The sequence below is a fragment of the Equus asinus genome, chromosome X (genome assembly GCF_041296235.1).
Source record: "Equus asinus isolate D_3611 breed Donkey chromosome X, EquAss-T2T_v2, whole genome shotgun sequence".
Lineage (NCBI taxonomy): Eukaryota > Metazoa > Chordata > Mammalia > Perissodactyla > Equidae > Equus > Equus asinus.
Window position 1 is genome coordinate 7,615,368 of NC_091820.1, and position 210,271 is coordinate 7,825,638.

A 210,271-nucleotide genomic window follows, 5' to 3' on the forward strand; every position below is an offset into this window, starting at 1 on the left:
GGTTTGGCGGGAGGATTTCAGGAGAAGTAATCTGGACAACTTGCCCAGTGCCTCAGTCCAGTGTTTAAACACGTCTGGTGTTTAAAATGTGAATGTTTGGAAGGTCAGAAAGCTCCCATTCAAATTTCATTGCAAAAGGAATACTCTGAAGCCACACGCAAATACCATGTTTAGGTATCTGAATTATCTGAGACTTTCCTCCTCTCCATTCCATAGTTAATAAAGAGTCACCAGAAGTAATATTTCTGCCCTTATTCACCTAAACACTGTCCCTCTCCTTGTATTATTTATTATCATTAAAAGCAACATGACACTGCTAATCTTATGGCTCTATGCAGCCTGACCAGTCCCATGGGAAATACTCCCAGGGCTAAAATCTGCCAACATTAGGCTAGTCCTAATAACTCACAATTAGCAAGTCATTAATTTTAGATATCAACAAAGATGAGCAAAACAGCAGAGACTGAAACAGAAATAGGCATGCTTGTCAGAAACTCAAAGAAGTGGAAAGGAAAGAGGAAAAGTATCTGATAGAATTTTTGGAGGGAAACACCAAATACCAAAGAATGACATGCACTAGGTAGAACAATTCAAGTTGAAAGGCAGAAAAAGGTCAGAGATTCCCAGAAGGAGCAGAGCCAGGATCATCAGTCAGGAGGAAAGTGAAGAGAATGCTTAAAGAAAGTCTTGAGAGAAAATATGACTCAATGAATGATCTTGGACTCAAGTCCCTTAACCTCTCCATGTCTCAACATCCTCCATTGTATTCCCCCTCCTAGGCAGTTACACTGGAACATTCTGATGTTCCAAAGTCTAGGAATTGAAGTATACACACGTGTATTTTCAATGACATCAGTGCCTTAGCCAAACTCTAAATTTAACATAGCATTCTTTAAAGTTGCACCCCTTGTATTTTATTTTACTAGTTTATTTATGAAAAAAAACTCATTTGGAAGCCAACTAGTAAGCATAAAATAAAATGAATGTGGTGAAAGTTGTCAGTAGACATCCATGTGTGTGTCAGCAGGTGGTGAAAGGGTTGTCTGATTTGTTCATACCTTATTTTTGGATCAGCCCCTCCATAAATACCCTTCTCACATCTCAAAAAACAAGAACAGAATATGTTTAAACTGGGCTTGCTGGATGAGTCCAAAGCCTTGTCAGAAGATCTGAAGCCTTGAAACCATAGGTTCTCAGTATATGAGTAAAGTGACACTTAAATTTATTCCAACTCTGCAGTCTGTTGTTTAAAGAATTACATTCTTATCTTTTCTTTGTTTTACATAGTTGTTTGTTTTATTTTATTTCAATTTATTGAAATTTCTTCACATCCGACAAATGTCTACATGGTAGAGGAGAGAGGGAAGGAGATGGAATGGGAAGAAGAAAATATCTTTGGATGGGTAGTGAGGAGTTCCAGAAATGTTTTCCATGCAAGTTTCCATACCAAGCCAATGGTAATGAGGACTTGCTACATGCCAGGCACTGGGTGAGGCATACGAGGCACCATCCTAGACGGACATTAAAGAGAGAGCAAAAAACACAACAGCTTGGCAGACACACTGACTTAAAAGCCCATTTGCACAGGCTTGAGAGAGCCTGTTGTCTCCTGGGGAGGCTTTGGCACGACCAAAGAAAACATCAAAGACGCTCCAGACTTCAAATCCCTTCCAAGGGTGTGATCAGCAGGACAGGAAATGGGAAAGTCATCCTAGGAGGGATTTGGAAGGGAAGGGGCTTATCCAAGGATGCCCCTGGCCCTGCACATGAGCTCTCACCATGTGTACATTCAACAGACGTGATATGGTGAACAGCTTGGCACCCAGTCAGTAGCAAGTCTTGCCTTAGCCCCCCACCAAGAAACTGCAGGGAGTAAGGCGACACAAGAAAAGATAATTCAATAAGAGTGTTTTGTAATCTTCATGGTTGACTTAATATTTTGAAAGGATCTCCTGGAACAAGAAAGCTTGCATTCTAAAACAACAGAAGCATAAATAAATATCCAAAGATAGAAGCCCAAAGGGATAGGAGAAGACCAAATTCAACCAAGAGAAAACGAAAAAGTAGAGTTTGCCTGAAATAATATCTGGCATGCTAGGCTAAAACTCCTGGTAACCCAGCAGGGTCACTTCATGCTTACAGTACCTCAGTATGACGGAGGAACAAAAAGTTGCCAACACAAGGAAAGGCCTTTAATTCCATGTCGCTGGGAAATAATGACAGACTATGAAATCTGTCCATGTGCAGAGCCCAAACAAGACTGAAATTTCACATGCGGCCTACCGTTAAGTAGGATGGTAAAAATAAACTTGGCCAAGCTGTTTTTCAAAACACAATGTTTCTACAAAAGCAAGGGATAGGAACTTTCTTGAAGAGATAGGAACATTAAAGCAAATGTATGGGATACATTGGATATATATTGATTGTATGTATTGTGTGTATGTTGATTAAACCAAATAATACACACATACATATACATATAAATATATTCATATATTTTTAAATAAATTAAAATATACATATAAATTTTAAAATATATATTTGAAGTTGAATAAAGTTGAGATCTTAAAGTAAGGCCACAGCAAGTAGGTAATTTTTAAATGAGCCCCCAAGCCCAGTAATCCTTTCTTCTGCATGCCTAGTTAGTGAGGACCCGCACATATAGTTTGGAGGCCATGTAGCATAATGGTCAAGCTTGGAGTTCCTGGAGTGAAACCTTCAGGCCTTAGATGCCAACTGCACTACTATCAGTGTGACTCAGAAAAGTTCCCGAACCAGACCTCAAAAACATGACATAATATTAGTACTTACCTTACATGGCTATTGTGGGGACTACACGAGATAATACATGTAAAACACTAGACTGGACCCTAGCACATATTAGGGACTCAATAAACATTCACTATTAATATCACAAATCCATTTTTTTGCTCCACAATCCTTTGTGGTGTCCACAGAAACTAATAGAGCAAGGAGTAACCAGTAGTATTTAATACATGCTGTTGCTTGATTTAGAAATTAGGTTTCCATAACTTGTTTGATTTCCTAAATCCCACAATATAAACAGACATATAAAGCAGAAAATTTCTTTTCTTTTTCCTATGTGGTATTTCCATCAGTTAATAAACAAACGCATTTTTTCAGTGTACCTATTTTTTTGTTTAATTCCATCTTCTTAGAACAGAGTAAATGCCTGGTCCTTGTCATCAGTATTAAATCCCATAAAGAATTGTCCTAGATGTCAGCACAATATCAGTACCTTAGAACAATTTTCCTCACGATTTCTCCAAGGAGCAGATTCTCCAGATGTGAATAGGTACCCCTATTGTAAAAAAAAAAAAAAAAAGAAAGAATTCTATACTAGAGTTAATTTGAAAAATGTTGGATTAAACAATGTTAACTAGGCATGTAGGATTTATCAGAGCCTTCAATATGTTAATGTGTGCTTTGGCTATCCAAGAGATGAATATAAAATGCCATGTTTCCCCAAATCACTTGTCCACACAACTCCTTTTTCATGGAATTACCTCTTTCACAGAACTATGACCCTCAGACAGAACTAGCGCTCTATGATAGACACTTTCGGACACGCTGTCTTAGAGAGACTACCTAAAATCTATTAACTTTCCCATGGAAAGTGAGGTCACAATCTCATGAGAACACGGTCACTTTTCTACCCAGATGGTCTGCCTATAAAGCAATGGCAGCTATAAAATATCAGTGCCCTGATACCCAGGGTTGATCCTGATGATTTTGCTGGTTGGGAAGGTCTCTTTTCTCTTATACCACTCCCTATATAGGTTCTTCCTGCCCTTATAAACTCATAGGGGCCAAATTCTTCAAAAGATGAATGCAACACTGTTTTTAGTCAAGGTCATCACTTGTTATAGAAGTGTGTTATGTTAGGATAAACACGTCATCAGTGGGTACAATAAAAGATAAAATGTACATTTGTATTGTACTTTCTACAGTTATTTAAGCCTGCATTCCAATTTTGTCTCTTGATCAGTGTTTCCTAAACTTTAGGATCATAATAATCATCCATGGAACTTGGGGTAAGTAATGATTCTTGAGTTCTACCAGCCCACATGTTTTAAAATGCTTCTCTGGTGAAGCTTATGATCAAGCACCTTTGGGCAATCCAAACTTGGCTGCGTACTACAAACCTTATTTTCTTGAAAATACCAGAATCCTAAACAAAACCTACTGAATCAGAATCTCCAAAGGTGGGCCAGGTATCTGTATTTTTTAAACATCTAAGAAATTTGGAAAGCCAGTTCTCTGAGAGGAACCATGGCTCTACACCTCAGGTTCATCTACTGATAGAGCTACAGATGGAACTGCAAGGCAGCTCCTCCAACATGAAGTCCCAAGCTTCTTCTATGGGCTCACATAATACTGGTCACACGGTGCTGATCAGCATGATGCTCTGTACAGGGGAGGAGCCCCAAACACATACTGAATGACGAAGGAAGGAACGTCAATAGTAATATCTAAAAAAACCAAATAATTTTCTTTGAAAATAGACATAGTTGAGAGCAGGAAATTTGTCCATAAAGCCCCAATGCAGTTTGATCAAGAGGCTTTTCTCTAGAAGATACGATCATTCTACTTTACCTTCCAGTATTTTTTACAGCATAAAATAGCTCCTTAGGCTTTCTGTACATGACATGAAATACCTTCCCAAACTTCACCAAGCAGTTTTCTGACTGGTGATATGGTTTCCCAATATATTTCCATTTTGGTTTGGTCCCCCAACCCCTTGAGCCTGAGTCTGTTTAGAATGAGCTCTCTACAAGGGCCTTCTGAGCAGAAAATGTGTGAACGTTGCTAAAAAGCAGAAGACTTATAATCAGGTATTGGGTGCTGGACCCTTCATGCTAGAGAGAAGAAGCAATATCAGCACAGGTCATGGAATTAATTAATCATGATGTCAACCTCGAGAATCTTTTATTTGGAGAATTAGCAAAAATGGTAGAGATATTGGAAAGTGAAAAAGGGTTAAAAGAGAACTTCTGGAGCTAATTTTGTTAACAGGATTCCTACAAGTCACCCCTCAGTAACCAAGATGCAATTTCTTTTTAACAGTTAATCTTTTCTTTTGGAGATAATTGAAGACTTACAGAAGAGTTCCAAAGACAGTGCAGAGAGTTCTCATATACCCGTGACCCAGCTTCCCCTATCCTTAACAACTTATGTAACCATAGAAATTTTTGTCAAAACTAAGAAATTAACTTTAGCATAATACTATTAGCAAAAGTATAGAACTTATTCAGATTTCACCAGTTTTCCCACTAATGTCATTTTTTTTGTCCCAAGATCCCACATTGCATTAAATCATCATGTCTCCTTAGTCTCTTCTGATCTGCGAGAATTCATCTTTCTTTCCAGATCTCAACACTCAAAGAATATTCTTTCTTTAGTAGAATGTCCCTCAATTTGAGTTTGTCTGATGTTTTCTCATGATTAGACTGAGGTTATGTATTTGAGACAAGAATACTACAGAAGTTATGAGCCCTTCCCAGTGTATCGTATCTGGGGGTGCATGGTGTCCATAGATATTACTGGTGATGTTAACTTTGATCACCTGGCTAAGGTGGTATCTGCCAGGATTCTCCACTATAAACTTACTATTTTCTTCCCTTTGCAATTACTAAATATCCTGGGGGAGAGACTATTTACGCAGATATCCTGTTTCTTCTTAAAACTATTACCCACTCATTCGAACATCCATTGGTGGATTTTGTCTGAGGTAATTATCACTGTGGTTTTCCAATTCTATTTAGAACTATTTTATTTAGAAATTCTACTTTCTATTTCCATCATTATTTCTACTTTTATTAATTGGAATTCTTCTGTAAGGAAGAGTTGTTACTTCTCCCCCATTTCAGAAAAGAGATTGAAAGGACAGAAATAGGCTACATAATTTTAGGTAGACCAGTAGGACAGCATGCATAGGTGATTGGGTCTTCAGAACATGCTGCTATACCACCATCCCCTGATGGCTTTCTGCCCTAAAGACAAGCAAAATACGCACTAAACATGGAAAATCCTAGAGTTTAAATCTAAATGTAGGGCTAGGGCAGAAACGGCAGGGTGGTGATGATGTCAGGGGGGGTTATTCCTGGTGGTGTCCATCTGAAGAAGATGGAAATGCCGGCCAGGAACAAAAGAATTTCTGGGGTTCAGAGAGTTTAGGCACAAAAGATTAAACAAGTTGATGGCAATTGGATGCTTGGTCAAAACACAAGTAACTGCCAAGAGAGTTCAGACAAAAGATGGCAGAGCCAGTGGAAAAATTCTAGAAAGAACATAGGCCAAGATCTCATGGGGACTAGGACTGGGCACTGAGGATCTGGGTGAAAGCAAGGAAGCTAGGCAAATATGACAGACCCAGAAAACAGAAAAAATTAGCTAGTATAGCTAGAATTGTTCTCTGTAAAGGGCCAGGGAATAAATATTTTTGGCTTTTGGGGTGTGCGGTCTCTATCCGACAACTCAATTCTGCAGCTGTAGTGTGAATGCAGCCACAAATAGGAATGGGAATGGCAGGATTTGGCTTGCAGTGAGTTAAATTTAGCCTATGGTTCATAGTTTGCCAGTTCTGAAGCAATAAAGCCAATAGCACACTGAGGGCCAGAGTGTCTTTTGGGCTATATACACAGTACCTCTTGGTTGGTCCTGTCTTGACTTAAAACTCTCCCCGAGGGTCAATGAACTTAAAAAATGACTATAGTCACTCCAAAGAAGGGATAAAAATTTTGTGGATTCTTGATAATAAGGGGTCATGGAGTTACCTAGTTATTACCCTATACCTAGATAGAGGGGTAAGCATTATCTTGGAATTTAACCAAATTACTTATGTTTATAATACATTCTCCCAAACTGGATACATTATATATTTTATTTGGAAGTTAAATTTTAGTAGTACTTTATGTTGAGGTTTCTTAAGATATTTTGAACGAAAATTGAATATAAGCCACTGCTACTATTAAATGGCCTCTTAACTTGGAATTTTATGATATGAGTAATTTGAACCAAATCCTTGTCTTAAATTATTTCAGTAAGTTGAAATAAAGGAAACACTAACATTCTCTCCATCCTTTCATTCATCTCTGGCCTGGTGTTTTGTTTAATATTCTCTTTAAACATTATACCTTTGAAATATAAGCTTTTAGAACATAATGGTGGCTAAACAGAGGAGGATGAACCAGAGGAGTATTTCAAATCATTTCGCTCTAGGAGAGTTAGAATATATAGAAAACAGTAAACCAATCCTTTTAGGAATGAGATATCAATTCTATTTTCCTTGTACCCTCTGGGCTTTTCTTGAATTTTTGAAATCCTTTCTCTATAACTGGAATCCTTGTGAAGATATTTCTGTATATTTATTCTCAAGTAGCAGAAAAACATTTTGGAATTCTTTGCTAACTTAATTTTACGATGTTTTATAATTTTAACAGCCTCGGAAGTTATACAGGTGCAAGCCTAATGCCAGATAGGCAAAATGTGTGGCCACTCATCTGAGGGACGAATAAAAACAGAAAAATACCTTTCAATATTTTCAGTTCCCATAATGTCTTGTTAGTTCTCTGGAAATTTAATATCAAACCTGTGCCATACTTTGCAGATTGGATTTGAAGAGAGTCAATTTCAGTAAAACATCAAAAAGATGCTTTCACGTTTCAAATCTCATTAGACTGACTGTTGGTGCAAGACATGCATGGATCGACATCTCAATTTACTGTTTTGTAACATTGGAGTTGAAATATTAAGCAAATTGTTTTTCCCATAAGAAATTTGTCAGCAATTTGCTTTTACCTTGTAAAAAAAAACAATAGTTTCACACCCCCAAACTAGTAAACAAACTAGAGAATCATTTGAGTCTTAGGGCTATGAACATTCTGATTATCATATTTATGCATTCCTTTGGGCATAAATTAAGTAGGCCACAGGGCAGTTGGAGGGTGACCGCAGCTCAACAAAGCTTATGGTTCAGCAAATGTGGTTGTAAGATACGGCTTCACTAAAAAATATTCACAGCTAAGCAATTTTAGGACTCCACTCTGAGGTTTTGATCTAAAAACTTGGAGTTTCCAATAGATAAGGACTGGGTTTACCATCATATTGGTCTTGGGATACAGAAATATTTAGTTGCCTCAAGTAAGCAATAATGTGAACCAACAGAGTATTTCAAATTGCAATATTTCTACAAATCTGTAAGTCATGAGTTGGGAAGGGTTTTCAGCACATGCAATAACCTTATTTCAGTTTCTTTTTGTTGACTTCCAGATACCCAGGGGCTTTTCTTGGTGTATATATTAGAAGCCTTTACGTGGGTCATTCGCTTTGAAATATCAGCTCAATATTTGAGGAAATTATTTGAACAGCGTATTTATTCTCTGATTTGGAAAATAATATGTGCATTTTCAAGTAAATGTAGAATTATTGAAATGTTCCAACATTGTAAAGGAACTATCACAGCCACAATAATTTCCTGGGTTGTGGAGCTGAACACCATCATTTATAATATACATTGAGAAATTCCATAAAATCATGAAATGCACAGGAATCCAGTAAGTACCTAGACATGTGGGAGAATAGGGATGAAGTAGCTTCAGAAGCAACCTAATGTCAACCTCATGCTTCAAAGGTTTGGGTTAATAAAAATTGAGGCAGACCAGCAGTAGTACTTTGATCTAGATCAAAACTTCCCACTCTAATTCCTTGGCTGTGAGAGGAAAGTGAATTTCCAGATTTCTCTCTGTAAAGGAAAAAAAAATAAATGTGAAATACGCTGACATACTTTTTCAATAGTTTTAGAACTTGTGGTTAAATTTATGAAATTTGTTCAGTTACAATCTAACACATAAAACAGGAGGGGGGGGGTGATGAAATTAACATGTCCAAAAGTTACAAAGGAAACCTCTAAAATAAGGCAGGATTGCCTTATCCTTTCTTCAGTGGGTGCTGGTTCCTCACCTGGGGGATAATTCCTACTGAGTGAAGTACTTAGTCTACAGAGCCTCTTGATTTGTTCCAGTTTCTCACTCACATTCCCATGGAATTTCAGAGTATCACTGGTTTTATTAGTCAGGATTCTTTGGTTGGCCAATCATGACAATATATATTTTAAAATATTCCTGTTTTCTTTCAGTGTCCTTGAAAATAACCATATAAAACTTCGCTGCACTCACTCATACAGATGAATGAAGATCAAGAAAAAGAAAAGTTGTATTCCCACTGCCTAAGAAGTTGGCCGGGTTCCTTCACTAGACTGTAAGCTCCGTGAGGGTAGGGATATTAAGTTTTTGTCCTTCAGGGTGTCATCAGCACTAGTATGGTGATTTGCACATAATATAGCAACTCAATAAAGATTTCAGTTTGACTGATTACATCTGGGGTTATCAGCCCCTGCACGATGTGTTTCCTCTACTTATTATCAATTACACTTCACAGTGACTTTTCTAGTTAGGCAATATTATCCTCCTTTTATAAAGTCCCAAGGTCACACAGCAGGAAAGCAAAAGAATTGGGATTAGAACACAAGCTTTCTTATTCCAAGTTTATTACCCCCACCCATATCAGCTGCCTGAAACAGTATTCAGGGGACAGACAAAGTTTCAAAATCTTTTCTCATCCCACCAAATAAAGAATAATATTTGATTCTTCTCATTTTTACCTGAATATCTACTATAAGAGTCTTTCCTTAACCACAGAAAAGGAAGAGTTTTGAGATCCATTGTTTCTTTCAATTATGAAGGAACAGCAAAATCTTCAGTTGATTATTTAGAGAAAAAGCTGCCCAATCCCCATTCCAATATTTTCCTAATCATGTTCCTGGTTGGAACACAGGCACTGAGTTTGGAACCCGAAGCCCATTTCCTGTCTAAAATGGTTTTCATTCATTGAATGTGAACACTTGTTTTTTATTGCGAGTTGTTTACAAAGCTAAGCTGCTGGAATTCATTTCTTTTAATGAACAAAAGAGTGATGGAATATTTAGCTGGAAGGAATTCACAAAGTTGCATGCAACTGGAAAAGAGTTTTAAGGAAAAGTTTTCAGTTGTAATGGAGGTTCCTCAGTCCAAACTGGAGGAACATTCAGGTAAAATTCTTTTAATTAAAGAATTGAATAAGTGAGAAAACGAAGTTTGATAACCTCTTCAAACTAACCAGAGCTTGTTCTCATCCAAAAAATCATTCATTCAGGAAATATTAACGAACATAAAATCCTTGCTACATGCCAGGCATTAGGATCCAAAGTTCACTAAAACTGATCTGTACCCATAAAAGATAAATAATTTTATGTTTTTATGAATAATGGCCAATGACTGTTATTCTTAAAGGTAATTCATTGAAGTGAAAGCAAATTATACTCAAAACCCCAGTAGGGAGAACAATAAAATCAACACATAATGCTGAGATCAGCTGCATATAAAAGTAACCTTGAAGACCAAAACTTGATTGATACTTGGTCTATAGAATATATGTATTAAAAGAAATTGTTCCTTGTTTTATTGGTGAAGCTTCAGTCTTTATTTAAATTGAGATACAATTCACACACTATAAAATTCACCATTTTAAAGTGAACAATTTAGTGGCTTTTAGTACATTCACAGAGTTGTGTAATCATCACCATGATCTAATTCCAGAACATTTTCATCACCCTAAGAGAACCTCTGTAAACTTTAAGCAGTCATTTCATATTAATGGAATCATACAACATGTGGTCTTTTGTGATTTACTCCTTTCACTTACCATAATATTTTCAAGGTTCATCTGCATTGTCACATGAATCACTTCACTCCTCTTTATAGCCGAATAATATTCCATTGGATGGATAGACCATATTTGGTCCGTCTATTCATCAGTTGATGGACATTTGGGTTGTTTGCACCTTTTGGCTATTATGAATAATTCTGTGATGAACATTTGTGTACATGTTTTTGTGTGAACAGGTTCCTTTGAAATGGTCAACCTAGAAACAAAGAAAAGCAAGAGTCAGAAAGATACCTAGCACTGTGCCAAAGACAGCAAATGGATCAGTAGTCTGTTCCTTTTGTTGCTGAATAGTATTCCATTGTATGAAGATACCACTGTTTGCTTATTCATTTACCAGTTGTAGGATGTTTGGATTGTTTCTAGTTCTTGGTAATAAAGAATAAACCTGCTATAAACATTTACATACAGCTTTTTGTGTGCATATAAATTTTAATTTCTCTTGAGTAAATACCTAGGAGCGGAATTCCTGAATCATATGATAATTGTAGGTCTTTCTAAACTGCTAAACTCTTTTCAAGGAGACCCAATCATTTTGCATTTCCATCAGCATTGTATGAGCTCAGTTGCTCCACATCCTTGTCAACACTTAATATTGTCAGATTTTTTGTTTGTTTTATTATTAGCCATTCTAATAAGTGTGTAGTGGTATCTCATTGTGATCACTTTAAGTTTTGATGCTCTAAACTATCCTAGATGGTTTCTTTTTTTTGCCGAGAAAGATTCACCCTGAGCTAATATCTGTTGCCAATCTTCCTCTTTTTTTCCCCTGAAGCCCCAGTACACGGTTGTATATCCTAGTTGTAGGTCGTTCTAGTTCTATGTGAGCTGCCACCACAGAATGGAAACTGAAAGATGGGTGGTGTGGTTCTATGACCAGGAAGTGAACCTGGGCTGCTGAAGTGGTGAGCACTGAGCTTTAACCACTAGGCCATCAGGGCTGGCACCTAGGTAGTCTTTTTACATTGTTTTTATCCAGCAAGTGACCTGTTTTATTACTGTTATTTTTTTCATTTTTTAGCATCTTAAAAAACTTGCACAGAAATAGAGAGGCTAGTGTAATAAATCTGCATAAACTGATCACCCAGCATCAATGATTATCAACATTTTGCCAATTTGTTTCATCAAGCACCACCACCATTTTTTTGTTGTTGTTTTTTTCGGGAGTCTTTTAAAGAAATTCTCATACTTTCTTTCATTTCAATATTAAATATTTCACTATGAATCCCTTAAATGACTTTAAAAATAAAACAAAATATAATCACAAATAACAAAATTAACACTAATTCCTTAATGTCCTCTAATATTTTGTCTATGTTCAAATATCCCCAATTGCTTCAAAAGTGTCTTTTTAAAAGTTGCTTTGTTTAAATTTAATTTGCTCAAGACATGAAGTGGAAGCTAAAAAATTTGAGGTCCTATGTTCTCCAAATGACTGAGGTTCCACTCAATTTTCAGAAATAGTTTGAAGTTAGTTCAGATTTTACCCAAGTTATAGTTTAGCTATTCCAAATTATATTTTTATTACACAGCAGCAATTGGAGGTTATAAGGCAGATATTAAGAATACAGAATTGGCATATCATTTAACCCACAGATCAAAACACTTAAAAGATGCCCGCCACTATTAGCCAGTGCAGCCAATTGATTCTGTTGGCAGTGAATACATGGGTTGGCACTACCAGCCCAGGGCAGGGTGGCAAGGAGAAATACAGAGGAGGGGGGACATGGGAAAGGGTTCTTTATTTGGCCACCAGACAGAAGGACTTGCTTCTCTCACCTGGCATTGTTCAAAACAAGGCTTGTTCATAGTAGGCCCTCAACACAACAGGAAAATTAATTTAAAAATCCTATCATGAGGTGTATGTGTGTATTTTGCATCAGGGGCTTCAGTCAAATAAAATTTTGGTTTTGTTTTGGAATAAAACCCAAATAAGGAATTTTTTGTCTTGCTAGTTTTAACTTTCACTTTATTTAGTAAATAGACATGACCTTATTTTGAATTAGTTTCATTTTAGTTCACAGTTGAGTCATACAGAAATCTAGAAATTAATATGTAGATTTGAAGTTAACTAACTTGGTGTGTTCTGTTTTAATTTTTAAAATTAATATCTGTTTAAATTCCTGGTTGTAACAAGACTTTTTCTTCAATCCAAACTGCAGTGCTGTGTTATATGGCTCCCTACAGCCCCTGAGCTCTTTTTCAACATTTGCACAAATGTATTTGCTTGCTTTATTACCATTTAGTCCAGATAACAAGGTTCAAGTAAATGTAGCCTACACAATAAGAATATAATCACTGTTTAAAATCAAACTTCAGAGCAGGTCAACATGGCATAATCTCCTGTCTAAGTGATCTGTAATTCGCCTCTCCAGATAGTCATCTTGGCCCTGGAGCATTTTAAAAGGTAGTAGCTGCCAAAACTTGTTAACCATTAAACAAAGGTTTGCTTTTCTTTTATGTGGCAGGAACAAAGGTGCACTTCTAAATCCATGTCTGAAAAACACATAGGTTTTGAAGAGTCCAATCCACTTTACAACTCTTGCATTTGGTATCCAGAACAAACCTTTTAAAAGTGTTCTGGGTGTTTCGGTTTGTTTTTTGTTTTTTGTTTTGACTTGGTTGGGTGATCTGAGCCAAGGTATGTGGGTTTTATTTCTGGGGGCAAAGTTGACATAAAGAAAACTTGGAAAACCCAAGAGAGTCCTGAAAGGAGGGTGTATTACACTGGAATGTATTCCATCAATTGCCAGAATATTTAAGAACACTGAGTCATCATTGTAGGGAATGTCCCCTTCATGAGGGCAAATATGGGTTTTTATCATGGAGAATATTCCTCTCTTTTATTGAACCATTGTGCAATTTTGCAGTCCACATGTTTGCCTTTCATGGTAGCTAAAAAGTAAACATTAGCATTTTTGCTCACTTTTCAATTTTATGAAGTTGGCATACTGCATTACTTCCAACTTCAAAGAATTCTGTAGTTTTGTTTTCAAGGCAACTCTAGAAGACATGGCATTTTAAGCACTAGGGAATTCGCACACATGCATTCCCTCAGATTCAATTAGTCACCATTTGAATCTGAAGATCTAAATTTCTACTTAGTTGACTGTGCTCAAGGCAGGTTTCTCCTAGGGCATTGTGTCTTTTCACAATTATATTTGGTTTCTGCCAAGTTCTCCTTCTGGAACTTAGAATGTCATTTTAGACCTTCATCAGTGAAAGAACAATGCCAGGTTTTTCATTAGTGTAATGAACCCATTCACCAAAGTCAATGGAATATCATGTTACTTATCAAATTCCTTAGAGTAAACATGTTGGCAAAGTCATTGCTTTCTTCTACCTATTAGAATTGTGTTTTTTTTACTGCCAGATGAAAGTTACAAAGATACTTGATGTGATATTTTATAACCAGCGTTTTTCATCCTCCTTGGAAATATGAACATTTGGGGCCAGATAATTCTTTGTTGAGGGGGCTATCCTGGGCGTTGTAGGATATTTAGCAGCATCCCTGGCTTCTACACACTAGATGCCAGTAGCCCTTCCATCCCAGTCATGACAACCACAAATGTCTCCAGACATTGCCAAATATCCCCTGGGGGACAAAATCACACCCTGTTGAGAACCACTGTTTTATAACCAGCAAGACAGGTATTCGTTTTCTGTCTTTTGAATTATTTATTCATTAATACATTCCACAGTCAACTGCTACGTATGGAGCAGAGTTGGACACAAGATGGTACTAGACATGATCCTTGCATGATGCTTGTTCTCATAGACTTCATGGATTAGCCTAGAAAGACAACAGTCTAACCTTATTCCTAACATCTCCCTAGCAAGAGTCCTGAACCATGGTCAGTATAGGCTAGGACCCATTCGGTGAACTCACATCTTGCCTTGAGTCATGACCTTCCTATTGCTCCAAAATCACCAAGCAAGAGCACCTATATGGTCTTGGTGGCTACTCCAAAGGATGACCCCACTCTCTTTTGAGCTCTTTCATGGTACTGGGTTTGTACCACTCATTACCTACTGCCCCATTTATAGATGCTATGTACAGCTCATCATTTTTTTATTCCTAGTGACTAGCACCTCTCTAAGATAGATGCCTGGCTGGGTGCCTGGATGGATGGTTGGGTTGATTATTGTGGAGTACCTTAGCAGCCAAACTAAAGAGTTTAGAGACAATTTTTTTTAAGTATGAGAATGACATGACCAAAACAACCACTTAGAAATATCATCCACGTGACATTGTGCTGTAAAGATTGGAGAAGGAAAACTTGAAGCCATGGAGATAGTAATAAAATTATTTTATATTCTTCCTATGGATCAATAAAGTACATTAGCAGAATAATGGCAACACAAATGGGGAACAAAGGAACAAAAGGAGAAACATTTCAAAGAAAAAATAAATAAGATTTTGGAAGAGAAATTGATCATCACAAAGGAAATGGAAGTCAAAGAACTCTGAGTTCAGAGTGGGGATCTGAAAATATGGTTTCTCCATTAAATACAAATAGAAACGTTGAGAGGAGTCAGGGATATTCTGGCATACTGAGGTCGTCATTCTTCATGTAACTTTCCTCATTTGAAAGTAATATTCTTTTTTTTTTTTTTTTTTTAAAGATTTCATTTTTTCCTTTTTCTCCCCAAAGCCCCCGGGTACATAGTTGTGTATTCTTCGTTGTGGGTTCCTCTAGTTGTGGCATGTGGGACGCTGCCTCAGCGTGGTCTGACGAGCAGTGCCATGTCCGCGCCCAGGATTCGAACCGACGAAACACTGGGCCGCCGGCAGCGGAGCGCGCGAACTTAACCACTCGGCCACGGGGCCAGCCCCTGAAAGTAATATTCTTATGAATTTCCTACTCTTACATTAAGTTCAGCAGTAATCTAAGAGCAAGGAAATTAGGGAGTCAGATGATTGACTATGTGAACAATATCACATGGAAAATAATGATGAGAAAAGGAACACAATATGGGTAAAAGAGGACTTGCAGGATCCCTCTTATGTTGTGAGGAGAACAGGTTATGGTGGGGCTAGGGTAGAAGTAGGGATATCATTTAAGAATCTATTACGTTAGACCCCAGTGTCAGGGACGGGGACTATTAGAAGTGGTCAGATTAGGGATCCATTGTGAAGACAGAGCCAATAGAATTTTTAGATGAATTCAGTATAAGGAATGATTCAAAGATGACCACAAATTTTATGGCATGAATTACTGAGTTGAGGAACTGAGGGAAGTAGCCAGTTTGGGAGGGTATCAAAAATTCATTTTCTTTTTTTTGGTGAGGAAGATTGGCCCTGAGCTAACATCTGTGCCAAGCTTCCTCTATTTTGCATGTGGGAGGCTGCTACAGCCTGGCTTGATGAGCATAGCTCTGTGCCTGGGATCTGAACGCAGGAACCCCGGGCCACTAAAGCAGAAGGCATGAAGTTAACTACTATGCAACCAGGCTGGCCTCCAAACTTCATTTTTTAACATGGTAACATTAAGGAACTTGTTAGATATCCAAGCATAGATGTCAAGTAGCCATTTTGAAATATGAATCTAAAGTTAGGTGCTTGGCTGGAAATAAAAACTTTGGAGTGGTATTGCATAGGGTTATTGTGTGTGTGTGTGAGGAAGATTGGCCTTGAGCTAATATCTGTCACCAATCTTCCTCTTTTTTTTTATCCCCAAAGCCCCAGTACATAGTCATAGTTGTACATCCTAGTTGTAGGTCATTCTAGTTCTTCTATGTGGGATGCCACCACAGCATGGCTTGATGAGTGGTGCATAGATCCACACCCAGGATCTGAACTGGCAAATCCCAGGCCGCTGAAGTGGAGTGTGGGAACTTAACCACTCGGCCAGGGGGCCAACCCCTGCACAGGGTTCTTAATTGCAGACAACAGAATCCACTCTAGCCAGTTTAAATAGAAATGGGATTTACATAGTTCCAAGAATTTCTGGGTGAGATGGAACAGGACCTGAATGTTATGCAGCCAGAAGCAATGCAGCCTGGGCAAATGTCCAACCACACCATGGGAAAGTTCTACTGGAAACACCACTGTTGCCACTACCCACTGTGATGTTAGGGACTGAACATTGGAAATCTATCTGACTTGCCTCAGACAAAACAGACGGCTTAGCCATTATGAAAGGTGACCCTATCTTTCCTAGTCATGACTGCACACTAATCTTGGACCTGTGCATTTGAGTCAAGGAAATTCAGTCACATGTCTCCACTCTAGCTACAAGAAAAACATAGAATTTTAGCTCTACAACCACTCTAGTATTGGAAGGCAAAGTAGAGGGGTTTGGAATGAGTGTTGAATAAGTCCACTTGCTGTATCTGATTCAGGGAGCCATTGGTGTATAGGTGGTATTTACACTTATGGTATTGGGTGAGGCCACCTGAGGAAGGATAGTCACTGGGATGAGTCCTTAGGCACTCCAACATTTAGATGTCCAGGAAAGAGACTGAGAAGGATCCAGTAGTGAGGAGAAGAAAAACCAGGAAAGTGTGGTGTCCTAAAAGCTCAAGGAGTAAGTGATCAACTGTACTGAATGGTGCTTTGACATAAATTAAGGACAGAGAACTGAACGCTGGATTTGAAAAGACTGAGAACATTCATGACTTTGACAAGACACATTTTGATGGAGTGATTAAAATGGGCGTAGAGAGATCTGGAGAGGGTGAAGTGGAGACAATGTTAATAAAAGGACAAAGACATGGTGCTGGGAATTGGAGGGGAAAGTGGGACCAAGGGAACATTTTCTTTCAAATGGGACATATTTAAAAATTAAAGATGAAAAGAAAAGGCATGACATAGCCACATTTTTAAACAACTCAGCCAAGTTGTATATTTTAAATTCTCTTTCACAGAAGTTGGTTTGTTTCCTGATCTTTTCAAATACTGTGCTTTTAAACACTTTCCCTAACCAGTTGGAATGCCCTCATGGGGGATACCAAGGGATTTCTGTTTATCAGCTCATTGTGCTCTGAGTCTTTTTTTTTTAATTTTTTTATTTTTATTTTTATTTTTTTTAAAGATTTTATTTTTTCCTTTTTCTCCCCAAAGCCCCCCCGGTACATAGTTGTGTATTCTTCGTTGTGGGTTCTTCTAGTTGGACGCTGCCTCAGCGTGGTCTGATGAGCAGTGCCATGTCCGCGCCCAGGATTCGAACTAACAAAACACTGGGCCGCCTGCAGCGGAGCACGCGAACTTAACCACTCGGCCACGGGACCAGCCCCAGTCTTTTTTTTTTTTTGAGGAAGATTAGCCCTGAGCCAACTACTGCCAATCCTCCTCTTTTTGCTGAGGAAGACTGGCCTTAAGCTAACACCCATGCCCATCTTTCTCTACTTTATATGTGGGACGTCTACCACAGCATGGCTTATGCCAAGCAGTGCCATGTCCGCACCCAGGATCTGAACCAGCAATCCCTGTGCCACCGAGAAGCAGAACGTGTGAACTTAACCACTGCACCACCGGGCTGGCCCCATGCTCTCAGTCTTGACACAGTCAAAGACAATCATCCTTTCACAACTGGAGAATAAGGTCTCTGATCTTGTTCACACTTCTCCTGAAGCAACCCTCATTTCAGCTTTTTGTACCTTTAACAAATAAGTTCATCAGAAAATACTACCCTTGTGTTATCCAGAAGAGGAGGTGTATACTTGAGAAAGTGTTGGAATATGAAGGTCTTGCTATGTATCTCTTCATCTGCTGAAGCCCAGCTACTATGAAAACAGAATGAGTAACTGCTTCCATTCAACACTCCTAGCCCTCCCTATAGGAAACATGCCTGAAGGACTAAGTGATTCGATCAACTTTAATACATTTTAATTTTCATAATATACCCTTGACAATTCAAGTGCCACAAATTCCTCCATTCAAGTCTACCACTGGGCACCTCTATCTTTTAACAAACTGTTTTCAGTTAGCCTTGCCTTGCCTGTGGACATTAGGTTTGCTGCTCTGACAATTTAGAGAGGATTTTAAAGGATGACATTAATTTGACAATTTAAAAAGTATTCATTCATATCTTTAAATATTGAAAGGATCAGAACAATCGTTTGGTTTTTCATCATCTGTTATTAAAAGGAGAAATAAAGGGCAGTTTGCATTTCTTTCACTGTCAATCAGAATTTGTGACTTTCACTTTATAACTCCATTTGTTTTTTCAAGATAGTTCTCTTGTGCCCATTATTCCCAGACCCTGGCAGTCACTGATCTATATTCTGGCCCTAGAGTTTTGTCTTTTCGAGAATGCCATATAAATTGAACCATGTAGTATATAGCCTTTGGAGACTGTCTTATTTTACTCAGTAGAATGCTTTTGCGATTCATCTGTGTTGTGAGTATCCTTTTTACTGCTGAGCAGTATTCTATTCTATGGATGTGCCACACCTTCTTTATCCCTTCACCAATTGATGACCATTTGAGCTGTTTCCAGTTTTAGGTGATTATGAATAAAACTGCAAAATACTTTCACATTCAGTTTTTTGTATGAATAAATGAAGAGAAACGTCTTCATTTCTTCTGGCTAAGTATGGAATGGGACTGTTGAATCATAAAATAAGTGTGTGGTTAACTTTTACCTATTCTGGTGGTGGTAACCATTTTATATTCCAACCAGCAATTTATCTTATATCCTGAAAACTTTCTAAACTCACTTACTAGTTCTAAAAGGTTTTTTGTAGATTCTCTGGGATTTTCTATATGGTTAATCACATTGCTGGAAAAAAAAAAAGAACAGTTTTATTTATTCCTTTCCAATTTGTGCCTTTTTTTTTTTGAGGAAGATTAGCCCTGAGCTAACTACTGCCAATCCTCCTCTTTTGGCTGAGGAAGACTGGCCCTGAGCTAACATCCATGCCCATCTTCCTCTACTTTATACGTAGGATGCCTGCCACAGAGTGGCTTTTGCCAAGCAGTGCCATGTCTACACCCAGGATCTGAACTGGTGAGCCCTGGGCCACTGAGAAGCAGAATGTGCGAACTTAATCGCTGCACCACTGGGCAGGCCCCCCAATTTGTGCCTTTTTTAAAAAATTGCCTTATTTCACTGACTAGGAACTGATGTTTACTAGAAGTGGTGAGAATAAACATCCTTGCCTTATTCTTAATCTTAGGGATAAAATATTCAGTCTTTAACAGGAAAGTATGATGTTAGCTATAGTTGTTTTTGTTCAGGGCCTCTATCAGAATGAGGAAGTTCCTTTTTTCCCCTAGAGAGTTCGCATGATGCATAGATGTTGAATTTCGTAGAAAGATTTTTCTGCATCTATCAAGATGATCATGATGAATTTCACTGATGTTTGAATGTTGAACCAACCTTGTATTCCTAGGATAAGTCCCACTTGGTCAGAATATAATTTTTTTATTCTTGCATTTTGTTTGCTAATATTTTGTTAAGAATTTTTGTGTTTATGCTCACAGAGAATATTAGCCTATAATTTTCTCTCCTTTAAATGTCTTTGACCTTGGTATCAGGGTAATGCTGGCCTCAAAATTTGGGTAGGAATGTGTTTCATCTTCCTCTATTTTCAGGAAGAGTTTATATAAAATTGTGCTATTTCTTCCTTTAATGTTTGGTAAAATTTTCCAGTGAAGTCATCAGTGCCCTGAGTTTTCTTTGTTGGAAAGTGCCTAACTCCAAATTTAATTTCATTATTTGGTATAGGATTATTCAGGTTACCTGTTTCTTCTTGATTGAGCTTGAGTGGTAGGTTTATGACTTTTGAGCAATTTTTTCCATTGCATCTAAGTTATCAAACTTATTAGCATAAAGTTGGTTATAATAGTCCCTTGTTTCCCTTTTAATGTCCTTAGGATCTCTAGTGATGTTTCCTCTTTAATTCCTGATACTATTAATTTGTGAGTCCTCTCTTTTTTAATCTTTAGCAGTTTGGCTAAAATAATTTTGGTTTTTTTTCAAAGAGACAGATTTGGCTTTCATTGATTTTCTCTCTTCTCTGTTTTTAATTCCATTGATTTCTGGTCTTACCTTTACTGTTTATTGCTTTCAGTTAAATTTACTCATTTTTTCTAATTTATTCAGGTAGTAGTTTAGGAAAATTGGTTTGAGACCCTTTTTTTTAAACATTTAATGATATAAATTTTCCTCTTAGTGTTGCTTTGGCTACATTCCACATATTTTATGTTATTTATTTTAATTCTTCAAAATACTTTCTAATGTCCTTGTGACTTTCTCTTTGACTCATGTGTTATTTAGAAGTGTGTTATTTCATTTCCAAATACTTGAGGGGTTTTCCAGATAGTTTCTCATTATTGATTTCTAATCTAATTACTTCTGGGTCAGAGACATAGTTTTCACATTTTAAATTCTTTTAAATTTGTCGAGGCTTATTTTATGGCCCAGAATATGGTCTACTCATATCATATGTTTATCACACTAAGTTTCACGTTTCACTACAGAAATATTCATATGATTTCTGGGGGTTTCTGCAGCCTCCACTGTGAGTGCTATATAATACACAACAAATATACAACATACACACCATATAATCTTCCTAAAATATGAAAAATTATAGATACTAAAACACATCTGGCTTCTGGGATTTGGGATAAGAAATTGTGGACTTATTAGTTATAATATCATCAATGTGATCCAGAATATGCTTATATTGTTTTTAGATTATCACTGACATGGGAACACATAAATAAAAAGTTTGATAGAAGAACTTGAAGATTCTAAAGGATATTTTCCTAGATCATGGAGGCCATGGTTCCCAGAAAAAAAATTTAGCAGTGATGAATTTATGATATAATTAGTGTTGAGTTTTCTCTGTCTATAGCTGCTTTTCTTAGCAGAGACCTGCTTTGAAATGCTAAACTATTTGACAGGAAAATTTGGGTGGCACTTTTTGTTTTAGATTTTGTTGGACGTGATCAGAATTGTCAAAGGTAATTTTACTGCCTTTCTGTGTTTAGTACTAAAAATCCCAAGGAAATCCCTGAGGAGATAGAGAAGATGAACAGTTCATGACAAACATCAACTTCATTCTGGATCAGAGCTATCTTGCTTACTGAAATCCTATAACTGTTTATTGAAACTAAGAAAATTGCTTACTGAAACCAATAAAGTTGGCATTTTTAGGAGAAATTCTTACTAACACTATTCCCAAATCTGCAGTAATAAATCAGAGGCAAAGAGTACATTTAAGTATCCTTATAATTGCAAACCCTAGCCCAGACTTAAATAAACAATGCCAATCTTTATTTAAAAAATCGTTGAATGGAAATGATAAAACAAGAAGGCTTCAGTTATGTAGGATGAGGGGGAAAGGCCCCAAGATCAGCTAGTAAGAGTTAAATTAGTAAATTCAATAGACGCTGTGTAGGTCAGCCAAACCAATGGGAGGAGGAAGACAGCACAGGGAGAGAAGGCAGGCAAAGCTATGACATGGTTTGCATTCTTCAACCACAAGAATTCAAGGAACCAAGAGAATGTGGGAAACTGACTAGATATCATAAAGGTTGATGCCACAACTGCTCTGTACCTTTTTCACTCCTGCTTGCCCAGGAACTAAGATCTCCACCTTATTTCAATGACATTATAAAGAGAAACTCACATGCTAAAGAGGAGAACAGTATTTGCGGGGGGGGGGGGGGGGCGAGCAGAAGATTATCTGGTTAGCTCTATCTCAATATAGACTTGTCAACAAAGTCTTGAGCAGGAAGTTGGGTTTGATGTCATTAAGGTGAAGAACATTAAAAATTACTTTTAACTGGGTGCTGCTGATGTGTTGCTTCCTCTCATGGAGTCTGGGTGGACTCCATGTTAAATAATAAAAGTGATGTGGTTATGCATTCGAGGTGAATTACATCGTCTGCTCTTGGATCCCTGCTTAGAAGGAAAAGTCCAGGAAGCTAAGATCTAGGACTAGAACCAGATGGATGCCCCATCTCCTGGTGCTCTGAGCAGGGCAGGGATTGGGTGTCAGTGTCTCTATTGCTGGAATGGCCCTCTTTATCCATCCTTGGGCTGGGGAGAGGAGGTAACATATAGAAAGTCAACAGGATCTACACTGCATTCTTGACTCGGCACTCATTTTTCACCTAGAATTAAAAAAAAAAAAAACTTGATGAGAGCTTTTCAAGAACAAGTTACTAAACTCAACCTTTAGGAGGGATGTGACTTCGAAAATCCTGTTCTGATTCCACTTCCATTTCAAATTCAGGGAACATGCACACTTGTCTGCCTCAGCCTCCTCCACACATGAATTAAACTTCTGGGGCAGAATGGAGGTTTGGTTAAGTAAAAGGTAGGAATGCATAACATGCTTTGAAGAGAGAACAGGCCAAGCCAGTGCTGCAGGCAGTCATGACTAGAATTCTTAAGCCCTGTGAGAAATCAAGTTGTGCATAATTCTGTTCTAGCATTGGCTACTCTCGGTTGCATTAAGTGACCACTTCAAGTGAAAGCAAAGTTCAGCTCCCCAGGCTGAGCTACACACCTGAATGCTCTGCAAAGTTTTCTTTATTCTATTTTCCTTCAAAACCCTACAGCCTGCTGACCAGGTAAAATAATAGAACATATGGTCTTTATTTAATTCCTTCATGCTTACCGCCAAGACAAGAGGAGGTTGAGGAGTGAAGATCTTTTGGCTGTCTCCAATGCTTTCCTTTAATCTTACTTTATTTACTAAGAGCTAATAAAAAATCTGAAGTGCTTAACTCTGAAGTGTTGTTTTTCTTCTGGGCATTGGTATTTGATTTGTTCCTTGTCCTGAACCCCCCACTCTTTTTACTGCTGAATGTGCCATTGTGAATCTCCTTTTTAATGCTGCACTCATTCTCCTTTCTTTGATATATTTTTCAGCTTCTAAAAGTTGTCCTCTTCCACTCTTATTCAAATTACTCTGTTATTTAAAAATATAATTATGTTAGATTTATAAAAGTAAAATAATTTAATTATAAAAGTAATGGTTACATGAACAATTTTGGAAAAGAGGAGAAAATCATTTATAATCTTACTGCCCAATTGCAATAGCTATTATCTTTTAACATAAATACTGCATTTTGCATACTGACAGTCAGAGTGTGTACAGAATTCTGTAACTCAAAATGTCTTTCACTCCACATTATCCTATCAGCATGGTTCCATGTTTGCTAATCCTGCTTTGTAATTACTAGGTTGGATATTCGAGTGACATTGCCTCAATTTACTTCGCAGTCCTGCTGTCAACAGGACATTTAGATTGATAATATCTGTTTTTAAGGCTATGTTAACACTGACAGGAACTTTGCAAAACAATCAAACCTGCACAAAATTAACATATAAGGGCCAATAATGCGTGAGACTTCCCAGACGTGAAACGACAAGTTATAAAAACTTTGTGACAAACAGTTCGACAAGAATAGCTCTCTGATTATTTTCAGGACAAACAACTGTAGATTGGAGAAGTGAGCACATATATGAGTAGAATATCAGCATTCTTAAAAAAAAAGATTACTAATGTAATCATCCATCCCCATCGAGTTGATTTCCTGCCATGTCTTTTCTGAAATTTATCCTTGAAAATGTGACTCTAAATATATCCAACTCCCAGGTCAAATTAACTATATATATAACAAAACCTTTAATATTTGTACAAGATAAATATTTCCTTATCAATTACATAGTAACTAGCCTTTTAAATGTCTTCCCATATTCTAATATTCACACATTCTAATATTTTATTTGGAGCTTTCTAAAAATTGAACTGTTCTTCTAAGAGGTTTATATTTCTCTATAGACAATAAAAACTGAGAATAAGAGCTTAATAACTCTTTTTTTTTTTTTTGAGGAAGATTAGCTCTGAGCTAACTACTGCCACTCCCTCTCTTTTTGCTGAGGAAGACTGGCCCTGAGCTAACATCCATGCCCATCTTTCTCTACTTTATACCTGGGACGCCTACTACAGCATGGCTTGCCAAGTGGTGCCGTGTCCACACCCGGGATCCGAACTGGTGAACCCCGGGCCGCCGAGAAGCAGAATGTGTGAACTTAACCGCTACACCACCGGGCCGGCCCTGAGCTTAATAACTGAATGCATCATTACTATCAAGTCTGATCACCTTGTTTTTTGATAACCAGAAAATTGTAAAATAGACGAAAACATCCTATTATCCCTTTGTAAATTACTCATTTCATTTCCTCTTTTTAAATATTGTGCTTCTTAGTCTGGATATCAATTTTATTTAAAAAATTTTTTTTAATTCGTTAATAAAATACTTAAAATATACAGAAATCCTTGAGATTCTTGATACAATCAACTCCTAGTCAAACACATTTTACCAATACCAAAACCCTTTAATAGTCTTACTAATCATGTTTTCCTTACTCATTCTATTTTTAATCTTTTTTCTCTTTTAATACATTTTTCCCTGAGTTTTATTTACGCAAGTATGCCTATTTTGTTTTGTTTTTGTGAATTGCTGTTTCTCTGGATATCTTTTTAAAAATCTCTTTATTTTAAATCAGTTTGTGTTGCTTTATGTGTTTCTCCTGTAAGCAGCATACAGATGTATTTTATTTTTTATCTACTCTGATAACCTTTATGTTTAATGAGTATATTAATCTTTCTGCATTTATTTTTACTGACAAGTTGGTTTATTTATACTTTTTCTTCATTCTCTCTTTTCTTTGCTACTATTTTTGTATTCCTTTTCTGACTTCTGTGGAATTAGTAACTTTTTAATCTGTTCTTCTTTTAAAAAGATGTGGCTTGCATTTATATTACTTCAGTGGCTACTCATACATGTTAACATACATATAGAATTTCTAAATTTTTCTAACAATTTTAAGATTATTTGGTAGCCCCACCCTTTTCCAGGACACAGCAAGGACTTTAATGCCTTAAATATCCATAGAAACTTCCACTCCTTCTCTTTTTATTATTGTTCACAATTTTACTTTTATCTTTTTCAAAAAAAATTAATTTATTTCATCAGAGTTAATTATGTCTATTTACGTATTTTATTAATTTTATGCTCCTTGTTGTGTCTTGCACCCCACATTTTCTTCTGGATTTACATTTCTTCATGCAGAAGCCCCTCACTCCTTGTTACTTTAGTGAGGGTCTCTGGGGGTAAATTCACTTAGTCTTTGTGTAACTGAAAATGTCTTTATTTTGCTTTGCTTTTGAATGACAGTTAACTGAGTATAAAATCCTTGGTTGACATTAACCATCAGCACTTTGAGGCTATTAGTCCATTATCTTCTGGCATCTATTTCCAATTATGAAGAAATGTGCTGGGAGTCTAACCGACAATAGTCCATTCTCTGTCTTTTCTCTCTGACAGCTCTAAAGACCATTTGTGTATTACCCTGCACGTTCTATAGTTTCATTACTATGTGTCTAGGTGTGGATTTATTTTCATTTATCCTCCTTTGTACTGGGGCATTCAAGGATTCATATCTTCCTCCAATTTAGATATAAGCTATTATGACAGTCATTTCCTCTATTCTCAGCTCCCTGCTTTTCTGACAGCATTCCGACAGAGTTGAGGGGGTTGAGGTACCTCATTACAGCCTGGTGATGGTGGAAGTCTAAGCTATGCTCCTTGCCTTTGCTGGTGGGGATGGTTGTGTGGCTGCAATCTTTTCTGTGGTGTTTGGCTAGAGTATAGGGTCTAAAAGTTCTTTATATTGCCAGTCTTCCTTTTCTTGGCCCTTTGGTTAGCAAGAGATGGCTTTTCTGTCTGTGCCTGTCAGCATTTCCAGAAATGGATACATGATGCAAAAAGAAAACCTCAAGTTCCAAGGTCCCTAGTTGGTTTGCCTTCTTTTCTCCACCTTTCAAAGTGTTATTATGTTTGTTTTATGTGTAATCTTCAGAGTTGTTAGTTCTACTTACCTGGAGAAATAGGGGAAAGTACGTCTATTGCATCTTCCTGAAAACAAAACCTATGTATTTTAAAGTCTTTGTCAGACTTCTCTATAAATTAATTTTAAGTGGGAAGAACTTAAAAATGATTTAATTATCAACATTTTGGGCTACGCTCTTTGTATTAGATTTCTTCACTTGTTTTTGCATTTGGTTTGCAAGCTCATTTGGAGAGGGAGATTTTGCTTTATTTCTCTCTCTTTCTTTCACTGATCATCCATCTCTTTCTAGTAATTTTGTTGTTTCTTTCTCCAGACTCTAGACCTCAATTCTAGAACTAGGTTTAAAATGTAATTCAGGGCTCCTGCCCTTTGCAGTGAGCAAGAGTTATCACGGACGTGGGCTCTAAGCCATTTGGTGATTTGGTTAAGGTCAATTATGCCTGACTCCTCCCATGGGCTCAGCCTATAGGTAACTATAAGATATGGCCCCAGGCAGAGACTGGCAGCAGGTTTTTCAGCCTCCTTTCATTAGTGAGGGAAGAGGAAGTACCACCTCAGCCCTAGCTTTAAGAAATGAGCCTATGCTAGTGCATTTCAAGTGGAGAAGGAGAATCAGAGAGCACTTCAGCCACCCTTTGTAGAAGTCCAACTGCTGGCTGTCAGATTCAGATTCCAAGAAGTCTCCTGCATCACCTCTGCCTACCATTTTGCTTTTCTATTTCTAGACGACAGAAATGTTCGATTACGTGCTCTTTTTTTTTCAATCTTTTTGATATCTTATTGTCATGTGCTGGGAGCAAAAACTGTGCATGAACTCACTGGGCCATCTAGATGGAAAATCTAAACTTTTCTTAACCGTGTTTTGGCAACATTTGAGGGAAATAGTTTATATAAGTTAACAAGCTCCAAAGTCCAAAATTAGCTGTGATTTAGTTTCATAATAGAACCAATTTTTAAAAAGTGACATCATCTATTTCTTAGCCATTTTAATATATAATTACATAGTTCTCTTACATCCCCCTTCACCTCAACCCATCATCCAAATACGGGTAGATGATAACTTTCTGTTAAATTGTTACTCAGTATTATTGGGTAAATATAAGCCAAATGTTTACTATGATTAAACTAACTTCCTTGTAAACCTTTATTTTTCTAGTGCTAATAATTGTCTCATTTTCCTTTGTTTAGTTGTCTTTTTACCTATGGCTAATTCTTCCAATACTGTATAATATTATGGCAACATAGTTTTCCATGAAATCAAATCTCTCAGTTCACATAGCAGTTGTCTTTTTCTCCTTTCTGACTTCCTTCCTAGTACCCTCCATCTTCATGTCACATTAGGACTCGTTACTTTTTTGCACTTCCAACAGTTGTCTTCTTGAAACTTCTCTTTACCATCAATCTTCTCATCTTTCCTCTGTTGCATCTCTTGTTCCCAGGACTTCACCACTTCTTTCTTGCTTTGCTCTAGTATGGCCCATGCTCCAGAAACTTCCTAAGAAAAGATGCACTAGAGATATCTTTAAAAAAATCTTTGTTTTATTCTCATTTTAAATGAGTAGCTTGGCTAATACAGCATTCTAGGTTGGTAATTATTTTCCCTCAGAATTTTTGGAAGTCATTGCTCCATTTTCTTCCAGCTACCAGAGTTTCTAAGTCCAAAATAGTTCTCATTCCTGATCTTTCATATAGGACCTGATTTTTCTCCCTGGAATATTTTAGGATCTTCTTATCATTTATGTTCTGCAATTTCCCAATGATGTAGTGTGATGTGGGTGGTTTTGTATTCTCTGAATTATGCTCTTGGTGGATTTCTTCAATCTGGAGATTTATGTACCTGAGTTCTGGAAATTTTTCTTGAATTATGTGGCAGAGACAGCTAAACTACCATTGGAATTTTGTTTTTCCCTTTTGCTATGGTCAGAATATTTGTGCCCCTCAAAATTCATATGTTGAAATCCTAACACCCAAGGTGAGGATATTAGGAGATGGGGCCTTTGGGAGGTGATTAGGTTTCGAGGGTAGAGTCTTCATGAATGGGATTGGTGCCTTTATGAAAGAGGCTCCAGAATGCCTGCTAGTCCCTTCCACCATGTGATGACATGGCAAGAAGTTGGCAGTCTGCAATCTGGAAGAGGGCCTTCACCAGAACCTGATCATGCTGGTACCCTGATCTTGGACTTCTAGCCTCCAGAACTATGAGCAATTTCTGCTGTTTATAAGTCACCCAGTCTATGGTATTTTTGTTATAGCAACCCAAATGGACTAAGAAAATGGAAGTTTGCTTTTACTCTTCCAGAGTCCAGGCCCCTTCATGCATCCAGGTAGGCCAGATGACAAGTTCTCCCCAGCAGAGTAGGAGAAGTGACGTGTTACTCAGGGCCAAGGCAATGAGGAAGTAGGTAGATTGCTCTATTCTCTTTTCCTCCATTTGTTGGATGGATGCAGCAAATACCAAGGTGCTAGGATGGCAGAGCCACAAGGCAGAAGGATCATGGGTCCCTTAACCATCATGACAAGAGAAGCAGCTTGGTGGCCAGTAACCAGGAGCATTCACCTGTTATGTGAGTGATAAATGTAATTTAATTTTATTAAGCCACTCATATTCAGAGGTTTATTTGTTATAACAGTCAGCATTCCCTGACTGATACATTTCTTTGAAATATTCTTCCAATTGCTTTCTCTGCTCTCAATTTCTGGAATGTCAATCAGTGAGATATTAGACTTCCCAGAATAACCTTCTTATTTTTTATCTTTTTTCACATTACATTTCTTTGACTTATTTTTTCACTTCTAGTAGGATTTATTTGAAAATTTCTTCCACTCATTCTATTAAAAACATTGGAGGGTGGGGGGAGAGGGAGGGAGTTTTCATATTTTTAATTTCTAAGAGTACTTTTCCTTGATTCTTCTTCTTTTATAGTATATAGTTCATGTTTGATTCAATATTTTCCTTGTCTCTGAGGATAACAATTATAGCTTTAAAAATTATTTTCCTGCTTTTTATATCTTTTATTTCCTTTTTTATGTGTCTATTGGAAGCTATTCCTCAATGTCTTATGATCCAAGGCTGCCATGGGTTTTTAGATTGAAGTACTAGAAATATGACTGAAAGGTCTATGTGGCACAATTGGAGCAGTGACGGGTTTTGGCAACTAGTGGGCTTCATGTAGGGCAATTAGATGACTCACTAGCTTCTCCACTGGATGACCTCCAATTATGTGCCATGGATTCTCACTTGGCCCTGATGTTCTGAGAGCCATACAGAGGCAGGGGGCTGGGTGGGGGTGCAGAATGATGTTTCCATAATTTTTATGCACACTTGAATTTCACCCTCACCTACATTTTAAGATGTTCCAGTTGTTCTCCCTGTCTGAAGCCTCCCTAATTCATTGTCTCCATGGAATAAGACTTCCAGTCTTAGTACAAGGATTGAGGAGAAATAATTACCTGAAAAGAAAGATAAGGCTGGGTTGTGGAAGCACAGCAGGGTTGGCCAATTGGGATGGTCCACACTCCCAGAGTTTTACAGGTCAAGTGACGTATTAATGATTTCTTTGGTCAAGATGAGGGCAACACAGGAGAGATAGTGAGTGGGGTGTGGCTTGGGGGTTCTATCTAATTGGTCTTCCTGTAGGGTAGAAAGATCCCAGCAAAAGATAACCTGGATTACCAGGGTATCTCACTTTGGGGCTTTCCTGAAAACAGAGGCTGAGATAATGACTTGGATGGAGTTGATATTTGAAGCAGTAGTGAGGGAATGAGGAGTGTGAGACAGGAAAAGGAGAAAAAGCCACAGGAGAATGAGTTATTGAGTTGGTAAATAGTGTAGGCAACTGGGGCTCGAGCCCAATCAAGACCATCTGGGGAACTAGTAGGGCATATCTCAGAAATGGCACATCAAATGAAATGGAAGTAAAATAATTTATCTATTGATTCTCACTGCCCCTTTTATAAGGGTCACCCCGGGAGCGTTAACATTCCCCTCACATTTCAGAGAAGTGGTTGGTCAAGGCCTAAAAGGTCTCCCTCTGCTTTGGAGAGAGCCCCTAGCAGCCAAGCAAGGAGACAGTGAGACGGGGAGATGGCATGCTGGCAGAATGCTTGGAATGTTCATCCCAGTTGCAGGCAGATCAGTTAGACTAAGAGCACATAGTGAAAGACACCATGAAGATTTGCTACATGGGAGTGGCGGAAGGAGATGACATAAGTGATCAAACAGAAGAGAGAAGCATCTGCCTAGCTCAAGGGGATCAAGGTCAGAAGGTTCAAGCAGAGATCCTCCAAGGAGCCCTCAAAAATGCCCGCATGACAAAGAACCAGCTTTAAACATCTGCCAGGCTTGGAGAAAGCAAAGTCAGCTCAGAAGGAACCAACTCCATTCCTTTCCCCACTCCTCCCTAGGCCTAGACCCTTGAGCCATCTGGCCAACATGCTGGGGGATTGGGGAAGGGGAGAAATACAAGTCCATGTCCGCTTTCTCCAATTGAGGCTTCAAGCATGAAAGCAATGAAGAGCTGCCTTTAAATCAAGTTTAGAGTTTTCATAAATATCCTGGATTGGACAATGATTTGTGAACCAAGACTGTTTGCAGCTCTCTATAACCATAAGAACTACAAGTTACCTAAGAATGAACAGAAAAGCTTTCATCTTAGGGCAGGGGACATTCAACCCTTCCAAATAAAGTTCTGTGAGGGGTGTGGGAGATGAATACAACGGCATTTTGATTGCAGCATTTGTTGTTCTTATTTGCTCTACATGTGTCAGGCCATTTTAATGAAATAAAATTCTTCTTTTTTTCCTGGGAGACCGTATTTTCCAAATGAAAAAGGTGATGAAGGATACAGCAGACAGGAAGTTTGGCTGGAGGCTATGAGCAAGAATCCAAACTCCTTACCACAGCTCATAAGGCTCAGTGTGGTCCTGAGCCTGCTTAGCCCTCCTAGTCATGTAATACTCTCTTCCTCAAATTCTATGCCCCAGCCACATTAACATTCTTTCACTTCCTACAGAGCACCATAATGTAGTTCCTCCTCAGTCTTCCATATTTTTGTTCTCTCTCCCCTCCTCCCACTTCCACCTCCTCTTTTACACCCATCTAATTACTTATTATTCACTAGATCTCAACTTCTCAACTTAAATGTTGCCTCCTCCAGGAAGACCTCCCAAGCATCCAAGTTTACATGATATGTCCTTCAGGTGCTGAAATAACTCTTGGTGCCCCATCTCCCCTTGCACCCTATCACTACCATATTTACTTGTTTACTTTGTGGTGCACTCCTTACCCTCACCCACTACCACAATCTCTGTAAAAGGTGGTCAGTCTGGTTCATGTCTGCAGCCCCAGAAGTTAGCATAGTGTCTGGCATATAGTGGGAACACTTGTCAAATGAATTAATTTGTATGTGTATTTTCATAAGACATATGACAAATGTACACAAATTAAGCCATAGAATTTCTTTTAAAAAAATAAGCTTCGCAGAAAAGAATAAAATGACAAGATATTGGAAAATTCAGTATTTGCAGTGGCTATATATTATATATCTCTTAAGAGAGTGTTTTTCAAAGTGTGGTCCCTGGACCAGCAGCATCACTGGGGGAGCTTGTTAGAAATGCAAATTCTCAGCACTTCCCCCAAGTCAGAAACTTTGGGGGAGGGATCCAACATCTGTGTTTAACAAGCCCTCCAGCGCACACTCAAGTTTGAGAACCACTGCCGTAATATTTGAAATGCCCCTCCCTGCAAAGTACTTAAGTCATATTTGGAAGGAGGAGATGGTGTCTATTAAACATCCCTGAAAATTGAGACCCATGTGATCTCCCTCTTTTTGATGCCATCAAGTTAACCATCCAAACTAAAGACTGTCCAACACAGTCCATTACCAGAGGACTCAGCTGGAAAGGATTACAGCTGAGCAGCACTGTCAACATCTACAAACGGGCCCAGGTGCATGCATCTGGTACTCCTGGCTAGGAAATCACTGGATTACTTGCTTCATTTATTTCTACATTTTAATGGTCTGACATTTTAAACTGCATGGCTGGGTTTTTAATCAGATGGGCCCATCTCTGTACCTATCTTGGCATGACAAGTTACTTTGTGGGAGAGTTGAATTAGCAAGGGTGTTAAGCCTCAGGTTTGGCCAAAGGGAGAGGAAGTGACACTTGAAATGTTTGGCCGATCCATATGTGACCTCAATATGTAAGATCAAAGTTTCCAGGTGGACAAGAACAGTGAAGAGCAATATAGAAATCATCCAGAACCCTGAGTATTTGCTGATTCCTTCACCCAAGGAGGCTGTATGTTCTTAAAACCCTATCAAGTCCAGGGAGATGGGAAGTCTTGTACTTTGGGTCAGATTCTATTTTATCCATGAGGGTCACCAACAGGGCCAGTGGGACAGACCTAACACACAGGAAGTAAAATAAGTTTGTAAACGGAATAAAAATAAATTTAGAAAAACCCAAAACACAAACAAAAAACAAAATAAGAAGGGCCAAGAAAAGAAATGAAAAAGAGTGAAAATTTTTCACTTCAGGTTAACAAAAAACACATAATAAGTAAACAAATGTGCCAGAGACTATGTTGGGGAGGAAAAAAGAGAGAAGAGTAAAAATGCTCATCATCTTAGTGCCAAAGGCTATCTACTTATCCTCTACAGCTTCTCTGTCCAATAAGGAAGCTGGTAGCCATGTAAGGCTATTTAAATTAAAATCAATTAAAATTAAATAAAATTAAAAATTCAGTGCCTCAGTCACACAAGCCACATTTCAACTGCTCAGTAGCCACATATGGCTACCATATTGGACAACACAGATTAGAACACTGCCATCATCCTAGAATGTTCTATTGGACAGTCCTGCTCTAGAACTTACTCTAAGATCAAATTTGTACTTCTTTCCATCCTTTCAGGGATACCTAAATTCATAGAAAAAGGAAACCCAAAAGGTAAATGGCCAAGGATGCAACTCATTTTGCTTTGTTGATGAATTAGAATTCTTCCTGAAATTCAGTGCAAATGTGGCCTGATTTGTTTGTCTACACATCTCTCAAGCATACATTCAACACAACAAATGTTAACTTGAAGGCCTGCTCTAGGCAAGACACTGCCCTGGGCAACACTTGAAGAGTAAAGATGCATAGTAAGCAGTCTCTGTTCTCCAGGGACATGTTTGACAGAGACTGGGACACAACTATGAGATAAGAAAAATAGGTATGTTGGGAGAGGCATACTAAGGCTTAGGTCTCCAGTGTTGCTGTGCCTTGTTAAAAATACAGATGCTCCAGCTCCATCTGAAAAGAGGAATATTCTTGGGCTCCGGGAGAGGCTTCGAGCATCAGGTATGTACCTCCTTTATGGAGGCAGACACCTACAAGGCGATTATTTGGTATAAAGAGACAGGGCAGTACAGGAGAATGAGCATTGATGTGGGGGGTCAAGGGAGGATTTATAAACCAGTTTTGGTACGGATATTTGTGTGCTCTTGATCAAACCACTTAACAACTTAACTAGTGATCGTTGTCAAATCATCCCATCATGATTTGTTTTTAAATTTTCAAAAGCTAAGAGAACAGTTTAAATCTTTGAGTAGGAAAACGAGCTCAGGAGTTAGTGAGATCTGAATGGAATTAATAGGGAAACCAAGTCCTGAAGTCATCAGAACTATTCAAAGGCCTTAAGCCAAGCTAGAAGACAATATAGCAAATCCTTTGGGACAGATAAGTCATCTATTATACTTAAAAAGCTATTAATGAATATAAGGGGATCAGCAATCCTTAAGGGAAGAGCACACTTTTTTTTTTAACAACTTTGTAATATAGGAAAGCATTCCTGGGGATTGCAATATGTAAAGCTGAGAGCAGCTGGCAAATATTATGTCCCAAGATGCTGCACTTATCAGATGACAAAAACGCCGAGAGTCCTAGCCAGTGAGTAACTTTCTGAGCCCACATTGTCAACAGAAATCTCCTGGCTCATCCATTGTCAATAACGGCTGTAACATCAATGGCTGATTAACTTGGGCCAGTCAAATGGACACCCCTCCTGTGTTTGAGCAAAACCAGAGAAATCAACATTGTTTGTAGTTGAATTTGATAACATCATAGCCTAAAAAGCACATTAAAATTAAAATTTTAGGGGCCCACCTGGTGGCGTGGCAGTTAAGTTTGCACACTCTGCTTCAGTGGCCTGGGGTTTCGCCGGTTCGGATTCCAGGCACAGACCTACACACCGCTTTTTTTTTTTTTTTGAGGAAGATTAGCACTTAGCTAACTGCTGCCAATCCTCCTCTTTTTGCTGAGGAAGACTGGCCCTGAGCTAACATCCATGCCCATCTTCCTCTACTTTCTTTATATGTGGGACACTTGCCACAGCATGGCTTTTGCCAAGCAGTGCCATGTCTGCACCCAGGATCTGAACCGGCGAACCCCGGGCCACCGAGAAGCGGAATGTGCGAATTTAACCACTGCACCACCGGGCCGGCCCCACTACGCACCGCTTTTATATATGCAATGCCACACTGTGGCAGACGTCCCACATATAACATAGAGGAAGATGGGCACAGATGTTAGCCCAGGGCCAATCTTCCTCAGCAGAAAGAGGAGAATTGGTGGCAGATGTTAGCTCAGGGCTAATCTTCCTCAAAAAAAAATTAAAATGGTAACTTTTCCATTCTCACCCTTGTTTCTTTTTTGTCCATCTATTCTGGGATATTGCAACTCATCCCTTCTTTCTTTTTCTCTTTCTTTCTTTCCTTTTCACTCCCTCCTTCCTTCATCTTCCTTTCTTCCTTTTTCTTTCTTTATTAAAGATTGGAGATGAAGGGGATTGCTCTTTCTGAACAGGATAAAGCAGGACAAGAATGTTGATTCACTCAAGGCTGTCTTAATTTCCTTTGTTTGAACATATCCCTTCACCACCACCAGAATGCTTTCTTTAATGACAAACAATTTCCTGCCATACCAGATTCCAAGACTTTAATCCTTGTGAAGGGCCATGCAAATGTTAGATTTGTAAGTCATATGCAGTTGTTTCAAGGAATTTTTATTGAGTTTCATTGGACATGCAGGGTAAAATGCAATTTCTGGCTTTTATTAGACACTAAAAGTCTTTGTTTCAACAAAAAAAATTGGGGTGCAATACATAGCAGATGGGAAGCAAGACCATCATGTAAGACTGCACTGGTTGTACACTGCTCAAGTCCAGGGAGAGCCATTCACAAAGTCTTTGAAGTGAATAGTGTCCCTGGGAGTTGTAGTGTACAACCTGCTCAACTGTTCATGACAGCCTTAACAGGAAGCTTTCTATATAATCAACATAGGTTGTTTGTTCATGCAACTAAGTATTTATTGGATGCTTATCATATGTAGGCTCTGTGCTAGACCCTGGTGAACAAGACTGATTAAGTCTCCATTCTCATGGAGCTAATACCATATTAGGAGGTCAAATAATTAAGCAAGTACTCATGATTAAAGCATGATAAGTACTGTGATACAAGAAATACAGGGTGCCAAAGAGCACAGAGGAGGAAGTCCCTTTGGGAAGAGGTCAGGGGAGATTCCTAAAGGAATTGATGGTTATTTCAAAATATTGGGGATGAACAGGAATTAGGTCAAGAAAGTAGATATGGTTGGGATGGGGCAGAAGTAGGGGATGCTGAGAAGAGGACGCTCCAGGAAGAACATTATGCAGGAAAAAGACTGAATGATGTATGGTACACTGAGTATTGGTTATTTCCTGATGCCAGTTTTGTTGGAGCCAAGTACACTTGTCCTATCAGTGTCCTTGGCAGAGCAGAGCCGTGAGTCCTATGCAGTCACCTGGACAGCTGTACTTTGCTCCTGCTTAGTGACACTTGTCTCTAATATGCTTTGTTCCAAAGTAAGCAAGGTACTTTACTCCCCACTTGACTGCGGGAGTCCACTGAGAACAGAGAGTATCTTAGCTCCTGAAATCCTGTTGTTCTATCTTTGCATGTCGTAGGTGCCCAATAAATATTGATAGAAAATAAACTATCATCTAACTGAAGGTAAATCAGTGTGAGATAAGAACTTGGGAACTTCATTTTTCCTTTTCCTAAACTTTCAATTAAGTTATACCAACATAGACATCTAACCTAGACAGACTTTCAGCCTGGATTTCTGATTTCAGTTGTGCTATTAGTGAACGCATAAAGAGCAGTTTCCTGATATTGTAATATGACAGAAAGGGACATTTAAACAAATAATGATATTTGCAGCAAAAGACTCATGATCTCATGTTTTGATTCCAATCTTATAAACACTTGAAAGTAGCTTTATAGGTGTCTTGGGCTAATTCTGAGAGAGCATATAGTTCTTGTGCAGTCATTGGAAAGAAAACACAGTATCCTGTTCCAATAAAAGTTTCAGACACGGCAGTAAATCAGGCTCGCCTTTCAGAATGCAACATTAGGCCATCGGTTTGGGCATAACATTTGGTAATATCATTGAGACACTGAAGGCAATCCTCACAACCCACACATATCTACAGTTCCACTGGGCAGCTTTATGTCAAATTCAGAACATGACAATGGCATGTGGTTTTTTACCTGGTATGAGAAGACCATAGAGACAGACAGCCTGAAATCCATTAACAAGATCAGCCTTCGCCTTGACACTAGGGCAGTAGCTTTTCTGAAAGTTCATAAAATATTTTCCTATCTTCACTGATAAGTTTGCAATGACAGTGAGAGAAAGTTCTCAATTTATTTCATTGAGCTTAAAGTTTTTTTAATGTGTTAGATTGCAAATATGTGCACTGACCTAACTCAGTTACACCATTCTTTTCTCTTATTAGTGACAATGTGGCCAGTAATAGTGAAGATAAGTGACCTAAAAAAAAGTGGGTTTTCATAATTTGGCTTATATTTTCAGCTTGCACTTAAATTAGAAGATTTTACTTCCAATTTTCTCATGGTTTTTGGACTACTTTAATTTCTCACAAGATCTGGTTCCAGAATAACTATGCCAAATTTGGTCATCCATGATGACAGTGGTATAAGTTAGAGAAATATTGGCCTCCAGATTTCTTTGGAGAAGAAATTCAGATTTAATGTTACCAATACCCCATATTTCCTGGGAGAAATATGCTAGAATCTTTGATTTCACCTATAGGGTTACTCAATAAAAATGAATAAAGTTACCCATTTAAAAGGCTCTCATTTACTGTACATTCTCATTACTTTAAATTCTGATGATCTTGGATTACATTGGGCTGCTTCACCACTTAATTTTTCATGGTTTCTTGAGACTTACAACAAAGCAAATACACTTTTCAGGTGCAAATAGTTGATATGTTACAGCACAGATATAAATATCTTTACAATTGAGCATCTTTCTATATTTGCTTTGCACATAGTTGTCCAGTGAATATTTTTGAATAAAAAAATAAATAGTTTTATAAATATTTCTCCATATCAATCAGCCAAAATAAGCTAAGGTCAGATTGTGACTTGGATAATTTTCAAACAACATACTTCCAATTGAAAAAAGCAGTTCAAACCACTTAGCATTTTCAATCCACTGTTGCTCTGGTTCCTAGGTCTATGTTCTGCCACAAGCCAGCCCAACTTCCAGGAAGAGTCAGTACAGGGACTGAGCCACAGTCACCTCAGTGGGTGAGCCCATTCTCCAGGCCACATGAATGCTTACCTTGCTCTGTAGGACCCTCAGTAGCTCCATTCTCTCCCATGGCTGAGCCCTCAGGCTTCCTACAAAAATCCTTCTCCCTAACTGAAGGTTCAATCCTGTGCTACTTTCAGGAACCAACCTTTATCTTTGCGGGGAGGATTTAAGGAATTCTGGTTCAATATCTAGAACATCCTTTCATACTCTCTTGGCTGCCATCTTGGCCCCAATCTTGCCCTCAGTTCTTGCAACTGGATTTCTTCTATTTTCCCACGATGGTCTCGCCTCACCTGTGGCCTCCCTGCTCACCTCTTGGGCTCAATCTGCATCTCAGTAATTGGAATGAGCTCAGCCTCCTTAGGGATGTACTGTCTTCATCCCTTCTAGGTACCTTACAGTGGCGAAGGGCTGCATTCTCTTGCTCCCCATCAGCTCAGGGAAGAACACTCCTGAAATCTCTTGCCTGCCTGCTGCTAAGATTGCTGAACATCCCATTGGCTCCTGAATTTTCTGCTAATGTGCTTCTCCCATTTGTCAGACACCCCACTGGATCTCCTAAGCCCTGTTTTCTGTAGTCATGATGGCTGGGTTCTGTGATCTACCTGTGTGTTAGTTCACATCCTCTGAGAAACAAATGCTGAGACAGGATGAAGTGTGCAAGGATTTCCTTAGGGGGCATGCCTGTGTGAAAGAACTAGAATGGGAAATGGAGGAGGCTGGGAGAACATTCAGATTGTGATGCACAATGACTTCCAGTGAAGGAGAGAAGGGGAGGTGGAAGCTCCTAGTCTTCCCTTCAGTGTTAGGAAGGTTCAGGAAAGTTGTGAGGCATCTCAACCAAAGTTACCCATCAAAGGGGTACTGTGTCTCTCAGGGACGGCCTTCCTTAGTATCTCCTCATCATTTAGCCATTGGCAGGGAGCAGTCTGCGGGAGGGGGAGGTTTGGGGCAAACCCTGTGATGGATTCCAGTGGCAGCTGGGGCCCTTGGTTAGTTAGGCTCCATGTAGTCACAGGTGTGCCAGGTGCATGTTCATGGCTTTCACGACCTGTCAGGCTAGAGTTTTTCCATCACCCGAAGCTAGGTCTATACCCTAGGAGCTAGCCCCACACTGCAAGCATGCTGTTTTACCTCCAGGTGCCAGCGTCCTCCAGCCTGCCCCATCTGACTGGAGTCAATAGACAGCCAGGCCATGCCTTATCATGAGTAGTAGCATCTTCAAGTGTGAATTCCCTCATGGCATTTCCCAGGGAATTTATCTGTGTTTCTAAAACCCAAATTTCAAGAAAAATTAGTCAAGACATCAAGGAAATGAGAAAAGGTGTTACAATTCTCCTCCAAGAATTAAAACTGAACAATCAACATAAAGACATAACTGGTTTGACAAAAGCCACCGACACAAAGTCAAAAGTAAGAGCAGGAAATACCGATGCATAGAGTCAAAGACCAAGGTGGGCATTTCAGATCCAGGACCAGAGCACAGAAAAGAGGTCATGAGCTAATTAGTCAGCCTTGCTTGCAACTGTTGCCATGTTACACGTGTTTTTTCACTGTAAACAAATATTAATGTTTATATGCACAGTATACTTTGTACAAATCATATGACTGGTGTTCAAGAAATGACAAGTCTCTGAAGCAATATAAGTCCTTCAATTGGCAATTTACATATGTGACTCTGCGTAGTGTTATCAGGAGATCTGAATGTAAGGTTATTTGAATACTATCCAATAACACCTGTCAGCATTTTCCAGTGTTTGAGTATGTGCTATAGGGTACAATTATTTGTAAATAATGCTAAACTGAAACTTCCTTATTGATTAAATAATTTTTAAATATCTATAATAGCTAATAAAGAGCATGAAGAATGTTGGAAATATTTTAAGAATAATGCATCATAGAGAATAACCTATAAAATGCCCCAGAATTCTAATTTATCACTCTGAGTCCTGAAGATTGGAAACCCTGAGAGATAAGGCTTGGGAATTCTCCAGGACTGAGTCGAGAAATGGCAGTGACTAAAATAAGTAGGCTGCCTTCGCCTGATCCAATCAGAATTCAACCCCCTTAGCCAATCAGAACCTTAATCTTACTGCTCCGTGAACCTAATTTAACTGCTCCTTCCCAATAAGGAAAGTAATCACATCATATAGGCTTCAGTTGTGAATCTTGCCATTTTAGAAAAAGACAACACAGTTTTATTTGTAAATTATTTGTCCTCCTTAGGGTTTGGCAACCACATGGCTAAAAAAGGAAACAAATACTGGAATTTAAGAAATAGAGAAGCACATCATTTTAGCTATGATATTGCTGCAGAAGGTTTCATACACTTGACCTTCGATGAGTGTGTCATCTCTCCAAAGAGCTATTCCTGATTCTACTCCAGTGTCTTAGTTTTCTTGGACAGCCAAACAAAATATGGACCAGGTGACTTAAACAACAGACATTTATTTCTCACAGTCTGGAGGCTGGAAGTCCAACACCAAGGTGCTGGCCAATTTGGCTTCTGGGGAAGGCTCTCTTCCTAGCTTGCACCTCGCTGTGTCCTTATATGGCAGAGAGAGAGAGAGAAAGAGAGAGAGAGACAGCAAGCTCTTTGGTGTCTCTTGTAATATGAGCACTTTCCCTATCATGAGGGCCCCAGCCTCATGACTTCCTCTAATCCTAATTACCTCCCATCTGAAATATTATCACATTAGAGGTTAGGACTTCAATATGCTAATTTGAAGGGGATACCGATGTTCAGTTCATAACGTCCAGTACAGCTTTCCTGAGACCAGCACAAGCTCAAAAAAAAAGGAGCCCACTTGGGGAAGGGTGACTGGGCAGTTCTCACCCCTTTTCCTTGGTGCTCCTTCTTCCCCTGTGGGCACCAGTCCCTTAGTGTCCTCATGGGGTACCTCTCTGGGATTTGGGTAAGGAGTGAAGGGAGCAGTGCATTTCCATGTGTTGAGGGCAGACCATGTGCAGGGGCTCCACAAACATCATCAACTTTCATCCTTCCAATATCCCTCGTGGGAGCCCTCCTGCATGTTACAGATGAGAGACATTTGGGGTTCAAACAGTTTCAATAATTCACATGCCCATGTCACACAAACAGTAAGGACTAGACCCAGTTTTTTAAAGATCTAATTCATACACAATAAAATCTACCCTTTCAAAGTGTACAGTTCAGTGTTTTGTAGTATATTTACAAGGTTGTGCAACCATTCACTACTATAAAATTCCAGAACACTTCATCACCCCAAAAAGAAACTCCATACCCATTGGTAGTCACTCATTTCCTCTCTGCTCCAAGCCTCTGGAAAGTACTAATCTACTTTCTGTCTCTATGGAATTGCCTATTTTGGGTACTTCATATAAATGGAGTCACACAAATATGTCAATATGTTGTCTTTTGTGTCTGGCTTCTTTCACTTAGCATAACATTTTCAAGGTTCATCCAAGTTGTAGCATGAATCACTACTTCATTCTTCTTTACAGCTAAATAATATTCCACTGTGTGGATCAACCACATTTTATTTATCCATTCATCAATTGATGGACATTTAGGTTGTTTCTACTTTTTGGCTCTTATGAATAATGCTGCTATGAATACTTGTGTACAAGTTTTTGTGTTGACATATGTTTTCACTTCACCTGGGAGTTGAATTGCTGGGTCATATGGTAACTCTATCTTTAACTTTTTTGAGGAACTGCCAATAGATCTAGTTTTGGACTGTCTAGTTTTGGTCTGTCTAGGTTTTTTGCACCACATTAAGCAATTATCACAATTCTTCTCAATGTTTACTACACATTCTAAGCACCTGGGCACATTTAAAAATATACTGAAGCCCAGGGGTCCCCCTACAAGAGATTCTGACTTAATTGGTCTAGAGTGAGGCTCAGACATTGGTGTTTTCTCAAAGCTCTGAGAGGATTCTACTAGAAAGCCACGGTTGAGAATGATCACATTGTGTTTTACGTATTCTAGGTCTGTAGACCTATCAGCTAAGGTTGGTCTCGCTACTGTTTTCTTTCTTTTGCTGAGGAAGATTATCCCTGAGCTAAGATCTGCTGCCAATCCTCCTCTTTTTTGCTGAGGAAGACTGGCCCTGAGCTAACAGCTAACATCCATACCCATCTTCCTCTACTTTATATGTGAGACGCCTGCCACAGCATGGCTTGTCAAGTGGTATGTAGGTCCGCACCCAGGATCCAAACTGGTGAACCCTGGGCCACTGAAGCAGAACATGCGAACTTAACTGCTGCACCACCAGGCCAGCCTCTGTCTTTTTTTTTTTAAGAACTAGATTTTTTTTAAAGATTTTATTTTTTTCCTCTTTCTCCCCAAAGCCCCCCGGTACATAGTTGTATATTCTTTGTTGTGGGTCCTTCTAGTTGTGGCATGTGGGACACCACCCCAGAGTGGCTCGATGAGCAGTGCCATGTCCGTGCCCAGGATCTGAACCAACGAAACACTGGGCTGCCTGCAGCGGAGCGCACAAACTCAACCACTCGGACACAGGGCCAGCCCCCTAGATTTTTTTTTTAAGGTATGCTTTCTTCTTCTTCCTTTTTTTGGTGAGGAAGATTGGCCCTGAGCTAACATCTGTTGCCAATCCTCCTCTTTTTTTTCTCCCCAAAGGCCCAGTACATAGTTGTATAGCCTAATTGTAGGTCATTCTACTTCTATGTGGGATGCCACCACAGCATGGCTTGATGAGTGGTGCATGGGTCTGCACCCAGGATCCAAACCAGTGAACCCCAGGCTGTTGAAGTGGAGAGTGTGAACTTAACCACTCAGCCATGGGGCCAGCCTCTGTTTTGTTTTAAATTGAAATAAATTTGACATATAATATTGTGTAAATTTAAGGCATACAACATGTTAATTTTATACACTTATGTACTGCAATATGATTGTCACTGTAGCAATAATTAGCACCTCCATCATGTCACACAACTATCATTCCTTTTTAGTGGTTAGAATAATCAAGTTCTAGTCTCTTAGCAAGTTTGATGATTATAATACAATATTGTTGTCCACACTCACCATAATGTGCATTAGCTCTCCAGGACTAATTTACTACTCATTGCAAGTTTGTACTCATAAACATCATCTGTCCCCCCTGTTAATAAAGAGAAATAACTGGCTAAACCAGTCTAGGGAACTGTTGCCTGCCTCTTGATTGGATTATACTTTAAATGAGTAAAGATGCACAGGTCCCTGACAGAGGATCAGACTTACCTTGGAAGCGTGGTGAGACCATGGCAGACCAGTAGGCCCCCCTGGGGCCCAGTGTACATCCATGGAGGTAAGCTCACATCCTTTTTCTGAGATCCAAGATGACACTGTTGTCTGTTAACCTCACAACGGCCCTCTGAGGTAGTGATGGCCGTAATGCCTATTTTACAGATGAAATGTCTGAAGCTTGGAGAGTCTGAGCACCTCAACCAAGGTGCTCAAGTGGTGGAGCTTGGATTTGAGCTAAGGGCATCTGACTCTGGTGTGCTCGGTCTTAACTGCTTTGTAATAGTGACTCTATTCTAATAAACGACTTTAACAATGACAAAAAATATTTCTTCACCTAAATTACTGCAAACATATCGCCAAACACAGTACTCTATATGAACAAAACCAAAACACTCTGGTAAGAAATGAACCAAAGAGTTTGAAATTTGGCCAAAGGCACCAAGAAAATAAATACTCATATAAGAAAATTTCAGATGTTCTGGCTTCCAAACTTGTGTATCTGACCCTAGAGCATAAGATGTATTCATGTGTACTCATGATGGACATATTTAGTCTTTCTTTTCTGCTCTGAGGATGGAGATTCTGATGATGCACCATACACGGTAACATCCCCCTGAGTCTGGGAGGAGTTTTGAAGGTTGAAAAGCTTGCTAAAAGTGTACCAGTCCAGTGCGGCCTGGGCTGCTGTCTCCTTCCACCAACCAAACCATATCAGTTTCAAAACTGTCTCTCTCAGTATCCTCTGGTTTTATTTAATTTACTGCACTTGGAATTTGATAAGTTTCTGGCTAGCTTTTGCATTCTTTCGTATCCTTGTAATTCACATATTATCTTTCAGCTTTCAGTTCTTCGAATCTTCTAGTTACTCCTGGAGAAAAGCTGCTTTACCATTTTATCCAGTTAATGCCTCAAAAATGTAGTTAGCATCAAACACAGGGATATATTCTTACCTAGAAATGTCATTGTGGTCTAGACATTGTCCGACATTTTGGGAGGTCCAATTTTGTTCCTAGGCCCCACTAGGGATCTACAGATGAAAGAGAGTGTCCCCACACTACAGGAGCTCACATTTTTGTGGGAAGGACAGACAACAGCCAGTTATAAAATAATATAAGCATTCTGACAGAAGTATGTATGTGGTGCTGTCTATGCTTGTGATGAGGCAGCTTGCGCAGACTGTGGAAGCCAAGGAAGTTTTTCAACTGGAGGTTGTGGAACATAATAAGTAAAGAAGAGGGACAACCACATTCCAAGAGTCAGGAGGGCATCCCCAAAGCATCAGCTATGAGACTGGATGTGACTCGAACATAGATTTTGGGGCATGGAGTGAAGAGATATAAAAATGCTTAATCCTTATATAGTCTTAATACATTCCATGCATAGTTCTTCCTGCTTAATAACTCCTAGGAATCCTCACAGTGCTTGAAAGGTAGGTATTACTATTTGCCCATTTTAGGGATGAGGAAACTAAGGCAGAGAGAGGTCACAGTGCCCAGTAAGGGAATGAAGCTAGGATTAAAACCCAGGTAGCCTGTTGTCAGAGTCCACAGTTTAGTTCTATCAGGCTGGTATGGGGAGCATGAGTCAGATCCTGAATGACTTTGCCAGTTCATCCCATTAATGCATTCATTCACTCATTCATTCATTCAACACATATTCATGGAATGCTACTATATGCCACACATGATGATAGACTTGAGGACAAAAGAGATGAGGTCCTTGAATTTTCCCCTTAAGGAAATGGTGTAGGCAGGACACTGGGCAGGCTGCCATTTAATTAAGATGCAATGGAATAATAATAAGACACTGCCTTCTGGGTGCTAGAGTCTAACAGGAGGAAATGCTATAAAAACAGGAAATATTCCAGCAAATAAATTCAGTCAAAATGATGGGAAACAAATTTAGGCTCAGCATTGGACCTAATAAAGGTAAATATAGTGTGTAAGTGGGCAAAGATTGGCAAAGAACATATTGTTGCATGCAAGAGAGAAGGAATACAGTCTGGAGATAGTTGATGCCAGTGTAAAGGGAAGACAATTTGATATAAAAGGGTGAATGAAGCAGAGGGCAGGGCAGGCTTGCTGGGCTGGTTAAGTGGTACCTGACTCACCACAAACGTCACTTGAGTCTCTACTGAAATCCATCATGGCTTCTCTTGGAACATTTGAGGATGTTGCCAGCACATACTAGCACCTGGAGACCAGTCTTAAAAATCTCTCTGGCTGACCGAGAGAAGCACTGACCTAAAGGAATGTAGTTCTTAATTCTTCTGGGAACACACTCAGAATACTCTGGTCTCAAGTGATAACGACTTCAACAGACTGGGCACAAAACACAAGATCTCATCAACTCCTGACTGAGTGACTTGCCTGGAAGTGAACCCCTCTCACCTCCCCTGCCTCCGCCAGAATTTGCTACTGACAGGCGAAGGGAAAATACTGGGCTTAGAAAGTTTTCCTCTAAAACTCCTTCTTGAACCAAAGTAGGGACAACAGTTTAGGAAACTCTTTCCAAAGCAGATTTTTCTGCTTGACCAAAGGTATAATTTTTCCTCCAGGAAGTCAAGGCACCTCATGCTGGTGTAATCGAGTTTCCCTGGGAAGAAGCCGCTGCCCCCTGGGTGGTCACTGCTGCTGAAAAATTAAACACAGATGTTTGGCGGGTCGCCTCCCCCATGCATCCTGCTCTTTGTGTTTTTCCTCTTAGAGAGATAGGAGTGGGTTCAGGACATCCCTGATGCTGGGCCTACGTACTCATCAACAACATGTCCAGGGAGTTTGCTGTCACAAAAGTTTCTGAAATTTATGGGTCATCCGTGCATCCATTAGTCACCTCCCATATTGTTTATCCCTTTTCCCAGCCATTGTGCTAGCCAATGGGCACAGCAGTGATGTCCTTTCTTATTTGAGGAATGATCATGGGAAAACTCACAAATTTGTGAAATGCAGATTTTTAAAGCTGTGTTCTTATTTATTATTTTGAGAAACAAATGTTGATGATTTTAACCTTTCAAATGAAGGGGAAAAGAAAGGGCAATGGTTGCTTTCCTAGCATGGTGCTATAAAGTGAGGGTGATGGATATTGATTTGCTAGTGCATTCACCTATCAATAGTAATTTTTGAGAAATTATGAGTGGGGAAAGGAATAGGTTAAACTTTTAAAACTCACTTTTACAAATATCCTACTATTTCTTCTATTTTAAAAAAACATATTTACTCCAATCCCCCTCCAGCTAATCTGTCCTTTATTTCTTGTCATTTATAACACAACTCCTCTAAAAAATTGTCTGTACTCCGATCCTGATTTCTCTTTTCCTATGCATTTAATGCTACTTCAATTTCTTTATCTAACTATAAAACCCATTCACATGAAAACCTCCCAAACACAAAACAAATCAGCCCCTCTTCTAGGCTGAATCTCATTTTCTTACCAGTCCTCCACTGTCTCATTTTAAGACCATGTTCTAATTAGGGTTGTGCATCATGATGTTCAAGGCTGGCTTCTTGTAATAGCTCATGGCTATGCCCTTCCATGGTGGGTCCTTAAACAGGTCCATAAAATAATAGTGAAAACACTGTCTACAACTTCATTTTGCAGCACAAATATTAATCTATTATCAGCTATTATTTGCAGGCAGCAGTATTTTCTTGTATCAACAAGCCTGTCCAAATCTGGTACAATGCCAAAAAAAGCATCATGATACACAATTAAAATACTATGTTTCCACCCTTTTTAGTCAGGGCCAATAAATAGAGTGTGTGTCCACGTGTGGGCTGTGTACCCTTTAAGTACACAAATGTCACTCAGTCATCGTGCACTTCTATAATTGCGCTCACTGAATGTGTTGCTTCCCTAAGTGATAATAGTAGCGTAGGTGATGGATTGGTTTGCAAGTGCATTCACTCTCCAGTGGTAAATCCTGCCAGCAACTTTTCAGTAATTACGGGGTGGAGAGAGAAATAAGTCAAAGTTTTAAAATCATCTTCAAAACATGCAGTTATTTCTTCCATCACCCAATCCTTCTCTGGATACTGCCCCATTTCTTGACTTTCTTTTACAATGAGAGTCCTTCAAAGTGTTGTCTCTACTTCCTGTTTCCAATTTCCTGCGTCCCAATCTCTTGAATGGCTTCTGATCAAGCTTTTACAACCACCACTCATCAAGGCTGTTCTACTGAAGGCTCACTAGTCACTTCCGCATTACTAAATCCAACCTCAATTCTCAGTCCTCATCACGCATGGCTCATTAGCAGTATTTTACAAAGCTCATCACTGCATCCTCTGCGAAACACTTTCTACTCCTGGCTGCCAGGATACCACACCATTTTGGTTTTCCTTCTGCCCCTCTGGCTGCTTCTCAGGCTCCTTTGCTTATCTTTTCTCCTCTGCCTGAGTTTTAAAAAAAGTTGGGTGAAATTCACATAACATAAAACAAACCATTTTAAAGTGAACAATACAGGGGCATTTAGTACATTTACAACATTGTGCAACCACCACCTCTATCTAGTTCCAAAATGTTTCCATCACCCCAAAAGGAAACCCCATTCACATAGAACAGTCAGTTACCATTCTCCTTAGTCCTTGAAAACCACTAATCTGCCTTCTATTTCTATGGATTTAACTATTCTATTTCATATAAATAGAATCACATAATATGTGATCTTTTGTTTTTGGCTTCTTTGACTTAGCATATTTTTTTTTGAGATTAGCCCTAAGCTAACATCTGCCACAATCTTCCTCTTTTTGCTGAGGAAGACTGGCCCTGAGCTAACATCCATGCCCATCTTCCTCTACTTTATATGTGGGATGCCTGCCATGGCTTGACAAGTGGTGCTAGGTCCACACCTGGGATCCCAACCAGCAAACCCTGAGCTGCAAAGCGGAATGTGTGAACTTAACCGCAGCGCCACCGGGCTGGCCCCAGCATAATGTTTTGAGGTACATACATGTTGTAGCATGTGTCACTACTTAATTTCTTTTTATGACTGAATAATAATCGATTGCATGGATAGACCACAATTTGTTTCATCTGTTGATGGACATTTGGGTTGTTTATACCTTTTGGCTATTGTGTACCTGACCTTTTATTATCAGAGGGCCCTGCGACTCAGTCCTCCCACCTCTTCTCTCCTTTTTTCTTTTCCACATCACTCTTTAGTGGATCTCTTCCAGTCAAGAAGCTTTATGTAATGTATATGCCGTGTATCTCCAACTCAGACTTCTCTTTCAAACTCCATACTCTTATCATTGACTGCCTGCTCAACATCTATTGTTGGGTGTCCAATAGGCATATCAAATGCAGCATGGCAGGCCTGTCAAATGCAACATGTCCAAAATAGAATTTTTAATATTCCCCCCACCTGACATTTGCTGCCAATCCTGTTCCTCCTTGTCTTTCCATCTCAGTTAATGACAACTCCATCCATCTATCCTTATGCTTTGGCCGAAGATCTTAGAGACACCCGTGACTCTTCCAATGCTCCCAATTGATTCATCAGCAAATCCTATCACCTGCTCTCAAAACCTCCACTCTGACCACCTAGGTCCAAATTACCTGGCCCTATCTCTTCTAGATTATTACAATGGTCCCCTGGTTATTTGTTTGTGTGTGTGTGTGTGTATACATATAGCTCAACGTCTCAGAACTCTCTCCTTTTGGATGTTTTCACATACTGTTAGTCTGCATCTGATTATAAAAAGTTTGAATAAAAACATTATGATGTTCCAGGAGAAGTTTAAGTTTATCCATTATCATCTGGTGAGAACATTCTCAAATGAAATAAGTATGGAAGAAATGACTTTGATTTATTCATTTTTAAATGTTCTTGTGTTCTGGCTTTATTTTCCTTGCTTCTAACTCTTAAGGAAAAAAACATCAACATAAATTAAGTTTCTTAGGTCCACTCCAAGGAAAAGGAACAAGTTCTTCTTTGTGCAATTTCGAGGGTAATCTCCCTCCATCCATTTTAATATATGGGCTAACTCCTGATTCCCTGCCCAGCTTCCATTCTATGTATGTGAATGAGCTCCATGTTGCCTAAGAATCTAAAAGGGCAGGAAATTAACTCTACTGAACCCCATTCACAAAGTGAGGACAGCATAGCAGCACCGAAAACTTAAAGCAGGGTTCAATTAGCATCAAACTATTTTTACTTGTGAAATGTATAATTACACCAGTATTATTTTCAAGAAAACACAATTTGTGATGCAATATCATCATCAATTTATCTTGCTATAAAGCTCTGGCTTTCAATTGGGGGCAACTTTGTCCCCCATGGGACATTTGGCTTTGTGTGGAAACATTTTGGGTTGTCACAATAGGGAAGGGGGTGCTACTGGTATCTAGTGGGTAGAGACCAGGGATGCTGCTAAACATCCTACAATGCACAGGACAGTCCTCACAACAAAGAATTACCTGGCCAAAACGTCAAGAGTACCAAGTTTAAGACACTCTGATTTAAAGTTAAAACATTCATCATTCCGTGGGTCCATGCGATATAAATACAATCAAAAGAGATTTAAATTTTATGAGCAGAGTTTTGGTTTTCAGATTTTTGGTGCTTTCCATTGAAGGCACAGCTTTTATATTTTCATTTCTATGTAAATTAGCATATGTCACCTTTAAAGTCACCCATGTAGCACTAAATCAACTTCTGGAAATACTCTGAGAAAAATTCAGTAGTAACCAATTTCCTGAAACACCGATCTGACACCAAACTGATGCTCCAGAGATAAACAGAAAAGCATGAAGGAAAGAGCATTGCATATAGTAGGTGCTGGCAATATCTAGTGATTTCTTGAGAATGTATTTGCAATTCAAGTTTCTGGACAGTTTGTTAGCGTCTACATTTATCAACCTGATAAAGTATTCAAATCCTTTTGGACCCAGTAGGGTCCCACAATTTCTATAAATGAAGGTGGTGTGAAATGATTTAGAAAGATTTTATGCCAAAACACCCAAATCAATCTCTCTCTTTCTATTACAAGTATGAGCACAGGTACAGGTACAGGTATAACTCTGTAACCACTGGGGACATCTTAAGTTAGAAATCCCACATGTATTGTATTCTCTATTTTAAGAGGCTAACTAAAACATTATTAGCTTCCAGAATATGGATACTTGAAGGACTAATGAATATCTAGTGCAACCACTCCCCTTTTATTACAAATGAGTTTATTACAAACTGACCTGGTTTGTGGTCAGTCCGAGACAAAAGTTCTGCTCTTCTGTTGGAGTATTCTGGGATTTTCCCAATAGACTAATCTTTCTTTGTTTGACTTGTTTGGAATTAAGCTTTCCAAAACTGCTGTGTAAAGTTGTGTTGTCTAATTTATTGTAAGTCTACAAACTTGATATGTCTCTGAGCAAGTTATTTATTTCCATCCTTTTATCTTAAATTAAAATCCGTCTACTAAGCATATAGTATAATTCTTTAAAGTGAGCTGAAAGTTATTATAACACAGGCTTAATAAATGTAACATTAATGCATAAGACTTAATATGCAATACCTGTATAGTTAATGATTTTTTTTGCCATAATGGCTTTTGAAGAGTTATATCACTTTTGGGATAATTTTTTCCCCAGAATATCAACTTTTTCACCCCAAAACACACTAAATAGATAAACTATAAGAAGCTATATGTCTCCAGCTCTTCCACTTCTGGGTTTTTATCCAAAGAACACAAAAATACTAACTTGAAAAGATATATGCACCTCTATGTTCACGACAGCATTATTCACAATAGCTAAGACTTGGAAGCAACCTAAGTGCTCATCAAAGGATGAATGGATAAAGAAGATGTGAGATATATATATATATATATATATATAGAATATATATAGCAATAAAAATATGAAATCTTGCCATTTGTGACAAGATGGATGGATCTTGAACATATTATGCTAAGCAAATAAGTCAGATGGAGAAAAAAATTACTGTCTGATTTCACTCATAAGTGGAAGATAAATAAACAAACACATAGATACAGAGAACAGATTGGTGGTTACCAGAGGGGCAGGGGGGTCCGGGAGGGTGAAAGGGGTAAAAGGACACATGTTTAAAGTGATGGATGGCAACTAGACTTTTGGTGGTGAACAAGATGCAGTCTACAAAGAAGTTGAAATATGATGTATACCTGAAATTTATATAATATTATAAACCAATGTGACCTCAATGAAAAAAAAGTATGTCAACATTATTAAATTAGGCAGTGACATACTCATCAATTCACTTGACAAAACAATTTTTAGTCAGAGAATACAATAATACGGAACAAATTTCATGTCTACCATGTCCGAGTAAACCCAAAGACTTTTGCTTGGTCCTTACACCTAGCAAGAGGGATGAACAGTTGATGGCTGTTGGCCACATGTGCCATTTCCACATCTTGGCAAACAATCTTCTTTAACCTTATTGTTTCTCCAAAAGTATATTTCTGTGCTCCAACTTTATCTGTAAGTTTATTTTGAGTAGAATGCAACCATAAGCCTCCAAAGGTTGAAAGATTGCTAAGGAAAATGAGTCAGAAAAAAACAGACAACAAACCTTCATAACATTCTGTTTTAGGTATAAAATCTATTTATGTATTTATCTATTTAGCATCTATTTAATCTAATTAATGGAAACTTCTCTTTGCATTTAATATTTTTCAGGAATGAATTAAAGTGGTTAAGCAAAGAAGAGAGTTGAAAGTGATTTTGGAGTTTTATGATCAAGCCGAGTAGTCAAGGACTCTCCACACTTATAATTCTACAGGTCACTTTTCCCTGTACCCCAGTAGAATTACTTATTAGAACATTGGATTCCAGATCTTCTCTTTGCCTATCTTCTCTTTATATCTTTTCCTGCCAGCTAAATAGTAAAGTGTTGTAACAGACACTTCAAAAATGCCTGGAGTCAGGCATGTGACTTTAATAGGAGGCTCTGGCTGGAGCTTTCTGCAATGAAAACCAAATAATTCTGCGTTCAAATGGAAATGGAAATATTTCATCCTGAATTATCTTTACAAGATGATTATAGCTTTTACATATGAAAATAACAGTTGAGATTTTTATCTGTGAATTTCTCAGGAGCTCCATTTTCAGACTATGTGGTCTATTTTAAACACACCATATGGATTATGTACTCTAAGAACTACTCTGGACTAAAAAAACTGTGCAAACACAAACCACCCAGTTCTAAAGTCCCAGCTGGCACTTCTGTTACCCATAAGTGCTCTTTTCTGTTTATGTTTCTTACACCCACACAGATATATGTTTGCAGTTGGAATCTTTCACCCTTGTCTCTTAAAAATTCCTTGAGCAACAAGGCGGCTGAGAATGGGACTCTGCTCCATTTCTGCAGGTCAGTATTCAGCCCAGCAGTGTGGACAAGGCCAACACTGCAGGCAGAAGGCTGCCAGGAGGATGCATGATCTGGAATCTTCTCCTCTTCCTCCATTCATATATGCTTGTCTGGTGTTCCATTCGCCTGAGGCTCAATTATCTGCTTTTGCAGATGCCACCCAATCCGATGAACCAACATTTCCCAAAGCCATGTGATTTACAGGCTATTAACAAGAGTCCCATGGAAAGAAGGGCCCATGGCTAATGTGTGGGGAGTTAAAACTTCTCAAAACCTTTCATTCCCAGAGCTTTCCATGTTAATGTTCATTGTGAATATATTGGATGGGTCAGTGGAGTAGATTTTTGTAATGTGTTTAAATATGGAACTCTTTCTTTCTCCTGAGTGCCCTACAGGAAGAATATTCCACAGAACTCATTTTGGGAACTACTGCTAATATTAACAGCTTAAAGGAACTTCTCAAAATCTAATATTATATCCGAGAGCATGAATCTCAAGTAGGATGTGCAGGCCTCCCGGATGGCTGCTGGGGAAGCTATTTTTAAATAAGTGGAGCTATTGGCACATGTCAGGACCCACCACACAAGTGGTTGCCTATTTCAGCCCTGATAATGTACTTCCCTGTGACATAGTCACATTGTCACACATCTAGGAGTGACAGCAATGATTTCAGGGATGATGAAACATGAGAGGCAATGCAGAAAGTAGATAGAAATTTTAACCTCATCATTTAGAGTTTATCAATTACAAATAGCAGCAACCTCTTTTGTCTTTTTGTCCCCCATTACACGGTGACTACCTTGAGAGCGGGGCCAGGTTGTCCCTAGTTGTTGCTCTGGGCTCTAATACAGGGTCTGGCACATTTGTGCACCCAGTGAATATTTGGACAGTGACTCAGTGATTCAGTGATCACCAAATTTAGGCATTCTACTCGGTTTTCATATTTCTCCCTTCCTCTTTGCAACTCTAATCCCCGTTTTCACAAATGATCAGGGGAATCTGCAGATATGGGAATCAGAGAGGACATCTAGTCAGTTGTTTGTCCCCAGTCTGACAGTTACCTACATTAGGTGAATGATCAGCTCTCTTGTATTTAAAAACTCCAGTAAAAGAGGCTTCAAGGCATGCTTAGTACTCTGTTCCAGAGCTGCATGACACTCACAGCTAAGAAAATCATCCTCAATCACACCTTCTATCTTGTGCAACCGTCTAAAAGGCACTTGAGCGATGGTTGCCATTTCCCTGGAAGTGTCAAGTTCAACCATACTTCTTCCTAAACACTTTGGCAAAACTACCAATGAACAAGATTTTTCTTCCTGCATAATTAGATGAAGGACGTTCTCTAGAATCTTATTTCCATTCTCACCTTAAAATAATACATGCACACATATACGCACGAATGTATCTGTATGCATGTGTGTGCATTTATATATGTCTGTGTGCATGTACTAATATCATCTGCCTAATCATATAGGTTCAAGACTTTAGCCATTTTCCTGTCCTCCTTCTCCTCTGAACTTTGTTCATTTAATTAGCTATTGAATTTGATCCATACTGTTCCTGAAATGACACTACATATGTTGGATTCTCTCCAAATTTCTGCCATTAGTTCCAGCTCTTTCATTTAGACTGTGCAGTAAGCTCCAAACTAGTAGAGAGATATTTCCAAACTCCCCAAACAGTATTGCATTTTTATGGCCCTTTATAACTGCTAAAATGTCTTCCAATATATTATTTAATGCTTGTGACAGTTCTATGGACTGGGCACTATGGCCTCTGTGTGCAGATGAGGTCACTGTGAATGGTAAACAATTAGCTCAGTGTCCCACAGCTATAAATTTATTTGTCAACAAATCACACTTCCTCCCACCTTGTTTATTTCCCCATGGACCTTAGATATTTTTTAAAACATAATTTTTTAAAAATAAATTTTAAAAGACTGCTAGAGGGGAATTTATTAAGTGGGAAAAAACTATATATCATTAATAAAGTTATTAGCCATTAAAATCTTAAAGTATCTACTGATCGAATATAAATGCATTCTCCTTAAAACTAGCTAATTTACACTATTAAAAAGTGATGAGATACTTTTTTAATTCCTAAGGGCATGTGAAAAGTGGTATATTACTGTGAAAGTCTTCTGATATTGCCGAATTACTGGGATTTGTGGATCTTGCCAAGTAGAACTATTTGCTGGGTGCATACACTCTATTTGTCTATGCTTTTCTCCCAGCATAGGATGACTCTTTCCAGTATGCCCAACCTGCCAAATGCTGCCCCGCCTCCAAGCCCCAAGCTTGTATGCCGCTCCTCCCCCCGCCCCCCCCCCAAGCTTTCTCTGCTACCCTAGGTTGTTTATAACTCTCTTAGGGTATTCATCAGATTCTAGCTGATATCAAGGCTATCTAGGTACATATCCTCCAACCTTAAAGAATCATTCATTCATTCACTGGCTCAGCAAATAACTTTTCAGCATTGTTACCATGCCAAGCTCTATTCTGGGCTCTGAAAACAGAGACAGTAATAAGAAATAAATTCTGCCTCAAGAGTGCAATCTTGTGCCAGCACCTGCTGTCTTTGTTATGCCACATATATTGATGAACAGTGTTGCTGTGGCCGGTCCAGCATGTCTGACTGCAGACTCCAGTTTACAGAGTGCTGTTTACTCTTTCACCTCTCTAGTGTAGCCTGAGACTGTAAATCCAACAGAAAGAAATCTTGCATTTCAGCCTTGCATTTAGCATCTAATAGCTGACTGCACTTCAAACAGAATGGTGCTTCTATTGAGAAAGAGGTGTCCCTTACATGAGCCCAGCATTCCATTAACCAATGAAAGAAAGTGTTGTTTAAACATGCTATTTCTCCCTGAATTCTTCTCTTAATTAATTACGTAGCTCAGAGTAGTAACAGTAGTGGGGAAATCTGTCACAGTCAGACTTCTTTTCCACTAATGAACTAGTTCTAACTTCTTTTTTATATTTATATGTATATGTGAAAGTGAGTTAATTTTGCAAAGTGTACTGATGAGAAGGGTCCATGGCATCCTCAAACAATTAGGAGCAACTGTTTGAGTGCTTTGGTGCTAACTATAAGTGTCAGTTCATCATTTATATAATAAACTCTTCTGAGGACCTCTTTCCACACCAGTGTAAACTAATGTACTAAGGAAACCAAAGAGAAACTAAGGAAACAAAGGGAAAACAACTTTGAGTAAACCCTAGAAATTACAGACTCTATCATTACTTTCTGTCTTGGCCAATTCTTTCAAAGCAGGATTTTGGGCTGTTCTCAAGTAAGCGAGTAAATTTCAAATAAAAATAGGAAATTGAGGCCATGGAAGAAGTAGAAAGAAAATGTGCACTCATACATTTGATGGAACTAAACAACAAATGTAACTCAGAGCTTCCTGTTGGCCAAGGCAAAAAGAGAATAATGACCAGTAACTGAGCTCTTCTTAGCAGAATGAACCACATATATGTGTTTCCTCCTTGGTTGAACAACTCAGTTAGACATTGGACAGTAGCTTATTCATCTTTCCCTCCCAGTTTGTTAAACTGGATCTCCCTTTCCAAGTGGAAGTCTGGGTTCTAATGAATTTTACTAAGTTTCCTCTGTAATTGAAGATAGTATTGTGTTACTAGCTTATACCTGGGATGCCTGCCTTCCCTCCTGATCCCCTATAATCCATTCTTCAGAGAAAAATTAGAGCGATCCCTCACTAACATAAATCAATCATGTCTCTCGCATGCTGCCATCCTCCCAAGGCTTTCCATTGCATTTAGCACACTAGACTCCCATACTCTGACACGCATGGCTCTACAAGATCTGGTCACTGCCTCAACTTCCACCTCCCTTCTTCTACCCTCCCATCGCATTTAGCACACTAGACTCCCATACTCTGACACGCATGGCTCTACAAGATCTGGTCACTGCCTCAACTTCCACCTCCCTTCTTCTCCCCTCCCATCCCTCAACTCTGCTTGAAGCACTGTGGTCATCTCTATTTCTGGAATGCATCAAGCTCATTTCCTCCTCTGGGTCTTAGATCTTGCTGTTCCCTCTGCCTGGAAAGCTCTTTTTCCCCGATTTTCACATACTTGCTTCTTCATTCATTCAGATTTCATATAAATGTTAAGTTCTCAGGAAGCACTTTCCTGATCATCATGGAACCAGTCTACACATCACTTTTTAATCCATTGCTAGGTCTGACCTTCTTCTCCCACTTACCATCTGAAGTGATCTTGGTGCCTGTCCTTGTTTGCTTGTCTGTATCATCACACTAGCATGTAAAGCCACAAGAGAAGAGGCCTGTGTATCTTGCTTCTCTCTCTGTCCTCGGCGCCCAGAGCCACTTGTGACACATGGTGGTGATGAATGAATCAATAAATGAAAGATATTATACTATAAAATGATTTTATTATAAAAATGTACTAAATGAAAGAGAAATGTAAATATACCACAGTTAATTCCCTTCCCAAACTATCTGGTTAAAGTCTAAATCAGTGTATTCATCTAATGCAAGGGTCAGCAAACTTTTCAGTAAAGAGTCAGAAAGTAAATATTTTAGGCTTTGTGGGACATACAGTGTCTGTCTCAAATACTCAACTCTGTCATTGCAGCACGAAAGCTACCACACACAACACACAAACAAATGAATGTGGCTGTGCTCCAATAAAATATTATATGCAAAAATAGGCATCTCTTGCATCTCACCTGCAGGCTGTTTACCAACTGCTGATATAATGCATAGATTGCAATTAGCATCAGGAAAATAATAGTTGCTATTAAAAGTAAAAATGAAAAAACAGAAAAAAAATCAATGTTAAAACAATCCAGAAACACTAGAGGAAAAAGTTGTATGTCTAGAAAAAATGAAACCAAGAAATAAGTGAATCCATGATAAGAACAATAAAAGAAAAACCAAATAGTAGCAACACCAATGGCCACACCATGGTTTAGGCCACACTCACAGGCTTCACTCCGTGATTGTGGAGAGATGACCCTCTTTCTAGAAGATGTTGATGAGATCACACTTCGAAAAATGTAGACCGGTCCAGACACTTCATTAAGGAGAAAACGGAAAAAAAAGTCCAAAAAAATGGAAAGCTTTCTGAGTCACTGGCATGAGTTCAGAGGCACACAGCCAGAAAGTAGGCTCAGGAACCTAATGATTGAAGAATGGTTAAAAAGACCCCAAGATATGTAACAAGGTGGAATAAATTAAGACTACAGAGGACACGTGAAAGTGCTCATGTAAGAACGCTGCAAATACTGCAGAAAGAGGTACATGTTGTTCGTCTATTCGGAGATTTGGAAACACAAAATAGAACGAAATTTGGAAAATATATATTTAAGCCAAATGTTCCTATCAGAGTTTAGAATAAAAATATTAATCTCCATCCTTTTAAAGTCTCTTCCAGTGATTCCAGAAAATGTTTCCAAGAACGTTAAGTATTTACATTTATTTAACACTTGACAGTTTTCAAGTTACATTTGGACACTCTATTCCAATTTGATTACTGAGGCAAGCAGGAAAAATTTTATTATCTCCATTTCGTAGATGAAGAGACAGAGGTTCGGAGACGTTAGTAATTAGCCAGTAAGTAGCCAGTAATTCAAGCTTTGACGATCTGAATTTAAGTTAGGCAGATTCTGATTTGGCCATTTACTAGTTTAAGAAAGAACTTCCTCTGAACATCTACATCTTCATGCACTCAAAGAATGTTACACTTGGATGATTTCTGGCAATACACTAGATTTACTGGAGTGATTTTTAAAAAAATGTAGCAAAGCCTGGGCCCCTCCCCAGGGCAAAAAATAAAAATTTCTGGAAGTGGGATTCAGACATCAGTAATTTTGAAATGTTCTAAGGTACCACCAAGTTTAGGATCACTGATAAAGTACAGACATCGGCAAACATCTAAAAGGCCAGATCATAAATATTTGAGATTTTGCTGGATCCCTGTCACAAATACTCTGCTACTCTGCTGTTGCATAGTGACAATATGTAAACAAATGGGCATGGCTGTATGCCAATAACACTTTATTTACAAAAACAGGTGATGAGCCAGATTTGGCCCAAGGGCCATGGTTTGCCAACTCCTGATCTAGCAGAACCTTTGTGTGGAAAAGAGGCCTGGAGATATTAAACATTTTGCCCAAGGTCTCATCATTCATCAATAACAAACTCAAGGCTGGGGTTCTGTTCTTCTGCCCACTGGCCTACTATTAGCCCACTACCAGCTCTCTCTTGGACTTTCAAACCACAACTTTGGACATGCTATGCTTCACTTTCCACAAGCTTAAAACATTACTCTCAGAACAATGTGTCGATCATTTATTGGGAAGATGGCTGCCTTTGGACATGGAGAGCTGTGGTTTTGAGTCTCAGCTCTTCCACCTACTAGCAGGGAACCTCCGGTAGTTCCCTAAAATCCTCTGAGTTATAACCCAGGGATCAGATTCCCCACAGAGAATTTCTTTGTGGATTAAATGAGTACTAAATGACCTGCCACCATGCTTGGCACATGGTAAGTGCTCAATAGATATTGATTCCACCACCTGAAGACTTTTATTACTTTAAGCTTCATTTTTCACATTTCATGTGGAAAAAAGATTTGAAAAAACTAGAATATTAGGAAAAGACAACCATTTCACCAAAATTTACTCTATTGGAGAAAGGAGCAAAGACATATTGAAAAAGGGATGGGAAGAAAGCAAAGGAGGTATGCGAAGAAACTCCCCCAAGAGATTCTGATGGCCATGGTCCTGTCTGATCTCACCACCGACTGACAATCACTAGCCAGAATTCGGAATAATTTCCCACCATTTCAGAAGTTGAGACAAGATGAAGAGAGTGTGAAGATTATATTTTTTCATTTGGAGATATAAGAAATGGGGTGTGGGTTTGTTCACTCCATCCTTCTAAATTTGGTTGCTTATATATGAACCTAAATCTCACAATTCATTATTCTCCATTGAATGTAAGAAACGGTGTTAGTCAAATTATGAATTCAGGATTTAGTTGATGTGATAAGACTGATTTATATGGTTACTATTAGTGCATTTACTGACTTTTCAAACTATTCTAGGGTGACCATCAAACTACCTATTTTTCCACTGAGGTTTAGAAGATTTCTATGTCACATATTGTAAAATATTAGGATGGTGGGGCCAGACCCGTGGCCGACCGGTTAAGTTTGCATGCTCTGCTGCGGCAGCCCAGGGTTTCACTGGTTCGGATCTTGGGCGCGGACATGGCACCACTCATCAGGCCACATTGAGGCCACGTCCCACATGCCACTACTGGAAGGACCAGCAACTAAGATATACAACTATGTACCGGGGGGATTTGGGGGAGATAAAGCAGGAAAAAAAAAAACGATCGGCAAGAGTTGTTAGCTCAGGTGCCAATCATTAAAAAGAAAAAAAAATGCCAAGTTCCATGCTAAGCTCTTTAAAAAAATAAAATAAAATAAAATAAAATATTAGGATGGTCTATTAGTAGAAGTTTTTAGTTGACTCTACAAGATGCATTCCCTTCCTTTCTTGCTAAGGGATCCCTATTTCATTCAAACATCCCTTACTCCCATGCCATCATATGTTTCATGCTAGGGAAGCTGAATCTATTTTCAGCTCCATCTGTGGATCCGATTGATCTAGGAGTAATATATTAGTCTTCTCACCAGTGATTGGATAGAGAATGGGTATGTGACCTTATTCTGGCCAATGAGAGGTGAGAGGACAGGTAGGGGCTTCTGGGAAAAGTTTCCTAATTTTTCTGAGAGGACAACAGCACAGATTATCTTCTCTCTTTCTTTGGAAAGCATTGTATCTATAGCTGGTTCCTGGAACCCCTGTTGCCATCTTACCTGAAGTTAAACTAATTGTGAAGATGACCCAGGCAAGTGGTGTCAAAAACCTGGATCCTCGTTGACATCATTAAGTCATGCAATCAACCACCCTGAACGTGCTCCATCTACGGACATTTCTTTATGTGAGCCTCTCTTTATGGTTTAAGTCATCTTGATCAAGAATGTCTTGATTCTGAATGCATGCTACTGAAGCCTTTTATCTGATGCTACTTCCTGGATGCATTTCTTTTCCACCTCTTCTAAAATCACTTTTCAAATTACTATGTCAAAATACAAAAAAGCATAGAGTAGTACCACTACATTTGGTAAGCTGATGCTTCAACATGAAAGCAAGTAGTTTGGCATTTTGAAGATTTCAGAAGAGAAATGCCCTTTATTAACAAATTTCTGCAGATAAACCTCACAGCTGGATGGCAATATACCCAGAGATAATATCCATTAATACTTGGGGAAAGCAATGTCTTTGGAGCTCAGACCACTTGAATGCACACGTATTTGCTGATCTCGCACACAATTCAAGGAATTTTGTCTTTAATCAATCATTTCTAATTACGATCAAATGTTCACCAGAGCAACCGAACAAATGAGAGAAACTTGATTATATGGCTTCAAAATACAATAGATTATAAATTATTTCACTCAGGTCAGTGTTTGAACTTCCTGTACATATTCATCCCACAAATATTTATTGAGCTCCTATTGTGTGCTAGGTGTAGGGAATACAGAAATAAAAAGGGCAAAATCAACCCTTTAAAGGGATCAGAGGCTATCAGCACTGTCCAAAAGAACTTTCTGCAACGGTGAAAATGTTCTATATCTGTACTTGTTATGAAATTAGCACATTCCATTTTATCAATCTAACCATCGCCCATTCACTAGGTCACTTCATACATTTAGTTCTTTGCATCTAGTATATTCATTGAATACACATATTAGAGCTTTCCTGAATCACTCACTCCACATTTGATCCAGAGGGATTTATCCTCAACATATTTTATGTTAAATACATAATACAAAAACACCCACGTGCCAGCATGAATTGGATATCTGCTAACTTGCTGCCGAGTGCAAACTACCAAAATAGTTTTATTTGACCCCACTCTATGTGTGTTTTTCTCTCCCATCTATCCTAAAGATTGGCTTTCAAATTATTATTCAAAAAACATATTTGACGAAATTATATCTCCAGTTATATAAACAGTAATTGTATGGAGATCCGTTTTTCTTTCTGTTCCTTACAGTTCACTGAGATAGTCATTTCTGATCCTTGAGCTCTTTCTGAAGCCATGAGGCCCACTTGCCTTCTGGATTAACACAGAGTGCCAACCTCCGTGAATTGATTCTAGGTCCTATCACAGACTCCATGTTCCATAAACACAATATTCTGTCTCTCTCCAAGGAGAGGAGCTGGGAATATCTGAGTTTCTCAGTGCAGTGGGCTTTAGAAGACAAATAGGCGCAGAGTGAAGAGGACACATGGGGGGTAGGGATTCTGCTGCCTGATGAACAGAATTATTGGGAGGCCCTGACACTGAGGAAATGGGGAATTAACAAGTGTTGGATCTCAGATGATAGCAGCAGAAATGGAAAAGCCTGAGGCAGAGGCGAGGAGACAACCACAGGTAGAACCATCAGGTGAAACACATGGAATGCTGGAGGACAGAGAGGACCAAGGCTTTAAAGTAGGTGACTGGACAAATCACGTAGTTATTTGCTGTATAAAATGTGGAGGAAGAGATGGCTTCTTTCAGGGGTGGGGTGGGGTTCTGTTGGATTTTAGGAGCAGTGGGTTGTGGGAAATGCAAATTTGGAGGCCACTGATACAGAAATCAGAGACGTCACTGAGAGAGATAAAAGATGGGAAGGAGAGGGAAGTAAGATGCAAGAAAAAATGGGAGTGGAGACAATAGGTTGGGCCTCCAAAGTGAAATAACTATGGAGCTAAGATGGTGATGGCGAGGGGAAGGCAAGGAAGAAAGAAGAGGCAATTTTGCAAGACTGAAGGACAGTCAACATCGGTTTCTGCATTCACAAAATTAAAAGAGAATCAGTCATTTTACATCACTCCTTTCTGTTATTGCAGTTACTCAATGAACTGAGAAAGTCTTTTGCTCTTCGCCTTTTCTAGAGAATAGCATAATCATTCAGGCTGGGTTTAGTGTCTGACAATGTTTTATGTAGTCTTCTTATTTCCTAGCCTGAAAACTTATTCCCCATGTAATAGCTCCATATTCCTTTTGGAATGTGTAGCGTGATATGCCCCCCTCCCTCCTAGAAACCTGTCTTCTATGATATATACCATTTCATCCCCTTAGCAATTGGGAAATGCATTTCGGGAAGCCAGTCTCTTGGCAATTGATGCATCATTTTTCCATTAAAGAGAGTACTCATGCATTCACGAAGAATTGCAGGTTTAAAGTGTTTGGTAATGATCTCTGGTTGCTTGTCAAGCAGAATTTCTATCTGAACATGAAAATACAACATTAATATGATTTGCAACCCTTCCACTGGGTTCCTAATTTCCTCCAGCAACACAGAGTGGTTTCTCCATGCTTAAAATCCATTACAGGTGCTTACTGCATTTGGTCTCCTTTGGAGGTACATCTTCTAAGTCCAACACAGGAAAAAGTTAAAAATGTTCTAAATGAGTAATCCCCCTACCCCACAATCTTTTAACTCTGATTTATTCCTAAGCTGAAAGTATTCATCACTAGTTGAGCTAAAATAAACTAACTCTTATGACATATAATTAAATTACTGGCAGAAATAAAATCTAAAATTCCTCCAGAGTACTTCACATAAACATCAGCTGAATAATTGAGTTGAGGTAAAATATTTTGTTGAAAGGCCAAAAAAAAAGTCACCTGAAGGAATTTGTTTCCCTAATCTCTGACAATGTTTAATTTTCTTTTCATGATAATTACAGAAAAAATTTCACTTGTGTGTAAAATCCTCTTTTCTTTCAACTTTTCTACACCTCCCTTTCTTTTCCATATCTTTACCAGAAACTGGAAATAAAAACATTAGGAAAATGTTTAAACTTTTAGCTAAATGATAGCTCCCAAGATCTGGCTAAAAGAAATCATGCATTTCCTCAGTATTCACAGATTCTAAGTTAAAATTCTAGAAAGGGGGAGTGTTATATTTCCATTCTGTCCATCTGATTTTCCTTTTAGTTGGCCCAAGAACAGATTCAATTATTCAAAGATTTTGTAACCAGGGCACACTAATTTTGGAGTATAGTGATTTCTGGGCCCCTAATTAAATAGCCTTGAGGAGCACACACACACACATGCACACACGCACACGCCACTCAATCCCTCTACACTTCTGCCCAATCGAGAACTTGTAAGAATGACTTCAGTTCTGTTTTGCTTGGGAGTTTGTCCTGCATTTCTGTCACTTGAATTCCAAAATGATAGCCATTTCGGAAGCCAGAATTGCAGTGTCCACATCACACGGAAAATTTTTAAGCCAACTTTTCAGGGTCCACCACAAAACGAACAACAAGTCGCAACGGTGGTTCACGAGGCAATAAACTTTTCCCTCAGATTTTGCAGTATCATTTTCATATTTACTTCTAAGTTTTAAAAATTCTCTTAACCACCTCCTCCCTTTTTCTGTTGAGCAGCAATTTTTAAATTATCTGGTGGTTTAATAAGTTTCTCTTATTTTTCTCACACTCCCTTCAATTACGCCAGTATTTTTTGGGCCACTCTCCTTTCTAGATGGAGAAAAAAAAAGAAAGGTTGGACTTGGACAAGGAAAACTTGTGATCAACTCCAACTCTGCCATTTATTAGCCACGTGGACTGTGGCTGGTCCTGTAGTTCCTCTGAGCCCAGTGGGCTTATCTGTAAAACAATAATATAAATACCTATTGCACAAGTAGAGGATTCAAAGATATGGTAGTTTGTGAAGAAGCTTTGTAAGTGTCAAGATGCTGCACATAGGGATTTTTTATTCAGATGCATCTCTGTGATGGGGAATATCCGGCAAAAGAATGCATTGGCCTTCTCCCTCTAGGAAGAGAGGGCATGGTCTCATGTATCAGCACTCAGTGCTATAAGGACAAACATCTTCCCACTCTGATCTCCAGAAAACTCTCCTCACTGTTCAGCACTATCCTAATCCCAGTCCCCAGACTATAACTCCACTCCTATCATTTTGGAGCTCAGTCTATTGATAACATCTCCCTACAACTTCATATTCTCTTATCTCTCTGCCCCTTGCCTTATCTTCTCCTGCCTCTTATCCTTAAGGATATCCCTTTGTGACCTTTCCAAAGGAAGGTAGATCACTCTTTGTCACATCTCCTATGACTTGGAGTTGGGACTAGAATGACTAGGAGGTGATGGAATATTCCCTACTCTCCTCTGCAGCATCTAGGTTCCTGCCCCACCATCGACATGCAATAATATTCTTAGTTTTTAAGTCTTTTGCCAAACGCTTATACATCTCTCCTTTGTTGTTCATTGTTGTTACATTCGGACATATTACCAGGTCCTTTAAGACACTAGGCATCCACCACACTCTTCTCTTTCAGTGGCCATCATCCTTTAAGGCTCTAACAACCCTATTGAAGTCCCTTCTGGCACGATCCCTCATAGATCCTTGTCCTTGAGGGTACTAAGAACTCATTTCTTTGGCACTTCCCCTCTAAGGAAACATCATAATACACTTCACCATTTACTGCTACCAAGATCTCAAACTGTGAGAGCCCTCTAAAAGGCCACAACCTCCTGACCTTTCAATTCTTTCAAATCCTAATTCCTGCTACATCTCCTTCCCCATCATGACATCTACTTCCTTGACCACTCCCTGCTTTCCCAGTGGATCACCAACTGTACTCAGACAAACAATGCACCCCCCAAAGGTGTCCACATCCTAATCCCTGATGCCTGTGAATATGTTGCCTTATACAGCAAAAGGGACTTGCAGATGTGATTAAAGATCTTGAGATGGGGAGAAGATCCTGGATTATCCCAGTGGAACCAATGTAATCATGAAGTTCCTTATAAGATGGAGGCAGGAAGATCAAAGTCAGACAAGGTGATTTGAGGATGGAAGTAGAGATTGGAGTGATGCAGCCATGAACTAAGGAATGTTAGCAGCCTCTAGAAGCTGGAAGAGGCAAGAAACAGATTCTCCCTTGCAGCATCCAGAGGAACCAGCTCTGCTGACACCATGACTTATGCCCAGCCCAGCAAAACTCATTTTGGACTTCTGACCTCCAGAACAGTAAGATAATAAATTATTTTTTATTTAATCCACTAAGTTTGTGGTAATTTGCTACAGCAGTAATAGGAAACTAAAACATCACCCATGCAGTTGAATGGCCTCTTGACCCAGTTCTGAGAGCCAATAGTCAATAATTTCTGTTTTGCCCTTATCTTCACCCTAGAATTTCTCTCATTTGGAACCTTGCTGGATTCCTGCCTTGCCAAATCCCAACCTTGACTGACTTCTATCCCAATGATGGATTTTTTTCGTTCCTGCTCATCAGTTTCTGAGTGATGTTGGAACACATCCTAAACTAGTTAATTAGGATCATTTATAAACCTCTGGAGCTCAGATTTTTTTTTCATTTAAGATTTCTCACCAGTGGCTTAGCAGCAGATGCTATAAATATTTCTAGTCTGCCTGGGACCCCAAACCCATCTCCACCCACTTCACTCTTGGATGAACCCACCTTTTCTGAGAAGACTGAGATCATCTATAGCCTTTCAGCTTTTCTTCTATCTTTAGCTACCTCTTTTTCTTCACTCTTGTCTCAAAATCAGTGCCCTTTTCCTCCTTCCCAAATCCACATCCTCTCCATGTCCCCTGGATCCCATGCCATCCGCATATGCCTTGACCTCATTCTATCCATTAGCTTCTGTCATTGGAGCACATAACAAGGGGCCACTAGGTCCACTCCTGTGTGCTGGGAAACACCATCTAAGCCATCCAGGATAAATCCTTCTCTTGTTTTTTCCTAAAGATCTCCAGAGCTAGAAATCCATATACTCTCTTATTTTCTCTTACAGAGTTTCCTTGCAATAAAAATCAAGAAGTTCTCAAGTGAGAGAGAATGTTCAGTTGTTCTGCCTTTTAGAGACATGCAGGAAAAATGATAGACAAAATGACACTAGTAGGAATTCTCTGAGATCATGCAGATTGCAAATACTCTATACCATTTTCTTCACAAAGTGATTCTTTGTTTTGGAAAATAGAGTCACTTTTCCCATGAGTCCCAAAGAATTGTATCTTTTATGGAATAGGCACTCAATAAATGTTTATTAACTTAAATGGTCAAAGTGGCTCATTGAAATGGAAATTTTCCATGAGCTGATCATCATGGGCCACAGAACTCTTACCCCAAATAGCTAGCTCTGCCTTCAGGTAAGAATCTCTCCATCTCTGTCTCCATAAGTTGGTTACAAAATATTATTTTCATCAATGTATAACCTTTATCATATGGCTTCCCATTGTTGAAAACAGAATTATGTGCCTTCTACTGCTGACACTAATATATTCTTGTTATGGGTTTCAAAAACCTCACAGACAAGTTCCAACAATTTTTGCTGGCAACTGAAGCCCATGGATGAAGAGGAAGAAGCATAAAAGGGAAAAGTTATTAGAAAAAACCAACTGCCTTTATGTAGATGTTAAAGATGTCAACATTTTTGGGAAAAAAATCTTGTTATTTTAAAATGTCTAACATTATTCTGGCCAAATAAATACAGAACTAAGCTCTTGCAGAAATATAATCCTTGTGGAAAAGATACAGATTTTTTCATATAGCTATTCGCTTTTTGTTTAAATTAATTGCATGTGTATGTAAAGTACTCAGATCTATATTTTAAAAACATATTAAATATATTAACCTTCTCAAAATTTATATTTTCAATCTATGAATTTACATATATGTGAAATATGCAAACTCTTTTCAATGATAGTGCCAAAATATATTTAAAATCCCAATTTATGAAAATACGTTAAAGAAATTATGAAGAAGTTCAAATAAGAGAAGCAATGTGGAGTAGTGAAAAGAAAGTACATGTATAAGGCTGGTCTGGATTTGAAATCTTCATCACTTGCTATATAATATTTAACAAGTTCAATCCCATTAATACAAAAAATTGGGCATCATAAATTCAGTAAATATGAATGAATGATAGACATCATTCAGTAGGGTTAATATCCAAATGTTTGATATCAAGAAGCCTTCTAAATGTTTACAAATCAAAGAAAAAAGATAATTGTTCAGGAGACGTACAACTATCTGAAAAATAAAGCATTCCTAATCAAACCCTAACATAACAGAAAAATGGAGAGAAATGGATAGGTCAATAGTGCTGTAGATATAAAATATAGATTATTAATGTGTTTGCCTTTAAATAATTTGGGCTAAAAAACGAAACTTTTTCTAAAGTAAAGCTTGGGTACATCTTAACATTTTACTCTATCATCATTATCACATGGTATTTGAAGAGAGAAAAATAGGTATATAATTTGGAAATAAAGAAGTGAAATTCCAAAAAATTGGGAAAATAATAATGTAATTCTTATCTTTCAGAGCTATTATGGGGCTTAAATGAGTCATGCCTTTCCAAAAACAGGTTTCCCTTCTTCCTTCTGTTCAAGGACTGTATCTAATTCTTTATTCCCCAAGAGTGTCCAACACAATGTTTTGAACAAAGTAGACATTCAATAAATGTTTGCTAAGTAAATCAATGTCTTGGAAATCATTTGACAAGGTACCTTATCTGCTTCCTTCCACACTGAGAAAGAACTCCCCCAAATCAATCAAGTTAATCATTTCCTTTCACATTTCCATTCACATCTCAATTTCTTTCGGAGAACCTTACATTTTGAGTTACTAAGAGTTTCTTTTAAATTATTTGTCTTATATAGTTGGCAACCATGTGGCTAAAAAGAAAAGAGATGCCAAAATTTAAGAAAAAGAAAAGAACATCATTTTAGCCATGCTATTGCTGCAGAAGATTTCAAACACTTGACCTTTGGTGAACATGTTCTCTCTCCAAAGAGCTATTCCTGATTCTACTCCAGCATGGCTTTCCCAAGAACAGAGCCAGCTCACGAAAAAATAGCCCAATCAGGAAAAGGTGACTGAGCAGTTCTCACCACTTTTCCTTGGTGCTCCTTATTCCCCTGTGGGCATTAGTCCCTTAGTGTCATCTTGGGGTCCCTCTTTGGGATTTGGGTAGGGAGTGAAGGGGGGAGCGCACTCCCACGTGTTGAGGGCAGACCATGTGGAGGGGTTCCACAAACATCAACTTTCATCTTTCCAACATCTCTGGTGGGAGCCCTCCTCCATTTTACAGACGAGACATTTGGGGTTCAAACAGTTGCAATAATTCATATGCCCATGTCATACAAACTGTAAGGACTAGACCTGGTTTTATTTCTTCAAAGATATAATTTATATACCATAAAATCCACCTTTTTAAGGTAGAATTCAGTGGTTTTTCAGTAGATTTACAATGACATGCAAACATCCCCACTACCTGAGAATATTTTCATCCTTCTAAAAAGAAATGCCATATCTGTTAGTAATCACTTCTTACCACCCCACCAGCCCTAGGCAAGCACTAACGTCCTCTCTGTCTCTATGGGTTTGTTATTCTGGACATTTCATACAAATGGAATCATACAATGTATGGTCCTTTGTGACTAGCTTCTTCCACTTAGCATGATGTTTTCAAGGTTCACCCATGTCGCAGCATGTATCAGTACTTTGTTCCTTTTTTCTAGCTGAATAACATTCTATTACAAGAAAAATACACTGTTAAAGCATTATACTGTTAGACAAAAAATGTTTGTAGTCATAAAGTTCAAATATGTTGTAACAAGATATAAAAAAAGGAAACACCAGTTTTCAACTATCAGATTGGCTAAAATCTAAAAGTCTTATAGCACCCCGTGCTGGTGAGGCTATAGGAAACCACCAGTCAAGTATTGCTGTGGCAAGAAGGATGACCTGGTTCATTCTTTATTGAGGTCAATTTGATAATATCTATTAAAATTACAAATTCCCCTTCTGGAAATTCATTCTATAGGTACATCAGCTTGTATGCAAAATAATGCATTTGTTTCAACATCATTTGTTGTAGCAAAAGATAGGAAACCACCCTACAGTCCACTACTAGGGAATTGGTTAAATAAATGATGGTGGAATATCCTAAAGCTGTAAAAAAGAATGAGGAAGTTCTATACATACTGATATGGAAAGTTCTCTAAGATATAGTCATAATTTAAAGAACAAGGTGGAGAACTCTATGTACAGAAGGCTATGTTTTGCAAAAGAAGGGAGAAAAGTAGAATGTATGTATTTATGCTTTATTTATATGCATAAAGAAACTCTGGAAGGATAAGAAGAACTAGTAATAGCACTTGCCTGTTTGGCGGAAGAGGTGAGAACATTATAACTGGGGAATGAAATGGGAAAGACTTCTGGCTGCACATATATATGCCTATGCTGTGGTAGGCAAAATTCTAAAATGTCCCTCCAAGCTTCTGTTTCCTGGTTACTCCCTCAAATACTAAGCTAGACACTATTGTGAAAGGACCTTGCAGATAGAATTAAGGTTGCAAATCTGCTGATTTTAAAGTAGGAAGATTTTCCTGGAATATCTGAGTGGGCCCAATAGAATCACATGAGCCCTTAAAAGCAGGAGAAGGCAGAGGAGTCAGAGAGATGAGGGAATGGGGTGAGAGAGACTCCACCCACTGTTGCTATGAGGGGGCCATGGAGAAAACAAGGAAAGAATGCAGGCAGCTGCTGGGAGCAGAGAGTCCTCCAATTGACAGCCAGCGAGGAAATAAGGATCTCAGTCCTACGATCACAAGGAATCGAACCAGCCAACAAACTAAATGAGCTTGGAAGTAGATTTTCCCCACAGCAACCTGAGTAGAGGCCAGGTTGCTGACACCTTGACTTCAGCCTTGTGAGCCCCCGAGCAGAGAAATCAGCCAAGCCAACTTGGACTTCTAACCTACAGAGCTGTGAGATTTTGTGTTGTTTTAAGCTGCTATGTTTGTGATAACATGTTAGAGCAGTAATAGGAAAGTAGTACATATAAATCTATAAATAAAGATTTAAAGTTAATAGAAATCCAAATACACCTCACTAGTTGAAAATAAGGTTAATTTTCTAGGAGAATACCTATCTAGTCAAAAGTTCATGATAGTTTTCTTTGTTTTGTGTGCCTACCCTACACTTAATAATTTTAGTCTGAAAATCTCAATTTTGATAAAAATCCCCTGGGCAGCAAATCTATCTTGTAAAACCTGAATAGCAGGCTTGTTTTCCCAAGTTTCTCTGTCTCCTAAATCTAGAGTCTTCTATAAAGACTAAAACGCCAGGATATAAATAAATTTAATATAAATAAATTTAATTCTTAGAAAGTTAGTTAAAACTGATATAATTAAATTGATAGACACTAAAGAGAAAGACACTTGGCTTAAAGGAGAATGTTTTTGCCTTGTCTAATTGAAATGTGTAAAGGTTAAGCCTGCACTTTGTTTAACCTTTAACTACACGATTCTTCCCTTTGGTATTGGGTATGTTCCAGAGCTTTTGCTAAACAAGTTTATTGTTTTTACATGAAAAAAAAAAACGGTCAAATAAGTGATCTTTAGTACAGAATTAAGATGAAAGTTCTAAGGACACCGTTTCTGTTTATTATCATTTAGCTTTTTTATAGCTAAAACCTTTGTACAAAAACAAAAAGCTTCCAAAATTAACTATATTTTGTGAGAAAAAGCAAAAATGCATTTCCTTTCTAATTTGTTAGAATAGTTAAACTAATCTCACTGTTGAAAAAAACCTACCAATTAATCTCATTGTTAGGTAAAATCTATTTCTTTTCAAAAACATCTCTCCTCTTCTAAGACCTTTGTCCACTTCTTGCTACTCACTGCTGGTCAATATCTATCTCAGTGGTTTTCAACTGGGGGCAATTTTGCTCTGTGGGGCACATTTGGCAATGTCTGGAGATATTTTTGGTTGTCACAACTGGGGAGGTGTTACTGGAATCTAGTGGGAAGAGGCCAGGGGTGCAGCTGAACATCCTGTAGTGCACAGGACAGCCCCACAACAGAGAACTGTCTGGTTTCCAAATGTCAATAGTACCAATGTTGAGAAAGCATGGTCTAGATATATCTAAAATGATGGGCCAGTAATGAATAAAGATGTGAGGTTCTCCATTTAGGATAAGTAGTGAAAGCAATGTTAGTACAGGATTGTTATGAAAGGGAGAAAGAAAGAAGGAAAGGAAGCAAGTTTCTTCTTTCAATGTTTCCCAATAAGTGAATTGGGTATCATTTTTAAATTTTAATTTATTAAAAGGAAGTAAAATTTAAAGTCCAGCTCCTCAATCACACTAGCCACATTTCAAGGGATCGGTAGCCACATACAGCAAGTAACTACCAGGTTGGGAGCGTGAATTCAATTCAGACAATAATCCTGGGCCACAGATAACATTTAACACATGGGAGGGAAAGAAGGAAAGAAGGAAGGAAGGAAGCAAGGAAAGGAAGAAGGAACAAAAAAAGGGAGGGAGTGAGGAAGGGAAAGATTTGAACAAATGCCCACATTAAGGAAAGGGAAAGAGGAGGAAAAAGCCAAATGATTAGAGAGATGAGAAGACGAGGAGAACAGAAAATCACCAAGACAAGGACACAGTTCCAAGGAAGACTTTGTCAACAATGTTGACTGCCATGGAGCAGGAGCACTGAGTGATCACTAAGGAAAGGCCATGACTTTCCTATGAGTATATCATGGGTAATCTCCAATATACAAGCTTTAAGTGAATAGATGAACTTTAAGGAAAATTTCAAGGCTTGAGGGAGTAGGAACAGATGTTTTTATTTATTTATTTTGTTTGTTTTCTTGCCTCTTTGTTTATGACAGGAAAAATGAAGAACGTGATTATGCTGACAAAATGGTCACCAAGCAGCAAACAGTCACAAAAATATCATTGTGCTAAAAATCCTCCTCTGAAAATTAGAATTTCAAATAATAATTTTAGAATATTTCACAATTTCAAGCAATCACATTTAAAGAGGCATTTATCATGTATGATGTTTAAAGTGAGGTATGAACTGTCTTGTAAAAGAAGAGAAATAATCTAGTACAAAGAAGATACTCTTTCTTCCTTGTTTCTCTTATACCTAGTTGTAAAGTCCAGTTCATGCAATATACAAAAAGCAAAAGGCAATTCAATCTAAACAATCAGTCAACTGGAATGAGGGGAATGCAGCAAGAAAGAGAGAGTACTGGTTTAATTAGTGTCTGGCATGAAGACAATCAGTTGGTAAACTGATTTTTTTTTTCCACTTTTCAGCTGCTTTTTCTGAATGGTATAGAGAGGTTAAGTCTGATTTTCCCATTTGAAACCAAAACGGATTTGACATCGCAACGATTTCTTTGAGTAAACCACAAAAAATAATCTATTTAACTACTTGCTTCCTCCATCCTGGACTGTTAGTTGCCATGCTGGACTGTGAACTGTCATGCATGGCCTAAGAAGGCATTCCTTCACATGGAACTCAGGCTGCTCCTGTGGCCCCACACAGCCCTCAAGGGGCATGCTCTGTGGCTCCTTGGAATGGATCTGAGAGCTGGAAGGTCACTATGGAGCAGCAGACATGAGTTGTTCACACAAGAATTTCTCCGCCCTTTCTGAAAGTGCAACTACCAGAAACAACACTAGATTTCAGATTTCTGGGAGGGAGTCTTCTCATCCAGTCTCTAAAAACAGAACACTTTTGTCCAGATACTTGAGAGAATTTGGTTCTAGAATTCTCTTGGCTCTGGGTTAGAGAATCTAGCTGAATAAGATCTAACAAATACCATAATGCCTTCGTTCTTTTCAAAGTCTCTGATATACCAACTTGGAGGCTAGAATTGAGGACCAATGCCATATACATTTCAGCCTTTGTAGGTCGGTTAGCTTTGCCCTGTGTCAGTGTCTCATCCTAAATAGGTCTATATGACAGGGTATGGATAGATCTGCATATTCTTTGTAACTACTGGAAAATAAATAAAGACACCATCCTTCTGATGCAAGGCCTACAGTATCTTCCATGTAAAGGGAGAACATTCTATTATTCTTGGTGATAAAAGTAGATATCACATAGAAGATATTCACATAAACAATTCTACTTCCAATTCATTAGCACTTGAGCTGGCTGCTCCCACCATGCTATGCTCTCCCACTGGTTTTGCAAGTCAACAGCCCTCAGTCTGTCTATCCACTCCCCTTCTGCCCCCCCTTCAAGACTTTGACTTGATACATACTTCTGTCTCTTTAATCCCTCCCCATCCACCACCTTGTCTAACATTTCAGAATGACACCACAGGACCTTGGCATTTAACTTGTGAAAAGTCACCAGGACTAACGATATCAATGCCCATACTGAATGCTCATACAATGAAATGATAGTTTAGTATGAAAAACCCCATCACTTTCATAAATGCTGTGATAATACTCATTACATCAATACAAAGCAAGAGAAAGGAGTTCAGACTTAATCTGTTTTAATCTCAGTTATTTCCCAATATAAAAGACTGTGGCCCTTTCCACATTCTTTTGGAAGGATTACTGAAGGCAAACATGAATAACAAATTGACATTTCTGAGTTCTGGAAGAGCCAAAAGCAATACAAAAGGAAGGCAGACAGATCAAATTTCTGAACAGAATTATTTTTCTAAGCAGAGTTTAAAAGTTAACATTAGGAACAAATGTTAAACAGCTCTGTGCGGTTATTTTTCTTTACCTGGAACACATTTTGCCAAACAGTTAAACTGACAAGTTAGAAAGACACATCTTGATGTTATAGAGACAAAGGAACTTCATCTTTCTTTTAAAAGAAGAGTTTCTTGGATAACAATTTTTATATTCCTCTAGTTTCATTGTCTGAGATATTCTAAAACTATGGTATCAGTTATTTTTCTAGTGAAGAATATGTTGATTCCCATCAAATCACTGAATATTGGTGTTAAAAGAGATTTTAAAATAATCTGCTTTGGCCTCTTCATTTCATGAATGAGGAAAGCAAGATCTAGAAAGATTCTTCAAGCCATCCAATGTCATAAGATCAGAGATCCATGACAATTCAGGATTCGGACCATCGTTTTCTGATGACTCATCCAATGATCTTTTCATTTATCATTGTCCTTCTCCTTGAGAAGATTATATTTTATTGATGTATAGTATTAACTTGCTCCTCCATTATAACCTCATTCCAATTTGCTTTGATGTATCTTGAATCAAAATAGCAAGAGCAAATTGATTCTTGTGACTCTACTTGTCTTAATGTCCCACAAAGTCACAAAGAAATGCTGTGAGGATCAAGTGTACCCAAGCCCTTTGATAGCAATTCATATCTAACTAATAGAATTATAAAATAAAAAGATTCCCAAAAGACTCGTTCCATGATAGAATTCTGGATCCTAACACAATACACCTTGACTCTTAATCCTAGATGTGGGGTTCAGTCTAAACTTGGGTTTCTCAATCTCAGCACTATCGACTTTTGGGGCTGATGATTCTTTGTTGTTGAGTGCCATTCTGTGCATTGTAGGATGCTTATCAGCATCCTTGGCTTCTACCTAGTGGACGCCAGTAGCACCCCACCCCTGAGTTGTGATAACCAAAAATGTCTTCAGACATTCCAGATGTCCCTTCTTGGGGTAAAATCACCCCAGACTGAGAACCATTTGTCTAAATCCTTAAGCACCTATATAAACCTTGACACAAAATAGGAACAAAAGCAGAGATGAAAAGTGGGATAAAAAGGAACTCACTGGCACCTTTGACTATGAACCTTCCTTGGCTCTAAAGCCATTTAAATGTTTTGGTAAAAAAAGGAAAGTTGTTTTAATCAACCATATGCCTTTCCTCACTCCCACCACACTTTTGCCTTCAAGTGTGTTTTTGTTGCCATGAAAACAGGGCCTGCCTGTTTGTGATTATATTATTATTCTGTAGCAAATTTCAGAAAGAGCCAATTGGTCCACTTCCAACCTCAAATTCTCTCTCTCCTCTTCTCCCTTCCTTAGCCAGGAGTTTAGAGAGAGGGAAAGAATGAGAGAGGAATACCTTGTGTGCTCAGCTCTGATCTCCTTCTGAGGCCTACACTCAGCACCAACCTCTCAGATCTCCAGGACATGCCAACCAAATTTTCAAACATCACCTTGGCTCTGCTCCAACTTCATGCCACAACAAGGTTCTCATTTGCTCAGCATTTTCACCCAAGACCACAGAACTTCGATGAGAGATGGTCAGGACTTAACAACAGTGATGCAGTGAAGGAAGGAAGGAAAGGTAGACGCTCATTCTTAATAAAAATGACTTATGATCTTTTAGTTACAGTTGGGGTTACTTCTCTGAATATGCCAATGATAGCCATGCTGGAGAAATTTAATAGAAATGTTTAATAGATGTGGTTCTTACATAATTTCTTCTCTGGCTTTTTATAGATTGAGATATAAATAATAAAATGTTCCAATCTGAAGAGTAAAGCTCTATGAATTTTTACATATGTATACATTCATGCAATTGCCTCCCAGATCAAGACATAGAACATTTCCATTACTCTAGAAGGTTTCCCTGCCTTCACCTACTAAATACCTACCCCCCACACCCCCCAAGGCAAGCAGTATTCTGATTTCTATGAATGAAGATTAGCTTCACCTGTTTTTTTAGCCTATAAATTAAATTGCAAAATATGTACTCTTTGTGCCTTTTTTCATGCAACATGTTTCTAAAGTTCATGCATATAGTTTTGTGTGTCAGTGGTTTGATCTTTTTTGTTGCCATGTAGTATTCCATCAGGTAAATATACCACAGACCTTGTTAATAGATATCTGTGGGGTTTCTAAAAAATATTTTGAAACTATTATGAGTAACAGTGCAAAGAAAATGTGTACAAGCCTTTGTTTGGACATACATACTTGTTTCTCTGGGGTATATAACTAGGAGTGACATTCTAATATTAACAAACAAAATATCAATCATTAAAACTGATTTTTTTAATCAGTATAAAGACTTAAAGGACACAATGATCATCACTCATTTATTTTGCATAAAGGAAAAACAGATGAACCTTTTTTTTATTAATGAATCAGGAAAAATATACTCATGCAGCCAACAGTAGGGTGAACATAGAATTTGTCCTGAAACTGGGAAACTTTTCAGAGTGAAAGGGGAACTATTAATATTTGCATTGGGACCATATAACCTGGACTTTCATGAGAAAAGTGAGTCTTATGGTCACTCAAGCTAATTCTGACCAAGAAGGTGGATGTCTGATGATAACTTCAGAATTAACTTCCTTGTCAACCTTGGCCAACTTGTTTAAAGTCTTGTCCTTTAATCATGACATTGGTCAGAATCTTCTCCACTGAAATTTTATAAATACTCCATAAATGGCAAGTCATAAATCATAAACCTCAAAGCCAATAGAGCTGTCTAGGAAGGATTGAAGGTTGGAATGCAGACTTCCAGGGTTGAGACATATACTTTCAAAAGCTTGGCTATACCCGCATCTAAAGTGCCACTCAATTAATTTATGAGGTTCTCTCTTCTCTTTCATTTTCTCTTCCAGTTCTGAATACACTCTGACTTAAAAAAAAGTTTAGGCTAACCACATATGCTCTATGTTATTTCACTGAAAAGAAGTGAACTGCAAATTACATCAGCGGTTGCAACACATTTGGCAATATCTTTCTTCTGCATGCTTCAGTCACTGGACTTACTGTGTGATGAGAATCCCAGAAGCCCAGTGTGACAGTGCCTGAAATCTTCACTAAATCAAATACCATGAAATTGTTTCATCAAGCTGACTCTCAACGTTGGGTGGAAGGGGGTTGGAGTTACCCCACTGAAGCCGATGTTCTTAGGTTTATGCAGGAGAACAATGAAGCTTTATTTCTGCCATCTCTAAAAGTTTTAAAGCAACACAAGACAATAACCATAAAGTAGCAATGACTTTTGAGTATGAGGGACTGCCAGTTTCTACAGGCATTTAAAACTACACTTGTCAAAACAGAGATAGAAAATGCAAAACTAAAATAGTGTCCCTTGAAAGGAAACAATATATACTGGCTACATTTAGAACGTCCCCAGATTCACTGCATTGAAATGATTAGTTGCATAGAAAGAGTAAATCTAAGTGGAATAATGATGATCTGATATTAAGGACATTGTGTTTCCTACTGCAGAAAAGCAGCCATTCCAACTGAATTCACTGGAAGTTATAGTCTGTTACAGAATTATACATTAGAACAAGGAGTAGAAACATAGTATGAGATTAGAAAACTAAAATAATATTTATAACATGAATTCCTTATGGACAAATCCTTATTTTATAAAATCATCATTATCTTAATGCTAAGTTCATCTTTTCTAACAAAGTATAACATATTTTTGGCTGAGTCTATACCTTCTAGCCGATATCTAAAAATGAACCAATGTGGTTGCATTTCTGTATTAAAAAATTCTAGACGCTAACATATGACCTAGTAATCACACTCCTGGGCATGTATCCCAGAGAAATGAAAATTTATATTCACATAGAAATCTGTACACAAATATTCACAGCAGCTTTATTTGTAATAGTTAAAAAGTGGAAACAGCTCAAACATCTATCAACTGACGAATAGATAAACAAACTGGTACATCCCTACCACGGAATACCACTTAGGAATAAAAAGGAACAGGCCTGATACATGCAACAATTTAGATGGATCTCTAGATAATTATGTTGAGTGAAAAAAAGCTAATCTCGAAAGGCCATGTACTGTATGATTCCTTTTACATAAAATTATCAAAATAGTAAAATTCTAGAGACAGAGAACAGATTAGTGGTTGCTAATAGTTAGGGACAGTGAGGGGGAGTGGGTGTGACTATAAAGGGGTAGAATGAAAGAGACTTCTGGCCATGGAACAGTTTTGTATCTTGATTGTGGTGGTGATTACGTGAATTTATGTATGTGATAGAATGGAATAGAACTATATACACACATTGTACCAATGTCAATTTTATGACTTTGACACTGTAGTGTATTTACGTAAGATACAGCCACTGGAGGAAGCTGGTTATATGGTACATGGAATCTCTTTATTATTTTTGAAGCTGCCTGTAAATCTAATGATTTCAAAGTAAAAACTTAAAAAAAAGCTACAGCCACATCTATAGCTGAACACCCACACCCAGATGAGTCTTGTCTCCTACCTTCTGAGGGTCATTACCTTCTGGAAAAAATCCTTTTAAGGTGAATTTTCATAAGTAAAAAATAAAATCACCATTACTAGCAAAAGGAAAAGTTTTATGCATTTCTGACATCCAAATTAAACCTATTTATGCTAAAGCAACATCAAGTCACATTAAAGTGAACCCAATCATGTCAATATTTAACACGAGTTGTTATAACATGAAATAATAAGGAAATGGTCTTTTAATTCTTCACTAACAGGGTTGTCTATCTGTATGTTTCACTCTTTCCTAGCAGTTAGGTATTGTGCATGGAAGTCTGTAATCATAATGCATGCATTTGACACTCCCTGTTTGAGTAATTGCACATTTAGTTAAAAAAATAAAAAGAATAACAATGACAAAACTATCAGTTAACAATAGAGATGGTGCCTGAAATCATCATTATTCCAAATTAGAAAATCAGTCATTTTCTTGGAGGAAGAAAAGGCAAGAGGCACCAGCGGCCATGTGCCTGCTCTCCTTCCATGGCATACAGCTGCACGGTGAATACAGCCCAGTATTCCCAAATGTTAAGAAATGTCCATAAATGTAAGTAGGAATATTAGACCAAATTCCCCTGAAAAGTCCAATTCTTGTAACCTGAATGGCATAAATTGAAAAGAAGAAAGGCTGAAATGGTATATACCTAAATCTTCAAGGTAACTTGCGACTGGATGTCACAATTATGAGGAAGTTGGCTTCTCATATTTTTTTTTACATTTTTACATTTGAACGGTCATATTTTACTTACAAAATCAATTTAAAAATACATACATACCTGCGCACGTGTATGTGTGTATATGAGTACACATACGTGTGCACACACAGCTATAAACGGCCACGCTCACCATGGGTCCTTGATCTGAGATGAAATCATAGTAGTAGCAGACATTTTCACTCCCTCCAGGTGCCCTGAGGTCCTTTTAACTCTTTCTTGGCCATTTCCCCTGGTTTGGATACATTTTGGTCTCCAGGGACTGCACCTGGCACTGCCCTTGGGCAACAGGAGCAATTTTGGCTGCACCAGATTCTGACATACTTGGGAGTTGACCCTTAGCTAATGACTAGCAAAAGGAGAGCATAAAAATGAAGCTCCCTTGAACCAGAGGAGGTGGCAATCTCTGAGGTATAAGTTGCCTTCCAGAGCTACTCTGTTGGGTATCAGGAGGAAGGTAGGACTTTGCTTGACACTGCATCCTTGCTTGGCTTTCACCCTTGCTGGCTGTTCTCCCTACTCCCTGAACCTGCTTCATCTGGAAGCATTTTTTAAATCACTTACATATAAATCCTCATTTCAGAGTTTGTGGGGACCAAACTGAAAACAAACTTTCTTCCACATTAAAATTTTCAGAAGTCAAGGAGTATCTTACAACTGTTATGAACATTTAATACAGCTTTTATTCCTGAAAAATCTATTATTAAATAGATGTTGCATCTTATAATTGATAGTATCTAAGACTATAAGTTGTGTGAGGGCAAAGTGGGTCCATTTTATTCTCCAGTGTCCATCCAGTGCCCCAAACATTACCTCAAAAATATTTTACTCAATAAATTTTTGTTGAATTAATGGATTGAAAAAATATAATATTATAATTGGTCTTGTATTATAATTCAAATCATGAATTTCCTTGATGGCAGGGTGTGAACCATGTCTGTATTTATATTTTCTATAATACTTAACACAAAGTCTTGTCCAAATTCAGCACCAACGAATGTTGACTATAATTGGAACACAGACGCAAAAAATTTTACAAAGGGAAAAATAAGCATAAACCAGGGAAAGCAGAGCAGAGAGAAGAAAAAGGAAAGGGAAAGAAAAGACTGGGGACAAGAGGGAAAAGAGCAGCTTAGAGAGGGGTGAAATCACTAATTAGAAATGTGAAGTTGTGGATACTGGTCAACTTCCAAGTGAAAAGAAAGAAGTGATTACCAAAATTATAATAGCTGGGAATAAGATGTGAACAGGAGGCATCTAATTTATGTTGAATTTAGGCAGGAAGGGTACATGTATTTTTCAAGATCAGCAAATTAAGATCTGGAAGAGATCTCCCACAGTGTGCAAAATTCTCCACCCAGCAACTACGTACAGGAAGTAAGAAGATGTCATAACGCAGTACCATAGCACAATGGTTGACACAGCTCCCCATGACACCAGGAATGTCCAGACACAACCACAACATGGGAAGACTCCAAAAGCCAAGCTGGAAGGATTGGCCATCTGTATTCTTTGGGCCAACCAATGAGGACTCAAATGCCCTTCTGTCTGCCCTCCACTAAGGCCACTCATCAGGACTGAGTCATTTTTCTCTAGTATTCTTTAAAGACAGTCAAGCAGACACAGGGGTGCTATTTGCAGTTTGGTGAGGACCTGATCAAAGGTAAGGTGACTTTCGAAGCTGTCCTGCATTAAGAGGTGTCTAGATAAGACAGTAGAGCAGAGGAACAAAAATATACCGTTTCAGTGGGAGCAAAAGTATTGTTATCTGTGTTTATGTTAAAGCACATATGTGTCTATGTGTGCTGTGATGCGTCTAATCACAGTTGGCAAGTATTGCTGTGGAATTTGCTGAGTTAAGACAGTCCGTGTCATTGGGAGGGAATGAAGTCAACGTAAAGGATGTAATGCTTCCTTTGATACACAGAATTCAACTCATTCCAATGAGTCTCTCTTTTTACCTGGCATGCCCAAACTCTCCACTGTAGGGGCAGAAGGCAGTGAAAAGGTGAAGGAGAAAGGAAATCCAGGGCTGGGGAGACACAGAAATCTGAGACAAAATATTCAAAATCTATCAAGGATGGGGATGGGAGAGGTACTGGTATGGGCAAGGCTTTAGCTGTACCCCCTCTCCCCAAGACTTCTTGCTCAGGAGGGAGGGAGGAAGCAGGAAAAAAAAACATTGGACATCATCCTGTCCTACCCAGGGGATTCCCCCCATTCATCCCCACCTGGCCCATCTCTCAGGGCCATCACTTCCACCCAGGCTCTGTCTGAAACCCAGGTGGCCTGCTCAGCGCAGCTCACTTTGTGCACAGGTCTCTATATCTTTGTCTGAAAAGAGCCAGCCATTGGTGTGGCAAATGCAGCTAAAGTGAGTAATGAGGAAGTGTTAATGGAGGTGAGTAAAGAAGCGGGGTCACCTAAGATGAGATGCCTTACTACTGGAACCCATAAATTAGCGTTTATCAACTGGGGTCAATTTTGCCCCTTAGGCAACACTGGGCAATGAAAAATATCTGGAGATATTTTTTGTTGTCACAACTGGGAGCAGGAGTGTTACTGGCTTCCAGTGAGTAGAGGCCAGGGATATTGCTAAACATCTTATGATACACAGGACAGCCTCCCACGGCCAAGAATTATGTGACTCAAATATCACTAGCACTGTGGTGGAGAAACCCTGGCCTAAAAGAAGCCACTCCTAAAGGTCAGATTGGTGATGGCAGAAGCAGCCGGACTACATGACCAGGAAGGGCAGAGTTGGATAGAGCCAGGCATGGGGCATCTCTGGGCTTCAGAAGGACTTCTAACTCAAGGTGACGAACAAACAAGAACTCAGAATCATGTAGTTGAAACGTCAAGGGCTTCACCAGTCAGAATTCAGAGCTCACCTCTTCCCACTTGCATGAGCTCAGGCAATTACTAAATGTTTCTCAGTTTCAATTTCTTCATCTACAAGACCAGGGTCCTAACATCTGCTCCATAGGAATTTGCAAGGGTTAAAAAAGATATTGAACATGAAGCATTTCTCCCAGTGACTGGCAAATAGCAGGCACTCAACAAAGAGTACTTCTGTTCCCTTTTCTTGCTCTGGATAATTTCTGGAAAGAACATCATAGAGGTAGAGCGAAGAAAGGGACAGTCTGATTCACTTCCCACAGCCTGACATTTTCAGGGTTCCTTGATCCTCCTTCACTATTTTTTTCTTTCTCCTTGACTTCCTTTTGAGAATTATTTTCCATTCATCAGTAATCACAGATTCAGGTAAGGGCTTGAGCTACTACTTTTTTCACCTTATGACTCAAGAAGATATAGCAGAGTGAACTCATCAGGGGTCAATGCACACAAAAGACTAAGGAGCCTCTTGGAAAATTACTCATCCTAAGAGAACAAAGGGTCAACAGGAAAAAATTTTTGTTTCAAAGACAACAGGTAAGCTTTGAAAGAAAGGGGTCATTCTGAGCACAGCATCAGTCCTGTATTAGAATTTCCCCCCATTCAATCACTGTGGATTTACCCTGAGTCTCCTGACAAGGAAACTCTAATAAGTATCTACTAAAAGCCAAAATTGTTTCTGCAAAATGTCCTAGGGCCACTGAAAGCACAAAGGATCAGAGGATCTGTGAGAGTAGAAGAGGAGTTACCATTGACAGAGGCAATGATGGCAGCGGCTGCTTCATTTTGATGACAATGTTGGTGACATGGTGGCTCCTACCCATATTCTTGACAAAGGGCATTGGTTGTACCTGCAGTAGGAATGCCCTTGAGAGACATCAGCAGTGAAAGTAGTTCCTTTGGGGCCATTGAGAGCAATCAAATTCCTCCCCAAAGAGACCCAGAGAAGGGGAGGAGAGAGATGGCATGCATTCCCACAGCATCGGGAAGACACATCACAAGAGTACAGGGGCACATCCCCTGGAAATCACCAGTGCTCTGGAGGGGCAACTCAAGCAGGGGAGCCAGAGTAGCCAGATCAACATTGGTGGTTGTCATTGGTATCCTTTCTTTTTTTCCAGAGATATAAATATAGTTTAATAACTTTCTGATTATAAAAGTAACACTCATTTTAGAAAAGTTGGAAACTTCAACAACAACAAAAAAGAAAAACGGCAGTTGTCAATCATGCCACTACCCAGAGATGACCACTGCTGGGGTTGCAATGCATTTCCTTTGGTCTTTTTCTTTACTATGGATATTTTTACACAGTTAGGAATATGTTGGATGCCCATTTCCACACCCATCTTTTTTTCCAGCTCACATTGAGGTGGTCCAAGAAGTTGATGTTGTAGGAAGATTTGCCATGGCCCCACCCACCCAGCTTCATGAGGGGTTGGGAGAATGAAGTTAGAATTCTTATAACTTAGCTGATCTCCAATTGATGCTTATAGGTCACTGCATCCTCGCTTTCCTACTTCAATTAAGAAGACATATTAAGTTCAAATCTTTTCCCTTAGGGTAAGGGAAAGTGAAGCCAAGGTAGCTTGCCTTGCCTTGCAGCATGCTAGGAGACAAAGGAGGGCCCAGGATCCCTCCATCACCCAGACAATCACCACACACAGTCTCCCTTGGAGTCAGACAGCCTGGAATACATACAGTGTAAATAAAGACCTAAGAAAGAACGAAATGCCTAGCCCTCTATGATATATTAGAGGAATGCAAAGTATTAGACCTAAGGCATGTGCATTGAATCTCTTACATTCCATTATTCATATCTGAAGCTCCTTTTCTTGTTCTTTATGGGGCTTTTTTTGACAGGATGTTAATCCTAAATCAAGACTGTAAAACTAAACCATTTAAAATATATGCATGCTTAGCAAAAGGATCCTAGGGTTTAAGAATCATTTTTAAAATTAGATTTTTCAATTCAATTCAATAAACATGTATTGAATGTCAGCCCCAGAGTCTCCAACTCCATTCATTTGTAGGTACTAAAGGCCCCCAAGAGGCAAGCCCACTCTAGCCCAATCCCAGTTAATCTTGCCTCCAACCATTAATAAACATATTTTCATTGAGTGCTTCCCATGTGCTAGGGCACTAGGCAAAGAGTTGTTTGAGCTCTGTACCTGTTATGTTTACAATCAACACATATTTCCCTCTTTACTTCAGAGAAGAAATATTTCACTTTCCTCTTAACTCTCCTATAAGTACATATGCACAAATTTATAACTGTCCTATACACACATACATTTTATATATACATGATGATACAGGGCACCTAAAATATGGCTTCAATGTTGGGAGGCAATAGGAAATATTGGGGACCATGGTGACCCAGAGTGTTCACTGTCCACCTAAAGAGGACAGTCATTACTGATCCTAGCTGATTAATGCCTGTGGGTTTGTGGGGCCAATATCAAGTTTTTCAAGAAAATACAAAAATCTGAATTTCTAACTTAAATCTCCCCTTTCTAAAAATTCATATTTTTAAAAATACTGTGTGGGTCAAACAAAAAAATGATTAAAATGAGGAATGTTCTCTCATACATTATGAGAGTGTGCAAAAACTGGTTCGACCTCTTTGGAGGACATTTTGGAAATATCTGTCAAAATTAAAAGTATACATTCTTTCTGAGTCAGATACTTCAGCCCTAAGTATTTATCCTGCAGAGATACATTCACGTGGGTGAAATAATGGGTGTTCAATATTTGTTGCAGCACTGCAAGACTGCAAATGATATATATGCCCACCAATGTAAGACTAATTAAGTAAATTACAGCACATCCATACAACAGAATTCTATATCATTATTTAAAAATTGAAGCAGCTTTACATAGAATGATTTCACAGATGGTGCCTCAAGTTTTTAAAAAAGCAAGGTGGAGAATACTATATAAATATGCTACCATTTGTGTAAAAAAAATAAAAGGATGTATATATATATAATTGTTTATGCTTCAAGATGGCCAAGGGCCACTGAATCTCCCCTCAGACTTGCACGAGAGAAAGAAAAAAATCTGCATGACTCTGGATTCAGGGGGCTTTAGATCACTCTGCCATGGCCTTGAGGCAGTTATTAGAAACACCACACTTATCCCCTACCGTTATTTTCCAATCCCTGTTTCCAGCTGGGCACTCCAATTTCTCAGTGCGGCTGGAGCCCTGCCCTAAACAGCTACCAGAAGCTGTGATCATCAGACTCTAATATTTCTCTTTTCCTGGATGGGAATCCGCCCCTGGTCTTCCCTGGTCACTCGCCACTAAATAGCACCTGGGATATGGGCAGCCCATGCAGAATGAGTCCGTCCTTTGCCATGCCTCCATGGGCATCAAGGAATGGGCTACTGTCTCCCTCTTCTGAACCAAGTCCTTCTATGGCCTGGTTAGAGCACCAAGCCCAGGTGTCAAGAGTACTCCGCGGAGCACATAAACCTCATTATTTATATGGTTAAATAAATCTTAAAAGCATTGCATATACTATATATTCACAAGCAGCTAGCACAATAATGACTATGAAGACTACGGTGTAGAAAAACGGTTGCCCTTTTTTACCCCACAGTTGCCCAAGATTATTTGACTAATGAATCTTCCCTCTTTTTTTGTATGCCTGTAAACATCATGCAAAATTAGTGTTTCCCAAGTGTAACACGCTTGGGAAAATCTATTCTAATCCAGGTCCAGCTGCTATTCTTTTCTCCAGCTTGCCGTTTATAGAAGAGACTCCAGCAAACTTCTCAAACAAAGCCACAGGGGTGTGACCAATCACAAAAAAAGAGACTAAACAGGAGAGGGAGAGAAACCCAATAAGGAGCAAAAATTCAAAATTAAATGTCTAATTCTATCATTTGATGGTTATCTTCATTTCAGAATGAGAAAATGAACCTGATCGTGGAAAGTAATAAATCAGAAACCAGGAGGCAAGCAGGCGGGAGAACAGACAGGAATGTTGAAGGTCACAGCAGGCAATGGGTCATAAATCAGGAGCTAAGAGAACACAAACGCCTGACGCCTGAGAAGAGGTCAAGGTCAATCGTTCCACTCTGGGCAGCCCATCAGAAACCATTAAAAAGACACTGGAGTGAGATGGTTATAGACTCTTCCCCAACAGAAGCTTCAAAGATTATTACTTCATGTTTGATTGATCTGAATCCTCAGAGGCCAACATGATTACGCATGTTGTACATCTAAGGGAAACCATTTAGATGGCAGACACTGTAGATTTGTGTATTACAGCCATAATTTTCTGGCAGATTTTTTCTATCAAAATTTCTATATTTTGACAATCTAGAAATAAATTATATTTTGAATTCATGTGAAAGTGCCATATGAGCTAGCAGCAGCCCTTCTCCAAAGGTCTACTCAGTCCACAGAAGGCCACGGGGCGTATGGTAGGATGCCAGTTCTTAAAATCGGGTGACCTGCATCTTATATCTAGCACCATTGGACAGTTTTCTTCACCCTGCTAGTCTGAATGTCCTCATCCGCTAAATGAAATTTGTTTCTGGATGATCTTTCAGTCATTTGAATACATTACAAACTTTCTCACTCTGATCTTTCACACATGCTGTTGCTTCTACTTGGAATGCTTGTCCTTCAGTCATCAGCAGGCTGACCCTTCAAATCCTTCAGGTCTCAGCATAAATGCCAAATATTCTGGAAGGCCTTTACTTCTACCATGGTTAGGTCCCCTACTGAAAGCTTCCATAGACCATCTCTCATCCACCATCATAATTCACATCAGATTTTACCTAATTATTTATTTCAGTGTTTGTCTTTGCCACTAGACTTTTAAACACCACTAGGAAACATCTCTCTTGTTCAAGGCTGTCTCTTCATTGCCAAGCATACAGTAGGAATTCCATCAATATTTGTTAGATGAAGACATGAATGATTTCAAAATTTATACGGAAACCAAGGTTCATTTTTAAAGATTGTTTTCTGGATCTAGTGTACCTCTTCATTTAAATTTATCAGAGCAAGCCAAATTCACTTGTCTCCTGCTTAAGAAAGTCGGTTCTTAAATCCTGATTTCTTCTCTCTACATATTTTTCTAAAAATAAAGTACTATATAGGTACAAAAATATTCCTGTAAAGTTGTATATGTTTTGAATATGTGAAAATTGGTTTCTATTTTAATTGTACTCAGCAACTCATGGAATCGAGTCATCTTATAAACAAACACCTCCCCACCCTAGTTTACCTGTTTAGTAAATTCAGATTAATTAGGACTATTTTTATGTTAAAGGAATGGGATCTTGATATTAAAAGGGGAGGAGAATTGAGGAAAGCTCTCTTATTATTGACCTGGAAATATTTCAACCATGTTTTCAGTGAACAAGCAACAAAAAGAACACCAGAAGTGTTATTTACAAGAGGCCTCCCTACAGCCTCATCCCCTGCTCTCCCAGAGGACTTTATGTTTGGTGGTCATGTCTTGGGAAGCCAGAAATGATCTTGTCAAACTAGAAGGGAGTAGAAAGATGAGACCACCCGGATCTTATTGGGAACAGGGACAGTGTTGAAGGGAGATGGCACATATCTCCGCAGGAGAGAGAATTCACTGGCTGGGAGGCAAGAATCTCAGCACATGCATATGGTTAGGAGCACAGACTGAATCCGGACTGCCTGGATTCAAATCCTAGCTCTGCCCTAACTACCTGGGAAAACTTGTACAAGTTACTTAACCTCATGGTACTTAGTCCCCTCAACTGTAAAATGGAATAGTTTTGGTAACTACTTCCTGTGGTTGTCACACAGGTAAAACAATTCAATGCATTCAAGCGATTAGAAAAATGCTTACCATGTTAAGTGTTCAATATATGTTAGATATGACTTGTATTATCCTTAGTTCTCTATTCATGGGTGGTGTCTGGGAAGGAGTTGTTTTTGTAAGGTACAGAGTACACCAAGGTTCTCCAGCCTAGTCCAAGGCAATTGGCAAAAACTAAAATGGAAAAATTTCTTTGGGTGGGAGAGCTCAAAAGAGCTGAGATCTTCATAAAATCAGACTAGAATCGCTTGGGATTCTCTAAATTTTCTGGCTTTGGTGTGGGCAGTGGCAGCAAGGGAGAAGAGAGAAGGCAGGGTAAAGACACCAGTTAACATAGGGAAGGTGACAGAATGAGGAAACAACAGCAGTCAAGAAGCAGAAACAAGAAATGACAGGAGACAAAGATCATCAGTGTCCCTGGTCAAATGTTCACCAGGCTTTCCTTTTCAGGTGCCTTCTGGAAAACAGGATAGGAAGTGCCTCATGGTAGGAGGCATCTAGAGCCCCAAACCTGTATAATTGGCCTCCAGTTCTTTAACTCAACAGGGAAAATCTCATTGGACAACACAGAAGCCCTGAGCTGGGAGATCAAAAATTAAGTTTCTTCATCAATAAGTAATTTGTTAGTCTACTGTTCTCACTTTATAGTTCTGTATCATTTCCTGTCATTAACTATCAGAAACTAATTTTCACCTAAAATTGTAAAAAGCTCTATACTTTTGCATTTAGAGACTACTGATTCATCACATATATATTAGCCTCTCTCTAGAGGTCATTTAGAAAAAGAAAACATGATCATTAACTTCATTTATAACAGTTGCTCTACCATAATACTATAATCTGGTTGTTCCTTTCACAAAGCATTTGTGACATCGTTGGAACTTGTCATTAAGTCCCTCGGCAGCAGGCTCTACCTCTAATCTCTGCCCAGCACTTGCTTCTTAGTGCCCCGTTTTCTCACCCATTTCCACACTCTGTAACTGAAAACTGTGGCTGGGCTTGCATATGTAATTAGAGTTGGGCCTCTTTGCCAGGTGGTTTCTCCCTCCTCTACTAATTAGTCCAGTTTTCCCTTTAAGGCATGTACGAACTATCAGTTAGGTCAAATGAAAACAATAGGCCAGGCGATGTCAGTTTTTGAAACTGTTGATTACTTTCCATATTATATCATATGGTCATGAGGATTACTCTGCACTTATGGATAAACTATTCAGCTACTCTTTAGCTCAATCCAGACACATCGAGGTTTGCCCTGGTTAACTAACCTTTTAAGCCATGTGACATGGGAAAAACAAATTCTTCTCCAAGAGGTGTTAAACTGAATATCATACTAAGACCTTCCTTTCCTAGTGGCTTTTGTAGTCATTTTTCTCACAACACAACAATTCCAAAACAAAGATTTAGAACAAAAAGCAACAAAAATAATGGCATCTTGAGTATCTCTTAAGAAGCTAGAGTCATACTTTGCAAATATATCATTAGTCCCTTTTTCAAGCATCCTAACAGGGTGATAATAGAATTAGAAACTTCCTGGTAGTAGCATAGGTTGTTCCAATACTTCCAACATACCAAGTCCTGGCACAAAGAATAGTAGCTTCAGATGTTGGCTTTGGGGCATTTGCTATATACTCTTACTTCCTTCTCCAAGGGTTCAAAAACTGTGGTCCAGGGACCAGCAACATCAGTATCACCTGGGAACTTGTTAGATAGGCAAATTCTTGGGACTCACCCCAGGCACACTGAATCAGAAACTCTCGGGGTAGGAGGCAGCAATCTATGTCTTAACGAACTCTCTGGGTGATTCTGGTGCATCTCCCTCAGATGGAGCTCCACTGCCAATCATATGGCCAAGCATATGTGGGCAAAGCCAGTCTGTATAGATTTTGGTGGAATCCTTAAAGCTCGTCCTGTTACTATGAGTCTTAGATCTCAGAAAACAGAGTGTTAGGATCATTGTTAGTTCTATGAAGAAAAGGAAGAAGGAAAAAAATACGTCAATTTCCTGGTAAATTTCCCCAATGGTTTTAACAATCTTTACCATATGCAAAGCATAATGTTCTCAAAGATTAAATACCACTCTTGGGACTTAAAGAAAAGAGGAATAGAAGACCATACTTGGGAAAAGAAATTTCTCTCTTTCCTGCTATGCAAGAAATATAACACTCATTAGGTCATTCCAAAATCCATTGCATCGGTTTCTAAGACAAAGAAAACTTTTAAGACAGAGTCGCCAAGATGAATCAGAATAGCTTTCTGCAGTGACTTTTCCAGTGCTGACACACACAACTTCTATCACAAAATTTTTCCTAAAGAGATTAACCTAATTACTAAAGTTCTCTTTACTCCAGTCACAAAGGAAGGGGAGGGGAGTTCAGGTGAAATTGCCTTGAAATCAGAGCTCCAGACTTGTGCACATTCCTGACATTTGTAGCATTCTTGAGGCCATTAGACCACACCTAATGACAGAGAAAAGAAGACTGACTGGAGGCGGCACAAACAGCAATTATTAAAGACATTTCCAAGTGGATATCTCATGAAAACAGATTTCTTTATAGCCATTAAGTGGCAGTAAGGATAAGGGAAGGCATGCCAGCTAATGGAAGAGCATGAACTGAGCAAGATCCTTCCTGAACTTATCAGCAGGCATAGGCTTTGAGGGGATGGAGATGCCTAGGCACTGAGGTCATCTGAGCTCAAGCAGACACCCCACCAATTCCCAGTCCTGTCTAAATCCAATTGCTTATTTGGATTAGCTCTGCCACTTTAGGATAGATGCTTTAAGGAAATCAAAATAATTTAGTGTGCTGAGTGAAACTATATGACCAGGACTAGCCAGGTAATTTAACGTGAAGGCACAGGTGTTTTGTTCATTAGCATTGACCTTGGTCAAATTATTAAATCCCTTATTGCTCCAGTGACCTCATGAGTCCAGTAGGAATGTTATTGCCAACTTGTTAGTGGATGACTCCTGAGATAAATGGATGAAAAAGGTACTGCTGGGTACTCCTGTACTATATTCCACAAATTTTGTATGTATTTTTTATTCTTATTTTCAAGAACAAATCAGAAATAGTCCATATTCCAAGCCATTGTCACTGAAATTGAGTGAGGAAAGCACCCAACCAGTAGGCAAGCATCATATTTTACTTAACATTGAACGTTCAAAGGAGACTAATCAAATGTTTCTATTAACAGCAGAGCTTTTCTTCATTCAGTGTGTGTGTGTGTGTGTGTGTGTGTCTCCATGTGCCCACGGAGGAAAGAGTACTTTAAGCCAACTAAAAAGGCTGAGTTGTCAACAGTGCCTAGGAGCCTGAGAAGTTTGAGATAAGCTAGAGTGACATTAATACCATTAGCACTGATTCTTTTAGAATAAATATTCTATAGCTATCTAGCAAACCAAGTCTTCAAATGAGGAAGTCACTGAGCCAGTAGGGTAGGTGCCATGTTCTTGGTCATAAAGGTGGCCCTACATTCACTATCTGCGTACTAATGACATCTTTTTGAGCTACTTCTGAACCCCTCCCTAAGCAGCACCAGCGCTTCAGGCTTAGCCAGCTGGGGTTGCTGTGCCATGGCCCAAGGGCAAGCCAATTAAGATGCATTACGTCACATCAAGGGAAGAATTCCAAACACTGGGCCCTCCACCAAGAATGCAGCATCCTCACCCTCCCACTTCATGCCCTGAGATGTTTTCAGTAAAAATAACCCTAGCTAATCACAACTGCTGGGGAGGACAGAGATAATCTCAGTGAGGTCACAAGGAGCTAATTTAGAGATCAAAGAGTTATACTAAGAAGGGGTCAGAAAATTCAGGATACAATACTCATCTTATATCCTTCTGCTCTTTCTGAGCCTCAGATGGTGCAAGGATGCTGGGAAACTGGGATGCTGGGATGGGGCTATCTGTCTCACAGGTCAAGCCCTATGTTGAATCAATTCCTAGTTCCATGCTGGGAAGAAACCTCATTTTACCTTTTCAAACAAATAAGTAGTATGTAGCTAAACAACGTTCAAAACAGAGAAAGTCATCACTGTGACAGACTTGTGAAAGGCAGTTTCAGGAAATTGCACAAAATAAGCAGAATAAATATTACTGGAGTCAACTGGATACTTCATGCAACAACCACCTGACACTCCAACTTTCTTTCAAATTTCACTTTTCCTTCCCACTCTTTTTTTTGCCAGATGAATGTACTTGCAGCTGGTCTTAGGAGAAGCAATGGTGTCAAACAGCGACTTGTTAAGAAATATACACCTGTCATAAATGCAAGACTTTTTCAGGGGATATATTGAATCGCTTCCTATGAAAAGGTGCAATGAAAAAATGAATTAACTGTCAACTACCAGATGTTTCTAGCATCTCTATTAGTTTGGGAAAGATGAAACAATTGCTGCATTGTACAGATGTATAACTCACATAAACATAAGTATTGAGGATGTGGGAAGAAGGCTCAACTAAATGTATCTTGAGAATAATTGATCTTTTCTTTTTGGCAATGCTTCATAATAACAGAAAGGGAAGAAATCTCCTCTTCTCATTGAATTGACACATTTTACACCAACACGAGAATAAATGGACATTTTTCTAAGGACACAATCATATGGATATGCATTTTTAGTTTGACTTTGCTTCGCTGCATCAATTATAATTATCTTGAACCTCCTGGTGATTCTCATACATGTACATTTCATGATTTGAAAGCTTTCTAGTTACAGAAATTTCTAAGTACTGTAAATCCCATTCCCCAAATAACAAAAATGGATTATTCCAGTGAGGAGAGATGGTGTGGTCAATGGTGTGGGAAGCACAGAGCTGCCTGCACTTTAAAAATATTAAGGGAGAGTATGTACAAAATGTTTGGGTTACTTTTGACTTCACAATCAAATGCTCAATGTTCAGGTATGTGGAGCAGTCATCAATATGTGTTACTCAAGGAAAGGGATAGGAGTATATCGTAGCAATAGCCTCAATCTCTACCTCTGGTCTCACAAGTGATTTGGCTTTGAATTCCGTGCCTGTCATCTCAGTTCCAGAGGAGAACCATGGAATGGAAAGCAGAGGAGGGACACCATTTTGTGTCAAGCAGTACAAGACTCACAAACAGGCTTTACTCAGATTTGGTTCACATGCCAAATCTGATGGATTTTCTCTAGTGGCTGCCTAGGCCCTTTCTGAAGGATTCTGAGATCGTATCTGGGCTTAGGCAGAAAGAAGGTTGGAGTCTATTAGTAACATTTGCCAGTACTCCAGAAGGAGAGGGTGTCAGCTCATGCGCAGGAATTTTCCAGTTTGGGGCCTGGCAGCAGTTAAGAGAGTGGCCTTTGTGATCAACCAGACCTAGGTTCAAAAACCACAGCTCCACTAACAGGCTCAGACACACTGGGAAATTTACTTAACCTTCCTAATATTGTTTCCTCTTCTCTCAAGCAGGGATAATAATGAAAATTGCCAACAAGGGCTATTGCAAAGATTAAATGAGATAATATATGTAAAGAATTTTGCCCACTTCATGCCATTGAGTAAGAGCTACAAGAATAACAATTGTCGCTATGACAGTAATAGTAGCTCTAACAGTAGTAATAGCAGTAGTAGTAGAATTAGCAGCAGTAAGAGTCTAGTAGTAACAATAGCAGCAGCAATAACATTAGTAGTAGTTTAAGGACATAGACCTGAAATTTTTCTGGTATGGATTAGAGAAGAAAACTAATGTGAAAGAGAGAAAAAGAGAGAGATTGAGAGAGAGGTATTTTGACTAGCCAAGTAAACTGGAACCAGAAGTCATCACTGGAGATCATGGCCCAAAGGTAATCATCCTCGGATTGAAGTGACCTTTTCAGCCCCAGAGACGTTTCCCTTCTCTCTTGTGTGCCCTCAGTAGTGTAGCATGTGCCATATCTATTGGATTAAAACTCTGCCAATACTCCCGAGGTGAAGGGTGTGGTTTGAACTCTTGGTTCTTGAATTCTTGGTTGAGTATCAACCAAGAAAGAAAAGAGGCAGTGAAGGTGGTCAGGTGCTACTGAAAATCTTCAAAAGTAAGAGAAAACAGAAATGAAATGAAAGCCACCATCCCTTGAGCTTATCCCTCTTCCCAACGGTACCAGCTCTTATGACTCCACTTTTTGAGTGGCACCCAAAGATGAGTTATCACTTGGCTTGGAGAGTTGAGAGCATTGTGTGGATGAGTAAGAAAGAAGGGAACTGGTGAGCAGTTAAATGCTGAGAACATGGGTGGCGAGTATGCTCCCTCTGAATATTGGAGCCACTAATGTAGCAGAGCGGGTTTGAGAGGATCAAAGATTATGGATGTTTTACAAAGTCTGTATGCTCCAGTAAAAGTTTGGTTCAATTTGTTAAAGAAATAATGGCCACCTTCCAGACCAATAGTGAAAAAACAACAAATTTATAGGGAGGAGTTTGAGAGAATTTTAAAGAGCACTATTGGTGGAATAATAAAGGACTAGCAGCTATAGATCAGAGACTTTTATTCCTGGAATAAACCTTTGAGATCATTTAATCTAATCCCATTATTTATAGATGAAGAAATACACATCTTATGGAAAACACACCTGCGGAGACAATGTATTAAAACTGCAAGTTATTGTACTAGAAAGAGAGAGAGAGTTCAGAAACGGACATGCAGACTTAGGAGTCATCTAAGTACATGCAGTAATTGAAATCATATATGATGATACATGTCACCCTAGCAGAGGGAAGAGATACATTTCAGCTTCCAAGCAAGGCATGTAGAGAGTGACATACCCATAGTGAAATGGCCAAATGGGCATCACTCAAACATAGATAACTATATGGTCTAAACCATGTGAACAAATAGAGGAAGCTGGATATTTATATTTCACATTTTTTGGCATATCAACTGAACTTTAATTATTTTTTTACTCTGGGGATGAATCTTTCTGCTTCTCAAAGATTGTTAAGGAAATAAAGGCAGATTCAAAATTTATGCATTGTGATACTATTCAGCTAAAAACTGTAAATATATAAAGGAAAAAGAATATAAGAAAGCTTTAAAAGGTCTGTTGGTAAGCATTCAAAACACTTAGATCCAAGGTGAGTCAAATACTTATGATTACATTATAGAATGCAAAAATAATTCATCATTCTCGAAAGCAAAGATATATAAGTTAAAACAGTTTCAATATTAAATAATATAGCTCTACAGTCTCAGATAATTCCAACAAAAATCATGAAACGTGTATACAAAGAGGAGGGAGAACTAAAAGCCGCTAATAACCTCACCTTACATGGGATTCAAACGATTGTATTCCTTTGTGAAACTGACAATTAGGGATATATAGGCTGTATTTTTTTATTTAATGGTAACCACTATAATGAAAATACATTCAGTGTTTCTAGAAGAAAACAGCCCCAGAATTAAGTAATAACAGCTATGAACAACCTATATAGCCCTCTTAATAACCCTGTGAAATGGGTATGATTTTTATCCCCACCTTACAAATTTTATAAATGAGGACATTCAGGTACAAAGAATTTAAGAGCTACTGATTCTTGAGATGTTGAAATGGGATCCAAGCTCAGGCAGGCATATGCTTGAGCTAATGGACTTAACCAATATTCCACACATGTATCGAAAGCTGGAAACCAACAGAAACAACAGAAAATTTTTTTTAAAAAAAATAAATCAAGATGTTAGAATATCAAACATATTAGTATAAAAATAAACATAAATATGTTAAACTGATTTTTAAAATATTTAAGCAACAGAATTATCTATTATTTATGAGATAAGACATAGAACACAATGACGTAGAAATATTAAAACTAAAAAGATGGGCAAATATGTATCAAGCAATTAAAAGAAAAATAAAAAGCATTAAATTCACATTGTAATAAATAATAAATGTATCAACATTATACTGATCAAAAGTACAATCCACAATAAAATATAATAGTCTAGGTTAGTGCTGTCTAATAGAACTTTCTATGACAATGGAAATTTCCTATACTTGTGCTGTCCAATATGGTAGCTACTAGCCACATGTGGCTATTGAGCACTTGAAATATAGCCAGAGTGGCAGATGAATTGAATTTTTAATTTTAATTCATCAAAATTTAAATGACAATAAGCCATATGTAGTGAGTGACTACAATATTGGACAGCACATGCCTAGGTCTTGGTATATATGTAGTAAATGTTGGTATAATTAAAAGGAGAGTTTAAAAGGAGCCTGTTTTGGTGTTAGACTATAAAACAATCTTGAAATATTAAAAAAACTGAAACCAAATAACAATATAGATAACTTGAATAATTTAATTACTAGAATCACTTAATAGCGACATATACAACTTTGCCCTCTACAAAGAATGTGTATCCACACTCATGAATGTTTACAAATGGTCACCAACAAAAAAAAAAACCTTTAGATTTACCCAGAGTAGAAATTTTACTGCCTACAATGCAACAAACCAGAAATTCATAACAAAATTCTAGTTAAATATGCACAAAAATCAACAAGTTGGAAATTTTAAAGCATTAATCTAAATTTGTATCAATTTATAATGGAAATAAGCTCTACAATTAAAGCTAATTACAATATATCAGGATATACAGGCTGGGTCAAAATTATACTGAAAGGTAACTTCATAGCATTAAAATTTATTGATTTTAATGAGAAGAAAATGGAAATAAATGAGCTAATTCAATTAAGAAGAGAACAAGATAATAAGAAAAGTCAGAGAAAGGAAATCATAAAAGTAAAAAGCAAAATTAATGAATTAGAAAATAGAAGAAAGTAGTAATTATAAAATCAAATACCTGAGAATTGAAAAAAAGAAAATAATACAGGGAAAACCCTTAGTCAAGTTATAGTAAAAAATATTAAGAAGCATCAAACAGAAAAATGTGAAAATGAGAAAGGGAATACACGCAGTCACAGAGATGATTTTTTAAATATTATTATAATTATATGCTAACACATTTTAAAACTTAATAAATTGATTATTTCTAGCAAAGAATAAATTACCAAGTTGACAGAAGAAGAAATAGAAAACTTCTGGATATAACAGTAACTTTTAAAATTTCTTCTATGGTTATCAAAAATTATCTCCTCCCAAATCCACCATGTCCAAAGAGTTTTACAGATGAGTTCTATCAAATCTTCGAGAGATAGAACACTGGTTCTCTAGCAACATTTCAGACCATAAGAAATATGTAAACATAATAGTGATTAAAAGCCTGACAAGCAAAGATTATAGAGGAAATTATAGCCTAAACCATTCTTAAATCCATAGGCAAAATTCAACATTGAATAGAAGATAATCAAAACAGCTACTAAAACAACTGCTGGGGCTGGCCCCGTGGCCAAGTGGTTAAGTTCCGCGCGCTCCGCTGCAGGTGGCCCAGTGTTTCATTGGTTCGAATCCTGGGTGCGGACATGGCACTGCTCATCAAACCATGCTGAGGTAGCGTCCCCCATGCCACAACTAGAAGGACCCACAATGAAGAATATACAACTATGTACCGGGGGGGGCATTGGGGAGAAAAAGGAAAAAATAAAATAAAATCTTTAAAACAACTGCTGTATATTATTAGAATGACATACCTTAAAAACATGCGATTTATCTAAGATTTATTACCAGGAATTTTATTATTTTGATTAAACATCTGAATATGTCAAAGGAGAAAAACATTATTTCAAATAGATGTTAAAGGAGTATTCTGTTAAATTCGACACTTGTTTCCAATTTTTAAAAATCTTAGAATCCAGAAATACCTGACTATTTCTGTAACACAATAATTAACATCTCTGTTAGGAAGACAGTCTATCTCACACTAAGTGTCAACAGAAATGCATTCTCATAGAAATGAAGAGCAATTCAGGATGCCCAATATTACCACATTCTCTAACATTGTCCTATAAGAGGTAGCCAATGTAGTAAGACATGAAAGAAAAGAATATTTGTAGCTATTCCCAAAGAGAGGGAAAATTCTTACTTTGTGACTGATTTTATCCACCTAGAAAATGTAAAAAAAAACAGAACAAAACTAGCATTGGTACAAATAGAGTATAGTCAGTACCTTGATTTAAAAAATATAGAAATATAAGATATTCTTCTATATACCTCTAGTAATAATACAATGACCTAAATATTATAGTCACCATATGAGGAAAAACCTTAGATTTAAACTAAGATTAATAGGAAATGTAAAGAAATTATTAAAATCTATTGTGAGACATAACATAAGATTTGAAAATATGAAAAAGCATTCTATTTCCTGGATGGAGAGACTAATTAATTGGTAAACGTCAATTCTTCCCAAAAGGTAAGATTAATGCAATTACAATTAAAATACCATCAGGACATTTGAGGAGACTTTAAAAAGTGATTCAAAATTATATCAAGAAGATTAAATGGATAGCACCTAAAAATAAAACTTTGAAAGAAGAAAAGATTGAGGAAGTGCGAGAAAGTATGATCTACCTGACATTAAATTATATATATGCAAATTTATGATGCACGTGAGAATTTATTATATATTGTACAATTAAATTTATTGTTTATTATAGCATATTCGTGATAAAGAAAGGGAAATTCATTAAACAGTACTGTGACAAAAGCACAAATCTTATTTTCATGACTATATATATTCCAAAGTAAATTTCAGAAGAATTAAAGATTTAAGTATAGGAAATGTCCAGCTACAGTAGCACTGAGGTGGTACTAATACAAATACATATAAATGCTGGACACAATAAAATTTTTAAATATACAGCTGACTTTGAAAGAAGGAAAGGAAAGAAGGAAGAGAGGGAGGGAAATCCTCAGGTACTGTACCAGAGAAAAAGAAGGACTCTTAAGCCAGAGTAGTAAATAAGTAAACTGACACCAGAGTGTCCCAAGAGGATGTTGACCTTACCATGATTGGGGTTTGTTCTACTTTGCCATGTGGGTGGTCTGGGAATGAATTTATAGGAGGCTGTATTATGGAAATACTAGTCCAAGAAATTACATGAGCCCACTGTTGAAAGTCACACAGGGAGTTCTAAGAAGAAGAAAAAGTAAATCCATACCTATACATACCATAGGGAAGCTGAACAACACAAAAGGCTAGTCAAAAATTTTAAAAGCAACCAGGGAGAAAAGACAGATTACATATAACAACAAATAAACAAACACAATTAGACTTCCAGCAGACTTCTCAACAGAAGCCAAAGACAATGGCTTAACATCATCAATATGCTGAAGATAACTGTCAACCTAAAATTCTATTTGCAGAAAAAAATATCATTCAAAGTGGGGTAAAAAACAAAGACATTTTTCAAAAAACACTGAAAGAATTTCCCATTCTCAGACCTTTAATAAAAGAATTGCTAAAGCTTAGTTATAACTCAGGAAAGAGAACTGACATGCAAGAAGCAATAATGAGCAAATGGGAAAACATGATAATAAATCTAAATAATCACTAATTGTAAATGACAACAATAAACATTACAATAATGCTGACTAATGGGTATAGTAACAATAAGTTGAAACAAAAAATCTAGAGCACAGTAATACAGATATGGGAAGGAGAATACTCAAAGTTAGAGTCCTAAGATCTTGTATTGTTTGTAAAGAGGCTGACTATAAAATGATTGAGACTTTTTGTAGAGTCACTGAGGCACAGCGACCAGCATTATCCATAAGAGAAAACAGAAATTTAATCTGCGCTGTGGACAGGCAGCAGGCTGGGACTGGGCTCCCCACGAGGTACTGAACAGCTGGGACCTCAGAATTCCTGTAAACACCTGGCATTGCAAATCTGGATAGCAAGCCCAAAGCAGCCTGTGTGTTCCCCCAATTGCTGAGGATGCTTTCCAGCCTGCCCTGTAGGAAAAGAGAGCTTCTATATTGCCTTGCAGGAAGGGCCAGGTTCCCATCACAGAACACAGGCAAGCACTGCAGGCTCAGCAGCACTGTGGGCCCAGGACAGCTCTCTGATGGAAGGTGGGCTGGAGAGAGATCTGCATATTTTAGTCTCTTGCTTTGATTTCCCCTATAAAAGCCCCTTCTTTAAAGAGTCCCATATGCCAGGGTGGACTTTGTTTCAAATCCAGAGGGATAACTGGTGGTGACCCAAAAGAAATCCACCTGGCATGAAAGTCATATATGCTTTTATAATTTTAAGGCTAACATTAAATTAATAGAATGCAATACTTTCAACCAGCAGAGAAAATAGGGGGAGATAAAGACAACTCAAACAGAAACAATGAGAAAAAATTGGTAAATAGAAAATGAAAAAAGAGGATGGAAATAAGTTTATATATCACAATAATCATGAAAATATAAACAAATTAAACCTACTTGTAATATGATGTCCTCCAATTGGGTAATATAACAAAATTAGTTTTGTGATGTCTATAAGAGACGCAACTCAAAGACAAGCCACAGACTTGGAGGAAATCATTGCAAATCATATATTTGATAAAGGACTTGAATCTACAATATAAAAAGAACTTTCAAAACTCAAAAATAGGGTAACAAACAGCCAAACAAGAAAAAAAAGTGCAAAAGATGTGAACAGACACTTCAAATTTAAGATGCACATATAGCAAAAAAAAAAAAAACCACACACAAACACACATGAAAAGATGCTCAACATCATTAGTCATTAAGGAAGTGTAAATTAAAATCATGAGATACAATTGTACACCTATTAAAATGACTAAAACTTAAAAATACCAGGTGTTGGCAAGAATGCAGAAGACTGGAACTCCTAGAGACTCCTGGTGGGAATGTAAATGGCACAACCACTTTGGAAAATGTTTTGTAGTTCCTTAAAAAGTTAATCATATGCCTCCCATATACTCCAGCTATTCCAAGAGAAGAGGAAATATATACTCATAACAAAGACTTGCACATAAATTGTCATTCTACTTGGTAATAGTCCAAAACTGGAATCAGCCCAAATGTCCATCAACGGGTGAATAGATTAAAAGAAATTGTGGTGTATCTGTACAATGGAATACCACTAAGCAATAAAAAAGGAATGAACTATGTATATATCCAACAACATGGATGAACCCAAAATAATTATGATGAAAAAATCCAGACTAAAAAAGAGTACACACTGTATAATTCAATTTATATAAAACTCTACAAAATCTATAATGACAGAAAACAGATCAGTGGTTGCTTGGGGATAGGGACTGGAGATGGGCTGGAGGAAAGGGTTAAAAAGGGACACGCAAAGTAACTTTTGGGGGCAACGGATATGTTCATTATCTTGATTTTAACGATGGATTCACAGGTACATACATATGCCATAAGTTATCAGGTTGTACACTTTAAAAATGTATAGTTCATTGTATGTCAATTATACTTCGATAAAGCTATTAAAAAGTGTATAATGACATAGAAAAGGTGAAAGTACAAGAATAAAAAAAAGATTTAAGGAGCACATTCTGAAAGAAAGCTGGTACACATTAAACAGAATAGACTTGAAAGCAAAAAAGGTTTTAAGGTAAAGAGGACCTTCATAAAACAGTAACTGAAAAAATTTATCACAAATACGTAAAGATCCCGAACATGTGTGCATCTGACAGAATAGCCTCAAAATATATAAAGCAAAAAGTGAAAGTAACATAAGGAGTAATTGTGAAAATGATATTCATGGTAGTAGACTGTAAAATAATTCTCTCAGAAACCAGGTATATAGCAAGGAAATAGAAGATTGTAGTGTCACAATTAACGAGTGTGAACTAATTGAATTAGAAAGTTCCCTGCAATCCACAATATCAAAGAATTGAGATTCTTTTCAAATATTCACAGGACATTTATAAAAATGACCATGTAATAGTTAACAAAGAAAATCACAATACCAAGGAATGAGTATCATACAGTCCATATTTTCTAATCATAATTAAGATACTGCTAGAAATTAATCTTTAAATGACAGCAAACATACAGTGGGAATCTAAAAATCTTATACCAGCCTAAATACACATACTTACACTCCCCAAACTCCACTAAAATTACAGGGCTATCCAAGGGCCAAAACTCACAAGGATAAAGAAATCAGAAAAAAAGGCCATACCCGCAACATTTTGGAAGCTGAAATACAGATGGAATTTACAATGGCAATGAGAAACCCCCAAAGCAAGCCAATTCACACCACAGGACCCTGGAATCACTCAGGAATTGGAGACACTGGTTATCTTTAAATTTGGCTTACAGGCAAGGCAGAAAATAGTACAATTAGTTGCATTTTAGAAAGCAGTTAAAGGCACATATCTTTTCCCTAACCAAGGTAATTTGGAAACTACTCTCATTTTGGTAAAAGATTGCATATATATTCTAGGGAAGTGATAGGTCAAAGGTACTCCAGACTCAGGGACGGTCATAGAAAAGGGTGCTGTAGTGTAGACAGGGCAATTAAGTAAAATCCTACTGACTGATAAGTGAGACAATACTGAGTTTTCAGCCAGCACTAAATTCCCTAGGAAGGAAACTTGTCAGAGAAAAGACTCACACATCCTGAATGAGATACTGAATGAGATTTGGGGGACCCTCACAAAATAACATATCCCAATGATCCTACATTTAGGCCCACCACTCTAAAAGGCCCTCCTCCCCGGCACCCATACAGGAACTCAGAGCTACCAATTAGCTCCTTTTAATAAGCTGGAAGTCAAGGATCCCTAGACCTTCCAGAAAGCCTCTAGCATGAAAGATAGAGATAAATACTAAAGAGGAACCAAAGAAAACAGAAGTAACTCAGGGAGGACACTTTAAAAAACTAGAATATCATCTAAGAGCTAAGAAAAAGTATAGCATTCAGCAAAGAAAGACAGGGTGATATTTTTAAAAAGAAAGAAAGAAATAGACTATAGAAAGTAAAATCATGATAATAGAAATTAAAATTTATGAGAAGGATTAAAAGTTGAAGTTGATAATATCACCCAAAAAGTAAAACACAAAATTGAGAAAACTAGAGAGAAAGATAAAAACACTAGAGGATAAGTTTAGGAACTACTAGAAGTTTCAGAAAGAGAAAGCAGAAAATACCATAGGGAGAAAAGTATGTAAGAAATAATACAAAAATAAATTTCCCAGCACTTAAAAGTTTCCCGATTGAAAATTCCTGTCAAGCGCCTGACACAATGGAGACCTTCAGCCAGGTTGAGCACTGCTCTGTTTTATTATATGACCATAAAGTAGCATACTATTGACTAATTAATTATATTCCAGTGAAAAGTACAGTTATAGTACTGTTGTCATGTAACTACTTAACAGTCTAGCATCATGATATATGAGAAAGCAGCCCAGGGAATCTTTGTATCATTAATATCAGCTTCCCTATGTCACCATGGGAAGTGCGTCTAGAAATGTTTTACTATTAAAAAAATATATTCACAGGGGCTGGCCCCGTGGCCGAGCGGTTAAGTTCGCGTGCTCCGCTGCAGGCGGCCCAGTGTTTCGTTGGTTCGAATCCTGGGCGCAGACATGACACTGCTCATCAAACCACGCTGAGGCAGCGTCCCACATGCCACAACTAGATAGACACACAACGAAGAATATACAACTATGTACCGGGGGGCTTTGGGGAGAAAAAGGAAAAAATAAAATCTTTAAAAAATATATATATATATTCACAACAGTCAAAAGGTAGAAGCCACCCAAGTGTCCATCGACAGACGAGTGGATAATCAAAATGCGGTATACATATACACACAATGGAACATTATTCAGTCATAAAAAGGAAGGAAATTCTGATACATGCTACAACCTGGATGAACCTTGAAGACTTTATGCTGAGTGAAATAAGACAATCACAAAAGGACAAATACCGAACGATTGCACTCACATGAGGTACTTAGAGTAGTCAGAGTCATAGGGACAGAAAGTAGAATGGTGCTTGCCATTCTAGGAAGGCAAGGAAAAGGGGAAATGGAAGAGCTATTGTGTAATGGATACAGAGGTTCAGTTTTGCGAGATGAAAAAAGCTCTGGTGATGGAAGGTGTCATGGTTGCACAACAATGTGGATGTACTTAATGCTACTAAACTGTACACTTAAAATGATTAAAATGGTATATTTTGTCACATGCCACATTTAAAATGTTTAAAATGTTTACCACAATTAAAATGTTTAAAAGTAAGGTATTAGGGGGGCCGGCCCCGTGGCTGAGTGGTTAAGTTCACACACTCCACTTTGGTGGCCCAGGGTTTCACAGGTTCCGATCCTGGGTGTGAACCTAGCATTGCTCATCAGGCCATGCTGAGGCAGTGTCCCACATAGGAAAACCAGAGGCACTCAGAACTAGAATATACAACTATGTACTGCGGGGCTTTGGGGAGAAGAAGAAGAAAAAAAAAGATTGGCAACAGTTGTTAGCTCGGGTGCCAATCTTTAAAAAAAAAAAGTAAGGTATTAGGGAATTATTGGGAAGTTAAATATTTAAAATTTTATCTTGTCTTAAAAAAGGAACTTCCATTTAGCACTCTCAGCTGCATATGTATGATATATACATACATATAAACACATATGTGTGTATAGCATTTTTCATTCAATATTTAACCTTGTGTCTGTAGTTCATACTCATCTAAACTGCATAGGTCTTCATGCAGATAATTACATGACTACATACAGTAACTCAGACTGTAATTTTACTAAAAAGGGCTTTGAGTTCATGGTGGTCACAATTATACTTAACCTAGCATCATTTGCCTTATAATTATACGGCCTAACATAAAGGACTAATGTGCAGAAATTAAAAATGAAAAAAAAAGAAACGAAGCGGGTGGTCGGTCATAGGAGCTTTACATTCTTTAAATAGATTCCAGAATGTGAAATTTATAATAGCATATGTTCGGAATACAGAGCGATAAAAAAGTATGCCTCCTTTAGTTTTCTGCTGAGAGATCTCTCTTCTTTCTTGTCTCTTCCCATTATCCTCTTATCAGGTTGAAAACAAACTTTAAAACATTATCTTCTATTCTATCTCAGCCTTGGATGAAGGTCAGCCTTACACGGGCACTTAGTGAGTATGCATCTATTTATGACCTCCCTGATAACTCAGGTCTGTTTTAACTAATTCTTCTCTTAAGTAACTAAAGTTCTTCATTTCTCTCCTGCTTTGCCTTTAGTGGAAAGAGACAGAATTGAAATCTGTATGTTTTAGGTTCAAATCATGTTTTAATGTGCTCATTGAGGAAACATTTTAAAAGTAGACTAAAGTTAAAAAACTATAGTCTCATATACTATATGATTCCATTTATGCAAAATTCTAGAAAAGGCAAAATTTTAATGACAGAAAGATCAGTTGTCTGGGCCAGGGGCGGGGAAAAGGGGATTCACTGTGAAAAGGCATTGGGAAACTTCTTGACTGGGGTGGTAATAATTCATTGTATAATACCACAATTAATTATATTCTGCTCTAAAAATTGGTGAATTTTATCGTGTGCAAATAAAACCTTATTTTTTAAAAAGTGCTTGTTTAAAAAAAAGCCTGTAGTCTCACTACTCAAACACAATCACTATTAATATATTGATGTTTCCCAATAACGTTTATTGAAGACATTTTTTCTTCATTTGTAAACATAAATGGCATCATATAGCCTTTTGTAGCTTGTTTCTATAACAATTAATACATGCATTTTCTATATTACATTGTCTTCAAAATCACCATTTTCATTGGCTACCTCACACTCAATCAAGTGACAGGAATTACTTAAGAGTTAAAACTAATCACGTGTCTATTGTTAGTCACATTGGTTGTCACCAATTATTTACTCATGCAAACATTACTGAGAAGAAATTTTTGTACATAAAGTTATTTTTTCCTTCAAAATTTGGAAATATTCTTTAGGATATATTCCCAGAAGTATAAAATTGAGCCACACGGTGTAAACATTTTTAAGACTCTTGCCAAATGAGCCATACAAATTTATACTGCCTCCAGCAATGCTTAATCCCCTTTTCACCCCTTCAGAATTGGGTATTATCATTTCTAAAATCTTAAAGATTTCCTAATGACCTCTCCTCACAGCCTTTCAGACATAATCAATTCCTCTAATTTTTTGTGTGTCAAGTTTTTCAAAACCTCTCCTTTTTTTGTTCCTATCTTCATTCCCCATTTTTTCTCCCTTCTCTCATCCACCCCATCCTCTCCCTCCCCAACCCAACTGGTTTCTACTGTAATTGACGTTTTTCTTCTTCATCAAGTGGAACACTCAATATAATATAAATTTGGGAAGGAAGGTTTCACCTAGGCCAAAATAGAATTTAAGGCATGGAAACAACAACAGTTCTTTCCTGGAACATAGTGCAGAAAATAGAAAAGTCAAATGCATTTTAGAGGCTAGAGTATCAGAGGCCAGAGACTGCAGACCATCCAAGGGATAGGGGGTCTGGGAAAGCAGAGAGTCAAGGAGTCAGGCTTGAAGGCTGTCATTTCCTTTCTTAAATTCTTCCTTAAAAAAAAGCAAAAATCTGGGGATAGAAGAGTCACCAGGCCCTGGTGAGAAACACACAATAATCAACTAAAGGAATAAATTCATAAACTGCCCTTTCGAATTTGGACTCCAGGGTCAGTCATTTCTTTGGCTCTCCTGGAAACCTTCAATTTGTCCACTCTACCCACTACTGTCAGTCTCCATTCATAGCAGTCCTTTAGTTTCTTCGCTCTTGGGTTTGTACTGAAGGCTGCTAAAAAATTACTTAAGTGTTGTTGGTTACCATTACAAACCTATATGCAATCCAGGGTAATTCTGCTTAGGATTCATTGTATAAATCACCAGGGGAAACGCCAAGTAAATGTAGGATGAAAGAGCATGGGATGTGATATTGGTGGTGACTTCTTATACCTGAAAATAGGGTGAGGGTCCCAATCCTCTCTGGATCTAGAAGGAGGCAGGAAGAGAGTATAGAGATGATTCGAGGTAGGATGGGACAAAAGGGCAATAGCACATTACAGAACGAAGAAGGCTTTCCTCCTCCTGGTGTTCTCCAAGATGAAGAAATATTATGTGCCAGTAGGGGAGTCTGAGGAATTGAGTATTCACAAATCACAGAGGAAGAGTCAATGTACTCAAGAGCTAAAATTCTAGAAGTAGGGACTAAGCTGACTCTGGTCTTTTGAAGCTATTGCCAATGCTGAAAGTCACTTGGAGGATTGTGACTACAATTTCCTGGTGAGAGAACATAATTGTTAACTTCAATCAAGTTCTGGAAAGAAAGGTTTCTGTACATGTGCTAAATGTTTCAAATCATGTGAAATGTATATTGAATGTTCTTATTTGTACCATCTGTTGAGAGCTCAAACTAAGGTGTCTGGACTATTAGTATTATGCTGGTTTGGTTACCGTTCCAAAAATACTCAAGGGTAGAACTTACATAAGGAAACTTTTAAGGTTGTCTGCTGTCACTTACACTAAAGAATTGTTTGCGGGTTTTATCGTGTAGCAATCTGTAAATAAAAATGAAGACTGCCCATTTTCTGTGAAGAAGGCCCTATATAAAAATTCTCTTGGTGGGAAATCTATATTTGAAGTGAGAAACTAAGTAACACAAAAAAATTCTCCATTAGGTGTGCCAATCAGGTGTCTGCATGTCTAATTCTCTCTTTACTATGTGCAACTTTCCTCCTCATGGGAATTGGTATATGATGCAGTAGGTAAATTAAAGAGGCTTATTTCCTTGCAATTAAAAGGCTAAGTTAATACTAATCACCAATCTCAGAACACCCAACCCATGTTGGTTAATGCTTGCTTGCTCTATTGTATTTATTTTACATACATTACACCTTCTTCTAAAACCTTGAACATAGCGTTTGCAAAATGAATTAGTAGCTGACATTCCAATGTATGCTGCATGGAATATTCAAGTGAAAAGAAAATATTCTAAAAGATAATATGGCCTTCATGTTAAGCTGAGATAACATAAAGACATTGATTTCTAACAACTAAAAGACTCAACTCTGCTTGAGCATCTCTTCTGGTTTTCTTTCTACCTTGCTGATGATCCTTCCTTAGCTTTCTGTCTCCTTTATTGGTTTCTTTCTGCCCCCTTAAGATGATACCTCTCCAGTCTGTACTCAGATCACTGCTCCTTTGTCCCTACACACTCTCCCTTGTTTATTCTACTCATGTCCTTAACTCTGACTACAACTCAATTACTAATGATTCCAAATTTTATCTGCAACATTGACCACTCCAAAGAACTCCCAACTCTCTCTTTCCTTCAAATACTTAAAATTGACTATGTCTAAAGCCAAATTATGCTCCCACATTCATTTCAGCACTTGCCTCTTTTGCTATATTTCCCATCTCAAGAAATTTCATTACCATCCACCTAGTAACTTAAATTAGAAAAATTGAGTTATATTTATTTTCCCTCCTCATTACCTACCATTTTCAACATCATAAAGTTCTAGTGATTCTCCCCCCTAAAGATCTAACAAATCCACGTTTCCACTCTGGTCTTCATTGTAACTGTCACCTTAGGGCTCATTATCTTTCATGTGAACTATGGTATCGACTTCCAAACTGTCACCAGGCACGGACTCTGACCTATTTTTCTTGTCTGACTTATTTCTCTTTTCTTGTTTGACCTACTTCTCTTGTCTTGCTGAGAATAGCAAGTGTTCCTTTCTCTAACGTCCTCAAGGTTATTTGTTTCCAGGAAGAAGAAAAACATCAACTGCCCTGAACTGGTCCAGACTGCACTGCAAGACTGACGCATGAGCAGAATAATCAAGCAGCACCCTAGAGTAATCTTTGCTTCATTAAAATAGCAAAATCCCTGCCCGGGGGTAGCAAGCACACATTTTTAAACACAAATGGGCATGAACAGCAAGTGCGTCTGCATGAGTTAGACTCCAACTAATCATATAAAAATTAGCATATCCTTGCTGAATATTCATTCCCTACCCCAAATAAAAGGCACCTGCTTTCCCTTGCTTGGGGAGGCACAGCTTTGAGAAATTATTCCCCATGGTCTCCTTATTTGCTGCAAATAAATTTTACTTTGTGTGACAACTGCTTCTGGTGTAAGGCTTTGATTTCAAGTCACCAAAAAGCAGACCCAGTTTGGTTCAGAAACAAAACTAGTTTTCCGGCCATGAATGATTCTTCACTTATGCCTCCTCCCACTGCCACCAGGATTATTGCTTGAAAATGCAGCTGTCAAAATATCTGTCAGTTTTCCAACTAAAATCTTCCAGAGATTCCCCATTTCCTATGAGGTAAAGTCTAGATTATTCAGAACTATTTCCTAGTTCACCCAAAGTCCGATATTAACTTCCCTTAATCTCATCTCCTTATATTTCTCCCTACTCCAACCTCACCACAAATGGTCCAATGGAAACCATCCCTGTCATACACCAGATTTGGTCTACTTCTCTAACTCCTTCTTTTCTTTGAACGCCCTCTTCTCTGTGCCTTATTTGGGCCATAAACACCTACATATTTCTATCAGTCAAGGTCCTTGGGTCCAAATCATATCTGCTCTAGCAAAAAGGACATTTACGATCACATTTAGGATATTAGTAACTCACACAATGTATTGAGTGGTATAAGGAAACTTACAGAATCTCCAGGAAACCCAGTTTACTCTGAGGCCAAGAACAATACCCAACCACTCTAATCTCCTCAAGCGACACCAACACTACAGCTTTCCCCACTCCTGCATAGCTCACACCAAAACTCTACTTCTGTCTCCAGAAGGCAAATTCCATACACTTCCATTGCTCACTTCTTTATCAATGTCTCCTGTAGACACCTGTGACTACTGAAATCTAGGTCATGGGCAAGTGGACAGCTCCAAATAAGGCTAGGGGAGAGAGGTTTTTATCTTCTATTTTGGGAGGCAAGAAGTTTCCCAATTACTATAAGAGTGTTTAAAAAGACCTAGCTGGCAACCATCCACTACATCCTTCCTCTTTGATGACCAAATTCATATTCTCCTTCCAAGACTCATCACCAGATTCCCTCAGGCATTGGGCTCCCAATCTCATGGAGCATACCTGTGCCATGACATGCTGTATGAGGGAATTGTGCATTTGTGTTTCCCTCACTTATAAACTCCATAAAACCCTTGCATGTCATGGGTGTGCTTGATCCTTCTTTGCATTATTCTCTTCTCTCTATTTAACAGGTAGCCAATGTCTGGCATATGGTAATCATTTAATAAATGTTCTTCTTGGGAGAACGAGTGAAAACTGAAGTCTTAATTCAACTGTTCTTTATCTGCAAATATTTTAGTGATATACCTTTAGCTGAGCTCTCTGTTATTCAATACCTGCAATTCAAGGAAAGATTTTAAACTCTGATGCAATAATATAGCATCATAATGCACAAAGTATCTAACCAATACTAAAAACCTTTAAAATAGTTTATGGTTTCCTAATATAGTCATGGGAAATTGGAACTCTAGCATGAGTCTGCCCAAGACATAGCAAAACACAAGCAATTTGAATTCAGGATCCTATGATATGATTAAAAAAGATGTGACTTTGAAATGGAAACATAGTAGTGGGGAAGAGTTCAGAGAAGGAACTTCAATTGTAAAAGTCATTTAAAATAAGTTCTGTTTGTTTTTTTAATAACCATGGGATTTTCATTGATGTTACTTTGACTTTATTTTGACATCATAAAGTGGTCTCCATGGACCTGCTGACAGCTTCATGAGCTGATTGTGACAACAGTCTACGTCCAATGACAAGGAATAGGCAAGTAGGGAGTATGTATTTTTATAAGAGAACATAAAGAGAATAGTGAATAAGCAAGTTCCCTTTCTACATTTGAAGTTTATATGCTTAAATTTTTGAAAACAAATTTGGTCATTTGGAGCCAATTTAAGGTATTTAACGTCGATCTTTGATAGCCACTTACTCAAAATGAATCTTTATGAATCAGTTAGTTCTGTGAGTGGGACAATTCACATACAGCCTGAATGGTAGCTCCCCACCCAGGTTCCTGAAGTTGTGCAATTTGATGGCCCTGCAGTCTTGTGGCGTAGACAATGTATGCGGGGGATGAGAGCGAGGTAGGGGAGGCTTAATGCATCGAAAACCAAATATGTTAGAAAACACTCAAAAAAGATACATCCGAGGGCCACTCGAGTTACTGAAAATAAAGGTAGAAAAACAAAGTCAATTTTAATATTCAAATCCACTCTTCTCTCCACATTTTTAAAGATAAAAAAGTAAAAAGAAAATGAGAAACTTGACACTGAGCCTAAATCATTCCCTCTCACATAACAAACCTTTTTAATTTGGTAGGAAAATTATGCAAACTTCCCTGTGCTAACTGCATTCACTGTATTCCTGAGTTTATTGTCAAAGAGCAGAAAGAATCCAGCTGAACTTCCCGTCATAGTATTTTTATTATTGCAGTAGTGTACAGGGCTACTGTAAACGTATTGAGATCACTTCAGTACAATATAGATAATTTACTTTCCAATTATGCGGCCCAGGCTTAAATTCGTGGTAGACTTGGTGAGAGAGGAAAGATGGACTAACATTCCTCTGTGGTCTCCACACAGTTCTTGGCCTAATTTCACCAATGTACAAGGCAAGCTATGAGGGACCATTAATTAAAGTCTAAAAGACCAGGCGGAAGATGAATGTTTATTCAGTGAAACTACTATTTTCTCGGTCTGTTTCCACAGTGTGTGAATAAGGATTTTCTCTAGCAAATGAAGAAAAGAGAACATTTCAGAAATGTCTGTACTTCCAAATATTAGGCTGAAATTCAAGCACTTCTCCTAATAAATTTTGACAGTGTTTATACATGTTTTTAATCTAATCGTTTATATATTCTTTTTCTTCTAAAATGATTAATCTGTTAATGCATGTGGCTTTGGCAAATAGCAGAATTGTTTTTACAGCCATGGTCACACCGGTCTATGCATAGTTATGACTTCCCTTTTTTCCTATAATACTTCAGTATTAGATTTCTTTCATCCATCATCCCTTCTTTGCTCTATTTTTACTCCTATTTCTCTTCCTTTCCCTTCCTCTCTTCTGTCTTTCTCCCTTATAAACTATAGTAATATAGAACTGTGACATTTTTATATATGAAACACCTTGCACCTTAAATAAAATGAAAGTGATAATAACACCAACTTCATTGGGTTATTGTGAGGATTAAATAAGTTAAGGTATGTAAAATGTTAGAACAGTGCTGGGTACAGAGGAAAACTTGTGTAAGTATAATTTAGCAAAAATTAGTTTAATTTTTAATAGCTATTGAATAGAATTTTATAATCCTTGCTCTTAATTTAAAAGCAGATGAGTGAAATGTCTAGTATTCCATTTATAAAAGCAATCTGAATAACTCTCTATTTGTTCTTCAGTCTCCTCTCCTGCTTTTAGGAATTCCTAGCATTGCCAACTTTTTAGAGTAGTGGTTCTTCGTCTATTGGGGATGGCAACAAACACTCCAGCCTTCACCCCAGAAAACTGCCTGCATGCATAATATTTTGCACACTATTGCTTGACTCTCATCAACATCTTCAGTTCATTTATTGGCCACTTGCTTAGTTGTCCATAACCTTCTTTGAGAATCTCTGCTCCAAAACAGTGTGGTCATGTGGAGAGAGCAAGGATCCTGGAAGTGTATGTTCTGGTTCTCTTCTTTCACTTCTCTGCTTTGGACAAGATATTACATTTCTCAGAAGCTTTGCTTCTTTGGTTCTAAGAAAGTAAGAAAGTAATACTTCTCAGGTTCATTGGAGAGAATACAAGATTGGTGTGTTAAGGTTCATAATGTTTGTAGGCTTCCTTCTCTTGTTTTTCTTTAACACTAGAAGTTTGCTAAATGAACAGATGGCGGTGAAGCCTGATGCCCTCAATATTTTAAGAGTAATTTCAGAGACTGTCACACTATGATTTCCAGGTCTTACTGATCCTATATGAATGATAGGCTGGGGGTTTTTTTACTGTAAAATTTGAATTCAGAAACACTATTGTGACACAGTGTTATTCTGAGACTGGGATGTCCCTAAACAACAGAGAGAAGTTGTCCATGTGCCAATTTTCTTTGACTTTATAAGGGAAGGTATAGAGAAAAAAATGAAAAGGGGGACAAGGATGAAATGGTAAAAATGGGTGTGACATACCTGTATTCCTTACATATTTTATAAATGAGAACGGTACAATTGGTATCGATCCTCTGACATTTTAAAAATTTCATTTGAAAGACAGATTCTCATTCTTTTACCCTTATTCATGTTTTTCTACTTGCTTCATAATCTAATAGGTGAAGAAATAAAATATCACATCTGGCAATGGTTTTTCATGGTAACATTCTGTTTGCAGTATAAACTTCTTCATACTATTTGGCTAATTAAGAATTCCACATAAATTCCATCTGCTTATACCATGTGCGATAATTAATCTATTGTAAACAAGGTAATTTTTCTTATCTTATAAATGAATTTTCCATTGGGAGGAAAAATTAATATTTCCTTAATTTTTTCCATCCACATCTTATGCCAAAAGTACACTTATTTTTCTGTCCTCTTAAATATTTCCACAAAAGTCATCAACCAAATATCCACTCAGAAAACATAAATATTGAGACGGACACCTCTGAGAACAATTGTCCAAATTCCTTTTGAACTTCCATTCTACCAGGCATTGGACAAATGAAAAATGTTAGAGGCAGATATCTGGGTAGCATGTGATTCTCCTTTGGGGGACAGAGGCACACATGCAGAGGTTGAACAATGCAAATAGGCCAGCATCTTGGAAAATCATCCCCCAAATCTGTGTATAAGGATTTTTCCTTCCTTTTTCTCTTCTTAACCTTGATGGTTACTGTACTTCTCTTTCCCTATTTCCCCATCCTTCCTTTGACAAAATCAAAGAAGATGGTCAATTTTTAAATTTCCCTATCTCGAGCATCCTAAAAGAGATACATAAGTTTTGCCCTTTCTTTGTTTTCCTTCTTGCTTTTTTCTTCTTGTGGTGGGAGGATCGCTGTTAAATGATTTTCATTTAAGACACTGAATTTATAAATACATGAAATTTACATGAAATGCCAACTATTTCCACCAATAAATATTTATTGAGCATCTACTATATGCATCAACATTAGGCACTGGGAACACAAACATGGGTTAGGTATTTTTGGTGCCCTGTACACATGAACTTTCCATTGGGAGAAACAGATGCTTAAATAAGTTATTATAAAATGGATACACTCTCTAATCAGGTATGTGCCCAGGATTTTGCTGGCATAGGGGATAACAAGATGAATTCTGCCTAGAAGGAAGGAGTATCAGAGATACAACCTCACAAAAGAAGCATGTGGAAACAAATTCTAAAAGGTGAAGGGTTCCAATAATGGCAGAATAGGTCATTGGACCCACTCATCCTCCTAAGGAAAGCTGGACAAGATATTAACAACAGCTGATTTAAGGCATTAAACAGCTAACAAGGGAGTAAACAATTTTAAGGTCAAGAAACTGGAAACAGGCAGAACTGCAAAGAGGTAAGCCTGCCATTCGGGTGCTCCTTCTCCCTTAAGGATGTCTGTCAAGTCCAAAAGAAGGGACTGAGAGGCTGAGAAGTTGAGTCGAACTTCTGACATTCCCCTAAGTCTAGGGAAACAAAATTGGGAGTCCAGAGTCACCAAAGTGACTAAGAACCTGCTAACCATGCCTGGCTGTGGAATGGGACCCTGAAGAGCTGCAGTGTAATAGTCAGAGTAAGTTGGAAAAACACCATCCCTCACTGCAATCCATGTGCCAGTTACATGGTGCTGTGCAATAAATAACTGTTGAATGACTGATTAATGATCAAATCTGTGAATCAAGGAGGTGACAGCCCCTCTTTTCGCCAGGTGCCCCATCAGAGAACATACAGTGGCTGGATGGCCACGTGGCAGAGGCAGGGAGGGCTCAAGTGCCAAAAGAATGTGAATCTACAGAGTTGGGGTTCTGAAGTAAGAGGATTTAGGCAAGAAAAGAAAGAGGATAAAAGAGACATGCAGCTAGGACCACCATTTCTATGCAACTCTGTCCCACTTGGAAAATTGAAATAGGGGGGAGAGGGAGAGTAGGAAAAAAGATCAGTGGGAGAGTGAGGAGGTGGGAAAAGAACTCAGTTAAAAAACAGGGGTAAAAAACCCAGTTTATTAGATAGCAATCATTAGTTTTCTACAGTTGTACAGAAAATGTATTCTTTAAATCACTATGATATGAACTAACTTTGCACCACATTGCAACTAGTTTTATTTGTGGTTTGTGGAGATCTCTGATCTCTCTTGATTCCCAAACCCCTTCTAGATCACCATTATTTAAGGGTTTGAATCTCCAAATTAAACTGTTTTTTTTTATCTTGTTGAAATGTTTTCCAAGTTCTAAAAGCTAAGTTTCATGTTGATCACTCAGAAGTGGGAGTTGTTCAAATCTGTGCATGTTTTCTTGAAAAATTAGAGTTGAGAGTGAACAAAGGCCAAGTTTCCATTTTGTAGTTGAATGATAAATGAGGCAAGCCTAGCACAGCTTTTATACAAAATACAAAATAAAGATTTGTCTTTCTCTTCCTCTTGTCATGCTTAGAAAGTCAAGCTGACTGTCCTAAAATGTGTATTTATTTAAACAGCAAACCTGGTCTTATTGAACTGTTTTCTGTGGATGCCATGTATTTATAAATATCCTTATCCTCAGTTTCTTTCTCTTCTCTCAAGTTAATATTCTGTATGGTATGCATTAATGCAAAATTGTTTAAAGGGTAACAAATCAAAAGTCAGGAAATGCCTAGTTAAGGATCTTAGGAGCAATGAGAACTTGGCCACATTACATACGCTGGGCAACTTATGACACAGTTTTTACCATAGGAACAGAACTGCATTGAAGGTATAAATTTACAAGGGAAAGAGGAATAGAAAAATTACATTCAGGCCACAACACCCACATAATTCGGCTACAGAACCTTTGGAATTTCCTGACAACTGTTCTAAAATTTGGACTTCGCACATAGATATTGTGGTAACAGTATTTGCATTTACTTTCCATGGGCTTATTAAAGGAAGAGAGCATTCTAGAGAAATCTTCAATTTAGCAGTCCCTAACCCGAAAGTTCTTAATTCATATATCTTTATGGGATTGCAATGGAACAACAAAAAAATCAGAACAAAAGATTAATATGTCTTTATGGACTTCTATTCTTTAAATTTGTATTGAGAATTTTTCCTGAGAAATGATGACCATTCTGCTAAAGTGAATTTTTAATAATTTATCATTCAGAAATTTGAAAGCACAGATATTTGTGCTTTAAAATTTGTTCTGAGCAAGAAATAAATGGGTGAAAGTGATTGAAAAATTGTGAACTGGGAAACTATCATTCTCTCTTTTTTTTTTTTCCTGACCAAATCCTTAATGATTACAGAATCAAGTTTTCACAAGGATAAACCTTTAGCACTTCTTCTTTCCCCATATCTGCAAATAATAACCATGTGTAATAATGTCGTTTTCTAGATCAAGTCAGATCAGTCCTTTTGTACCTTCTGAGAATTAGAATCAATGGCTATCTAAACACAATTTCCCTACCAACTTCCTGGGGATGTTGAGGATTTTAAACAAAATTTGTTATTAAATTCTAAGTCTGAATAGCCACATTTTTCATGGCATCAAGGCTCTTTTGAACTGCACAAATTCAAATGGATAAAAAAAGAGCATGCGAATTATCATGCTTTATATGTTTAATTTAGTTTCAGAAAGAGGGTAGAAATGGATCTATTTACCATTCATCTCTTCAGTGGGTGATAAAATTCCATATAGAGAACTAAAAAGCTCCTATTGAGTTAAAGTTATAATTTCATTCTTAAATTTATTAAACATGAATATAAATGCTTATTATTAATGACAATTCTGTTCTCCTGAATATCAATGATAACAACAGCTAACCCTTGTTGATTTCTGACATTGTGCTAGTCATTGTGCTAAGCCTTTTGCCTAGTTATCATATTTAGGCCACTCAAAAATCCTATATTAGAGATGCTATTACTATCTCCTTTATATAAAAATGGAAATAACTGCTTAATAAGGTTTAGGAACTTGCATGGCAAGTGCACGTAATGGCAAAAGATGCACACTGTTGGTGCACACTGAATTCTGGTTTATTACTAGTGAATGCTATTCAATAGAAAATACAGAAACAACCACAACACATCTCCTTCATGATCTAGTTGAATCACAGCTTCTGGAGAATGGGAAGGGTGAGACAAATTTAGATTCCCGCCATTCCAAATGAGGAGTTGATTGCTCAAGAAAAACACTGAAATGTTCGCTCTTTCACCAGAGGGTATTAATATATCACAAATATTTTAATTACTCTCAGGAACAAAAGGGTAAACAGAAACAATCCCCTCACCCTATAATGTGCCCAAAACTGAGAAGTGGCAGCTCTTGTTTATTTGATCAGGTTAGCTTCCTGAAGGTCATCTTTCAGGGGAAATGTATGTGATGGGGAAAATAAAATTCTTCTTTTCTTTTGTGGCATTTATTCACACATGGAATAAGCTAATTGAATTTTACCATTTATAATCTTGTTAATTTGTAAACAGCCCATAAGGGGGAGGGATTTGAAAATGCAATTAAATGAAAATGTCATCTCAAGAACTGATCTTAGGTATCTTTAAATTAATCTACTGAACTTTCAAATTCTTTGCTTTAGAGTCGTTTTCACTTTTGTCCAATCTATACACTCACATATTTTCAAGAGTCAAGTACCTCTACAAGGTTTTAACAAGGCCCCTAACGAGTTGATTACAAAAGTTACCTGCGTCCTGCACTCCTATTTTTCCCTTCTCACAGGCACTATGATAGGCATATATTGCCATTTCTAAATTTTCCTGTTCTCATCATTATCTATTCTACTACGGAAGATGAAGATTTTGATCTTACTCCTCCTCACCCTGACCCCAATTCCCACATGTATTTCCCCTCTCCAATCCTCCAATATATTTACAGAGTCCAAGACACACTACTCCAAAATATGGCACATTGACATAATGAATATTTCCAGTTGAAGGAATTTGAGAAATGACAGGTGCAGGAGGGACTTTCTGACCTTCCCTTGAAGCAGCTCAGAAAACCCTCATGTGAGAGGTCCCCTTGCTATACAAAGAAGAAAGGAGCATCCTTCTCTCGGAAGTTGAAAGGACACAGAGAGGAATCTGAATGAATAGGCCTTGCTATGTTTCCCTGACTTTACTACACTTTCCTCATACCCTCTGTCCTACTATATCTTTTCATGACTTTCCACTCTTCATCACACCTAGCATAAAAACAGTCTAGTTCAACCATTTCTTTGGGTCTTCATTTCCTTATGGAGGCTCTCATGTCACGTAAAACTTTAATTAATTAAATTTATATGCTTTTCTCTGGTTAATGTGTCTTTGTCAGTCCAATTTTCAGACCTAGCCAAGGACTGAAAGAGGGTTGAGGGAAACTTCTTCCTCCTCTACAGAATTTATCATGTAATTTTGCTTAGACTGTCATTTGGTTTTTACATTATTATAATTCTGTAAATCCTATTTGTAACTGAGTCACGTTACATACTATGACTATTTTCCCATGCAACCTTTTGTTTTTCTCAAAGTTACCAATGGTCTTGTGTTTGATTGCTTGGTTTTGTGTGTACTTAACTACCAATATATTTTCCAATTATCCTCAAGTTGTGTACACCTTTTAAGACATTAGGACAATTTTACATCTCTGGATAAATTCCTGCAGAGTCTCCTGAGTGACTCCAATCTAATTGAATTACCATCTACACCTGCATTAGCTATCTACTGATACACGTTAGTGTCTTAAAACACATTTATTTTCTCACTGTTTCCCTGGGTCAGGAGTCCAGGCTTGGCAGAACTGGTTCTCTAGTCAGGGTCTCACCGGGCTAAAATCAAGATGATGGCCAGGACTGCATTCTCATCTGAGGCACAGAGTCCTCTTCCAAGCTCATGTGGCTCTTGGCCACATGATTCAGTTCCTGGTGGTTATAGAACTGAGACCCTCAGCTTTTACACACCACCCACTATTCCCTCCCCTGTAATCCTCTCCACCAAATGGCTGTCTGCTTCTTTAAGGCTAACAGGACAGAATCTCTGCTGCCTCAAATCTCTCTGACTTCTTTACTCTATGATCTCTAGACCCTCCAAGGACTCACCTGATTATATCAGGCCCACCCAAAATGATCTCCCTTTTGATTAACTTAACATCAACCAGTTAGGGACCTTAATTACATCTGCAAGATCTCTTCACTTCACCATATAACATAACTTAATCATGGAAGTGATATCCATCATGTTCACACATCCTACCTAGACTCAGGAAAGGGGACTGTTCAGGGCATGTATATCAGGGGGTGGAAATCTTGGAGGCTGTCTTAGAATTCTATCTATTACTATACCTAATAACTGGAAGCCATTCAGGAATCTCTCTTTATTACCATCATAGGGATTCCCTTAGCCTTTCTCTTGGGTTGGAGTCCTTGTTTCCCAAACCCTATGTCTTCTTTCTTCATTAACTCCATAATTTTGCAGAAGCACATCTCAAAAAGCTTCCTGAAAAGGGCTGCACAGGAAGTAAGTTTTATTTTTTAGGCACTGAATATGGAATTCTTGGTTTGACATTGTTTTTCCTCAGAATTTTGAGTGCATTGTTGTTCCATTGCTTTCTAGCTTCCACTATTGTTATTGATAAGTCTGATGTCATCTAATACTTGATACTTTCTACAAAACTTGTTTTTTTCTCCGTGAGAGCTTGTAGAATTTATTTCCTGTCCCTAGCTTTCTGAAATTTCTTGATAACATGCCTTGGAGTTGGTCTACTTCCTCCACTGTTCTGGACACTTAGGACATTCATATTCTTCAATGCTGGGAAATCTTTTTTGAATTATTTTATCAATGATTTCCCTCATTATGTTATCTCTGTCCTCTCTTCATAGAACTTCAATTATTCTAGAACATTCAAGATGGGTCTCTTTTCTAAAAAAAATCCTGTCTTTCTTATTTTCTTCTCTGTTTTCTATTCTACTTTCTGGAGGGTTCCCTTGACTTTATCTTCTAACAGTTTGTGCATCATACTTTTAATTTCTAAGGTTTTGCACTACTGAATATTTCTTCTTTGTAGTATCCACTTTTTGCTTCATAGATTCCTATCTTCTCTGAAGTTATTAATAATAGTTACTATGGAGTTTTTCTTTCCATTTGTATTGGTATGTCAACTCAGTTTTTTAAAAAAAATAAATGTCTGGCAGTCCTTGGCTGTCTGGTCATATTTAAGAATGGGACACTAAAAAGATGACTGGGAGGTCTTGAGGGGGATGTTTGTCAGTGGTGCTCTTTTCTCTATGATGATATTTGGAAGACCTCTGATTTGAGTATCTTGTGCTCATTTCTCTTGGAAGTTACGTTTCTGGAGAAGATGCTTCTGACCTCTTGCATAGAAGGTACATGTCTGGCTGCCAAAATTCTTGAGCCATGTGAGGAAAGAAGGCCGGAGATCTCAAATCTCACATATAAGGTTTATCTTAATCCCCATGTTTTCTCCTTGGTCTCTCTGTTTTAGCTGTGCCTGGTATTGTCTAGTTCAAAGATCATCTGCTTATCCTCTTTACAGAATAAACCTCAAGTCTCCTGCCAGAATAGGGTAGGGATGTTTGCTCAGCTGCCTAAATTTGGAATGGAGATATGAGGGACTAAATTCTTAAACAGACTTTCAGCCAGTTCTTCCACCTGCCAAATCCTGCTCCTTTGGAGGATTCTGCTATGTACATTAGGTTATTTCTCCCCTTTCCCAACTTCCAGTTTAGGATTCAGCTTTCTTATGTCTGTTAAGTCATTTAACTCCCATCTATCTGCCTACTAACTTCCAAAATTTTGTCACTGTTGCCTCCTATATCATTATTTGTCCTTGTGTATTTATATCTTCTTTAAACATTCCTTTACTCTCATTTAGTGGGATTCTGGGAGGAAGAGGAATTAAAGTGCTTTTGTGTTCAATCTGACATTCTTCACTTTATATGTAAGACAATCACAATCAAAGCCCCAGGGAGTTTTGAGGGGGTAATCTCACCAAATGAATATGTTGAAGGAGGTGAAGAATGAAGAACAAAGCTTGGAAAAGAAATCAAGCTTGGTTTTGGACATGTGGAATTAGAAGTGCCTAGGATGGAGTACTGAAAACTATAAATGTGTTCTTCACAGTGTATTCCTCCTGTGAGAAAGCCAAGAAACTTCTGGGAAAAAATTATGATGAGACATTTCTCTGCAAGATATTAAAATATATTATAAATATATAGTTACTAAAATGTAATCATTTTGGTGGTTATAGACAGGGAGATTAATGGAACAAAACACAGCAAAACCAAATACATAAAAATATTTGGTATATTGTATAATGTAATATTTCAAATTGGTAAGAAAGGACTAACCAGCAATTAACCAGTTGATAAATGATAATATAACAAATGGCTAACAATTTTCACATACATATATATAAAGCCTTCATCAGAATAAATTCTGAGAGTCTCTTCCTCTTCCCAGGATCAGACAAGGGTTCCAGTGGCTGAGAGGGATTCCAAGCATGTCTTTCAGTATGTGGTTATAACTCTGCCATTTTTCTTTGCTCTGGCGCTTGTGGCCCATCTGAAGGCAGCTGGCTTTTCTGACACCACCCCCTCAATACACACCCTAAGGGATCATGACAGCCTTTACCACCACTCCCAAGATCACTGAGCTTCGTATTTGGTCCACAGACCCCCACATTGCCAGCCCTGTCAGAGGTCCTGCCCCTTCTTCAAGGCCCAGCTGGGAGTAGAACACCATCTCTACTGTTCTCAGAACTCCCAACTCTTATCCGTGGGACTTAGGAATTTTACTCCTTAGAGGCTGGACTGCTGCCTCACTTATTGAACTCTTTGAGCCCTGATCTTGTTCTCCGTGACTTTTGAAAACAAGGGTCTCTTCTCTGTCCTCTGAAGCAAAAAAAACTATACACACCTCCAGAACAGGAAGCCCTGGGTTATAGTTCTCTAATCCTGATTAACAATTCATCCCAAAACTTTTCATCTTAAGCAAAGAAAACTCTTATTTTGCTCAAAACCCTGCAATTTGGGGCTGCTGAAAGGCTGAGGACTGGAATATGCAATTATTTGGATGCTGGGACATTAACATTTCTAGCAGCCAATGCTGACTGCCAATAGGGGGTCTCAGCTAGTGCTGTCAGTCAGGAATGAACACATGGTCATCTCATGTGGCTGAGATTTCCTCATAGCACGGTGGCTAGATGTCAAGGGTGAGTGTCCCAAAGAGAGAGAGCCAGGTACAACCATAACACTATTTATGACCTGGCCTCAGAAGTCATGCAGTGTCACTTTCACTGCAGTGTATTTGTTGAGCCAGTCCCAAAGTTCTACTCAGGTTCACAGGAGGAGAAATAGATTCTACCTCTTGATAGGAGTATGGCATGATTCTAAAGGAACATGTGGGACTAGATATATTGCTGTGGCAAATTCTAGAAAATATAATCTGTTACACCTAGCTTCCTGCATTAAAAAGAAGAGGAAAAAAATGTTTCTTTTATTTGTGTGTGTGAAAAGCCCACAGACAAGAAAAGATACAGTTAATCTCTCACTTAGGTTACCCTGCCCATCTGGTTTCATGGTTGAGATACAAGTGCTAACGAATGCTCTGCTACATCAATTAACTCTGCTTTGCTTCAAGGTCATGGAATAGGTCCTAAACTCAAGCCAATCACCTTGAAAATAAATGACACTGCTAACAAGGGCAACCAGAACAACAACAACAAAAAGAATGGCTCAGTATAAATCCATTTCCATTAGCACATGACCTACTAAAGATACATCAGGACATCTTCTTTGCCTAAATAAGGGCAGTTCATAAACACTTATAGTGACAGCAGTAGGAAATTATTTTCTGTTTTCTTTTCAAATAAATCATTTGTATATTACTGTTCTTTTGAACTCATTTAGAGAAGATCAGATTACGGTTTTATTTTAACTAAGAACAAGCCATTTTATCGTTAAAACGCACATTACTGTCTTGGCAGGTCCATTTGCCTAAGTCTTTGTGGAGGCTCTATTGGTTGGTTTTCTATCATGACTATACTTTTAAAAAACGTACCCATGAGCAGTTAGCAATTGCCTATCACAGTGTTTTTTTTTCCTTTAGGAATTGGGCAATCTGCTTAGAGATCTCTAACATATAGAACAACTGAATTTCCTTTACATTGTATTACAAACACTTGATAATCCAAACCAAACTCCATGTTTGCCTTAGTAAATGACATGCCAAAAAGTTATCTGATATATGGATGGCCAACAGGCATATGAAAAGATGTTCAACATCATTGGCTATCAGGGAAATGCAAATCAAAACTACAATGAGGTATTACCTCACTCCGGTCAGAATGGCTATAATTAACAAGACAGGAAACAACAAATGTTGGAGAGGATGTGGAGAGAAGGAAACCCCCGTTCACTGCTGATGGGAGTGCAAACTGGTGCAACCACTGTGGAAAGCAGTATGGAGTATCCTCAGAAAATTAAAGCTAGATCTACCATATGATCCAGCTATCCCACTGCTGGGTATTTATGCAAAGAACTTGAGAACACAAAGGCATAAAGATACTTGCACCCCTATGTTCATCGCAGCATTATACACAATAGCCAAGACTTGGAAGTAATCTAGGTGCCCATCAAGGGATGAATGGATAAAGAAGATGTGGTATTTATACACTATGGACTACTCCTCAGCCATAAGAAATGATGAAATCCGGCCATTTGTGACAACATGGATGGACTTTGAGGGTATTATGCTGAGTGAAATAAGGCAGAGGGAGAAAGTCAAATACCATATGATCTCACTCATAAGTAGAAGACAAAAACAACGACAAACACACACATAGCATTGGAGATTGGATTGGTGGTTACCATAGGGGAAGGGGGAGAGGGGAGGGCAAAAGGGGTGATTAGGCTCACATGTGAGGGGATGGACTATAATTAGTTTTCAGGTGGTGAAGATGATGCAATCTACACAGAGTTCAAAATATATTAGGATGTACATTCGGAAAAAAAAAGTTATCTGAGAGTAGTTTCTAAAATTCATAGGAGATGTATTTGCACCTGGAGTTGGAAGAGGAAGAAAGTTTGATTTGTTTATATCCTTTCTTGTTCCAAATAAGATTTGAACTAGGTAAGCAAGCTCTGGCCCACGTATTGAGGGCCTTTCTTAATAAATGAGTTAGAAAATAATTTGCTAATGACTTCAAATCTATTGTGAACCAGGGACATGGGCTATTTAATTCCCATATCTAACTCTGATCAGTGGAATTTCCTGGGAGACTTGTTAAGAATATAGATTCATAGGGTCACCCTTAAGAATTTGAATAAGTCTGGAGTGAAACCCCAGAATCTGTATTTTATTTTATTTTTTCAATTATTTTATTGAAATCATAAAGGTTTATAAGTGTGTAATTTCCAGTGTACATTATCATTTATCAATTTCTGTATAGACTGCATCATGCTCACCACCAGTAGTCTAATTTTTATCCATCACCATACATATGTGCTCCTTTACTCCTTCCGCCCAGCCCTCAGCCCCTCTCCCCTCTGGAACCACTAATCTGTTCTCTTTATCCATGTGTTTGTTTATCCTCCACATATGACTGAAATCATGTGGTATTTGTCTTTCTTTGTCTGGCTTATTTTGCTTAACATCATACCCTCAAGGTCCATCCATGTTGTTGCAAACCAGGACGATTTTGTCTTTTTTTATGGCCAAGTAGCATTCCACTGTATATATATATACCACATCTTCTTTATCCATTCATCTGTAGCAGAGCACTTGGGTTGCTTCCATGTCTTGGCTATGGTGAATAATGCTGCAATGAACATAGGGGTGCATAAATCTCTTTGGATTGTTGATTTCAAGTTCTTTGGAATACCCAGTAGTGGGATAGCTGGATCGTATGGTAGTTCTATTTTTAATTTTTTGAGAAATCTCCATACTGTTTTCCATAGTGACTGCACCAGTTGCACTACACTAGCAGTGTATGAGGGTTCCCTTTTCTCCACATCCTCTCCAACATTTGTTATTTTTTGTCTTGGTAATTATAGCCGTTCTGACAGGTGTAAGGTGATGTCTCATTGTAGTTTTGATTTGCATTTCCCTAATAATTAGTGACATTGAACATCTTTTCACATCTGTTGACCACCCATATATCTTCTTTGGAGAAATGTCTGTTCATATCCTCTGCCCATTTTTTGATCAGGTTGTTTGTTTTTTTGTTGTTGAGTTGTATGAGTTCTTTATACATTTTGGAAATTAACCCCTTGTTGGATATATGATTTGCAAATATTTTCTCCAAGTTAGTGGGTTGTCTTTTCATTTTGTTCATAGTTTCCTTTGCCTTGAAGAAGCTTTTTAGTTTCTGGAGATTTGTCATTTTCCTTCTGTTCTGAATTGTTGCTGTAGTTTCTCATGGTGTTTGATGAACTAATCTTTCTCAAAAATTTTTCTTATTCTTTTTGTGTGTGTGAGGAATATTGGCCTTGAGCTAACATCGGTTGCCAATCTTCCTCTTTTTGCTTGAGGAAGATTGTCGCTGAGCTAACATGTGTGCTAATCTTCCTCTGTTTTGTATGTGGGACACTGCCAGAGTGTGGCTTGATGAGCGGTGCTGGGTCAGTGCCCAGGATCCAGGGCTGCTGAAGCAGAGCATGTGAACTTAACCATTATGGCACTGAGCCGCCTCAGATGAACTAATCTTTTGTTGGTGCATTTATGGTAGTATCAAGTCACACATTACACCTGCTACTGCTGGGGGGAAGCAGGAGCTGTGTTTCTGATCCCACCCCATCTCCTGGAAGTTGTGCAGGTATGGTGGGTGCTCCTACTGGCTGGGAAAGCATTCGCATACTGGCTCAGGGCTGTCACCACACCAAGGCACATTCCCACTTCCGGGGTTGCTGCAGCAGTACTATGGGCGCTCACTCCTCAGGGAAAGCATTCATGTGTGTGCATATACCAGCTGCTGCCTCTTCTTATGGTCACGCCAGCTGCTGTGCTCGGTGGGAAGGGCTTCTTCACAGGGTCTGAGACTGGGCCACTCATTGGCATCGCAGTAGGAGGGTGGGCTCTCCCACCAGCTGGGAAAAGATTCGTGCATGGGCCCAGAGCTGCCGCCATCCCTTCCCACAGTTGCATCACACGTTTCCACTTTTAGGGCTGAAGCAGTACTATGGGTACTCACACCAGCTGGGAAAGCATTCGGGCATTCACACGGCTGCCAGGGAATGGTAAGGGAGTGCTCACCTATCTCCACCACTTCCCAGGGAGCCAGTCCATCCATCTTCAGATGTATAGCTGTGTGGGTCTCTCAGGCATCCTGTTGTGCTGTGTGGGCATCCTCCATTGGTCAATGAATGTCCATTTAGTTGTAGTTCAAAGCGGGAGAGATAAAGGGAAAAGCTCACTCCACCATGTTGCTGATGTCACTCAGATCTGTATTTTAAACAATGCCCCTGTTGGAGACTGATACAAATGGACCTGATAACCTAGATGAAGTTTTACTTTTAGTTTTGACAATGTCCTAGTTAGAGAACTCTTACTCTATGCCAGCCATGGTTCCAAATGCTTTACAAATATTAACTCATTTAATACTCATAACAAACTAATGATGTAGGGACTATTATCAACTTACAGATAAAAATACTGAATCACAGAGAGGTCAAGTAAACTGTCCAATGGCCCACAGCTGAACCCAGGCATTCTGGCTCCAGAGTCTATACTCATATCCACTATGTTTTGCTGACTTTTGAGAGACTTAATTACATACACATAAAAATAAAGTATTTATGGTTATGGAACTAAAGGATCAAAGACCAATAGATCGGAAGTTATCAGTTTTTCTCTTTCTCAGCCGTTTGTAGCTGAAGTTATCATTGTAGGCTCAATGCCACCAAGTTTCTGAGACAATAGGGCCATGGAGTACCAAGTCCTACCGCCAGGAGGAGACAGTGCTACCCAATTGTTGGCCATCATAATTCCCATAATTTCTATTGTGGCAATTGTCTTTATCCTCTGGGTTCTCCACTGTGATGGACTGGAGCACCTCCTACAATCCCTACCCATTTTCAACTCTTACCAATTTTGTCCCTTGAATGATGGGTGCCATTACCCATAGACCCACGGCTCCTGCCTGGGGTCCTTCTCTGAGAGACTTATCATCTATGACCACAAAGTCTATCCTTCCAGTGACTGCCACTCTGACCCAGCAGCTGGATCAAATTACCTTAGGCACATCCACCATCCAGAACCAAACCCACATTTTTCCTAAGCTCGGTGTCCTCAACCTCACACTAACCCATGCCTCGGAGCGTTCAAATCCAGAAATATTCAGCTCCCCCAGCATGCTTTATGGGGTATTTAACATCCCAATATCTGGAAATAAGTTGATATCTCATATAACTATACATATAATTTGTTACCGTATCTAAAATAACCTTTTCCTTCTCTGAAAATGAAGACAAGCCAAAAATGAGACTTTAAAATTTTCAACTTACATATAAATAATTTATGATGCCTTTGAATTAGACATTTTCCACTTCTGCCTTACAAAGATGGGATCTGTCAGGTCCCATAATCTGGTTGTAGAAGTTTAACTCCATGAATTGACTTTATATAAAATATTTATAAACATTAGAGATGTGTTATAGAAGACAAGTTCATTATGCTCCTTTTTTAGCTCATCAAGAGGTACATTAGGAAACTAGGACTCGATCTTAGCTGCATATGCAATATGAATAGGTATAAGGCTAAAGTTTTCATTTCTAAGCATTTGGGTCATACATAATCAATTTGATACTGTGTGTTTTCTTGGTTTTATTTCTTAATTGTATTTATGTACCATAGGAGGAAGCAGAAAGAAAATATGTCAACTATCCATTCTTACAAAGCAAAATTTGAAGAGAAAGATGACCTGTCAAGGTAGCATGGTATGGTAGAAATATTACTGGCAATGGAGTCAAAGCAATCAGTGATCTAATTCAACTCTGCAACTTCCATGTCATTTAGCTTTTCAAAGCTAAGTAAAAGTTCATGGCCTTATTGCCATGCTAGAAATAATTCCCAGTAGAGAAGCTGACAATGAAATAGGACTCACTGAAGAAAATTAACTGGTTTCTTAAAAATGTGCTTTGAACCTTAGATAGGAATGGAAGCAGGTATGCATCAATCCCACCATTTGCGTTTTCCAAATGTCTGAATTATATCATTTTATTAAGTTGTTTCAGGGATCTGATAAGTTGAATTGGGTGGTCTTAATATTTGAGGTAGTGTTAGGTAAGCAAAAGAGACAGTGATTGTACTGTGGACATTAAACGAAAGGGTTATAGAAGATTAGTTCAACTCCCCTCTCATTTCCTGGTGTACTCCATCAAGAGGTCAGTTGGAAGATGGCAAGCCGCGTTGGGTGTGAATTGCCAGTTGAAACAATTAACTTCACTGAAGCGTCCCACCTAATTCAGAGACCTTCAAATGAGGGTCATGGAGAAGCACCAGGAATACTAAACTGATTATATGGAAGGGGTCACCAAGGGAAGACTGTAAGTTAACACTAATCCTGCAGGCAGATATCAACAACAAAAACAAGGAACCTGATGATGAACAGACTTGGAAGAATCAAGTTCTTGCTGTGATTTTAAGTTATCTCAAGCTCCTGGCTTTTCATTTCACTTGTCTACTTTAAGTAACTAATCTTTTATCAAAGGTCACCAATGAAATCCTGGCCACCAAGCTCAGCAACTTTGTTTCAATCTTTTGTTTCTTTCAATTCTGCCAAGGTTGTCCCTGCTGGACACATCTTCCTTCCTGAAGTGTTCCCTTGATCCAGGACAGGTTTTTCTTTGGTGTTCCTACTTCCTCTCTGTCCATTTCTTATCTGTTTTATTCCTTTTTTTTCCTCCCCCAGGCTTCTAAATGAATGCATACCTCATTGCTTAGTTTTTGGCCCTCTTTTAATATTTACTCTCTTTTGGTTAGTCCATTCACTCCTTTGGCTCCTACTTTGCCATTTTGAACCTTGATCAACTTCTTAGGCACGGTTCAAAATTTCTATTGCTTGTACACAACTCTAACAGATGACTCACTAACCCCGGAAACTTTGCATCAGGCTTCCTTTCTTACATTCCCTGCCTCCACCCCACCCCCCCAAATCCCCAGGATAGCTTCTCTTTGCTGCTTTCTTTTCAAATTCCCCAGGCTCACAAACTTGAGGTCACCTAGGACATCCCCTTCTCATTTGCCCTTGCACCTTAAAAGGTGCTAACTACTAAAGATTTTGCCCCCCAAATTCATCCAGGTTTATGCCACTCCTCTCCTGCCACATTGACACTGTGTGTTTCATCCTCACTCCCCCTTACCTCCTGCCTAGAGTTAACAGATCTCAAGAGAAATACAAGCCAAGTGTTCTAGTTGGTCAGAGGAGATTATTAATTCTTAAATGGATTATTCATGTATCTGTTCAAATAATACAAGGCAAAAAACACTGAATGATTACCAATCCATGGAAAATAACCTAAAAGGCTACTGAAGGACTAAAACGAATATTGTTATCTTTAAATAGAAGCTAAGTGTTGCAGGAAGAACTGATATTTATGAAGGGCAGGGCTTTTTTTAAATTAGACAACACAAAGGTAAAAATCCATAGTTTCTTCCCTCCCCTAACGAGTAAATGTATGGTACTGATATAATGGCAACATAAGAAGATATATCAATTTTTCCAAGTGCTTTTTATACATCATCTGAATCAGAATCATCTGGAGTATCTGTTAAAATGGTATTTCCCAGGTCCCATACTGCACCCCTCTTTTGTAGCACATGTAGAACATGCCTTTTAAATTAGTTCTCCCTATGATTCTTATGCACATTAAAGTTGGGAGCCACTAAAATATAAGTAAGTAAAACAAGGCTATAAAAATTACATTAAAATATTATAAATTACATTTGTTTTCTTTTTTATACTTGTCTCTTTCAAATTTTATAGTTATATAAGAAAAGTAATAAGTTGATTTTAAAACAAAATTTGTAGACTATCTCTGAATTTTGCCTATATATCTCAAGCAATAACTCACAGATAAATTTTTACAAAATACTAAGAAGGTTCTGTAAAAGGAGAAGAGATTTGAGGCAGAACTTTTCCATATATTCTCAAAACTACAATTAAACTCGAGTGACTTAAATAATCTAATGGGATTTTTTTTATTCAAAAAGTTTTCAAAATTCCAGATGTGTAGGAAAAAGATAATAAAATTATAGTACCATTGTTATTTTTTAAAAACTCAAGTTCTCTTGCTAATAGTTAAGGATACTGATTTATTTAAAACATAACATGTTTCTGCTTCATAACAACATCTGTATTATTTTACATTTTTATTGGCAACTTTCACTGTACCCTGGTGATTTCTAAAAATCCTCATACTTCCCTGCTGGTCAAAGTTTCCAAAAAATAATAAACAAATGATTATTAACTATAATCTTTTTATTCCATGACCATGTATTCCATAAGAAAGACTTGAAAAAGCTGAGCAATTAACTTTGGGGAAAAAAAGGTCCATATACCAGATCTCAACTGCAGAGATATTTTGTGAGGTGGACAGATCATCAAGAGTAGATAGTAAAACACCCACCATGAGTGTATTATTCCCAAGAGAGAGTGTCAGCATCTGGACTTCCATTAGGATTAAATACACTCCTAACTTTTCCTCCTCACAAAAGAAATGTTGATTGCTCACAGAGAAGCTGCTATTGTGGCAAATGTTGCCTATTGCTAAAGTTTCTAGCCATGTTGCTCTCAACTGGGAATGATTTGGAACCCCAGAGGACATTTGGCAATATCTGAAGATTTTTTTGGTTGTCAGATCTGGGAAGAACTACAGGCATCTAGTACGTAGAAGCCAGGGATACTGCTAAACATCTACAAAGCACAGAACAGTCCCCCACAACAAAGAACTGTAAAGCCCAAAATGTCAATAGCACCAAAGTTGAGAAACCCTGGGCTAAACCCATAGTTCCATAAATTAATGCCTCCTTCCATAAAGTCCTAGGATCTGTCTGTTCCTGTTTCCCAACGTTCCACTCTAATAACCATCCTTTGAAGCAAGCATCTGGGCTTAATAGTTTTTTACACTATCATATTAATGGTTATTAATCTCTTGACACCTTTCTTGACCCATGCCCTTGCCCCTGGCCCACGACCCAACTCTGTCCATCAGACAGTTTAGATCCTTCCATATTACCTTAAACTTCTATTACTACTATTTGCACTGGAATTAAAGGTCTGTCCCTTTCACTCACAAGAATCATCTTCTTGAGTGTGAAAATTCTTACCTAAGTTTCTCCAGCATCCAACATAGTGCCTTGAACATAATAGGTGCACAATAAATATTTGTCAAATTAATGAAGTAACTTTAGACTTGCATTGTACCAGTGGTGATGATGATTCACAGAATATAAAACATAACCTTTGCCCTCAAGTACTTACAATTTGGGGTGAAGGTACACACAGGAAAAGAGAGCAAGCAATGTAAAACAGTACTTAATGAGCGGCAGATGTAAAACTCGGATAATAAGTACTATAAAAGATTTCTAATGAATGTGAATTCCCTCAGAATGCAGGTAAGCAGAGAGTGTCTCACAAAAGTGAAAACTGAAATATACCTGAAAGGATGAGGATACTTTTTATAAACCAGGAAAAGTGAGGAGGCCATCCCAGGCTGGTAAGAGGCGGCTGTGAAAAGCAGAGCTTGAGAAAAGGTTGTCTGTGCAAAAAGCATTTTGCCAACTAGAACCATGGCCTTTGAAAGCACATTTGTGGGGTCCTCTTTCGTGCTCCTTCTCATACAGTATTCCAAGGAGGTAGGGGGCATTGCAGAAAAGCAGTGGTGGAGGCCTATGGGTTGTCATCTCTGAAATAAAACCTGGGGTCTGAGTCTATTTCTTAGAGAGAGATTTCACTAGTGTAGTAGATGCTGTAGTGTGCTGCCCAGACTCCCAACTGCCAAGATTATCGGATGGTAATGACTCACAGCTGAGTTCTTCTCTAGGCATTACCCATCGCTGAAGAAAGCCCCCTTACCCTAGCTTACACTCCTCCTCTGAGAGTGGCTCACATCTAATGACTGACAAATGGAGGGGGATATAAAGGCCTGGCCCCCAAGTTTCAAGGCAGGACAACTGTGAAGATCCATCTAAGCCCTAAAGCTTTCTGACCCATGGCCATTTCAACTCCTTCTTCTATCTATCCTACTTCTTTATCTCCCCTAAAGGTGTTGAGAGCACTCCTCAATAAACTATTTGCATGCAAATCTCCATCTCAGAGTCTGTTTCCTTGAGAACCCAACTATGACTGCTGCCAGGAAAAAAAACAAACAATGGTGGTGGCAACGAGAAAGGATGGGGTCCAGCAGCTTTTAAAACTGTCTTTCTTGGGCAGTCAGTAGTTAGGCCACTGTAAGTAGGTAAGGAATAACTGCTCAACCATCTTGCTCACCCTGCAGTATTTCATTCCCACTCCCAAGCTGGTACCCCATATCCCTGGAATTTTTCCTACCCACCCTCTAACAAGACCTGCTTTCAAAGCCTTCATCCACATGGGAGCTTAAATGACTGACAATATTTTAAAATTTTGCCTAACAAGAATCAGTATTGTCATTCAACTTTGATTCAGGCTGAGTCAAGGAATCAACTTGCCATAGGAGAATATTAGGAGAACATCAGGGACCTTCACGGTGTCACTGAAATCACAGTAGGTTGACCTATATGGTGGCAGAGACAAGGCTATGAACTCACCAAACCCTATATTCCTGTCCACCTAGGTTCAATGTTATAGATTTTCCAACCCCCTCTGTGATGCTGCCAGGCCACATGACTGAATTTTAGCCCACATAATGTGGGTAGAAGTGATGTCTGCCACTACGAGGTCAGGTCCCTAAAACTACCCTGCAGTTCTCCCTGCATTCTCTCTTCCTTTTTCTATTTGGTTGTACATGATCCAGTCAAATTTGGAGGCCTCAGGGAAGAGCAGAGTCATAAAATTTATGGAACTTTGGCCCCCAAATGGCTGAATGCAGTAGAGCCTTCCCCACACCATATCAACCATGCTTGGGTCATGCCACGAAGATTTGCAGATCATTTGTCACTGCAGATGAAGTTACCTGCCTTTACACATGAACTCCAGCTATATCTGAATGCAGCCACAAGAGCTAGGTTTGTGAGAAGGTTTCTCAATATTTGGGGAACCTTGTCTCAGAGAAGCCCTACACATAACAATATCTTAGAAAATTCAGGAAAAAGAAGACTTCTATGCCATTATAGGCATAGCCAGCAGAGACAATTTAATCAAAGGCATAACCACTTACAAACCAACAAACAACTGGTATCCTGTATTTAGCTATGGAAGATATAAATGGATCATGTAATTGTATTCACCCATACATATTATACACATCATTGATTGTGTGTTAATGTGTTTGAATTTTGTTTCAAAAACAAAATACCCTGCCAGCACGCTCTGGGTAAACAGACTCTTAGAAAAAACGATGAACAATGTCTGGGAAGACAGAGGGGAAACTTGAAGAAAATGGACCCAGATTTTCACTTTAAAGTGAAAACTTGGGAAAGATATAAGGCTGGTTGGGAAAATATAGGAATTATACAAAACCAGAAATTTAAAAAATGTGTATTTTAAAAGCCAAGATAAACAAAACAATGAATATTAACTCACTGTTACCCTGCTTTCTAGATTCCTATATTCCATATTTGGAAGAGAAAATAACCAAGTGAAACAGGCTGGCTGGCTTTTTTCTTTTAAGTGACTGGTCTTTTCTCTGTTGAGGGTGCTGCAGTTGTATTCCGGCTATGCTTCAATTCTCTGAAGGGCTCTGTTTACAAAAAACTTCGATTGTTATCTTTGAAACCATCTTCACAAAGGGCTCAAATATGAAGTAGTAAGAAACTTTGGTTTCAAACCTAGAAACGCATCTGATTTCATTTTATTTTAAATTTTATCCTCAAGGAGTACATTATGTATTTTAAGTCACTCTGGAAGGGGGCTTCCAAAAATCTTTCACTTCATGGGAGTATTCACTAGACTGCAACATTTTCATCCACTTACTAATGTCTGAACACCTCTAACACTCATTCCTGGTTCAATCCACTGTGTGTGTGTGTGTGTGTGTGTGTGTGTGTGTGTGTGTGTGTGTGCCTCAGGTCATTTTCTTGCATCAGAGGCAGTTTTATGTTTCTTTAAATTTGGAATCCCACACTGCTTCAGGGAAAAATGCATTAGATAAGCTAAGATGCAATAAATGGATATTCAAGCAACTACACGTAGTCAAACAAGTTTGTGTTTCTGTTAGTAGAGGTCCATGCACTATCAACACAATATTTTGATAAATTATATTTCTCTCAATTTCTATCAAAAATGCAAAAATTATGATGCATTTATAATTGTATTTGCAGCATTACTGAGTATATTTCTCACTGGAGAGGACTTCTACTTTAACTAGCTATCAGTGAGAATCAAATCCTATGCGTATAATTTTACACATTTTTTGATTAGAAAAATTGCCCATAGACTGGCTTCTGGCTTCCTACATTTCAAACCTTGTTTTTGCTCTCCTATTTACATACTTTGGTGCCAGGTACCATGGTGCATACTCACAGCCCGAAACCATCTGTGGTCCTATGCCTCAAGTCGCAACACAAAGTGAGTCAGCAGAGTAAACAGAAGGAATCTTCCTAGAAGCCATTCCTACACTAGCACAACTAGTGGTAATACACACAGAAGAAACTGATAATAAATAAATATATTCCACAAATAATTATGGAGGCGTCAAAGCGCATGTCTCTGCTGGGAATTTTAAATCTGTATCTTTCATCTATGAGTGAAGATACTGAAAGTTAGCTATTTGTATCCCCAACTCAGCTTTCCCTTAGCTAGATCTCCCCAAAGCCCACAGCCTCTCAAACACCTCTCACCATCAAAGGAAGTGTGATGGAGGGGATTTTGAAACGAGAAGAGACAGCAGTCTTGGCCCATTGTGGTTAAATTATCTCATTTTTGCAAATTTCACAAAAACATATGAACATTTGAAAACACCTCCAGAATTCTGGAAGGGACTCATCCAGCGGCAGGTCCTCAAGCTTAAGCTTTATCAACTTCAGGATGCTTCTACTTCTACATACAGGATTTTTTTTTTTATTTGTAAAAACTTTGTCTTATGGAAACTTTCAAACATATACAGAAGTCAGGAAAATATACAATAACTCACCATGTACCCATCACTCAGTTTCAGGAACTATCAACTCAGGGCCTTTCTTATTTCCTCCATAACTCCACCCACTTTTCCTTCCCCTCGCCACCTTGAATTATTACCATTTCACCTATAATTATTTCTGTACATACATATATGTTTAAGTTTATATTTCCTGTGTGAGATTTTACACCAAATTTATCAGTGGCCATAATTAAATGAATACTTGTTTTGACCTCTGCAAGAAGAATTACATTTATTTCTACTGTTTTCATAATGGGGACCGAGTCTGTTCAACACTACTCATTTTTAACATTTACAATAAAGACAAGATTTCATTTGACCTTAAACTTATACAAGGTTATAAGTCAATTATATCTCAATAAAGCTGGAAAAAAAAGATTTCACTTGAACTGACAATGACCTTTCCTTCACAATAGATCTGTGAATGAACTTCTGGTCCACAAACTCCCACATGTTTCATTTTTCTTATCACTATAATAGTCATTAATCAATCATCATATATACATACATATAAATACACATAGACACATGTAATTTTTCTTCCTGTATCACATTCTTCTAGCCTAAACCAAACCAGATTTTTTGGTCATGGGGAAAAAACCCGTAAATAAGGTGCTAAAGGAAGAAATAAGAAAAATACATGAAAAGTCATCTAACATGTTAACAGTTAAGGGAACCAATCCCACAGCCCATTCCACACATGTGCAGATTTTCATATCACATTTTATACCATAGTATATGTAATTGCATATTACTATATCACAAAGCATACCTAAAATAAAAATATTTTAAAATCTCATTACTAGCATTTTAGTCAAAGTCAAGAGAAGGAATTTAAGTTGGTGCCTTTAGTTCAAGGGGAAATTTATAAGATTTTACTATTCTCCCTAGTTAAAATAAAGTCTGTTGGGACACACCACCTTGTGAATTTTCCTTTAGAACCATAAATCTTTTAAAATGAGAAAAATAGTATATTAGTACGCTAGAGAGTGTTGGCACACGCCTTGGCTCAAGCACTGCTCTAATATTAGAGTTGTGATAAATTCCTTCATAATTTGAGAGTCCACCCTTGGCTGGAATCCAAGGATTCTGGGATAAACAATACAAGTACAGTCTCTACCCTCACAGAGTTTATAATCTCTTGAAGAAGACAACTACACAAGGGGTCACAATCAAGTGTGACACTTGTTACAACAGAGGAATTACAGGCGCTTCAGGAGGGCAGAGCAAGGGAGTTGAAACCAGGGATTGCTTGGGGAAGTGATGTTTAAGCCGAGACTCACAGCATCCTTCTTGGTATGACTTCATTTTATTAAAACTATGGTTCTATGCAGAGCAGAGGAGAGGTTGGAGGAGACAGTATGGGGGCAGGGAGAACAGGTAGAAGACCATTGACATTGATATGGGCAAGAGAAGAAGGCATCCTGAACCAGGGCAATGGCAAGGAAAATGGGCAGAAGGGGACAGATTCAAGAGCTATTTCAGAGCGAGTATCTATGGAGTTGGTGAATTAGTATGAATGGTAAGAAAAGAGAATCAAGGATGTGTCTGAGAATGGAAGGTGATGATTTTTGTTTTGTGAAGTTGGACAAAAAGCTGAACTATTTGGCTTCAAGATTTCTATTTCAGTTGATTCTCCAGAGACAGAGAAACATCTCATATTAGAGCTTGGTCTCGCGATTCATGAAATTTTTAAGAATGTGTACATGCGGTGTAATTACTGCTATACTTTAATGGGGCTGCTTTGTGCCTTAAAGCTGATAAGCAAACCTACCTATGTGTGTTCAGAACGTTAATTGAATTATCTCCGACTTTATGTTCCTTTATGTTCCCGAGTTTATGTTCCTTAAGTTCAAACTCTTAAGTCAGGCAAAGGGATCATGGTTATGTAGTACCATACTTAACTACTCTTTTTATAAGCAAGGATTTTTATACCAAAAATAAACAGAGGCATACAGACATAAACACATAAATTATGTGGGCTAGTACTTTAAAGGACCATGTATTTGCACAAGGACCAGCAGAGCTTTCCTAAAAGGGACTAGGTCCTGGGAATTCTCTCTAAAAGTGATTTATTTCTGTCAACATTCTTTTTCAATTTAAACATACGCATTCACATATATTTAAATTTCTCTAGACATTTGGCTTTAAAGCTTTACTTCTGATGTCCTGAGTAAATACCTTAGCAAAGAAGTAATAAAATAAGTTGAGACAGCTTTTCTCTTTGAATCTACCTTTCTTGTACAAATCTCCCTCTAATCACCTAAAGATTACTTGATAATATTTCTTCACAGATATCTCCTATAAAGTATTTATATATTTATATATATAATACATATCATACACACATATATTACAAACTATTGGCATGTTTATTATTGCTTTGGATTTTTTCCTTACAGAAGGGCTTTTCTCACCTTTCTGATACCACAGATTTCAAAAAATCATGCAACTTAACTAGTAAGTAATAATGTTAAACAACTTCACAGCCACAAATAGAAACAGACTTATGCAACCATTTTCTATCTTTCTAGTTTATTAAGGGAACAACTGAGGACAAAAACAAGCTTTTACAAAGCTTGGTCCCTCATGTACCATAACAGAAATTGTCCATTCTCTAACCCTGATAATCCATTCTCCATAGAATTCTGATTATCATCTTCAACAAAAAGATATTGCACATAGCCAATGGTACATGTCAAGTTATTTCACATCCCAGGTTATTACTGAGTGCCCAGAAAATCTTCACATTATTTCTATTTTCTGTAATATAATCTTTAGTTCCCAGTAGGAGGCAACTTTGCATTAAATGATGAAACTGCACTTTGGTATATGTATCCTATTAGTGTGTATCATATTAGTATATTATCCCTAATACAAAAATCTCATCTGTTAGTTTAATGCAAAGCTTTACTTTCTCCTCACTTATAACTTACAGAAAGACATGTTGAACAAGTTAGTTATGTCAATACATGTCTGTTAAGCCCATGAGCTGAATTCCAAAAGGACTGGAAGAATTTTTTTAAATGCTCTGCTTACACTGTTGCTGCGTTAACATTGTGGACCCAACTAAAAACACACATGGACGATTTTGTATTTGTAACATTTTGTGTGGTTTAAATGACAAGGTACCTTAAAAAAGAGCCAAAATACGTTTTGATGTTTCAGAAGTGATTCTAGCAGAGTGAGTGCGATTCTCCAAATAATCAGAGAGTGATCTCCCTTTAAATCTGGATTAGGAGATCCTCAGCATAAGAAAGAGAATGAGGACAAAAGTTGTCCACAACAGAGTGAATTTAAGTATTGTTCTTCAAACCTTGGGATACCAAGAAATCCTGGTGTGAAGACTGGTACATCTAGAGGGAAATTGCCCCAAAGTGTTGTTGACCCTGTGACTTTCAGCCAGGCAGCCTACCACACACCAAACAGCTGCACCCAATAAGGCTGTGCTTTGGCTCTCCACTTGCTTCACAATGAAACATCACGGACAGACCCTCTTATCTGGTTCCAGGGTTTATTTCTCAGTTCCTGCTCTATCCCTGCCTTTGCTCAGCTCCAGACCTTTTGGTTCCACTTCCTGTCTCCTGCTGCCAGTCCCACACCTGCACTTTGGATAGATTTGGACACTTGTCTTCGATATGGCTTGAACTCACTCTCTAACACCCATGCCTCGGGCTACCCCTCCATCCGAACTCTGGTCTCCAGGAGCTTTCTGCTCGGCCAGTGCATCCACTAGACTCAATCCTGCCCATTCAGAGCAAAGCAAACAGTCTAGACTGTATCAGTCAATCAAGATAGGCTTAGTGATGCTTATATAACAAACAGCTGTAAATTCTCCATGGTCCAAAGCAAAGATTTCTTTTGGCTTATTTTACTTGCCCATCACAGGCCAGCTATGACTCTACTCTAAATCACCCTCACTCAGAGGGTCCTCCACTTGCAATATCCCTTGTTCCCATTCCTAGGTGAAGAAAGCATGCTGCATTGCAAAGGAGCTCTGAAAGACTTGCCCAGAAGTCATACATTTCCAGTCACATTTCATTGGCCAATGCAAGTCATATAGCCCTGCCTCATGTCAAGGGGCACAAAGGTACAATCCCACCCAAAGGCAGGAGAACCAAAGATATTGCTGAATAATGTTAACTGTTACCACAAGCACCAATTTTTAAGCCACAATTTTCTGATCTATTTGTTCACAGAACTGGAATATTGACTACAGTGTTGGTTGGCTATATCTGTTAACTCTTGTTAATCCCTAGAAAAAAGTTTAACTTAAGGTTTAAATAAAACACAAAAGAGATTGGCTGAGTAGAATTCAGTCCTTGATAAAGAAACCTCTTATGCTATAACTACTGTTATTAGTAGTAATATACTATTATTAATAACAGTGTTTCATTTGTCAGGCATTTGTTATGTGCCAAGTATGCCTCTAAGCTTTTACATACATTAATTCATTTAACCCTTCAGCAACCCCATGATGCAAGTACTCTTTTTATTCTCATTTTATAGACAAGGAAACTGAGTCACAGTGATGTTTAGTAATGTGCTCAGGGTCAACAGCTATCATGGTTTACTGGGTGCTAGTTTAATCTTTAAATAATAATAATAATAATTATTATTATTATTATTATTATTTGTGTGTGTGAGGAAGATTGGCCCTGAACTAATATTTGTTGCCAATCTTCCTCTTTTTGCTTGAGGAAGATTATCACTGACCTAACATCTGTGCCAATCTTCCTCTATTTTATGCGGGATGCCACCACAGCACGTCTTGACAAGTGGTGCTAGGTCTGCACCCAGGATCAGAACCTGCGAACCCCGGGCCACTGAAGTGGAGCTCACGAACTTAACCACTATGCCACTGGGCTGGCCCCTAACCTTTAAATTATTAACATGAAAGTGTAATATAGTTTGGTTCTTCTGCTAGCCCCAGGGTTTCCACACTGAGTTATTGTGAACCTCTTGGTTTGTTATGTCTAAAGCAATGTCTCTCTCTAGGATTTAGTCTAGAGAGCATTTCTGGCTCATCACAGGAGGGAATGGAGTGGGGAGAAATGTGCATAACTTCTGCTTCTGGCTCGAATGTAGAAAGTCACAAGAGAGCATCATTCTCACCCTAACCACCAAAACAAGCCTGATAAGCTACAAAATCAAAGTTCTATAAAATCCATCTGAGAGTGGGGGATGCAAAGAAACCTAAATGGAAAAAATTTTCAGAAAACAATGAGCCCTTCATGGGTGAGAAGAGAGCTGCAACTGTTCTCATTCAAAGCAGAATGATGGGTGGAGAAGAAATCCACATGGAAAGGGAGGAGAAATTAGGCAAGATTTCGGTGAAGGTTCAATGGTCTCATGTGGTCTGCTATGACAGAGGAGAATGCCAAGGAGCTCAGTCACAGACCAAGCCCACGCTGACCCATCAAATCATTCCCACGGGTTGTCACCAAGTGCTCAGGGGTATTGTGCCAAAGGTAGAACAAGACAAAAGAGAGATTTCCCCCTGAGATGAACAGGCCTTTTCCAAGTGCAAGGCAGCCATCTCCAAAAGCAGAAATGCTTTTGCACTCTGAGCTCTGAGGTACAAGGCATGGGCTTGTCCAGTAAATTGAGAGAAATCCATCTGTGATACTCCCAAATGTCAACAATAAAAAAATAAAATAAAAATGGGGAAAAGAGTTGCTTGAACAGACCTTCACAAAAGATTATATGAAAGGCAAAGAAGTACATGAAATAGTGCCCCACATCATTAGTTACCAAGGAAATGCAAATTAAACCAAAATTTAAGAGACTGACATCAAATATTGATGATGATATGGAACAATTAGAATTCTTATACATTTCTAGTCAGAGTGTAAAACAGTACAACCACTTCGGAGAACCGTTTGGCAATTTCTAATAGTTAAACATACATCTGTCCTAAGAACCAGCAATTCCACTCCTAGGTAATTATCCAAGATGAATGAAAATACATGTCCACAAAAAGCCTTGTTTACAAATGATCAAAGCAGTCTTACTGATAAGCTTAAAACTGGAGACTACCTATATGTTCATCAACATGTAAGTCGATAAAACTTTGTATATTCACATGATAGAATACTACTCAGCAATAAACAATATGAATTACTGATAAAATCAAAAACATGGATGATTCTCAAAAACATTATGCTGAGTGAAAGAAGCCAAGCACAAGAGTACATATGTATGAATCCATTTATATGAAGTTCTAGAACAGGTGAAATAATGTATGGTAATGAAAATCAAAACAGTAGTTGAATTAACCAGAAAGGGGCACAAGGGAGCTTTTTGGGATGACAGAAATATTCTATATTTTGTTTTGGATGGTTAATACACGCAGTTGTCAAAACTTAATTGAAATGAAGATTTGTGCAATTGATTGCAGCTTAATTATATCTCAATTAAAAATGTACAAGATCAAACATCCTTATTTCAGAATATTGAGAATGAGTCAGCTCCAAACTGAGTCCACGACACAAGAGGAAAAAGCCAGGTCCTGTAGGCCACCTAAGGTCAATATAAAGTAACTATAGCACTTCCCTTAATCATAGTGTTTAACAGTCAGGTGCAGACACAACAGGACTTGCTATAAAAAAGGCACAACCCGACACCTAATGAGTGAGCCTATCCTTTCATCTCTCTCTAGCCAGTGTTATCTCATGTTGATTCACCCCAAACCTGCTGATGTGTCACTGCCATAATCTCTCAGTGTCAGCCTATAATTGTTCAAGGTCAGCCTTTAAAGCACTGAGGATTCGCACTCTAACCACACAGAGCTTATCAATTGTATGGCTTGCTAGAGCTCTACCATTAACTGCTTGATTGTTTCATTATTACCATTTTTGATCTTAACTTCTCTATAGAAGTCTGTGCAAACACTCTCCTGTGAGGCTCCTTTTAAATGCTCAGAAACGACTACTGCTATAGTGATGGAAAGTGGTATTACACAGTAGGATGACTACAGGTGAGAAAAAGCACATCTTCTAGTTTTAATACTGCCTAAAATAGCACTTCTTACAGTTTAATGTACATAGGAATCCCCAAGGAATATTGTTAAGACAAAGATTTTGATTCAGTAGGTCTAGAGTAGAGCCCAAGATTCTGCATTTCTAACAAGCTTCCAAGTGATTGGGTGTTGCTGGTCCACGGACTACACTTCAAATTATAAGGACCAAGTATTCTTTTCTCTATGCTTATGTTCTCTGTTTCTAGAAGGTACCTCTCTCCATGTGTGAATTCTCAATCCAGGCTTCAACATTCAACTACTTCAGGTTCAAAACATGCAAGCCAGGGTCCCAACAGTGGACAAAGGATAGCTTTTGGAATTCAAAATAAAGATTCTAGAAAGGAATTCTAATTTTCCTGTATTAATTCAAAATCAATATATATTCCCATCATTAATCTGTAGGATTCCCATTGACACTAAAACATACATGCACACACAACATGGCAGCAAAAGGAGGCGCCTTCAATCTGCCAACAGTTCTGCTAGTTTAAGATGAGTCAGTCATGGTGTGATGAAGATTAGGAGTTGCCAGATTTTGCATAACTAGCTTAAAATGTGAAAATAAACTCTAAATGGAGGCTGCCAGTTAAGTGCTGCCTTTAAGGTTCATGGATCTACCTACATATAGAAATCTGGGGATTTATTAGGAAAGAGGAACATTGAGGAGTTCAGCTGGGATTCCTGGTACTAAGCAAGACAGCTATATAAGCATGAACCAATAGTCAACTATTTATTTTATTTTCACTGCTTGCCTTCCCTTCTTCCAGAAGTCTTCCTCTGCCATCACAGGACATTTTAAGACAGTGGTTCAGGGTTGTGGAATCTCTATTCCTGAAAAGTAATTCAGCACTACGCAACATTGCAACACTAACATTCACCCAGGACTGGCCAAATAGTTTGGTAGCAATTGTAAATGTATACTCTCAGGCAAGCCTAATTTTCCTAACATGGGTTTAGCTGAAGAATCAGGATTTCTCTCCTCACTCAAAACAAAAAGCAATAAAATCTGAAGGTGATCAAACATCTGAGGATAATCAGAGCTAAATTGAATTATTACAGAAAAGTTCTGGGTTCTTTTGCAATATAGTATAATCACCACCACCACCACCCTCACTCTACAATCACCACCGTCACTCTCACCACTGCATCATCACCATCACCCTCACCACTACATCACCATCATCACCACCACCACGCCATCACCATCATTCTCATCATCGTTGCCATTTTTGCCACCATCATATACTACTGATAATACAAAAAATTACAGAATCCTTATTGAAAATAATTTTGGCAGTAACTATTAAATCTTAAAAATTCATATCCCATCTGAGTCATCAATTCCTCTCAACGATATCTGTCCAGCAGAAATACATCTACAAAAAAATGCATGGAAAAGCTTAACATTATAAAAATGTCAATTCTTGCCAATAAAATTCCAATAAAAGCCCCAATAGGATTAATCTTGGGCAAATTGACAAACCACATCTAAAATTTACATAGAAACATCATTTGAAACAAGGAAAAATTACAAACACCCTTAAGTAACTTTAAAGACAGATTGATTTAATACACGTTTATCATGTGTCTATTATGTGCCAGGTATTGCTTTAGCCAAAGGGATGACTAAATAAAGCCTCAGCATGCTCCTACTATGGAACACTAGGCTGCACATAAGAATAAAATACACTCAGTAAACTGATATGGAAAATCTACAAGACATATTGTGAGTTAAAAAAATTGTGGCACGATATATGTAGTATACTATTTGTTTTGTAAAAATCATCTTGATCTGAGCATATAAATAAATAAATGCGTAGAAAATAATCTAGGAATATATGTTACTAACAGGAGATGGATGACTACTTGAGGAGAGGAAAGTGAGATTGAGTAAGTCATGGAAAATTTTGGCTTTGTGTAATATTTGGATTTTTACAAAGAAGAATGTGTTTATCACATGCATACCTAAAATATATCAGGCTACCTGAAAAATACTGATGAAGCATTCCTTGTCACAATCTAGTCTAGAATAAACTATACTTAACAGAATGTTTTCAAATACATTCTCATCATTGATGGTCATTTTTCTAGGACTTAAAATTCTGTAGGCTGGTGGTAGACAAAGTTTATTTTTGATAGAAGAAAAGGCAGGTAGGCAGGTGGGTGAGAGAGAGAATAAACAAGGATGGTGTTTATCATCAGTCAAACCTGGATTCTAATCCCTATTCTGGTGCCTGACAAACATGTGTGTTCTCAGAATATATACTTTCAATAACAAGTAACACGATGTCTAAAAAAAAGTGGTTTAAATAATAGGGATTTGTTAACTCACACAACCAGAAATCTAGAAGCAGAACAGTGCCAGGCAGGACAACCCTAATAGCTCTCCCTGGGCTTTTTCCTCATGGTTACAAGGTGGATGCTGCAGCTCCAATCAAGCACCACATTTTACAAGACAGCAGTCCAATGTAAAAAGGAACGAGGTTTTTTATTTATGGAGGTGTCTACTTTATCAGGGAGAACAGGTTTTCACAGTAGTCTCCACAAATCTCCCCTTACATTTGATTGGCCAGAACCAGGTCACATGGCAACCTCAAATCAATCACTGGAAAGAAGTAGAATAATCATGTTTGACTTAAGCCCAACCATATTTGATATTCTAAGACTGAGCCCTCCTTCCCTAAGCACATAACTACTTGATACCCACAGTAATTCTGGGTTCCTCTGTTAACAAAAGAATAAAAAAGAAATTACTGTTGAACAGCCAATCAACTGCTACAATAAGTAAAGATTCAGTTTTTTCATCTGTAAATTGAGCCAAATAACCTAATGTCATAACTGTTTAGAACACTAAATGAGATAGCATATGGTAAGCACTTAGCTTATACTAGCTATTCAAAAAAAATGTCAATTTTCTTCCTCAATCTTCTCTATTAATAATTATAGCACTATTTCCATTAGGAGCTTTTAAAAATATAGACACTGAGAAAAGCAGAATGCAAAGTGTCTAGGTATAGTTTTCCACTCCTTGTATTTAGGTATTCCTATATACATAATACACTTACATTCTGCAACCCCAAGCGTCACTATCTGAGGACCATTACCTAAAATGACAAATTAGTTTCTGAAAAGAGTCCTACAATAAGGCAATACAACTAAATGATAGAAGTCATTAGAGGAGATACAACCTCAGGAAAAGAATTTTTCAATATTAATTTCAAGTTTATCTCTGGAAGAAAAAAGGGATCCAAATAGATACTAATTGGACACTATTATCTCACATGGCAGAAGGGAAGAGGGAGCTATCTGGGGCCTTTTTTATAAGGGCACTAATCCCAGACTCCCACTCCCCTCTTCACAACTAAGGACGACCACATTTACTTTCTCGTGGAAAAATATTTCCCTGCAAATTCCAAAATAGTAACACCAAAAGTCCTTCGCACATGATGGCAATCAATTCAAAATTATTCCACCACAAACTATTTGATGACAAATTTGGCATTTTGATTTCAGTCACATCAGGAGGAGGAAGAGTAAAGGGGCTCAGAGCTGGGCTTTTCTACATCCAAGTAGGCAGATCTCCCCGGAGCAGCGGTTCTCAAACTTGAGTGTGCATCCCAATCACCTGGAGGGCTTGTTAAATCAGTTTTCTGGGTCCTGCCCCCAGTTGGTGTAGGACAGACTGCAAGAATCTACATTTCTAACGAGCTCCCGGGTGATGCTGTTGATGCTGTTCAGGACCACTCTTGGAGAACCCCTGCCTGGGACTGATGCAGGAGCCATGAGCATGAGCCATGGCATCAGGTGCTCCCTGAATCCCCACCTGTGAACTCAGGCTCAAACCCAGTCAAATGACATTGGAGAGCAGAGCTGTCAAATGTATAACGTTTCTGAGTAGTTTCAAGTTACCTCCAGCCTATAGAACTTGAAACTGGAAGACTTCATTTGGGGATATACTCCTTCAAGTAAGCCTGAAAAGAGAAGAGGAAGGCCGCCTACCAAAAAAAGCCAGCTTCCCACTACCTTACCTGCTAACTTTCCAACAAAGGGAGAACAAAGCAATAAACACTCAGATTCTAAATGCTTTCAAGGGTTTGCAAGTATTCCAAGTATATTATCCTTCCTTTCTTTTATGCCCGATAAAACCATTTAAACAGAGACCCAAAGAATTTAGGGCTCTTTCGCATCTTTGCCAAAGGACAATTCTCCTTAATTGGGCTCCATCACAAAATCCAAGAGCATGGCCCAGACAAACTGGCTAGATGAGCCTGCTGTCAACTGCTTTGCCAACAATGGACCAAAGAACTGAACTAGAAAGAAAATTTTCTGTCATTTGATGCAACAGATATTTCAAAACAATATTTTAATTTGCGTACCAAGCCAAATTCCCTCTCAAAGGAGGGATAGAGCACATTCCACTGTGTAAGACAATACTCATTCCCACACGGTGATGTCAGCGCTCAGTGAGCAATGCTCTTTCTGGGATTCTTTTTCTTGCCATTAAGATTCCTATTATAAAATTTTAACCACTTCAGAATCAAGCAAGATGTTGCAAATCTTTCTGTTTAACATTTTTCCAAAACCGAAAGAGACAAGGCTGTCGCCAACTGCCTCACGCACAATTACTTAATGACTTTTCCCTCATGGTATGAATAGGATTTCTGAAATCTATCTTCACCTCCCATGACTTTCTTCTCGTAGGAATACTGATTTAGATAGTTTATTTTTGCCAGCTTTTAACGTTTGGGGAGCAAGCTGATTGTTTGCTAAAACGATAAGAGGCATTTCAGGGCTGTGAGTCTGAATCCTGGTAGGAATTTTGAGGTTAATGGGAAACACACTGGGCATTTTGCTTCTTAGGGGAATCCTGGGGCACAGGGAAGATTATGGACAAAATGCACTCTAACACATAAATGATATAAAATGACATGAAGCAGGATAGCCTATCAGGGAGATTTTGGCAAGAGCCTGTTCTTAGGATTACTTGAAAAAACAAAGTAAAAAAATTGCAATATGCTGTCTAGCTATCTTTTTTATTTATCCACATACATGTCCAAAATTTTTAAGATTAAGGAAAAAATGATTTCCATTTGAATTCTAACCATGCGCTACTTTTTTTTAATTGTGAAAAGCTTGAGAAAATACACAGAACAGTGAAGAAAAGAAAATAATACAGCACCAACCAGCCTAAATTAACAATTGTTCACATTCAGTTAATTTAAGTGAGCTAATTCTAAAATGAAAAAAAAGCAGTATAGAAAAAATTGAAGTCTCCATTTTTTTTTCCTTGACCCATTTGCCGCTCCCTATTTAATTTGTTGGGAACCCTTCTAATATATGGTTTTATACTTTTATTTTATATACATATATTCCAAAACAAAGCTGAATATAGTCTTGTATGTTTTCTAATGTCTACAAAAATGCTATCAATACAGTACTTACAATAGTACAGCTTGATTTTTTTCATTTAGTGTTATACTTTTGAGCCTATTTTGTTTGTTTGTTTGCTGAGGAAAATTTGCCCTGAGCTAACATCTGTTGCCAATCTTCCTCTTTTTTCTTGAGGAAGATTCACTCTGAGCTAACATCTGTGCCAGTCTTCCTCTATTTTATATGTGGGTCACTGCCACAGCATGGCTGCTGACAAGTGGTGTAGGTCTGTACCCAGGAACCAAACCTAGGCTGTTGAAGCAGAGTGCACCAAATTTAATCACTAGGCCACAGGGCTAGCCCTTTGAGCCTATCTTTTTTGATACATATAGATCTAGGTCATTTTTAATGGCACCATAACATTCTGTTCTATGAATACACCACAATTTATCTTTTAGCCAGCTGCTGAAACCTTTAGGTATTTTCCATTTTTCAAGATACAAAGAATGCTGCAAAGAATAGTCTTGCCTGTGTTTCCTGAGGCTACAGTAGAAGAGTTTTTCTTGGGATGATACTGAGGACAGAACTGCTGGGCCGTAACATCTGCACATTTTCAGTGGTGCTAGATATCATCAAAATGCTCTCCCAAGAGGTGATAGCATTTAGTATTCCAATCAGCAGCATCAAGTTTGTTTTCCCTCATTCTTGCCAAAACTCCAACTATGTCACTTTTAGTTATTCCACCCATCCAAGGGTCCCTGGTAAACAACCAAGATGAGTTTTCTGCCTTCACCTGGAATGATACTGCAGTGGACATCTCTTACCTCTTCCCACCAGTATCCCCTATTTCTAGAAACAGAACCTCTCTTTTCTATAGAGAACTGCCCTCTCACCCAGTGGGTTGTTAGTCACACAGCCATGAAGGAGCTTCTCTCTACATATAACAATCGATCCAGGGGTGGAGCTCAGAATATGGGCAATAAGAATTTCTCCTCAGGGGTTAAAATGGCCAATGGGAGAGAAAATCTCTCCCTCCCTTAAAGAACTTAACTTGAGGAGTAAGGAATAAGCTGTCTTTGCCTGCCCGAGGAAGAAGCTACAGAGAGGAAAGAGGAATCAAGATTAGATACATAGAAATTGTACTCCTGGGTATATACCCAAAATAATTGAAAATAGCGATTTAAACAGATATTTGTACGCCAATGTTTGTTGCAGCATTATTCACAATAGCCAAAAGATGGAAAAGACACAAATGTCCATCAACAGATGGATGGATAAACAAAAGGTGGTATATGCATATGATAGACTATTACTCAGCCATAAAAAGAAATAAAGCACTGATATCTGCCATGACATGGATGAACCTTGAAAACATTATGCTAAGTGAAATAAGCCAGACATAAAAGGAGAAATATTGTATGGTTCCACTTATATGAAATATGTAGAAGAGGAAAATTCATAAAGACAGAAAGTAGACTAGAGGTTATCAGTTACCGCTTAATGATTACAGAGATTCTGTTAGGGTGATGGGAAAAATAGTGGTGATAGCTGAACAACATTGTTGATGTAATTAATGCCATTGAATTAGACACATTAAAATGGCATATTTTATGTTACATATATTTTATCACAATAAAAAAATTTTCAAACCATAAAGACCACTGAGAATGAAAAAAGAAAATAAAAGATTAGATAGATCAATAGGCAGACAGATAGAAAGACACACATATATATCTCCTAATGACATCATTTGACTCTCTGGATCCTACCATGCCTGAAGTCAACACGAATTCTTTTATCTCTTAGTTACATAAACCAATATATTCTACTTTTCTCTTTATCTAGTTTGAAATGGCTTCCTTTCACTAGGAACTGAAACAATCCTAGATCAGGCTTAACTGTGTACAGTCAGGAAGGAGAAAAAAATATGATCTTAACATCCTCTTAGGTTCTAAACATTTTCTTTAAACCTCTGCTGTTTGCAGGAAATCAATCAAATCTTATGCTAATTGAGTTTGTGTGTGTGTTATTAGGAACTGGTAATAGCTTGAACAAACATGATAATTCCATAATTTCATTTTGCTCCTTGATACAAGGTCTATTCCAACCAAATTTTTTCCAGATACATTTTTCCTCTGTTTGCTGTGCTAAGAATGGAGTGACATGATGAAGAGGACAGAAAGGAAAAAGAGTCCACAACAATGAGAATATGGACATTTAAAGTGATTCTTTTACTCTACTACCAAACTGAAAAAGAAATGATCCCAAATCCTAAGGTCAAAATAATTCTTACATTTTAAGCAGTGATATGACCCCGAGAGTGGATGCTCCCTTTAAGAGAGTCACCATCCCTTCTTGGAGGAACCAGAAGTCCCCTCCTTTTTCACAAGCGCAACTAATGATTCTTGCCTTGATTTTACCTGTCCTTTAGTAAGAAATTGACAGAGCCTTGGTGGCAAAGAAGTGGGGAAGGGGAGGAAGAGAACTCCTTCCCCTTGATTTTTCTCCTCGTTTAATTTGATGTTTCTATCTTCACATAAATTTTGGCAACAGACAACATAAACATAACTAGATGAAAATAACCGAAGATTTGCGAAACTAGATAGGTAACTTTAGGCCTTAATAAATTCATGAGAACAATTATACTTTGAATCCAACAGTTTCTCCTTTCTCAGAAATTATTCATCTGGCAAACCTGGCTAACTTGCCTGTATTCTTGCTCATAATATGACTTAGAATGAAGCAAAAAATAAAATTCCATAAAATAAATCCACTTGCACAGCAACAAGCTACAGGATTAAAAGTAGTATTTATTGTAGAATTTCCTTAAGGACTTAAATATGAGTGGTGGACAACAAAATTGTGAAAAGTCTCAAAATAATTAATAAGTGTGATAAAAATCCTAGAAATGCAACCGTCTTCTGGACAGGAAAGAGAGAGAAGGGATTTGCTTGTCTGGAGTAGGGGAAGGGAAGACGCCTGCAACAATACATTGGCAGACACTAGTGATTACCATACGCAAAATCTGAATATCAGTAATAGGTTATGTTTCTTTTATAAGTGTTTTTGCAGTGGCCAAGTGCTAAAAATGCAAATTCAAAAGGAAATTAGGCAAAATATAACAAAAATGAATTATTCGTTCAACATGAAAAGAAAAACACAAAGAGAAGACAGGAAAGGAATACTGCAACGTTATGAAAGTTGAAACACCATTGTTCTCCCACGTTTCTGTTTTTTCTTTTTTCTTTTTGGCTCTGAAATAGCTCCATAAGGTTTGGGAGGAGGGGAGAGCAAAGGAACCAGGGAATCTCCTTTGGAAAAACAAACAGGGTTTCCAAAATTCATTTCTGCTTCTCTTCATCCAGTTTAGTCTGTTTCTTCCCCCGTCTAAATGCTTATGTGGGTACTTTTTCTTCCTGGTATTCAAAAGCAAGACATTTTTGAAATATGTAGCTTCAGACCAGTAATGGGGTGGGGTGGGACACCACAAAAAGGAGCTTTCGTTTCAAATATTAGCACAAAGAACAGCTTCTTGAAATATGTAACATTTCCAACTCCAGGAAGGCACAGCTGGCTTCATGTGTCAGTGGCATATAAGATCTTCCAAAAGGAAGCAACATGAAAGGACTATAATATTATAACACAATCAAAAATATGAACTGATATTTCCTCTTCTGACACCATGTGAGTTTTCAGTCTGCTTCACATTCACGGGGGTTCAGTTGAATGAATAATGCCACAGTTAGAGGGAAAAATTATTTGGCAGAAAGGAGAGACAAGGAGGGGATAGGAGGAATAATTGACATGGAAAGTCATTTGATATTACCAGTTAAGCTCCAGAATTGGGGTTTTGAGGATAATTCCAAACAAAATCCTAGACATTGGTTTGGAAACTGTTTCTCTAATCTGTGTTCTACTTTTGTGGCATTCCAATGAGTGATATCCCAAAATTATAAATGTTTTCTTTAAACGGAATTTCCTGTGAATTGGCAACAATTAGTTTAATTGGATTGAAGGAAATATGATTAATGTTTATAAGGATATATTTGCTCTGAATCTTCTAGAGAAAAATCTGTTTTGGTAAAAGTATGAACCATAGTTATAAATAATTCATTATACAACGTGGTTATATGATCAATTTGAGGGCTTACATAAATACTGACATTTTCTTTGTAATATTAGGCTATAATAATTAAATGTATTACAGGGAGTTAGATTCTTTCTTAAATGCCCATTTTAATTCAAGATCAATGTCTTAATTTCCTTTGCACAGTTTCTCATCTTTTCCTCATTTATGCAGATATTTCACTGCATCCTCTCATCAGCTCATTCTTTAGAAACAGAGCTATAAAATTATTGTATATATATTAATAACTATCATTTATTAAACAGGCAGTCTAGCTACTTTATATATTACCTAATTTAATCCTTGAGACAATGTTTTCATCTCCATTTCAAAGATGAGAAAGCAAGCCCCTGAGGTGTTGAATAACCCGACCAAGGCTACATTTAAACCCAGGCCTAATATCACAGCCTGTGCAGTTTTCACTATCCTATGCTATCTCCAACTGAAAGAAGTTGGCAATACCATCATAAAGGGGACTATATTAAAATACCAACTAAACGTTCAATGACGATGAATAGAACTATATAAGAGAAAATACCTTTTCCAAAATATTACGAGAGCTTTAAAACGTTCTAGAACCACATCCTGTTGATCCTAAATCATTAATCTTACTCAATTATTTACATTTAAATTATTGGAGATTGAATGTTTATTTCTTTAGATCCTAATTAAGTGCTTGTTAGCATGTTCATAAATATAGCATTTACTACTTGTTAATAAAAATTCAAAGTATATACAAACTTTCTCACTAAAATACTTATATTGGATTTGAAGACTATTTCCTACAAGAAAGTGGCCACATTCTCCTCATCATCCTTGTGCCTATTTTCTTCTATACTACTGAGAAGACTTGGCAATTTTCTCACAGGTCAAAATGAAGAAAAAGAGGAGGAGAAGGAGTAATGTTCAATCTGAGAATAAATCATCACACTCCCGCCACCCTGCCTAGCAGCCCTACTGAGATCTAGGGGGAGTCGCAGGGAATAGTTAAACTGGGTTACCTAATGTGGCTACATTGTAGCAACAAACTCATAATGCTAAATTAGCTACCTGACCCCTCTTCCTGGTATTTCACAGAGGTGAAAAGTAAAAATGAGATGTCCTTGGACCAGACCTGGGAGAAGAGGGGAGGATTTGTACACCAACTTAAGAATCTGACAAGATCTTTATTTTTATTGAATAGAGAGATATGAAAATATGTATAAACAACATTTTCTTATCTAATTGAAACATTAACTGTCATTGGAATACAATGTAGTGTCTTTTTACCAAATAGTAACACATATTTGAAACAAGGTTCTCAAATGCTATTGTGACTTACATAATTCTAAGAATGAAGGTCTGTTATGGGTTCCATCACGTGTGTTTCCCCCCAAAATAGCCCCAAATATAATTTGTAGCAATACACAGAGCTTACAGCAGACAAAATAAAATGGAATGAGTCCAAGCATTTTTTAAATGTAGGCCCAAATCCATCCCTCCATATTTTGCATGTGTGATTTAAATTATTTTAATAGATCTTAGAATATAAAATAACGTAATTCATGATAATTGTAGGAAATCATATAACACTAAGCCATATAAATAAAAATAATAATATTCTAACTCTTCCCAAATCCCAAAATTTTGTTAGCAGTTTGGTATACATCTTTCTATATCTTTCTTAGGCTCATTGTAACATATGCCTATTTCTTTTTAATTTTTTTTTCAAAAATAGGATTATATTACTCCACAATTTGGTTTTATCATTTACCAATAAATCATTAATGTTCTTCTGAATAATATATGAAAACACTTATTCTAACAGTTTCATAATGCTTCATAGTATAAATACATAACAATTTATTTAACTGTTCCCATTTTAAAAGGCATCTTGACTATTTCTAATGATTTGCTTCTACAAGTAATGCTGCAATAAACACCCCTCTACATATATGTTTATCTATTGGTGGTTTTATTTCTGTAGAATCAACTCTCCAAATCTGGAGTACTGGGTAAAAATAGGTGTCTATTTTAAAATTGAATAGATATTGTCAAAAAACAATAACTTTTCACATTTAGCTTAATTTAGGTACAGATGCTCACATATAGAATATTTATAGATATCTGCATACACACAGCTTGATTTAGAAACACATACTTCCTTGCTCTGTTAACTTAGAGGGCCTAGTAGCAACAAGCTCCCTTAGCACCCAGATGTTGGTTTCTAATACCATTCTCCAATAAAAGGAACTAGGGAGCCTTGGAGAAATGGCTAAGTCTAGGGCTGGGGCAGGAAATATATAAAATGAGCCTGGAACAATTTGAGCAACAAAATAAATAAAGCAGTTTTGGATTATAACCCTAAGTTTAAAATAATTATCTATGAGTCCATATTGGCATAAATAAATAATCGAAAAGTAAATAAATGGGGGAGACCAGACTTATCTTACATGTAGAAGAATTCTAAATAATTTATGTAGATAATCTGCCCTGGAAGAGATGGAGGATAATTCCCCATTCCTTAAATATGATCTGGGTGTAGGGACTTCTTTCCAAAGAATGTAGTGTGGAAAGGGGTGAAAACAGTGACTTTACAGTGGAGAAACCTGACAAACACTACTTCACACAGGTGAACAACCTTGAACATCAATAGTGGTAAGACACATTGACGGCACATACTGTTGATAACGTGATGAGAATGAGATTTACCTCTGTGGTCTTCCTCCCAATAATCCACAACCCCAGTCTAATTATAAGAAAAACATCAGACAAATTCCAGTAGTGGGGCATCCTACAAGATACCTGACCAGTACTCCTCAAAACTGTCAAGATCAAACACAAGGAAAGTCTGAGAAACTGTTCTAGCCAAGAGGGTGTTAAAGACACAAAATGACTAAATGTAATATGGTTTCCTGGATGAGATCCTGAGACAGAAAAAGGACATTAGGTGAAAACTAAAGAAATCTGAATAAACAATGGACTTTAGTTAATAACGTTTCAACGTTGGTTCATTAGTTTTGGCAAACGTACCATACTAATATAAGATGCTAATAATAGAGGAAACTGGGTGTGGGGTATATGGAAACTCTCTATACTATATTTGTGACTTTTCTGTAAATGTAAAAATATTCTGTTTTATTATTTTTTAAAAACAATAGCTTTTAAAATACAAATTAAACTAGAAATTGAAAAAATCACAATAGCAAGAAAAACTACAAAATCTTTCAAAATAAACTTTTAAGAGAAGGTACAGAATCTAGATGAAGAAACCTACAAAATCATATTAAAGAATTAAAACAAGATCTTCTAAATGAAGAGAAATACCAGGTTCCTTTTCTGGAAGACTTAAGGTCACAAAAAGGCCAATCTACAGGTTTAACATTATTTCCATAAGAATCCAAGCATGGTTTATTTGAATTATGGGACTTTTTATTTTTGGTAGGGAGTAGGGAGGTTGAAGCAGATGAAAATGATTATAAAGTTTTATGAAAATTGCAAAAAAAATTGACACATAATAATGAAGAAAGATTTGCTCAATGATGTTTTAAAACATATAGCAAAATTACTATAATAAAAGGGTATAGTATTAACATGAGAAAAGATAGAGATCCAAATACATTTAAAAATTTAATGTCTGTTTAAGCAATAATTTCTATTCAAAAGGGAAAGAATAGATGATGCATTTGGAAAGGAGAGAAGGAAGGAGGGGAATGGAATGCTGCAAGCAAAACTAGAAAGCAGAAGCACATATGGCATGTTGAAGGGATTCAATGCATTTGAGCAGGAATACAGGGGAGCAGTTGGGGATTAGGGAAAGCAGATAGGAGTATGTTTGGAGAAGGCCAAAATGCCAGACTGTGTTTAGGCTTTATCCAATAGTGAAAGGACTGCTAAGAAAAGATTTGATTGAGACAGGGAGTTGGGGTGGGGGACAGGGGTAGAATAACATTTATTGAGTACTGACTGTACCCAAGGTGTTATCCCCAGAAATTGACATAGATCATTTAATCCTCATCACAACTCTATGAGTTTGGTATTTTTCAATTGGTAGTTTGCTGTTATTACCATTCATCCTGTTGTTTTATTTTTGTAATAATATTTGTATTGTTATTTTGAAATATTTTCTTTATTTTGTATTATAAAGCAAAGAAGTAATTATGCTAATAGTGCTACAAAAAAAGATTTTCCATATAAGGGAACAAAGCTATGATTATAAAATTAAAGAAGTGAAAGACCAGATTGTTAATTTGAGTTGGAAATATTAATATGAACTCATAGTTTTAAAAATGTGTACTTTCTGGCTCTGTCAACTAAAATGACAAGTAGAAATAAATGCCCAAGCCCCAAGATTTTGGCTTCTAATTCCATTCACCATTGAAAAATTATCAGAGTTTCTTGTAGAAGTGGCCAATTCAAGATCTGGTTCAATGGCAGGGAAGATACAAGATGAGCCTGGGACATTTTGTAGTGCCAGAACTCAAGGAAGATTTCAAAGACAAATAGTCATTTCAAAAGGATACTGGAACCAGCTTAAAGAGGCTCCCATTAGCCAAATCTATGACAATCTGAGCATCAAACAGAGTAACTGCAGTCAAATATCCTCAATTTATAAGTAATAACTATAGAAAATCAGACTGGGGGAAGTTAAATAATTTGTCCAAGGATATCCAGCCAGTAAAAAGTAGAGTCAAGCCAGCCCTGATCACCTAGTGGTTAAAGTTTGGCACTCTCACCACTTCGGCAGCCTGGGTTTGGTTCCTGGTTGCAGAACCACACCACTCACATGTCAGTTGCCGTGCTCTGGTGGTGGCTCACATAGAAGAACTAGAAGGACTTACAACTAGAATATACAACTATGCACTGGGCCTTTGGAGAGGAAAAAGAAAGAAGATTGGCAACAGATGTTAGCTCAGGGCGAATCTTTCCCAGAAAAAAAAAAAAGTAGAGTCAATGTTGAATATGAGTTTTCATAAGTCCAAAGCAACGCTTCTACCATACACCATGCTTCTTGATTAAAGCAATGTTTGACTGAAGAGAATAGTGCAGAAGTGAGGAGAACAAAAATGGATAGCTAGGAAGAGGTAGGTAAGGAAACCTGAATTTAATTTCCATTGGAAAGGATTTTCTAGCAAGTAGCCCCATCCAACAATACAAAAGGATGACTATAGATACTTAAGCAGAGGCTAGATAAGACGGCATATTAGAGAAACCACTCAAGTCTCTCCAATACTAATGTCCAGATGTGCCAAGTGCTCCTGCCTCATGGTAGCACTTCCCTTTAATGTCCCAATTAATAGTGGTCAAATCCCCACTTCATGCCACAGTATGTTCTCCAGCCCAGGTATCTCTGATATGGAGATTCCTAAAGACTTGTTGACTATTTCTTCAGTTCACTCTGGTGCCCTTGTGGCTATAGCCAGTCCTGGAATTCAGTACCTCACTGTCTCATAACCTTTCCCAGCAGGCTGCATTAACTCTTCTTACAGCTTTGCCCCCCAATAGGGACCCTGGCCCCTCCTTTAATTTCACAAAGCACTGCTAAGACCAGGCTATATAATTTAATAAGATTTTACTGACCACATGAGGCTAAAAGGAGAGAATTGTAATGCATAAGAGAAAATTTAAAACTAGATACAAAATAATGTATCTCCCAGAGCCCACTGTGTTGCAGAGTAAAGCCCACTTCTCACTACCTGCTCATCCTGGGAGAGTTTTTGACCATTGTCTCCCCCTTTTTCAAACTCTCCTGGAACCTAGAGAGAGGAAACAATAGTAGTTTGTCCTTGATTACCAGCCTCAGGTTCCCCTCCTGTGAGGCTACAACTCCAGCCTACAGTGAAGAATTATTATGCAGATGGTTTAGAGTTACAGCTTCCCTTTGGCATAACCAAAAGGTTTACTGTGGTCATTTTTCATCCCCACAACTGAAGAGCAATCATCCTCAAAGGAGAATCAAGCATCCATCTCTAGCAACAAAATAAACCACAGAAACTTCAACACTAGAGTGTCTTTTTCTGCCAAGACTCAAATATCCCAGGACTAATTTCTTCAATTAAGGCCCAGGGTTAAAATTCTGAGACTTTCTTTCATCCAGATTCAGAAGTCTCAGTGAAAGCAAAGTGGTCCCCAAGCATGTGACCTAGGACAAAAAGATCAGCCTTGATGTGGGGGCAAGGAAGTTGGGAAGTGGAGGAACCAAACATGATACCCCTTCCCTTTCTAGAACAAACACCAAAGGGCAGATTACTCCGTAATGTTCGTTCTCCCATCCATTTTGATTCAACTAGACCCAAGAGTTTTACTTTATCCTTTATCTCATCTTGAAAACTAAGAAGTTGCACTAATGTATTGTGACCTCAGGGTGGTATAGAGTATAGACATGCAAGGTGGTCTCAGCTCTCAGCTGAAAATATTCTCCTCACCTCTCTCCCCAGCCATCACAGGGTGCAGTCCAGCTGCCTGCCGCTTGGGAAGGGCAGGCAGTGAGTCTGTCTCTCTGCCTTTCTGTCTCTGTCTCTCTCTGTCTCTCTCTCTCTCTCTCTCTCCTTCTCTCTCCATGTTCTAATCTGCCTACTGATAGCTGCTGCTTTGCACTCCATCTAGGACCCAATGGGGGAAGAGAGGATTTGCACACTCCACTCTTGTAGCCTGGCTCTGTGCCCCCAGGGGCTGACCTATATGGACTGCCTGAATCAGCTCCCCAGTGGGGAGTCCTGATACCATCAGAGAAAGTTAGAAGAGTGAGTTTGCAGTAGGAATTCCCCCAGTGCCCTAGCTGCAGAGTCCTCTCAGCCAGGCTCTTTTATTGGCTGAAGGTCACAGCCTAGTCAGCTGGCCCTCTTGACTGAGCTCTCCTTGTCTGTGGGTCCTGAAAACTGATCTCTACCCTCCACTCTTCAGGCTGGGGATGTTAACAGCATCCACTCTTACTAGCTCCAGGGTACTGTATCCTCTCTTGAGGCTTCCACACCTTTGAAACTAGACCCTTTACAAAAGTCTTTGCAAATTATTCAACATGAATGTGCCATCAGTTTCCTGCTCATACCTTGACTCATTCAGTGGTTAGGAAAGTTCTAACCTAACTCATACTGTTGTGAGATGGATTTGTGCTCTCTGGGATGGATACCTTCTTGAGGCATGTATCTATGTTCTTGGGAGATCCCTCTGACCGCAACCCCTGTGACATGACCTGGCCTTTCCTCTGACTCACTGTTTCCTGTCCCCTCTTAGCTTCTGCCCCAAGCAGTACACACACTTGCCTCCTAATGCTGAGATACCCTTATCTAGCGTGATGGGCATTGAGATGTGCTATCCAGATCCCATTTCAAGGAAAGGCTTATTGCCCCAGCTGCTGGGAGTGCTGTGGGCAGACAGTCTTTCAGCTGGCAACTTAGCAGCAGAGGGCTGTCCAAGCTAAGGTCATGTCTTTCCCAGGGTGGCCTACACTCAATGACGGTTGGTCAAAGCAAAGGCAAAAAATCTCTGCCATTTGGGTCAAAGCAGACCATAATGATGGGCCAATCTTACACCAGAGCTCTCCATGAAGATGGCCAAGGCTGATGGCCTGCATTGCAGTTCAACTTCTCCCTCTACCCAATCCTGTTTCTTTCCTCTCCCTTTCCCAGGTGTTGACCCCAAGGGCATCCCTATTAGACATGCGCACACTAAACTCCTTCCCATGGTGTGCTTCCTGGTGAAACCAACTTGCAATATTCTGCTACAAGATCCCTGTTAAAGCAACCTTGGGCCAATATTCCCATCACAAACTCCACATATGGTCTCTGGAATCCATGCAACTGGGAGGGAGAGCAGTTTCCTTCCAGATGGAGCCCCTCCCTTGGCCATAGGCCATTCAGTCTTCCTCAGATGAGTCAGACACCAGCCCTCTGGGCTCCTTAGATACAAGGAACAGACCTGATATGTCTCAGCATGGGTCCCAGATGCTTCCCTCACTAGGACAGGGGTTAGGGGTAGGAGTACCCCTGCTTTCATTCTAGGGGCAAGAAATGGTGGGACTCTCAGTGCCACTTTCCCCAAGGAAACCTCCTCACAAACTCCTCTTAACTCTCTATCTTCTTCACTCTTATCCTCCATGTCAGTGGGTCCTCTATTCAGATTTTCCATGGTCTACTTAGAATTATTGTCTTGGTGGTCTCTTGGAATGTGGTATTTATTGTCTTCATTCCTCGACCAAATCTGAACCTGGAGAGCCCCATTTTAAAAACACGTTACATCATGGAAGTGCTTAAATATGGCAAGAATATCTTTTGGAAGAATTCCAGCGGTGTTCTTCTCTAAGAAGGGAAAAGGGTGAGCAGGGGAGAGGGACACAATTAAGATATACTTTTCACTCTCTTTTGTTTTTTGGGATTTTGTATCATACACATGCATGTTATACCTATTATACTGAACCTCATGGAATTACCAATATTTGATCATTTTTGATCTACAATTTTCTTATCTTGTCTATCCTCAGTATAGTCAATTGTAGGAAACTAGAGGTGAGCTACTTGATGTTTCTCCCACCATTAGATTACAATAACTGTAAGTGGCCTAAGTTGTTGTCTATAACTTCCTCTCAAACCTTGATCCTGCTATATAATTTTCCTACTTATATCTTCTGTACTCTAAGTTTGCAGAAGGAAGTGGAGAAGAAACAGGATACAACCTACGGAAGACAGTCAGTAACATTCCCACTCTGTCCCCATTCTATGCCCAATACTCTCCCCAAGATCCCAGATAAATACCCCTCATTCAACACTCTGCTAAGACACCACCTTCTCTCTCTAGTCTTTTCTGAATTTATTCTCACTGTCTACACTCCACTGAAGAGAGCTTGACTATTCCATTGTGCAGATGCCTCTCAAAGGATCTATCACAGTACTGACCTCATGCACAGACATATGTGGTTCCTTCATTAGATTATTGATTTTTTTGGAGAAAAAAGTTCATATCTTTATATCCCAAATTAGAACAGTGCCAGGCTCAGACCAGTAGGTTCTGAGAGAAGAGGATCAATAAATGACTGCTGAATGAACAAATGACCTCGTTTTGAAAGCTGGCATTATTTTATAGCACAAATGAATTCAGCAAACACTTTATGCTGTACACACCTTATTCTGGTTTGAGTGCAATATTCTGTCTACATGTGCAATGGGATACAACTGTGAATCATTAGCTTATGCGGACTCAATTACTCAATGGTCCGTATATGATAGATGTCTTGGATACACAGTCCTAGCACACAGAAATGCACTCTTTCTGAAAACATACCTTGACAAAGAAGGGTAGCCAGTAAGACCCTGGCTCCTACAGACGATAATTCCGTTATGCTTCATAGCCTCCAAATTTCTATCTTGCTTCTAAGTGATGAGGAATTTCAAGTCTCCAAGGAGGACAAATAACATGAGAAAACTTTGTCAGGAAACTACAGGCCCCCAGGGCCAGAATTTAGAAAACACTTATGCAGGTGAGGCTGTTTTCAAGAAATTTCAACTATATAAATTCCTCTTGGTCAGAGTTACCACGTATTAGTCTAAGACAGTTATATTTTCTTATTATAAGCATGCACTGTGTTCTGCATCTGGAGCATTTGCCAAATTGTAGATTTATTCCTATTTCTATACATCTGTGAAAAGAATGTGTGTTCTGTTTCATCAGGGAGTTACTTGAAGTCACAGGTTGCTAATTCCAAATGAATAGAAACAGTGATTAATCTGGGAGATATGAGCTCGCCACTATTCATGTAACAGATGTCCATTATGATGAGTTACACATTTGTTCCATGTTTACACTAGAATACAAAAAAAGAGGATTCAACTATTTAGTTAAAAAAAAGGAAAGAAAGAAAGAAAGAAAAGAACGAAAGGGCAATGTGGGAAGGTAGGGAATTAGAAAATACTTGAAAATGTTTATTCAGGTGCCAGGTTAGATACAATGGAGACGTGTGGTATGTCTGCAGGGTGGCAGGTAAAGAGTTGAGGGGAGGCAGAGAGGTAGGGGAGAGAGGGAGAAGCCAGGGGTAAATGTTTCTGGCTGCATTTCAGGGTGTGGATATTAACTCAGTTCATCTCACTAGGCTGACAGAAGCACTACTGCCAAAACCGGCAATTTCATCAGCATCAGCTACACAGAAGATGGGATTTCAGAGGGAGGCACAAGAAAAGGGAGAATGATGTATGTAATTTTATTCAAATAATTAAAAACAAAGTTGGCAGTCTATCTTCCTGTCAAGAAGAATAAATATCAGACTATGGAGTTGGAAGAAGAAGTGCAAGAGGCTTCCTGCTGCTCCATATTAACTCTGGTCCAATACAAACTTTATAGTTGACTCTTCACAAAAAAATCCATTTAAAATGATCCTCCTATGTGTTTTTTTCAGTCACTCTGTGAGTAGAGCTAACACAACAAGAGAACACAAGCCAGGAATACAAGCGGAGGAGGCTGCCTGACTGAGCCACGCTAGAGCTGTTAGTTTGATAGCCACAAATACAGGGTTTGTATAACTGAGCTACTTCTCCAAAATACGATGAGTGAAAGAGATGTTTCCAGAACTTTCCTTTCTCTCATTATTTGACTCCTGTCCTCACGCCCAGGAACTAAAGCATAGCCTGGCATATAGTAGGAACTAAATACATATATATACACACACATATTTTTAACGAATTAAATGAACATGGGCTGGACTTAATGACATGTGCATATGGATGGGTAATATTTATGAATGGATTCATTGTCATATATTTGCAGGCTCGGTGAATTATAGCAAAGCAATATCATAACCAAAAGTTAAAGAATCCTCTCTAAATGTTGTTACATGGCTATTACGTGTCCTACACTATAACTTTTCAGAGTTTCTTTTTAATAGCAACACTTTTTAGAAGAAAGGGCAAGCTTCATTTTGTTACTTAATAAAGAGAAAAGATCAGCGTGACCACTTGATAAAGAAATAATAATTCAAACAGACTCACTGAGGGGTTTTGCTTCTAAAGCATTTTAATCAATATTCCTCTATATTTCCGGCAATGTACCAAATCGTTCTTCAATTGCTTCTAAAATGTTAAATTTAAGATGCAAAATGCTCCACTTTTACATCTAAACCTTTCTCTTTATTATGTGAAGATTATGACAGAAGTGAGCAATCCTCCTTGCATTTGCGACACTTACAAGTCCGATTAGAGAGCAGAACTATTCTTCAGAGAAATCCTCCTGTTGATAGGACTTCTGGGAACCATGCAAGGTACAACAGCATATTTGTCTACCTTAAGCAATGCAGGGAAGGAAACAGTGCAAAGATAGCCAAAATGATTAAGGAGGAATTCAGTTAACTAAAAATGACATGTTGCTATGCTAAGTTAGAAGTGTTGGTGAGTGGGTACTTCGAGCCAGCTGAAAGGTTCTTTCAGGTATTCTAAATCTCTTTGCTAAAAAAATTAATATTTTTATTTAGTCTAATCCCACCAAGTAAGCCAAGTTGATGATAACAGAGAAAAGATTCTTCAATTTTTGAAGGAAGTAGGAATTAGGATAATAGAGAGGTCAGCAAACTTTTTCCGTAAAAAGCCAAATAGCAAATTATTTTTGGCTTTGTGCACTACATGGTCTCTTCTGCAAATACTCAACTGTGCCATTATGGTGAAAGTGGTCATAGGTAATATGTAAACAAATGGGAATAGCTATTTTCCAATAAAACTTTCTTTATAAAAGTAGGCAACAGGCTGGATTTGACCCCTAGGATAATATGTAGATGGATCTCCAAAATAGACTGAAGCCTAAGGAAAGGCGCAGATCTCAAGGTCAAATTGAAAATCATAGTGTTTTGTTTTTTGGATGTTTTTGTTGTTGTTGAGGAAGATTGTCCCTGACTAACATCTGTGCCAATCTTCCTCTATTTGTATGAGGGTTGCTGCCATAGCATGGCCACTGATGAGTGGTATAGACCCATGCCTGAGAACCAAACCTAAGCTGCCAAAGCAGAGCATGTCAAACTTAACCATTAGGCCATGGGGCTGGCCCCCCAAAATTATAGTGTTTTTTAATTCCCTGTATTCTAAAATGTGCTTAGCAATACCTCCAGTTCTTGTGTGGATCTTATGTTGTTTGCTTTCCAATAGCATTTTCCTTAAATGCATCATTGAGATTCATATCTTTTCATCAAACTATCTGCATAAGCTTAGATTCAGTCAAGAAAATAGTCATTTCATTTTAAATATTCCAGAAATAAAGAATTTAATATAAGAATTAGAGCTTATACCAATGTTGGACTATCTGGGGAAATGGGGTCAAGAAAGTCACTACCAAAGACTAGGGAGGCAGACACTGAATATCTCAGCCTGACATAGCAAAGTGGGTGGTTATCAAAAGTTCTACAGAAATAGGCCCCAGTTTGCACAAATCTCTGAGAAACCTCTGACCAAGTGTCTCCGTCTGTACCAGCAAAGCATCTGGTTCTCAATCACTCCCTGAAAAGCTACTGTGAGACTCCTGCCTGTCTAACATCCAGCTGCAACCACCCCTGAGCATAACAGCTTATACTTTTCTTTCACCTGAAAAAAAAAAAACTTATGTTACTCTCTTTGGCAAACTCTAACTCAGGACCATTTAGGGAAAGGGATTGGAAGCGATGTAGCGCCCAACTTTTCCTCTGCAATGCAGGAGAGATCTTAAAAGGGGTGGTAGTGATGCCTACTTGACAATGGATAAATCACCACAGTCCATCCTTTGTCAATGCAGCATCCACACACTCTACTTTTACCTATTTTTAACTTCCAAATAAAGTAAACAACATAATGCTTCTGTCCTACTTGATGCAAGTATTCCCCAGACATCCGAAATTCACTCATGCTTTCCCCAGAAGTAGAGTCACAAAGTCCTACTTATTTTATCCATAAATGGTTGATGGTTATTTGTCTTCTAGTTAAGTCACAATATCTCTTTACTATCCTGCAATTTAAATATTGAAATATAGTTTAACTCACTCCATAACAGGCAGAGAGAAGGAGGACAAATTTTATTAATATGTACGGATATATCCACATGAAAACAAGGAAGAAAATATGCCTATTACAATCCTCACCTCTACAACTGGTCACATGACCATTGCTAGTTTTTATAACTTCCTGCTTCTGTTACTCATGAGGATCACAGACACCCAGGACCGTCAAGTGTGGTCATCATCCATCCTGAACACCAAGCTGGGATCTGCTACCCTCTAGTCATCATCAGGTGATCCCTTCTGTGCAGTAGTCCAGCCCAGCTCTCTCCAACTGTGGGGACCCCCAACAGAGCCCAAGGGCTCACTTGCTCTAGTCACCCATTTCTTGGCAGTTGCCTGGCTCAAGCGGGCAAACAGACTAGGGTTGGGAGTGCCAAGGAAGGGAGCAGAGACCACACATGCTGCCATGTTCCCATATCCACACACTCCTCCCACCTCCCATACTCACGTTTTAATCTTTAAATTTGGCCCCTGGTCGTATTGATGAGTACAACATTTAACTTTGCCTTCAATTAATATAATATCTGTCTACCTCTTTCTCTCTCTCTCTCCCCACTCTTTCTCTGAAATCCAATAGATCTTAGAGAGAATATCTTCATTCAAATTACACCTAAAAGGCATGTATTAACTCTCTTTGATCTAAGCTGGATAGCTGAGTTGATTATAGACTGAGGTTCACGGATTTAGATTCTGGATGAACACATTTTGTTTTGTACCGAGGAAAAGCCCATTTCAGGACTTCAAAGTCTAACTCCCCTAGCCATCCAGTTCTCAAATGTGTGCTGGTGGTCAAGGGCAAGGATAATACGTGTGATGGTTCAGTGCAAGCCCTACTCCCAGTTCCTAATAAACCAACAGAGAAGACTTCTCCTTTAATGATAAATGTTTTAATGGGCAAGGGATAATGAGATTTAAAAGAAAAAAACAACAAAGGAAAAAATGGTCAAAACGTTAGTATCATCTGAATAAGCTTTGTCAACAAAAGCCCCTAAAATCTCCAAATTAGAATACCAGTTTCCAAATCTCTGTCTCCCATGTGCATACACACACACACACACACACCCCAAAGAATTTTATAGGACAGGTCAAAATGAATTTCAACTATTATAAGAAAGTGGATTTAAGTGTCAGAAGGACCTGGGTTCCAGTTTTGCTCTCTCCTTATTGTGATTCCCTTATCATGTTATTTAACACCTCTAAGCATTAATTTCCTCATTGGTAAAATGTGGATAATTATAATTTTGTTAAGAAAATTATCCCAAACTTTGAACGAGGTGAAATGGGCTGTGGCGTGACCTTTCAAAATCTTACTGGGGCATTAACTGGCCCACCTAAGAGTTATTTAATTATCTAGGGAATGTACTTGTGTTTGACTTTCTATTTTTTATTTGATTAGAATTCAGATGCTCTGAAGTTACATGTGAATTCTTAGATTTCTGTCCAAGAGAAAAGATAAGCCAAAAGGTTGTGGTTTTATTGCCCTATAGGACATTAACTAGTTTTGAATCTATCCTAGAAATCTTATTCCAACACTTTTTATTCTCAAAATGCCTATAAATACTAAGTTCCTCAAAATGCTCTTGGAATCACTTTAACCCTCTTATGGTTCCCATCATTAATGAGTTGAATAAATTCTCAACATGTGTTCATTCTGAATTTGTATGAGATTTGTGTTTTTAGCTTTTTAAAAATTATACTTTGACGGTACCTATGTCATGAAGTTGTTATAAGCATTAAGTAAAATAATGCAAATAAAGTAATTAACAAAGCCCTGGCGTATACTAAACAATTAACGAATGTTAGTTCTTATTATTAGCTATTATTAAATGCAGTTTGATCCACAGGAAATAAATAAAATGTAGCAGACTCCAAAGTTCACGCTGAGATACCCAGGCAGTTAAAACAAAAGAAATAAAATAAAGAGACTATTCATTTAACAGTGAACTGCAGCTTGATTTCCCTTGGGACTTTTCACTCCTCTAGAATCTAAGCCAGTGAATTAAGCTTTTGAATTAGTAGCTATTTTCATGGATGATGCCAGATCTTATAATTATTGAGATCTATTAACTGTACACAGAATAAGTATTCTGTCTCATAAAGAAAAAAATACAATGTTCCCACCTCACATGGCCAATAATAGATACTAAAACTTAAATTGAGATTAAAGTAAAAATTAATATTTTTCCTCTCCATCCTGCTTTGATATACCCAATTGTTATCCCTCATTTTATTTCCTACAATTTTAGTGGGTTATTCCCTGGGTTTTTTCCCCAAAAGTTTTTAATAGCTATGTTCTTCATATCTTTCTTTGTCTTATTTCTATAACTGCTAAAAATAATGGTGCTTTCCCACAAAAAACTTGTCCCCTAAAAGAAACTAAAGGATGACAAAGGGAGAAGCAAGACCAATTTCACCATGATTTTGGTTGCTATTTATGCTCAAATAACTTTCTCAGATTATAAATCCTCAAAAAGAGAACTCAGTCAATTTTAGTTTCTGTTTTTTGGATGTTTGTTTCTAAGAACCTGGCATAGGAGTTAAATCAATTTGGCTCAGAGGAATCAAATGAATAATTGAATAAAAGTTGAAACAACACTTCAGAAGTAACTCATAACCTTTCCATGTTGACGTCTAAATAAGAATGAAAAAGCATCTATAGAGAGAAACACAAATGCTGGGGCATAACATTACCACATACAAATACAAGAGAACCAAATGGAACTGAGATTTACTCCACACTGTACACAAAACCACAGAGCCTGGGTCACCAAATACTTTTTAACTACTTTCAAACTTTGAAACACAATGCAGGGACCTACAGTGCTCATTTTAAAAAGCAAACAAATGAATATAGGGACTTAAAGCAAGATTAAACAGCCACCTGTTGCTCAGTTCCAGTGAACCAAAGAAGGGTAAGCTGGATTTCAAATAAAGTGAAGAAGACGAATAACACACGTAGTACTGAAGTGTTCTTTATATTTGCAGAGCTTACTTATGTGTCTAGACATGTTCCGATATATATATATACATATTCAGATACATACACATAACTATGTGTATGTATATATATACATACTTATTTTTTATATATATTACTTTTGTATATTTTTATTTATATATTTTATATATTTATATATATATTTTATATATATATTACTCATCTTTGAAAGGAGAGCATAACACTAAGCAAGTGGAGAAATCAGATTTGAGGTAGTCCTCACTCAAGATTGCTCTAGGTCCTTGCTACTCAAAGTGTGGTCCCTGGACCAGCAGCATCAGCATCACCTGGGAGCTTTTAGAAATGCAGAATCCCAGGCCCAACCCCAGCTCTCCTGAATCAGAACCCGATTTTAACCAGATTGTCCAGTGATTTGTATGCCCAAATTAAAGTTTGAGAACGCTACCCTAGATCCATGCTATCCATTACCAAAGCTATTAACTACATGTCTGTTCAGCAATTGAAATGTTATTAGCAAGACTGAGAAACTGCATTTTTTATTAACATTTAAATTTAAAACTCACTCCTTATTCAGTTATTGGAATACTTTTAAATATGTTTGGAACAACTCAGGTATATGAATCTAAATACAGATCAAGTATTTCCGATGGAAATTTAGCATCTGAATTGAGAAGTGCCATAAGTGTAAAATACACACTAGATTTCCAAGACTTAGGCATGAAAAAAATTTATGTAAAATATGACATTGATAATTATTTATAATGATTATAGGTTAAAATGATAAAATTTCAGATGTGTTAAATTTAATATATTCTTAAAATTCGCATGCTTCTTTTATTTTCTAAAATGTGACTACTAGAAAATTACAGCTCACATATTTCTATTGGACAGTGCTGCTTCAGAGCCATAGTTCTCAAACTGTAAAATTATTGGTGCCTGGGTCCCAATCCCAGAGATTCTGATGAAATTGGTCTGGGGTGGGCCTGGGCATTAAGATTTTTAAACTCTCCCTGGTGATTCTGGTGAGCGGCCAAGGTTGAGAACCACTGCCTCAGGTTAATATAGATGCATTAATCCCAACTGATAAATAATGGCCTTATAAGGACCTTATATCTTTTGGGAGCTCCCGTCATTCCTCAACTAAAACATGGAGTTGGGGAAGTGGTGACTATTTCCTACCTGGAGTGAAAAAGCGTCCCTGCTGATGTTATCTGGGCTAGAGGCTAGGTAACATTACTCTATCTCGAAGTCAGGCAGAATCAGATATCCAAACAGATGAAAATCAATGTTTCCTCAAAATCTCCAGGAACCCATCATCAGTTCTTTCAGCAATTCATTCCCATACCTGATGTAGTAGATCTTAGACTTCTGATGTTCAGAATAATCTCCTGGATAGTTTGTTTAAAAGCAGATTGCTGGGCAAGAGCGATTCACAGTAGCTCTGTGGTAGGGTGACCAACTATCCTGGTTTGCCCGGGATGTCCTGGTTTTGGTTTAAGCACAGAAAGTCCAACATCCCGGGCACTGCTCAGTTTTGGGCAACTGAGGCAGGTGGTCATCCCACCCCAGGGAAGTGCATTTTTAACAAGTAGTCCAGGTGACACTCATGGACTCCAGGTGAGCACAGTTTGACAACCACGCCTAGAAACACAGGTTCTTGAATACTTTTCAGGTGTGATACTCTTTCTGGATTAACCAACTGCACTAAGAAAACAGCCACTGAAGTTACACAAATAATCAGTTCAGTAAATAACTGACTGGGGAAATTTTTCTAATCTAACTAAACATATCATTAAATTGTTTAAAACTGTATGCAAGAAAAACTACAAAAGAGATCACCCTGTTAGCCTTGAAGCCAACTCTTTCATTGTCAGGAATTCAGTAGATAGGGGTCATGGAGGCAAAGTAAGTGTGTGGCATGAAGTTACGTCAACCTTGAGTCTGAATCACTGTTTCTGTCATTTGCTGGCATGTGACTTTGGGGAAGTTCCTTAACCTTTCTGTGCCTTAGTGTTTTCATCTGTAATGATGGAATGAATCATTTATACCTATACTGAAGGTTAGCCATGAGAATAAGAAATAATGCATGGTATCAGACAAATCCCAGTTGAGGGACATTCTACAATGCACCTGACCACTCCTCCTCAAAACTGCGAAGTTGTCAAAAACAAGGAAAGTCTGAGAAACTGTCACAGCCAAGAGGAGCCCAAGGACACATGACGATCAACTGTAATGTGGCATCCTGGAAGGGATCCTGGAATGGAGAAAGGGCATTAGGCAAAAACTAACAAAATTCAAATAAAGAATGGATGTCAGTTAATACTAATGTATCAAAATTGGTTTATTGCTTGCGACAAATGTACCATACTAATTTAAGTTGGTAATAATAGGACAAAGTGAGTGTGGGGTATATGAGAACTCTCTGTATGTCTTTGAAACTTTTCTGTAAATCTAAAACTATTCTAAAATTAAGTTTATTGCCAAAAAACTGCCTAGCATAGTAGTGTCCAGGCCAGAAGTACACAGTTAACAACAGTATTACTACTACTGTGAACTGTGTATTAGGGATGATACCAACAAAGAAGAACATCACCTTGATTCAACATTTTTAGGAGAAACTAGGATCTTGAAAGCCTTGGAGATTAGGTTTGAGGGAAAAGAAGGTGAAAGGGAAGATGCAGAGGACATAAAGACTGCTTATTTTGTCTACGGCCAGTCCCACACCTGTAACTTCTGCCGCATGACCCTGTTGGTTTTCTTCCTGATGTTGCTCAGTCTGTAATTATTTTATTCATTCAGTTGTTCTCTGTTCTGAGCCCAACCTCTCCCCCCACAACCTGTATAGACACACACACACACACACACACCCCACCAGAATGTAAGCTTGAGGCAGAGACCTTGTCTGTCTTCATCACTTCTGTATCTACTGCACCCAGCACACCACCTGACTTACAGTAGAAACTTCATCTGTATTTACTGAATGTAGGAGATGATACCATTGGCCATCAAAGGAGGCAGGAAAAACACTCTGTTTGGACTAGAATTAGAATCCTTTTCTCACACGTTTTCTCCTCCTGGCCTCCTTGCAGCTCCCCTACCTCTCAAAAAATGGAAGCACACAAGCAAATAAAAACAAACACCATTCCAATGACCAACTAATCTTGCTCAGAGGGGAAAAATGCCTCAACATTTGGGTTGAGATTTGCTGTCCCACATGGTAGTTGACATTTGCAAATGTAGGTAATAGAACATATATCAATGTACTTTAGTAATCACTTATACTATATTGTGCCTCACGTTTTCTATTTAAGCCTTACAAAAATTGTGTTAGATAACCAGGGCAGATGTTTTAACCTCCATTTGAGAGATGTAAAAATTTTTAAAGGAGGAGAGAGGAAGGGGGGAGGGAGGGAGGAAAGAGAGACAGAAGGGAAGAAATTTAAGGTGGCAACAGCATTCCTACAGTTAACTAATGAGTCATTGTATTCGTCTACTGGGCTGCCATAAGAAAACACCACGGACCAGGTGGCTTAAACAACACATGTTTATGTTCTCACAGTTCTGGAGGCTGGAAGTCCCAGGTCAAGGTGCCATCAGGGTTGGTTTCTTGTGAGAGCTATCTTCCTGGCTTGCAGTGGCTGCCTTCCTCTGTCCATATGTGGTGGAGAAGGAGAGAGCTCTGGTGTCTCTTTCTCTTCTTATAAGGACACCAGTGCTATTGGATTAGGGCCCCACCCTTATGACCCCTTTAACTTTAATTACCTCCTTAAAGGCTCTATCTCCAGATGTGTCACATGTGAGGTTAGAGCTTCAACATATGAATTTGAGGGGACACAATTCCATCCATGAAAGGATGTTCTCTGACAAGGGGCAAGAGGGTGAACAAGATGAGCAGGGAGGAGCGAACACTTTTTATTGAACAGAGAGAAACTAACAATTAGTCAGACCAGAGATCAGCAAACTATGGCCTGTGGGCCCAATTTGAACGCCACCTTTGTTTCCTAAATAAACTTTATTGGAGCCCAGCCACACTCATTCATCTACATATTGCCCAGGGCTGCTTTCTTGTTGCCATAGCAGAATTGAGTAGTTGCTACAGAGACTATGGTTCATAAAGCCCCAAATGTTTACTCTCTGGCCCTTTGCAGAAAAAGTGTGCCAACTCCTGGGTTAGACCAATATATGATTATTCATTTTACGCACAGGATAACTCCATAGGTTGGTATTCTTGCCACTTCACTGAAGAGGCACTAGAGGCTCCGAGAGGCAAAGTGACTTCCACATTCATAGCTGGCAGGGAGAGAACATGGAGAAGAACTTGAACATTTGGAAGGGTGCCCTTTCTAGGCCACCCCACTGCAGGGCCTAGGGCTTTCTGGGACATGTGTTCTGTGTGATTAAGATTTACATAGAAAGCAGATCACTTGCATTAAGTGAGTCTTGCAAATAATTATGTAGACCTTATGGGGTTTCTAGGGATCATTTGGGGACTGCTAGTCCCAATGCAATTGTAGGCCCTTTTCAGTATTAGACTACATTCCCTTTTCTTTTCAGCATCCAATTTTGAACTCACACGCTTTCCTTATTGTATTGATTACAACTCAGGTTCCGTTTCACAGAGGCTTTTGTCAATAGAAAATAGTTCTTAGATCCTCTTTGAATTAGTAGAGACTTTCCCCACATGATTTACACAACAATCCACAGCCTTTTCATCAGGCCTATGGTAGAATTTAAGGAAGCAAAACTGCAATTGAGATTGATTTTACTATTGGCTAACAGATCTCTTTCTATTACTTGGCTTCTTGATCTTCCTGTCCATATAGACAAATTATTTGCATGTAGATTCATGCTGCTTTAGTCTGTCCAGCATCAGTTCCTCTGAGGAACATCCTTTCTCCTATTTCATGTGGTCCTAGGTGGGCTGACAATTACAACACTCCAGGGCCCTGCAAATCATATTGCCCCATTTTACTCCTAGACATAGTAACTGATCCAAGGGAAACTATGTGACTCAATAGGAGCTAATTCCCCAGAACGTTAACGAAGTTGGGGGAGAGGTCATCACACAGAGGGACACTAGGCTGAGAGAGGGAGGCAGAGCTCAGGCCCTGATGCAGCCCTTCCTGAGGTCTTACCCACCTCTGGACTTGCTAGTGATGTGAATCAATAAATCCCTTTTTCTGCTTAACTAATTCGAGTTGGGCTTCTCACTCAAAACCCAAAATGTCCTCCCTGATATAACAGACTTCCAGATTTTCTGAGTGTCCTCAGAAACATGCATCAGCAACTTCTAGAGGGCACAGGGCACTGAGCATTGGGATCCATGGGTCTTCATCCTAACTGCAATCTCAGAACTTCCAAGCTATCCCTCTGTCAGGTTGGAAGGCTTTAGAAATGGAGACCCTATGGGACATGGGATGCAACACAATTTCTTGGATATGTTTATACCTTCTGTTATGGACAAAAGTGAATTCTGGACTTGCTTTCTTAAGTTCGACATCTCCATGTCCTTTGGCCCTTCTTGGAGTGGAAGCAAGACAAAATCCTTGTGCTGGTGACACTTTGATGGTATCAGTTTTGGGAAAGTAAAGAAGACCAAGTAGGATTAGTGGCTGGACCCCTAACATTGAAGCTTGACAGATTGGGCTGGCCAAAGTCTGGTGCTAGGGTTGGACCCCAATACTACTTTGGTCCCAAGCACCACAGAGGTAATCAGGAAGGAAAAGTAAAGCCCACACCATATCACCAAATGACCACAAAATTACCCCTTCAGTGAAGACACATTTTTCTCTCTCTTTTGTTTTCTAAGATACCTTTCTAAACCCGTCTACACTCTGCCTCACTAGATTCTTTAACTGTCACCTGAAGTGTTAGCTATCACTCAGAGTTTCCTAAGACAAACTCTACAACCTCCCTTCTCCCCTGAGGAAAGTTCCTGACTGACTCCCACCCATACCAGCCAAAACTCTGATCCAAGTGGCTGGGAGATGCCTTACTGCCATTTAAACTGTGCACTTACATGTGTTTGCAGGTAATGATAAAAAAGCACTCTTCTTTGTTGTCTCATTTCATTGCAGTTTAACTTGGCTTCCTCTGTTTCAGACTGATGGGAACTGAAGTCAATTCTTAAGACGCACAAGGAAGGAAAGCTCTTTGTGTTAAAGGCGGTCTGCCAAGGTGCTAATTCCATCTTTGGTAGGTTTTTCCCAGGACTGTGTTCCTCATCCAGGAATTTCCCTGAGCTTGGTGGTTCGCACGTCCAAATTTCAGCTTTGAATAAATAAACCAGCTAAAGTGCTCGGTTGCCTCAGGGACTACCTGGGCAGTTTCTGAACTTCCATCGCCCCCCAGTGGCAATTTCTTAAATCTTTTTGTTAGAGATTGTCTTATTCCAAAAGATTTAGGTTATGATTCTTCCTTTCAAAGTTGTTTAAAAATTTTTTTAAAAATTCTCACACTGAAGATTATGAAATGTTTGTGTTGAGGCATGTTAGTAATGTCAAGTTAGCTGCTGGATCACGGGGTCATAGATTCAAGCAATTAACAAGAATCATGCAATTGACAGATCTCACCAATCAGAGGGCCCCTTGCAGAAAATTCCTACCTATCATAACTGTAAAGTCCAACATTAAAGTGATTACCCCAGGGGCCAGCCTGGTAGTGCAGCAGTTAAGGTCGCATGTTCCGCTTTGGCGGCCCGGGGTTCGCTGGTTCAGATCCCGGGTGCAGACATGGCACTGCTTGGCAAGCTATGCTGTGGTAGGCATCCCACATATAAAGTAGAGGAAGGTGGGCACGGATGTTAGCTCAGGGCCAGTCTTCCTCAGCAAAAAGAGGAGGATTGGCAGCAGATGTTAGCTCAGGGCTGATCTTCTTCTTCAAAAAAAAGTGATTACCCCAAATAAGTTTTCTTTTAATTTGGAGGATCTGGGTTTCCATTTTTCTGGTCCCATTAAATCACTGTCATTAACTATGATTTTTTAACTTACGTTATCCTTTTGTAAACTTTTCTACCATAAAATGTTTTGTAACATTGTCCAAAGAGGTGAGAAAATATTTAAAGCCAAAAATATGAAGGTTTATAAACAATATATGTATAGCTTTGCAAAAGCCAACATCAAACTCACACAAATAAAGTAGAAGCATCACTGTCACCATTAAAACAAGTGGCAGAATCAAGTGAATAAAAGTTTCAGTGATTTCACACTTCAACCAGATGAAATTCAGAAATAGGTGATAGAGTTGCTCTAAGTCATCAGGCATAGATAGTTTAATGACACTGAATAGTAGGTCAGTAGGGACTAATACACAACATTTAATTCATCCCCCACCCATCCGCCCAGCTATTGTCCCATCCTGTCATTCATTAGCCCACCACCCATCAGTCCATCCTCCCACCCATCCATTTAGACAAGTTTAGAAAGGTATCCTATGGAAAACAAAGGAGAAAAAAAATGTGCCTTCACTGCAGGAATAATTTTGCAGCCACTTGGTGGTGTGCTGTGGGCTTTATTTCTCCTTCCCAATTACCTCCATCCATCCATCTATATAGTAGGTATATGCCAGACATTGTGCCAGGTACCAAGGGAGAGAAGATGGGTAAGATGTAGTACCTGGTTTCATGATACTCAGAGCAAAAGAGACTTTTTAGATTTTTCAATCTGGTCTCTATTCTGAGCTCCATTCTCAGAGAAGGTGGAAATAACCAGTACCAAATCACTAAATCCAGAAAAGATTCTCAGTGTGTGGCATCAAGATGGCCTAGAGACCTAGCTGGCCTCAGTTGCATAGAATAGAGATGAGAACTCATTCAACCACAGCCACAGAACGTTTTCTCTGAAAAACGAAATGTGGGTTATGTGGGATTCCAAAAATACAAACTATTTTGAGGGAGAGCATGTGAAACAGCCAAGAAACACTTTTATAGCATAATAAGCTCACAAATTCACATTAAATACAGTCAGTGCTTTTTGGTGGCTGGCATAAAGTATTTCACTTCATTTTCTAGAAAAAGAAGGAATGGAATTTTTGGAAAGCAAGTCCAGACTGAAGAGGCTTATCTTCAACTCAAAAAAGGGAAGGTTCTTGCCTCCCCACCCACAATGGAGTTAGTACTTCAGCTTATTTTTCAGATCACACTGAATTCCTCACACCCGGTATGCCCCACCCCCACACTCCTTTTAAATTAGAGGGCAGGCTTGTAGTCCTTTAAATAATACTAACCCAGTGCTAACCTCCTACACACCAAGCATTCCTGCCACTCCTAAATCCTGAGTGGAAGTTTGTATCCTTCAGCTTCCTTAACTCAGATCTTGTCTCCTTTCCGGTCAGAACATCCTCCTCTTCTGGCCACCCCTCTCCCCTTGCCTTGGGAGGATAAACTTTATCAAATCTCGTTTGTTCAAGAATCCTAAATCCCAGGGGTCTGGGGGCCTTATTATTAGTGCCAAAGCACATCTTTTCTCTCTTTTTTGTGTCTAGTGTAATATCCTGTACATAGTAGGTACTCAATAATTTGTTAAAAGCAAGGGAAGGGGGACTGGTGGGAAGAGAAGGATGAAAGGACAGAAGGAAGGGAGGGAGCGAGGGGGAAAAAGAATAGTGAAGAGAGAAAAGAATGATTTGACAAGGACCCGATATTCTCTCCAATAAACACCACCCAAAAATTAAATACTCACTTGTCATCCTTAACGAATGTCCTGAGCATGCTTTTGAAGTTTGTTTTCAGGGATGTAACTTTTACTACACAAATGTAATCTATCAGAGTTAATGGTTTAGAGTGATGATTTTCACAGTGTTTACCTGAGCTGTTCCTGTTAAAATAATAGCCCAAGACACACATAATTTTCAGGAAATCTTTAACACATAGAACGCTCTTAATTTTAACCGTTTTTCCATCACACAATTCTCATTTGTATCAAGTCCTCATAGAGACCACAGCATATGAACACACAACAACAACAACAAAAATCAAAGGAAGTTCCCAGAAATGGAATTTCTTTTAAATATTTAACCACCAATGTAATATGCAATCAATCATTTCTATTTCACCTGATACAATAAAACACATATTTCATGCTTCACAACGAGTGCTAGTGCATTTTCATTTTAGCAGTCACTTCTCAGTGTCAGAACTTCCAGCACCATAGCAGACTCACCTGAGGATAATATATTTGGGCAGGGGAGCCCGGTAGGTGATCCTCAAACCACATCGGTTCAGCATAATCCTTATTCACTTCAGGTAGCTCAGGGCTCAGCACTACAATACTGCAAAAAGCAAAGAAATAAAGCATGAGGCCACTTTGAGCAATTAGAAGGGGATTTTAAAAAATAAATCAAGTTTATTATTGTTATTGATAATTATTATTTAAATAAAGTTATGGGATAACTATATCATTATTATCGCAAATAATAGAATAGTCATACTCTTCATTAAATATATTATAAAAAAACTTTAGACAAATTGCTCTTGTTTCCACATGAGAGAAGAGAAATAACCAATTTTCTCTCACTATGAGGTATTTAAAGTAGTGCTTCTTGAACTATCTGTAGTGAAAGACTAGGTTTTTTCAAAATTTCTAATCAATCATAGACTGATACTTTTGTAGAAAACAAAAGTAAATACTAATGAAATGAAACAAAAAGCAAACACAAAATGCAAGCCAAATTTCTTTTTTATCAGATTCATCAGATATAAAATCACTTTTTTAACCTGTACAAACGTTTCTAAATGCTTACTCCCCATCTCCGTATTTTTTTCCTCTGGACAACACATAGGACACTCTAAAACCTGGCCATCCAAAGTGTGGTCCTTGGGCCAGGAGCATTGGCATCACCTGGGTGCTTGTGAGAACTAGCAATGCAGACTCCCATGCCCCATCCAGACTTACAGATCAGAATCTGCATTTTAACAGAATCGCTGAGGGGTTTGTGTGCATGTTGAAGTGTGAGAAGCATTGGTCTAAACTATAAAACAAAAGCAACTGTACAAATACACAGGCACACACATATAACTCTACAACTACAGAATGTTTAATTATCAATTCACCACATTTTGTATAACATTTAGTTAATGAATTCACCCTTAAGCAAAGAGTAAGCCTTTGTCAGCTAGGCCTGGCCTCCTTGCCCCAGAGCTCGAGATCTGATACACTTGAATCACCAGGTCCATGCAAGATCAAGTTTCCCTTAGCTACATGGTATTTCCCATGGTCTCCTCTGCCTCTGGACTCCTCTTTCTGCCTGTGTTGGTTCAGTCCACATTGATCTAGATGGGGGGAAACTCAACCTCTTTATCATCTTCTATGGAAGTCCATTCACCAAAGCATTTGTTGATTTTGTTAAAACTCATAATAAAACAGAGATAGATAGATACTTCATAAACATGATAAAAAAAAAACTATGCCAATCTAAACAATGGCTCAGAGTAACAAGTCCAAAAATAGATCCAAGTACACGTGGGAATTTAGTGTCTTAATAATGAGATAACATCTCAAATCTATGTATGTGTGTAGGCAGATCTGGGGGAATGGTTTATTGGATAAATAGTCCTGAGACAACTGAGTAACTGTTTGAAAAACAATAGAGGGAGGATTGGAGCCATACCTTACTTCCTACACCAGGCCAAATTTCAAATATATCAATGGTTTAAAGCAAAAAGTGAAAACTTTAAAAAATTTGAAAAAACTTGGAAGAATTCATTTAGGACTTAAAAGAAAATACTTCTAACTATGCCACAACACCAAGAAACCATAAAAGAAAAGACTGTAAAATTAAGGTGCATAAAAATTACTCAAAGCAAAACTCACCACAAGCAAAAACAAAAGGAAAATGACAAACTGAGAAAATATTTCTAACTCACTGTTATGCACTGAATTGTGTCCCCCCTCCCCAATTCGTATGTTGAAGCCCTAACTCCAAATATGACTATATTCGGGGATAGCATCTTTAGGGAGGTAATTAGGTTAAATGTGGTCATGAGAGTGGGGCCCTAATCTGATAGGACTGGTGTCTTATAGGAAGAGACACCAGAGACCGCCCTCTCTGCATGCACACAGAGAAGAGGCCAAGTGAGGATACGCAAGAAAGCAGCTGTCTACAAGAGAGGAAGAGAGTCCTCATCAGAACCCAACCCCAATGGCAACTTGATCTTGGACTTCCCCACTCAGAACTGCAAGAAAATAAATTTCTGTTATTTAAGCCACCCAGTCTATGTTATTCTCTTATGGCAGCCCAAGCAGACTAATACACTCATACTTTAGAAAAAGAGTTAATTTCCTTACTATGTAAATAGTTCCTACAAAATCAATAACCAAAAGAGCAATACACTGTGTTGATGAAGGTGTGGGGAAATGGGCTCTCTGGTATATTCCTAGAGGTAAGTGTCAATTGGTACAACCACCTATTGAGGGTAATTTGGAAACGTCTATCAAAGATAAAAGCAATTTCCTCTTGACCCAGTTATTTTGATTCTAGGTGTTTATTCCACAAACATGCTCACACATGTGAGAAATGATGTGAGTACAGTATTACTCATTGTAGTATTGTTTCTGATAGGAATGTATTAGAAATAATCTAAGTTTAGTTTATCAATAAGAGATAGTTATATAAATTATATTAATCTATACAATGGAACAGTGTACAGCTGTTAAGTAAAAACAAAAAGGAACACTTTAGGTACCAATATGGAAAACCTCCAAGATATTTTAAGCAAAGCAAAACAAGAGTGAAAACATTATGTAAAGTATGCTACCATTTGTGTAAAAAAAAAAATGGAGGGAGGGAGAGAATAGCTGTTCTATAGCATCTAACAGTGTCTGCTATACTGGAATAACCCCTACTTAGCCTTTCAACATCAATTCATGGTGATGGTTGCACAACATTGTAAATGTACTTACTGAATTGTACACTTAATTGCACTGAATTGTACTCTTAAAAATAGTTAAAGTGTGGGGCTGGCCCTGTGGCCGAGTGATTAAGTTCGCGTGCTGCGCTGCAGGCGGCCCAGTGTTTCGTTGGTTCGAATCCTGGGCGCAGACATGGCACTGCTCGTCAGACCACGCTGAGGCAGCGTCCCACATGCCACAACTAGAAGGACCCACAACGAAATATACAACTATGTACCGGGGGGCTTTGGGGAGAAAAAGGAGAAAAATAAAATCTTTAAAAAAAAAATAGTTAAAGTGGTAAAAAACAAAATATCAATTCACAGGTCATCTCCTCCAGAGTAAAGGTCATGGCTAAATACATTTTCTTTATACTCCCATGGAACTTTATAAATTAACCACAGTAAATGAAATTATCAGGAGGTGTGTCTATCTTACCACGTAAAGTATTGGTGAGGCAGTAGGGAACATATCCCCCCATCCCATGGCCTCTGAGACTAGCTCCATATCCAGCACATGGCAGGAGCTCAGGAAATGTTTGCCTGACAGCCTGCCCTACAGATTTCAGACTCAAAGCTGCAATGTCAACTTCTGCTGAGTTTCCAGCCTGCTGGCCTGCCCTTCAAATTTCAGACTTGGCAGTCCTCACAATTGTGTTAACCAACTCCTTAAAATAAATCTCTTGATAGAGAGAGAGAGACAGAGACAGAGACAGAGAGAGAGAGAGAGAGAGATCTCTTACTGCTTCTGTTTCTTTGGAGAACCCTGACTGATATAGTTGGTAAGACAGAGATTTGGGAACAGAAGAGCACTCCTCAGATAACCTCATGCATTAGGCTTCCTAGGAACATAGCTGCCTCTGTTTCTGAAGTAACATCGAGGGCGGTGCTACTAAAGGGGAACCTTGAACAAATTAGTAGAGAACCCCAGAGCAGAGGGGCAAGAGCAACATATTTTAGCATTTATGTTAACAATTTACTTTATGTTTTATAATTCACAGTGCATTTCTTTGGATGTAAAGCTTTATTTTGCCATTGCTGTAGTGTGTGTATGGCAGGGAGAGGAAGAAAGAGAGAAAGAGAGAGAGTGAGAGAGAGAGATGGAAGGAGACACAAGAAAAATCCAAACCTTTGCTACATTCTGATTATATCTTTTAAATATTTGTACCAATAACTCTACATTTAGAGCCTGTATATATTTGGGGGTTTTTTTGCATAAGGAGACCATGCAATAAAATAATATCACAAACATCTGCACTTACTAGGATTCAAAAGTTAAAATAGGAATTTTAATATCCCCCAAAGCATATTTCTGGGAAAACTGTGTTTGATGTGGTGGTGGCAGAGAACGGCTTGTCAACTTATCTTTTGTGGCCTTAATTCTTCAATCCCACTTGAGGGTGATTCCAAACCACTCAACAGAGCCTTCTCCTCCTTCCTCCACAGTCACTCATACCTCACCTTCTTGATCTTCCTTCCACTTTTACTTCTCTTCTCTCCAATTTATTCATTCATAATGCTTACAATAAGAAATAAAACGGCCAAAGAGGCAGGAATATATTTAGGTTGACTAGTCAAGCATTCCCTTCCTAGTAGGGAAGCCCAACTAAAGTCAGATGATTCTTTGATAAATATGGAATGATGGCAAAGAATAACAAAAGCCTTGAAGGATATCGCCATTCATATGTGTGACTTTAATGTTCACCCATACCGGATGAGTTATGTTTCTTTATTTGCAACCAGCTCTCACTTTCCTGAGTTTCAGTTCTATGCTCTGAACTGCTTCTTGGATTTCACTGCCTAGATAACCATTGTCATCACAACTGCAGTGTATCCAACACTGAACTCATCTTGCCCCTAACCTATATATTTCTCAAAATCAGCAGCCATTTCTTTTATTCTCTCTCTTTTTACCTTCTTCATCTTAGTTTTCTCTTTCTACGGTAAGATGGTAATTTCAGACAACTATAGTTTACTATGCTTCTCCCCTTCAAAAGAAAAATCATGTTGGAAGGTGCTCGACTGTAGTTTATACTTTAGAAGGTGAAAGACAAATTCAATATCTGCTGGAAATGTCATTAACATAACCCTATTTTTGCTCCATTTCTCTTTGGTAATTATTAGCAAACCAGATCTGCTACTAATTATTTCCACAGGGAAGGAAGGATGAAATCTCCTACTCCTCCAGGCAAGACTATGCTGATGTTTCCTGCCTGGGTGGGTGGTAACTAATGTTGCTCTACATAGCTCCTCTCCAGAGCAGTGGGCATTTCACCCATTGTTACCAGTGGTACTCCCACTTTTTTCAGTCTACCATGTTAAATCTAATCACTCATAAAGGCACTCTTGTGGCAACAACTGGCCTAATAACTTAATCACAATAACATAATAATAATAATAATAATAAAGATAGTTTACTACTAAACACAAGCTTTTTCCCCCCATTTCAGCTTCAGAATGACTGAGTGTGTTGGTTTGGGGTGGAAAGAAGGGGAATAAGTTAAATTGTCCCAATGTAGTTACTTAGTGTACACATACACGTATATACACAACTATGTGTATATGTATATTATATACTGGTCAAGTTGAGGAGGTAGGAGCCCATGCTCTAGCTGCCAGGTATCCAGGACAGAAAGCTTCTGGCCTTTGGTTTGCCTAGAACAGGGTTTCTCAACCTTGGCACTACTGACATCGGGCTGGATAATTCTTTGTTACGAGAGCTGTCCTGCGCATTGTAGAGTGTTGAGCAGCATCCCTGTCCTCAATCCATTCAATGCCAGTAGCAATCCCTATCCTCAGTGTGACAACCAAAAATGTCTCCAGACATTGCCAAATGCCTCCTGGATGGGGATAGCAAAATCTTCCCCCTCAGCTGAGAATCGCTACTATAGGGGGAAGCAAGGCCCTGCCTCCTATCAAACCTTATATATGACGGATTCCCAAACAGAGGAAGGGGCTGGGCATCTCCTTGTCAGCATTCATCAGAGAACAGCCTTCAGTTTTCTGAATTGGCCCCATAGCAGGCCTGTCAGTGCCCACCCAGCCCCATTTGGCAGGTATCGAGAGTCCAGTCTTAAATAAGTTCAGCTATAAATTAGAGAAACTTTTTCAAAGAGTGATGCCCTGTGTACATCTGGAGACATGAAACTAGAGTTCAGATAAGTTGGGAGTGATCCACAATAAAAGATAGTTATCAATAATCAGTGAATTAAAATTAATTCATTTTTAAAGGTGTATATTAAGAGATCCTGAACTCTCATTAAAAAAAAAATCCACAAAAGCTTGGGACTTACTGACTAGCAACAATATATCCTCTGAAGTTATTACAATGGTATTGAGAATATTAAACAGAATGATAACCTCTAGTAATCTACTTTTACTGGCAACAAATTCCTTTGAAGAACAGTGGCATTTATTTCCAAGAGCGAGATGTAGCCCGGGCCCTTGATACAGGCATGATATAGACACAGTCCCTCTGAGAACAGAGGTAGTGAGTCCTGGTGAATCCGTGCAGACCCTGTGGAACACTGAGGTATAGGGGGTCCCCTGACTGTGTCTTAGGAACTTGCCTTCATGCATTTTGGCCTTAGCAAAGACTGTGAAGTTCATGGGTAGTGCTGGCGGGGAGCCAAGTGAAAGTCTCCAGGCACAGCTGGAGAGTGGCAAAGAGCAAAGTTGAGAAAAAGAAATTCTCCCAGTTGCCAGGTCAAATAACTCTCTATTCAAAACCCTTCTAGGGCTTCACATTTCACTTAGAAGAAAAGGCAAACTCCTCCCCCGGCCTAAGAGGCAGTGCAATCCAGCCCCCACATCCAGTCCTACCCTTCTGCCCCTCACTCACACTTCTGTGCCCCTCTTGCACTCTCTGCAGACCACACTGGTCTTCCACTGTTCATTCCGATTGCAGAATGCCTTGCTTTGCTGTTCCCATGGTCTGGGCCACTCCTTGTCCTGACCTTTACGTGCTGCATCTTTCTCATTATACAGGTCTCAGCTAAAATGCCACCTCCTTAGAGAGGTCTTTCCTGACGACCACATCTGAGGTAGGATCCAAAGCTCTAGATCTGTACTGTGCACAGGGATCTCCTTTTACAATGCAGGCCTAGACTCAGTGGTTGGGGAGAGAGGTTGAGGCTGTGATTCAGCATTTCTAACAAGCTCCCAGGAGACGCAAATCTGTTGCCTTTGAGTAGCAGCACACCCTTCAATCTCTGTCACCCTACCCGTTCCACTTTCTTCATGGTGCTTCTCATACCTTGAAATTACTTACTTGATTGTGTATTGGATTGTTAATTGCTTGGTTAATCTATCTGTTTACTAGACGGTAAATTCTATAAGGGCTGGGACTTTGTCCAGTGTGTTAACCTTTGTATTCCCAGCACCTAGCACAAGACCTGGCACATGACAGATGCTCCATAAGTACTGCTGAGTGAATGATGTAGTTCAAGATTCATTGACTCCTTTACCCCCTCAGTGCCTGCTTACCGACTGCTTCAGTGACTGCTCATTTATAAATCAGGAACTAGACCGTAAGTGATAGGGCAGTGCTAGCCACTCAAATGTTGTCCAGGAACTGCTAGTTACTGGTCCAAGATGAGATAAGAAGTTTGTATAGAATATACATCTGCTGTATCTAAGCACAATTTTTCTTAGAGAACATGTTTTTCATAGCAACATTTTCTTGACAAAGGAAGCAATGCTTTGCTTTCCCTCTGGTCCAAGTTCCTCATCTCCTGGTAGACTGGTAACAGTGTGTGAACTAGGCCCCACTCAGGTGACACATTTTGAGTACCACTAATATAGGGGGTAGAAAGCTTAATAAGATATATTTTCTAACTTCAAATAACCCATAGGGAGGTAAGAGAAATATACTTTTAAATACATAATTACAATTTTTTGCTCAAGTGCTATATAGAGTAGTGTGAAAGACAAGGAATTAGCCTCCTGTGCTACCCCTTAGCTATGCCCTCTCAGGCCACCTGCAGTGCATTATAACTATGAACTTTCCCAATCCTGCCCTGCTACAGTCATTCCTCTGCCACCTCCACCAAACCCTTGCACTTTTTCCATGCCTATGCCTCCCTCTCCCACATGCCCATGCCCCTCCTCTCTGCCTAGCCACACATCACTCATCTGGCTCACACTGCGCCTATCATACCCCTGCTTTCCTCCTTGGCCACACCTATACCCCATGCAAAGCTAGCTGTGCTCTCCTGCTGAGCCTCTACCTTCTGTGTCATGTCCTCATCCTCAGGCCACATCTTCTTCCCACACTCTGGCCATGCCGCTTCTGAATAGGACACAACCTCTGGACTCCCTTCGCCTATGGGTCTGATCCTGAGAAACCCTGGAGATGTGAGATGGGCCCCAGGTCGTCAAAGAAATTGTGAAACAAATGTAAGAAATTTCTAGGGAGAACAGAAAATAGTAGAAGAGTTTGGGAATTGTGGGAAAGATGAGAGAATTATGTGAGAGAAGGGAGAATTGTGGGAGAGACAGAGAATTGTTAAAGAGAATGCAGTGTTCCAAGAGAAATGAGAATTTTGATAGAGAGTAGGGAACTGGAGGAGAGACTGGGGAATTGTGAAAGAGAACACAATATTGTGAGAAAATGGAAGATTGCAAGAAAATAGAGAATTGTGAGAACAAAAAATTATGGGAGACAGTAAATTATGGGAAAGAAAGGCAATCATGAGAGATACAGGGAATTATGGGAGAAACAAGAGAACTGTGGGAGAGATGGGGAATTGTGGGAAAGAAAGAGAATTATGGAAGAAACAGAAAATTGTGAGAGAAACAAAGAATTGTGGGAAAGAAAGAATTGTATGCGAGATGGAGAACTGTGCAAAGATAAAGAATTGTAGGAGACATGGAAAATTGTAGGAAAGAACAGAGAATTATGGGAGACATAGGTAATAGTGGGAGAGAAGAAAGAATCATGGGGGTGAGAGAGGATTGTGTGAGAAACAGACAATTGTGAAAGACAATAAACTATTGTGTGAGAGAATGAAAATTTGTGAGAGGAAATTGGGAAGAAAAAAGAATTATAAAAGAAACAGGAAATTATTGGAAAGAAGAGAAAATCATGAGAGATGGAGAATTACGGGAGAAAAGAGAGAATTATGAGGAAAAAGCAGAATTGTGGGAGAGATGGAGAATTCTGGGACAGAATAGAGAATTGTGGGAGAGATGGAGAATTGTAGGAGAGAATAGAAAACTGTGGGGCGAAAACAGAATTGTGAGAGACAAGAGGAATTCTGGGAAAGAAGAAAATTGTGTGAGACTAGGAATTAAGGAGAAAACAGGGAAATGTAGGAGAGATGGAGAATCAAAAGAGAACAGGAACTGTGGGAATAAAGCAGAAATGTGGAAGACAAGGGGAATTCTGGGAGGGACAGGGGAATTGTGGGAGGCACTGGAAAATTGTAGGAGAAAGGAGAATTGTGAGAGGGAAGAAAATGGAATTGTGGGAGAGAACAGAGAATTATGGGAGAAATGGAGAACTGTGGGAGAGAATAGAGAATTGTGGGAGATATGGAGAATTGTGGGAGAGAATAAAGAATTGTGGGGGAAAATCAGAATTGTGGGAGACAAGGGGAATTCTGGGAAGAACAAAGAATTGTGGTAGAGATTAGGAATTATGGGGAAAACAGGGAATTGTGGGATAGATAAAGAATCGTGGAGGAGAATAGGGAAGTGTGGAAAAAACAGAATTGTGGGAGACAAGGGGAATTCTGGGAAAGAAAAAAGAATTGTAGTAGACATTAGGAACTATGGGAAAAACAGAATTGTGGGAAAGAATAGAGAATTGTGTGGAAAACCTGCGAATTCTAGGAGAGATGGAGAATTTGGGGAAAGAACAGAGAATTGTGGGACAGATGGAGAATTGTGGGAGAGATTATGAATTACGGGGAAAAAACAGAACTGTAGGAGAGATGGAGAATCGTGGGAGAGAATAGAGAATTGTGAGGAAAAAAGAGAGAATTGTGGGAGAGAATAGAGAATTATAGAACAGAACAGAGAATTATGAGCGAGATTAGGAACTATGGGAAAAACCAGGGGAGTTGTGGGAAAAACAGAGAATTGTGGGTGAGATGGAGAATTAGGAAAGAGAATAGAGAATTAGGGAAAAAATAGAGAATTGTGCATAAGAGAGGGAATTGTGGGAAAGAGCAGAGAATCACGGGAAAGAACAGAAAATTGTGGGAAAAACAGAATTGCAGGAGCGATTGGAAATTATAGGAGAGGAAGGGCATTATGGGGAATAGAGAATTGTGGGAAAGAAGGAATTGTGGGAGAAATGAGAATTGTTAAGGAGAGTGGAATATTACAAGAGAACAGAGAACTGTGAGAGAAAATGGAGAATTGTGGAAGAGATGGGGAATTATAGGAGAAACAGGGAATTATGGGAAAGAAAGAAGAATTGTGCAAGAGAGTAAATTGTGGGAGCTCTGAGAAAATACAAAAGTAGCTCTTTTGGAAACATAGGTTTGGAAAGGAGATTCATTTTACCAGGCCCAGTCATAAATTCAGTTTGTAAGTCCGAAAGAGCTTCATTTTTCCTTTCTGCTAACTCCTTAGGTCTGAGAGCAGCAGTTGACATCACATTACCAGGGACTGGCAAACTCACATGCACTGCCTTGTATCTGTGTATGGACACACATACACTCATATACACATTTAACACAAACACACACATGCAGATACATGCATACACATATATTACAAATACATACACACACGTCTTGGAAATTTCAAATATGATAGCAGAAATAAACCTAATAAAATAGTTGGGAAATTTGTTAAATTTCCTAAGGAATAAAACAAAATGAAAAAGTGATAGAAGAAAATTAGAGTGTCAGTCTAGGAATCCAACATGTGAGTAACAGAGGTTCCTTATAAGAAAGAATTAAGAAGAAGAGAGGGGAGCACCTTATCAAGAAAATTAATAAAACAAGAAAATATCCTCAACGTGCAGGATACGGATTTCCAGAATGAACGGTCCCATCAAGTGCCAAGCCAATGAAAGCAAAGAAGTCTCTATCAAGGCACATCTTTTCAGGCCACTGGAAGGAAGAGAAGATGCTAAAAATATTGAGGAATAAAAAAAAGAAATGGCATTTGACTTCTCGACAGTAACAATGAAAACTAGAAGACAATGAAGCAACTGCTAACAATTCTGAGAGAAATATTTCTAAACATAGAACTTTATATCCAAACTACCAATCAAGTGGGCAGGTCAAATACAGACATTTTCTGATTTTCAAGATCTCAAAAACTGATGTGCTCCCAAAACAATGCAAAGAAGAATACATGGTATCCAGGAACCAGAGACCCTGCACAGGATAGGAAAAGTTGAAAGGAAGTCCCAGGATGAGAACCGGCCGAAGTCATTTCCAAACAGTCTAGAATCGGGCAGTGGCAGACGTGAGGTGCATATGTAAGAGTGATGTCTCAAGGAAAAAACAATGAAACATACACAGTAGTCGATATATTTGAATGCATCGAGAAGAAATTTACAATGCTGACAGGAAGTTTAGGAATAATCATTAAAAACTAGACAGATAAGGGGAAAAAACAAGGCAAGTATTAAATTCTAGTGAAAAATTTGTACAAGAAAAAATTCATCATCAATCATTATGAATATTTTCATAGCCATAATAATGTAAATACTAAACCATGATTTATCCAAAATTGTAAATAACTATTGGCATGGGGGGGGGTGTATGTGTTTGTTGTGCGTGTTTGTGTTAGCAATGTGGAGGGACAGACTAGAAGAAACAGTTAAAGAGCAGTAAGTCTTCGCCTTTGGAGAGTGGACGTTGGGGTTTCCCACCACAGTCTTCTTACCCACCTACATCTCTTCTTTTAAGACTCTACTTTAGTAGCTCCTTCTCTAGGAAGCATTCTTGTTACTTACTCTTTCCTTTCTAACCACTTCCTGCACATCACCCTCACAAGTCACTTCTTTATTTTCGCCCTGAAACAGTTCACCCATCCATATATTGAGATATAAATATGGTTGCTTGCATGCCTGTCTCTCCCATTAACAAAGGTTCTTGCCCTTTCTTGTGTCATACGCCCCTCTGGAGTCTGGTGAAGCCTATGAATATCTCCTCAGAATAATATTTTTACATTCATGCAGAAGAAACCAATTGTACTGAAATAAGATTCTCAACATATTAAAAAAAATTTTGTTGTTAAAGGCCAGGTTCCCTAGGAAATATATGCGGATGCAATATAGTTTTTTAAAGCTGTCGATCCAGTTTTGAGGCCCTGGCTAGAGGTGAGTCTGTTCCTTTGCTTGAACAGCTAAGTTCACACCCCCTAACCACCTTCCTTATTGGGCTCTCATACTCTGAACCACTATACACCTGCCCTAATTGCCCCAGGGTGAGGTACCAGACAACTAGGGACAGCACCTTTGCTCCAGGGCCTGCTAAAATTATTCAAATTAGCCAATCCTAAACATTCTTACCCTGCCTCGCCCATTCCTTCCCATGGAAACCATAATAAAGTCTCTTGCCCAAGTTCCCCCCGGACCCTCTGCCTTGTGATTGACTCCAGAACTTCCACGTGTGGCGCCCCATGGTGTGACTCGTACTCTCTCTCTTGGGATCTGTGAATATAACAAATTACCTTTTCAATGGCAGTTATTTCCTGATCTGTTGGCCTTATCAAACCTGAATAATAATTAAACTTACTAAAACAGCTGAGACTCCAAGATTTGTGCATAGGCATGCTCTCATGAATAGCTGTGAGAGAGCGATGGAAGAAGGACTGGGCAAACGGAGGAGGTGAACCGTGACGCAGTCACATGGAAGCCTCAGCTGTTCCTATGCGCAGCTCTGAAGCTGGGACGGCTCTTCTGAGTTGTCCCCCTTGAGGGAGGGACCTGGGCTTCTGTACCCTTGCAGAGACCACTCATGGGCTGCAGCCTTTCTCCAGGGAGGGAATGTGATTTTGCCTGAGGCAGTTGCCCTCTTAGGAAAAGGGCAATTCCTGGAGATAGCCTCAGCCGGGAGCTGTCAGCTGTCAACATTCCCAGCACCCCTGGGGATGGACTGCCCCATCGTGAAGGGGCATCTGGGCGTACTCCACAGATCCACTACAGTGATACACAAAGACTATGTTTCTTATTACCACTTGAAGTAACAAGATAAAATTATCTTAATTTCAAAGTAGTGATAAATAGTATTTTGAGACAGAAATAACAATCAAATGTGACATAATTTCTGTGATTTCTATTAGTGCCACATATAACAAACACTATTAGGATCTGTTGCCTTCATTTCTAATGGAAGAAAATACTAAATTTCTGTTAGAAGTGAAAACACAGACCTTCAAGTCCACACGCTGTTAAGGTCTTGGGAGCAGGGACCTTGTTTAGTTCAGAGTTGGCCACGGTTCTGGACACCTACTGGTGTTTCCTGAGTCATTACAACAATTAAAACTGACAGAATACAATTTAAAAGCTAGAAATTTTAAAACCAACTCCTCCAAAGCAATCCCTCTGCGACTCACAGCATCTACAGCAGGGAGCCTCACTCTAGGGTAAATCTCCGGCCCCGCCTAAACTCTCCCAGCCCACTCTGGCCCGGAGGGGCGGGGCCAGAGAGCGGTCCTCGTGCTTATAGGCCGAGGCGGGAGGGGGCGGGGCCCCCTCCTTCGTGTTGACGGAAGCCTCTCCTCTTCAGCCCGCGCCCCGCCTCCCACACGGCCGGAAGTCCCGCCTTCGGAAGAGGAAGTAGCCGCGCATGTGAACACAGGCTGTGACCGCGGTGATAGCGGTGACCGAGCGAGGGGAAAGTGGCTGTGGAGGTTTGCTGCCGCTCCGGGCCCGAATTGCCGATTAGAGGCGGGGCCGGCCGCCCGGAGCAGGCCGGGTCGGGAGTCAGGTGCAGAGGAGCGGGCTAGCTGAGGTCGGTGGGGTCTGGGATCCCGGGGCTGGAGCAGGTGGGACACGCGGGGATCGTGTGAGGAAGACTGTCCGCGCGCTGCCCTCGGCCGTCCTTTGCTTCCTCGAATCCCTTTTCTTTGCTGCACTCTTCCAAGACCCCTAGCCCCTCGCTAAGCCCTGGGGCTGGGAGTCTAGTCTGGACCCAGTGGGCTTCCCCTCTCCTATCCGGATCACCACCTGGGACCCCCTGCTTCCCGGCCTACAACCCCTTGCTGTGACGTGGTTTCTCAGGGACCTCCTCACCTCACCCCCCAAATCCACACACTCGTAGGAACATGCCCACAAAGGGTGGCGTAGATTTCACACAGCTATTTCCCAAAGGGGATAATAGATTAAAGCTATCCCTCCGAGTGGATACCCTGCCGGCTGGATTTTCATAAGGATGACAAGGAGGAAGAACAAGGGTTGGCCAGATTAAGAATACCAAGGGAGTAGTGGGATCCCAGGCTTCAGCATTAATCTGTCTCCTTGCTTTGGCACGTGTGAATTTAGAATTGTTTGGATTCAACACTGCGATTCCCACCATGGGTTTGTCTGCATCTACCCCTGCTGTTGCAGTTCAGACCTCAAATGCTTCAGCTCATCAGACGGCATCCCCACCTTCAGGATGTCCAGTGCATGAAAGGAAAATGAAAGGTAATCGACCCTTTGTCTCGAAAATAAAAACAGAAGAGAATTCTCAAATGGATTTTAAGGAAGAGGCAGTATGCTAGTGAGTGTGCTAGTGAGGCTCCTAGGCCTGAGAATGAGGCAACCTGAGTTTGGTCCTTATGTTGCTACTTATAAGGTATGTGACTGTAGACAAGTTACTTGTCTAAATCCTCACCCATCATCTGTAAGATGAGGATATAATAATATTACTTAACAGGGTTAATGTGACAATTAATTGAGATAGTGCGTGAGAGTGTAGTGATTACTCCATACATCAGCCCCCACCTCCCATAGTTTGCGTTTGTCTACATCAGCAGCCTGGGGTGTGATCCCCCTTCCCCTAGGGGACATTTGGTAATGTCTGGAGACATTTTTGCTTGTCACAACTGAGAGGAGGGTGCGTCTAGTGAGTAGAAGCCAGGAGTTCTGCTAACCATCCCATAGTGCACAATGCTGCCTTCCAGCAAAGAATCATCTGGCCCCAAATGTCAAGAGTGCTGAGGTTGAGAAACCTTGGCCTAGATCTAACTGTCTGTATTTATCAAAACAACTTTACTCCTAGGTCAATTGCACTTCTCATCTATGTAAAAATAAGTCCTCATCTGATGGACTTACTCTTCATTCTTTAGTTGCAAAGGTGAGAATGGAAAGCTGTCTTTCATTTTTAATTGATCCATATCTGCGTTAGTTTATATAAAGATATGGCCTGAGTCAGCCTGACATGTGACTTCTTGTTTCAAGATGTGAGGGGAGGAACCAACGTGGCATGCTTACTGAGTGCTAATGCTTCCTTGTGTCGTAGTAGTTCTTTCCCTTGGTCAGTCAGCGAAGATTTACTCACTGCCTGCTCTGTGCCAAGCACTGGTGGATTTTCTTTGTTTGTTTTTGCACTGAGAGAACAGAAATGTGTAAAACAGACAAAAATCCTTCGCGTAATGGACTTTATATTCTCATTCTTGTTACCCTATGTGGTACGTTCTCTCTCTATTTTATAGTTAAGAGGAAATCCAAAGCCAGCAGAAACTCTCTGACCTTGGACAAGGACAGATCTGGTGCCCTCCTAGGGTTTTGCCATACAGGAAGAATTGAGACAGATTCAGAAGAAGCAGGTGTGCTCCTGTTCTGAGCGGCCCTGGGAGATCACAGAGCCCTGTCTGTGGTTTGATTTCATTTGCTGTGTATCTAGAAGAGCTGTCAGTCAGATTTATTTGCCCTCATAAAGAACATGGATATTTCTAGGGGTTTGAAGGGGCTACTAGTTATATAATAGGAAAAATATAAACAGTATTTTCTTTCTAACACCCACCTGGGATCAATGAGCCAGAAAAGATTGTCGCTTTGAACGGTAGAGAGGAGAGGAGGTATAGCAAGTCTCCCTTCACCCCCTGAAAGTGGACAGCTATATAGGGTCCTAGAGAATGAGGGTCTGGAAGGAGAAGCAGAAGAAAGGAAATGAGAGGAGGCTTGTCTTGTTCACATAGGGCGTCCAGCATTCAGTGTATTCCTGGTGTTACTGCTGCTGCCTGAGACAAGGATTCTGTTAACACAAGCAGCTGTCTTCCTGGGCCATAGCTCTCCTGACACCTGCCCCCTCTCCTAAGTCTTAGACCAGCTTCTCAGTCCCCACACCTGCTTCCATCAGCAACCTGGATCCTTGGGCACTGGCTGCCCTTCTTGCTGCTGCTCTCCTAGGTTCAGGCCTTCCCTCCTAAGTGGCATCTGGATCCTACGTGGATTGTGGAACATTTTCTTTAATGTCTGCCTTTTCTTGCCTAAACTCTTGCTATCTACTGATGGGGAATAAAAGCTTAGCCAAGTGGTAGTTTTCTGTGCTTTGTTTTAGTCCTGGAACAAAGTGCAAGCAGATTGGTGCTCTGACTTTTCTCCAGTAGCCCTTTTGAAGGCCCCTCTGCTCATTTTCATCTCCCGTCCCTAGTACCTGAGAGTAGGTTTCGGGAACGAGGGCCTGGCTTCCTGTGCTCTGGTTGGGGCTGGGGCTTGTCTAGAACTTGGGGATAGAAAGTCAGGGAGACCAGGTGAAGTGCAGCCTGGCCCCCACTTAGGTTCCTCTGCAACAGCTCATAGCTGTGAGTCCAAGCAGGCACCTTCTAGCCTATTACTAAAACCGTGGCATGGACAACACATTCTCTTACAAATGTTGAGTGTTTTTGGTTTTTTTTTTCTAGGTGCATGACACAATAAGAGAATAGGTACCATTTCTCTTTCAATGGGAAAGTAAATACATAGAATCTTCTCTTGGTCTTTGGGATATTAGAATGTTACCTAGCTTAGTTCTTGGCACCTTTAAACAGTAGAAACCGGGCTTTGTCTGTGGTGGTAATCACTGGTCAGAATTCAGCTCTTTAGGGCCTGGATTGAGAGCACCAGAGGTCCTGCCTTTGTGGTGTCACTGTTTTTATACTTGATTTATTGCAGGCTGTCCAGTGAATGCAAAGCCATCTGACCCAACCCATGAGAGCAAAACTGACTCTGTGCCTGCCCACCAAGAACGCGCCTACGAGTATGTGCAGTGTCCCGTTACGGGTGCTGTGGCTGAGAACAAGGAGAACCTAGATCCTTCTAATCTGGTAATCTGTACTCGGCCCCTCTTAATGGAACTTTTTATGGGGAGATGTTTTTACAGCCTCCCAAGATAAACTGCAGACTGCTAGGATTGATTCTTCTGTCCTTTTAAGAAGTCTGATATTCCATCCACAGTGAAAATCTAGATGCGTTACTAAGTGTAGTTTCAGAGAACTCTTGAGAAGGAAAGCGGTGATCATGAAGTGCCTCAGACTAGGTTGATGGGGAAGCAGCCAAGCTAAAGGGATATTTCCTCCTGGGATAGTTACTAGGTGGTAGGCGGGAGATTCCATGAGTGCCGCTAGAGTGAGCAAAGGTGTTTCTGGCCTTGGGAAACCTCATAGGCACGCTGCAAGATCGGGGCACTTCTTTAGGCACAGCTGGGTGCCAGCCTATATGTGAGTGACTGGGGTGATGCAGTGTCACGGGGCAGCCAGTAATGGAATGCTGTCGAGAAAGCATGGATAGGACAAGCGTGGCCTCACTACATTTGTGATGGTCAGCCAACATAGGGAATTGAGTTTTGCTGTTTGGAATCACACTTTAATGGAGAGACAGCCAGACTGGGGCCTGGACTTTAGAAGGCCAATGAGTTATCAAAAGTATCTAGAAATCTTGGCAAACCAGGCAGCATTGAGGGAAGTAGACATATTTAGTCTGGAAAAGAAAGGGTGTGGGGGTTGTGTATATATATATATAAACAATATGTATTATAGCATAACATATATAAGAAAGCCGTAGACTGTGTGACTCATAAACAACAGGCGTTTATTTCTCACAGCTCTGGAGGCTGGGAAATCCATGATCAAGGTGCTGGCAGATTTGGTGAATTTGTGGGAGACATAATCATTCAGTCTGTGGCGTTCAGTAATGACGCTGCCAAGCTATAAGGAAATTGCTGTGTTGAGGAAGACAGTGGACAAGATCAGGGTTTCTGAGCCTCAGTACTATTGACATCAGGAGCTGGATGATTCCTTGTTGTGGGACTGTCCTGTGCACTGTGGGATGCTGAGCAGCATCCCTGGTCTCCACCCACTGGAAGCCAGGAGCATCTTCTTTTCTCAGTCGTGACAACGAAAAATGTTTCCAGACATTGCCAAAAGGCCCTTGGTAGACTACTGGTTTACGTAATCTCAGCTTAGCGCTCCAGAACATGGGCCTTTTGGAATCCTACACTCTTACCCCATGGGATTGTTACAGGTAGCAAGAATATAAATAAAAGCAAACTTTTCTTTTGGTCACATCTATAGCCCTCATGCTAAGCACCATATGCTGTCTCCTGTAGTCCTCATAACAACTCTATGCAGCCAGTAGTGTTAGCGTCCCCGTTTTAGAGCCAAAGATAGTGAGAGAGAGGGGAAACAATTTGCTCTGCGTCGCTCAGCTAGGAAGCGACAGAGCCCACACTGAATCCCCATCTGCCTCCTACCTGTGTTCTCAAACACACTGTGGTGATAATGCAGGTAAAATGTTCGGTTCAGTGCCCAGCACACCTGGCTCTTCTGACTGCTGTCATTCTAACCAGGGGCTGTGTTGTGACTGAGACTTAATTAATTAATGTGCATCTTCTAGAAAAGCCTTCATACTTTCAACACAAAAAGAACTTCTAAGCCAGTGCTGCTCAATCTGGAGTGATTTTGCCCCTGGGGGGCCCACTGGTTGTTGTAGCCGGGGAGAAAAGGTACTAGTGGGGAGAGGCCAGGGATGTTGCTAAATATCCTACGATGCTCAGAAGAGACCCCCATAACCAAAAATTGTCTGGCGCCAAACGTCACTAGTGCCAAGGGCAAGAAACCCTGGTCCAGGCTAGGTATTGGCATAATGGTATCGCTGCCCCTTGTGTCTGGGAGAAAGGATTCTTCCCCTCCTGGAAAGTCTGCCACTGTCAATACTCATCTATAATGGATTCAGCACAAAGACTGAAAGCATAAGCAAGATCTTAAAAGTAAACAATATTTAAAGAGAAAGTGGTGGTGTACATATATTTTATGAGACATTTCCTTAGAAGAGTGAACAGTTGTTTTTAAAAAACCCATCATAGAAAGGTTTTTAGAAATGCCTGCAGATCATGGTATTAGTTTTTACTTTCTAATCTTTGAGGAGAAAGAGACCAAAAATTTAACCACAGCCTGTATTTACCGTTTATGGGAACTTAAAACAAGGAAAAACAACTTCAGTACTTTGACTCTTCAAAACAGCCAAATTATCTGAGAGGTCTGAAATTCTGATGTCACTGATTTAATTAAGAAACCTGTGGCTTATGTGTGATGTGTTGCTTTCTAGGAAGTAGTTAATTTTATTGCTTGTTTCTACTTTTTGTCAGATTTCCAACATTTAAAAAAAAATCCTGCTTATTTTATTTAGATGCCACCAGCTAATCAGACACCAGCCCCCGATCAGCCATTTCCTCTATCTACTGTGAGAGAGGAATCATCCATTCCACGAGCAGATTCAGAGAAAAAGTGGGTTTATCCTTCTGAACAGATGTTCTGGAATGCGATGTTAAGGAAAGGGTAAGTGAGTGAGCATATTACTGAGAATATAAATTTGCTTGTCAAATTCAGCTAAGAATTGAATGTTAAAGATTTTTTTTTTTGAGGAAGATTAGCCCTGAGCTAACATCTGCCGCCAGTCCTCTTCTTTTTTCTTGAGGAAGATTGGCCTTCAGCTAACATCCGTGCCCATCTTCCTCTAGTTTATATGTGGGACGCCTACCACAGCATGGCTTGATAAGCGGTGTGTAGGTCCGCACCCGGGATCCGATCCGGTGAACCCCGGGCTGCTGAAGCGGAACGTGTGAACTTAACTGCTGCGCCACCGGGCTGGCCCCTTGAAGATGTTTTTATCCCCCAAACGTACAGTAAGCTTTTATAAGTTAATCAGTGTATAAAACTGATTTTTCAGACTTAATGAGACTATAAGTGCAAGGCCAATGTACTAGTCAGGATTCTCCAGAGAAACAGAACTAACAGGATGTGTGTATCTTTATATAAAAAAATTTATTAGAAGGAATTGGCTCACATGATTATGGAGGCTGAGAAGTCTCATGATCTGCAGTCAGCAAGCTGGAGACCCAGGAGAGCTGACATGTAGTTCTAGTCCAAAAGCTGGCAGGCTGGAGACCCAGGCAGAGCTGATGTTTCAGGTCAAGTCCAAAGGCAGGAAAAAACCAATGTCCCAGCTCAAAGGTAGTCTGGCAGAGGAGTTCCCTCTTACTTGCAGGAAGCTCAGCCTTTTTGTTCTATTCAGACCTTCAGTTGATTTGATGAAACCCACCCACATTAGGGAGGGCATTCTGCTTTACTCAGTCTACCCATTTAAATGATAATCTCATCCAAAACACCCTCACAGACACACCCAGCATAATGCCTAAGCAAATGCCTGGGCGCCCCATGGCCCACTCAAGTTGACACACCAAAGTAACCCATCACAGCCAGTAATAGTTAAAAAAAGAGAAAAACACTATTATATAGAATACTTAGAAAAAGCTAGGGAATCATTAATCAGTGGTACTAACTGAAAAAATGTCACCTTAAAAATAGATGGTTCCTTGATATTTGTGTAAATATGGTTTTTGGTGACTCACTGAAATGAATACCTGGATTAACTTTATAGCATTATCAGTAATATTTGTCGAATTTTACCAAATGTTCTTTCCTAGGTGGAAGTGGAAGGAAGAGGATATTAGTCAGAAAGATATGTATAATATCATTAGAATTCACAATCAGAATAATGAGCAGGCTTGGCAGGAGATTTTGAAGTGGGAAGCCCTTCATGCTGCGTAAGTATGTTTGGGACCTTAAAAAACATCCTCCCGGCATCTTTCTTATTTCATATCTACTTTCTAAAGTTTTAACATTTTATTCAAACAACATACCATCCTAGTAAAACATTTCAGGTCGCAGGCCTGTTCCAGTGACCATTGTGTGACAGACCTCCCCCACTTATTCGTGTACAATGGCAACCATTTAATTATGCTCGTGGATTTGGTGGGTCCTGAGTGCAGAAAGGACAGAGTAGGGATGGCTCATCTCTGCTCCCCAATGTCTGGGGCTTCAGCCAGACTTAGTGGTCAGGGATGGCTTGACAGCTGTGGGCTAAAGTCTTCTGAAGGCTGGATCCTTTGCTAGTCTGACAATTGGTGCTGGCTGTCGGCCAGGACATCTACCCACGGCCTCTGAATGTGGCTGCTTTGGCTTCCTCCCACCATGGTGGCTGGATTCTCAGATTTAGAGTTCAAAAAAACTTCAGGGAAGCTGTGTCTCCTTTGATGCCCTAGCATCGGAAGTCCCATAGCATTACAAGTCTGTCCAGATTCCGCTGGAGGGGCCGTGGACTGTACCTCTCAATGGGAGGAGTTCCACAGTCCACTGAAGGCAGAGCATGTGGGATGGGAGATACTAAAATGCTCTCTGCCCTAAGGGAGCTGGGAAAAATAGTCCTGTTCACGCAACAGCATTTATTGACTCCCCATTAGGACTAAACATCAAGAGATGTCTTAGCACATGGGCCTTTTTCTCGGGGAGAAGAAATAAATGCACTCGTGTTTGTTAGCAGTGATGGGCCATCTGTCTGTTCAGAGCAGTGGTCCCCACACTTGAGCTGCATCAGCATCACCTGGAGGGTTTGTTACAATACAGAGTGTAGGGTTTCTGATTCAGTAGGTCTGGGGTGAGGCCCAGACTTGGCATTTCTGGAATGATGCTGATGCTTCTGGTTTGAGGCTTCCACTTTGAGAACGGTAGGGGACAGGGCATGTCTGCTCAAAGAACCAGATTGTATCATTGTTGGTGGCTTACAATTTAAATTCAGGGCCAAATGAGCTTGATTAATTTCTTGGCTAAAATCCACCTAATGACTTTTTAAGGTGTTCTGGTTTTTTTTTTCCTTTTTTGAGGAAGATTAGCCCTGAGCTAACATTCACTGCCAATCCTCCTCTTTTTGCTGAGGAAGATTGGCCCTGAGCTAACATCCATGCCCATCTTCCTCTACTTTATATGTGGGACACTGGCCACCACATGGCTTTATAAGCGGTGCGTAGGTCTGTGCCTGGGATCTGAACTGACAAACCCCAGGCTTCCAAAGTGGAGCCTGCAAACTTAACCACTATGCCTCTCGGTAGGACCCTGTTCTGTTTGTTTGTAATACGTGGACTCTGAAGTTGATTAGTCACTCCCTGGGTGTCACTGGCTGGGTACCAGGCCTGGGATGGGTGTGTGTGTGGGGCAAATGATGCTGCAACCACATTTCCCCTCTCAGTAACCCGTCACCAGCAGGAGTCATCCTCCTGGTTTCCTAATGAGGGGCCCCACAAGCATTTGCAGTGAGTTATGCTGAAAGTGTGCTATAAAGCCACCTGCTAATTACTTGTAGTATGATTATGGAGCAAAGAGAAGAGAGAAAAGGAAATTTCAGTTTGTTAGTTTCAGCTCCCTTTCTAGTCATTTTCCAGAGTTCCATCAAAATTAAGTCGGCCTTTTAAATACACATACTATGGCCTCCAGGAGAAAGTTTGCCTGGGTTGAGTTTACTTCTTTGCCTGTGACCCTCTTGAGAAGAGATGCTAGTGAGCAGTTCCTAAGAGGAGAAGTAAAGCCACTCAGATAGTCCTCCCATGGGAGTCCATTCCACTTGAGTTGTTTAGAAAGACTCATCAAGACTGAAGCCTGTCTTACCAATGAGAGCAGCTGCCAAGATACGTACGTGGCCTCGTGTACGTGCCACACCCCCTCCGTCCGGGACATAGCTGTGTGCCTCATGTGTAGGCCAACTGTGAGCTTCACGAGCGCAAGCCTCGGAGGGTCTTAAGTGTGATGCTGCTGGACCTGCAGTGCTGGGGAGCGGGCTGGCTGGCACCTGGGAAGTCCTCACTGCAGAGACGGAATGGATTTTCTAGCCAGGAGCTTGCCACCCATCAGCTTGTGTGTGGTTACTTAGGGAACTGGTCCAACGCTAAGTACATTAGTTCCTAGGGATTCATCCAGCATTTTTCTTCATAAAGGCTGTTCATTGGTTTCAAATGAAAAAAGAGTATAGGATTTTCTTATATTCATTTAAAAAACCCCAGCTGCTGTATGTGAAAAAAGCACACTTCTTTCTTTCCTGAGGCTATGCCTGTATCCTCGCACCAAATAGGCCGTTTCCTGCCTTCTGCGAAGAACAGTGCAGATATTCGGAAGGAAGGGGAGGGGCTGGAACATACCTGCTCCAGAAATAAGGAACAACATTTTTAATGAATAAGGATATTTCTTGAAATTTTTTCAAAGTTCCCTTTCTCTGTAAATATGATATTATGTAAAACGCACACAGAACAATGTATATTATTGAAAAACTACAACATGATGTTTTTCAAAGGAAAGACAATATTTTAATGGACTTTTCTTATTTGGGGGTTTCTAGGGAGTGTCCTTGTGGTCCCTCCCTGATCCGATTCGGAGGTAAAGCGAAAGAGTATTCACCGAGGGCAAGAATTCGTTCCTGGATGGGGTGAGTGTCGGGGCAGAAAAGTCATTTTACATTCCTCAGGTCAGGGTCAGCTTTCTCTTCGCACCAAAACCAAACAGTCTAAGGACTATAGTGCTGTCTTCTAGAACTTAGCCTTTGGCTGTAGATTTCTTCCTCTCCCCAAAGTTGGCCTGTTGGTGGGCAGATTGATTAGGTTCCATGGCTTACATCCTAGCTAATTATCATAGGATTGAATTGTCTTTGTGTTCTTGGATCTGTCCTCTTAACTTCTCTCGTGATCCATCTCTTTGCATCTGTGCACTTAGCCTTCCTCCTTTGTCTTCCAGTGTGGTCAAGATTCTTAGCTTAAACCTGGATTTTTTCGCAGTATCTCAACCGACCTCCCTGGCCTGGGTCCCTCTCCTGTTCCCCATTTCCTTTGTAGACAGACAAGCTGTTGTCTGATCTGGGCTCATCATAGTTCTTCACCACCTTCCTCCAGCACTGGAGATGGATTCTGTCTCACCTCCCCAGTTTGATGTTTTGGTTTTTTTTCCCGTGTGAGGAAGATTGGCCTTGAGCTTACATCTCGTGCCAATCTTCCATTTTTTTTTTCTCCCCAAAGCCCCAGCACATAGTTGTATATCCTAGTTGCAGGTCATTCTAGTTCCTCTACGTGGGATGCCACCACAGCATGGCTTGATGAGCAGGTGTGTAGGTCTGCACCCAGAATCCGAACTGGTGAACCCTGGGCCGCCAAAGCAGAGTGTGCGAACTTAACCACTCGCCCCCGGGCCCGGCCCCACTAGTTCAGTGTTTGACTCTGAGAGCAGGCATTTCCATGTGCCGCTTCTCCAGCTTTCTCACTGCTTAAACCAGAGCTGAACAGACTGCAAACGTTTTAACACTCAGTAGCGTGTTTTCATTCCAGGTATGAGTTGCCTTTCGACAGGCACGATTGGATCATCAACCGCTGTGGGACAGAAGTCAGATATGTCATTGACTACTACGATGGTGGCGAAGTCAACCAGAACTACCAGTTCACCATCCTGGATGTCCGGCCCGCTTTGGATTCGCTTTCAGCGGTGTGGGACAGAATGAAGGTCGCCTGGTGGCGCTGGACTTCATAACCACTGCTTTGTTAGAGATGGGAAAATATAAACTATTTTTTTCTGAGTGATACATTAAACTATTTTCCCCAAACTGAATTGCACTCATGATGTAATGGGAAGATCATGTGGGTAATGACATCTTATACTTCACTTAGCAAAGGATGCGATGCACTGTATTCTTTTGAGTTCCGTTTTTACTTTGCAGTTTATAGCAGATCATTTTAATTCTCCTTCCCACTTAGCTCAAGTGAGAAGCAGTCCCTTAGTTTTTTATTTAACTGCAGTATTGCCCGTGCATTTAATCTAGAAAAGTCTGAACAGCCTCTGAACAAGAACTTTTCTTACAGTGTGAAGAGAACTGCTTTTTTTCTTGCTGTTTTTCTCATGAATACTTGAGATGTAGACCCAAAAGCCCATGAGATGCTCACAAGCTTTTACCTGGGCAAACATTTTAAAGAAAACTGTTCTCTACCAATGAGTAGTTATGCTTTTTAAAGTTACCAGCATTTCATTGACCCCTGAAGAAAAGGCACAGGTAGAGAGTGGAAACGCACTCAGCAAAACTAAGGCATGTCTTGGCTCTCCAAATTCTCATAGGACTTTTTCAGACTGGACCTTGTGATAGAATAGTTTCAACTCCCCCATGATCTGATGATGCTCGTGTGTTGGAATATATGTTTCAACTTTTTAAATATTTTTATTTTAATTCCCGTTCTGTTCTGTAACTCTGCTCCCAACAAGCAGGTCTCATTGTCCCTGGTGTTTGACAGGCTATGTCACCTTTGAGTCCCATTCCTTCTCCTGCCTGAAGCCTTCCCTGCAGTCGGCCTGATCTGAAGGTCTGGCTCCAGTCACGGTGCTAGGGACGGTCCGTATCTAAAACTCGATTATGTTGTGTTGAATGTTAGAATTCACAAGCAGAGTATTTTTCCCAGTGTAGAATGTTTGCATCCACGCACTGCCACAGTGCAGACTTTTTTTAAGGGAGCTCTATGTTTGCCATTGAAATTCTTTGTACTGGTAATCCATAAACTGGTTGTTCTACTTATAGCAGCATGTTACAAATGACTGTTGGGTTGTTTGTTTTTAAGTGTTGATAATAGGAACTCTTCCAGTTTATCCTAAATACTGTAGTGTTAAATGCGTAGATGGAATTGGCTGTCTGGAGTGATTGACTTGGTATGGATTTCTTTGTTGTCAGTTTTGTGTGGCATTTTAATTCAACAACCTTAAACTCTTCTACATTTCAAAATATTTGCATATTTTAAAATAAAGCTGATAGTTAACGGGTTTTGAAAATCTTTAAGACTAACTTTTTACTTAATCGTTTCTTCAGACTAAAGTAATCTTTCCACAAGTAATGCTATCATCTCCCAGCTAGAGGCGGCCATATTCTCATCTGTTAATCACATATTTTTAAACTACTGAGGGGAGTAATTACTGTTGGCATTTTTTTTTGTCCTAAGTGCTATTGAATTAAGTGTAGGATAAGGCATTATTATGAGAAACAAAGTGTTGTAACTGGAAACAGGAAATTCAGCCATAGACAGAGATTCACCCCTTTTATAGACCTGTACTATTTCTTGAGAAAATCAACCTCTAAAATAAACTGTCTGTGAAGCTGAGGACAAGATCATCTTTGCACTCTTCCCCCACTCCTGGAAAAGACTGTAGAAAAGACTGTGGCCTACCGGGTTTCAGACCTGTTTTGTGTCTGGATTATACTTGCTCATATACGGGGATCAATACTTATCTGCTCTGATAGGAGATTTCATTTATAAATTCAAATTCACTTTGGATATTCTCCGGGATTTTACACTAAGTCTTTTGTCTATGGAAATATCACTATTCAGAATCAGAACAAGCTACCGTACATTAGGCTAAGTGTCAGCAAACAGAGTGAGAGTTCCAGCTGACATTGTATGTTGAGATGTAGTATTCCTAGTAGTTCCCTAGCTGATGTCCAGTCACTTTACGTACACGCTGCATCCTACTGGGAAGACAAAAATGCAGAAGGTGCAGCCTCTACGTGCAGGGTACTTGCAGTCTGATGGAAGACGGTCCATAAATGGAATGGTGGTAAATTCTAGAGTTCCAATTTAAAGGCAGCCTTGTGGTAATCCAGGGGATGCAAGTTCACTTAAGTATTTTTGAATATATATTGAGTATATAGCTACCAGTTTCTTTACTGAGTCACCAATATGGTTTACCCTCTACCGGTTATTCCTCTCTACCTAAAGCGGAGTGATGCACGTTTCATGCCTTAACTCTGCCGTGACTCTGGGACTTGTACTATGGATCATTTATGTCTTTATGGGCCTGAGGCCCTGTGTGGTGATCAAGAATGCATGTCCTCGGGGCTGGCCCCATGGCCGAGTGGTTAAGTTCGCATGCTCTGCTGCAGGCGGCCCAGTGTTTCGTTGGTTCGAATCCTGGGCGTGGACATGGCACTGCTCATCAAACCATGCTGAGGCAGCGTCCCACATGCCACAGCTAGAAGGACCCACAACGAAGAATATGCAACTATGTACCGGGGGTCTTTGGGGAGAAAAAGGAAAAAAAAAAAAAGAGTGCATGTCCTCGGGGGAAAAAAGCCTGCATTTGTGCATTCATTGCAGCAGCATTAGAATAGCCAAGACACGGAAGCAACGTAAGTGTTCACTGACAGATGACTGGATAAAGAAAATGTGCCATATATATATATATATATATATATATATATATATACACAATGGAATATTATTCAGCCATAAAAAACAAATCTTGGGACCGGCCTGGTGGCATAGTGGTTAAGTTTGTACGTTCTCCTTCAGCGGCCCGGGGTTCGCAGTTTGAGATCCCAGGCGTGGACCTACACACTGCTCATCAAGCTGTGCTATGGCAGCGTTGCATATACAAAGTAGAGGATGATGAACACAGATGTTAGCTCAGCAACAATCTTGCTCAAGCAAAAAGAGGAAGATTGGCAACAGATCTTAGCTCGGCCAATCTTCCTCACCAAAAAAAAAAAAAAAAAACCCAAAAAACAAATCTTACCATTTGCAACAACATGGATGTTGAGGGCATTATGCCAAGTGAAATAAGTTGGAGAAAGGAAAAATATGTATGATCTCACTTACATGTGGACTCTAAAAACAGAAACAAAAACAAAAAACTGAAATCATAGATACAGATTGTTAGTTGCCGGTGGTGGTTGGTGGGGGGGGTGCAAATTCATGAAGGAGGTCAAAAAGTACAAATGTCCAATTATAAAACAAATAAAAGGGGCTGGCCCCATGGCCAAGTGGTTAAGTTTGCGCCCTCCTCTTCAGCAGCCCAGGGTTTCACTGGTTCGGATCCTGGGTGCGGACATGGCACTGCTCGTCAGGCCATGCTGAGACTATGTCCCACAGAGCACAACCAGAGGACCTACAATTAGAATATTCAACTAGGTACTGAGGGGCTTTGGGGAGAAGAAGGAGGAGGAGGAAGAAGGAGGAGGAGGAAGAAGAAAGAAGGAGAAGGGGAAGGGGACAGGAGAAGGAAGAAAGGAGGAGAAGGAGAAGAAGAAAAGATTGGCAGTAGATGTTGGCTCAGGTGTCAATGTTCAAAAACAAAAGAATAAAGTTAAAAAAACAAAAACAAGACATAAGGATATAATGTACAGCATGGTAACTATAGTTAATAATACTGTATTATGTATTTGAAAGTTGCTAAGAGATCTTAAAAGTTCTTGTCAGGAGAAAGAAAAAAAATTTGTAACTTTAAGGTAATTAACTAGACTTACTGGGGGGATCATTTCAGAATATATACAAACATTGAATCATTACATTGTACACCTGAAACTGTGTGTCAATTATACCTCAGTAAAAAAAAAAAAAAAATGCATGTCCTGGAGGCAGATGGTTCACTTAGAATAGTGGCTCAGCCCTTCACTTGCTGTGTGATTTTAACATCTCTGGGTCTCAGCTTTCTCGCCAAAAAAGAATAGTAGAACTAATTGTTTTAGTCTGTTTGGCCTGCTATTACAAAATACCATCGACTGCGTGGCTTATAAACAACAGATATTTATTTCTCATAGTTCTGAATGCTGGGAAGTGCAAGATCAAGGTGCAGGCAAATTCAGTGCCTGGTGCGGACCCCCATCCTGGTTCACAGCCGGCCATCTGGCCACCTTCTGTCGAGGGAGAGAGCTCTCGGGAGTCTGTTTTATAAGGGCAGTAATCCCATTCGTGAAGGCTCCTCCCTCACGACCTAATCACCTCCCAAAAGCCCTCCCTTCTAATAGCAGCACCGTGGGAGTTACGTTTCAACCTATGAATTTGGGGGGAACACAGACATTCAGACCATAGCACTAACCTACCCTAGTTGTTTTGAGGGTAATACAAGATGACACCTGAAAGCACTTAGAACAGAGCCCACAGGGAGGAAATGCTCAATGAATGTCAGCTATCACCTCGTCATTGACAAGGAAAGGGAGATTTGAGGGCAAGGATGGGAATAAAAGAAGTACTGAGACAAAATACACAGTCTACCACCCTCTGACCTACTCCTCCCGAGAAGAATCTGTCCCGGGGAGGAGCAGCAGGGTCCGCTCCTGATCTGGGTTACTGGTAAGGATTGGCAGGCACTCGGGGGTTTGCTCTAAGCGAGGTCGTGTTATCTAAACTCACTAAAGAGAAAAGCCAGGTAGCAGTCTTTGACCTCTTAAAAAATATAAACATGACAGGGTGACGTTTGGTTTACCTAACATGCAAGTCCCATTTGACAAAAATAAAGATTATAATTAGGCGCTTGTGCTTCCTAATCTAAACTGTGGCTCACTGTGTCCTCAAGATCACAAAGGTGTCCTCCTCCATGAAAACTTAATACGTATCCAGATTTGAAATGGGTATTACAAGGTTGTGTTTACTGCAAATCAAAGGGTACCAAAAATTTTTTCAAAAGTGATGTATTCCTCCTCACGGTAAAATTTTCAAAATTACGTGATTTTTTAGACATATAGTGCATTGGAGCAATGTCTATCAGTTACCCATTCCCCTCCCACAACAGAAAGAATACACTTCTTACTGTAGTAGAGGTGAAGCCATCATGTCTTCAATAAAATTCCATGCCATTTGTATAAGTGGTAAGGCATCTACTTCATGCTTGTGTACTCAACTCCCTTGTTTTGAAGAGAAAGCTGACAACACTTTCTACCAACCCCAGATTCTATTTAACCTGGAGTCACACACCACACAGCAAGAATTCCAGTGTTGTCATGGAATCATACCAGGTACTGGAGCGGACATTCAAGTTTCTAAGACAAGTTCCTTCTTGGGGAGCCTATATCTAATTGGGGGATGAGGCATGGACACATGGGTGCTATCTTACATTTGTGATTAGCTTTTACTTAATACTTTAACGTACACAATGTCGTGTGTGATGGGGGCCACAGAAATGATAAATATTGAGTGGTGTAATATAGGAATTGTGAGAAAAGACTTCACAATAACAGTTGAGTGGAGTCCGGAAGGATGATAAAAGGTTACTATTTTGGAGCTCTGTGCAGAATCATCATTTAAACACTTTGCTATTCCTTCTACATTTAGGATAAGTTAATGTGGCCGGTTCCTGTGGCCCTTCAATGGCGGGGTATGAAATTTTATGAGGATGCTGTGGCTGAAAGTCACAGAATCCCTGCTGGGACTCACTCACAGCCACAAGTGCAAGGTTGAGTGTGAGCCCGGTCGATTCCATCACTCTGGACACTCTTTTCTTCCGTGCTCAATTTCAGCTTCATTCTAATCAGGGCTGGTTTCTTTCATCATCATCAGATGACTCCTAGTTGCTGTCTGAGATTTACGATCCTTGTTTATGGCCAGTAGATATGGGAGGGTGGGGAGGGGAGCGGGGAAGGGGGGAAGTCTCCCACAACCATGGAAAATAAGGTTTCTCATCAATCTAATTGGGCCAATTTAATGTTAGGCCTGTGTCCAGCCACGCGCTCCCCTTTTAAATTCCCAGGAGAGTACCTCATGTTTAGATTAACCCAGAGGAATTATTCGCAGTAAACTGCAGTGCCCACTAGAGGAGTATTTCACTATTAATTTAAAAATCTCATCCTTGGCCATTGTTTCATTAAGGTATGTTTCCTTCATGTGGGCCCCTTTCTTAGACCAGGGTTTCAAATCTGGGGACGGTGGCTAATGTAACGGCAGAGGGCAGGACTGGAGTCTTCACTTCTGTGATGGTTCTCTGCATTAGCTAAGGGATTTTGGACAATCGCTTTAGGGCTAGAAGCCTCACTTTCCTCAGGTTATCTTAAAGGTTCCTTTCAGATCAGAATTCTAGGTTTTCTGTGGCCTATTTCTCTCACTTTCAGATGGACTGGGTCGTGCCATGTTTTAGGCTGAGAATTTTTAAGCTAAGGGAAAATAATGTGATTTAAAAGTGAACTTCAAACTAGTTTTTACATAAAGAACATTAGTAGACACACTCTTAAAAGATCTACACTTCAGCTAATTCCTAGTTAACCAGTGCTTTACTTTCCTTCCATAAAATGTATTGGCTTAGAAACGACCCAAATGTCCATCAACTGACAAACGGATAAACAAATTGTAGTATATCTTTACGATGGAATATTGTTCAGCTGTAAAAAGGAATGGAGTATCGACACACACTACAATGTGGATGAATCTTCAAAATATTATGCTAAGTGAAAGAAGCCAAATACAACAGACTATATATTGTACGATTCCATTTATAACAATGTCCAGAATAGGCAAATCTAAGGAGGCAAAAAGTAGACCAGTGGTTGCCACAGCTGAGGTGAGGGGGAGATGGGGAGTGAGTGTTAATGTGTGTAGGGGTTTCTTTCAGGGGTGATGAAAATGTTCTAAAGTTGATGGTTGCACAACCCTGTGACTATACTAGCAACCAATGAATTGTACACTTTAAATGGATGAATTGTATCATATGTAATTATAGCTCAATAAAGCTATTTAAAAAAGATGTGCTGGCTGATCGCTACAACTAAAAGATCCCCACTCTGCTCCTATCAACCGAGTAGTCAGTTTACTAACAGCCAGTAACTTAATTATTTTAATTAAGCCGAACAAAAGACAATGCAATATAAAATGAATAAATATAAATGCAAGTCTAATGAATGATTAAGAAGGCTTTAAAGGAGAATCACTAAAAATATTACAATGAAACTGGAAAGGGGAAAATATTGTAAGAATCCAAAGTAATTATTAATTCACTGCTTTGCAGTGGCTTCTTAAATTTGCTGTAAAGAAATTGGCTCCATGTTGAAAGACTGGCAAAGGATGTATGTTTATGTGTTTTCAGTGAAAATGCAGCACGTAATCAATTTATGATTTCCTGTTTCATCTGACTTTTAAAAAAATATGATTTGATATTGTTCAGGCAAAGTAGTGCATTAGAGCAGCGTTTCCGCCCTCCACCTCTCTTTTTTGTGGTTTCTGTAGCTTGATGCTTTTCAAATTTTTGTGTAGATCAGAATCCCCTGGAGGGCTTGTGAAAACACAGATTGCTGGGCCCAACCCCCAGAGTTCCTGATTCAGTAGGTTCAAGGGGCAAGAATTTGCACTCCTCACAGGAGGTCCCAGGAGACGCTGCTGCTGCTGCTGCTCCGGGGACTGTGGTTTGAACTTCGCTTTCCTCTCTCTCCTCCTTTAAATCCTTTGTACTTCCACCCACCACCATCTCTGTGATGCATTTACAACTGCCACATATTTACATAGCTGTGGGTCAAAGTCCACGTAGGAAATGTGAAAGCAAATCTTAAATGTAGATATCATTTTTCCAATTTTGCTTATTCCCATTTCTTCCTTAAAGTCCTCCTGCTCCCCTCGGTTCTGAATGTTGCATAATCACACTTTCGTTTTGTTTTAATAATGAACACCTTTCCTTTGAAAGTTCATCTGCTCACATAACTTCTGTAGGCGATGACAGTGGGGTGAAGACAATGGCTCCCCAAGTGGGTCACGGAAAACCCCTCTTAATTCTGTGTTCTTCTATGTCAATCATGGTCTCAAAAGGAAAATGCTTTCATGGGGGCCACTCACTTGAGCTGCAGAGGTGTCTGGGTCGTCTCTGCTACTTGAACTTTGCTCACCCTATTACTGTGCTAGGGCATAACAAAGTGCCACAAACTGAGTGATTTAAACAATAGAAATTTATTCTCTCACAGTTCTGGAAGCTACAAGTAAGATCAAAATGTAGAGCCAGGCGCCCTCTAAAGGCGCCAGGGAAGAACCTGCTCCAGGCCTCTCTCTGAGCCTCTGGTAGTTCCTTAGCTTGTGGGAGTAGAACACCAATCTTCACATGGTGCTGTCCCCGGCTGCATGTCTGACTCTGAATCCAAATTTCCCCTTTTCTTTTTTTTTTGGTTGTGGGTACTTCTAGTTGTGGCATGTGGGACTCCGCCTCAACATGGCCTGATGAGCGGTGCCATGTCCACGCC

At 39.0% G+C, this 210,271-nt stretch overlaps 1 protein-coding gene and 1 long non-coding RNA gene across 3 annotated transcripts; one reads left to right on the forward strand and one right to left on the reverse strand.

The window, feature by feature from the left end:
• Positions 1-2,554: 2,554 nt before the first annotated feature.
• Positions 2,555-190,626, reverse strand: LOC123282808 (uncharacterized). Its single transcript, XR_011499915.1, has 4 exons — positions 190,414-190,626; positions 177,347-177,455; positions 10,762-10,981; positions 2,555-3,322 (listed from the first exon to the last, which is right to left on the reverse strand). It is a non-coding gene; the product is annotated as an uncharacterized lncRNA (long non-coding RNA).
• A 159-nt stretch (positions 190,627-190,785) lies between these two features.
• HCCS (holocytochrome c synthase) lies at positions 190,786-203,113 on the forward strand. 2 transcript variants are annotated; one of them, XM_014855405.3, is made up of 7 exons: positions 190,786-190,893; positions 191,525-191,668; positions 194,120-194,271; positions 196,631-196,779; positions 197,928-198,047; positions 200,666-200,752; positions 201,642-203,113. In XM_014855405.3, exons 2-7 carry the CDS (start codon positions 191,557-191,559, stop codon positions 201,838-201,840), a joined length of 819 nt encoding a protein of 272 aa, XP_014710891.1. In that variant the 5' UTR covers positions 190,786-190,893; positions 191,525-191,556; the 3' UTR covers positions 201,841-203,113. The 2 variants fall into 2 exon arrangements, with proteins under 2 accessions (XP_014710891.1, XP_014710890.1); XM_014855404.3 differs by having other exon boundaries at positions 190,809-190,970.
• The last annotated feature ends 7,158 nt before the right edge of the window (positions 203,114-210,271 follow it).

Bases quoted from the DNA above. Each gene is read 5' to 3' on its own strand.
- HCCS (XM_014855405.3), top strand. From the start codon at position 191,557: ATGGGTTTGTCTGCATCTACCCCTGCTGTTGCAGTTCAGACCTCAAAT. The intron at 191,669-194,119 runs GTAATCGACCCT...GATTTATTGCAG, and splicing joins GCATGAAAGGAAAATGAAAG to GCTGTCCAGTGAATGCAAAG. The intron at 196,780-197,927 runs GTAAGTGAGTGA...GTTCTTTCCTAG, and splicing joins AATGCGATGTTAAGGAAAGG to GTGGAAGTGGAAGGAAGAGG.